General features: G+C 39.4%; 3 protein-coding genes and 1 long non-coding RNA gene across 10 annotated transcripts; 1 reads left to right on the forward strand and 3 right to left on the reverse strand.

The window, feature by feature from the left end:
- Nucleotides 1–6,975: 6,975 nt before the first annotated feature.
- Nucleotides 6,976–14,781, reverse strand: LOC106039016 (uncharacterized). Its single transcript, XR_001208976.3, has 6 exons — nt 13,667–14,781; nt 11,955–12,033; nt 10,848–10,944; nt 9,965–10,118; nt 9,564–9,617; nt 6,976–7,562 (listed from the first exon to the last, which is right to left on the reverse strand). It is a non-coding gene; the product is annotated as an uncharacterized lncRNA (long non-coding RNA).
- Nucleotides 14,782–67,689: 52,908 nt separating this feature from the next.
- Nucleotides 67,690–98,771, reverse strand: ARMC1 (armadillo repeat containing 1). Of its 4 annotated transcripts, XM_048061698.2 has the most exons (8): nt 97,672–97,739; nt 96,291–96,341; nt 95,580–95,780; nt 91,434–91,525; nt 74,526–74,715; nt 70,667–70,783; nt 70,507–70,581; nt 67,690–69,935 (listed from the first exon to the last, which is right to left on the reverse strand). In XM_048061698.2, the coding sequence occupies exons 3-8, from the start codon at nt 95,751–95,753 to the stop codon at nt 69,744–69,746; spliced, it is 840 nt and encodes a 279-aa protein (XP_047917655.1). In that variant the 5' UTR covers nt 95,754–95,780; nt 96,291–96,341; nt 97,672–97,739; the 3' UTR covers nt 67,690–69,743. The 4 variants fall into 4 exon arrangements, with proteins under 4 accessions (XP_047917655.1, XP_047917656.1, XP_047917654.1 ...); XM_048061699.2 differs by lacking the exons at nt 96,291–96,341; nt 97,672–97,739 and adding an exon at nt 98,327–98,771; XM_048061697.2 differs by lacking the exon at nt 96,291–96,341 and having other exon boundaries at nt 97,672–97,800.
- A 156-nt stretch (nt 98,772–98,927) lies between these two features.
- On the forward strand, nt 98,928–122,164 carry MTFR1 (mitochondrial fission regulator 1). Its single transcript, XM_048061696.2, has 8 exons — nt 98,928–99,064; nt 104,242–104,384; nt 107,664–107,762; nt 113,114–113,232; nt 116,308–116,549; nt 118,272–118,533; nt 118,701–118,869; nt 120,437–122,164. Exons 2-8 carry the CDS (start codon nt 104,319–104,321, stop codon nt 120,494–120,496), a joined length of 1,017 nt encoding a protein of 338 aa, XP_047917653.2. The 5' UTR covers nt 98,928–99,064; nt 104,242–104,318; the 3' UTR covers nt 120,497–122,164.
- A 1,844-nt stretch (nt 122,165–124,008) lies between these two features.
- Nucleotides 124,009–201,665, reverse strand: PDE7A (phosphodiesterase 7A). 4 transcript variants are annotated; one of them, XM_066993035.1, is made up of 14 exons: nt 201,026–201,664; nt 160,517–160,577; nt 153,586–153,618; nt 153,006–153,089; nt 140,554–140,705; nt 138,779–138,842; nt 136,567–136,662; nt 133,498–133,598; nt 130,524–130,655; nt 130,136–130,227; nt 129,377–129,521; nt 128,451–128,547; nt 127,508–127,588; nt 124,009–126,134 (listed from the first exon to the last, which is right to left on the reverse strand). In XM_066993035.1, the coding sequence occupies exons 1-14, from the start codon at nt 201,161–201,163 to the stop codon at nt 125,923–125,925; spliced, it is 1,488 nt and encodes a 495-aa protein (XP_066849136.1). In that variant the 5' UTR covers nt 201,164–201,664; the 3' UTR covers nt 124,009–125,922. The 4 variants fall into 4 exon arrangements, with proteins under 4 accessions (XP_066849136.1, XP_066849137.1, XP_013041330.1 ...); XM_066993036.1 differs by lacking the exon at nt 136,567–136,662 and having other exon boundaries at nt 201,026–201,665; XM_013185876.3 differs by lacking the exon at nt 153,586–153,618 and having other exon boundaries at nt 201,026–201,663.
- Nucleotides 201,666–210,605: the final 8,940 nt, after the last annotated feature.

The following is a 210,605-nucleotide window of genomic DNA, read 5'->3' on the forward strand; positions in this document are numbered from 1 at the left end:
ATGCATTGTGTTAATGGAATGTGCAAAAGCAGTTGCCACAGTGTGTGCTTGATGCTTATACCCATGATACAGAGCAACAGGAAAACATGCATGTGTTTGTCTTGGTGCTAATACAACCGTGTTTCCCTGAATCTGAAGGTCAGGCAGACAAATCAGAAGCTAGAAGGAGAAAGTCAAACACATTGTCCTGAACTTTTGGGTATGAAGTTCAGCAACCTCTGCTGCACTTGTAGAAGAAGGAAAAAATGGGGGGGGGGGGGGTAAATAAAATCCAAAAGAGAGTAGGCAGGGTTCCCAGCGCAGCACAGAGACCTGCGCTTTGACTCCCACCTGCCAGGTAAGTCTTACAGAAACTCAGCTTTTTACCACTGACAGCAGTTGTCCTTCACTCAGGGCTTAGAACTGTTGTTTCCATGCGAAGTTCTGGTTTCTCTCAACTTCTTTACTCAACACTCAGCTGCAACACTGATGAGAAAAACTCCTCCAATGAAGAGCTGAATACTACAAATAATTTTTTTCTTTTTATTTTCAAATTTCCTTCTGGATGAGGAGACCAAAGAAACACTTCTAAGTGTCTTATACTAACTTCACAGTGTTTAGTCATATCTGTCCAGAGGTTGAAGTCCATTATGTAAATTTTAAACTTTCCTACAGATTGCAATTATTGCAACTTTGGTAGACAATTCCAGAGCATAGAATTTTTAGAGATTTCTACAGATCCTTGATCTGTTCTCTCTTTCCAGTTACACTCCCCCTCCTTCACACACCAAACCATCTCCAAGTATCTAAATTGTTATTTTGGCCCAATTTGGCATCCATGATCTGCTTTTCTTGTTGAGCTGCAATTATTATTACACAACTGTAGTGGTACTCACTGGCTAGTGCCATAGGCTTCCGTAATTCTTAAGATTGTTCTGTTTAGTTGTAGGATTTTAACTTAATTTTTAATCAGACTTTGAATCTTAATCTTTCCTTTTCAAACATCAGGGTATTACATATTTTGATTATGTACCAGGTGGAGTAAATGTAGCAAAATGTCACACAAAAAATGTTTGGTTTGCTTACTTCAGCCACATATCTCCTCATCCTCTAAGTGTTAATCATTCACCACCATAAAGATAAGCCCAGCGTAATGTATTTTCAATTAACACAAACAAAAATGCATCATCAATAGCATTATCATTAACAATCTGCAATTACTGTCTAGTTAAAGCACTTGTTCTAGCTTTGGGGTGGCGCACAGCCCTGTGCTGATGACGGCGATGATTACAATAGCAAAGGTCAGGCTTGGAGCCTCTCTGAAGCCAGTCATCCAGACGATTACCATCATTGACAGTTTTTGCCAGAAGCACGCTTATTGAAAGCAATGTGAATGCCACAAGGACTGTGTATAAAAATAGAGGAAAATTGTCTGCAGTCTTCCCTCATCTCCTGGTTGCCAATTGTAATTAGATCTTCAGTCTGCTTTGTAATCAACCATCAATTCCACAGTATAAAGACCTCTGCAGCAGAATATGCACCCTATGTCTTTATCAGCAGAGTCCTCCAGCCATTCAAAGAGCTTGCATTAGAAATATCTTTTCCATATAACTTAGGACACCTAGGAAAAAAAAGAATAATAAAAAAAAATATACAAGAGCTTCTTCTAGCTGAAGGTGGAAAAGAATATTGATTGCAATTACTGTGCAGCATTTGCCAGTGCAAACCTATGTTCACGGAGGTAACAAAATATTGTCAAAAAGAATTTTCATTTATACGTGTAAAGCCCCACCTCCTATTATATTTTTTCACTAAATAGTTTTTGCTCCCTTAATACAATGTACTTAGTCTTCTGAGTACAACTAATTTAATATTCCTAATGTCTCTGTGTTTTGTTACACTGATATAAGCAACTAGATACAAATGAGATCTAAGATCATATTCACCTACAAGTTAATTAATGTTTCCGTACTATTTTCTCTCAAACAATAAAGTTTTTTTCATATATTTTTGGCTGTTGTCTAAATAATTTGCAACATAGTTGTATTAATTTATAAATAGGTATGTTCAGGATCCATTTGCCCTGTGTTTAGTTGTCAGATGCACACATAGAAGAGTGTTCACGTTATTCAGCCAAAGTTTATACTGTTTGCGTTCACCAGCCATAAAGAAATCTGTATGGGCAAAGACTCTCCTTTGCATCAGTTTCCTGGGTTTCATCATAAAGAATATGGAATATATATACACGTATAAAGTATTGAAAATTTGCTCGGATGAAGTATCTCTCAGCCATTCATCCTTTAAACTGGTGTTAATATGGCTGAAATCTCTCATGCTTATATATCTTTTATGAAACAATGCCAGAAATTACAGTAAGCTCTTTTTTTTCTTTCTTTCTTTCTACTGTGTCTGAAAGTGCTGATCTGTATTTCTCTTCAGAGGAACTTCACATGCGTGGTGCAAGAACAAGTAAAAAGACAAGCTCCATTGTGACTCATAAAGCCCAGCCTTTCAAGATCAGTTTCAATAGATCTGAGGCAAAAGATACTTAAAGAGGATTTTCACCAGCACAGGACTTCACGGTACAGAGGAGAATTATCTGTGTCACGTGGACCCAGTTGTTGGATCTGGCATGCCTCATCTCCACATTCTCTCATACCCTTGCACCTTGGTGAAGTCAGAGGGTCTCCATACTAAGGGCAGGCCTGGTCAGTCTAGCCATAGGAGCTCACTGCAATTTCAAAAGCTGTTTCTTCCCTAAATAATAATAATAATAATAATAATAATGGCTCAAAGGAATTAATTCTGGGATGGAAGTTCCTACAACTTCCATTCTTAATAAAAATAAATAAAAAAATGTTGACAAGAGAGGACCAGTGTTATATTTTCTTGAGTTCATTCTGTCTCTCTAGATGAAGAAGTTGTCTCTGGTAAAGAGATGGGGGCACAAGTTAAAAATAAGACATTTGAATAATGTTTTATGAACCTTGGAAAATATCATGCTGAGCTCCTCAGGTGGAAATTCAGTTTCTTTGCATTCCAATCTTCTTTCAATATGCCCATCTGACTCTCCAGATTCATTAACTGAGCAGCCACATTTTCTAGCAGGTTTCCTACAGTGATTGAAGTTTGCAACACATCTATTTCTGCATATAGCAATTCCAACACTTCTCAAATTGATCCCTCAAAGTCCAGACTTGTGGCAGATTGTCTTTCCAGCAGGACAGCACAAGATGGGCTCTGGTATGAGCCTTGAAATGTAGTGGTAATGCACGTAGAAATAAATTAACTATTTATACAGAGCATTTCATCTCAGAATTGTATGTTATCTACCTCACAAGCCATGTATGTATCAACAGCAGAGTCAGGCAAGGAAGTTTAGGCAGGTCAGGATCTTAAATACTACGAACATATTGTGCTTAGGAAATGTGATGAACTTGGGTGGTTCTGCTTATAGCAACAATATTATTCAAGTGATTAAACACTATTGAGTAAGTTTCCAGGATCAGATATTAATGATTTAATGTAGGCAATTAAAGAGAATTTTATATATCTGTACATAATATCCTTTAGGCAAAACTAGATTATTCTGCTTTTGTTTGTAGAGAATAAACAGTTTTAAACAACATGCATTTCATCATTCACAGAATTAATGTAAAGAGCTCTCAAAGTTCTCTTATCTCATTTTGTTCTCTCCATCAGTCTTGCTGCCTGCTGTGACAAAGTTATGAAAAATAGCTAGCTAGCAATTGTACAGAAACACGTCAGTGGAAAACATTTTAATGGTTTTGTTGTACTGTGACATCTACAAGCCCCACTCAGTGGCCGACAGGCATACTTCTCCCTCTCTTTTCCACCTGCACTCTCTCATGCTTACCAGCTCACCCCAGGTTGCAATCAGATTTGTTTCTTGTGTGACTCCAGCCAGCTGAACCCAAATGGCCTTCAGACAAGTGAAAGTCAAGGCAATAACTTGCACAGCTTCTTTTCAGTTTTTGCTTTTCTGATACAAGAAAAACAAAGCAAAAGAGGCTATGGTGCAGACTCAGTACTGAGCAGCACTAAGCTGATGCCAGGCGTTGTACTGTTGTAGAACTTCCTTCAGAGTGAACATCCAGTTCTATTTCTTCCTTGTCTCTTTTCGTTGCGATTACGACCATGAATTAAGGCTATCACTGGCACTGCAGCCCATAAAACACAGTGCCAACTTTACTAGCTTTTTTTTTTATAGGAGATGACATTATCGCAGCAGCTTCTATATCTCTGGTAAGCTCCACATATTGTACAGACAGCTCCAAAGTTGCCTTCAGATCTGTCATATGGTGCAAACAGCTGCCGATGAGCCTTGTGAACTGCTTTGACCTCCTGTATGCCATTTTCCTCTGGCTTTCCTTTGACTTTGAGTATGCAGCCTCTTTTATACCGCTCACAGGACGCAGAGGTTCTTTTCCCATTTGAAGGGATCAGTGATATTTTTGTGGAGAATACAAATACAAATCAATAGTTTCTCATCTTGACATAAGGGACATGCTTATTTTTAAATAAACTCTGTTTTCACCCCTGAGACTAGTACAAAGCAGCCAGAACAGGCTCCGCTAGAACTGCACTGGGATTTTAAGACTCTGCTTCACTTGTCCCCATTTCACAATGTCAAGCCACATAAAACCAAATGATTTCATTTCCCTTACAAAAGACATTTCCAACTTCAGGAGGAGTTTAATTACATGGTGTATTCACTGGTGACAAGGTGCTAGCATTTGTACATGTATAAAATACTTCAGCAAGGCTTCTGAAGGCTTTTTTTCTCCAAAATGGGGAAATTAGTGCTACTGTTTCTCAAACTTACTTAAGGTCAAAAACTCCATTCAGATGCACAACTTAGAAAGGAGCAAATGATCAGGAAAAGAGCAGAAAATTCACAGAATAGGCAGCAGAATAAACACAGAATGTGTCTCTTGAACTGCACGTTCCTCATCTCCTCCTGGAAAGAAAAGCGTTAGGTTTTTCACTTTAATTTTTTAGGTTCATGTTATCTATCTGATATTTGATTGATGCTGCTAGGGAGTGAAGCCATCTTTCTATAGCATGCATTGAAAACAAGTGGACAGCTAAGCAAGAATTTCATTAGATGCCTCTTCCCCTTAAAATCCTCTTGCAGAGGAAGAGGCAGCACATAGCCATGGGAATATAGCAGAGAGCTGCTACTAGAAGAGTCACCAAGTCCTGACCCTGATTACAGCAAGACCTGGGAGCAATGAGCATCAGGACAAGGGATATGCCCCAAGAGATGTAGCTGGTGGAGTGCTCAAGTGACGTATCCCAAGGTCATGGCTGAGCAGGTCATGATTGCAGACATGGTTCTGAAATCCAAGTACTGCTCCGATAACCTACATTGTTTGCTGAAATGCTGAAAGCCTTGTGCAGGGCTGAGCTGCATAAGACAAAAGCAAAATTTGTTTTCTGGTGTTTAGACTTAACAAAGTTACATTTCATTTCACATTTCTTATTTGTACAGCAAAGAAGCAGATTGATATTTCAAAACCTTTTCCAAATGTTTATTTTAAGCAGTGATACAGGAACTCTGTATTTTTACATATGGTTAGTGATGTTTTTTGCAAGTTACCAGTCTTCAATTTAACTTTTAATCAAAACTTGAAAAAGGTTGATGCATCTTTTAGAGTTCTACACATTTAACTGAGGTTTTGTGAGCTACAAAGTTCCCAAGTATAGAATAGAATAGAACAGAACAGTTGAGGGAGAGAAAGTGCAAAGATCATTGAGTCCAACTGCCTGAACGTTCAGCAGTAACCAACAGTTAAAGCTTATTATTGAGGGCAACATCCAAAAACGCCTGTTGGACACTGACAGGCCTGGGGCATCAACCACCTCTCTAGGAAGCCTTTTCTGGTGTCTGACCACCCTCACAGTTAAGAAATTGTCCCTAATGTCCGGTCTGAACCTGCCCTGGCGCAGCTTTGTGCCGTTCCCATGTGTCCTGTCATCGCCTACCAGGGAGCAGAGGCCGGCCCTCGCTGCCCACCTCCCCTCCTCAGGAAGGAGCAGGGAGCAGTGAGGTCGCCTCTTCCTCCTTTTCTCCAGACCTGACAACCCAAATGTCCTGTGAGGAAAGGCTGAGGACACCCCTTCCAGCCCTTTCACCTTTCAGATTTGTTGCCCTACTCTGGATGCATTCAAGGACCTTAAGATCATTTTTTATATTGTGGAGACCAGAACCGCACACAGTACTCAAGGTGAGGCCGCACCAATGCTGAACACAGGGGGAGAATCACCTCTTTTGAGCAGCTGGCTGTGCTGTGTTTAATGCATCCTAAAATGCAGTTTGCCCTCTTGGCTGCCAGGGCAGGCTGCTGGCTCGTGTTGAGCCTGCTGTTGACCAGTTTTAACTGAACATTTTTCCAGGGAGGGAGGCACACCTCCCAGAGATAGCTCAGGGCTACCCTGGGATAACAAGCCAACAAGCGGCTGAAAATTGCAGGGAGCTGAGAGCAGGTGTGCCTGGCCATGAACCTTCTTCAGCAGCAGAATCTCCAAAGAAACAGGAAGCAAGGACAGACTCTGCTGGTCATAAAGGTTTGCAGATAATTCTCCTGATATAATGGGTTTCCTTACACTCACGTATTACATAAATTAGATAACAACTGTATAGCTAATATTATTTTTTTGTATCATATTATATAAAACTTTATACCCACAAATTCTTTGTATTGCTACCTTCTGGTGATTGTACTTGATTATATTACCTCATTTCAGATGACCATTCTTTTGCTGCTAGAAACAACAGAGGAGTATGCAGAGGAATAATCTAATCATAGGGGTCTAAGAACCAGCATTTCTGATTCATGCTGTTATAATTCCATGTTTCAGGGTACATATACAATATACATATACTCTTAGATACTTCGGTCATATTAACTGAAATGCAAATGCATTACAGTGCTAGAGTGACAGAAACAGAAACAAAATATTCACAAAGATTTAATTACAGCAGTAGCTTTGGAGCCTTGGAATCAGTATATATATATATATATATATATACACACAATCCCATTTATACACATGCTTAAGTGCAAACTAGGATTAATACTGTATAGTTTACAAGCCCAAGTGACATTCCCAAGAATTATTTTCTAAGTGACAGTTAAAATAAGCAGATGTCTGTTGTATTCAAAAAACAGAATTCAGATTCTTTAACTGGTTAAAATATACATCGAACAAAAATAATGATAAGCATCAGATTTAACAGGGAAAGAATTTAAGAACACTTCACAAAAAAAACATAAGAGTAGATCTAATTATTTAAAAGTTGCTCAATGTATATACAATTCTAAACTATTAATAAATATATCTGATAAATAATGATGATAGTCTCCATATTTCTTTGTTTAATTCTCAGTTTTCTTGCAAGACCTTCCTGAAGTTTGGTTGTAATGGATCATTACGTCCATAATGTGCTCAATGTTGGAGTGAATTTTGAACAGTTTTTAGGCTGCATACTGTTTTCTTCCAGATAATTTACTGGATTAAAATTAGCAGTGTGAAAAGCTGTAGAGAAATCTAAATGCCTGCCAAATCAAAGAAATAATCACATTTTTATGAATATTTAATATCATAGTCATGGCAAATAAGGCAAGTAATTAGTACTTACCATAAATTTGCAAAGTATTATTTTATGTAAATGTTACATTCTACTAGTTTGATATGAATTATTCATTGTATTACCAGACGCTGACACAAACCAGCAAACACTAAAATCTATGTGTTATTAGTTTACTTACCTTTAATGATATTGTTTAGAAAGCATTTTTGTGAGATTACTATTTTTTCCCAAATGGGATGGAAACAAGAAGAAAGTCATTTAAAGTCACCTACTGCACATTCCAATATTGGAGAAACTTAAGATGCAAATGTAAAAAATGCAAGTTCTTTCATGTGTACAGATGAAGAGCTCTCAGCTATGCCTCCAATTGCAAAGACCGCACGGGGGATTACTATTAATGAAGTATGGTAAAAGCTGTTTATAAAAATAATGGGTGTAGGAGAAAAACAAACATCTTTAAAGATAACCCCCATAACTCCTCACAATAAAGACACCTTAGGTCAGGGAATAAAATGATTAAAAGAAAATTTAGACTTGACCATAACAGGTAACATCCAAATAGCATTTCAAGACAAAAAAGCCCCCACAGTTTATATTTGTGTGTTGGGTTTTCCCGTTTCTTTTTTTTTTTTTTTTGAATCAAGATTTCTTGATTCTTACAAAAATCAGTTTCTTTTCTTAATTTGTGGTTGGCATCCACTGATCCTTGGAAACAAAAACCCTCATTATATTTCTAGTGCAACAGCATATTAAATGGCAAAATCCTCTTTCAACTCTTTTGCCCCTTAAACATAATCACATTCTCTTTTTGGCATTAATATCAACTTTATTCTAACTGACAGATTTTTCACTTTTTACGGATCTTCCTTCTTTGTAGGCATTCGTACAGAGAGTGACTCAATACTATGTCCTAGAACACACCCATTTGCAATTACCTTATGATGTGAAAAATAACTATTTACCTTCCTCATCTATTTTTTAACTAACAAACTATTTTTTTTGAATCTTTCATAAGCAGCATCTGATTTTTGGTTGCACAAAATGAATCTTCTTCAAACAGTAAATCTTTAGGTCTTAATAAATTACATCCACTGCATTATACCTGTCAGCTTGCTCTGAAACAAACTGAACAAAATTAAAATCTGCTCACTGCTTATATCCTCTCCTTTGGTAAATCTATGCAAGCATTATTCAGACAATTCTGATTTATTCTGATATTCATCTATCTTTATTTTAAATATATATATAGAGAGAGTTCAAGAAACTTTCCAACTAACTGCTTTTGAATCCCCCCCAAAAGAAAAAAAAATTTAAAAGTTTTGGTATCTCATATATAATAAATACTTATATTGGTCCTTCAGATCATAGTTCAACTTATAACCACTACAAATTACACTTGGGATTCACCAAGGGACATTTTAACTTTCAATGTCTTTCACTCTTCAGCTCTCTGGTTGTGTCTTAGGACACGAGGGTTTATAGCCAATGTGTTCACTGTATACAGACAAAAAAACTAATGTTTTGTTTCTAATTTTTCCAAATATGATCAAGGTAGTAAAGGGTTTTCATGTCCTTGTAGAACTCTGAATTGTGAAAATTTAGTCTCTATATGTATAGTAAAAAACAGCATTATGATTTGTTTGCAGGGCTTCAGTTAACAGCCAGAGACGTTTTACTCATGGTAAGTAAATGCAGCACAGGTTACAGGATGGTGGGGGCTGGTTTCTCTGAGCTATTGGCATCCCTGAATTAGGAAATGTAGGCCAACATTGGTCTACGTTTAATTTATTTGATTTGAGTGCAACTTTCCCCATGCAACTTTAACTCTGTGTTACTGATGCTTTTCCCTGTGTTTCTGCAGTATTGTACTTGGCATTTTGGAGAGCAAAGGCAAGCTTTAGCCTAACATACCGCATTACAATGCGGTTGTGATTTTGTACCACATCGTCCCAAGATAGGCACCTACCAGAAAGACACTGCTGTTTCTATTCAGAAAGAAAAACATCCCATCTTCAGAGAACTGAAAAGTAAGAAATTTGGCTTTGGGGAGGAAGGGCATGGTTTAGGGTGACTATCAGATGTGGTTTCCTAAAATGGAATATTTCAAAGTACAGGGGAAAGGGCAGGACTGCATCTTTGGGAACAGTGCTGTAGGAACAGCTCCTCACTGAGACCTTGTGTTTGGACTGAAGGATGCAGGCCTCTATTGCAAAATGTGTGCTGGACATGGGAGAGCCCAGCAAGGAGCTGGCAGCCAAGGTGAAAGGAGCAAGTATCAGAGCGGTTTTATAAACCACCACTCCACATCCCCCATTTTAAATAAAAGCTTGCCAGCTGGCAAGTGGGAGAGAAAAGGAAAGTTCTTACCTTTGTTGGTGGTTTGGACAATGCACCAGCAAGCCTTCAGTCATTTACAAAACTCTCATCAGCCTTGAGGAGTTGCACACTTTCTCTTAAAACCATCCTTGTGTAACTTAGCTTCTAATTAATTTCCACCTTCAAGTAAGCAAGTTAGCAAGGCCTGTGGAATAGCAGAGATAAAAAAAAAATGTAATGATCAAATGAGCAGGCTGAGGAAATCTTTCACTCCCTGATTCCTTCAGCCTTCTGTAAGTGCTCTCCTTCCCTTCTGTACCCCACTGTGGCCTCCTATCCCCTGATCGTAATCAAAAGCAACATGTACAATACAGGCAATTAAAAGAAAATATTATTTGCACATTTAAAGTAATGGTAGAGAAGATATGAGAACACAGCACAATGGACAGCAAAAATGTGGTTCACATAAATGTTTGTTTTTAGCTTTAATATTTTAAACAAACATTTCCTTCCACTTAGACTCATCCTAATCTGCAATCTCCACCTGGTGTTTCTCAAACCAGATGGAAATGTAAATTATTTAAAATCATGAAATTCCATTAGCAGTTGGGCTTAAGTGCTCAAAAAAAAAAAAGAGGAAGGAAGAGGTTTTTCAGGGTTCCAGAAGGCAACTTTGTCTCCCCTTGTGTACGGCTGTGCCCACAGACTGGGTGCACTCTGCTCCGTTTGTGCTCTAGATGAACACCAAGCACCCGTGAAGAAGCAGTAGACCCAAGCACTGCAGCAATGCCTGTAGCCCACTCATTCCCACAGCAGAAAAAGTGTGATTCCCTGAGTGCCAGCAGAGCAGAAATCTGTTTCATCCCCACAAATGCTTTGAGCAATGCTATCTACTCTTCCTCTATTTAATGGGGAGAAAGGATTTGCCCCAGACCTTTATCTCTGAAATGTATCTGATGCCCATGATGATGTCCATTCCTTCCTGTTTGTAGCATAAAAGCCTGGGAGCAAATGCCATGTGAAGAAGGTGCCTGCACGAACAGACATAGCTGAAAACTGAAAAGGACTATGAAGAAGAAAATAAGAACCAACTTCATGTTTCTATATGCAGGGCTTTTTTTTTTTCCATGAGAAATAATAACAGAAATGACATTTTGGGGCACTGCACTCTATTGTCTCTCCTCTTTATTGAGGGGTTGTATACAAGGTAGATAATCAAGCAGCAAGGCCTGATGCTGTATCAGGCTACTCACAGCTCTCAGGTGTTCCTCAAGACAGGTGTCTGAATCCACTCATACCAACGGGCTGGGACATGAGATGCTCCTGTCTCCATTTACCCAAGTGAGCAGCATTCTGCCAGCCCCCATCACCACCTGCTGAGCTCCCTAGTGCACCGCACAGCTAGAAATCAAACCGAGACAGCTTCACCACTGGCTGGAACATTCTCCTCATGCATCTTTAGTATCACTTTTCTGTGATTTAAGACCTCTCTGAATGATGGCTGTTTGCTTGGATTTTTCTAGTATTTGGCCACAACAAACTATATAAAACTTCTAAGAGGTCCTCAAAAGTTCCATCACCTCAAAGTGCATGAGTTTTAAACTAGATAATGGTGTGGATATCGTCTATTTGTGTTCTCCTTCAGTGACCTTCTGTATAGATGTACCATTTACAAAGTCCACACTAGACATGCCCCTTCTGCCTCCACTGTTAATCTCCAGTTATTAGCAAGCATACCATTCTTACCCAGTTGTTAACCTCCAAATTTCACCTAGATGATAACCATTTCTCCACCTTTAATCACAGTTTCACTGAGCAAAGCAGAGAGGATGGATGTAGGAGTGGACCAGACCCATTAAAGGAGAGTTAGGCACTTAACACTGTCCTATCTGCCCTACTACAAATCCAGAACCCTACAAGAAATAGTTGTGTCCCCTGAGGTGCATGAGAAGAGTATGACATGTCTGAAGGGAATTCAGTACCAACACGCTGAACGGATGCTGCTGCTTCTCTTACACCCCAGATCCATTGCAACACTGACCAGGTGCAAGTGTCCTCCCAAGCTTGCTCAGGTCCTCCCACTGCTTGGTTTGGACAAGAGATTTGAATCCAGGTCTTGTCTAACAGAAAATGACAACAAAAGCAATCTCATACCACATGATCAGAAGGGATTTCAATGTGGTGCTTCTTTACATACTCATACATTCATTTTCTTCACAACATCTAAATAAAAAATGGTGCTGGGAACTTCAAAATGTCTGTTCCAGATTCGTGTCTGAGTCACTGGATCAGATTTCCCTGTCCGTCTATCTCTCTCTCTGGTCAATGAAACATTGATCATATTTACTATGGAAATAGCACCTAAGTCACATTTAAATGTTTACTTTTGCAATATTCCTGATGATCACTTTGGATTTATTCTAGCTTTTTTTCCCCCGCACCAGCATGTCTGCAAATCTCTTCATGTCTTTGGTTCTTGGTCCAACATAAGAGAAAAAATTCCCTAGGAAAATCTCATACCTTCCTTCCATCTCTAAAATATTGTCATGATGACTTGGGAAAACACACCTGTGAGTTGCAGCTGTGACCCTCTGTAGGGCACTAGCTATCCTCAATTTGTGGTATTTCATGCTATTTGAAAAAAAAATGCTATTCATGGAGAAAAACTTTATCAAACACTGTAGCATTAAAAGCACACAGGAGTGGTAACATAAGCAACAATCCCCATTTCAGTATCTCTGAGCAAATTTCAGTCTTCTGAGCAGCTGCCTCACGGAAGGGAGAAGGCTGTTTGCTTCATACAGCTCCGCTCTGCTCCTTTCTCTCTTACGTCATTTAAATGCCGGACATGTACATGTTGTGGCTTTTTCTCTCTGTGATTCAAAAGAGAAAAACTGGGGCCTCTAATCAGCGTGGAAAAGCTGAGGGGAAAAAACACAAGCATTTCTACAGCAAAGGGAATCCTGTCATATCGCATTTTAAAAGAAACAGTATTTTAGGTTATATCTATACTGTATTTATTTTAGTTTGGGAAGAGTGAACAGTAATAACTGTATGGGTCCTGGGAACACGATAACTCTTGTTGCACAGAAATCAGTGGGAATGAATACCCCTATGTTTGCTGAGTCCCTCAGAAAGTTTTTACAGCCTGCATGGAGCTCTCTTTTTTATGCCACCAGGAGCATCCAGGCGAGCTGGTTTAAATCTAGCTAGGATATACTGCAATCAGCTCAGCTGCAGAGTAACTGCAGTGTAGTGTCCCCTCCCATGCAAAACAACTGACTCTATGTTGTTAATTTTTCTGTAAGCTTGCACACCCCACAGGTAGTCCAACATCATCCTGACTCCTGGAAAGGAGTCAACAGCCATCTGCACCAGAGTGAATGGCACTCAGCATGATACAGGTCCCTGGTGGGAGCAAATCTCAGTATCATCTGACACTTTCCCTTTTGCTTTAACAAAACCCAAAGAAGCCATCAAAAAAAAAAAAATATATATATATATATATATATGAAATTTCCATAGCTTTAGGTCCATATGAAGCTTCTTTCATGCCCTCTGTGCAGAACAGCTTGCAGTGACTGGGGACACATCGCTCTGGGGGCTGGAGCCGCCAGAAGTGCAGACACTTCTGGCCACAGCCCAAAGGGACAAACTCTGTTGTGGTTCCTCACAACATCGTCCTGCAGGACCCATACGGAGAGAGACTCACTTAATGGTAAAAGGAAAAAGTAGGTCCAGCTGGAATCATACCTTCTGTCTTTGCCACCTTGGACTCAGAGCTGCAGAAAAGAAAAGCTTCACCCCAGTGCTTTAAGGAGGTCAGAAGAAGGTAGAGATTCCCTTATATCCAGCATGAATCAGAGGGTAAATCACTTTAGATATATCATCCTGCTTACAGCAGGCTCAGCTGTGAGATCAGATGATGTTGCTTCAAGCTTTATCTAGACAGATCTTGAGAACCTCCAAGCACAGAGATGACACATCCTCTCCGTGCACCCTCTTCCACTGCCTCACAGCCCTCAGGGTGAAACAGCTTTTCCTGGTATCCACTTGGATACAACCGTCCTTGTTTCAGTTTCTGTCCATTGTCTCTTGTCCTTCCACCATACCTGGTGGCTTGGTGCCATCTTCCTGATACCCTCCTCAGTGGCACTGACAGTCTGCTGTTAGGTCCCCCTGAAGATGGCTCCTCTCAAGGCTGAATAAACCCACTCCCCTTGCCTTTGCAGGACATGTGCTCCAGCCTCTGACCATCTTGATGGCTCTCTCTTGAACTTGCTCCTGTTTTTTGATGACTTCCTTGTACTGGGGAGCCCAAAACAGCACGCGTGAGTGAAGCCACATGGAAAGACCAAAGAAGTCAAAGCAGGGAGACATTCAGAGAACTTTCTACAGTCTTGACTGGGCATTTTCCCACCCTGTTTTGCAGTTTTCAATATTAAATACATAATCCCACCCTCAGGATGTAATAAGTTATCCCTTTCCGGATATCACTGAGACCAATGGCATATACACACCTAACATGTCAAAAATGCAAAATAGAGTGTAATGATTCAGCCCTCCCCAAAGTGACCTAGTTATGGCCAGATAGGAAATCACACACAGCTGTTCCCTCAGATGATGCCCATTAGTCAGGGTGGTGCCCATTAACCTCCAAGCCACCCATTTTTGTTTATCTGACCAATGAATGCAACTCAACTTCAATTTTCTCTCCCTACTTTTTACCATTTTCTGCACTGCCTTTCAGCTTTAGCCCTTCCACCTCCTTCCTTTCTCTATAGTTCCCAGCTGGCCAAAGCTTTTCCTCACCCTTCCTCTCCCATCTTCCATTCTGAAACTCTGGAGTTCCCCTGGTAGCTGTCAGCATCCCCTTACTACAACAACCAGCTTGAACCTAATCCATTTCAGTGATAACCTTGGTGGATCAGGAGCCACTTTCATTTTGTCCTATAGCTAGAGCGCTCCATTCTTGATTGGCTCATGGACATCGCCTTAAGAAGCAAGATTAGTAGAAATAAAACAGAGATACCACAAACTCAGTGTAGGTATTCTATTTGGGTATACTTTTAAGATAGGTTCAGTAAAAGGACACTAAGAATGAACTTACATTGAGATTAACACATCTGAATTCAGATGTCTACAGGTACACCACCTTCCTAAACTCATATTGCAAAAAAATTGAGCTGCAAAATTGAAGATTTTGAGGTGCCCATATGCAGAGTCCACTCAAAAACCTCACAGGCTCCAGTGTCTGTGAAGTCATCTAAGACACAAAGCTCACATGTAGACACATGCATTTGTGTGATTTAATCTCAAACTGAATCCTAAGTGAAGAATTCAGAAACAGCTTTATATAACTATTCAAACTTCATCTCCTACTGCTACAGACAGAGGAAAGAAGGACAAATATTAAGTAGTTACACAAAGTTTTGTGCCAGTTCAGGGACTCCCAGTGGGCTGCTCTCAATGCCAGACCTTGCTGCCTTAAGATGATAAACACAGCAGCTCAACTCTATTTTAAAATACTTCTCACAGCTTCCACATGCTTTCCATTTTGTCCTAGGGCAACTGAGTCACAAGGATGCAAGACCCTCCCCTAACCCCCATAACAGGCCAGGTTTCCAGTCCCCAGGGGCACGCCAATGAATGCAGACCCCACTTGGGGCATCCGTTCCACCAGCAGGTGCCAAGGAGATGTTGGGCAACATCTCCTTTATTGAGGGGAGATCTCATGCTGGTGGCTGGGGCACTTTATTGAGGGGAAAGGATGGATCCCCTCCAGTAGCCAGTGTTGTCTCTATTTGTTTGTTTATTTGGAACCAAGACAATTCAGGTCCAGATGAGACCAGGTTCAGAGCCAGTGGACTGCAGCAGTTTCCAGTTAAACAGAAACCATTCAAAGTTAATAAACAAGTCTCTTCAAATGGGAAGAAAAAGATTCATGCATTAAAGCTGCATTAAGAAAGGAAAGAGAAAACAAACTAATAATTCTCTCTGCCTGCCACAAGCCTCTTTTTAACTAACTGAAGCCTATTTGAAAAGAAATGCAGTGGGTCCCTAGTACAGAGGTGGAGGGGCGGGAAGGTTATGTGGGGAGAAGAAGAAATCACTTTATTTCTATCACGATGCAGTAAGATATAAATACAATCAAAAGGGGTTAATCTAATCCTTTTGTGAAGCACTGAGTCAGAGAACAAGACAAAAACAAATCTGTGATCTGGAACTTCCTGAGCACCCACTCAGGGTGGATTAATGAGGAGTACACGGCTGTGAAATTACGTGCCCTCTGAGTCAGGAAAATGGTCCTAGTGGTGCATGACCTTGAAATGAAGGGAAGCAAACTTCACCTGATCCACAATTATAAAGACCTAAAAGGAGGGGGACTAAGGCGGAGGAAGAACACATTAAGAGCCTGGAAAATGTTTCTGAATATGAAACCAACAAAATACTAAACAAACCCAAGGCTTGAAAGATGAATTAAATGTAGCATAAAACCATCCACGGGCTTTAAAGGATACTGGCATTAGTGTTTGAGCATTACGAGGAAAGCTTGTCTTCTTTATTTACATGAAGTGGATATTTTGTTGCTGTTGTTATGGACTTAGTGATGTTTGTCTGCCTTCAATTTTCTCTTTGCAATGAAAAATTGTTGTGAGATGATTTCTAGTCTTAGCTGCTTTACATGACAGTATTATCAAGGATTCATCAAGAGGCCATCTGTCGAATTTATGAAAAAAAATGCAAAAACAAAACAGATGAAAAGGAAAGAGCAAGACAGAGACTGGTCCAGGGGACGATAGATGTGGCAGCATGTGCCTCAGTGTGAAAATTGCAACATTTAAATACTGTAGAATAAATTACTGTGCCGAAAAATTAGTGATGCTCTCCCACTTTAGATTCTCCCCTTACGATGAGAACATAATGAAATAGATCACAGACCAAATCATTTTTTCCTGTGGCTATTATTATATTCTAATGAAAAATTAAAATGGGGTAAAGACATAAAACCTGTAAGGGAATCAAACAAGCTAAGCTACTGAGTCATTTCTTAGGTACCCCCAAAATGTACAGCTGTTGTGGAAACAATAAATTTGTATTGCTTTAGGTATGTAATCAACTTACCTCCCTCTATTTTTCTTATCTTCTTGTATATATATATAGCTGGTATGTGTATATTCACACATGTCTGTGACATAGGAAAGATAACAGAAGGGCAAAAAATTTATCTGTCCTCATTGAAGGCTCATTGAATTGCATGTAAAAATAGAGTCAAATATAAATATCTATTCCTAACCAGTATGTATTATACATAAAATTCACAAAGTATCTACTGTTTTCTAACTAGGTTGACATCTATGTTTACATACTGTGTATGAGAAACAAAGCAGAATCAGAAGTGATTGCCGAAATCAAGAACTTTGTATCTATTTGGAGAATAAAGGTAGAGATTAAATCCAGTTTATACTATTTTTTAAGTAGAAATACTGAAAAATCCAGGCCTTTCCTAGCCTCTGCCTTCATCTTGCCTCCAGCAGGAATGCACTTGAATTTCCGTGCAAACCTGCAATAAACTAACAGGGAAATAATCCAATAGATTGTTGTACAAATTCAAAGATTTTAAACAGCCTTCCCCCAAAAGCCATTTACCTTTCTGTTTTACTGGCTATGTTTAAAGTTATGAAAAGCCAGCCACCAAGCTATCCCAGTGAAATAGGACTCACATACTTCTGCAGTACAAAAGTGCAAAACATCAAAGGAGTATGACATGCTATATATTTCTTAACATAACTGTTATACATGAGGTTTTGTGTCCTGAATTTTAACAGGGAGAAAAGCAATGGCAAAGAAAGGTTGGTATTGTTTTTATACCACGATCAAAAAGACATTCACAGTTGCTATCTCTGACCTTCTACACCAAAACTTCCCACAGATGTTAACAGCCTACCAGTGGTGACCCATCCAGCGATGACTTTCTGTACCTGAAAGAGCAGGTAAAATTCCACCTGAGCTTCACTAAAGATTTTCCTAAGCTATCCTAGTCAGATAACCAAACTCTGTGCTAATTTCTACCAGTTCAAAATTTTAAACTAAGTAGAAAGGCTATACCTGACATCAAACAGTCCTCAAACACGCTGTCCTTCAGTTTAGCTGATGAGTATACTTGGTGCATGCAGAAGGCAACATCTGAAAATCTTCAGCTGACTTGGAAAAAAAAAAACACGTTAATTTTAATTTAATTGAAATGGGATGATCATCTTGATGCATCAGTAATTAAATGACAGCAAACATCATAAAAGCAAACTGTGCATATATCTTAATGGCATAGTGCAAAGCAAAACCACTTACACAGCCTAAACTCTATGTCCTTCCAAAACTACAAAAGGTTTTATGGCTAAAGACCACTGTGTCATTCACTGTAGGCTAGCGAAATTGCATGTGGGAAGGTCTATGGATTTAGTCCTTCAGATATATACTTACATATTTAACTTTACTCATGAGAGTAAGCCCACAAATTTCTGTTGTACTTGACCCAAATGTAAGGGCAAGCATATCCAAATCCCTCTGAAAGACAGGCCATAAAATTTACATTCTGGAAACTTTTTTTCAATACAATTATGCAAATATTACTATAATGTTATTATGCTTTAAGGATCAATTCTTTAATTATATAAGCATCAATATTCACTTGACAATGGTGATATAATTACAAACAAAAGAAGAGGTAGATATGCTTGGGGAGACTAATTAAGTAAAAGTCTTTTGTGAAGTATTTTGTTTGGAATCTACTCAAATATCTGAACTTTAACAGAAGCCAGAAGAACGATTCTGAGACAAAAATCTTGTACAGGATTGGGCTTTCTGGTTTAAAACAAGACCTGGTATGTGAATACCACTCCCTTTCTGTAAAAGAAGCAATCATGTAAATGCAGTGGGTCCATGCCTTCTCCGTGATCAGTGATCTTGCTTGTAAAAGTTAACAGAGAATAAACCCAAAGCAATGAAGTATATCCTATTAATTTCTACAATATGACCAAGCATTTAGATTACACTAGAAAAGTGGTAACAGGGAAACAAAAATATCTGTTTGGTAGTGATTTTTTGATCTCCGTTTCATTGCACCTCTGGGAACAATACAGAAGCAAAACATAGCATCAACAAACAATTGGCTAAATGTTGGCTAAAACCATCACCGTCCTTTGTAATCAGCTTTATAGTGTGTGGGGGAAACAGAAGCTTCTGTCTGAATCTGTGCAAGGACCTGCTCACACAGAAGTAGAGCAAGACTTCTTGAAGTTTCAAGGGAGAGGAATTTTCCACATACATACAGAGCTCTGCCCCAAATAGATGTACAGCCTGATTCCTGCTACCCATAGGTCATGTAAGTGCTTTACCTATGCCAAAGAGCTATCGCTCTACTGTTTAACAAAAAGCAAGAGTCACAAATAATAGTCATTGGCAATAATAATAACAGCCAAACAAGCATTGAAGGTTCAGTATTCTTTGTAACCCCAATTAATTTCCTGGGTTTGGAGGCAGTTGTTTCTTTGGCAGCAAATCTACCATGGGAGCCGGCTCTGCTTGAGCCTCTGCTGAGAAGCAGCCCCGTCTTCAAGAAACTGAGAGCCCTTGAGCCACTCCTCACCTGTCCCTCGTTGCTGGGGCCCTGACAGGAGAATTATTCTGGGGACAGGCTGTGTGGGAGAACACGAAAACACATTCCATTAAATTAGTTACTCAAGTGTGTAACGCTGCTGCACAATGGAGTCAATTACCCTGATAGCACGGCTCTGCCCCACTCCCTATAACCATATGACTGAAGATCCATTGTATAATAATAGCCTGCAATAAGGTGTCAAGAAAGGACATTAGGGTCTCTGAAGCAATGAGCATTAACTGGGTACAATATTTTCCTAGGTCCATTTTATTGGGAAAATCCTCGAACTATTCAAATACTTGAACTCCCATATGAAATGAATCTCTCTCCATCTGTACAGACTTGGGTACTGATGAACAAGCTGGAAATACACAGGAAGCTGTATTATTTTAAATAACCGTTCCATAAAATAAATAGTAAGCATACAGCTCAGCACTTCAAGAATGGTAAAATAAATCTTCATCAAAAAAGCTTATTTTATGAACCCATAAATCTCCTGAAAATAAACGTTTTCTTCATCTTCCTGTGTTTTAATAAAAAATTTCTTTTTTTACTCACTCAATTACAATATCACTATCAGTTCAAATTACAGGTCAAAGATACGGGGCTTAATGTATGTACAGCCAGTTCTCTTCTCCTAATAACCTGTCATTCCCAGGATTTGAATGTCAGAGCACAGCCTGCCGCAGTAATGCTACTCGGCAGCACAGTGATGAAAACTTTGGACAAATCATGAAGAACATTCCAGATCCAAATCATCCGAAGGTTACTGGGGAGAGCCTTTCATCCCGCTCTGACCCCTTGATCTGACAAGTGACACCTGCAAAATGAACGGCTCTCCAACTTAAATTGTTTAACTGTAGCCTGATCAGTTTTATTATCTTGCTAATCCGGATATCAGCCGTTTCATCAGAATAGAAGATATGCATATCATGAATTATTTTGACACCAAGACCTTTTAATTTTTGCCAGCAATATTTCACTACACCAATCAGGGCCCGCAGTCAGTGATGCTGCTCGCCTCCTGGGATGTCAGAGGACAGTGCACTCCTGACAGCACCAAATCATCTGGGAGCTGTAACGAGCTATTGCTGCAATTATTATTATCTCCTGTAGTCATGCATTTCATTACAGTGCAGGCAGACAGAGGTTTCAGTTTCAGGCCAGTCTTATTTAGGAATCTCTGCCATTTTATGGGCTGCAGGGCTCTGTAGTGTAATTTCTTTTCTCCTCAGTAGACAAGGATAGGTGAATTTCTAATAAAAACAAAACACTAGCTAGGTACTGCAGAAAGAGTGAGCACAATACAGTACATTAACCAGCAGTGAAACAGCTTAAATGGCCCACTTGTAGTTTATGAAAGCAGTGGTTAATCAGCAATATGGTTTGCTGCAGAGAGAAATAAAGAACAGTTTATCTTTAAATACATATATATTATCCCTTTTCCAAACTGCCCACTGCTAAACTTTTCTGTTGGCTAGCACTAAATCCTGAAGGAACAGATTTGTGGTTGTTAGTGTTTTTTTTTTTTTTTTTTGTCTTCCTTTTTTTTTTTTCTGCCACAGCATAAAAATAAACCAAAATAGTTAAGAAAAGATGAATAAAATTGCCTGGTTTGTTTGTTTAAGCAGCTTAGGGGCCCTTGTTTGCCGAAGTGTGTGCATGCAAACAAGCATGTTGGAGAGAAGGAGAAAAGCACTCTCAACTAAAAATGAGTACTGATGAGTATTCCAAGACAGATGTGCACAGGTGGAATACATCAGGAGCCCATAAAGTACCAACAATCACCATTTTAACTCCTTGCTACACCTGACGTTAAATGGTGGCCCAGAAGAGATTGTCCTGCCAGCCATGTATTGGATGTCCTTTGGAGGGTATTGCCAGCTTTCATCACCATTATAAAACAAAAGGAGATAACAAAATGTACATCATTAAAGATGTACATTGATGCAAAAGCAATGTTTTGCAAAGCACCCAACATTTCCTCACCCTGTTCTCCATCTGTCCTTGACATTCACTTTTACCTTGACTGCTGTCCATGTATCATATATCATAGCGTATTTTCATTCTTAGCCTTCTTTTGCTACACTCAGCTGATTTCAAGCCCTTTTCCTCTCTCTTCTCTTCAGGATTTCCTTTCTCTCTTGGCTTTCTTTCTTTTTCAAATCTGTTCCACTTTTTCATGACTTTTAGGTAATCTACTGGATTTTGTAGTAACGAAAGAAGCACCAGAAAAAAAAATCAAATTAGGCAGTTTCAATAATGTTTTTTAATATTTTTTTTAATAATGCTCTGTAATATAATGGGTAAAAAACAAATAGGAATGTTTCTATTAAATGTGGGGAAAAAGATTATCATCTATCTACATTCACATAACAAAACACAGGGAAGTCCACGGCACATCCAGAGAGTCTAATGTTAAAGTACTACTGATGTAACAATCAATCGATGCCATATAAAGAAGAGCATTTGAGGAGATTAATTTAAATGTAAGAAATGAAAGAACCACTTCACGCCATCTTTCACCACGCAAACTGCATGATGCCTTCTTCTGTGCTGAGGTAGTTAATTGCTTTCTGCAATCAGCAGCAATCCCCTCCACGTGTATAGCTTTTTGACAGCAAAACAGACAAAGTTCTGAATATTAAACTTAAAGTAACATATTCTGCCTCATCACTTGTGCAAAGACAGCTGATATTGCCTGAGAGCTTGGCACCAGAGGCCAAGCACCATATTTTCAGCCACCCACACACAAACCTTTTCAATACAATCACTAGCAACTTGACTGTGAAATTTCCAGACATTGATGGCTAGCAAAGACTAATAGCAATGCTCCTGTGATGGACTCCCGTCATGAAAAAGCAATTCTTCAGCTTTTTGATCCCATCTGTGTGATGCAAAGAGAGCAGGAAGACTTTGCCTCAGCAACGATAGGATAGTGTGTCCAAAAAGGAGCAGAGCCGCACACCAGGGTCTGTAGTGTTGTGTTTATTTACAGATGCCATTCAGTTTTACACAACTCCCTTGTTAGCTAAGGGTTGCTGATCCTGCAGACTCTTACACATGTGAGCAGTTCCATCAAAGTCACTGCGACTTGAATGAATTAAGATTCCTCTTTTAAGTAAGGCTTAGCAGGATCAAGGCTAGTCCTCATGGCTGTTGAAATATTTGACTGAGATTGACTTGAAGGAGAAGTGAAACCCACTCAGCATTAAACAAACTGGAAGGACACTCTCACATCTTGTTTTAGTCTCTCCTTGACCCAAAGTGCAGCTAGTGTGTCCGTCATTCAAAGCTCCAAGGGACACACTCTACAGATCAGGGCTCATGGCATGCAGCTATGGAGTAAGACACCTGGATCACATCCCAAGGCTGGCCAATGCTGGCCAGCACGGAACAGCATCAGCTAAGGCACTGCCATGAACATACCACAGGTGGCTGTATTGCTTGAGGATAAGGGTGATCCCTGAGCCCCAGCACCTGAGATCCGTGACTTTCACCCTACAACCTGCCACTGCCCTCAATGCCCCTCACTTTATTTACTTTAATCATTAATAATTTTTGTTCTCAAATGCCTGTTTTCCTAAGTGACTGTGAAATCATTTTTGAAACTCAGCTGAAATCTACTATTACCTCTTTATTATGGATTTATCTAGATAGACTAGAGGAAAAATTCTTTTAGATGTTGAAAAGTTATAATTCTTGCATGTGTGTCAGTAAGAATTCAAAATGCAATACAGTAAGAAAAGAAATACTAAATTTGCCATTCTTTAGAACAAAACTCGTCAAATATATTCACTACTGGCATATAAGGTTAGAGATTTCATACAATTTTTTCTTTAATATATTTTTGAGTTCTGCATAATTGTGACTAAAAAAATAATAATATGTGATAATAATGCCAAAACCAGCTGTACCCTTAGTGTCTTTTGGTGTGTACATGATGGTTTTGTTGTTGTTTTGTGTTTTTTTTTTCTTTTTTACAGAACAAAATAGTACCTGAGAATGAGCAGGTTACACAACAGACTGCAGTCAGTTCATTAGGTCCCTGCAACATTACCAGACAACCGGTCCCATAATTTTCAGAATGATCTTATGACAACATCCACGAGACTGGAATAACATTGCTAACTGTTCTAACACATAGTTACTTATATTTCCAGAGCTTTCAGCATATATGTTATATTAGCATGTTTAAGTTCTATAGTGGTTCTTAATTCTTGTTTACTACATAATATGTTGTCTTAATAATACCTTAACTTGTTGTATTTATCTGCAGAGAGCTTGAGCCAAGACCTCAGGTATTTCATCTACAGTCTAACAAAAGCTCTAGTTTATAACATCAAAATTGTAATCATTTTTAATGACAATAGAGCAGATTTTTACTAAAATAAATATTCAGTACTTCATTAACGTTAGCATGTGCACAGATTTAGCCCTTTCTTTTTTAAGAAATCAAGCATGACAGATCCTTTATGATACTTCTTAAAACAGAGAACATCACTTCCATCTGAATCCTGATGATTAACTCCAAGTACGATATTGGGGGTTTCAGCATTTACCTTCTCAGCTTATAGGCACATATAGGCATCTAAATGATCTGACAATAATTAACAGAAAAACTGAAGGAATTTGTAAAAATCTGGCTCTCAGAAACTTGACATTAAATTCAGGGCAGGAATTCAACAAGTCATAGTTTTCATGTTTGTGCTTAAGTCTGTAATTCATTCTCTATTGTAACTCAGTTAAAATCTTTTTCCTTCCCCTTTTACTCTCCAGTAATGTGTTTTATCTTTAATTCTTATCAGGCTAAAAGGTTAAGGTTAAGTGTACAGCAGTCAGAATACTTTTTACTTGTACACTGGTAACTTCATGTCCATGTATGAAATGTATTACAACCTGCTTAAATTCTAACTGCTTCTACTTTTGGTGAATTTAATATAGAGACTGTAAAATATTTTTCAGTTTATACCACATATAAAAGCAATAAAACAAATTTAGAGAAAGATTTCATAGCTCATGTATCATATATACAGACTTAAGACTTACTTTTAAAAGCACAACCAGAAATCTGCAGTCCAAGCATGACCTGTTAAAGACTGGGACAAAGTTTTCAAACACAGTGCCTGAAAGCACATCCCAAACCCATATCCATCTTACAACTTTCCTCCAAAAAAGAGGGGTTAAGGCACAAAGGAGCCTTAAGCATTTCAGTAGGCACCAAATGTTCCTACCAAAAAGGAGCCAAGCGTAGATAAAAAAAAAAAAAAAAAAAAAAAAAAGGCAGCAGTTCATCCTTAATTTTCTTCACAGGCTTAATTAAAGTTTGGGGAACCCCAAATTCAACACCTTCAGGGGAAACGCCCATTTTCCATTACATAGGATACAGAGAGAAATGGAAATTCTGGTTTTTCTCCACAACTTACAAAAGGCTGTTTGCTGGAGCAGGGGGCAAAGGGCTTTCTTCAGGGAATTAGGACAGGTAGACTTGATCCCCCTCAGGCAGCAGTTTAACCCTGGTCTCCCAGATGATGTGGCAGTCCCTGCCTCACAGACTGAAGCACGAAGTTGCCTCCTCCTGTCCCTGTCCTGTCTCTGACCCTGGCAGTGTCACGGTACAGGCTAGGAAGTGGGCAGGGTTGTGCCAGGAACGAGATTGCTCTCTGCATCCCCAGAAGAGATGTAGACCTTGGGGAGACATTAAGCCCCAGAAGCTAGGTGCTCCAAAGTAACATTCCTCAGCAGGAAACTTTATGGGTATAATCTTGGACAATTAAGACACGACTCTAAATAATTGAGTCAGACTCATATTTGGACCCGATATTTGCACAAACATCGCCTGACTTAAAGTCACTGAGTGCCTGTATTTCCCATTGACTCCAAGAGGTATAGTGGCTTTTTTATGGAAGAGGTAAATCTGGAATTTAAAATTAGTCAGAATATTTGAAAACTTTGGCCTATAAACTTTGTTAGCATTGCCACTCTAAACACAGCTCCTAAATATTTAAAATCTTGTTTCTTTTTTATTGGACATAATTTTGTGATTAGGAAAAAGTAGAAGGGAAATAAAACCTCTTAATTTTGCTCACAGGATTCATTCAGATGACTCCATGAGATCACAGTTAGATACATAAATTAAATTAAACCACACGAAAAAGTGTTCTTAGGCTTGGAAAGACAGTTAGGGAAGGATAAAATGACCTAATTTTTCCCCTTCTGTCTGAGTCATTTTAAATCATTCTACTTTGTGCAAAAAGGGTGCACATCCACTACAGCTCATGCTAAAGAATGAGGGAATTAAGAGAAAGGATGTGTACCACTCTGCTGCATTTACAATGGCTTACTTAATTTTAAACACTGTATGTACAATTTTACACGACCATCTTGAAAACTTGCTTGATACCCTGACCAGCGGTGGGATTCCATTGTTTTTAATTTATCAGTAGGGATACGGGAAGGGTCCAGAGATGAACGACATTTGTGTGTTCCCTTAGAAAACACAAAGTTGTCTGCAAGTTTGAAAAGTATAAAATCAGCCCCTATGTTGGTGCTTACCTGCTGCTAATAGTTAGACATGTTCCAACAAAACCTGTGAGCAAGCTTCAGAATTTCTCTTCCCATGTACTGGGTGTGTTCACACTTTTATTTTAAACCTAAGGCAATCGTACAACCTACCTGTGCTGTTGATAAGTTGTCAAGCTGCTGCACTGGAAAGGGAGGCCACTGCCTTTTGAATTGTTTAGCACAACTACTTTATTCAGAGCTTTGAGTGCAAAGGCTTGTATTTGCGTTCCTTATTCACCCAAGGTAGTTTCTATTGCGAAGTCAGACTGAATTAACTCATACACTGCTGCACAAACACATTCATAATTTTGTTTTATCCTGAACAATATGCTTCTTGTTAATAATTAAAACCCCTATGTGTTTAATGAACCTTGGTTGGTGTAAATGAGTAGTTCAGATTTGCTTGTTCGGTAGTATGTAACCCTCTGAATTGTTTGTAAAAAGAACTTTTCTGAACAGGGGATAAAATCTCTTCAACTAAATCAGAATTATTTTATAACATATATTGGCATCCTGGGTAAAGACTGGTAAAAAGTTTTGTAAAACCATACAATCAAAGTTTGAAACAGCATTGAGAGTTAGCACAACTCAACTTAAATCTTAATGAAAACATTTTACTTTGGCAGTAGATGGGGAATTAGAAAACTCACGTGTGATCAATTACACAGCACAGAGGATGGGCCATCGCTTGTAGAGCTGTTGTAACCTGATGGTGTGATCAGATGTGTAGTTACATTAGTACATACTCGGTGTTTTTCAGAAAGAGATAAAGCTACTTTTAATTACAGCTCTCATATTGAAAGCTAAGCATGTACTGTCTTTGCAGAACTGCGGCCAAGATGACTTTACAAGTCAAAAGACAAGGCTGGACACTCATTTCTCTGGTGAATATTTATGTGCTCCTGTGTAGGTAGGCATAATAATTCTCAGCTGTCAAACTAAAATCAATCATAGTTTGCTTTATTTGGAATCATTCTGCCATGGGAGGCTTGCGGTTTTGTCTTTGTTATTTGTGTTTTTAGACAGCAAAATTAAAATGTGAAACCCTATCAACATGTGAACTCGGCACCCTCTGACATATGGGGCATGCCCCTCATCCAACACAATCTTTGGTTAACAGCTGTGAGGAATTTTACCAGGCTAAACAGCTTTTTATTCTAACCCAGGGGAACTGGCATGTGTTAGCAAAGCTACAGAAGGTCTCTTCAGTCCCTAAATGCAAAAACATATTGAGGATTGCAAAGAAAAAATTACAAGGGGACAGAGTTCAAATAAAATTTGTTCTCTGGTTCATGGCAAGGAATATCTATGTTCACAAGCACATTCAAGGCAGGATCGTTTGCTGCAGGTTTGATTTTGCGAATGCTCTGTATGAAGAGGTTTGAAGCCACTGGGAGCACTGGCACACAGAAACTCCTTCTTCTGTGTCATGGAGACAGTCTGCATCAGCTGAGAATTCAATACAAAGCACTTACAAGTTGGGGCTTGAGAATGGTTTTCCATTATCAGCAAAATGAGAGGCAGTATCACTTCTGTTCTATTTTCCTTTGGTGATCCTTGCCAGTGCAATATCCATAAAACTGATCTTGGTATGTAACAACCCATTGGCATGATGAGGCCTAAATGTAACAATGCAAAACAAGGTTAAAAAAAAGATGTCCAAGGAAAATTATATATATAGTAGCAACGCCCATACAGTTTAACAGTGAGCCTAATGTCCAGCACTCAACAGAGGATCACTGCTCACCCAGTGAAAGAGGTGAAAAGCACTGAGCAGTCTTTATGTTATGTGCCATACTGGGTAATTCCCCACCTGGTCGTTTGTACCAGCTTCAAGGCTGTTTTGTCCTGCTGAGGCAGGAAAAGCCAAGAATCGAGCCCTTTTTAACCCAGTCTGGCTGCAGGACAATCTGTTCTTCACAATCTTGTAAAATGCAACCTACCCCTTCAAACCACCACAGTGCTGTGTGAGGAGGAGACATGAGCACTCCTGTGCTGTGGTCAAGGACTCAGAGAGAGAGGGGTGGTTTTGGCTGTGTAAATGAGAAGTGGCTGTCTCATTATTCTTGCCTTGACTGAGTTACTCCGCCTCTTGCCAAGTTAAACTTCCATTATCGCAGTAATTCTAGGTGATGCTAGAGGCATTTGGTGAAGCATGAGGAAAGCTAATTGACATGGAAAAGGAAAATTCACAGGCCATGTTTTCTCCTGTGGAAATTATGTAAAATGCTTGCTGTTGCGTTACACAAATTGTTTTGATGCATTAACTTGCATTTTACTTGTCTTTAGCCCAGTATCATCCAAATGCTATGTTTTTGAAGTGCCCTTTTTGATTCTCAACTTTCCAGAGAATAATAATGAATAATGCCTCCGGTCAGGGAGGCTTCCCAGAAAACAGAAACAGCTTCCTTTGCATCATCTGAAATGCTGATATACAACAGCAGTTACTCCACTACGTAAGTATTTATTTCAAAAATGTCATTGTCTTTTCAAGTCAACTGAAAGTTCTCTGAAGGAGTTTACTAAGCCAACTTCAGCTAGCCTGCAAGGCTTCTGCCTGGTGAAGGCAAGCCCTTTGTGGCAGCTGTGCCCTATCCTGCTTTTTTGCCCCATTACGATTGTCCACATATGCCACCGCAGGTAAACGCAGACCGAGCCCAGCCTGTTTGAAAGTCACATTCACTGCTCCTGTGGTGACAACTTCATGCAACAACAGGGTCAACATTTTTCCCCATTATAAATAGAAAGAGCATCACAGACAAAATATATATATATATTTTTTTTTTTTGGAAGCAATTTATTCTGCCTTATCTTTTCCTTTGTTCATCGCTTATTCACAGTGACTCTGCCATTATTTTCTAACAATTTAAGACATTCATGTTTTCTGTTTTCTCTTAAGCAACATGCAAGCCTCTAGCAGCCATATCTCACTTCTACTCTCCTGTCATTTAACAAATCTAAATATGGATCATAATCTGACTCCAAAAGGCACTTTATAAATTTTACACCATTTCCACCTACCCATTGGGGTGACAATAACAAGGACTAGTAGTTTTTTATAGTGCAAAAGTATACAGCATTTATAATTCATATATATTTTATAAATATATAAAAGCTTAAGCAATTCGCTTCACTGCAAAGTACTGCAATACCCGCCCACTACATTGTGGCCAAATCTGACGATGGCTACAAATGAGTCCCTCAGAAATTAAAAAACAGCTAAAAAAGAACAAACATTGATGTTAGAATATTTTGAATTATTTAAATCTCTGTTGTTCCACTGTATCTTAGGTATCATTTTAAAAATGAAGCCATATTTTATCTTGATTACTAACACACATAATATCATTATTTTGTTATGGACTTCACACCCCTATCTGTCTTGCTAATGGATATTTTCCTATTTAGAGAAAATGAGAGCAGTTCTATTTTATTTAGAGAACAATAATATTCCTGAATGTTCATCCTCACTGTTCTGGAAGAACAATGAAACAGCACTTACACGAAGGATTTACTGGTGTGTGTGCCAGGACAAAAACAGATGGACAGAACAAGTTTAGACAAGTGAATCTGAAAAATTGGATGACCTTTATCTCACAAATAAAGTTGCAGACATTCAGAAAAAGCCAAAAGTTTTTATATATCTTTCAACAGAGAAATTTGAGTATTTGTGCTTCAGCCAACCACGTACATTAGTAGCAAGCTTTTGCAGCCAATACACATCCTTCCTAAAGCACAAAGTAAATTTCCCCCATATATCAACTAAATATCTCAAAAGCCTGAAAAACGAACAAAACAAAAAACAGCATTGTCTTACCTGAGGGTAAGATCAGACCTAATAAACGAGATGCGTGGGTTGTTTTTTTGTTTGTTTGTTTGTTTGTTTGTTTGTTTTTTGCATTTGGTAACAGGCATGGACTCTGAGCCAAGATTGAGTGACTGGCAGTGACAACGGCAAGTTCTGGTGACAGCTCCTGGCTCACAGAGCTCAGAGGTTAGGGTAAGACAGAAATTCAACAGGCAGAAAAAACAAGAGGTTCAGCAGGTTGTTAAAGAGACAAAAAGTAAAGAGCAAAGCATACATTTGCTAGCAAACGATGAGCACAAGGTTTGGATCTCTAGTTTTACGGCGTACAAAAAGGAAATCATACAAAGGAAGTCTCCCGTTGGTGTTTCTAAGATACTAATGTTTTCTGTTTGCCAGAGACTTAAGAATTGAAGCAGACAAAGCCAAAAGACAAGATATGTTAAGGTCACTGCAAAAAGTAAATTTTAAATCTGTGCGCATATATTTCAGATGTGAAAGAGATCCCCATGATACTAAAATTTTGTGAAGTCTGTTGAACTCAAATACAGAATCCATAAAATTCCCAAATAGATTCACCACACCATTTGAGAACAACACTCCAAACACGTGAAATTATCAAGAAAAGGTGGTTAACATTCTGTCAGCTTTACATATAATGTTCTTTAAGAAGCCGGGGATTCAAATACGATTTGCCATGAGGATGGGCTCATGTGAACAAGTAGGTCCTTGCTCCAGCTCATCGCTCTTATGCATATATGTACTTCAGGAATACATGGCAGAAGTTATAGACCTCATGAGAACATGCCAGGCAACATAATAGAGGGGGGCAGCCTTGCCCCTTAATTTTCAAACCAATGTTTACAATTCTGCTGTGGGAATATGCATCTGTTACATCCTATGTGCTTTTGCACATATTCTATATGTTTCTAAAAAAGAATCATTCAGCAACATGATTTTTCTAAAAAATAATTTTAGGAGAGCATGAGAATATTTACCCTTCATTTGCTGTCTGTCCAGCCACTGTCTTCCCTACAATCTTGCCATACACACAGCACGAACCTCCGCATCTGCTGGGAATGCCTCGTACTTTAAATTTGACACTGTTGTTGCAGAGACAGTAATTTTTAAGTGATTTTTAAGCGACCCCTCTGTCCAGATTCCTGGGTAGCTATGACTTTGTTCTTGACTTAATCCATGTAAGTCCTGACGCCCAAGTTAGGCTCCATTAACTTTAATAGGACTATGCCCTGGCTCAGGAGGCACAGGATCAGGCCCCAGGTACAATCATCTCCCTGCAGCTGCAAGAGAACCAAGTGCTTTTGCTTTCAAGTGAAATAGCTTTTCTGCAGTCCTTTTCCTGACTGCTTGAGTTGTGAGCCAGGAGAGATGCTGAGGCAGACCATATCATACTATGACCTTAAGAATATTTTTTTGGCAGGGAATAAAATTCTCTCTGTTTTTCAGCTCTCAGCAATATCAGCCTTTGTTTCTCAGAGCTGTTCAAAGATCCAAAAAGACAGAATCATCCTGTTCTGCCTTTTGCAAAACAAGCTGCTGTAATCAGAATGAATGCTTTGCTAAGATCCAGCTTTTTATTTTCAGCAATTCCTTTTTATCTCTCTCTTTTTTTTCTTTTTTTTTTTTGTAACACAAAATGGTTTAATTCTGTCTAACAAGCAATTAATATGTTCTTCCAAACAAATCAGAACTGGAGAACCAAATTAACACCCTTCAAGAGTGATATATCAGTGCCTGATTTCACAGAATGCTTTACGACCCTTCCACCTAATCTAATGGATGGGTTTTAAACATGAGAAAGCCCTAACATGGCTTGAATTTGAACGCTTAGAATCCTTATAAGCATGTATCACTAATTACAGCCAGCTTTTATTAAGCCAAATTGTCACCTATGTATTTCAAAGACAAGAAAACCTTTTAAAAAAATGGCACCTGTTAAACATCACATTCACTGTTATTTTTATTGAGCCTTAACCAGCAAGGCAATATTTACCATTTCATTACTGAATGCATATCAAGATTATTTTTAAATCTAAGATCAACTAAATATTAAACATGCAGCAGGATCTAGTCAGAACTAGAGATATCAACTGCTAATCTTTTTCCACTTGTCTTTCACTTCCTTCAGCTCATAAACGGCTTTAACAAAAAAAGAACCGTGGAATCAAAACAACATATTCCTGGGGAGGTATGTTCATTTAAGCAACAGGCTGTTCCAGCATAGCTTTTAATAAGATAGATGAAATTGAGTAAGTGATAATTTACCAATGATAAAAATGTTTTCTCATACACTGCAATAATGCCGAGTTTTGAATCCTTTTTTTAATAAACCCTTGGATCTTAAAATCAGTTAATAGACCAGTAATTTCATTTTTCATCTTGGGGGAGGGTGCAAAAAGGTACAATTCTAGGTGTCATATTTGCAAAAGGTTGTTACAAAGCAAACACTTCAGAAAACAAAAAAAAGGAAAAAGGGAACACAAAGAGCTGGGTTTAGAGCTTCACATTTTTTGTGTCTTATGGTGGACAAAACTGTATTGCACCTGTTTTCACAGCAGCCACACCAATATGTAGCTGCTGGGATTGCAGGTGGTACCAGTGCAGCAGCACCCACAAAGAACATGGGGTAGCCATGTGGCACCATTTTTCCAGACTAATATCCAGCATCAGGCTATGTGGTGCTCACCAGAGTGGCCCAGTGGCACACAGAGTTAAGCATCATGTCGTCAGTGAGGATATAAAAAGGGCAACAGCAGGGCAAACTTCCTGATGATGCCTCACTCACACAGGGTAACCTTGTTTTGAAGAAGAGCCTCTGAAAATAAGATGAATTCAGCCGGCATACCCATACAGATCCTGTGCTGCCAAATCTGGCAGTAGAGGTTTCTGCCAATTATTTTTTGTTAAGGGAATTGGACTGCAGCCTATGATTCATTTTACATATAGTAGAGCAAGAGTTGGCCTACATATGAAAATTCACACTGGTGTAACTGTGTCAGTTTGGGGTGTGATATTTTGCTGACAGTTTTACCTTTAAAAGACCTAAAGGAGATCTGGTTAAATCTGTACCAAGAAACCTTATACTCACTGAGGGATTTTGTTTGTTTGTTTTTTGAGCTAGTATAAACTGCCTATTTATCTGCTCTTACAAAAATTATGTAAGGCTAGGCATATACCAGAGATTGCCCAAACCAGAAAGTATCATTAATTGTCCGTTTATATCAGTCATTTCTTTACAGGGAGAAAAATCACTGAAATGTACAAATGTACAAATATACCAAAACTTTAGAGATGTTAACTGATCAGATATGCATAAGACCCCTATATCTTTGTTCTGAAAATGATATTATGATAGTTTTCTCTATGCTCAGATGATCTTTATGGTCAGTCTTCCTAGAGATGGATATTTTAGACTGAGTAGGGGAATTGACCATGTTTAATCAAAATCTGAGGAGACCTGAAACCCAACCCAAATGTGACCACTATAGACACCAACAAGAGAACTTCTGTGTGAATTTTTAGCAGGTGGAGGGGGAGAAAATTACCTTGAATGGAAGGATTTGATACCCTAAAAACTATTTAAGAATAAAAACAATTTAAGAAACCTTAAAATATCTACTAAATATCCAGATGCCACAAAGTCAAATACTGAGCTTACATAACGTAAACATAGTTGTAATAACAGTATTTGGGAGTAGAGAACAACACTGAGTTAAAATAATATAGCAATGTTTGCTCTCTGCATGCAAAACCCAAGTATATCATTTATACTTATAAAGATTGATAGTATTGAAAATGCAAAACTTAAATTATTTCTTTTGGAGGCAAATTTTCAAAAGTTGGACCATAATTCCCATAGTAATTATATCTTTCATTAAATATATATATATATATATTAATTTAAGAAATGGTAGGGTGGCTCACACAACTGGAGTGGAGCAATGGATGGCTACAAACTCTTCAGAAGGCATAGAATGGGAAGCAGAGGCAGGGGGGGAAGTCCTGTATGTTAGGGAGTGTTTTGATTGTTTGGAGCTGAACAATGGCAATGACAGGGTTGAGTGTTTATAGGTAAGAATCACAGGGAAGACCAATGAGGCAGATGTCCTGGTGGAAGCCCAACCAAGATGAAGAGACAGACAAAATATTCTACAAGCAGCTGGGAGAAGTCTCCCAATTGCTTGCCCTTGTTCTTTTGGGGGGCTTCATCTTACTAGATGTCTGCTGGTGTTGTGGTTTAACCCGGCTGGCAGCTAAACACCACACAGCCGTTCGCTCACCCTCCCCCCTCCCTCTCTGGGATGGGGGAGAGAAACGGGAAAGTGAAGCCTGTGAGTTGAGATAAAGACAGTTTATTAAGACAGAAAAATAATAATAACAATAATAATAATAATAGTGATAATGGTAATAGTATTAACAATAATAATGTGTAAGAAAACAAGTGATGCACAACGCAATTGCTCACCACCCGCTGACTGATGCCCAGCCTATTCCCGAGCAGCCGGCCCCCCCACCCCGGCCAGCCACCCCTATATATTGTTTAGCATGACGTCAGATGGTATGGAATACCCCTTTGGCCAGTTTGGGTCAGCTGTCCTGGGTCTGTCCCCTCCCAGCTCCTGTTGCACCCCCAGCCTGCTCGCTGGCAGGACAGAGCAAGAAGCCGAAAAGTCCTTGGCCTGGTGTAAACACTGCTCTGCAACAATTAAAACATCAGCATGTTATCAGCGCTCTTCTCATCCTAATCCAAAACATAGCACCCTACCAGCTACTATGAGCTACTTAACTCTGTCCTAACTGGAACCAGGACAGCTGGAAATACAACACAGCAGAGAGGAAACAGTCTAGGAGGTTTCTAGAGTGTGTGGAAGATAACTTCCTGACACAGCTGGTGAGTGAGCCAGCTAGGGACGGCTCCCCGCTGGATCTTTTTCTTGTTAACAGAGAAGGATTTGGGGGTGATGTGAAGGTTGGAGGCCATCTTAGGCACAGCGGTCACAAATTAACAGACTTTGAAATTCTTGGAAAAGTAAAGAGGGGTGTGAGCAGAACTGCTGCCCTGGACTTCTGGAGGGCAGACTTTGGCCTGTTAAGGAGAGTGGTTGGTGGAGTCCCTTGTGAGGCAGTCCTGTAGGTCAAAGATGAAAGATGAGCTGGAACGGAAGATGACTGGCGTGGCTGAACAGACAGCTAGGGGTAGACCTCAGGAAGAAAAAGAGGGTTTTTGACCTTTGGAAAAGGGGCAGACCACTCAGGAGGACAACAAAAATGTTGTGGGGTGGGGTAGGACCAAAATTAGAAGGGCCAAAGCCCAACTGGAGCTCAATCTTCCTACTGCTATTAAAGACAATAAAAATGTTTTTATAAATACATAAACAAGAAAAGGAACACTAAGAAGAATCTCCATCCTTTATTGGATGTGGAGGGAAATATAGTGACAAGAGATGAGGAAAAGGCTGAGGAACTTAATCACAGAATCATAGAATCATAGAATATCCCGAGTTGGAAGGGACCCATAAGGATCATCTAGTCCAACTCTTGGCACCGCACAGGTCTGCCCAAAGTTTAGACCATGTGACTAAGTGCACAGTCCAATCGCTTCTTAAATTCAGACAGGCTTGATGCAGTGACTACGTCCCTGGCGAGCCTGTTCCAGTGTGCAACCACCCTCTCGGTGAAGAACCTCTTCCTGATGTCCAGCCTAAACTTCCCTGCCTCAGCTTAACACCATTCCCACAGGTCCTATCACTGGTGTTTACAGAGAATAGGTCACCTGCCTCTCCACTGCCCTTCACGAGGAAGTTGTAGACTGCGATGAGGTCCCCCCTCAGCCTCCTCTTCTCCAGGCTGAACAGGCCCAGTGCCCTCAGCCGCTCCTCATACGTCTTCCCCTCTAGGCCCTTCACCATCTTCGTCGCCCTCCTCTGGACACTCTCCAACAGTTTAATGTCCTTCTTCTACTGTGGTGCCCAGGAACTGCACACAGTACTCCAGGTGAGGCTGGACCAGCACAGAGTAGAGCGGGACAATCCCTTCCCTCGACCGACTAGCGATGCCGTGCTTGATGCACCCCAGGATACGGTTGGCCCTCCTGGCTGCCAGGGCACACTGCTGGCTCATATTCAGCTTGCTGTCAACCACAACCCCCAGATCCCTCTCTGCGGGGCTGCTCCCCAGCGTCTCATCGCCCAGTCTGTACGTATAGCCAGGGTTGCCCTGTCCCAGGTGCAGGACCCGGCACTCGTCTTTGTTAAACTTCATGTGGTTGGTTAATGCCTTCTTTGCCTCAGTCTCTAGCAGCAAGACCAGTTGTTCTCCATATACCCAGTTCCCTGAGCTGGCAGGTAGGGACAAGGAGCAGAATGAAGCCCTCATAATCCACAGGGAAATGGTTAGCAACCTGCAAAACCACTCAGATGTAAGCAAGTATATGGCGCCAGATGGGATCCATCCAAGGGTACTGAGAGAAATGGCGGAAGTGATTGCCAAGCCACTTTCCATCATTTATCAGCAGTCCTGGCTATCAGGGGAGGCCCCAGTCAACTGGTGACTAGCAAATGTGATGCCCATCTACAAGAAGGGCCGGAAGGGGGATCCAGGAAACTACAGGCCTGTCAGTCTGACTTCGGTGCCAGGGAAGCTCATGGAGCAGATTATCTTGAGTGCCATCACGCAACACTTACAAGACAACAAGGTGATCAGGCCCAGTCAGCATGGGTTTATGAAAGGCAGGTCTTGCTTGACAAACCTGATCTCCTTGTAAGACATGATCATAATCACAGAATCATAGAATGGGTTGGGTTGGAAGGGACCTTAAAGATTATTCAATTCCAATCCCCCTGCCATAGGCAGGGATGCCACCAACTAGACCAGGTTGGCCAATGCCCCATCCAACCTGGCCTTGAACTCCTCCAGGGATGGGCCATCCAGAGCTTCTCTGGGCAACCTGTTTCCATGCATCAGTACCCTTAAAATGAAGACTTTCTTCCTAACATCTAATCTAAATCTATCTTCTTTCAGTTTAAGACTTGTCCCCCTTGTCCTAGAATTATCTACCCAAGTAAAGAGTCCCTCTCCATCCTTTTTATAAGACCTTTTTAAGTATTGAAGATGATTTGTTCAATGGACAAGTAATGTCTAGTATGCAATTTGTGAAGTGCTACTGGTAAAGGCTACATCAACCTCAGTCTTGTCAAAAATGCACAACCAAAAAACAAACTTCATTTTTGATGCAAGCCACCCCAGTTTATTACTCTTTTTAGTTGTAGAGAGGGGGGATCATAATGCAACACAAACCTTTTAAGAGTCAAGATTTACATGGGGAAAAATTACTTCATTAGCCAACTATGGCTTGTTTTAATAGCATCATTTAGTTCTAAGTAGACTGAGAAATGGAAAAAGAATTGTTTTTCATTTTTAACATTTCCCTCCCCCATTAATACTCCTCATCAATTGCACTAATAAGTCTCAGTTGGACACACAGAGATTTCAAACCTTGGGGTCCTGAGGGGGAGGGCTGTTTTTTGCACCTTTTCCTTACACTACTTTCTCATACAAAACTAGCTTGGCAACCACATGTCAGGCTTTTGGCAAAGGTTCTGACCTCGCCATTTTAAGCACTGTTTTCTTAATATAATGTTGACATATGGCTATTGTGCTCCTAATCTTGTTATTTTGTGTCTGCTGTGTTGTTGCTATCTCATCTTCTGAATTTTCTTCAGGCAATTACTGTCAGAGGCATTTAATTTCTTCTGCTACATATTAACCAGTTGCCAACGTTCCTCTCTCTTCAGTGTGGAGGGGTTGGTTACGGGGCCAAAGAAATATTATTGCAACGTGTCCTATGTATATCTGCATACCTACAAGGCCATCTATAAATACTATAATCACCCACCGAAGAATAGTGGAGAAGCTTTGGAGGGAATAAAGCTGTTCTTTTGGCCTTCACATGTCATGAAGCCAGAGAAAACACGCTACGTTGCTTTCATCTCTAATATGTTGAATAGTTGCCTGTGGTTAATTGCACGGCATCGTGGAAGGTGCCACAATCAGGCAGCAGGATTAAGCCAGTTGAAAGTGATGTGAGGAAACAGATGGAAAATAACTCAGGTAACCACATAAAGCAAGTACAAAAGCACTAGCGATAAGTGGTCAAAACATCATGTTTAACCGTTTTATGCTGTGCTAAAAAACAAACGCCCCTGCAACAAACAACTGTACAAGCTAACACACATTGTTCACTACCATGTGTTGACAATATTTTGACCTTGAGCAAGCAAGACCAGAGGTGCATATGAGAAACTGAGAAATGCAATAGCTGGCAGGCACAGATTGAATGCAGGGATGGGGGAGAAGTTGTTCTTGTTAACTCTTGCTGACTCACAAAGCACTCCACATGCTATGACAGGGAGAAGCTGTCCTCCTGCAATACTGCCCTACCAACACCAAAGCTGTCTCCAGCCTGACCACCCTGTACTATTATTAAGTGTATGGCTTTGTTCAGTTCTTGACTCTTGCTCCAATGTCCCTTAGTCCTAAACTATGAAAAAGCATCCAACAGCATATGAGGAGGTCAGAAAGTATTTATTCTACCAGGTTTCACAGGGCTGACGCTGAATGGTCCTCTAATGAGCTTGTCTTTTTTCATTGCCTGTAAATAATTCACACCATAGGCACTTAGTCTGAATAGCATGAGCACCCACTCATGAACTTTTTGTTACTGTGCTTTGTCCACTTTCCCAGTGCACCATGAAACTTCATTTCTCTGCTTAGGAAATGGAGATGCCTAGACCTACCTCACAGAGCTGCAAGTATTCCAGCACGTTATCAGATGATTGTCTTTCCCTTTACAGGCATGACTGCTGGTCATAACGTTTGCTTTCATGGAACAAATTGCAGATCTCAAGAAAATCAGTATCTAAATTTGTTCCAGTAGCTCATTTTGAATGCAAGCTAAATTGATGTTTTCAGATTGTACCCCACAAATACTAAAATAAGCCCTTCTTGGAGGCTGGAAAATAAATCCTGAAAAATGCACCCTTGATTTCTCAGGCAAGCAAGAGTAGATATTTGAAGAGAAAGAACAAAAGACGCATGACCCATTCCCATACTTCACAGTTTGTCACATTTTGCACTGAAATTCAACAAGCCATTAAGTCATAGGATAGCATGTGTTATTTGCAAAAACTAAGTATAACCATTGGTTTTATTCACAAACACACATACTTTTATTGATTGATTTCTAAAGGAATTCTGTTGTATGAGTGCAGGTTACGTAGATGGCAGTTAGGCAGACATGATAGGGATATTGGTAATGCCATAAAAGCGGCAGTTATGTTTTACTTGAGCACTTAGATAAAATGGTATCTGTGGCAGCTAATCAGACAACTGGTTAGCAATTTAGAAACCAGTTTATTCATAAAATTAAATGTACCATTAAAAACAATGTGGCAATATGACTAAGCTGTGATCATATAGGTTGGAGCATATTGGACAAGAGACCCGTTTGCGAAGTCCATGAGAACTCGGCTACGCTGCAATATTCTGTCAGCAGTCATCATTATCTTGCACAGATACCTAGCAGACAAAATAACAATCTGAACTAAAGAGAACCTGTTAAAATTCACAGTTCAGTGCAATGCTGATTACAGCAACAGCCCCCTTTTCTTCTCCCTGTCACTCCCACCCTTTTGTTCTCCTCCACTTCGTTTTCCTCTCTTTCCCTCTCTGTGGAACGGTAAAACGGTGTGGGTAACATGTGGTCTATTGGTCTTATTAGCATTCACTTACAGCAAGCCACATAGCTGCACTCTTCCTGAACTCGAGCTGCTCAGTGTTCCCACTGCCAGGGCACACGTTTTCCTCCTCCACCAGACAACACCTGCAAAGAGGATCAGGATCTCTTGCTCTGCTGCCGACTGCCTTCTCCTCCTCTGACCCAGGAAAGCAGAGCTGCCCCCTGCCTCCTTCATGTATTCGAATGTCTCGTTTAAATCACATTGCAAGCTTGCATTCTAGCCAATCCTTTTATCCTCTGAAACCAAGTTTGAATGTACAAAGATATTACAATATTTACCATAAACATTAGTCTCTCCCATGACAGTAATTTTTATCTCCTAGTTGAAATACTTCTTATTTTCCTTGGCACAGCGAGCTATTTTAAGGAATAGTTGAATGTGATTGTGTTGGAAGACACACACAGAATTGTTCAAACAGTTTTTTTTTTTTCCAGGACAGCAAAATATTCAACTTCCTCAGTAAGTTTAAAATTTAATCAACTGATAGGTAACTGACACTGTTAAAATTTAACTTTCCCCCCAGATTACATATACAAGAGATTACAAGGAGAATTCATGAAAAGATAACTAAAAACTACATATATGCGATGTCTGGATGTCCTTGTGTGAGGCCTAACGCAAGCTACATAAATGCATATCCATCAGAAACATCCTTCTGAGACCTGTGTTTCTACTGATGCTTGGAGAAGAGATCCCATTTCTATGGGACTTTATAACACTCTTTAACCCTCAGCCAACCACCTTTTGCTTACCATTTTTACTTCAAAAGTGTAAATAATAATAATAATAATAATAATAAATCTTGATTATCTTAAAATAGGAAGGTATGGAGGAAAAAAGCAAATGTTTTTCAGACAACAGATCAGTTACTGAACGTATTCCTTGATGCCATCCACCAAAGCTGGTTCACAAAATCTCTGGCTCATTGGTCAGGGAAATAGGAAGTCTGTACAATGCCTGATCTATTATTCTGAGCTGCTAAATTTTTCTTTCTACCTTTCCAGACCTAAATCCATGAAGCACGCTGATGGATCTTGGCTAGAACAGTAAGAGTGTGATTAAAAGTGGAAGCCACCTGTGAGACAAGAGAGACATAAAAGCAACAGTCAGACCAAGCTTTGGAGTTTGGGTGGATTTCTCCTTCATCACGCCACAGAACGAGAACTCAGGCATCTGCTTTAGTACAAAAGAAACTTTAAGAAAGACAAATAAAATAAAATAAAATAAAATAAAATAAAAAAATAAAATAAAATAAAATAAAATAAAATAAAATAAAATAAAATAAAATAAAATAAAATAAAATAAAATAAAATAAAATAAAATAAAATAAAATAAAATAATAAAGGAAAAAAGTGCAACTTATAGGTTTCCTTTTGCTTCCTTCTGCTTCCCTGCCTCCCCTCAGTCCCAACAGAGAGATAATAAATGGAAAGACTTGCTGCTGTCAGTGAATTAGGGTCTGGCCTCAATCAGCGTCTAGAATCCAATTTGAAATCATCATGCCATTTTCCAGGTAATAGATATGAAAGTTTTTGTAGGAGACAAAGCACCTGAAGTTGGATCACATCATCAGTTTTGTACTGATGAGACACTGGATGGGTTTTCTATTACATATCCAAAGAGCGAACATCTGTCTTACCAGAAAGCTTATTCAGGCTCAGCCAAAAGCTTTCGTATTCAGGGATACATGTCATAATTTGAGACTAGTGAACTGGAGATATTCTGGGAGAAGAAACATGCCAGCAGGGAATATTTTATCACAGCTGAGATTAGTCTAACATGGAAGGGATACTCAGAGAGAAAAAAAAAGAAAAAAAAAAAAATGAAAAAACAAAAGAGCCGTGGGGTTTTCTATTCTGCTTTAATTCTGAGGGGGAGACGGGGTTGTTTTTGTTTTTATTTTTTTTTTTTCCCTGTAATTCTGGTATGCTAAATACTAATAAATACTAATAACAGGTGATATAGCCACTTTCAAAAAATATATAATTATCTAACAGTAAACATAATAATCATAAATTGGCTTTTTTTTTTTTATGAGGTAACAGGAAAATCCTCCCAAGATAAGCCAGATTTGCCTGAGACTTAGCAAGCACCCAGAAAGCATCTATATAAATAACCAGCAAAAAAACAGACTTTAAGAAATGTACAAAGTAGGAAGTACAGGGGGAAAAGCAGGCTTCTAAATTCCATGGTCCGACTTGACTCGTGGAGGCTGTATAGTGACCAAGCTCTCACTTATGCACCTTGCTGGGGCACCTGAGTCTGGATGGGATAAGTATCGCCCAACATGACCATAAAATAGCACCCTCCTGGAATCACAGTGCAATCACAAATTCATCGGCCAGCTGTAAGTCATCTAGCTGTCACGGAATTTAATTTCCCAAGACTTTCAGAAGACACTCCACTTTGGATGTTTAGATACCCAGGTATAAAATGTCAGGATCCAACCAGGAAAGTTCTTCACGGGAACGGTACTGTCAATCTTACTGTAACTGTTTGCATGAATAAACCTTTTGCAGACTCATGACTTTATTTTGTAAGAATCTTTTATAAAAATGACATCCTAAAGCCCTTAATGGAATTAAATAACACTGTCCACTGTCTTGTGTCTGATATAAATTGCAGAAAACAGCATCATAAAGACATTGTGCAGTGAATAAATTAAACCATTCAGTCATAAGGCCAATGACCGAGGGAGAGAGGAATTAAGAGACATAGGTAAAGGAGAAAAGATATGTTTCAAGATGAGATTTGAAAAGAGGTAGAGTCGATGAGGCAGAGAGATACATTCCTGCAATGGGACTACATACCAAGAAAAACTTTCAGATGTTCTGATACCCAGACAAACCAACCATGGACAAGTTTGACTAGACACATGGTACATGGAGGCTGTCACACATCTTCCTACACAAACAGCAATTCTCACACCTCACAAATTAATTACAGAGAGAAGTCTAGTGCTTGACTGGTCTATAACTTGTTATGTCTCTAGTTTTTCAGTTCACTGCCCTATAAAAGGCACTTATGCTAGCACAAATCCAGCAAGACAGTATGGGAATAGATTCAACCCATAAACCAGAGACATACCTGGTATTTCTTGAAAGGAAGAGGAATATTTGTGAGAGATTCTCCAAAACCTCTTACTGTTATTTACAGAACTTAAGTCACTATATTTTGGACTGGAGATCCAACATGCTAAAGAGGTGGACAGGATTACTGCAGTCACAGTAGTATAGTTGTGGCAGAAACCCCAGTCAGGTAGCACTGGGTTTGGTTTTCACTTGAGCTAAAACTTAAGGGTCATACCCACATTTATATTTTGTTATCCTGTGCCACTAATTTCATTGGAACTTACATACCTAAGTACCTCTGTAAACACAAGTTTTATGCATGTTCTTCAGCAACTCAGTTAACAAGTGTGTGCCTTAAATCCTTCCATGTAAAGAAGGAATATTAGTGGTTGGCAACAATAAATGAAGCTAGTTAAGGGCTCCTGTAATAATACATAGAGCTAGAGCCACAATATCTGCCTGACACTTTCTGTGTTATGATGTCAGTGAAGAAACAAATAACCAAATGCCACAATTAGAGAGATCTGTCAGAGTTCTAGGACTTGCTGCCACTACAGGCAGAGCTAGGCACTGTCTGACCCAGAAGAGATTTTAACTGTCCCTTCAATGAACTTGCTTATACATCAGTACCACCAGAGCTGACGGAGCAAAGCTGGAGCACGTAAGCCCACAGGATGGCAAGGACATACAAGTCCTTTCATCAGATGCACAGACACTTGATCTACAGCTTTGCATGAAGACCCTCTTCCCATGATCAAACTTGCCCTTTTCTTCCTAAGGGGAGTAGAATTGGTTGTACAAAGAGAAAACGCTCCTCACAGGACTTGTATTCCAGGCCCTTCACCAGCTTTGTGGCCCTTCTCTGGACACGTTCCAGGGCCTTGATGTCCGTCTTGTAGTGAGGGGCCCAAAACTGAAGACAGTACTCAAGGTGCGGCCTCACCAGAGCAGAGTACAGGGAGTACACCTCCCTGGTCCTGCTGGCCACACTATTATACCTGATACCTCGATACCTCCTACACCTTGACCTGTCCTGTCAGTGCCTTCTTTCCAAGATAACATTTTTTTCCAAAGGTTGTATTCCATTATTCTGATTTTTCCAATAAGCTGTTTTTGTTTTTGTTTGGTTTTTTTTTGTCTGTCCCCCTCAACCCCCCAAGTATTGCATGTATCCACACACACACACACACACACACACACTGAGTTCATCTGAAAAAATGTTTAAGGAAAGTACAAGATATAACTCTTGTTATTGGCAGACCTGCTTGTCCCCATTCTCAGTGCTCTCCAAACCCCAAGTCAACCCTCAGCCTTTGAGGACCTCAGAGCCACAGACATCTCCTATGGGAGAGGAGATATTCCCACTGCCTCCCTTCCTAGGGGGAGAGAGAAAAGGAGACTGTGTGGGGAACAAAACAGCATGCTCCACATCTGCAACCAGGACTGCAGTAAGCCATGTACATACCTTCTCAGTCTACAGGGACACCTACCCACCTTTCTCTGACCCTCTCACTTTGGACAAGCTGCAGCAGCATCTCCCCCATCAGATTTGTTCTGTGCCACAAGACCTACTAGGGATCAGCAGCCACCACTTCTTTAAATCTGGATGAATGAAGTCACCTCATATTAAAATTCACTATCAGAATTTCAGCTGCTATGCAGCTCTGGCAGGAACAAATATTTCAATTCCACAGCCCTGTTACCATTTCATTATCCTACATAAAGGGCTTTCAGCTCTCACAATTCTTATGTACGGTAAAATCAGTGAATACGTAATTCTTTTTCCTTGGGCTCCCCTGTCCCTTTGTTGGCTGTTCTGCCACTAAGTCAGCTATTTTAAAATTTAAACTAATCCCTTCAATGTGCCTACTATCACTTAGAACTGAAGTTTTTTTATTTTGTTTTTTGTTTTGGAGAAACCATGCCCTCATCCTCTCTCTTTCCCTTTAAAGTTAGTGCACTGCAAACAGTCATTCAGTATATGCCTTACTTAAACTGGGAAAACCCTCAAAACAGACACATTGCTAACTCACTTCTAAACAATCACGCTAACTTTTCAATGCTCTATAAAGACAACTGCTGATAACATCAATATTTCTGGGCTGGGAAATCAGATGCTCTATCTTGCTACGGAAGAAATGACAGAAAAACTAGTAGCATTTTCACTGTCTGAAGACCATATGAAAATAAAACCTTACAGGTATATCTGTAGAATAAGAATGACATTTTAGGCTCTTGGCTTTGGCAAAGATTTTCTACGTTTCCCAAGACAAGTCACACTTGTCAGTATTTTCAATGGTGAAATCTTATTTTACACCTCTAGATCAAGGAACAGAAGCGATCCACCACTACTTTTGAAATCTTGGGTATTAACAACATTTTTGCTTTGTTTTCCCCTCTCCAAAGGGGAAAAAAAAAAAGCACACAAACAAACAAACAACCCAAAAACTGCACCTGCTCAACATACCAGGGCATTATGAAGCTGAAATCAAAGCTTAAATATAATGAGTCTCTTGGAAGAAGATGCCTCAGAGGAAAGACTATTTGGCAAATTCCTCCTTGGAAAGGGAAGGAATATGTGTAATGTCTTTCTGAGCTTGACTGTTGAAGAGAAAGCCCAAAGACTGTATGGCACACAGGAAGGTTATACATTTGCAAAACAGACACATCCTTAATATGCACTTTAAGTCACATGGCTACTCACTAATTCTTCATTAGCCTGCTGATTCCTACGCATGGAGGGACAAAAAAGGCTACAGATTTTCCCATGTAGCCTGGAACCATGAGGTCAGCTTAACTGAATGAATTTATCAATAGAGTTAGAGTTCCAATTTAACTAATATGTTTTACCTAATAAGGCAGTTCCTGCTATAATTGCTGTTGTAGGGATAGGAGGTTAATCTTTTAAGTGATGGCACTGAACACACCTGCTGAGAGATGATCTGGAGCGCTCCAATAAAACATTCATGGCTTCATGCCTCCTCTGTTGCACTTAAATCTATGTTAACAGTTTCAAAAAGCTAAAAAGCCAGGCCTATGCTCTGCAGTGATCAATAGCACCACGGTTAGATATCAGAGTATGCAGCTCAGTGGGATAAATGTTCGGTCTTTGGTACATTTACTAGTGGGTGGAAATGACAGATGGAATTTAAGTCTTTTGTTCAAAGGCTTTGTACTCACCCTTCTTTTCTGTAAAGAATTTCCCTCTGATATTTTGCTTTCTTTCCAAAGACCTGAAGCTCCAATCATTTTGCTCTGTTCCTCCTGGAAAAAAAATAAAGAAAGAAAATACTTACTTCTTAAAGACAGGTCATCAACAAAAAGATTAGGTCAACAGAAACAAGACCCAACATGTCTTGACAGCATACTTTTAAATTTGAAAGTGTACAATTGAATCAAATACAATTTGAAAGTGTTCAATTAGAGTGTGTGATAAATGATCAGGAATAGGAAACCCCCTTTTCCACATTACACTATGATTGGTTTGCAGATATACCCACATTTCCAATGGTTATTTTTTAGTCCTAGATTCAATATGGCAGTTACCTACAACAACAACAAGAAACGTTACATTAAATGTAACTCTTAGGGGTTGTGAAGGATAAAAACTAGCAAATTAGCAAAGTGAAATATGAGGTTGAAGAGAGCAGGTTCTCCTGTTCTCCTGGAACGTTCAACTGCACCTACCTCCTCAGTCTGGAATTTTCTTCAATTACCTATTTTGGGAAAAAGTATATTGTGCAGCTCAAAGCATAATACACTCTGGAAGTATTTCCTCTAGCCAGAGTTTGGACCTTCCCTGCACCCCGATTATTCACATGCAGTTCTCAATGAAGGCTATGTGCCTGTAACTCAGAGCAGAATTCAGCTTCAAAGGTTTGAAGAGCATGTAGATTTATTGAAGTCTTCCTGCCTAGTGCAATAAGTACTCTTCTAGTCCTGGAATCTGTAAGTGCAGTTACATCCATGTTTGTAACATTCCCCTTCTTGCCTTTGTACATTTGATGTGGTACAGAAATACTAGTACAAGTAATTCTGGGAGCAGTAATGTTTTGATTAGAAATTCAAAGCTCGTACAGTCAAAGACTCATACAGTCTTAAATGAAGACATAGAGACAACTAGTGTCTTTCATGACCAATATTTATAATCAGTGTTCACTGAAACTCTTGAATTAATTTTATTCTTGGAGAATAAGCTGACCGAGGATGTCACAGGAAAAAATACTTATTGTGATAATATACTTATGAAGAAATTTCATGCCAATCTCAATATGTTTTATTTTCCAATAATATATTTTTTATAAACGAACTGTGCTTTTTTGTTGGTTGGTTGGGTTGGATTGGGTTTTTTTTTTGGAAGATGGTTTTACTTGACAGCATGCATATACAGTAGATGCTTGTAGAGGCAGCAGAAGTGTGAGTAATTTGGGGGCAATTCTGCAATTTGTAAACTGTACTGCTGTCTGCTAACCAGCATTCAGATCTGAAGAGTCCTTTGAGCTATTTAGGTATGTCATGAATTACTGTGAGGGACCTTCCATCCAAACAGCGCAAAGATTTTCTCTGTTAAGCCCATGAGCTTTGCTGAGGAGTAACCACACAATGCTTGTATTTACTGAGGAGAGTCTGAGGAGGGGGGAGAGAGAAGGAATCAAGTACCGCATACCCACTCTTTCCCTATGAACATAATGCTGGCAAGAGTATATGGGATAATTCAAGGATTTAGAAAAAAAAAAAAAAAAGGACTAGAAATAATGGATAAGGATGGCAGATCTTAACAGGATGACTCAGCCATGTAATAAATGTCGCATTGCAGTTGGGTAGGTTATATTAACTAGTTAAACCATAGTACTAAACTCCATGGTACACAGGCTTTTTTAATCTGTTGATGAAACAGGATCAGGGATAGCCCTAGTCTCAGTACAGCACCCCTTCCCATACAATCTTTTCCTCACTGTGAGGGGGGAAATGTTTCATTCCGTGAATAATGCCAGAAACCTATAATGTAATTACTTCTTAAATCTGAGCTTCTTGTAGTTTTGTCTAAAAGAAAAGGGATCTTTGTCTTTATCATTTCTGCAGCCTGGGTTCCTTGCTCTCAAAGTTAGATAGAAATTCGGGTAACGTTAGACATAGAAAAGAGACCATCAACAGTGAACTCTCCTTGAATCGTTGTTAATTTTTTTTCAGATTTTTCAGATTATTCTCAGAATGAATTCCATTTCTATGTCTTTCACCACTTCTCTGTGATTATGAAATTTCTTTACAACCCCTGACATTTTTTGGTGCAGTCTCAGTCTTTGTACCTCTTGGTACCTGCAATCCCAGCAAATACCAGCTCATTCACAGGGAATCAGTAGACTGCCACCAATGGGATTTTGGCAGAGAGCTCAGAAAAAGGTAGCAAATGCAACATCTGAAGGTTATAGTCCATCTGAAGGTTATATAACAATATAGTTATTATTATATACTAGTTATATTTCCTGTGGCAAGCACAAATGCAGTCCTGGAGAATAATTTCCATGGAAGCTGGAACAAATCCCTCTTGCAAGGCCTTTTTTAAGCCACATTCAGAATAGTTTGCTGTTATGCTGTTCCTGAATACAAATAGTCAGGTACAGTAGTGGAAAACAAGGTTCATCTAGAGAACAAAGATTTCAACAGTGTAATATGGTTTTTGTACTATAGCATAAGGAATATTAATTAAGAAAGAAGTATTATTTCAAACCTTAAAAGGAAGCCCTTTCCTCTCATCAAGACATTTTACTGTTGACAAAATGGAACTTGAAAATCCTTGAAAAATCCTACTGAAAAAAAGGCACCCAAGGGTTACAATAATTTGGAAACTGCAGCATAAGTAGAGCCATACTGAATATGAAGATGAGACACATTTAGTTGAAACCTCAGAAAGGGATTTTCTCAAAGGGGGATGAAACATAATGTTTGCTATATGCAAAATATAAAGATTGCCTTACCATCCTTTTAGATACAGCATATGAACATATCTGCTAAAAGTCAAAAGTGAAAGACTCCAGGAAGCTGCCAGACCTAGGGAAAATGAATATTCTGCAAATATATTTATTTTACATGTAAAGCAAAGCAAAGAAAAATATTGCTAAATATTTACTCATCACCCAGTAGCTTATTAATCTTTGTCACAGCAAATACAGCTGACTCTATGGAGTGTGGGCAGAGATGGTCCTTACCAACAAAATTCCATGACTGAGACTCATAGGTAAGCAAAAGCCCTGACAGGAGCAGTGACTCAGCTGCATGAATAGCAGCTGCACAGGCAAACCTGGCTGCATGGATCCAAAATTGTTGCATTCTCTAGCCTTTTTTTTTTCCCTGTGATTTTCTTCATCTGGCCCCCAGAGTTGCCTTGCACTAGCAAACATCCCATAATTATTACTCACACAACACTAACAGAGGGATGGCATTTGAAAAGTAGGATGGACTATATTCTGACCACCTACTATCGGCACTTAAATTTAAGCATTGCAGCACCTGGAAAATAAATGCCTGGTCCCAGACTATTGATTCAGACTGCCTATGTAGGAGCAAAGGCTCCCTAGCTACTTCATAGGGAATGTGATTCACATTTTCAAATGGCTTTTTCTCCCCTTGGTCCTGTAGGCTTCCTGAATATAGAGCTGGTAGGAAACAATGGTTCCTAACAGGTCTGCACAGGAGTTTGGTTCAAAATAACATGCGCCCAGACAGCAGTCCAAATATTCTTCTAATGGATGTAGAGGCAGCAGTGATGAGCTCCCTTTGCATGGCAACATGGTGGCAGGTTCCCAAACCCAGGAATAGGAGACCTAAAATCCAAACTCTACTTCAGACTGAGGGGAATGGACCCCAAAGCTTCCATTTCCCTAGGGAGTACCCCACTGTGCAGGTTACACACAGGGAGGGGATGTTCCTTGTCTTTGTCGAAACTGTGCCCCCTTGCCTTACTGCCTGCAAGATTCATAGCACCAATGAACAAACAAGGAACCTGCTGGTGCAGTCCAGAATAAGGGGAAGGGTTCTCATTCAAGATGTCCCCAACAATTCAAAGGGAAAACATGAAGCTCACTGGAGCAGCACCAGATTACCTTGAAAAAGTTCACTCCTCATCAGTGGTATAGATAAAGCTCTTTGATTAGCTCTGGTCCAAAAAATTCAAACAAACAACAAAATTAAGCTACACACACTGAAAACACCACAAACTAGTTAACAGACAGTAAAATGTGCTAAGAGTCCTGGTGGACACTTGCACTGGCTGTTTTCCTTGGGGATACACTGGCCTTCAAGTATGAGTTATTTAGGGAACATCAATGGGTCTATATTATGCAGGAAGGCAGACTAGATGGTCAGAGCGGTCCCTACTACTCTTAAGCAACTGATCTCTTATGTGATGCCAGAAGGTTGGTTGATCATAGCCAAAGAAGGCAATTTTCTTGCTGATAAATGAAAAAGTAAACTAATTTTTACTCCAAGGTGATGGAGGAATCCCTCCACTTCCCAGGGGGTCTCTTTCTGTCCACGCACTGACCAGCTGAACAAGGGACTGTTGCACCAAGTGCATAGGAGGGCACGTGCTGGTGCGAGGACCTACATTTTTTTTCCATCTTTCCAGCAAAATGCTGGATTGAAAAGGTCAATTCTGGCCTCTGAAGACACTGATAGATTTAGATGGGGTCTTGGCTTGTAAAGGAGTACAGAATCCTCCATGCTATGCAGCTAAAAAAATTATGGAAGTTGGGGAGACCAAAAAAAAAAGAAAAAGGCTGACCTTTATGGTGCAGGATCATGAGCTGGGAGAAGTACATCTTTGAACTGCACACAGCAGTGGCAGAGCCTTGGACCGATCTTAGCCACTTCACTTTGGTCTGCATTTGCCCCAATAATTTAGTTCTTCAGGTCAAGATCAGACACTGGTAGCCAATTTCCAGAAACTTTTACTACAAGAATTGTGCAGATATTGAGTAACTTAAACCATATCTCAAAGATGTTTAGATGTAGAGTTTAGAGATATGGTTTAGTGGTTTAGTGGAGGACTTGTTAGTGTTAGGTCAGAGGTTGGACTAGGTGATCTTGGAGGTCTCTTCCAACCTAGATGATTCTGTGATTCTGTGATTCTGTAACTTGTTTCCAAATCCCTGAATGGCACCCAGGGCAATGTCCTTCTTATCTCCAGTTCACCAGGCAGGGAAATAAAATGTGAGAGGACATGTCCAAGGGACAAAAATGAAATAAGCAACAGAGAAGGGCTTGAAAGTGGAACAACCCAGCTCCATATGTCATAGTCCTACTCTGAAATCTCACTGCCTCTCAGAATTCACTTTTCCATTTCCAAAATGAACATATCTTAAATTTTTGAAAATTTACATCACCATTTAAATAACTAGCTTTCCTCTCTGTACCAGGATATTGTGAAGAAAGTGAGTAAGTGTGGTCAGAGTCTGCCCTTTTTTTGAGTCAGGAATGGCTGTAAGTCAAGAGTGCAGAGGGAAGCAAAACCACAAAACGAGTTATGGTCATCTACAAGGAATGAAAATAAGTATATTACACTATCTCCCATTACATACCTAATGATACCACTGCCAAGAGGCATTTCTCTACAGGAAATGCAGAGGTAAAGTTTTTGCTAATGTGGTTGTAGAAATAATACATTACTTTTTTTTTTTAATTTCTCATTGGTTCAGTTTAGGTACATAACAGAGAAATAGTGTATATATTTCTAAAGGACTCATACAGAGACAGTACTCGGAAATAGGAAATAATTGGAAGAGGAGACACAGAGCCTTTTTTTTTTTTTTTTTGTATTTGAGGCTTCTTCCCAGTCAATGAACCTCTGTGAAAGATTAATGTAGTTTGAACTTTTATTGTGGAATATCATTCGTGCACTGTCACACTTAGCACAAATGGTGCTTCAGTCACAGTTCGGTAACATTCCAGCATATTATTTCCAAGGCATTTGAGAGTTTAGAGAATTATTGAAGGGCATGCTGTACTCATTTGGTAATAAGGCAGAGTGCAGTTGCAGTCTCCATATGATTTCAACAAATGGAATCAATGTTAATTTCATTGAACGTATCAAAATAGTTGTGATAATAACCCCAGTGAAATATTCCACTAGAGAAAATGGATAGGATATAGTATTCTAGGGTTTTATATTTTCTCCATAAAGGTTTGTAGAAGAAACACAGAAATAGGTGGGAAAAGGTACTTTAAAATAAAATCTTAATTATTTTTTGAAAGATATGTTCATTTTCAAATCAGAAATGCTGTCTTTATACTTTGATCTTAAGAACATTGTGCAGAAGAAGAAATTGAAAAATTAATTGAGATTCACATCCTATTTTCACCAGGTTTAAGGCAGTGTAGATATTTTAATTTGGCGTTACTGTTTGTACAAATACATGTTACACTGATTCTGAAAGTAAACGCTTCCCAAAGCTATGATTTGTTAGCATTGTCTTCACATGTTATAGCCAATCAGTCAATAATTAGTCAAATAATTAAAAATATAATTATCTAACCATGTTGCCTTTTATTTAAATTAAGGACTCATTCATAATCTGATTCTTCTTTCTGATTATCTGTGGTTTTGCTGTTATAGTTTAAGTGAATAAACCTTAGTTGCTTTTTCTCTCCCTTTGAATTAAAACAGGATCCTGTTAATAAATGGTCAAGTGCTTATTAATATGCTAGCACCAGCAAAGAAACAAATATCCAACTAAATACTTACTCAGCTCCCACCAGATGCAAATATATCTGCAAGAACCATCACTGATGTGTTGGAGACCTCTAGAGCTGTAGCTCTTCTCATGAAAGTACACTTGCTGATATTACCAGTTATTAAGGCTACTATTCAGGTATTCAGTATCAGCCTTAAATTAAAATAGATTAAAAATAATAATAATAATAATAATAATAATAATAATAATAATAATAAATGGAGGTTCCTTGCAGAATTGTCAAAATATCTCCTACATTCAATAGTAAAGTGTATAACATCCATACAATCACCATGTTTTCAGTATCTTTAGACACAGAAATACCACCTTTAGTAGGGTCTTAATGCCACCCAGGGGACACAGGACCACTGCCAGAGGAAGTGAAAGTGAAAGCAAAAGAGAAAGGTGTCAACAATGTGTATTGGTACCCAGAAAAGTGACTTCTTCTGTGTAAGACAAAACATCACAGCCACAAGACAACCAAAAACAGAAATTCTAAATGGTTTGAACCACACAACTGGCTCCTGACTATCTATACCAAGGCCATGGGATTACCAGTTTGTAAAGTCTACATGGAGGGATTGACAGGTTGCAAAATACCTGTGGAGAAAGGCACATAATTCACTTCACCCCTCTGAGCTAAATCTATGTTATTAATTTAAAAATAGGAACATATTACATCAATACTGTCCAATGTTGACATTCACACTCTTACCTTTTGTAGCTTAAGGAAACTCTCATATTTTGAGAAGTTCTTTCATCCAGGCACAAAGTTAGCAAAAGGAGTAATAATTCTCCGTTATCACCAGTGATAGGACCCGCAGGAACGGTTTTAAGCTGAGGCAGGGGAAATTTAGGCTGGAATCAGGAAGAGGTTCTTCACCGAGAGTGTGGTCGCACACTGGAACAGGCTCCCCAGTGAAGTAGTCACTGCACCAAGCCTGCCTGAATTTAAGAAGCGATTGGACTGTGCACTTAGTCACATGGTCTAAACTTTTGGGTAGACCTGTGCGGTGCCAGGAGTTGGACTTGATGATCCTTATGAGTCCCTTCCAACTCGGGATATTCTATGATTCTATAATTGTATGTTGCCATCCCTTGCTCCATTTCAGCCACCTCCTTCACATGCATATCTTAGCATTGAGCTCCTGGATGGCTGTGAAGAGACTCTACCTCTCTGCAATGTCATGAAATTATATCTGGTCACACAACCAAACCAAACACAGGCCTGTTCATTGTTGTACAAATCTCGAAGGAGAAAGGGACCTTCTAAAGAATGTCAACTATAGATGGAAATGGAAACTAAAGGCAGAAGAACATTTACAGTTTGAACAAAACTCATGCCAATCATGTCATCTCTTTACAAAGTACAAAATACTACAATTGTACCAGGTGCAAGTTATTGCTGTTAAAAAATCACAAAAGACACATTTCAATTTTATCCCTTAAGGTTGCACAAAATCACCGCTATAGTCCTAACTAGCTCAAATTAAATTGCAGGAACAAATGCACCCTAACATTGGAGGGTTAGGTACTGAAGATATTAGCCTTTCAGACCACCTAGGTGAGCAGGTTTCTTGCCTGTACAAGAACTGAATAAAGAGATGAAGACTTAACAATGGTGATGAAGACAAACGTGATTCCAGTCACGCGTAATTTGAAACTTCCAGACTAAATGCATCCCATACTTTATCTGAAACATTCATTTTGTTATACGGATGCTTTTCCAAGAAAACTCTCGACCATAATTGGTACCAAAATGTGGGTTTGGCAGGTGTATAGAAAACTTCAATTTTTGTCTCTTAATACGTAGTACTAGAGATGGGGAACATTTTTGCCTTCGTAAAGGACCCAGATGGCAAACTGTGAAAGCTTAATTTCAAGAGCATTCAGGCTGACAGCTCTACAAGCAGCAAGCTGAATTTAACTTATGTGATTATGACACATACACAGGACTCTTCAACCAAGTGGTCCAATGCTCCACCTATTAGAGGCATGCCTACAAGATCGTGAAAGCCTTTAACACACAGATCAGGTCTGGATTGCCACACTAGAAACCCCATGCAAACGTGCACAGAATGTATGTAGTTCCGTGGGCTAAGCTGTCAACTAGGATATTAATTCTGCTTCTGTTTTTGCAAGGGGTACCACAGAGTTTCTACATTCTCATAGGCAGGATCTCTTTTGCTCTGTATTTTACCTAAAGGGCTTCACTCATGTGTGTTATGCCTTACTCAATTTCATGCTGGCACACCACCTACTGACAGCCCAGTGCTGCTTTCTGTATCAAGTGTTTCTTAAAATCTTGTCCCTATGTGAGCCCACGAGCTCTGATCTCGAGATGTCTGGCTGTGCACAGTGAGCACAGCAGCATTTGTCAGGACTCTGAAAAGAGAAAGAAGTGAGAAAAAGAGTCTGCAGGCCCCTGGTGATGTATTGACAAAAAATAGTAAGCTCACCTCAGCTTTTCAAGCCAAGCAATGAAAAACAAATTGTCTTCTAACTGACTGAGAAATAAGCAACTGGACAACAGGCAAGTGCCAAAGTTAGTTCAAGATTCTTTTGATTCGACATTATTTTAATATTTGTGTGTTTTAGCAGTTGCAGATTAGCAAAAAAATATTTCTGTTTACAGTATAGAAATACAGTATTTTTTTTTCCTTTCTGACTTGTTGCTATATTGCACAGCTCAATGAGGTTGAACTTTCTGTCCTTATTTTCAGCAGTGTTTGATTTTCTTTCCTATGTACTTAATTTGATACTCCATAGGCAGCACCCTTGCACCTCACAGGTAACTCTAACAAAGAGGAAAGCATTCCAAAAAAAGTTGATCCTTCTAGTGAAACAGTAAATGTGTAAAAACAACTGCTCATAACCCACATTTCTCTGAATTGAAACTGCCTGTGTATCAAGTCAATATGCCTTCTTCGATTTAATAATGCCAAATTTGACATATATGCCCCCTCATCCTGTCATCTTTGGCATTATTTAGGGTACCCTGTTCCACTGACTGCTACCTTCAGCAACCTAGAGGTAGCTAGTTGTCCCTCTCCCACTGTTGTTTGGACTGACATCTCCAGATCTCAGCCTGTCTTCTTTACCCCGATGCAAAAATACCTTTAAAACCCTATTTCTGGAATTGCTGATGCTAGGAGGACACCATTGACAAAACACAAAGGGAGAGCCTGTTACATGTCTGACTGACCTGAACAGCTATCTGACCATCCTCCTTTTCCTCTGCTCATAGCATGAAGTGTACACAGTGGAATTGGTGTTCCTCAGAGCAAAGATCACCATTTGCTTGTTCCTGTTAGACACTACATAGCTATTTAGGATATTTGGCATATTTGCTAGAAGCATCTCTAGGGTTGCAGTCTCTCAAAGAGACTATTATCTACTCTAGAAGTCTCTCGTATGTCTAATCATTTCCAGGGTCAATTGAAAAGAAGGAGATTAAGGCTAGTCTGATCCAATTACAAGGTATTTGAAGAGGAAGCAGGAAAAAGCTATAGATTAATCTTTAACAAGTCTCAAACAAAAGCCGAAGGAATTTATACAAATTCTTCTTATCTGTATAAGGATGTGTGCATTTTATTATGTGTGGTCTTAGTGGACACACCTCTGCAAGGGGCTTTGTGGTCCTATTAACATCTCTCCATTTGGTGTGCATGCAGAGAGTCCATGGCAGAGAATCCACCAAGCCATCCAGCTCCCACTGCCGTCTCAATTAACAGTTGTTAATGCCTACACTCAAAGGAAAACACAACTATGGCTTCTTTTGCCCAGGTTGGAGGTGAAGTATGAAGGGTTTGATGAGTTCCCCAAGTCACACAGGTGCAGCAGGGAAAAGAGCCCTGGGATCACCAGCCAAAAATTACTGCTGTCTGACACCAACCAACTTTTCTACCTAGATAGAGAAGAAACAGTAAGAGTTAATCCTAAAGTAGCACCACAAAGACCAACAGTAAATAAGCTCAGGTTCCTATTGCATGAAGACCTCAGTATTTGCTGGAAAAACACTCTCTTTACTTCAGTTTTAAGTGTCGCTGATAAAATTTCATGAAATCGAACATAACACTTACACTAATGAAGATCCAGCAGATGTTGAATCTGTGATATTTTATAGCATTGTTTTATTTGGGGAAAGAATCCAGTTTTGCTAAAATATTAATGAAAAAAATGTTCATTTTGCTTCTGGATTCACTGAATGCCTGTGTTCAATTGTTCGTTCCTGTTTGCAGTTCCCACTGTTGCTTGTTCATCTTACTAATAGGATAGCAATATCATATATTAGACATAAAAGTACTGCTAGACTATGTGTATTAAACCACTAATTTGGACTGGGAATAGGACAACATAAAGGCTGATGTCTACCAGTCTGCCCAGGAAGCCTGTCCATTTGAAGCCAAATTGAATTCAGTCCCCTCAAATTTCCTTTTGACGTTGTCCATACAAGATGGATATAGGCAAAGGAGACTTTCTGAGTCTTGAACTCCATACTAAAAATCTCATTTTGAACAAAATACCCAAGAGTGCATTCCTTTTGGCAAGGCATCTTGGAGGTTTTCATACAATGTTTGACATACAGGCTAACCATGAAAAGCAAAAAAAAAAAAAAAAAAAAAAAACAAAAAAACAACTAGTACCACACTATTAAACTCATCATAAGTCAATGCTTAGTAATCATCTAACCTTAACATGAGTCCTTCCCGCTTGGGACACTTCTTAAGGATGATTTTTCCTTTCTGCCTGACTGCTGGGAAAAGATCTCTTTTCTGTCCCCACATGAGAAACCTCAACTTCTGTCATCTCCATAACAAGCAATCCTATGCCCGCTTTTTCTGAATCACGCTGCTATACATGCCTCTCTACTGTTATACATCTGTTGTGGCACAAGCTCATATCCCCACTGTCGTTCTCTGAGTCAGTATTTGTACTTCTGTCTCATATTGTGATGAAAACATCTCTAGTGGCACTACACTTTAATTGGTATCAAAATATTTGGTAGCATAGTCAGTAACACCCACAACTTTCATTTATTGCTTCTCTGTATGGAATATTGGTATCTTCAACTACTTGTATATGGCATCATTATATCTCTGGTTTTTATTTTATTGATGGGACTCCTGCTTTTGAGCAGTCCATGCCAGTAGTATGTGTCCAACCCTTCTCAGGGAAGTGTCTAAAGACCTCAGAAGGGTATTTAATCCCTCATCAGTAGCCATTGCACCAACACCTTCAGTTGCACTTACAAGCATGGTCAGCGAGACTGACACAATGCCGGATGGGACCGTAAGAAAAAGGCATTCCAAAAATTACTGTATGGTCGGACTTCTTGGTCAGTGGCTCTGCCTATCCATGAAGCTGACTTATGTTGGAAAAGTCCAAAGACGGAAACAAGGCTAAGCATGATCGTGCATCCCATGTACAGTTATGCTGCTGAAATATTAAAGCATTTACTGCTAAAATAGTTTGATAGAATTTAACTTTTTAACATAGTGTATAGAGCATGGCTGTTGAATAGACACTGGAGGATTGAAATCCATAAACAACTTGATGCCTATTGGGAAAGTCCAGGTAACAAGAGCTCTTTGATCTAATTCCCACAGCATTTCTCTCTCCAACCTGCACATATATCCACATGCACTGAGTCAACTGATTTTTCGGTAAACTGTTTTAAATGGATTCTACAGGAGGAAAAAAAATACTTCTTTCTGTTTTCTCTCTTTTAGAATAAAATAGTTACGAGGCACTAGGAAAAAAAATATTGCATCTCTTCTGGGTGCCAAATTAAAATACCTTTTTGGATCTTTGGATTCTTCTCTAAGAGGGTTGTGAGGCACTGGCACAGGTTGCCCAGAGAAGTTGTGGATGCCCCATCCCTGGGTGTGTTCAAGGCCATGATGGATGTGGCCCTGGGCAACCTGATCTAGTGGGTGGCATCCCCAACCATGGCAGGGGGGTTTGGTACTAGATGATCTTTGAAGTCCTTTCCAACCCAAACCATTCTATGATTCTATTGCCAGCAGAAACATTAGAAGAAGAGGGGCATTTCTCACATTCCTGTATTCTAAAGACAACTAGCAGCAGGGGAACTCCAGGGACGTTGGGTGAAGACCTGTTGCAGAAGACCCAGAGGTGTGCTGTGCAGGTCAGATAGCAGACCACCAACTTCCATGGCTGTTGTACACCTTACCTGCAGTCTTCTGGGCAACAGATGGGGCCTGTGCACAAACGCTGCTCTGGAGGTTGGAGCATAAGGCATGTGTCTTTCTCTGTAACCAAGGCACAACCTGGAAGGCAGCATGGAAGAAAACAAGAAAGCTGCATGTTTTAGAAAATAAGACATATAAGGAGTGGCTGAGGGGACTGGGGTTTTTCAGCCTGGAGAAGGGGAAGCTGAGGAAAGACCTTGTCACTCTCTGCAACTACCTGAATGGAGGGTGCAGTTAGGTGGGTGTCAGTCTGTTTTCTCAGGTGACAGGACATGAGGAAATGGCCTGAAGTTGGACCAGAGGAAGTTTAGATTGGATATAAGGAAGAGTTTATTCATGGAAAGGGTGGTTAGACATTTTAACAGGCTGCCCAGGGAGGTGGTGGAGTCCCCATCCTTGGAGGTATTTAAGAGACTTGTGGTTGTGGAGCTTAGGGATATGGTTTAGTGGTGAACTTGAGAGTGTTAAGTGATGTTTGGACTTGATGATCTTAAGAGACTTTTCCAACCTACATGATTCTGTGATTCTTTGTATTTGCAAATACATAGAAATTGGGCTAAATTCTGACTTCAGACTTATATTCTGAATATATACATATATTCTATATATATTCTTATATTCTTGAATTCTGACTTATACCGGGATCATCTGCATTCAGAGTAAAACTGAGAGAAAATTAGCCTGTGCTTGCACTGCTGTCAGGCAGTTCAGATCAGGACTCCTGTCACTCAAGCAGGTGGTATGTGGAGCATAAATACATGGGTATTTACACATAACCAGACAGTCCCCACTACCAATTCCTTTTGAAGGGTCATTGTCTGTCTAATCAGTTATGGAAAAATAAAATGCAGAAGTAAATACATTTAGCTGGAGACAAAACTTCACTCTTGACAGGAAATTTTGCTCTAAGTAAAAATACGAGCGGATGAGAGGGACACAATGCCACACCCGGCCTCTCACAGCCGCCTAAAACCCCTCAGACAAGTGAAAGGACCGATTATTAAGAATAGCAGGCGTGATAATGGAAAGGAGCGGGGGCCCGAGGGCCGCCCTCCGCCTCGCGCCGAGGCGCTCCCACCGGCACTTCCATGCTGCCATCTAGCGCGCTCTCCCCGCCGCGCTCCGTGCCCGCCGCTGGGCCATCACCGCGAGGGGAGCAAATTGGGCCCACCTTAATTAGCACCGCCTTCACGCTTCGCTCGCAGAGCGGTTGCCGGCAGAATGGTGAAATACCGTCTTTACGCGGATGTCGTGAGCGGCGGACTGGGAGGGAACGGTGGTATTTGATAGCACTGGCGAGACAATGCGGGGTTTGTGTTTGATATAAGAGCGGGCAAAAAAATAACAGCAAGGGGAATGAGCCCGAACCGGAGCAGCCGAGACGAGTGTAAAGACCTGAGGTGTGCTAAACGTACAGTTTCCTTCCATATTGCAGTTGCTCTGCATGGCCAGACTGTCAGTCTATCAAAAGCCATTTTAAAATAAGGGCAAAATAAAACAAAACAAGCAAACAACAACAAAACCACATTAGCATTCCAAAGGCTGAATCAGAAACTCTGAAGTATGTGAAATGGAGACCGAGCCTCCAGTCCAGGCAGCGCTGTGGGTGTCAGAGGCCGGGCGGAGGAGGAAACCACCTTCCCCTCCACAAACCAGGGCAGGAATTTCCCTTTTTCCTCAGAACTCCAGGATTACACCATCAAAAAGTACCCTTAAAAAAGGGCCTAGTTAGAAACCTCATAACATTTAAACAGTCAGAAAGTACTAAGTAGCCACTGGGGGACTAAGGCCAGATCATCAACTACCAAAAATATCTGGATTGATAGTAACACAAGGCACCAGTCCTTACCGTAGGCGCTGGTGGATTACACTAGCAGCCAGCCGCCTGTGTCCCTAGCAGGGGAAGATACCAGTACTTTCAACCAGAATTCAGGGTTTCCTGATATCCCACACTGTAGTTTATTACAAGCATCATCCAGCTGTGGAGGCAATACAGTCTCTCTTCAGATCCTTCACATCTCAGAAACAACTTTTTGCAACTTTATGAAGTGTGTGGGATAAGATTTGCTACCAGACCCCTCCTCATCTAGGTCATAACATCTGTGCTGCTCAGATGGTGTATCTCTGACTCAGATCAGGTACTTCACTTTACCAAATCCCAAATCACTTACTAATCCCCAAAAAAGCAGGGAGAAACTCTGCCTGTTACCCTGCTTTGCCTGACTGAAAAGTAACATGCAGAGTTGCAGAGTTATGGTAAGCAAAGCAAGCAACAAACAAAATACAGAAGACACTAACTGCTTCACAACTCCACCAAGCCAGGGACACAGGAAAAGGTAGCAGGAAACAGCAGCAAGATTGACAAAATAAAACCAGGGCTAGCAAGGAAGAGAGAGGATTAACAAAGTAACAAGAAGGATGGAAAGCTGTTATAATCTTATTACAGTGTTCAGGATTTGGGTTTTTTATTTTGTTTTGTTTTTCAGATGCTTGCTTTTGCAAAGCCCTAATTTGTAAGGGAAGCAATTCGACAAAGTCTCAATTTTCATTAAAAAAAAACAAATATTCCTAATCCGCACAGCTGTGGAGATGATGGGAGAGAAAGCTTGGAATTGCACTCCGGCATACCCAAATGGTTGGAGAAAATGAGTAAGAAAGAAAATGATTGGTTTTAAATCCTTGGGGAGCCTAAATCCTGTTAATGGTAGGAGTTTGTTAACTACAACTCCATGTTTAGTATTGCTGGGACTGAATGAATGAAGGAGTAAGAAAAAAAAAAGCTTTAGAAAGCTCAGTTAGGGGGTAGAGGCCTCTGGTTATGTTGGGGTTCAGTTGTAGTTGTAGCCAAGACCATACTACAAGAAAAAGAAAAGGGAAAACTCCTGTACAGAGGCAAGTAGTGGTCATTTCTGGAAAGAAAAAAAAAAAAAAAAAAAAAAGGAAAAAAAAAAAAGGCTGTTACAAGGAGCAATCACTTAAAACCAGTTTTTTTTTTCTCTAGAATTGCACTCTTTCCCTTGCCAGAATTAAGGTCCAGCCCCAGGAAGGTATGACGGAAATAAGTTCTTGCCAAGTTAACATATTAATAACAGAAAAGATTACTCTTGATACAGCGATTGCTCAGAGGTATTTCTCTGGCACTGCAAAGCGCTACTAACAATTAACGTTAGAAGAACTGAGTCTTAGAAAATGGAGACCAATACCCATGGACAAAATGTATGTTTTCACATTTCTACCAAAGTTTCCCATTAATAGCAGTGGAGATGTTGATCAGCTCACAGACTTCTTTAAAATCAGCTTAAGGACAGCACTGAAATCACAACAGCATTATGTGGGGGCACTTTTGTCAGCATTGACAATTTTTATCCTGTACAAATGGTGGTGTTTAACAAAGACATATGTTTACACAGATGGAGGAGGGAGGTTGTAGTAATGGTGTGATTGAAAGTAAATGGGATTGGTTGAGTAGCTGATGCCAGCTGCCATGTCAGCCTAGGAGTAGGTGGGTACTTGAGATGGGCTGTAGTCCCTTGGACCAGATAGTGAAAGTTTGCTGGGTACCTGTTATCATCCGCTTTGGTGATCCCAGCATCACACTCAGCAGCTGCCATAAGCCCCAGAAGTGCTTCAGTTGCAGCTTTTGCTGCTGCTCCACGTGTCTCTGCGAAGAGGTTTGCCCACGCAGAAAGCAGCTCGGGGCTCAGGATTCCGCAGGGCGTTTGGGGGTTAGTGTTCATACCCTGGAGGAAACAAATATTCATTGATGGCACTTAAGCACAAAACTTTTTAGAGATGGGCACATAGTACATAGGTGAAGGCCAGACTTGTTTCCTTACACCTCTGCAAATGGAGAGTTTGTTTAAAGAACCCCCTCTCTGTCCTCCCCTTGTGCTGGTTGACCATGCCTCAACCCAGATATCCCACAACCCAAACACAAAGCCAACCTTAGCTCTGCTTAACCATAAGAATATGAGATTGACCTTGCACAAGAGATACTAGCGGTAATATTTGGCTGGTCAAAAAGGGGCTTCTAAAGATGAAAGCCCATTTTCAGGATTTGGTTCTTTATGAGCTATCATTATTGGAATATTAAAGTTCTAATAGCTGTAGAGCTAATGGAAATAACACCTGCGGGTCCCACCATTTTTCCCTCAGTGATAGTCTCACATGCACAAAGGGTACGTTCCTTCCCTGCAGACATCCAGCAGCATTTCGCCTCTGTTTGTAGGCCCTGCTGCAGGCTGGTGGCAACAGTGTCAGGACATGGGTTGGAAGAGTGGGGGGAATGTGCTGCATTCGAGCTTTCACTTCATATTGTGGCATTAGTTTCTGTCCTCTCTTCTTCCTACTCCAATTATTATAAATAATGAAGATAACATTTACACATGAAGGGTCTTTTCTTCTCAAGTAATAAGCAGGCCTAGCTCTTGCAGTATTTTCCCAGATACCAATCCACCCTACAGCATCACGATTCCATAGGTTTTATCTTGTGCATTATGAGCAGCATTTCTTTTTAATTTAGGTACATTATAACTTTTAAAAGTTCTAAAACAATTTTTGGTGGTTTTCCTCAATAACTAAAATTTCCCTTTCAGAATTTACAGACCCCCGACTGAATTGTGCCTGTTCAGCTATAGCAAGAGTGATGCCTGAGCCAGAGTTCATTACACTGAGCATGTACATGTACCATGTAAACTGAAGAAAAAAGAAAACAGAGTATTACATTCTCAATTCATCTACCCCAGATACACAAATATAGACTGCAAACATAATGCTAAAGTTGTGACTGTTGAGACATCCCAGGTGAAGGATGAGCCATCGGCAGCTTTAATTTACAGTCTCGTCACCTTGAAATGGGGAGCATGCACCTCTTCAATTGGTAATAAGAAATACTGCAAAATTATGCTTCAAGAAGTTTTCACTGTGAAGGCTTAAATACAGAAGCATGGTTTTATCTACTCTGGTTTTTCATAGTACAAAATTTTACAGGATGGCACAAATTTTCATCGTTGAAACTGCTACAGTGAAAGAAATTCCCAAACCAGTCATTATTTACTTTATTTTTGCTTAGTGTGCTGAAGGGCTGGGGTAAAACTTCCTTTAAACAGCAACAGGAGCCTTCCAGCACACATAATTTACTGTTACAAACAGCAATGCATTTTATACACCAGAACATCTACACATATGGAGAAACAAACCCAGCTCCATTCACTGTAATAATGATTGCTTCAGCAGCGTAAATGACAGAGTTAATGCTCAACTATGTTAAATGACTGCTATTTCCCTATTATAGTCAGCGATACATCTTCATTGTTTCAGTAACGTGGCCAACAATTGAGAGCTAAGTAGTAGCCACTATTCACCTTCAGTAAGCTTTACAGGTATTTTATATGCAAAGAAATAGACTCCTTAAAATATGCCATTTACTACATCCCACTGAATTACAGTGTATAAACAATAATGGTTATTTGCTAAAACATTACAGCACATATTTGTTGTAGTAAAGGGGAAAAGCCATGAAAACCAAGGGCAACGTATAAGCTTTTAGTTTTATACCAAGATAATGAACACGAATGACTTTGTCAACATTAACCATGGGACTTCCACATTAACAGTATAGGTTTTTATAATCAAAAATCTGCTATGGTAGTTTAAGCTTTTATTCAGAAAAAAATTAATCTCACCATAACGCAAGGTAAACCATCGCATTTAAACAGGCTCGTGTACTGTTAAATCAGCACTGCTCCTCTGGCGAAAAGGAGCAGCCTTTTGCAAGTGTACATCTTGGAACATGTTTCCAGCTTCCCCTCTCTTCCGTCCTTCCCCCAAAAAAGGACTCCCTATTCTGGATCTTCTTGCTGACCCTCAAAGCTTAACACAAATCAATGCACTTTGGCTTCTTCCCCAGAGAAAGAAACACAACCAAAAGGTCACACGACAAATGTGACATCGTTTTGTGCTACCATTTTCAACCTGTGACATAAGGGAGGAGAGGAGCTTAAAGAACAGTTCAAACGTTCTCTTGAGAAGTAACTAAGAGGATATGTGTTCTTATGAGCTATATGATAGTGTACTTACAGGAAGTTCATGAAAGTGATCACACCTTTAGAAGCATTTAGGGATTGGAAGCAACTAATCACATTAATTGCTGGAAAGGTTGTAAACACCACTGTCAGGGTGATGCTTCAACATATGTGACCACAGAAAATGCCTAGTGCTGCTGAAATCAGCTTTCTGCAAAGCTTTAGAAGTATACTGTAACATATGTGAAAGTAGCAGAATTATTATTTTTATTTTATTATTTTTAAATCATCTAGAAAGGGTATTTGTTACCAACAGTTATTCCTTACTTGGAATTTCAGTAAATTGTTAAGGGCTACTTTGAGAAGAAAACTAGCCTTCAGTCATGCCTGGTTCATGATGCAATCCTACGATAACTCAATACAGAAAGTTGCCTACAGCACACCCGACTTTTCCGTTCCAGGCCAGACAAAGCAAAGGCCTCTCTTAATGCTGACAGCAGTTCAGCTTCGTTTTGCAGCAAAACATCACTACAACTCAGCCAGCTCGTGAAATACTGCGCTTCTCAGGATTCCTGGCCAGTTTTGGATAAATGGAGTTGTAGAGTCTGTAAAAGGAGGAAAGCATGCAAACATCTTGGTAAAGACCTCCTGTTACGTATGTTCGCGTTACTGCGGGATGCTAGGTGAGAACGGCGCGCCAGCTGCTCCCTGAGAGCTCACCATGTGCTCGCTTGGTAGCTCGCCCTCCCTCCCTGGTCGTGAAGAAGCAGAGGGGCAGGAGCCACAGAGAAGCTGACGGGGCAAGCCCCTTAGCCGTGTGCCAGCACACCCGCAGCCCCCAGGGACCTCAACTGGAAGGGGCTATAAAATAGCAAGGAGTTACTACAGAACAGCTGCACACCCGTATTCTCATCGCTTACATTTAACTCGGTGCTCTGATCAGAAGGAAAGCAACACTCCTACAGTATTGTGGTTAAGTTTTTCATACCTGATATTTAAAAGAACCCTTTCCATACCAACCACACATTTTGCCATACACTGCTGCTTTTTGCATAGTGAACTTGGTTCTAGTCCTGATTTTATTCAGCTCCTTAGGAAGGCCAGGCAGATTAGCACAAGCACAGGAAACTGACTCGAACAGTAGGCACTCAGCAAGCCTTAAGCGCAAGGTTGCACCAACACACCAAAACCAACTCGTACCACAAGTGGCTCAAAAATGTGGTGAGAGTGTGCATCTTCTCTGAGATGTTTCTTTATCACCAGACATTTTAAAATGTTTTAATGGATCTTAATTTATTCCAAAGGGGAAGCTCTAACTCTTCCAGTCACTAACGTGCAACATACACCTAAATGAACAATAACAAAAAATTTAATCATTCAGTTCTGTGGCACCTGCATCAACTTATAAAGGTATACCTTGCCCTCTCTGTTTTAACCAGTACACATGTGAAGTACCAGCAATTTAAATCAGTTTTTCAACCCTGTGTGAAAAGCAGGCAAAACAAGAACATTACCTGCTCCATATAAACTAAAAGAAATCGGACATTTTTTTTTAACAGCTGTATTCTTAAGCTTTAGAGAAGGAATTTGAATAGTAAGTCTTACCCCTGAGGCTAATTACTTACTGTACCTGACTCAAGAAGTCTCCAGTGACCCCATCACAGGCCCCCTTTTGCCAAGTAACAAGAACTCAACTTTTCCTAAAGAATTACAAACAGAATCTGAGATGGGTTGAAAGGCTATTCTCATCCCTACTTTATTTTTTTTTAATCTTAATTTTAGCAAATAGATTTGTTCACATTTTAGGAGCTCAAAATAATTAGATGCAGATGAAGAAACAGGACAGACTATGTGACCCAGCCTTCCGCAAGAGGAATACAGCACAGAACGCTGCTGCTAATTTTTATTAGGCATGCTTTTAAACTCTGCTAGATGACAGCTGGAGAGTTGTTCACAGGCAAAAAGGAGCACCCACATTTTATTTTCCATTGCATGCACTTACAGGAGTACTTCACACCTGCCAGTTTGCATCTGCCTAGGTGCAGAATCCTTCTCCTGATTTAGCCCCACACAGTACTCTTGCCCCCAGCTTAGAAGGCCTGTGGCAGAGCTCAGCAACATCAGCTATTTTTGTACAGAACAAGCCATAGGTGCTTGTGGAGGGGGAAAGTTAGACTATATTGTATTTCACCACACTGCAGAATGTTTACAGTGCTTTGACAGCTGTTCACGGAGGCACAGTTATGAATCCCAATTTTGCCTCTATCTACCCCATCAGCATTTACTCTTATTATGAAGAAACATGGCAGTGATTATTATGTTTTACATTGCTATAACCCTAGGACAATTCAGGATCTTAAACCATAATGCAAGGCAGTGACTCCCTTGGAAAGCAAGGAATAGCTAGCGCAATGTGAGACCAGTGCTCTGTCTCCCAGTTCAACTTTTTTGGAAACCTCTTTTTTTTTTTTTTTGCCATTTTACCCCCATCTCCTTAAGTCAAAGGGATTTCTTATCCTTAATGTGACTTCTGAAAAAAGTGCAAGCAACTGTGTGCTGCCTTTGCTTTTTTTAAAAAAGCTTTTTCAAAATCAGAGATATCTCAACAATGTTGATTCTTGTTTTTTTTAATGAAACATATACTGCAAAGACAACTGATGTTCTACAAAAGCCCTAAGAATGAATGAGATGTCCTTAAGTAGCTTCTACTTACCTATTCTTTACACAAACTTTGTTTAAAATGAAAGTATGCTCAAAGTATACACACAAAAACAGTGATATGCAAAGATCTCACTTTGACTCTTACTTTGCATTTCTCTGTTAAATTCAAAATGTACTTTTAATAACACAAAAAACTTGAATGCCACATTTAAAAAGTCATCAGCAGTCATACATTTAGTTATATTATCCTTTATTATTTTACAATATATTTCAAAAACTTTTACAGATGCCTTAAACTGTTCTACAAGAGCTGCAATACTGTCATAAAAGCACACCTACAGACCGAATGCACAAACAAACTGTAATACCTACTGGTATTGAACCATTAATATCCAAAGGGTGTAGTCTTTTAGTAAATAGATGTGCAGCAATGCAAATGCAAACAGATGTTAATGCAGAAAAGAACAAACTCTGCATTCATGGCTATAGAACAGAGGGCTTTTCAAACACATTTTGTACTGTAACATTCTAGACAGCAATATGAGTAATATTACATATTTAAAGCAATACATGCCCTGAAAAGCCTGTATTTTCAATCTGTGCGTGTAAACCTGAATCAAAAATAAACTAGTTATATTAAAAAACATGAGACACTTAGTCTGCCAACAAGCTTTCATTTCTTTTTTGTCCTAGAATGACAATTAACTTGGGTGGGTGAACTCTGATCTGTGTTATTATTTTACATCACCATTTCCTCTGCATTTCTGTAGTATTTTTCTGTAGTATTATGACAGCCTGTGAATTTTCTTTTATTCCTTGTGCAAAGGCACACGGGAATTAACTTTGATGCATTAAAACTCTTTTTCCCCAAGTCTCCAAAGTGGTAAATATAGTTAATATTACAGCAAATACGTTACCACAAAAAAAGCATCAGATAATGAGGTTTATAATTAAAGTCCTCAGCTGTATTCCTCTAGTGCAACAAAGCAGTGGCACTGCAGTTTTCAAGCACTGTGTGCTGAATACTCTCAGGCACACAGTGTTAACTAACAGCTCAGGTCTATATTATTCTCTACCTACAAAAGTTTTGCTTTTATTATCATTTCTGGTCACAGAAATTATCAAGACATCTTTAAACCTATGCTGTCCGTAAGTAACAAGGTAAAGCCAACTGTTTGCACATGTTTTTAAGCCTGTCCAAGCTGACATACTTTCATGGGAATCTCATGAAAGACATTAGGAGATAACAGTAATTACTTATCAGATCTGTTAGGTAAAAAAAAATAAAAAGGGTTAAAGCCTAAATTTGTGTGGCACTGTGGCAAAAGAGGCATTCAGTTCTGCTTTACTCTTCAAGTTCATAAAGTTTCAGTTACCATTAAATATTTCTTAACAGTGAACACCATTTCTTAATCAAATAGTTTACATTCCTCTATTCTCTTCAGACAGAGCTGCAATGGGCTGTCACTACCTTAGACCAGAGCTTTTTTTGCTACAGTCTTCCCAACTAGCCTCAACAGCAGTCAGTGGTATTTATTACTTATATACATGAGTCAGTCACACCCATCATTACAAATATGTTCTAGTTTATTTACTGTACAATGTATGTACACATATTTGTGTTTATTCAATCCCCTTATTTCTTAATGTCAAGCACTCCGATGGTTAAGGTCAGACTGAAAACAATTTTAATACACATAAAAGGGTTATAAATTTCAAGTCTGTAGTGATTCTAGCTTAATAGCAAAAAAGGGAACATCATGCTCATTCTGTGAACGCAGTTGGCAAAAATGAAGGCAAAAAGAGAGGCAGGCTATTTTTTTTCTCTGGAGTCAAAACCTAGGAATTAAATGAAATTAGTCGAAAGGGATGCAGAAATAAAAAGGGCATTTTATTTCATGTACATCTAGAGCTATTAAGAATTTTCATTCACAGAGGCCCTGAGACTTGAGTTAAATGAATTCTCCCTATCGTGTGTTTCATGTGAAGTCAAACTTAAAGCTCTATACACATAAATGTTTGGTATGTAATAGTGGACCCATTTTAAAAAGTGAAGCAATAAAACCTACATGAAAAACAAATGAAAGAACGACTTGATTGGAGGCCTCTGTCCTCTGACCCCTGCCCTATCAGGCTAAACGTCCAATAAAATGTAAAATGCAGCATACATTTGCGTAATCTAAAATTTCTGTGATAATTTATTGCAAATTGCACTTGGCAGTTCACCACACCAATGGAAAACTGGCCCCCCTGTTGGTTCACACAGTCTTTTAACACCAAATACAAGTCACCAGTAGAAAGATCTGGATAGAAAGTTTGCTGCTGTGCTGAGCCAGCTTGCTGCACCTTCTGGGTGTGACCCAACACGAGACACTGCTTTATCCTGTTCTTTTGTAGGGCTTTCATCTTCTGGTAAATACTCAGGTAGATCTGTATTCTGTTCTACTTCCACTGGAGTATCTTGGAACGGAACTAGCATCTGATAAACCACAAGAGATTAAAATCACGTCAAATGTTGTAACTTAAAATAACAAATGAAAGTTACGTATCAGGATGATAGGCATGCACGCTGTGAGACCCCCCTACTTCCCATCCCTCCCTACAGCAAGTACATCAATGGATACGTCTGGAACCTACCATGCTTAGAAGACACACAAGAAAAACTTTTGCTTAATGTGAAAGAAAAATATAAATTGAAAGGATGTTGCCCTTTTACTATGGTTGTGAAATAAAAACACACTTCACGCTTCAGCAACTGCTGCCAAAAAAGTTTCAGTCTGATTCTTTTCATATCAGGAAAACCTATCATTAAGACAAGAAACAATTACAGTGTTTCTGTCATCCACCCAAACAATTCCATTGTAAATTCTGCAAAACCATTCTACGGATATACGTCCTAACACAGGACACTCTTTATTCACCTTACGCTGTATGGGTAACAGACCCAGTTACAAATTTTGTCTGGCACAGGTGTTACAGACACGGTGCATCAGGTATTAGAGACACAGGCAAACTCAAACAACTGGTGTTTAGAAAGATACAAATCCTACCTCTTCACCACTTTCACTTTTTACAACTTGCTGTGCCTTCATAACTTTGGTTGATGCAATTGCTGTTGCCAAAGCCTAGAACAAGTACAGAGATAAAGCAAGAGCTTAGTATGACGGAAATGCAGTAACGTGAGGATCTTCAGAGTTACTGAGCACTTACCTCTGCTTTCAAGTCTGAGCGAATTCGGACCACACATCTTTGAACAGCCATTTGAAACGTAAAACTAATAACACCTTTAATTTTCAACAAAGCTTCTTCACAAAGATTCCTTCGAGACTAGGGAAAAAAAAGAAGAGTGCCACGAATAAAATACTTGCATAACACACCATGTGAAAATGCTAACAATTAGTTGCTAAGGCATTCCTGTACATCTGAAGGCAGGTGGTTACTCAACAGCAATTTTGTAAAATAAGAACTAAGACTTACATTTTAGTGCATAAATATTAGGCTCTCTTGCAACAAAAAAAAAAAAAAGAAAAAAGCAAATGAAAAAACTGCTTACGCTTTAGAAGTCAAAGAAGGATGGAATCAACTGTAAATAATTAGAGGAAAGTGCTGAAAAGCAAAGAATGTTTTTCTCCGTATGATCAGCTAAACAGTCCCCTCTGGTTAAGTTCTGACTGACTGAAGTGCTCATTGATGAGTAGTTAGTGTTTAAGTTGCTATTTATCAGACACCTTGCATCCATACTGACTGAATGCATCAAAGCAGCTGTTGTATCTTGCAGCTGCTTCATCTGTGGCAGCTCATGGACATCGCCGCACAGCATAAGCTTAACTCCTATTTCAAAGGGAAAACATTTGGCTGATAACCCACGGAATGTTATGTTTAAAGCAAGTGACATCACCTACTGTGCCGTAACATTACATTGACCTATACTAGTTGCACCTTTCTGTATTATCTTAGAATGTTCTCTTTTTTCCTTCCTTTTAGTATTTGCATGACAAGATGCTTGTAGCAAAAGGGAGTAAAATATACTTGGAGAGACTGTTAGCACAGAAAGGGAAAAAAGAAAAGATGCACTGTACTAGGAATACACTGACAACATTACTTAGGTTCAAAATAATGATGTATTTGACTTTCCGTCCAAGTTTCTGCAATATTTTAAATAATAAGTTATTTCAAAGCATATTAATGCTAGTTATCAAATAACTGCTGGTCAGTACCTAGGACAGTTTCATACATTAAAAATAAATTGACTTACTTTAATCTCTGGAAAAACTGACTGAAGCAGTTTGTTGTCAGCAGTTTAACATATGTATTTGAAACAATTAATTGGTGTAAGTTTATGTGCATTGAAACAGTTAACATTTTTGACCATTTAAAAAAACTAACATTGGCAGATAGGCTGCATTTATTATACACAGGAAATATCTGATACAAAGATGACAGGCTGCCTTCTATGAGTGGAAGTCAAAACTACTTTGGACAGAAGAATGAAGTCATTTGTAGTTTGTTAGCCTAAATAAACAAGTCATGACCATATCGGTATATATCAATTTTTAACAGAATTTGGCTGTTTACTCTGAGATCCCAAGATTACTCACAGGCACCTCAGTTCAGTTCGAAACCAGGCTTCAGCGATCAGATAGCTGGTCTTCTTAAAGATACTTCTTAAGGACAGAAAACTTACCAACATCCTTACAGAACCCTTAGAAAGCTGGAAGCTTGGCATCCTCCAGCCTTGCTGCCCAAATGTCTTTTGCAAAGCATGTCTGACTACGGCAATCGGGCACAAACCCCAGCAGTACACAGCAAGCCATCTTTCTGTACGGTACTTCTGATGCATGGGCACAGGGTGGGACAGGTGAAGGTTTTAGAAGGTTATTTTCTTGCAGATACTTTTTACGTTAAGAGACTGGTATAGGGCCAACTTCTGTGTCCAAATAATTTGAGCAACTCTGAACCATGTGGTAATTCTGAAGACTAAGACAAGCCAGCTGACAGGGCAGCGAGATGATCAAAAAGAGAAGACCTTCCCTTGTCCTCCACCCAGACCTAATCTTCTTGAAAAGCTCATCAAATGCTCAGGATCAGTAAAGATTATTGCTTCCAGTTGTGCTAGTCTGCTGAACACTGATTACCACACCCTAACAAATCCCGCTAAAATCTGCAGACTAGAAAACTCGCTGAAGGGGATGCCACAGACTGCTGAAGTACTGCCTCACTTTTTTTCTTTTTAAACTTACAATCAAATACAGTAATTAGATCTTAAAAACATTTTACCCTACACTAAACAACAACAAACCTTTCCCCTCCCTTCCTGAAGTGATGAATATTTACTATGTGAGCTTTCAAAATCCACAAGTAATTGTAGGATTTGCAATCTTTCCTAAGATAAGCTTTTTGCTTCAAATCTAAATGACTAAAGAAACCACGCGGGTAACTGAGAACACAGTATTTACAGTCCTGCATTTATTTACTGTGCCTTCTAACACTCATATGTCCCGCCTAACATTCTTTGCTAGTTAAGTTGGGAATAAACTGCTTTTACTGTTCACATCCTTCATTCTCCAAATCTCAAGTTATTCTGACATTTTAAACAGCACTATAGGGATGTTTAACTGCTGGATGGGCACCTGGAGTATCACTAGCATTTCTTTAATCAACTGATGAAATACAGAGCTATTTACACTAGCTGTCTCCAGCTAGCACACAGTTAGATTTTTCTTTTCTTCAACAGTGAGCTAAGAAAGCATGCTGGTGTGCTCTAGGCAACTACAGAAGCCTGCAGTTTTACTCTCTGGATCTGAATATCTAAATATCCTACATTTTTTCAGAATAGCTGTGAATACCTTTGTCTCAACACTTAAAATATAAAACTCTACAAATCTGGCTAGGTTCCATTTGTAAAAGGGCACACAAAAATGCTTTTAAGATGGAATCGAGCTATAACCAGTATATCTAAACTCACAGTAGAAGCGGATGAAATTTCTTTCTTGGAGAGACCTATGAACAAATAAACCAATTACAAGCTTAAGAACAAAACAAAGAACACAATAAGAGAAAAAGGAAAAAAAAAACTGAGATAACTGATTGGACTGGATTAAAAGAACACTTCAAAGTACAAAAGCCAATGCAGTTGACAAGGCACAGTCTTTCTAGGCAGAGCAAGTGGTAGAAAGACAAAACTGTAAAAAATATTTACTCTGCATAAAGTGAGTTAGAACAGCATGTTATTTCTAAAGGAATTAACTATGGTCTTATGAAAACAGTACGACGGGCATGCTGTTGATAAACTGGGCTTGTGGACACGCTTACTTGGCAAAATGTAAAGCAACAAAGCAAAGGATCAGGTTTGATCATTTAAAATGGGTACAAAACTGAAGATACAGAGTCCGGAGGGCACTTGTGGATAACATGCTTAAACAGCCTACATGCTGTTTGGCAGCCGTAAAAAGGCAAACATGGCCCTGGGGTGTTATCTACAGGGGTACGGTAGATAAATCCGTAGAAGTTATTCTGACATTACATAAAGACTCAGTGAGACCTCATTAACTCAAATGCCATTCTGGTCACTACAGTAGAAAAGATCTCACAGACAATGAAAAGATGTAGCAAAACCAACTCAAAGAAAACATAGTGTTTCCAAACTAAGGGTAATAAAAAAAAGAAAAACCAGCAACTGAAATCTCACATAACTGAAGGGAAACTTTTTTTTTTTAATTTAACAGACTGGTACACCCACAAAATATCATTAAGTGAAACTGCCGAAGGTACCTTGTTTATTCCATTCGTTCTCGAAAAAGAAAAGAAAATTAGGAGAGGTAGAAATAAAATAGTTTTAGGGCAGCTAAACATAAAGGAAACTTGCCTTCAAAATACCATCTTTAGACATTCTGAGTAAACTCAGCTTACGCGAGATTTTATACAAATCTTGTGGTTCAAAACACAATTCACAGAAATTGCTGACAACTGATGATGCCAAACACAAGTAGCCTGAACACATTATTTGTGTGTGCAGAAGACATCTCAGTACAGCATGCCTTATTTACACAAATGCTGAAGGTTTCCTTACCGAGTCATCAAGGCCATCTATATGTAAAACCACCGTCTTGGCACGTTTATTTGTGCTGCCAAGGAAAAACTGTGCTTTCCGTCGACGATAATTCATCTCATTCACATTGTCCATGTCTGACATGTTGGATGACTGAAGGATGTCATAAACTTCAGAAGCCAAAAGTTTAGTCTCTCCTGGTGTAGTGGTTCTGAAAGAAAAGGGGATTAAGATTGGTAAAGAATTATTTTTACGTTAGTGCTCCAGCTACCGCTTATGTACCGCTCCAGCTACAGAAATACAGTTACATAGTCAATACATAGCAAAAAAATTTAACAGGGACTTTTTAAAAGAAAAAAAAAAAAGCAGCACTGGTGTCACCAAATAGAACATTCAACCACCTTCTGCCATTTGTTTCTTGTTGAAAATCAGAGTGTTTGGGCTAGTTTTGAACTCAAGAGTTCCCATTCTCATTCATCTTTTAGTGCTCATATTTTAGCATAATGTTTTCTGTGCTAATCAGAACCCAGTCATGCTTGTTTTCACTCCTTAAAAGGCATCAATGCCAACTGGAGACCCAAAATTACAGTTAAAATTTTACTTGGAATGGGGATTATGGAAAACTATTTAATTAGGCATACTCCAATTTTTAATGCTTTTTTAATTCTAATATAATATAAACTAACCATCCTTCTTAAACTACATACGGTTTACATCGGTTTGACAACTACAAACAAAAAGCAGCAGTAGATGCTCAGTACACTGCTGTTACTTCAGTCATGTCAAGTTTTTTTAAAAAACATCCTCAGTTGCCTTGAGATACATTTCATTTTCCACTTTCCTCATTACATAATAAAAATTATTTCCCTACAGAACCGTAACCTTGACATTTTTTTCTTCTCAAAAGTTACTAAGCAACAGCAGCAAAGCAGAATCACAAATTTTCCTAAAGAATGCAAAGGATATTAGTGACTAGACTAAAATTTGTAGTACGAACTATATGGTAGCATTTTTCAGATAGAAAAAATCCAGGTAGTAAGCTGAACATATATTAATTTTTTATGATTAATGAAAACTAATTTTAACACAGTACTAATATAAATCCATTGTCCAAATTCAACCCTGTATTAATTATACCAGTGATTTAAACCTATGTGCAGAAACAAAATTATTGCTGCATAAGCTCACAATTAATCTTAAAATGATGCATCAGAGCTTTACTGCTTTGTTTAGCAAACACCAAGTAATTATCAAGGATCTTTAGAATTACAGAAACAAGTGCTGAAAACTCACGAAGATTTCAACTTCATCCTTCCATGATTTATTAGATAAAGTAATACAATAGATGATAAAGTTTAATAGCAAAGCCATGCAAGCTGATGTCTTGAGGTGGTAATAGAACAGCTTGTGCAGAAGAAGTGATATCTTATCAAGACACCAAGAAATTTATCCACCCATTAGTTTTGGCAAATTCTTTCAACCAACAAAAAAATCCTGTTGATATCAAGTGAGCTGCAATACAGGGCTTCTATTTTTAACATTAAAAAATAATAACGAACCACAGTTAACTAAGCACATTATTGAAATTTCACTATCCCACCTACAGCACCCACTAACAGTTGGCAACAGTTTTTGTTTGAATACAATTGTGCTATTGCACCCTGGAACTTAAAAAAAAACAAAACATAAAGAAATTAGAAAAATACACCTAATAATACCTATATTATGTATATACACACGCACACAGATTTGCACGCATGCACAAAAAATTAAAGTTGCCAATATGGCAGTAAATATAAAATATTCAAGTGTCTAAAAGTCTAAAATCAACAGTGAATTTCACACATTTTTTACTCCTAACATTATAGTTGGCGTAATTTTTGGAAGAGTAATAACATACAATTAATTGCACTACTTACACAAGTTGTTGATTTGAAAGCACACATTTAAATCCACTCTTATTTGATAGCATTCTAAGTCATTCCTAAAACACCTCTACACAGTTGAATACACGCGTACACACTTATAAACTACTCATATTGTTTCCTGTATTTTAACAGAGGATTAGTACTACTTACCACTAAGTTACAGATGATAACACTAATTATTCCTTTTACATTTAAAAAAAAAAAGGTCCCAAACACAAGACTACTTTTATATAAAAGAGGATCTGTTGAGCTAAATGAGAGACCGGGTAACAGAAGCAGCATGAAAGTTGGACACTATGCTACAAGGGCAAGAACAATCGATGTGACATAAGTGACATAAGAATATCACATTGCAAGACAATCTCAAAAAAAAAAGTTTAAGCCAAAGTTTTATTGTATAGTAAAGTGATACCATACTTCCAGCAACTTAGTTAAATCAAAGATACACAAAATCCCACACAAACCATTTATAATTGTGTACTTGTAAAATGAGTGAATACAAGTTTTGCATCAATCTGTTCTACATTCATTAAAGCAATTTATGCAACAGCTATAAAAAATAGAAACCTTAATATCTCTCAGAAAAACGTCCATCTGTAAATAAACAAGTATAATAAATCCTATTCTAAAGCCAAGTTGATGTTCAACATTGGCTATTTTTATACACTACATTCGTAACAAAACAAAGCTACATGCAAAATTAAAAAAAGTAGCAGAATAGTGGAAATTTCAAGAAAAAAAAAAAAAAAGAGGATAACACTTGGGCTGTGATTTTGTCCCTTGAAATGAGAAATAACTAACCTTAAGAAGTGATTGTTCTTAAGACACTGACACAGGCCCCCCCATCGAGCATGCTTCAGCAGTTTCAGATAGCTCTGCTCATAGCCGCGTGACCCAGCCTCCCACCACTGTCAGAGCAGCAGAAGGGAACTCCTGCTCGTCTTTCCACCACCCCTGTGCACACTTGGGTACAGCACTTCATTCACCAAAGATGGTGCAGGAACCTGCTACGGAGTCACTACGCAGTGACCAGTGCTGTCCTGGCCCTGCTAGGGAAATGGTAGCAGTCTGCAGTTAAAGAAAGACTAAGAGTTGGCTACCACCATTCTCAGAGGCAGTAACATCTTACATTACTTCAGCAAGATTTAGAAGATGCCTGTCAGAAACCCAAACCTTTAACTGTCTTCTTGAATTCCTGTCATCCTAGATTGCTGTCTGTCCTTTCACTACGTTCACTCACGGCTAGCTCTGTAAGTAAGATGGACACAGAATCCAAGTGACATGTGTTATATCTGTGAGAAGAGGATACCAGAAACATTTCTCATTTTCTTTGAAATCAAAAATAACTTTGTAAACATGGTCCAAGTGCTGCAGATGTTTTTAACATAAGACACTTTTATATCAGGACTTAATATTTTTTAAAAGGGCTTAAACAAGATCATTAACAGCCACAACACCAAAGGTATATGCCATGTGCGTATAATATGCACGCTTGGAAAGAATGGCAAGCAGCAGCACAGAGCATTATGGTTGTATCATCAGCATGCGATCTAAGTACACACACAGCATCATAAATGAGAGCAGAATGGCCCCAGCAGCCTTCCTAGTACAGCTGTATCTGATGTAAATGGAAGAAGCGCGACTTTGTTACTTTGGAAGTACAAAGGCTGAGGAAGACTAATATAATAGAGTGGATTTTCCCCTTTTGGAGAAAGACAAGATACAAATATGCTTGTTTATACACTTTTATATATTCATGCGTGTGTGTAAAAGACCACCCTACCCTTTTTAAAGCCATAATTTAGTATATACGTAGTTTATATAATACATACATACATACACATGCACCCCTGAATCAGGGGAAACAGATGCAACCATAACCCTGCTCTAAGTACAGCAGATCCCATGAAAAAGCCATTACACGCACTTCCTTAGTGGCATACATGGTGCTCTAAAGACACATTAGCTAAACAGACAGCAGAAATACTATAATTTCATTAGAATGTTCCTACTGAGTTTGTAACCCAGAGACAGGAGGTTTTCAAATTAAAGAGGGCATCTTTGTTTGCCAGAGATTCAACAACATCCTAGATTCTATCCAAAAAGACTTGTGTCATTTAATTCCAAACATAAAACTCAGTCTCACGTCTACAACGACGCTGCTTTTGGTGCTCAGTTTGTCCACTACCCACAAGACAAAGCTAACAGCTGCACTCATTCATAAGATTTCAAGGCTCTCAACAATCTTTGAATTCTCACTGCAAGTGGGAGAGGTGCCTGAGGACTGAAGTAAATGTCATATCTATCTTTAACAGGGGCAAGCAGGAGGACCCAGGGAACTACAGGTTGGCCAGTATCACCTCATTCCCTGGGAAGTTAACATAGCAACTAATTCTGGAAACCATTTCCAAGCATGTGAAGGAGAAGGTGACCAGGAGCAGTCAGCAGGGGTTCACCAACGGGGAGTTATGCTTGGCCCAGAGGGTGGTGATCAGTGGCTGTGGGCCTGCAAAGTCTGTTTGCAAGCCACTGACTAGCAGTGTACCCCAGGGGTTAATAGTGGGTCTAATCATCAACATCTTCCTTACTTGTCTGGATGATGGGGTAAGTGCACCCTCAGCAAGTCTGCAGATGACACAGAACTGAGGGGAGCAGCTGACCCACCAAATGGTTGTGCTGCTATCCAGAAGGGCCTGGGCAGGCTGGAGAAAGGGGCTGGCAGGAACCCCATGAAGCTCAACAAGGAGATGTGGAGTCCTGCACCTGGGAAGGAACAACTCCAGGCATCAATATATGCTGGGGGCCACCCAGCTGGAAAGCAGCTTGGTAGGAAAGGCCCTGGTGGACACCAACTTGAACAGCAGTCAATGTGTGCTTGCTGCGAAGTACACTAAGGGTGCCCTGGACTGCATTAGGCCAATGTATTGCCAGCATGCTGAGGGAGGTGATCGATCCCCTCTTCTCCGCACTGGTGAGGCCACACCTGGAGTGCGGTGTCCAGCTAGGCCCTGAGCTGGGACCAGAGAAGGCTCAAGGGGTGATTTTATCTATCAATTTAATCAATTGATTTATCAATTTCATCAATTTTAAAATACATTTTAGCAATATATTTTATTAATGTATACAGACATTTGAAGGGAGGACGCAATGAAGATCGAGCCAGGCTCTTTTCAGGGGTGCCCTGTGACAGGACAAGAGGCAATGGGCACAAACTGAAACACAGCAGTGTTTGCCTGAACATCAGGAAACACTTTCACCATGAGGGCGACAGAGCACTGGCACAGGTTGCCCACAGAGGCTGTGGAGTTTCTCTCCATGAAGATCTTCAAAAGCCACCTGACATGGCCCTGGGCAGCCTGCTCTGGGTGGCCCTGCTTGAGCAGGGGTTTGGACCAGATGGCTCCAGAGGTTCCTTCCAACCTCAGCCTGTGACCACATTCACAAAGAGCTCAGCTGAATTCCGTATGAAATGACCTACTCATAAACATCTGAAGTCAGCTGAAGTGAAAACAACTCTCAAGTTTAACTTGTGCTTTTATTACAGAAAAATCTTATGCATGTCAGTGATAATGTAACAAAGGCTTGAACGCAACATTTTTTTCTTCTAAATACTAGTTTGAGAGACTCCAGTTCTCAAATGACCGAAGAACCTTTCCAAAGAGTTCAGGAAAACACATGGTCACATAAAAGTAAATATTTTCCCTGGAATTCTAAGTGATGATAGTAGTTTCAGCCATCACTTCTAAAATAAACCTCATTCACTGCAGTCAATGCAGTATCCTGTATGACAAAAAAAAAGAACACAAGCAAGAATTTAATGGATTGGCAAGAATTCCATCTGAAGTTGTTGAGCATGTGTGGCTGTATTAGAAACCTTCAAGCATACACTTGGAAGAGATCAAGTGATTACATTAGGGTTAAAAATGGCTAAAATTGATATTCAAAACAACTATGCCCTTAAAACCCCTGATGTATTTATTTGCAGGTGATCAATTTTCTTTCAGAGTTTGTTCTTCCTATACTCAAAGACAGAAACACTGTCTTTAGCAACATCTAGAAGGATCAGTAAATTACAAAGGATTGCTATATTCTGTAAGGAGAGAGGAAAAAAAATCACTAATCCTCGATTCTAGAAGTGAGGCACAGTGATTGACATGGTTTTGATGAAAACTTTGAGCATGAATGACAAGCCTAAAGAAAGAGCATGGTATTAGAGAAAAAGCAATCTGTTTCAAGACAGTTATTTGATCTGGCTTTTTTTTCTGGCTGTTCTGCTCCAGTGCCAGGGCAGAATTCCTTCTTATCTCCAAGAATGCTGCTCTTTCTTGTGAGCTTTTAGTGTATCCCATGATATGTTGGTCTCACAGCCATATGGCTGCTCTCCTGACTCGTTCCAGGCAACAGGCAGGCCATTTGAAAACAACTTGAAAAGGAGCATTACTTCAGTGCGCGCTTTCTCACAGCCCCAGGAAGGTGCTATTTCCACGCCACCCGTTACAGTACATCACTTGCTCAGTTTCCTCTAGCCCTAAAACACCCAGTAAAGACCAGATAACATTACACAGCAGCTGACAAGGAGGATTAGGATTACCACCTACTTTCTTAAAAACACATTCTCCAAGAGCAACATCTCAGTACAGCAGCGGGTTAACAATAGGAAATACAAGTTATAGGAAAAACACCAGAACCTGTAGGACTGGGCTAGTTTAAAGCGACCCACTGAGCTGCAGAACTAAGATCCTCTAAATCCAAAAAGCAAGCAGCCATACTGCTTGATGCCTGAGCGCAGTTGTGTTACGTGACTTCACCCCAATGGTATCAATGTGCTAGCTGTGCATCACCTTTATTTACTCCAGAGCTGGCACATCATGGAAACAAGGCAAGGTCAGGCTGACTTTCCTAGAATGCTTTCCAGACCTGCCAGATGCCTGACACTTTGCAGCTCTTCCAGTCCCTACTGGCACTACTGGCCTTGACAATTTGACCAGGAGATACCACACTGGGAAAAGTTTGGTACAGAAAGAAGATACTTGATGTCTTGAAGTTGATTTTGTACTAAACAAGAGGTACATCACTGACACTGGGAATGAGGACTGCATTTCCCAGTGCCACTTCAAGCTCAGTACAAGTGATATGCCTGCTGACCTTAGAAATTTAAAAAGTAATCCTATGTAAACATTGGGATATTCTCAAGACTGCTAAAAAACAAACCCAAACCTCAAGTATTAAATACAAAGTTTAAATCTGGGTAAAATCACAGTACAATTCCATTAGCTAGTCAGTGACTGTGACATAATCTTAAACATTTAGCAGACAGAATAATTATCTAGTGCTTAGACCATTTCCTTGATTCATTCTATTGTTCTCTGATCACAAGAAGAGAACCTTCAAGAATGGAATAACAGATTTGAACATATGCCATATGCTTGACCCAGCTATTCATCCAATTTTGTTTAACTCTTGCTATTTATATGCTAAATGGAAGATCAACTTTTGATCTTCCACAGCTTGCTATCTACCATATGGACATATTCTCCATCTCAAAAAAAAAATCAAGGCCTGTTACTCAACTAAACTCAAAAGGCTTCAGAATAGCATTTGCTAGACAAGAGTCTGCACAACAGACACAAACTCCATGCTGAATTTCACAGTAGCTAGTTCTAACATCTTGCCTGCTAATGAACAGTAATCATTTAATGGATTTATATGGCAGAAATCATGTTCATTATATGGCTTCAGCAAATTGCACTGGGGTTAAAAAAACCTTAAGTGTAACATCGCTTTCTGTTCCTTTCTGGTGTAAGGTATCAGATACTGGAATTAAAAAGGCAATCCCTCCCAGTAATAATGCTGTAGCAATCAGGCAGGAATATCAGTAGTGGTGGCTTTATGCTCTGTAATGAGGATTTTAGGAAGACGAAGAAAGCCAAATACCATTTGTATTATCAACATTTTAATGCCATTAAGTACGTCACAATAATATACAATGATAGTACACCACTATCTGGAAAACACTTAAATACCTTCCAAAAATATTTTAGTAAGCCTCATCTATTTCCTTGAAAACTAAAGGAGAAAGTGGAGAAAAAGCAGGAAGGCTGCAAGCTCATAGATAAAGCTACCCTAAACATAACCTCTATGAACAATGAGAGTTAAAATAGAGCACCAATCTGTAGCAGAGGGAAAAAATAGGTTTAGTCTATACAGGCCTATCTGTACAGAAGTTTTGGTTTTGATATATTTGCCAATATAGTTAAGATGTATCTATTCAGCAGAACCTTGAAGTAGGTAACTCTAGAAAACTCTATAAGCAAATACCATTTAGACATCTTGTTTTCATACTAAAACTACTTGTTTGCAATGGATTTTTTTTTTATTAAAGCAAGCCATTATTAGCAGCTTCACTGCTAGCCAAAAGGACAACACTCATGCAAAACGGTTTGAAGCATTTATCAAGATTAAAAAAATAGTTTTGTTACCTTCATGAGGTACTATGTAACTACAGAATGTGCTAATTTTAATTTATTGCACAGGACTGCACACTTGCAAAAAAAGACAAATACTGCATAAAAAGATACTCTCTAACATGAACTGCAAAACAAGTGCAAAAACACATTCCTGAATAGAAATGCATCTAATTCAGGATAACATACTCACTTTGAATTCATTGTTCCAGAGTAAAATTCCCTTTCTTTCGAAATAGCTCCATTCAAAAACTGCTAATGAGGAATAATTCATAGCAATGTTTTTTTTAATTTCCCTTTGTAATACATGCATGAAACTATACAAGTTCTCATCACACACCACACACTGTGTACGTTGCTTGGATGACATTCAGGAAAAATAAGGTAATCCAAACCTGGTTTAACAGAAAAGTCTGCCTTTTATTTTTTTGAGACACCTTGCACAAAGGTCAAAAACCAGGGACAAGCATCACCTGTGGACATGCTCAATGTAATCCAAAAGCAGACATGATATTGGCAAGATGAGAAACCTTTCACAGTTATCTATGAATTCCCTTTTCAAAGATATATGGCTCTAGCCTACAGTACTGTCAATCCACACCTGCAATAAGTATTAAATACTTCACAACAGTTTGCCATTTTCATTTCAAAGCATCTTTGCTTTTTATTTTAGTGAGCTGTCAGAAAAAGTCAGTGTATCATTGAAGAACCTACCTCAGCACTTTTTCTTGTAAACTCAATGGTAAACAGCGAAGGTCACCGTTTCTGAAATATTTGGACAACAGCTGACTACAAGGTTTGAGTGTAAAGGCACCTTGTGTTGCCACTAGTCCCATCTCTTTTGCCAATTCACATAAAATCTTTTCCCTCCCACCTCAGTATTCAATCCCACCACAAAAAGAGCACATGGTTTTCTTTTGGCATGCCATGCCAGGCAAGTCTTGATGCACCCAATTCAGCATGATTTTTTTCTTGCCACACAGTAAACAATTTGTCAAATGCCCATTCAGATTGCATTAACATATCACAACTATTGCAACACTCTGTAAATCATCCCATTATTTAATATTCAAAGCCATAATGCTTCTCAGAGGCTACTCTTTGTTTTAATATCAAAGTCTGCAGAAAAAAATAGGAATTAAAAACACCTTTAGCTCACACTACTCTAAAATACTTAACTTTTGCTCTGGACAGTTTCTAAATAAAGAAGAAGGTAGCTAAGACATTGAGCACAAAGATTTCAAATATATGTATATATTAAAGTAATTTCTATTTCACACTTTTTTGCAGTGTTTTGAAGTTTTTTTATTCTGCAATATTCTTTACAATATTTCTTGCCTATAAGGAAAAGTTACTAGCTCCTTTTCAAACTTCCCAACTGATTTCTTCACTTCTAAATCCAAAGCACTCAAAGCAGTTATGACTGTTGCCCTCTCTTTGTCAAAGCAATACAGATGTATAATCCCTGAATTACACTGAGACAGAGATCAGATGATGAAAAGGCACACAACCAACAGCCCTGATGCACACACTAGATATCAAGTGGAAGGTTATATGGTAGAGGCTGTAGTTTGGAGAGCAGAAATTCAAACAAAACTGTATTACTAGGTGCAGTCAGTAATAAGAACATCATAATGGGCATTATAGAAAAGCACATGACAGTGAAAAAATACAAACACAAAAAGCCAAGTTTAGGGTTTGACAACAACTGAAGTGATTAGAGTACAGACAGTACTGATCATAGTGTCCACCTAGTAAAAAACAGGTTAGGTACAAGAACAAATGATGACTTCGTAATAACTCTGACTACAGAGAAGTCCAAAAATGAAAGAAACTGAACATTAAAAGCAAAATGATCCAGTGCATCTCACAGGGCACAGAAGAGATCCTTCCATTTGGTCACACTTCTATATTTTTCTCAGTGACCTACTCCACACACACAAAAAAACCCCTTCCCCTCAAACTGTCCCTCTCAGAATCGAGGTTGAGAACAGCTTTTCAAATGACTGCTAACTTCTATTAATCCCCGCAAAACATAACCCCCCTGTAATATTTCAACATTTAAATACATCTGAACTCCTGGCAATCAAGTCTGCTTTTACAAATGATATTCATCTATTCAAGCTTTTACACCTTGTTTTCTTGATGATACAAAAAATACTAAGATTCTCCCAGTAAGTCAATGAGGTCAGGACTAAAGCTCAAGTCAACACTAATACTTTAAAATTAGGATTTTTATGTCATTTCATTACTAAATGCTTTTTGTGTTTTGATACCATTTGTCTCTGTGCCTGCATCTGTGTGTTGAGTTTGTGACTTCCTATGCCTTTCACAATGCTAAATATACTAAAAGAACACAAAAAAGGTCTTCAAACTTTTTAAAAACAATTACTGAACTCTCATTACTTTGTCATGACCCAAAAGCAAAAAGAGCAAGAACTTTCACTGTATACATGCCTTAATGATGTAGGTAGCCTATGACACTGAACCCATCCTCCCCCTCCACCTTGCTACTCCCTCCAAATAATGTAATATATAACACAATCTCCAAACACCAGGAAGCTGTTTGGCAGACAAATGGAGCATTCAGCCACTTAGAACAGGTAATATAGTATATTTAAAGACAACATATTGATGTTGCTTATATTCCCTAATTTTTCATTGCAATTTTGCTGTTTTTTTTGACACTTTTTCAAAAAGAACTTCAGAAAAAAATATTTCTGAAACTTAAGATGAACAAAATATATAATAAAAACTTTCCTCAGGCACAGAGGAGTGGGATATTTAGCCATTTTGCTTAACAATGCTGAATAAAACAGCCTGCAGACACCCTCCTGCCGTGACCATCTATTATTAACAAGCACATTGTTACAGCACTGAATAGACTGGAACCCCACAGCCCAAAGAGATGCCCCAAGTGTAATTTAATAGAAGCGCTCAACTTCTAATAGACAAAATATAACAAAGAAGGTAAAGTAGGCTTGGAAGGATAACAGGGAAGGTAACACAGCATAGAGTGTATCTTCAGGTCAGGAATTTAAGGTCCAGGTGGTACACTTTAAATCATTTCTGAACACAAAATTTTTGTAACCTTATGCTCAAGGAATATTTAAGACATGATAACCATGTCTTCCAGAGAAAAACACAACTTCTCAGCATCAAAAGTATGGTACAGTACAAAAATAACCATGCAACAGAATCAGGTTTCCCATTACCCAATCCTCAGCCATTTCTCCATTTTGATGTTAAAAAAACACAACATACCAAGGACTATAAAACTACTGATTCATGTACAGAAAAATATCTGTACAGTCTGTAAAAAGCTGTTCATCTCATTTTCACATCAGAATTTAAGCATTCCAATCAGTAGTATAAATATATAAGTGTAGTAAATGTGAAAAGTTCAGATTTTTTTAGCCGTATTTTACACAAAGTATTATCTTGTGGCCAGTTATAATATGGCAACATCCCCTCCATCATCAGATATCCCTGTAAATATGTAATTTGCTTTCTTGCAAATTAATATGCGGCCTTTGCCCTGCCTTCCCCCAGTCATTCTTCCTTTTCCACAAAGGAGACAAAGTACGTGAGACAACAAAAATAGCAAAGCTACTGTGACACTACATCCCTACTACTCTCATTTCAGCAAATACTACTCTGTTGGAATTTTTTGTTTGTCAGACACCATAAATTTAAACTTTGCTGGTTTCAACGAATAATTAAATTTTCAAAAAGTCTAAGTAATTAAGACTACCAAAAATTAAAATTGAGTAAGAAGTCAGCAATTATAGACTGCATGTATTTTACCATATCTGCAAGGGACTCTAATTAAGCACATATTAATTGCCCTAATCTTCTTAGGCAAGTAATAAATTGGAAGAGCTGATTAATGCACTGGATTTAGTTCAGCTTGTTAAATCTGACATCCTGGCAAAGGAAGACTATCTTGAAAAGCTCTTTTAGCTAAGTAATTGGAATTTTACTCTCAGTAATTTGCTGTGCCATAATAAGACCTATTCAGTATATTGACTCCTCATCTTTTTTTTAGAATACATGTTAGTTATATTTAAACAGTACCATTATGCTCCTCATAAAGATTATGAAAAATTATGAACTTTGACCTTTACTGTCCATCAAAACTCACTTTCCCTCTGAACACAAATTGGTGTATTTCCTTGTAGGCTATAAACCCTAATTAATTTTAATTCTAGAAGCAGCTAATAACATTTTATAAAGTCCATACGGACACATTAAGTGCTCCATACAATTCATAAAGCCAGCAACTAAACCAGTTTCAGTATAACCTGTTTTCATAACTGCTAACTACTAAAATACATTGAAACACTATCTCCAATGAAACTCAATCTCTTTTTTTATTTACAAAAACACTTATACACTAACAGGTACTCAATCACCTGGCAAGGGAGTGATAAATATTTTTTGATAGCAACAAATCATGATCAGTCACTGAACAAAAAAAGATGATTGGAATACTCCAGGTAGGGATTTTAAAGGTCTGATTTCTCTCCAACACACTTATTACTCTAGATTGAAACACTTGAAAGAAAAGATGCATCAAACTTCACCTAAAACTAAGCAGGTGTGGAAGAACAAATAAGAAATCTTCCCTGATCAGGCAAAAATCAGCGTATACTTGGACAAAGCTTTTCAAAGCATATACTTGAATAGAAAAATTTTTCTTTCTCCAAAGTGTCTTGAACTGCTCCTCATATGTCCTAGAAAATGCAGAAGTGTATAAAGCCTTTCATATGAAGCATCTCAGAGTCATACAAGTTGCAAATCAAGTTCAGTTTGAAAAAACATCTTAATTTATCACTCCCTTCAAGTTTTTATTCTGTACTCCTCAGAGCTGACACTTCATATTTCTGCTCTAGAGTCTATAAGCTCCAGTCTTTAAATCTAAAATCTGTTACTCTTCTGTTCACAAAACCTAGTATTCATACATCTTGAAAAATCGTAGTCATTGTGAGCCTAAAACCTATCCTTTGTTCCTTAAGTGAAATGCGGTCAGCTGACCCTTCATTTTAAGCATCAAAATGATCTTTCACAATTGAGCTATGATAGTTACTGTAAATTAGTATCAAAAAGCTGATCAGAGGGTACTAGGGAACTGGTAAGCCATGAAATGAGACATGAAGGTGCCTCAAAGAATTACAGTTAAACTGGGATGTCTCATAAATATTTCCTGTCTATTTTCTGTGATGCACTACAGATAGTACTTATCACATAAGCAGGTGGCAGTCAATTTCCACTTTCATTCTAAGCAGTCTTTTGAAGGAAATAGTGCTTCATGGTCATGATGAAAAGCCCAAATACATGCTGTGTTTCCCTTCCGTTGGTTGTATATTACTTGCAACAAAAGGTTCTTGGCCTGATTGAGGCTCCACTGTACTTTTACAACAAATTGTAATTAGCAAGCTAGCAATTTTCCAGTTGGTGATATCAACCATTCAAAATCCTCAATCTGTTAGGCTGCCTAAGTTCAGGCAGGTTTACACAGACAGCCGTCAAGAAATTCCACTCCTGACCCTGAGGTCTCAATACCTCCAAGGCTTATAATAAAAAGTCACTCACACATTGAGAGAAGCCCTCAAATTTCAGGAGGAACGTAATAGAAAACAGAAGAGAAGTGGAATTCTAAACAAACTCATGGCTTCCTAAGCACAGTGTTTGTCAGTTCACTGCTGAACTGTATTAGCTTAAGTCTAAAGTATGACACCTACCCTGTTTGTACCTTGCCTCTTTGTGTACGCTGCTCAGAAAGATATAGTAACACCACTCCACCCATGGCAGAATACAGCCACAGTTCAGTATGAAATGTGGAAAGCTACTGCCTATTATTTAGGTAAAAGAAATCAATGAAAGCGAATGGTGAGCGTTAAATGCCCTTGATAAAAGGGCAAAATTCACACCACAGGTTGCTTTTAACCCATCAAGAGCAAAGGGCCAGTGACTACAGGTTCTGGTCTGGAGGATGCAGGGTTCCACCTCAATCAAAAGGGCTGTTTAGTAACTGGAAAAGCATAATGAATTCATATTTCAGTATTAACTGTTTGTATTTTATAACATGTCACAAAAAATATTTAAAATGCAAATTAAATTGTGAAAATAATGAGAAGACTTCAGATGAGAGTGATGAGCTAGATATGCAGATTCTGGAAAGTACGTACAATGGAATGAACCAACTGAAGTCAGTAACAAAGCATTTATTACTGCACTTATTAGTGATTAGTTTCAGTTCAAGCGATTACAATTTCTTCTGCGAAACTGAAATCATATCAGAAAACATTCTCCATTTTGTAGAGCAAATGTGAAGGTAGAGACCTTGCATTCTCCCCTACAGACTTTGTAACAAAGAAAAAACCCCAAACCATTGTTTTTCGTGACACAAATAATTTTCATCTATCTTCTCAGCACTATTTTTTTTTTACCATCTTTCTCCAGGCAATACAAAACTTAGTTTCAGCATTTCCTGTCAACATTACAGCCTAAAATCCTGACAAGTACATGACAAAGTCTTGTGTTTGAAGATGCTATGTATTTAAATTTTCATCATATCACACATTCCAAATGTTACAAGCATACAAATTAAATGTATGTTCTTAATCTTGCCAAAGAGCTTTCTAGAGAAAAAAAGAACCCCTACAAGATTCCCAGTTTTTGACTTATCTCTCTTCTTCTGCAAGTTTCTGAACTTCTGAACACTCTTTTGGTCCTTGAAACATGGAAAAAAATGCTGTTTAAGAAATTTCCAAAAACTTCTTTAAACACAAGTTTTAATTATGACTGTTGCTTGAGTAATACTTGCTGCTAACTACAGAAACTGGTAAATATCATTCCCCTTTCACCATCTTCTTGTGGATTACAGGAAATGCTAAGAAACTGTAGTCTAAATAGACATCTGATCTATACTAAAAGGAAGTTTGGCTGAAACAAACACTTCTAATACTACCTAAATTTTTCAGTTCTTGCTTTTACTATAAAGTAGCAAGCAGAGATTTCCATATATTTTACCTTAATTGTACCTGTCCTTAAAAATGGTCGATATTGTAAGACTTAATTCCATTTTTTAATCTACACTATTAGGAAAGCCAATCATTTCAAAAAAGGTATAATTAATACACTGCACTAAGAAATTGACTAAAATTCAGAAGCAAACAGTTCTCATTCTGTTCATCTTCCTATTTAAGACATTTGTTTTAAATCCTTGTGTTTTGGGTACCTGGTGGATAAGATGACATTTTAGCTGAATTTCATGCCAATACATAATGTTGTTAGCTTCGGTAGAACTACTGAAGTATTAAAGGTAAAGAGTTTAAATCTCTTGTTTTGAATCACACAGGAATTGTAAACAGACCAGGAAATTTTCCCTTCCGATTTTTCAGGTTCAAACCTTCAGACCAGCTGGGTCAAACTGACAATGGGAGGGAAGGAGGACAACAAAACACACACCACCAAAAAACTAATGGGGCTACGGGATGAAGGAACTAACAGAACCTAGCCTTGGGATCTTTCCAAAAGAAACTTCAAGCTTCTAGTATGAGTTTTACACTAGAGATTCAACTAACATATTAAACATTTGAAACCTTTTACTTGAACCTCTAACATACAAGTTCACTTTGTTTCATCCTTTTTTAAGTTGCTTTACACATTCTTCTGAAACATCTCCGTGCAGCAGGTTTTTCTCCTCCCTCCTCACAGTTATGTCTACTTAACTACAACACCATCAAATTGTGTGTAAAATAATCACCTGTTTGATTACTTGACAGTAAATTTACTTTTTGGTATGACAGACTGATCTCTGAAGGAGTCGTTTTTGTTTGGTTTGGCTTTTTTTTGCTAATGATTCATCTTACTTCATCCTAAGTGCACATGTATCATCTCTAGCATGCATGTATCCATACATCATCCAGTATTTAAAAAACTCAATGTTTAGTAACCTTAACAAAACCTAACAATACCATATTTTAAGAGATATAACCCAGCTGACATTTTGTAATTTCCACAAAGAAATTAGAGACCACTACAAACCTCACTAACTTCTACATCACCACCAAGACATGTTTCTGCAACACAGAACTACAGGTACAAACTTTCAAAAACACATCAAAACAAATAAATTGCATATACAATTTCCCTCCCAAAAGTGGGATTCAAAGAACAAATGTGACGGATGCCAACCATTTACATCAAATACACCAGGGGGCATGGCACCCTTATAAAATGATGAAAGAGGTTACAAAAGGACCTAAAGGGAAGAGAACAAATTACTTATTTGTAACAAGAGCAAGAAAACTGTTGTTTGGCAAAGGACTTTCAAATGAGTATTTCCTGTATATTATGATCCAATTACTTTGCTGTACTGCAAAATGAAGACGAGTAATTGTTAGCAGTCACAATTTCAACAAGGAACACTATTAAAAATTCACTATAGAAAATCATGATTGAAATTTTACTTTGCAACAGAATATTACATTTACACAGTCTTTGGATCCAACAACCCATGGTAAACTTACTTTTGTATTACATTCTGTAAGCTGAGCATCATACCCAATTCACTTTTCATCTTTTCTCTGTTGGCACGGCACTCTGCCAAATAGCGGAGAGCCTAAAATAAAGAGGACAAATCAGCAATATTTCCAGTACATTATCATTCATTTTTATCAGTTTGCACCCACAAAACATCCACAATGTCACCTCCAGTAAGAAGAGGCAGAATATTACCACCTACTGTGAACATTAAAAGAGTTGCTTTATTCTCAAATTCACAAAGCATAGACTACCTATCTACAAGAAAAGGTTGAAAGACTGGGTTTTCTCATACTAAGGGAATCTAAGGGACTATCTAACAGCTTCCTACAACTACTAATAGAGCCTTTAGGAAGATGGCTTGAGACAAGCTTTCCTCTACAGCAGCATACAACAGAACAAGGGGAAGCAAACAAATTGCCGTTTGTGAAGCTTAGATCAGAACTTATGATAAGCACTATAAAGGTAGTTCTACACTGGAACGATGACCTAGTGGGACTACAGAATCAGTGAGACAAATCTAGAGCTGACCTGAGTGCTGGTGACAGTCCCACTTCAACCAGGAAGTGGAAGGGAATGGCTTCCAGAAGTCCCTTCCAACCAACACCTTTATGCTCCGAGATCCAATGCAATTCTTTATACACAAAGCATATAACTTCCATCAGTTCTGTGGACTCACCCAGTACTAGAAAATCACCACCAGGAACAGAGCTCTACCCCATTAATAAGTCTCTAAAAACTAATTGCAATACTGGAAACAATAGTGGAAAAAGGTTTATAATGTTTAACATACCTATAATGTTGAAGTTATTCATCACTCCATGCAAGTACAAGAACAAGAACATAGAAGTAGCACTCAGCTGTTTAGGTTACTGTTACCTAAACTGGGAATTAACACTTATTTGTTGCCCATGGATTTTATTTGTCATTAACTCTTTGCAGAACTTCACACTGCTGACCCCAGCCAACTCTATCTTTACTCCTAACATAATACTCTTCCAGTGGAAATTTCAAGTCCTTTTCGTGAGACATCTCTCTACACTCAGTGCTGACAAATTTTTCTTAGAAGGAACTTCCGGAGGTGTATTTTCATTGTGCTTCAATCTGCTTTACTCAAGTAGGTGCAAGAACTGCATACCCAGAATCTTGCAACTCACAAATGTAATAGGTTATAAAATTATTTTTGTGATAGCAAGGTTAAGCAGCACACTAGTGACTTAAATAAAGTCACATAATAGCTATGCTGCTCACTAGCTGGTTTAAAAATAACCTGCCCCTTAATACCTTCAGAGATAGAGAATTAATTACCCATCTTTCTTTCTAAATCATCTTTAGCAGACACTAGATAAAATTCAAGACCATTCTATGGCCTTTTCAGAAAGTCTGGCACGATACTAATTCTAATTGTGATTCCTGCTATTTCCTGATGTGGATCAGTACCTAGTTTATAAATGCTGTGTATTTTCTTGAATACTTTCCAACTACAGGCAAATACCTGAAACAACGGTTTTTAACTCCTAACTTCCATGTTAAGGCAAGTATCTTCAACAGTGGGAAAAGTTTTCCATATTTTTAAGTTTGTGTAGGAAATTTAGCAAGATGCAATGTTTTTATAAAGAAACTCCCCTTAACAGCTAATTAAGAATTAAAACGTAGACAGTCTCTTTTCCATCTGTTACTTACTTATTCTTCGTACACAAATGTAGTTCCCACTAAAACAGGACCAAAGACAAGTTTGTCAGAACAATTTTAGTGACCTGGCATTTCAGCATGAGGAATTCCTCCTACCTGTTTTCCAACTCCACGGGAGATGCAAACGTCTGCACCTTCAAAGAAGTCAGATCATTTACACTTCTAAACTGCAGTCTACTGAAGCATGAGATTACTACCATGGACTTCAGCTCAGCCTCTGTTCAGCAAAATACTCAACCATGTCAGCCTTCAGCTCATAAAGAATTTCAACATAATCAACAGGCTTATCTCCATACTTGAATGGAAGCATACTGTTGTAAATCTTAAAACATCAAAGGTGTCTTTTATCATTACACCTGAAATGTTAATGCAGTTGCTTAACTTCAGAGTCTTGTCTTTGAAAATTGTAGTCCAAATTTTAGAAGGAAGTATGACCTGGGTCACTTCTGATTTTGATTTAAAACATTCAAAGCCTTTTAGCATGTAAAATGTACCACAACAAAAAAGAATCCTGGAATTAAACTAGAGCAGAAAAAATACCACTTCTTGGTCAGATCAAAGAAAGGACTGAGCCAAAACTGGATCTGGGGAAGAAAGCACCCTCCCCTGAAGGATCCCACAACATATCAAAGAGTTAAATAGGGATTTATTATGACTCATTATTTATAATTTCCACTATGGGAATCACAAAACAAAAAAAATGAGCAATTTAATATCAGTGCTGTACATCCTTTTATTGGGTACAATCTTAATGGAAAATCATTACATTTAATGACTCCCATTCAAATGGAAGCACCTTTTGGAACAGATGGCTAGAAAAACAAAAACAAAAGAACTCACATTTCAGAATGCAAAAGTATCAAAAGAAGGAGACTAGATAATAAAAGCTACAGAATCTAAGAGGTTCAAGAACTCATAAACACAAGTAGTCTGGGTAGCAGGCAAAAACTTGTTTTCATAGTAAACTGCTCGATTTCTGACTGCAGCCAGGGCCCTGGAATGTCGGGTGGTCTCCTCTAAATCTCAATTCTTAACTTAATCTACCTGTAGGTTGTTACTAAATGAAAAAACACAACTGTCTCCCATTCCCACCAACTAGATGTCTGTACCACACAATTTCAGCAATATCCAGGGCTGTGGAATCACACTGAACTGCATTAGCCCTCACAGATCTGACAAAGTCACTTCTTTTTATGTAGGGTTAATTCTTGCAACATTATCACAGAATCATTACCAAATCAGGCAGTGAGAACACGAGCAAAGGAAAAAAAAGGACTGAGACACCCAAACAAGATCCTCTTTTAAGACCACAACCTAAGGAACCTACATTTTAATGAAAAAGAATGAAATATATTCCCAAGAACCATAACCTCAACTCAAAACTCCTCTAGTGAAGAAGATTTAGTGTCTGGCAAACACTATGGCAAGGCTAACCTGAAAACCAATCAGCAGGACATGTATCTCCGGGATTATGGGGCCTCCTTCCCTGAACCCTGAAGAGTATCAGAGGCTCTGGAGTCATTCCAAGGAGTTCGTTAATATCCATTGTGAAAGTAAAACAAATGAAAAATAAACAATTTCAGCATGGGTAAGTATTACTGGTATAAAAAATAATGTATAATTTTATGTAAAAGTCAGAGCTCTTTATTTTTTTCTTTAGTTTCACCTCATTTAAGATTCAATAATGATATAAATATGGAAAAAAGCATAACAAGTTTTAATAACTTAATCTGCTTGTGAGAATTACACTTTTAAGGAAACCCTGACTTTTATTTGTCCTGTTTCTAAGCACAAGACACTTTTTATAGTTAGAATTTGGATTTAAGATGAGAAATTAGGACTTGAGTGTTTATGACTTGAAACAAGATGAAATGGACAAAAAGTGGAACAAGCAGGATTTCTTTTTGTTTTAAAAATCCTATGAAGATGGTGAAATGCTGCAACAGGGTGTCTGAGAGGTTACAGAATCTCTAAGTGGACACAACCCTGAGCTGTGATCTAATTAGTCTCAGTTTGAGCATGGGACCAGACTACATAACCTCTGGAAGTCATCTCTATTAATCAATCTAAATTACCCTATAATTTATGATCCTTTTTTTATATGAATGTCAAAACAGTGTGTGTATTTACCAAACTCCACAGCTTTATCTTAAAAAAAAATATATATATATTATGGGTGCTTACCTCCCTCCACAACAAAAGTGAAGTGGCTGTATTAGGGGAAAAATGCAAAGCACATTAACCTCTTCCAACAACCATGGATTCCCCTGGAATGCTTCATTGCTAAGTAATTTTTGAATTGCATGTTTCTCTTTAAAAAGTGTATAAAGAGCACTTAACATAAGGACAGGTTCTAGCTTTTACAGTTTTCATTTTTTAAAGACATAGTAACAAAGTTGCAAAGTGTCCAAATGACAAAAACTTATCTCCAGAATACTTACTAGGAGAGCTGAGTGAACAACGGGAGGGTTGGGGTGGTCCAAAAACAGGATGAGACCTGGCAGACATCCTTGGTCCTGAACGATGGCCCGTCTGTTCAAGGGGTCAGCTGCTAGATCTCGCAGTTGGTTCACTACGGACAGCGCGTCAGGCTCCTCACTCATGGTAGAATTCATTTTTCCTACACCACAAGTACAAAATACCTGTTGAAGAAAATCTGTATTAGTAATGGTTATCAGTTAAATCACAGATGAGAGGCAAGAATACAAGTGCACCAGTTTATTATTGTGTAAGAGTACCAAAAAAGGAACAGTTCATAAGGACATGATCTAAATTTCCCACGTGGAGAACAGACAGGTTTGGTTAATAATATTTTGACTTGTTTCCTTTATATAATTTTAGACTAGTCAACCTTTGAGTACATACATGTGTATAAATAATATATAAAAGTACATTAATATTTTTACAGTACTAACAAAGACTTTGAAGAAACCCATAGTTTTCTCACAGCTAGGCAACCTACAAATCTACAAACACCCTTCTGTATAAACACATGTAAAATCAAAATATGTGTCTTTAGAGTGCCTTTAGCAATAATCTTGTTTTACATCAAAATAAACCAAAAAAGCCTGCAAAAGGTTAACCCTGCATCAAGCAGAGTGATCATTACTTTATCTGTATTTGCCAAGCAACTAGCATAAGACCATACTCACTCAAAGGTGAAAAGGGCTTAGAGCATTTTTCGTAACTTCTCACTGGTTCACCTTCAATAAAAGGGGAACAACCAGGTCACGCCTCGTTCCAATCGAAGTCCAAGCCACCACATCAATTTCAAATGAGACACATTAGCTTGACAGTCTCAGATTCCACAGCTGTTTTAATGAAGAGTAACTACTCAACAGGCAACAAAAGCATATGTTTACTCAGAAGAGAAGGCCTATGCCATGGTGCAAAGGAACAGTTTGCTTCAAAGGGCTGATCACGTGCTTCTGAAACTACTGAACAAGCTGTGGTCCTGGTGTTGCCATACAAACTCACACAACTGAATTTTTTTTTGAAGACTCAGAAGCATGAATAATGGCATATTGTTAGTTTGTGTTCTCCTTTCTCCTCTGCATAAAGAGGAAAGAAATTAAATTTGGATCTGGTCACAACTTTCCACGTAATTTCCCAAACAAATAATATTGTTGAAGCATTATCTGGTTTTCTTACTGAGGGTAGACCTTTCAGCAAGACAAATTAACCATACTCATCAAAAACAACCACAAAGATGCATTTTGCCAGAAATTATCATAACCATTTTCACAAAGCGAAAAAAAATGCTGCTAATTTCCACATCACTGGCCCCACTTTCAGAAGAGTGCAAGTGTGAAAGGTCAGCGGTTAATCTCCAGGTTCTTCTTCTCAATTATCATAACTACAAAAAAGATCCATTGGAAGCTACAATTCCATGCAATAATACTTCATATTTTCAAAACAGACAACCCTAAACGTTTAAAAAGTCTCTACCAAGTTCAGCACTAACTACATCCCACAGCTGCCAAGAGAACTTAAAGCTTAAAACTCAAGTCCATTGTGAGCCTGATGCTAACAAAAGCCTGTGACTTCCAGTTGTGTGCCCTAAGCACTGCCTCCTTCCCACCCCTCTCCTCATGCTAATTAACCCCATTTTGCCTTTATTTTTCCTAACCCCCTGAAAAAAGCACAGAGCTCAGCTTTACCCAAATCTTATGCTGTCAGGCCACGCTCATTTCCTCTCCAGACCCTCCTCTCTCTCTCTACCACAACCGAGACGAAAACCCAAGCTCTTACTTCTCCACCACCTCCAACGCACAATTTAAGAGAGCTGGGAGCCCTACCGTTTTTAAGGGAAAATGTAATTAAGATGCTTAAAAAGTTGTGTGGAGTCACCGATCGCCTGGGGGCCCGCAGAGGAGCCCCCCGGCCTCTCCCTGCCCCCCGGCCCTCACGGGGCGCTGAGGGCGGCAGCGGGGGCGGCCTCCCCCTCCCGCCGGGCCCGTTCCCCGCCCAGGGCCTCGCCGCCCTTCCCCCGAGGGCTCCACGCCGTCCCCCGGAGCCCCCCCGGCCCCGTACCGCCGCAGGGGCTCAGCCCCGGGCCCCCATCGCCCTCCCAGGGCACCGGGCGCCGCACACGGCCCGCTCCGCTCCGCCGCGCACGCACCCCGCGCCGCCGCGCCAGCCCATTGGCGCCCCTCCGGCAGCGCCTCTCAGCCACTCGCGGAGCGCCTTGTTGAATGGTGAGGCGCTATTGGATGGCGGGGGCGCTGCTGTGCGCGCCGGGAGTTGTAGTCCGGAGAGGGCCGCGGGTGAGGGTTAGGAAGCGGCCACGGGCATATCGCGTCTCTACTGCATAGAAACGGAATGGAGCTCACCGCTGAAGTAAAGTGCGAAGTGTACTTCGGTGACACTTTCGTGTTGCTTAAAACCTGAGCTACATGGAGATACAGCACTTACCTGCACTCAAAGCAAGCACAAAGCAGTGAGCCCCCAGCCCACCGGTCCCATTAACGTGAATTTATTAGGAACAGACTTAAAGCTGTTTAGCAAATAAGGTTAAAGTCTGTTTCCTCTTAAGTAAGGAAAGAGGAAAAAACTTGGTGTAAAGTTCTTTCCATTCTCACATTCTACTGCTTCACCCCGCACAGCCGAGCTCTCTGGGATCTGAAGTGTTCGCCCTCAACTTTCAAGTCTCATAATATTTTATGAAAACTTTCAACATTAGGAATACCTTCTAGATCCAGCACCGGGAAAGGCATTGTTTTCCTTCTGAGCCGGCCTACGCCTCGGCAACCCCGTGCCAGGAAGCTATTTCAGCGTGCCCCCTGCAGCTCGCTGTGCACTACCACACCAGCATTTCGCCTAGGCAGGGCGATACTTTTTACCCTTTCTGGGACGTTTTAACGAGACACAAACAGCACTACCACCACAGCCGCGAGGCAGCCGCACTTCGGAGCGCTGTTGACGGGCAGGACGCGCCGGCAGCCCGTGAGGCAGGGCCGAGGCGCCAGGTCAACGCCACAAAACCTCCAGCACACAAACCGAGCGCTCGGCGCTTCCCGCACCGACACCTCCCACACTCCCGAGGAGCCTTGCTCAGGCAGGGCGCGCTACGGGCTCCGTTCACGCCACAAAAAATAGACACAGCCGCCTTCGCTCACTCCCGCAGCGAAACCCACCCCCCAGCCCCTCCTCCCGCCCCCCAGGAAATGGCGGCTGCCCCGCCGCCCCTTTTATAGGCGCCGAAGGGTCACGTGACACTATCTCCCACTGCCTGCCGGGTAAGGTCGCCGCTCGGCGCCTTCCAGAGGGCGTCCGAGGTCCCGCCTCCCGGCGGGCCGACCGGCCTCCTATTGGCTGAGGCGGTGCCGGGGCGGATGCGGATTGGCTGAGCGGAGGGGGGCGGGCGGCGAGCGCGGTGGGAGCAGCGGCTGAGGGAGGCAGCGCTGAGGCGGCGGCGGCTGAGGCGGTGAGGGCCGGGAGCGGGAGGGAGCGGAGCGGAGCGGAGCGCGGCCGTTGCCTGAGGCAGGCTGGGGGGTGGCTTGGTGGTGCCGTGGTGGCCGCCCGGGGCCGAAGGCCTCGCTGGGGAGGGTCCTGAGGGGGCTCTGAGGGGGTTTTAGTGAGGCGGAGGTATCTGGGGGGAGAGGCGCGTAGGGGCTGCGGGGTTGGGTCGGTGTTCTTGTGGCGTCCGCGCCTTCAGCGGTACCGCCGCGGTGCTGGGTTCCGCGGTCACTGCGGTCGTTGAGAGGTAACTCGTGGTGTGCTGGGCGGTGCTCTGTCCAGCCAGCTGTCCAAAGTCCCCAGATCGAGGGCTAGGGGGGGTCTGAATGCTGATATCGACCGCAGTGTGTTCATCTGCCCGAAAGTGGCACCAGGGCTTCGTTAATAGTCCCTCTTCGGGCAGCTGCGAGCACAACGCTTACTAAGCATAAGTGGAAAGGAGATAATCCTGTCTGCTTTTTACCTAGTGCTAAAAAAAAAAAAAAAAAAAAAAAAAAAAAACCAGAAGGGAGGTGAGTGTTCAGCCCATCGCCTCTAAAACTTCCAGTTGCACGTTGCTGAGTCAAAACAATCTTATTCGGTCAGGTCACCAGCTAGCTGCTGCATGTAGGAGCTCAAAGTTGTTACTAATAGAGATTATGGGGAAAAACATGAAACATTTTGATTGCCTTTCCGACAAATACATCCTTTTGTTAATAACATTTGCTTTTTCTTGTTTCTCAAAGCTGTAGCTGAGGGACTGGCATTCACAGCAACAACCAGGGAGCTGAGTCTGGCAGCAGAGTGTAGGTGTGTGGTTATGGCTTAGAAAAGTTGGAACATTTCACTTTTCTACGCTGTATCACTTAGCTATAATCTCTGTCGAGCAAAGGTTTTTGATCAAACCAGTGCTCAAACATGATTTCTTTCTTCTTCTCCATCCTTAGCTGGTAAGGTGTGGTGAAATTGGCAAGATGTGGTAAATATGTTTTTGTCCTTTGAGGTGTGTACAACTAGGTTATATTTCTTTAAAAAAAACTTTAACAACTCCTGTTGAATATATGTGTTGTTTCCAATTCTTGCTTTAGATTTCATGCTGATGTTAGCTTAGATAAGCCCTTGATTGTCTGTGCAGTATCCACTGACTTTTATCTTTCTAGGTCTGTGATTTCAAGCAGGTGCTTCTGAAAGTAACAGGCACTTTGTTAGTTGTGCCTGCCAGGCCAAAAGCAGAATTCCATAGCTGACTGCGTGACCTCTGCCAAATACTTACAGTACTTGTAAGCGGTCTGTGTTGATTTGGGAGAGGGCCCGGTCCTTTATCAGAAGATTCTGCCTGCCTGCTTGGTTTCCTGTGGTAATTTTTTGTTGGCTTTTATCTTTCTTCATTAATTCTTTAATATGTGTCCTTATGGATATAATTTCGTCAGGTGAGCTTGGGTCACGTGTCAGTCATCAAGACTGAAGATATGCGTGGCCTGGTTTCCTGCTGAAGCAAGGAGGAACCTGCTTGTTTTTTTTTAATATAACTTTTGATATGCTTGGTGTTTCTTTGAAACCACACTTTGGAAAAAAAAAAAGTACTTTGTGTTATGCGTACCCTTTCAATTTAGAGACTAGACCTTTCATTTTTCAGATTTTGTGCACTTGTCCTTTGCATATGGCTGATCCTCTGCGTCAGGTGCATCAAACCATTCTCTTTTATTTTTGTGTGGAGTTTACATGAATAAGAGAAACTTCCTTTAGTAATAAAAATATTAATATCTTCTTTTAAAGAGAGAGAATTCATAATTTGGAAGGGACTTGAATAAATACAGCACTGGAAAATATACAGAAATATTTCAATTGGAAAGCAGTTGCATCTAATTTTTCCTTCTTCTCGTCTTTCATGTGTAGCGCTCGCTGGAGAGCCTGGCAGAGGGTTTCATTCCGTATTTGCTGACCAGTATACTTATGTGTACAGCTTCCAGAGCCTTTGTATTTATTTCATTAACATTTTATAATTTATAAGTGGTATTGTCTCTCAGCCTTCTAGACTGATACTTGATACGGAAGTATTGAGTGAAACCTGCAAAAGTGGTTGTAAAAAGTGGGGGCTAAGGAGAGCTCCAGGAGGGGAAAGCGAGAACCTGGAGACTCAGGAGCGCAGACCTGCTCGTTTCTGAATTAGGGAATTTCTGCACATTTCCATATCAGACAGAAAGTTCTCGAGCGTTGTTAATTTCTTTGTAAGTAGAGTTTTATAAACAAAGAACCCATGAAATTCCCACCCTGCCTGCTCTATGCAAATATGTAATTTTTTGTGTTATTACTCCTCTAACCTCTTCTGGGAATCTTGCCTATGACTACTGCTTATCATTGTAATAGTGTTACTTAAGCACAGCAGAAATACTGCATTTCTTAGCAATATTGCTGTCACTTGGGGCATTTTATTGTAGTGATTGAGTTGCGGAAGCTTTAGAGGAATTAAACTGCTATTATTTTTAGTGGAGGAAGCATCAAGAAGATAGAGGATAATCAAGAACATAAAGGATAAATAAAGCAAGCATGAATATTTTAAAAGAGGTGTTATTCTAGGTTACTAGAAGCAATAAATGTTTAACTCCCGCTTCTGAAATTGGCGTGTATGCAAAGCGTGAAAGAAAAATCTGCTAATGCTTTTATTCTTGCTGTCCAGCATTTTCATTAGTTTCATTTCAAACGAACCCTTTCTGTACTTGGGTCACAGAGTAATTGTGAAATAATTGACATTTATGAAGACAAGCGCAGTGCAATATAGTTTGGAAGAAACGAGTATAAAGTTTGTCTGGGGATAATTCTGGAACACTAATCAATCTTGTAAAAATAATGGGATATACTTGTAAATGTTTTCCTTTTAGATATGCCTTTAGATGACTAATTAGCTGGTCTTTATTAAAGCATGGCTGCCCTTAGTGTCAGTCTCCAGGAACTGGGTGGTGCTCTGCGCTTTACAGACAGACCTCTGTCACTTTCTTCAGCAAAAGCAAACAATGGGGCATTGACACGATTGGGAAGCTGATGACTGTGGTTTGGGTACTTGAAGTATTTAGGCTACAGAAGAAACAATGATTTATAATGTGAACTGCAGATAATCATCTTAAGTAAGTCGCTTCTGGCCAAATCACCTTCTGTTATGAACGACTCAGTCCTCCTGGTTGGTCAGAATCCAAGTAGTCAATACCTTTTCTTTGCTTACTGAACAAAACAAAACGTGACTAAAATGACATAAAAGAGGGGAGATTTAGATGGGATGTTGGGAGGAAATTCTTCACTCAGAGGGCGGTGAGGCACGGGCACAGGTTGCCCAGAGAAGCTGTGGTGCCCCATCCCTGGAGGTGTTCAACCCAAACCATTCTGTGATCTCCTTATCGTGCTGTCCCTTGCCTTCACCCGCCCGCCCTGTGCTCTCAGGTGCTCAGCAACACATTCTCTACCTTTTTTTACTCTTCTGTGTGAATGTCTTGACACAGCTTCCATTTTTTCTTCTCTTTGATTTCCACACTACGTGTTCAACAAGTCTGAATTTTGGAATGAGGCAGAGGAGCTCCTTTGGAGAGGCACACTTTCGGAACAGGTTTCCCCTTTTAATACAGTTTTCTCTCTTTTATGTCACCGCATCTCTGCAGTGCCAGATATGATGCCAAATCTAATATGAGGCATGTAGAAACACTTGTATTTCTCCTGCTTTAAAAATACAGCAGGTGCAGTGTGATCAAAGATACAGTCTAGCAGCTTGTCTAAGGGAAGAATTAACAGATGCCTAAAGGAAGACTAGATCAAGTAGATGGTAACGCTTCCCTAAAAGACTTTTCCACCTTTTGGTAGTCCATAGCTTAAGGATTTCTTATTTATTATGTATTAGTGTAGCTTATGTTGGTGGCTGTTTGATAGGTAGCCAATTATTTTTCCCTGTTGTTTTTCTTATAACAACTACATTTTCCATCTAATCTTTTGGTTCACTTTTTTGTTGTGTTTTTTTCTTAATATATTTTTTCCTCTTAGTTTTACATTAGCTTATAGATTAAGTTTTTTTGTAATTTATTCAGCAGTAAAAAACAATGCTGTGTATTTTTCTTTACGTGGTGATGAGAAACTAATATCAAACTCTTGTTTGTTTGTTTTTAAGCCTGTCTAAAAAAAGGTAGCTGTAAAGTTGCGCTCTTCCTGCCAAGTTTCCACAAGAAGTAGGTTATTACTAACGAACTGTTGGGGAAAAAAAAAATGTTTGTAATGGAAACAGTGATGATTTAACCGTAGTGCTTGTGGGCACTTTCAAACTGCCGAGCTTTTCCATCTCCCGACTTTCAAACTGCCGAGCTAACAGTTCCTTGCTGCTCCGTTGCCTTAGTCATCCTTCTGTGTGCAATGGCTTCAGCACCACACTTGTTCATGCTACAAATATGTTGTTCAGGGTGGTTCAGCAGAGTGTTGTTTCTAGTCTGATGCACAAAACAAACGTAAACCTACATCTATGGCTTTTTTTTTTTTTTTGGTGGCACACACATCTCGATGGCATCCAAGTTATGACTGGTGTAGAACATGTTTAGAGGCAAAATACGCTATTTTCGCTAGAGGAGCAATGAAAACATCTTGATTTAAGTGAATGGTAGGATGTATAAATAGACACAATTTGAAATCTGGCCAACTTTACAAGTCACTGGAGGATTTTCAGGTCCCGCAGCTACACTATTTCCTGTCTTTTTCTTCTATTAGTCATTTTTCCACATTTCCAGTCTCTCAGCTGTGGGAAAACGGAGGAAACAGCAAAGCTGTCAGAGAACTTGAAAGAGGAGAGGTGGTCTGCTTTCTGTAGCTTGTTCTTGCATGGAGAAGAGTTTCAGATAGGAGTATGGCCCGTGGATCTTGGTGTTAGTCCCTTGCTGCCGTCATTCCGCAGTTTCCCAGCCTTTTAATCATTAACTTTGCAACAGCTCTGATTTCTTAAAAATCATCCAAAAAAATCTTTGTCACTTCTACCAGGTAACTGCTTTCTGGATGCCTGTACCTTGCAGTACTTGGAATTGGCTCTGAAAGTATCTTGTTGTCAGTAACTGTTTCTAAAGCTTGTTTTTGGAATGCATGGAACAATTTACTCCTGTACATGACCACAGCATGCTTCTAAACCGTTTGTGTTTCTTGTTTCAGAAGGACTATGGAACCTCCGCAGTCCTGCAGATTTGGAAGGCTTAAATCCAGGCTTGGAAAGGCATTTTCCAATCCAGATGATTTGCTGGCTTAAGCGCTTAATTAGGATGGCTTTTGAACAAGTTGGATTAAACATGGAATCAGTAAGTGTTTCAAACTTCATTTGTTTTTTCAGAAAATCAGGCGTGGAAAGCACTTCATGTATTTTAGCTTGTGCATATCCATTCCAGCAGAACACTGTAAATATACCAAATTCTCGTATGATTTTGCATTGGTGGAAAAAATATGGAATTCACTACTTGGACACTGAAGTACTAAGTAATATGTGAATTAAAAATATCATGTAGCTCCTTCTAGCTCCAATAATAAAGTGTTTACAGTGTAAACACTGCTTTTCATGCTGGGCTTCGATGTGTATTTTGAAGCTGAAGGAAAACTTTCAACTGACTTTTGACAATGATACTAATTCTTAAATGTTACTAGTTCTTTGCTTGCATCTTGGAGATGTGCAAAGCTCCATGAAACTGAGACGACAAGAATTGTGCTACATCTGCCTCTCCTCTTCAGAGTGTTACTGTACATGAGAGCAACACGGCTGTGTTCTTTATTGGGGAAACAGAGAAATGCACATGCGTAGGTCTCTACCTAGAGGAAAGTGTATGTAGAGTTTTCTTTCAATGTTTAGCAAAGGGAGATAGGTGTTACACATCGCCTGCTTTATCACTGGGATCTTTAGGAGCTATTTTGAGCTGAATTATTGGCTTCACTGCAATAATCCCAATAATTTTAGTAAGGTGGAATTGCTTACCAGCTATGCAGTACTTACTTAAGGTGGTTCTTCCTCCAGTGATTGTGGTAGAACCTTTTATTAATCTCGGAAATCTACGGAGAGCAAAACTAATATACATTGTAAGTTACCCATCAGAATCAGTATTTTAGGCTTTTATTAGAACTGAAGCCTGAGATTTTATGCAGTGTAACTCTGAAAAATCAAAGCTTGAGAATGAGTTCTACTGTGGTCATGGGCAGTTTGAACAGAGCGGGAAAAACGGGTTTTTAACCTCTGTTACCCCCCATTCTCTACTTGTATCGAGGCTGTGATAATGCAGGTACGTTTCCAGATGTCAGCCATCCTGCAGAACAGCAAAACACTGATGCAATAAGGGGTATGACTAAGTAGTGTTCTGCAGACCTGCTCTGCCAGTGCTTCAAGTCAACAAGAAGTCGTGTGAACAGGGGTGAGACTTCCTAGCTCACCTGGGGGGTGTGCTGGCTTTATTGACGTACCTGGTGGCGCAGCTTGCGTGCGGTTTTCTGAAAGTATCGCCCAGCCATATCTTGACTGAGCTTAGGTAACTCAGAAAACTTTGATGCACCAAACTATTGCAAAAACCTGAAAGGCGTTTGGGCGCCAAACACTTTGGGTATATGGGCCCTAGCCAGCCTCTTGGCTGTGGTCTGAGCAATCTCTAAACAAGCTTTACCACTTGTTTAAATAATGTGCTGCCCGTATGTCGCTAATACAGCACCTAGTCTAGCCTCTTCGCTGTTGGGGAAGTACTACTGTAATTAATCAAGCCTTCCCTTGCCTAATACTATTTTTTTCCGATGTACCGTCGCTTTGAGGCTTTTGTAAACTGTCCTGCTGTTAGCAGCAGAAGCTGCTGTGAATAGTGAGGCTGTATTACTGTGGTACTGCTTGTTGGTGGCTTATTACTGAGGGCTCCAGGTCTACCTGCTCTTTGTTCAGATGTACAGATAAACATTAATGTCGCAAATGTGAGGTCTTTGAGGAATCCAAAATGCAGTACCCATAGAGTACTCTAGAACGCATTTTTTTCCAACGTGTAACTTAACTGCATATTAAGCAAGAGAATTTTGTATTTCATATAATGAAAAAATCGAGTCTGAGTGGATGATTGGCAAAGTTGCAGCTCTGATGTGGAAATCTAGCGTAGCATATGTGCAATGCATATGTGCATTTATTTTATCAAACGTCATACATTCAATTAAAGTCAGGGGAAGGAAAGATGCTTCAGTATAGGACTAAGCAAAATGTTTGTGTGAAGTTTTTGAAATAATATAATCTGGGGATAAATACCACGGAACATATTTTCTTCTGAATAGAACCTTTGAAATCTACGAGTAGTGATCTTTGCTTAGTATATCAAAATGGTTTTCAGCCGTGTGTTGTGAAACTCCCACAGCTTCCCTACACTAATCACGCAGGCGATACAGCCGTGCCACATGAGGGTTGGTTTAATAGTATTAACAGCATGGATTTTATCTAAGTTTTCTGTTTGGGGCAACCTTCTAACAGGATGTTGAGTTTGCTTGAAGTTATGAGCCTTTAAAAACTAAGGTCTGAGTAGTAAATTCGTATCTACAGTCATAAGTAGACACAGCCCAAGTATTTTCAATTATCTGACAGTGTTCTAATTGTTTAGTTATAGTCTTCCTGTTATTGTTTCACTTCTTTGCTTTGTTTCTGTTGCCATTCTCTGTGTTTAAATCTTTCCTACTTCTGTCTCTGTGCTCTTTTCTTTTGTTCTTGATCATTTGTAGTATTGTCCTAGGATAATAGTCTCATTTTATTTCATACAACTACGGTAAACAGTAGAGCAAACATTCTTGACATTAAGTACAACAGAAATTCAGTCCCTACTGAAACAGCGTAGAAGAAATACGAATTGCAGTAGAAACAGTTCAGAATCAGAAGCCAGATGAATTGAGGTGCTATGTGCAATTTTCTCTAGTGCATGTGTATTTTATGACAGTCTCATTTTCAAATATGTCTTTTTTTCACTTTTCCTTTTCTCTACCCTTTAATTCCACAGTTACACTTTGTAGTTTATGCTAGCTATTAGGGGGTGGTTTGTTTGTTCGAAGACTGGTAGACACAGTTCCTGCGTCAGAAGAGCTCGTAATGAAAAAAGAAAATAGACTTTGGGAAATGTAGAGTTACATAACTTTATGGATTTGTCACGATTGAGTTGCTTTTCATGAAACCCTTTAAAAAGTGGTGTATGACTCAATGCAGATTACTCTTTGTTGTTTTAAAAATGGATAAATTATGCTTTTGAAGAAACTACTAAATTTTGAATCCTTCTGTATTACTAGATTTATTGTTTTGAATTTAAACTTAATACAAAGGCTGTCATGAGCCTAAACAGGCATATTCTAATGACCAAAACATTTTTTTTGTTTTACCAAATCAGGTATAAAATGAAAGGAGTTCACTAAATTAAGTGATAGAAATTTGAGTGAATGTGTTATGTTCTCTCTCCTATCATGAAAGCAGTGACTTAGAATTCATGAGTACATTTAGCACAAGCATAGTACAGAAGGGTAAGGGGAAGCTACTTCGATATGATAGAAGAATGAATCATCTAACAGCTGACTTCTTTTTTTCTTCCTTCTAGGTACTTTGGTCAAGCAAACCTTATGGTTCATCTCGAAGTATTGTAAGAAAAATTGGTACTAACCTCTCTCTAATACAGTGTCCAAGAGTCCAGTTTCAGGTAGGCATTCTCAGCAGTTTAAAACACAAGTTTCACTACGCAGATAAAGAGATTTGCTGCTGTGTCAAAAGATTTTAAGCAATTCTACAGTTCATTTTAAAAAAAAAAAAAAAAGACTAGAGGGCTCCTAAAAGCAGAATAAGATAAACCTGGCCCATCAGAGAATTAATTTACCTCAGTTCTTCCCACTTCAAGTTCAGACTTTTACCTAATGTGAATTCTTCAGCTTCTATACTGCCTAAAACACGAATCCATGTTGCTGTAACACACATAATGAAACTTCAGACAAACTTTTTTCCCAAAGAAAATGGAACTTCTAAAATGACACGATACAGTATTAAAAAGTTACTCATGGAAGAAAAATTCTTTCTTAAAAAAGTTTGAAACTGATTTCTGAAAACAGTCCTTAAAGCTAGGTTTAAGAGGCATGTGAAGATGAACAGTGTTACTTAAAAATATCTGGAAAATAAACAGCTTTATCAGAAAGTTAAAAATTAGTTCTAAGATAACATGAGTACTCTTGCTTTTTTTTATACAAGGCTAGCATTGTGTAGGTGAAAGGGGAACATCAGTGCTCTGCAGCTTTCTGATTTGTTTGCTTCTAACTTTGACTGCGTATAGTGGGAGGGTAAAGAGCAAGGGTAAAACTTAAGGAGGAGAAAACCCTTGCTTTTTATAACAAGTTGTTCAGGAACAGATGGAAAAATGGAAGCTGTTACACATAATCTCTTCAACTCTGAGTGTGCTGTGGATTGGGGGTGGGTATAGAGCTAGAGAAATCTTGTGTTTGAAACTCACGCTGAGAAAGGAATATTTCTGGGACTGAACAAGGGAGGGGAACATAAAGATGATGAATGGTGGGTGGGAATCATCACCCACACTAAGACAGGGTAATTGCTACAAAGCTAAATTTTTCACTCTTAAATTCATCTCTTTATCCTCTATGAAACATATGAACAATATTTAAATTTGAAATTACGTTAGTAAAATCAGATAGTTCAGACTGTCATGGAAGCCTTTTTGGTTAATTATTTTGAGAAACTAGGAGGCCAAGCATCTCCCAGTACTGGTGGCTTCATGAAACTTTTATTTTATATATATACATTTATATACATATATATGTATTTATTTATATACATATATATATATGTATGTAAATATATATACATACACATTGCAGGGGAGAAATTTGTGCAGGGGGACAACAAAATGAGATGCTGGATTGGGACTTTTGGGTATATAATTCATAGTAGTTATGCTAGCAGCATGGCTCTGTGTGCCTCAACTTTGAAAGCAAGTGAAGTCCTCCTGTGGTATATCTGAGTTTCCCTTGTAAAGGCTATACAAGGGAAGATAGTGTTCATTTTTAATAATTAGCCAAGTAATGCCTTCTGTCAATACAGTATATGGAAGAATTTAGGTACTTGCAGAGAGCTGTAAGATACGTCTGGGGATTTTTTTCCGAATACTTTTAGTGTTGAAATAAAAAGATAAATATGCATCTTCATCTGAATTCTGTGCTAGAACAAATAAAATACTTGCTTTTTTTTCCTCTTAAAGAGTCAAACGGTCAGCTTTGCTTAGACTTTATGCACAGTAAGGCTAAACATTCATCTTCTGTTAGATGAAAGGAAAGGATCCTAAAAACAGAAGTGCAATTATCATAGTTGATTGAATTTGAAATATTATAACATTGAGCCTTTAGGTATATTAAAGTTTATGTGGTTTATGCAAGGCTTTTTAATACATATTTTATAACTATTTATAAGTTTTTAAATATGTAAACTGCTGAACATGTAAAACTGTGGTGCTAACGTCTATTTTTATGTCTTAACCTGTGTTAAAGATTCTGTACTGAAGTTCAATGCCAGTCTTGATCATTTTTATGCTGTTGCAACTGATGCTTTCCTATAGCTGTCTCTTCCTTTTTCTTTCTTGCCAGCTTTAGCTATATTATGAAAGGACCATGCACTGAACCTTGCTGTAAGTCACTTTATTAAAAAACAAAGCAAACCATACTTGCCTCGTCTGAGGGTGCATGCGTATCATCAGTGTTTCTAACTTTAAGAACAATAAGCTGTCTATAGGCTTTCATTTTCTTTCTGATAAATGGATAAGAGATATTGAAAGCATCTCTCTCTTATGTTCATTCTTTTCTCCTAGCATGCTTTTGTTCTGCTCGTCTAATAAGCAGAGTAATAGCCTAATATTCTGATTTTTGAGGTCTGCAGCTGTTGTAGTACCTCTCTCTGGGCCTTGCCGTAGTCAACATTTAAATTAACTGCTACATGCAGCGGTGACAAAACTTACCTTATCTGTTCTCTATAGCATGAACAAATGAAAATGGTTCATAACGCTCTTCTGTCTGTCATTATTTTAGGTTTATCTGTGGTCTTTAGGAGGAAAAAAATAGTTAAACATCAATATAGCCTAGGTAGATTCAAACAAGCCTACAAAATACTCAGAAGATTGGATTGGTAGCACAGGGAGAGGAAGGCTCTTGTGTCCCCCAGCTACAGCACCTCTGCTCTAGTCCCGTGCTTCTCCTGTTTGTCTGACACAGACCTGGTAACCAAGTACAGGTCTCCGAGGGAATTGGCTTGAATCTAGCAAACATCAGAATTTACTGGGCTAATTTGAAAAATCATAGGAAGTTTGTCTTAGTTGAAGTATTTCAAAATGGTTAACACCTAAATTTATCAGTAATTTGAAATTAGAGATTTTTGTTCTATTCTTAAATGTATAAAAATATTTGTTCCACTTTCTATTTCCTGGAGCAAACAGAAAAATAGAGATCCTGCTTTGACATCAGCTAAAACAGAACAGTGTTTTGTTTTCCAGAAATTCTTTCAGAAATGGATCTGAAAGCCACAGGTGCACGCGCACATGCACAAGTGTATGTGTGAAGCATACACACATAATAAAATAGGAAAAAAAACTATGTTAAGGAAAAATTTGGGGCAACAACTCTATATTTCTTGGAAAAGCAGGCTACTTCCACTCCTTCCATGTCCACCTCTGCTTTCAGCTCTCTGTTCCCCATTTCAGGTGCTGGCAGAGCAGTTGTCCAAGTGTTCTTCAGCCAAGGTTGGCTGCAGGAATAGGGTATTCAGCAGGGCTGTTGAAACATCATTCTATAGACGAGCAAAGGTTTTAAGAGATGGGTGTTGGCTTTGAACCTCTAAATTCAATTAAAAATCCTGCCTCAACTTGAAATTCAAAATCCACTGCTGTGGGAGGCCTTGTCATTTATAGGGATAGAGAAAAGAAACATCTGTATATGGGTAACAAGCAGATTCTGTTTACATGTAAATATGAATAAAAAAGTAAGACGAAACTTGCCTCACAATATAACAGAAGGCTTGCTACTAAATGTTGGATTAGAACTTATTTATCTCACAAAGCAGGAAACCTGGCAATGGGAAATGCATTCCTTACTGCTGATTTATAAGACACTTTTTGATGCAAGTGCTTTTATTTAAATACGCATTCAGTCTTTTCACGGTAATAGTTCCTCACGTGACCATTGCCATCAGGAAAATGTGTATCACCTGCAAGAACTGGCTGACATGCTACAGATGCTTTTAATTGCCACTAACATTAATACAGCTGCTGTGGTCATGAACATTTCTTTTTTTATTTAAAACGGCAACAGCAAAACAAGGAAACCTCAAACAATGGAAATCCTAACGTGCAATATAGTATTCTCTAGACTGTTTTAAAGTGAGGCAGACTGTGATGGTATTAGGCACAACTGTTAATGTGATAAACATATTACCATCTGTGCTGATGCTACCTGGAAAAAACCCTGTTGTTTCCAAATGATCTGATGATGCCAATATGCACTCCTGGGAGCTGTGAGAAAGGCTCGCGCACAAGTTGCAGGAGTACGAGGTGAAGATGAGTAATCTCAATTTCCAAAGCTGTTTGTAACAACTCCTGGGGGAAGGAAAAAAAAAGAACCACAACACACAAAGAACAACAAAAATAAAAATAATAAAAAATAACAACACAATTTCTGTTTCCCTGGAACTTGTGTACCAAAGGTTACAACTGAAATACCTGTGAATGTTCTTCCTAAATGGTTTCACTTAATCAAGACCGCAGTCCTACTGTGCTAGGTCTGCTACGAATTCAGGTTACTGCGACCGTTCCATAGTTGCTGCTACGTTATAGTTGCCTCTTACAGAGGTGAGTTGCCTTGAAATTTGACTTAAGCACTAACAGGACAGATCAAAGCTATCTTTAAGAGATTACTATATGATACCACCTTCTTTGTGAGTGTTACTAGCTTCTTGGCCACAACCAGGTGGCGCGTAAACAGCTGCAACAACTCGTGTGCAAATTTGGCACGTGGATTGTATCTAATACAAGCAAAAGAGGTGGCATAGTTGCGCTGGAGATAAACAACTAAAGACAGCAAACCGAGCAGAGGAAATTACTGAAAGGTATTTCAGTAGCTTTTATTTGCTAAGGTTCTGAGCCCGTGCTGATCGGTAGTCCAGTGACTGAGTACACATGCCCTTGTCTAACCTGGGGAAGCGGCCAATGTTTCCAAGGAGATTGAAAACCATTTTGTATAGCTGTGGTTATGGAACATATACTGATGGTCCAAACAATTTTTCAAATCTTCATTCAGGTCTGACACTTAGGTGTAAATGTAAGAAGGGTTCCAGTCTCTTCAGCCTTGTTCACCTTTGGCTTCAAAAAAGCTGGTGACAGAACTGTGCTGAAAAATAGTCTGTTTGGCATGCTATAAATGAGATTTTTAGCAAGTAGTGCAGTCATTTCCATTCTGATTCCATCCTACCTCTCACTGAAAGTCCGTGTGATTGTGGAGCTAGTAGGAGTGACTTGTTTCCTCTATAATGTTTACGCCTGAACTCTTGTACAGAAATTCTGCAAGGTGTAGAGGAAGGGAAACACTTCAACAGAATTTCACTTTCAAAATATTACTAAATCAGAGTAAAAGTTTAAGAGGTAAGAGTAGTAATTATTGTCTCTTCTAACTATTGGTAATGAATGTAATTAAAAACATTATCTGAGATAATACAGCGCACTATTTAAGAATGTTGATGCTTGTTTGTCATTAAGGTAACAATTTGCATTGGATTTTCAGTGTTAAGGTCATGTGAGAGTGTGTATAGGCAGCCACTGACATAGAGCTAGTCAGTGAAATGCGTTCTGGACCAAGCCCAGGATAGCAACAAGCGTAGTAAGTAAGTAAGATGTGTTTTGTGCATGTATGTGTTAATAGTAATGTGCAGCCTCACTAAAAGCATTGGGTAAAATAACAGTGAAATGGACTGGGAATCATGACTAAAACCTTCAAATTTGTCTTCAAAATTTAGCTTACTTCTCATGGCACAGAAGGAAACCATCCTCATCAATTTAGAGAAGATGCAGTGGCCTCCTTTGCAGATGTCAGATGGGTTGCTCAAGAGGAAGGTGAAGTCTCTACAAGGCTCAGGTATGCTCCTCAGATCTTCTCCTTCAAGTTAGAAGCCAAAAAAAAAACCTAGATTCTGTCTGTTGAGAATATACTGTGCGTTACAGTTAATGGAGAGCACTTGTGTGCTGGGAGAGGGAAGAGTGGTAGAAAAGGTAGGGACCAGAAAAGAATAAGTAGAGATTGGAGTAACGGGATTGTGAATGAAAGGCTGGTTTGAGAACATGTCGGAGTTTGGCTTCATACAAGGAAGATCGTGGCTTTTGTTTACCTATTTATTGCAGAGAATTAGAGTGTGACAGCTTCACACAACCTTGTTCCCACAAAAATGTCCGCTGTGGCATGGCATGATTGCCAGCACTGATTCTTCTCCAGTTCTCCAGAGGCTTTCATTAGTATGGGGCAGGTATTGTAAGGCTTCCTAATTAACAGCAATGGTCATTCTGACAATCTGATACTTGTCGCATTGTTTTTCACCTTTCTGGTTAAGACTCTGCATTCTGCAGCAGAGAATTAAAAAATGATGACATATTTTGTCTTTAATCCTTATAATCAGAACTGGCAGGGAAGCGTGTCGAGCGCCTGTGTCCAGAATCACAGCGCAGGTACCGTTGTGTTGGACCACGAGCGCTACATGGCACGGCAGCTGCATTAAACAGTTGGCTGAAGTGATGGAGTCCTGTGTTGTAGCCTACCCAAACTGCTGCTCAGAGTAGCCTGAAACAAAGGCAGGGTTCTGTAGTGCAGAGGAAGTTTGTCTTCCAACCGACCTTCCAGAGAAAGGCACAGATAGAGATTGCTGGAGGATACGTTGTTAATTCGAAGGCACAAAACAGATTAGTAAGGACCTAGATGCCCTCCAACAAAACTTGCCACAGTGAAGCTTTGCGTGATATCCTGGTACTGCAACATTAGTTTCACAAACTCTGAGGGGAGTCACAGAAATCAAGGCTTGTTTGAGAAAAACTATTTGTAGAGTGTCTGTGGTACAAAGCAAATGAACCAGCCAATACTACTGTTGTTTGCACAGAAATGTTTTGTTTAAGGATTGAACTGTAAAGCTATTAAGTCTAATGGAGACAAGAGGGAGAATGGCTCTTTGTTGCTTCAGAGAACCTCTTATGAAAGATGTAAGACTGGTGTGTTTGCTGAAATGCCTGCATTGTGCAAAGGGGGAGGAGGGGATAATTATAGTGGGCTGGGACTAAAATAATCCTGCAGATAAATAGTGACCTTAGGGCAAACAGCTTGTAATGCAGCATTGTAGGTGGACTACTTAGCAGGTATGAATATTTCAGTATGTACTGGTTATTACATCCATGCACGGTGTTAGGTAGTGTAGCATGTGCCCAGTGTTTTCCGTGCATTTGAAATTCTGTTTCAAGGAGATCCCATAGGTGTTACTGTTAAAATACATACTCGGGATAATTCCCTAAACAGTCTTGCAGACTTTTTTTTTTTTTTTCTGTGATTGCAATTTTATAAATGAAGCAACTAAAGGTCAAGTCATATTTCTCCTACCCCTAGTCAGAGCAGTAGTGACAACTCAGGCATAATATTTTTCCACAGCATTAAATTCTACTGAGGAAATTTGCTTAAAATGCCTTTGCTGCTCAGAGCCGAAAATACCCTTTCTGTTCAGCTGTTCTGCTCCTTTTAAGAGTCTGTAGGAGGTACATTTTAAAGAGAGAAGTGACTGCTGGCCCCTTCCACTTTATTTTTTAGGGAGTGCAGAGAGAGGGCTGCCGTAGGAAGCATCCTGTGATTGTCTTAGTTTTGGTTGCTCTCTATGCCTGCAGAGATAGCACCGCCTAAATTTTAACATCCTTCATAATATTCAGCTGTGCTTAACCGAGTTTTGCAAGTTGTGCTGGTGCTTTCTGTCAGCGTTGTGAAAGATTCAGTTGTGCATCTAAGACCACACAGAGGTGGTCACAGCACAGGGCTTGTTCTAGCCTCGGAGCTTGGCTCTCGTTGTGAGTGTAGCACCATTGCAGATCTCAGGGGATCCCACCCCGAGCAGCTTACCCCATACACCCAGAGCTCTGAAGCTGTATTTAGTCTAGAGCCACTCTACACATTTTGAAAAGACGTATCACCAGACACTGTTCTTACCCTCGTGTTTGAAATAAATAATGGAATCCTGACCGGCCTGAGAAGTTTCAGGAACGAGGTAAGAGTTAGGTAATCACGATCAGCAGTTAGAAAGTATTTCTGTTTATATTAATCTATTATCAGTAATCCTTTTCAGTTCTACCTGAGATAAACTGTTTTATTAATCCTTATCAGTTCTACTTGAGATAAACTGTTTTAAAGTGTTGGCGTCTTCTATAAGCATAACCACTTGTTAGCTGCAGACGCACAATAACCCCTCAGTGTTTAACATAGCTTCAGCTTTAGTGGGTAATAAAGGAAAGCAACAGAGTTGTGTTTTCTTGCTCTTATGAGAGAGAGAAGGGAAGCTTCTAGACTCTTTAAAATTGTATGAAGTTTTATTCTCCATAGCTTTATTTATTGTTAGAAACCTTGAGATAAGATCCCTTCCTATTTACTGATAAGCAGTCTGTGTGCATCACCACTAAACTGTTCCCTGTGTTCCACTCTCCCGCCACTAAAATGGAGGGCTGGAGAAGTGCAGGAACAGTACAAAACATGCCATGGAAATAAGAAACTCTTCCTCCTTCAAGGGAATCAACTACAAATGACTTTTTACAGCCTATGGGGAAAAAAAAATGGTAGCATTTGGGCAAATAAATGTTTTAAATCTTAATTTCAACAAAAACCAAAATATGCATAAGGCAGAGAAAGATTGAGGGCAGGAGGGAATAAATTCCTTTTTCTCTGTAAATCAAGGATTCCATACAAAGCTGGCAAGGCAGAAGGAGAAGAAATACCAGCCAGTGATGCAAACAGAAAGGATGTGAAGTTCTTACTCGCTTGGAGGTGTACAGTGTTTTGGGGGAAGTGATTTGTGTGAAGACAACTTTGAAAGTCACTCCTTTAACTCCTGTTCCTGTTTTGTATGTAACATTGCTTTTGTTTCTATCTATTAGAAAGCCTTTTGAGAAAAAAAATCTTTTGATATTTTTGTTACAGGTCAGAAGTTTGGTCAAAAACGGCCCAGCCCGGTCCGGGTGAAGTACATCAGCGTGGAAGATCCCCATGCAACCAGGGATCCTCACCAAGCCTGTTAGAAGACGAACCAGCGTCCAGGAGCACAGTGACAGCAAACGAAGAAGCTCTGCAGAAGATCAGTGCTCTAGAAAATGAACTAGCCTCTTTGAGAGCACAGATAGCCAAAATTGTAATCTTGCAAGAACAGCAGAATCTGTCCGCAGGTATTCAATTTGCTGTAATCTTAGCACAAATGAGTTAATGAGTTTGTCCTTTTTATGTTCACTACAGTGCTAATTCATTTTTGTGATACACTGCACTTCTCCAGGCTGTTTTGGTTAGTTTGGTAGACAGACGTAGCATACAAACCAAGGAATACAGAATAGTTCTGGAAGACAAGAGACCTGTCAGATTTTCTATATTTTCTAGTATTCTAAAAGTCTTTACATTTCTGTGAAAGCATGCCAGAATTCTGAATCTATGGATAAGTACAGAATATTAACAGCTTTCAGCAAAGCTCTTGATAAACGTGATAGAATAAACCAAGCTAAAAGAGCATAATTTAACTACTAGCACCTAAATCATCCCACCCAGTAATGAAACTGATTCTCTCATATCATGATGTTATCATGTAAGATGCTAGTTATGCTTTTGGCATACATCTCAAGCTTATAAAATAAATTGCAGAAAAGGAGATGAAATTGTTTTCTGTAGTCGTCTCTGGGATCAGACACGTTCATACGGAACCAGAAGCGGTGCACTGTTCCCTGTAGTAAGCAGAGTAACTCTTCGTAGGCTTCTTTCCCCTCCTTCCCTCCCCTCTGACTACCATCCATCCAGGTCTAAGTCTATGATCTGCAAGGATTAGTGGAGCTAGCCCTTGCTCATTGGAGACAATAGCCACTCAGCTTTCATCAGTTCCTGCAGTCACTTAGCAAATACATTGTTTTGTTCATGCATGAAATAATATTCTGATTCTTCAGATGTTGTTCATTTTTTTTCTGTGAATTGATAGCAGTTACTTTATATTTCCTCATCTATTCAAATTCAAAACCGTAAAACAGTTTTAAGGATCACTCAGTTCCATTCTTGAAGTGTAGTTACTTGACAGAAATCCCACCATAACGTACTTTTCCTCATTCTCCCTTTTCCTTTATGTATTGGGAAACTTAAATTTTGATGTGATTTTATCATCTTTACCTCCCTCTTCTGGTAGAATATGGTAACGATTGTGTATGAATGTGTATATGCAGAGCAGACTCCTGTATTATTTACATACCTATTTATACAGACTTTAAGCCTCAGAATTCTGATTTGGTCTGGTCTTGGTGATTTCTTTAAAGGGGCATTCGAACAGAGGTTTCTTCATTTATTTACTGCTATAACATTTTTTACCTAAAGAGCACAGGAAATTTCAATTCAAGATAAACCTAAGAATCTAAACCTAAGAAACATGATTAGCTGTCTACCTCAAAGAGTTGGAATAAGATTTTTTGGAATAAGATCTTTGAACTCTGGAATTTACATTTTAAAATCTTGTATGGTAACTCCTTTATTTCTGAGATGTTGGAAGAACCATTGCTCACGTGACAGACTGGCTATGACTTCTAGCCCAGCACTTGCCTCTCAGAAGAAAGAAATACTGATAATGTTAAAATCAGGATTTAATTAAAAGACATCCTGACATCCATCCCACTGCAGTAAAAACATGAATGCACCCAGAATTTGAACTGGAAATCCAAAGAACTCCTCCTTCAGGAGGACTTTTACGTGCCTTTTCAGTCACGTCTACTTCAGTGGTTTAGGGTTGAAGAAGTTATGTGATAACCTAAAGAAAGCAGAGAGGAAGCAATCAAAGCTATTTTAGTGATGTTCTTACCTGAACACTTGTGACGTATAAGGGCATTTACAAGTAAGCTGACACAGAGTGCATGTTTTATTTGTAGTTGGGTTAAGTCCAGTTGCTTCAGCTGCTGTCCCTGGAGCACCACCGCCACCTCCTCCTCCTCCCCCTCCTCCACCACCACCACCACTCCCTCCCCCAGGCCTGCAACGGAGCGTGTCTGCCATTGAGCTCATTAAAGAACGGAAAAACAAAAAAAATTCTGGACAGATTCCGACAGAAAATGGGCCAAAGAAGTCTGAGATACCAAACATGCTAGAAATCCTCAAGGACATGAACAGCGTGAAGCTACGGTCGGTGAAAAGGTAAGGCATTTATTTATATTTGTTAACTTGAGCATTAATGATTTGTTTTTATGACTCAGAACTACTTTGGGTTAAGACAGGTGGTGATGTAACAAGAAAGCAAAAGCATTCACAACTTCTCCAGCTTTGTTTTGGACTCCGCTAAACTTTCTCGTTGACTTTTCTAGATCACCAGAAGATACAAAAGCCAAAGTAGCTGACCCTACGGATCCTGCTGCATTAATAGCAGAAGCACTCAAAAAGAAATTTGCCTATCGATACCGAAGCGATAGCCAAAGTGAAACTGAAAAAGTGATTCCAAAGACCGAAACAAAGACAAAGACTGAAGTAGTGCTGGTGAGTATTGTGGTTCTCACTGAACACATGCTTGGACTAAATGATAATTGCCTGGTAAGCCCGAGTAAGTCTTTCTGCCAACAGATGCAAATACCTAGGAGTTAACATGGCTGTCCACAAAGCCCTATGAAGTACCACTGACACACTAGGATTTGTGGCAATCATGTTTTGTTTTTAGTATCTGTTCTCAAGATTGTGTCCTGTTTTGACTTGAGCTTTAAAAACCCTTCCTGGAGTTTTCTTTTTCAAACAAAAACCTCGTGTTGCTATGAGAATGTGATATTCTTAACCATTCAGATAGCGCATGTGCAATTTTGAAACAAGATCCTGAAACATCAGCCGTTCCTAGGGGCATAGAAAGCAAATTGCTCAGAACGCCTGCTGGATCTTATTGTAGGGAGTTTCTTCTAATAATTAGCATAAGCTGAGTTAATAGTGAGTTAATAGAGTTTCTTTACAATGCAGGTATGTTAAATTATTTGTAAAATCTATGTCATAGTACAATGGCTGCTAGTGTATTTCAGATTGATTTGAAATTCAAGTAAGGGCTTTTTAAGCAGCAGATGTTCAAGATCTGAGTTTCTAGCAGCATTCACTTACTTACACAACAGGCTACTGTAGATCAGTTTTGTTAGTAAGCAGTCCTTGAAGCCTTGTGCTGTAGAATCAGAACAAAAAAGAGACTCCCTTTGTGAGTTTAGAAAAAAATGCACATAAAAGTCCAAAACTTAAAACAAACAAAAGAGTCGTCTGTACTCTGAATTATTTTCCTAAAAAAAAAAAAAATATTTCTAAGCCACAAATCTCAGGATTTCTGAGTACTTCAGCTTATTAAGGTTGACTTACTTGCCTTTTGGTGTTTAGGCCTTTAATTTCTGTAATATTCAGGCTGTTCTTCACAACTACAAGGCTGTGTATTTCCCCAAAATCAATCACTTGTTTCTAGCAGCAGAGGCTTTAAGAAGAGTTGGCAATGTTTTATTTGCACAAGAGCTTTTCACAAATTTTGCTTCGAAATTTGAAGTCCGTCTTTTGAGACAAAGGATCATTGAATCCTCAAAAACTAAGAAAACTGAAGGTTTTCATTTATGAAATGAGAAAATGTTGATGCATAATGAGCTAATAAATATCTGTCATCGGTTATTTATCAGCATGTAACTTCTTTGCCAAATCAGTCCTTTTATGCTTTCCAAGGACTTGCACAAAAACGCAGGACAAAGAACAGGAATAATCTCAAGAAACTCCTGTTAGAGCACTTGGTTGTCAACTTCTAAAGATAACAGCATCAATCTTTGTATTTTGCTGTGGTAGAGTGAAGGATCTCTAGTCAGAGCTTCTCCGGCAGATGGTTAGCTGCCTAATCTGAGTGATTGCAGCTGATCGCTGACATGTTTCCCTTTACTTTGTGGCTACAACGTGGGTAAAATCTACATGAAGAGAAGCAAGTTGATAAATGAGATTCTCTCTGCTCAGGTTCTAGTTGTACTTAGAGCTTGGATGGATGGATAATGGTTCAGCTAGGTCTCTGTTGAAAGCAACCTGAATGTGTTTCTGGTTTCCTTCTCAGTTTGGACCGCACATGCTGAAGTCTACAGGAAAAATGAAGACTTTAATTGAGAAATCTTAACGTATTGAGATCACTACGTGAAAGACTGTAGAGCTGTTTTGTCTGAAATCTCTGACGTTGCAAATAGCACTAGTACCGAGTGGTCTCGTACAACGCGGAAGAACCTAATGTGAAAATGTTGAATTGAGGAACTAAACAATGCGTCTGAGGTGCGTGTTTGTACGTGATTTATCAAGGGGAGTAAGTTTGACCATTGTACTCAGGTATTAATTTCATATCCAAACCTGGCTTTCTACTCAGACTTAACGGGGTGGTTTTAGTTCATTAACACTAAGTTAGCTCTACAACATTCTTTGCGCATAACTGACCACCTTAAAACATTGTGTACATGTTAATAATGACAGCGATACACCCTTAAGTTAATCAGTCATTTGAGCTCCAATGATGACTTGCACTACAAAGTTTAGTTTGATACTGAATTTTTCGTGTAAAAGTGTTTCTTTTAAACTCAGTTTTAGCAAATTTTTAGCCCAAATTAAAACTGAACACGTTCTGCTCCATGGCGAAACAGTCAAAACATGAACCTGCTGCAAAGGTCACCTGGTATGAGATATTTTAAATAGTAGCACATTCTTGGTGTTTTGTGGTTTTTTTCCCCCAAAAAATGAGTTTGTGAGCTTGCAAAGGTCAGACAACAAAACCGATCTGTATCATCTTGTGGCCAACACGAGCGCATGAAGAGTGAATCATGTGGAGGGAGCCTCTGTGACTAGCTAGTGCAATGAATTTGAAATAACCAGTAGATAGCAGCAGAGTAAAACGATTAGTGTCAGAGTATGTGTTAACTAGCGTAGGAGTGATGTAAAGGAAAAAAAAGGTACAAAGTACTGTGGGGTGCAAGTTGCCAAAAGTATATCGCTCATCTCAGCTGTGCTAGGAGATGCTCATCGACGCCTTTTTATTCCCAGTGGCCTTTGGGTCCCTGGATAGGATTTTAGCAGGTGGGGACTGCACAAGCCCTCACAGTCCTATTGGCAGGGAAGCAGGGGTAGGAGCTGTTGCACATAATCTGATTTCCAGGGGAGGTCCTTTGGGGATTTCCCAGAGCAGCTTCTTGCTGCCAGACCTGTACGGGGCTGGCTCACGGACCAGCCAACCCCCTGAGCTCAGGCCTCTATCCACAAATGTCAGGGGCTCAAACTAAAAATAAAATCCAGATTGAAGAACGCTGCTCAGCAACCAGAGCGCTGTAACTCAGCTGCACGCTCAGGTGAAGCCAAGGTTTGCTCTGACTGTGGATAAACTTAGAAAAGCCAAACCTGGCTAGTTCATGTTCTAAGTTTATCTGGCTACTGGAACAAGTACAAGTGCCTTTTAGAGCTGCTGTTTTCTAGGAAAAGAAAAACGCAGCGTGTTTTACGTAGAGACAGCTGAACGGCTCCAGTTAGGTTACTGAAGATGACTAAAGCTTTGCTGCTTATAACTGGAACGTAGATTGTGTGATCAAGGAAGATGTTTTCTGGTGTGAAACTTGAAATGCTGTTAATATGTACACAATATAAATTCCTTTCAAAATGCTTGGCCATCAGTTTTACTGACAGGCCGTTAAATCTTCATGTTCTTTTAAATGCCTTTAAAACACTTTTTTGAAAGATACTTTTGGGCTCAAGTTTTGTATTTAATGCTCTGTATTGCCACTATGTAAAAATTAAAAGCAGTTAAAATAAACGTGTATGTGATTGATTTATGGTACTCTACAAATGATGTCAGCCCCAACAAAGCGTAGTGTACGTTCTATTATAGTGACCGTAAATGTATTCACAGCTTGCATCCCTTTCATGACTGGACTACTCACCTTGCTGTGCAGCAGGAAGAACAGCAGAACTAGTCCTTGCATTGACTGGGCTGTGCTGTCGTTGTATTCAGATAAATGATCAGAGAGCACAAGCATTTTATGCTTCCCTACAAACTTAACAGGAAGATACTCAAGCCCTCCTCGGACACAAACACTTCCCCTCTCAGTCCCTTGGTATGGCTGAGAAGACCTCTGCCCAAGTCCCATCTGGTGAAAGTGTTTCCACCAGCTTCACCTGAACTCTCTCATTTGCAATAATGGAACTCAGTCCAGTTAATCATTAACCGTAAAGGTCAGGAGATCAATTGGCCTAACTACACTTGTCTAAAATGAGAGAAAAACCCACACTAAAACCTTTCCAGTCTGAAAGGTTGATCTGAGGTGGAGGTGTTCAGCACCCAGGAAAACCAGAAATGTGGCAAGACATGACGTAAAGCCACAGTAACAAAAATGCTGTACAAGAAAAAATAATCACAAAGCTGTCATCAAATAATTTATTTTATGCTTTTCTGTACCTTAATTTGCGTCTTTCTACGTGAAATCTTTTATATACACATGCCACTGCTGACAGAAAAACCTCCCAAGACACAAGTAGTCAAACTGAGGACATTCGCACCGGACAGATACCTCAGACATAAGCTAAGGGCCGTATCTGTCTCTCTGTGTTAGCAAATAGCGTGGCCCAACAGCAGCAGAGTCGCAGCTTAAAACCAATTATGATGGGAAGCTGACATCCATCCCGTAACACATTTCAGGACTCACATGGGCTGTGACTGGCTGTTAGCGGTTGTAACGCGTTAAGTACGCGCCTGGCATATTAATGCTCTCGGTTTATACACAAAACAATTAGCTGCAGGAACGCTGACATCCAGTGTAGATTTTTAGAAGGAATTTCAAGACAGTACTTTCAAGAGAGACATTTTTGTTTTAATTCAGTCAAGTGTCAGAAGCTTCCATGCACATTAATAAATGGGATTAGAACCATTTTTTTTTCAAATCCAATGCTGTAGGAAAAGCCAGAAGCCCCTCCCTAGGAAAGCCGGCATAGAACAAAATTACTCACATTTTACTCCAGGATTTTGACAAGCTGTACTGGTCCCTATCAGAACAGATCAATCTAACACTAAGATTGCAAAATGTTGAAGAATCGCAGGTTGTTTATAAATATTCTATGTAAGTATTGCTATATATGTATTTGTAAGTTCATTAACTTTCATTTCCATTAAAAATTCTTATTAAAATACAAGTATCCTGCAACAATTAGCAAAGTTTAAAGACAGCGCCTCAATGGCAATATAAACTGAGTCACATTTCTGAAAATGTGAGGATCAGGAGACATCAGATTCTGATTTTAATGGTTGTTTCGAAAGTATCTGCAGGCTCAGAACAGGTTTTATTCAAAAAACAGAGGAATCAGTACTTTTCCACACTTAACCCTGCAAATCTGTACAGGCTGTAAGGAAGCTGCGCTGCAGTCTCCACAGTGAATTACTCAAACGCACAGCTACCTCCTCTTTGTTCCGGCAGCTCCGAAGAACTCTGGCAAGTACCACCACCCTCTTAAGGACAAGCTGTTAAAATAAGGCTTTTTTTTTTTCCTCTTACGTCACGTTATAACCCAAACTGGCAGCACATTTGATCCTCTAGTGAAGTCAGACAATAGCAAGAACTTGCACTGGCAGCAAAGGAAGGAAGTCCACGCAGGTTCCAAAAAAAGTGGTTTCATTACAAATTTATTTCTTTAAACATGGCCACTTTGAGATTAATAATATTACTTCAGGGAACATGAAAGAGTAAGAAACAACTTAATTTTAGAAGGGAAACAAACAGGTAAGTCAGAATTTGCTTTTGAAACAGTGAAAGGCCAAGCTCGAAGAGGCGATAAATTTTGGAGTATTAGGAGGACTAGTAGTTTCAAATCCAAAAAATGGGCTTAGTTTTACAGTGGAAGCTCACTGCAACCTCAGCTGTCTTTCCATGACTCGGTCATAACTTAAATGTACAGGAGCATAACGTGAAAAGAACTTTTTTATTAATTAAAAGTTAACAGCAACAGGCACATATTAAAATGAATACAGCAAAGCCTTTACAAATGGCTTTACGCTGAAGCTCTCTCCCAAGAATGGCTGTTGCAACAAACTGTAAACAGAATTAATAAACAGTCTTTTACAATAAGAACAGGGAAATACAAATGAACTAAAAGAAAGCACCAGTTTCTCAAATCAGATTACAGTTGTGCTTACTGTACTTAAAACAATGTAAAACAAATTACAAAAATGGAATGTTTTAAGTTTAAAATTAGTCCTTTAATTTTGTCCTAAAAAACATTTTCTCCTTTTCCCATCAAAACCCCATTAGCGGGTAATGTTTCAGTAGAGGGAGGAATAAGTAAACAATGCACTTTTTTTATTTTTTACCTTTTTTTTTTTTTTCAAATCAAAAACAAATTTGGTCACTTAGCTTTGTGCATAGTTTAAGGCATCTGTAGCAATTTGTTACAGTTTCCTCCCCGATGTGGCTGTTCATGAAATTGTCACATTCTAAAAGAATAAATAAAAAAAAAAAATGTTGCCGTTCAAACCCTTCCCAGCTCCCTCCCGCCCTCCCCCGCCCCAGACATACTCACACACCCACACATACACACACACTGCAGCGAAAGGGGCATTTGTACCCTTGTTCTGAAGGACACGCTTCCCATCCCACTTTATTTCAGATTGGCAAATACCCTGAGCTGATTATGGTGTTTAGACATTCCACCTTTTTCTTGCATGTGCAGTTCAAGTGTACAATGGTGAAAACAACATGCGATGTTTTCACTGCAGAATCGCAATGCAGTTCAGACGCTTCCCCCCCACCCCCACCCCTTCCCTTCCCAAATTCAGAAGTGTTTTCCGCTTTTAAAAAACTGCATTCCCATACAGCACTGGAGTAAAGCTTGGCTGTGCTCTATGATGAATGCTCAGTTCCCAGTGCACAAACAAAATTATGGCAAATGGGAGGCTTTTCTGGCATCCAAAGAAACAAGAGCTGCAGTCTCGGATTTGATCTTTTTCTTTTAAAAAAGCAAAAAACCCAGGTTAGTGGTTCCTTCACAGCCATGCGCAAAGGTTAAGTCTAGAACCAATAGTTTCAGAGTACATTTGTAAACATCAAGTCTTGCCAGAGGCAGCAGAGGATGGGCACTTCACATTTCCGTATTAAAACAGGGACTGAGTGGAAGGTATGCTTTGAACACATTTATGCAAGTCTTGCTAAATTCCAAGAAAGTGGAACGATCCATCTCAAGTCTTAGATTTGAAGACCAGATTTCAGATTTCACAAAAAAAAACAAAACAAAACATGTGGCACAATGAAGCTCTCGTACTGTTCCTTCAAGGCTCAGTCACTGCTGTGCTTTGCATATTCAAGGTTCCAAACGAAAACCAACTGAGGCATATGCATATTGCTCTATGTTCGGATCTTGCAGTTAAAAAAAATCAGGTTCAAATGGTCTGTGTCAAAGGAAAACTTGGAAATAAATAATGCTGGCATCATTTTACCATTTTACCAAAACCTCGGGCAGACAAGTATCTCCTTTAATCCAGCTGTGCAGATACCAAGAGAAGAGGCAGTTTTGTCATGAAGATTGAGGTCAGGACAATCGAGGTTCCTGAGGTAATATGTCTGAGTCCATTTCCTCAAAAGCGGGATCGACGTCATCACCACTGCTAGACTGTTCTCTCTGCACTCCCTTCCAGCTCGCCTTGTTCAGTCCCAGGTGGCCGAGCATCGTCTGCGACAGCCTGGTGTTCGAGAACCGGGCCCACTCCCCAAATAGCGGCTCCACTAAGTAGGTCATAAAACCTTGGAAGACAAACAAACAAACATACCCAAGTGAAAAAACAGGAGAAAACCCACTGAACTTTAATAAAATCCAGTAAGAAATTAAACAATGCATCGGACTATTCAAATACATATTTAAAAAGTCATTTGATATTTAGGGTGTCTTTACTAAACAATCTCTCAAAATACAAAAGATTTCACTGGTCAGTCAAAGGAGCAGCACTATATTGGATTACAAATTAGCCTGCTTTTTTTTCAGAATGACCAAATACAGTAAAATATTAGAAAGGGTTGGGGGGAGGGAATCTAAGCTTCAGTAACTAAGTCACAAAAACTACACAAATCTTTCATTTAGACACGTAGGTTTTCTAAGAAATTGCCCCTTAGATTATCTGAGCTATATTACACAGGGAAAAAAATAAATAAAATGAAAACCTGGGTTCTTTTCACAATATTAAGCTGATTAAAAATACTGAAAAATACAATTAGCCAAATTTTTAAACAAAAAGGACACAAAACACCAACAGATAAACATTTACATTTGTGTTTGTGCATATGTGTATGTGCAGCTATTTATAGTATCTGATTTCTGTGAACCAAAAATTGAATGGTAAGCCTACCAAACTGGGCTTGCTTAGATCTGTCAATTACAAAAACGTATAATTCTCTAACATTATATATCAAAGCAGTGCAGCTGATCAAACGTTTTTTTAATGTTTAATTAACTTCAAGCACTCCTTCACAGTATATTTGTGGTTAAATTTATTGTTCTCTTTACTATTTTTAACTGAGTCCTATTCAATCTACATAAACAACTTCATTAAAACAAATACGAAAAAAAAGTAAGCCCTTCAGCTATTTCAAATTCAGCTAAAGACAGCAAAAAATACCGTAATGGCTTTTCACGTTTCTCCATCAAATCCCTGTCCACCACCCTAGGTAAGGCTGTATTTAAAATGAATGCTGGCATTCCAGAAAGCAAACACCAGAGCGCTGGAATTGTTTTGCAGCAACCTCAAAAGGCACCAGCCACTGCACGGGCAAGGTGAAAAACTCCTCTTCTCAAACTGGCCAGCCCAGATTAGGAAACGACTGGGCAGCAGCACAGGAAAAGTAACAGAGCTGCCTCCCATGCTCTCCCCGTTCGTTCTGTGAGGAAACAGCGACCTCAGTCTCCGGGACTGTACAGAACATTTCGTAAATACTACACTGAAGGGAGAAATGGTATAGCAAATTAAACAAATCAGAAGCAAAAAAAAAAAAAGAAGTTTGTTGTAAAGAAGTGCTGCTACACAGAGAGACCAGGTACAGCTTCCAGGAAACATATGGAAAAGAGATGTTCTTTGATACACATCCTGAAAGGAATCTACTGAAATAAAGTGAATTGCAGTTACCAATCTGGATGTTGGCAATAGTTTCTGTCTGTCGGTCACAAAGTGGACTCACACCCAAGTGATATTTTTTTTCAATATCTCCTAAAGAAGTAAGAGTATAATACAACTGTTAAGTCATCAGGTCCAATACTGTGTATTTTGATCACACAAGCAGTAATTCAAGAAAAACATCAGAGGTTTCCTGACGGATTAACATACTTCCTTGCAAAAACTCCTGCATTGCTGTAGAAACAACAAATTGAGTTTCTCTTGCTTTAGCCTTCACAAATTTCTCACTGAAGAGAATTTATGGTTCTACTTCCACGTAATCTCCATCTAGTAATAAGTTTCACATGCTTAGCACCAAATAAAAGTCAGTTCTCCATTTTTCTTATCTATGCAAACCAGCATTTCTCAAATCAAGGCAGCTAAACTAGCCTTCAAAAAAAAGAAGCTCAGTTTTCATTATTAAAAGAATTCAATAATAATGGGCAAAATTAATTTGTTCCACTTGTCAACTAAAAGCTTTATTAGCTGCTTATCACATAGTTACTGCTACTTACATGACTAAAAATCTCCTTCCTAGTTGTTCCTGCGTACCAACAGGTCCTCACATCCAAATAAATTTTAAATATTGAATATCTGGCAAGAATATATTTCACAATTTACTAGGAACACGTAAATGGAACCTAATTACTTATCTGAAGCACCTTCCCATCTGAAGGATCTATTGGGCCAGTCATTCCACATTCAGATTCTAAGCAGATTTTTCACCAGGTTTTATTTCCACGAACCATTTGCAAGAAATACAACCCAATAAAGAAGAAAATCCCACACTGTACTGTAAATCTCTATTAGTACTAAATATAAATCACTATTTATTTGCAGGCAGCTATGACTCACGATTGCTCTCTCCGCAATATAAATACATTATGAACTAACAGATACTTCTACTGTTACTTGCCTTGATGGAAGAACTCCTCTGTTACTTTTTCACTCCACTGCTTACTCAGCTCCCAAGTCCGACATGGGTTACAAATATCAGCACACTTCAAAGCCATCTAGTAAAGGAATACGCACTGTTAGGTCACCCTGCTTACCCCGTCTCTCCAACAGCAACATCCTTAATTATCTAATTCCTGGCAGCAGATATTTTAAGTTTTGTCAATAACAAACCTACCTACCATTTGTGCTTCCCTCAAGTTTATGTTCCATAATCATACTTAAAAAACACTCAGGAAACTATCAGATCTCATTATCATTTCTGAGCAATAGGAAAATTGAGTCAAGTCAAAGTATTTCAGGGGCACTACACTTAGTTTATTCAGTAATACAGGAGACAGCAACGAATTCAGAAAAAGGAACTTCAGTAAAAGCAAACAGGATTTTGCATTTCTAGCTCTGAAGTTCACATATTTATTAATAGTTTGCACAGGAAAGAACTTCTCATCTGTCCATTTTCTCTTACAGTCCACACAATGAACCTAGTCATAAAATTTTCTATGAAGTTGAAGCTGATGCTATGAAGCTGATTCACAACAATAGTGCTTTTTTTCTTTTTTTTCCCTGAAATACATTCTGACAAAGCATTTCATGGTACTGAGACTACACTAGAGTCACCAGAAGAACTAATTCTCGTCTTGAAGATGTATTTCTCCTTAGTTTAGTACATCCAAGTTACCTACCAACATATGAAATCACTTGGGAGAAGTAATGGGAGAGAGGGAGAGAAGTGGAGGGAACAAGCTTTTTGCAATGAAACAAAATGACTAAGGCTATTTCTACTTCATTTTGAAAGTAAAAATATAGCCTAGAACTAGTAGTATTTACCACTTTATTTTTTTTCTAGTTAAAATCATATTTTCAAAAATATTAGCAAAAAAAGGTCACCTGTAAAATGAAGTGACGATGGTTTGCGTCCTCTAAGCATAGGTCTCCTCTATCCAAGTGGGATCGGAACATGGACAGATACTCATTTTGCTGACTGATGTCTGTGGCAAGAATGAGATCACCTATCTGGCTTTCCATCAGCTGCCTGTAGTAATTAGCGATACCGAGCATTCAGACAGCATAGCAATTAAGAATAGCAGCCATCACTACATTTACATGTCTTCCTTATCATATTCATTATAACACAAATTCAAGTCACAAGCTTACTGATCAGTATTTTCACAGGATGGTTTCTTTTTTTAATTTCTCTTCCTACAACAACCATAGAAATATCAGAACATTTCATCAGCAGCTTTCAGAAAGATGAAAACAGTTTTTAGCTTTTTTGTTTGTTTTTCCTTAAACATGCACAAATTGTTTAATGTGTATTGATTGCTAAAGTAGGTGAAAAAGGTCTATTTTGAACTGCAATTGCAGTGACAGAATGAGAAAAGGCTGCCAGGTTTAATATAAATTAATGTAAACAGGTGCTTGACTACACGAACGCATCTCTATAGTGTGCTCACAGTAGATGTTGTTTTCCAAATCTAACATTGCACCATGAAATCCCCTACTCCAGTAGCATGGTATCTGATAATTCTTAAAATAGATCTGAATGCAAAATGTAAATTATGAACTGCCATGCAATATTTTATTCTTTCTTAAGTGATGGCTTACTTGCATCTTAAACTGATCTATATTATTTTGTATAAACCATACCTGTTTTCCAATGACATATGTGCAAATAAACCAGACTCTCTCAGCAACCCCACTGCTGATCTCCAGTGATGGTTCTCCAGTACTGAGGTATTCTGCAAATGAAAGTGGTATCACAGATGCCAATGACTTTAGGTCTTAAAAGGATTGAATAGCTTCACACTAAGAGCTGTACCACAGAGGGAGGTTTGGTTGGTTGGTTTTGAAGGGGATTAGAACTCTCACATCCTGAATACTTTGATAGCTTGCACATTTTTATCCCAGTGGCATGGAAACACTCTCAAATTCACACCTACAACTAGCTAAAGACATCACAATTTATATTCCTTGTCTCTACTCCTCAGGAACTCTCCAAATCTGTTTTTCACAAAACAACCAATTTTCTCCTTACCTTATACAAAGTTGCTAAGTAATGGTTTGTTTTAATTAGGAAAGGTTGATTAACGCCTGGGTGATCCAAATCATGTGTGGCAGCTGCAATTAAACTGAGCAGAACATCCCATGGAGTTAAGGATTGGGAAAGCTGTAAGATAACAACAAATGTAATTCTGTCAACAGTGCAAGCATAACCCCCTAAAATAGGTGCACAGGTGTCACATTTTTGGTTTTCTTTTTAGTAATTAAAAGCAAATAGGAATTCTGAGGAAATTTAATGATGTAAACCCAAGATTCCACTGATTCCCAAGTATTTTGTAGGGGGAAAAAAGCTACAAAAATTTCAATGGTTTAAGCACTCTTCTTTCTGAATGTCAAGGTTCAGTCAGAAAATGCTGGCACAGAAAACGGTACTTTCTGGTTGGCAATGAATTGCTATTTCTAAACAGATCCTGTTAAAAGCAGCAAATTCTTAAAGCGAGCTTTCTCTCATTTACCCAGTCTGTCTGTATGCACAGAGACTGCTTTAAATACATTCTATATTTTAAAAAAATACTGTCACCTTAGAAAGAAGCAGCTAACACTTTAGAAGCCTTAAGAACCATTCAGAGCAGATTTCTACTCTTTTGCACAATTTTATTTCAAAACCTACTGGGAAAAGAACTGAAGGAAGAAAGTCTGCTGAAGATAAACATTTTCTAGAAGCACGTGCATGTTAATTAATTAACTCAGCATGCGACTGCATGGTCTTCTTTTCACTGTTCTTAGATACTCTTCCCGCTACTACTTCTGGTTGGGAAGTTTGGGTTAAACTCAGTATCAATGTCTAGCTTGCATTCAAACAGAGGATAGTATGACCTGTACAAAAATGAAGTGCAGCAAACCCCCTGCGAGGACAGGAGTTTTTATTCCCTTTTGCATTTGCCGTCTATCACGCCTCATAGGTTTACAATGCATTTGGGTACAACAGAACCAGTAGCTATGTATGTTTCAGAAAAGTCCATACTTCTACCAGAAGCATTACAAAACTTTCATCATGAGTATTAAATAATAAATGCTCACAGACTCCAAACTGCATGCCATAAATATAACTGATACGCATCAGTTCTGTGACCTGTCTCACTGCCCCAACAACTGATCTGAGAGCAACACTGAGAAACAGTGGGAGTGGGTAAAGAGCCTCTAAAAATGTCCCTGGAACCAGCACTTATTTGTTTTTACTTCAGAAACAGAATAAAGAGGCATTGTTTTCAAGAGAATACCAAACTAGTGATAATTGGCATCAAGATAAATACCTTATCTCACTCTGGCTACAGAGTACTACAGTTTGCATTGATTTAATAAAAAGGACAGGATTTATTGCTGAGGATTGCGTACCCTCAGCAAGTTTGCAGATGACACCAAGCTGAGTGGTGCAGTCAATACAACAGAAGGAAGGGATGAAATCCAAAGGGACCTGGACAGGCTGGAGACCTGGGACCCACAAGAACCTAATGAGGTTCAACAAGTCCAAGTGCAAGGTGCTGCACCTGAGTTGGGGCAAGCCTGGACAAGAGCACAGACGGGGAGAAGAACTCACTGAGAGCAGCCCTGCAGAGAAGGACTTGGGGGTTTGGGCAGACAAAAAGTTTGACATGAGCCAGCAGTGTGTGCTTGCAGCCCAGAAGGCCAACTGCATCCTGGGCTGCATCACCAGAGGGGTGGGCAGCAGGGCGAGAGAGAGGATTGTCCCCCTCTGCTCTGCCTTCTTGAGGCCCCACCTTGAGTGCTGCATCCAGGTCTGGGGTCCCAGCACCAGAAGGATGTGGAGCTGTTAGAGCAGGTCCAAGGAGGGCCATGAACACGCTCAGAGGGCTGGAGCACCTCTCCTATGGAGAAAGGCTGAGAAAGCTGGGGCTGTTCTGCCTGGAGAAGAGAAGGCTCTGGGGTGACCTCATTGCAGCTTTTCAATACTTAAAGGAGGCTTATAAAAAGGATGGAGAGGGACTATTTGCTCAGTCAGATAGCGACAGGACAAGGTTGGAAGGTTTTAAACTAAAAGAGGGAATATTTATATTAGAGGTTAGGAGGAAATTCTTCACTCAGAAGGTTGTGAGGCCCTGGAACAGGGTTCCCAGTGAGGTTGTAGATGCCCCATCCCTGGAGGTGTTCAAGGCCAGGTTGGATGAGGCCCTGGGCAACCTGGTCTGGTGTGTGCCATCCCTGCCCATGGCAGGGGTGTTTGGTACTAGATGATCTTTGAGGTCCCTTCCAACCCAAGCCATTCTGTGATTCTATGATTTATCCCTGAAATTGTCTAACTCGTTTACAACAGACTGCCAGCAGACCAAGTAATACGGAGCAAACCCTGAACTAGCTCAGCTCCTTGAGGTCTGTCACACTGCATGTTTTCCTTCTTTGCTTTTCCTAAAAGGAAGCAAAAGCATACTCTTGATATCTTGCTATGATGTGCCTTTAGCAGAAGCATATTATTCATTAACACCAAAGATGAGCCAAACAAGAGTAACAGTAGTTTCTAGAGTGGAAAAAAAAAAAGGTAAAAAAAAAACATGAATACACAGTTTATTATTGCCAGCTCTGACTCAGGCTGCAATTCTATGTAAATGTCTTTGGGCACAGCTCTATGCTAAACAGCTGCAAACTTAATCAATTTGCTCATCTGGTTCACAATGAAGTCACACAAAAGACAATGCCAGCTCAAAAGAAAAAAAAAAAAAGAAAAGCACACTACTAAGTGTGAAAACACAGCCTCAGCAACACGGAGATCTTCCCCTCTGCTCCTTTTGTCCTCCTGTTCCACCACCTGTTCAAAAAGTGGGTTTTGGGTTTGAGGGAAAGAGGCTGTTGTTGCTTTTTTTTTTTTGCTTTAAAAGGAGTGTATGTGCACATGCAATACACGCGTGTATGTGCACACAAACCACTTATACACATGCAGAAATAAATATATTACTATATTTACATGTGATGTAAAATCGAGAATGCTCCCTTACCTTAGGCTCTTGTAAATAACAGTGCATGGCCTGAGTCACATCAGCAGCATGAACTGCATTATGATAAGGATTTTGACTGTGATAATCTTCTTGAACCATAACTGCAGGAAAATAACAAATATCCAAATTTAAATAAAATAGCAATTTTTTCAAGTACCATTTTATGTCCTTGTTAGACACAGAAATATGCAATATCACAGGTTACACATACATAAAAGTGTCAAAGTCAATAAATTGTCAGTTGAACTAACACCTAAGTATAAAAGATTTTTATGTGAGCAAACTGTATTTTCTAAAAGAAATCAACTACATGTAAAGTCATCTCAGAGCAAAAATTATACAACTTGAAGTCAGTATATTATCTGAGATACTTTGACTTTAAGAACTTTCCAGGAAAGTCTCCCTTTGAAAACCTAGCCTGCCTGAATGTTGAGGCAACCTGGAATACAAAATGAAGATACTATTAAATGGAGCATCAGGATGGCTTAATATCATGCCTTCAAAGCAGAGGAATTAGGCAGCGTTTTATTGTCATATTAAGTGCTTTTCTTTCTCCTTCAGGAAGCAGTTGTGGGAAGACACCTCTACATGGTTTAGGCATTTTCTCATACTTTCACTCAAATAAATTTAAGCCTATGTACAGTTTAGAAAATAATTTAATTTAGACCATGGTCTGATTAACCACTCCTAGATTTACTATTTCCTATTTAATTTCTTCCTTGCTTTGCTACTCTCCTCCATCTTCCTGTCTTTCAGCACTGCAAGTAGAATATTTTATGTAGTTAAGCTAATGTGGATGTCCTTTAGAGTACAAGAACTGTAACGTTTAAAGGGATGGAGGGAGAGAAGATCTGAAGTACAGCAATCAAATTATATTCTAAATTGCAGAGTTTTGCCTGATGATGCATTAGTTCTTTCAAGTAAACTTTGAAAGAACATTTTCCTGGCTGACTACAGTCTGCCATTCCCATCCAAATCTCTTTTCCTACTCAGTTTACAAGCCAGCACCGTCCATGTAATTGACTGTAATATTAAAGTATTACTGCCGTGGTATTTCTGAAGATTTGTGGCTCATGAAAAGTTAAAGTACTGTAACCATTGTGTGATCTCAAGAGCATCCAATGCATAGTTGACACCTCATATGGACAATAATAAAGAAAAGCATCTTTGCACTCCATTAACCTGAGGTAGAACTCCCTTTCACGTATTTTTTATGTTCACTGCATGACTGAAGAGGTCCTTGGCTTACTCCTCGAATTTTATGGATTCATAAGCTGGTCCTGTTTACTTATAGTCCACAATTTTCCTAACTTACTTCAAGAAAGTAGACCTAGGATAGTATTTTGATTCTGGTTTGCCAGAATTAGAATGGCACTTCAACCATATGTTTCCAGGCATGTAGTACCTTATATTTTCTCTCTCTGAGTCTGGAATAAGAAATTGAGAACAAACAGAAGATGACAGATCTCCAGGTAACTTTTGGAAATCACAGAAAGACCATGTGTGTATAGATATATACACATATAGATATGTAATATATATATACACACACAGAAATGAAATGTTAAGATCCCATCAAGGACTAAATTTAGATTTCTCTCATTATTAAAAAAATCCCAATAAGTTCTTGAAGTGGATTTAGTGTGGCACCAGGGAACACTTGAACTGTCTTAATCTTCTGGAATTTGACCTTCAGATTCCTTTGGAACAAGGTATAAAAGGTAGCAAAAGAATGATTTAGGTTCATGCTAATGAGCTGTATTTGGAAGAAAGGTTGCTTGATTGCACAGATGGGCAGGGACAGAGCTAAGAAACGTTTTTGTTACTGCTGTTAAGTAGAAGGCATCAACAAAAACAGGAAGGTGGTGAATTTCCATGTTAGAATAAAAATTTGCCTTCTTCCACAGTCTGTTTTAAGTAAAATAATCTTTTGCTAAATCTCAGCTAACCAGGAGGCAAGCAAGGTGACAAAGACAAAACACAGTTACAACGTGAGCAGCTTAAGACCAGATTTCTACAACCGCTTTCTTCACACTGCAATATATCAATTCCCAAGGTCAGCTGCTCTATTTTTTTGGAACTGGGAGGAGTTGAGTCCACTTTAAAACAACAGTAAAGTCATGACAGAACCGATAAAATTTATGAAGTAGAAAGAGAATTCAGCGATGAGAACAAAAGTATTCCCTTACTTGAAAGGGGAGAAAAGCCTTCTGAATGTGGTTTCTCTTCTCGTTAAATGACGAGCTTTGGAACCACAATATTGTTTTCTCTGAAGCCGTGAAAGCCTGCTAAGAGGGACCTGAAACCTCTTTCTCCTGCTCAGTTAAAAATCAGCATCCCACTCCACCAAATTAAATAAAAGTACCATCACACAAGAACCGAGTGAAGGACACCTCACACCAGGGTCTGTGTCTGGGCCATGAGGATGCAAAAAGACAGCTCCTTCAGCTGTCAAGTGGAAGTACCGCTTGGTTTGAATACTCCACTTCGTATTTACAGATCTTCCTACTGAAGCACTGCACTGCCACAGGCCCAAACGTCCTCGTAACGTTGTCTCGTACTCTGTCCCTGGAGGCAGTATGTCTGCAGTACAGTGAATATTTGTACAAGGGCTTGAACAAGCAAGAGACAGCATCGAATTGGCACTGTTAGGTATTGCCAACATGGGTATGATCAGCATTGTTAGGAAACTATATTGAGAACTTCAGAAATGAAGACTAAAACCTGACTGAAGATCAAACCAAAGAAAGGAACAGTCTATCCTTTCTCAATAAAAATGCCACATGAATGAATTCACATATATTCCTGATGATTTAGATTTAACAAATACAACACAGCATCTGCTATGAAGCTACTCAACTTGTCAATACTTGCTTGATTTTAACAGATTTCTATACTCACAGAAACTTTGAGAGATTTTCTCTCAGTCAATGTACTTCAAATGACTGTACAATCTGGACTGGATCAGTACTCTTCAAACCTTATTACTAAACTATAACCAGCACTTCAATTAAAGTATAAAAATGTGGATAAACAGCAATATTCATCATAATAAAAAGCTGTATTTACCCAAAAATCTACGAAGTTTCATCGTATCTAACTGGAAGTGTTCAATTAGTCCATGAAGATTAAACAGATGAAAGGTTAAGCTGACTAGACTGTTTCCTAAAAATAAGATGAAAATACTAATTCATTGGAAGTCATGAAATCAGTGACTTTCACAAGAAATGTATTTCAAACAAATTGGTGACAAAAATTACACAAGCAGATTTCTCTAAACCAACTTAAGGTAAATACTTAAATTTTATTGCATAACAAGATTCCATCAGCTATCTCCTGTAGCAATCACCAAATCAGCTGGTAAGAGGAAAATATTACCAAACATTAAAAAAGCAAAAAATTTCAACGTGCAAATCTGTTAAAGCAGTATTCAGTTTTGTGGTACGTCGCATCACGATTTTTATAAACGGACACACAGGTTTAAAAGGAATACAAGAACAGTCAGGCAAACATAAAAGCCAGTCAACACTGTCAATTCGTGTACACTGCACATATGCAATCTTGTGTCTTTTCTTTTTGTGAAGCTACTCCTTACTCAACCCAAAAACCAAAGAAAAAATGTTTACATTTCTCTAGGAAATGCATACTATTACAAGCTTACAATGTACTTTGCCTACTCATAGCTATAATATTACAATCACTTGCAGTGATAAAACAAACAGAACTGTACGAGCCAGGGAAATAACCTGCATGCTTACTGTTTACTTGAAACAGCTTGCAGATTATTTGTATTTACTCTGCAAACAATACGTAATGATGGATTACCTAGTTCTGGTACACTTACTCTGACAATCTTCATTTAGCAGGAATTAGGGAACGTAGCATGGGCAGAAACTGAGGTACAAAAAGACAAAAATGTCTGCTAAATCTAGCTTATTACTAGGCTTGACACGTGTATGCCACTTCCTCACAGTAAGATAAACAATTCTTCAAAGAACATTTACTGAGTAGCGTAGTTCTCACAGGCTCGTCCAGGGCAGCTCATCCACCGAAGCTTTGCATACAGCATTCTCCTCTTAAAAACTTTCAAGAACAAGACTGCCTGTTCAAAATGTTCTCCTAAAATGACTAAATTAAAATGCAAAGAGGATAATATAGAAAGGCTCCCGCAATAGAAGCTGTACTGACAGTAATTAAAAGGTATCCGAAAAAAAGTGTATTTCAGACAGAGAAGGCCCCATATAGAAAGAAGGACTTTAGTTTATCAGAAGGGAGTAATCTGATCTGAAATAAACTATGCTTATAAACAATTTAGCTTGCGCACCCAACTTTTTTCATTCAGTTAATCAGAGCTTATAATTACCTACATAAACATCCTATCTGTAAGAATCCCCACTGCTTTCATTTTTATATCCGTGCTTTGCATGAAATGAAACTGTGAGGATACTACTTTTACTGTAGGTTAAGCCAAGCGTCCTTTTAACAAAACAGCAGAGAAAATTATCTTTTGGTGCCATGTTTTCCTTTCAGGAACTTCGTTCCTGTTTCCTCCTGCCAAACTTTAAGCACGCTGACTGCATCTCTGCTACCAACTCCTCTTGACTGATGAAAGAACTGCAGCAGCTGCTCTTCATTCACAGCCCAGGCTCCAAGAGCTTTCCACACTGGCACACATGCCTGTCTCCTTGGTGTTGGACTCATCTCCTCCTTCCATTCTATTCAACATCCAGTTTCCATTGCTGCATATTATAATACAAGACTTCTCCCTATCCGCTACAGCAGCCTTTCTCCCTTCCAGCACATTTACAAATCTCTTTTGTAACTGGCTGTCTACTAAAGAGTAGTAATAGTTTCTAAAGTAATTAAAATTGTTCTACCCAACATTCAATTTATCCAAAAAATAATTGCTTAGTGAAACTGACCTTTTGGACACAGACGTAAATTAACAGCATTCCATAATTTTTTTTAAAAAGATTAAATTAGCAAAGTTAATTGTCAATTTACATCAAATTACTACTTATAGTACAAAAAGAGAAAACAGCACCTGCGAAGTACAATGGCCTCTTCTACAAATCAATGATTATTATCAGTACTGACAGTAATGGCATTTTAACGGAGTGACAAGGCAAACTAGAATTTAGATTAAGGGCTATTAAATCAAAATGGTACCTGATGAAATCTGTGTTTTTGAGTGAACAAGCAATCACATCACAACATAAGAGCAATAGCTAAATTATGCTAAGAGATAAAAACACAAGTGAAATAGAAAAACTAAACTCACCATTTGTCAGTCTATCAAAAAGAAAAATATCAAAATTCCAGTTTCCAACCTTCTCCAGCATACACTGAAAGAAAACACAAAAGCTGTAACTTTGTTTTCCTCAGCATATGCCTATCTTCCCATAGCCCAGAGGAAATATTTAAGATTTCAGACTGATATAAATCTTAAGAATCTCAATATAAAAAAAGTACTATTAAAAATGATTGTCTGATTACTGGAAAACTTTAACATGTGCCTCAAATTTTAAAACTGAAATATAAGCAGCGTCTTGACAGTATGGGTTTGAGATCTCCCCTTCATACTCTTAGTCATTTGCTTAAAAGAAGTGACACAATTTTAAAACAATTAGGTTATAAACAGAAGCAGTATGACAGAATAACTCTGTTTAGACAAAAAAAGTTGAGACATCTTAACGAAGGCCCACACTTGACATTTCACGTAATCTTTTTAATAGATGTATGGATCACAAAATACTGTAAGATGACTTCCAATGCTTTGTTTCAGAATCTCTTCCAGATTTTTGCAATGCATTAATAGTTAACCCATGAGTAGCCCTTTATCTTATTTTCTCTCTTTCCCTTTTTGTTCATACAGAAGAAATAGTATCTAGATTTTTTACTAGGAATATAAAACAAGCTTTCTTCCTAATAAACTTGCTTTTCACTTAGCATCTCACTGGAATTGCACTTCACAGCCACTCCACACAAACTATTTTTTCATGAACATGGATGAAGAGCAAAGCACATTCTAGTCCTCAGAGTCCAGCACATTTTAAAATCGATACTTGGTTTCTCATGTTCTCATTAAATTAGTAGCTGTTTTGTGATCCTGTTGCTATGTCCTAGTTTTTCCTCCACCAGCCATTAAAACTGAGCTACCAGAAGAAATAAACAGCATTAACAAGGTATTTCTGCTGTTAAATTACACGTATATTTTTAAATCCATCCTCAAGGTTATCAGATTCTTCTTATACTGCAGCCTGATCACACTGAGTATCAGACATGCTGTATTACAAGGATATTTATTCTTTTCTGCGTCAGGGTTCCTAACAAAAAGTATTATACACAATCAGTAGGAACACACAGCCTTTGGGCTCTCAACAACCTGTAAACTTTGCCTGGTCATTCCCCTTCGGCATCCTCTGTCACCAATTCACTAGCCCTTTATTCTGGTAACAATTTTTTAGTATTGCCTGTCTTCCCAGCATGCTTTACCTGTACTATAGCATGAGTATATTACAGCTATCATACTTTTCTGAAGAACTGCATATAAAAAAAGAGTCATTTTGGTGTAATATTCTTCTGATAACTTCATTTACTACATTTTATTAAGCTTGCAGTAGTAGTCAGTCACTCCTTCAGACGGTCATTAATCAAATCAGACTAAAAAGGAAAAGGGGAGGGAGAGTAAGAAGTTGCCCAAATTGTTCCATTACATTTCTTAAATACAGATACATTCTCCTTCCTTCACTTTTTCTTCAATTATTATGGTGCATCCTTGATTCGCTAGACCTTTTTAAAAAACAAAAAAAAATGCAAGCCACGTAAGCTGTAAAAATTCCCCCAGCAAACACGAAGGAGATGAAGGATTTTGTCAGAAATCACATAACTTTGGCTGGACTTTATATAAAGTATGCACAAAACATACATAAACACAAAAATACATGCTTAAAAACTGTATTTCCTTGCACTGCCTCTTAACATGAGATCATTATATGCAAACAAACATTTTAAAGACAAACTTGATAAAACAGAGATAAAAATTAAGCAACCAACCTTTGCTTGTCCATTATAATCATCATCCAAAATGTTTGAAGAATTTGGAACAGTGATACCACGGAAAAAACGGGAAGATCTCAGGTATCGCTGGAAACTAAGCAATCTTCTCACATTTCTTGCAGACACAGACACTTCAATTTCAGAATTTGCTATTAAAAAAAAACAACAAGAAAATAAATACTCTCTCTAAAAAACCTTTACCAAGAAACACTGTTCAAGGAAGTTTGGTACAACAATTGCACTGCCTTTTTTTTTTTGGTGTATCAAATGTTTCAGCCATGAACAGAGATCACTATGAATAGTAAATACAGAGATATGGCTTAGAAAAGAAAGTTTTCCATTTAAGCATCCTGTGAAGAAAAACAAATATTGAAATCATAGATGAAACGTTTCTTTCTAAGGAACACTGTTACTATTCGAACAGAAATATTACAGAATTGTGCAAAAATACAAATATTGCAAGCAAGTTCCTTTTGGAAAACTGCTGTCACACATGCACATCTAATCCATGCCCCTAGCAAATCATCTTGGACACATATACCATCTAAATAATGTGTTGATGCAGGAGTTAAAAAGCGATTTTGAGCATTTACAAATAACAGATCCACAGATTTTAAAGCTCAGAAATTTTCTTAATTTTACTAGCGAAGTTTTAACACACAAGTATTTTAGGCACTTTTCCTGATAATTTTATCCAGAACCTGTTCTCTAGAAAAAAGAGAAACGATCACACACTGACCTACATTTCTTCTCACAGTGTATCTAATTTCCTCTCTCAGTACAGTGTAACAACTACAGAACGTATTTGTAGTCTCCTTTCAAAGAGTAATCCAACTATTTTGCTTTACTTTTATTAGACTAACCAGCTTAGCTATCCAAAGGACTCATGCTAGCTTATGACTACTTTCCCTTGATACGGTTAAAGGATCCGTTTGTTTCAGAAACCTGAAGATCAAAGTACATATAGCTACCATTTCTTTGCAGTGTTCCAGATATTTCCAATTTGAAATATTTATGGCCAAACTTCACCTTCACTTTCTTTCCAGTATTACTCCAAACAGTAGTTCCGCACAACCAACAGTCAATAATTTTGACGTTCCTTCATTTTGTCCAAAAAGATGTATATTAAAAGGAAAAGAACACATTAAGATAGGAAGTAGAAGTAAATGCACTGTTTTCCAAAAATACAGACCCTCAAAAACGTGAACCCAACTTACATAATAAAGACTTCTTGACCTTCCACAAGCAAGGCATATTAGAAATCAGTGAAATAAACCATTGTAGTATTTGTTGTAACGCCCAGCCTAAAATATGTTAGAGACAAAGGTGTGGCCTTATTAAGGACCTAAATTAAAAGCCTCGATGGTTTGCAGTGAGAGCAGTTTGATTCTATGCAAGATAATATGCAAGATAAAGCTTTAATTGCATAAATTGTTCTCCCTGCAGAAAATACACCGTTCTTTCTGCTCCACATTACCTCCTTGATTTATTTCCAGTCTACACTAATAAAACATCTCTGAACAGAACAGAATTACGCTAACATACAGTATCTGAAGTGCAGTAACGTTTTATATCAATTGTCTGAATTAACAGCAATTTAATGGACAAAAGTGGAATCATCTTTCAGACAGAGCTGAAAAGCATCAGGTAGTTTATCAGGACACTGAAGTTCCCACCATTTTTTAAGAGTACCACAGACAACTTCAAATGAAATATTTTTCTCCAACTCAACACAATTAAGGTCAGGGGCTCTTCCTCTGAAGACACTGATATACGTATAGCCAGGTTACGTAAGCAGGTGTACTACGTATGATAAATTTGCTTATAAAACAGCATTCTCACATACAGAAGGCAAATCGATTCTGTCATGATGCGTTACCATGCCAGTATTTTTAACCGAGTTTGTTAACATCAGGGTACAGTCTGAGGCACCGTCAATCCTGCAGAACACAGAAGCAGGCAGCAATGTAACTGTTCCTGCTAACAGAGCATAGGTTTCCAAGTTCTTCCCTCTTAATCTTGACCTAGTTGCTTAAAATCCAAATTTCAGACCTGAGGTCGTTTGGTTTGAAATAAAACAATATAAAATGGTTACATTTTGGTCACGGAATTATCTAAAATGTCCATAAATCTATATACAAAGTCCAGGAATTTCACTAAATCTCAGTAAAACAACATCCTTCAATAGGAAAAATCTTCCAGAAGTACAAATAGTTTTCTTGGTCATAGGAAGTCTTTTTACAGATCTGTAGTTAACAAAAAGCTACTTCTGATGTCATGCTACAAGTACCTCTTTCATAGATGCCACTCAGTCTTTGCTAGAACAGCAGCACAGTGCAGGTAACACAAGTAAACCAAATTTTTAACAGCAAAGCACAAAACAGAAAACAAAACATGATCATTCAGCTGCCTGTCCCTACGTTCCACCTATTTTCACATTTGTAAGTCATTTGAGGGGATTTGCACAAATTTCAATAGTTTTTCTCACTATGTGGGTACAGAAAAATTAAATTTTCAAAGGAAATGCAGTTTCCTGCGAAGCTGAACAGTCATTACGCTTTACTTTGCAATACACTAGTGAGATTCAACTTCAAAATAATTTTCACCTCTAAATTATGAGTTTGTACAGTTCATAAACCACGACCTGTACATATTATTTTATTCCTCCCCCTTATTTACTAAAAGAAAAAAAGTCCAGCCTCCAACCATTTTGTGGTTCTGGAAAGCACTGCTCCACTTGATGTAACTCAAGCAAGCTACAACAAAGCCCACTTCATTCCAGCTTTCTAGGCAGCAATACTGCTATTACAGCCCCACAAGGTGGCTGGAGGCTGGAAGGGACCTCTGCAGCCATCCGGTCCAACCCCCTGCTCACGTAGGGCCACCCAGAGCAGGCTGCCCAGGCCTATGTCCGGGTGGCTTTGAGGATCTCCAAGGAGGGAGACTCCACAACCTCTCTGGGCAACCTGTGCCAGTGCTCGGTCACCCACACAGCGAAGAAATGCTTCCTGTGCTTGTGCCGGTGCCTTGGGGCTGTTCCTCCTGAGGTGCAGGACCTGGCATTTCCCTTTGAACTACTGTTCATTCCACACGTATATCCCCAGTTCAGCTGAAGGTACTAACAGCTGGACCAACCATCCCACCATTTAGATCTCCAATGATCAGAGTAACTTCGAAATGAGAGAAGAGATTTTGAGCCCTTCCAGATTCTGCACTTCCCGAATACCCGATTCAGGGGGACTACACCAACCCAGCAAGTGAACTGATCTCCCTAAAATAGTTAAACATTTGATAGGGAATGATTTGGGATAGGTGAGTCAGATGTGGAGGTTTGACAGGTAATTAATTTAAAAAGGAGGCTGAAAAAGAAAATAGCTAGCTTTCAAGGAAGAAAAAAAAAGATTTTTAAGCTGCAGTAACACTGATAGCATCCATACTTGCAGCTCCCTTTCTGTCATAAAGTATTATTGTAAAGATAACATAGAAATAAAAATTAAAAAAAAATCCTTTTGTAAGTTCTGGAAGACCAGCAAAGACAAGTTCATGGGAAGGACTGGTAAAGCCTGAATGATGCAACCATGCAATAGAAACTTGTTTTCCCTTTATATATATGATTAACATGTAGTTTTATGACCAATGATAGAAGAGGGTGGTCTGACATTTTTTTCTAATTTCAGATATATTTTAAAATATAAAATATTTATTTTAAAATAAAATAAAAGATAAAATAAAAAAAAACCACAGGGCACCAAAACAGCTTTATTTTCTTTCCATTTGTAATGGAAGAGTGCATTACGTTTGCTCTAGACATGGCATGAAAACATTCCTCCTCCCAGCCCAAACGTCCTTCATTTCATGAGCTTTCCGTGTGCTAAATGCCTTTCTAATGTCTAATCCTGAGCATTTGTTCTTAAGAGATAAAGGACAGTATAAGGATAAATTAGACTGATAAAATAAATAAGTACATGACATGAAAGCAAAGTCAGGATGTTGGAAATGCTAAGAAGGAAGCTACAGCATTCAGAACCAGCTTTGATGCAAGAAACCTGAAGACAGAAACTGTAAGTCTTTGTGCCTAGTCAACAGCAGCTCTCCTATGACGTTCTTCCTTTTTTGGTTCACTCCCCACTTAAAGTTAGAATACCATCCAATATATTTTTTACTTCTAAATTCGTTTATTTATTTATTTATTTAGACAGTCATTCTTGTTTCCAGGCATCTAGAAATGAGATGCGAATAGGACAAAACATCTGAAATACTCTAAAATAAAGAAAAATTAACTGATGTTGGTAAACAATTATTATTTTAGCAAAATGTTATGAATAAACATCAAAAATATTAAGTTATGCAAGTTGCCTTCGTGCAACAGGTTTCATCTGCATTCCAAGATGCAGCGTCTAATCTTTTCCCGCTCTTTTAGGTGTGTTCTACTTCAAGAAAAACTGAAAGAAAATTTATCACATTTCACAGGGATATTAGATTTTTTTTTCTTGTGTTGAAATAAAAATGCAAAATAGGGAAAAAACAATCAAAGTCACCTACAGATTAATATATTTATTCTCAATGTTTGATATATTTATTCTCAATGTTTGCAACTTTTGTACAGTAAGGAAAAAGAATGAAAGGAGTAATGATAACTTAATGGTTTAATTTCTTATTCATAGAAGCCTTAAATCCTAGCAAAACCAATTCTTTCAATGCAAAGATAATGACTCCTAGCCTCTGATGGGGTTTTCGTCAAAACAAGGCAGTCCAGCACATGAACTTTACCTCTACATCTTCCATGCTACAGCCTTAAACATAAATATGAAATTATCCATGATAAAATTTATTTATTTTTACTATTATCAGTAGAAAGAGTTTAACCGAGGATATCTGATATCTCTGCCACTAACAGAAAAAAAAATAAATTTGAGGTGTATAATAAAAGAAGTGAAAGGGTGGATCTTTCTTGTGTGTGAATATTTCTTATGTTTGAATATCAAACTGAAGTTTGAGGTGCACAGGTCCACCAGAGGAGATTCTTCTTCTAAAAAAATGAACTACAGAGAATCTCTTTTCTCTTCATGGAACATCTCACAATTTTGGTATAGTAAAGACAACTACAGATTTACTTAGCTATTCTTTTCATTATTTTTACATAGCAGATATCACAAACCTTGAGATACTAAAAGAAATTTTCCACTACCTGTAAATATATGGGAAAGAAATATTCAATTTCACATGACAACTGTAACTGTATTTCTAAGGCCTTCCAAGATACAAATCATTTTCTATTTATGAACAATTTGAAAGTATTACCTAGCACTTCACACCACTAGAGGGACCCATAAGCATTCTAATTTCACATCTATTCCCATCAAACCGTTAGGAAGTGCATTACATTAGATCTCTCTTTTTTCTTTGAGTCCTGTTTAGCTCTACATTAAGGTTTTCACTGTCACAGTTTGCATTTTTAAGTACTTTTAAGGCATTTGATATCAGAGTCATTAATAAAATCTATGATTTAATTTGTGAGATACAATTTCAGAAGGACTTTAAAGTCTATATATATAGATTACTAGTGTCTAAATTACATTGTTATACTTCCTTAGATCCACTCTTAAGCCCTGTTAGCATCATTGTAAGGCAATAGATCACCTCTTAAAAGAAAGTCAGGTCAAACTGTTTTAAGGTATCCTATGTATGCATTTGTGTACACATTCACACTTTTTTTTTTTTAATTAAATGATCACTGAAAATTATGCTACGGATTAAGGATTAGTGAAAGAAACATGGCTTTGCAAGTGTCATCTGACTGACTGGAATAAAAAAAAGGAATTAACTTTCAAGAAACTCTAGCAGTACTACCAATCTAGTAGAAACGCTAGCAGACAGATATCTCCCAATGACCAAGTACAACCATTAGACACCATGATCGTGGAAGATAATCCCCTCTCTGAAGAATCTTGCAGAATAAAATACTGTTTTAGCAAAGTATAAAAGCCACAGACCATCAGAATACTTCAGGATGGATGAGACTTCTCATAACTCTTTGGACCAACTCTCTGCTCAAAGCAAAGAATTTGAGAGAAATGACTCAAAGTACAGGAATTTTACTACTGCAGTACAAATTAAATGCCAAGTCACCAAAGGTATTGTATTCCTTTAAATAACACAGCACCAAAAGTGTAAAGAAAACACTATGAAAAGATATCTAAAAGGACTCTATCCATATAATTCTTTTGAATTTTGGCTCCTCAATCTTTGTAAATACCACAGGCACAATATAAAATTAAGTGAATTGAGCAATGGAACTCCTGTGCTGGACTGCATAACATTTTATAATTATCTGAGAACTAGGGAACAGTACGCATAAGACATACTCTTCTCCTATCAATATACCGAATCATAACCCCAGCAATCTTGTAGTTACATACTTTCTTTCTTTGACCTGACTCCATCTACAGGGCAAGGCAAATCTGTAGCTCACACCAGTATAGTGTAAACCAATAAACTTCATTGAAGGAAAATATTTAGCTGAGTATCATCAGAATACACTATTATTCCTTGGGGGGGGAAAAAAGTTATACTTAAGTCTCGCCAGTGTTGAGATGTTAATGCTCTTGAAGAAGAAACAAGAACACATGACAACATAATGGTTCAAGTCTTCTCCCAAAACAAGGATAATATACTCCAGACAATAATCACCAGATCTTTTTTTCTAGATGTCTTCCAAGAAAACACCCACTCTTTTGTGTTCTATAATTCTTCAGTTCCGTGACAATGGAATGACAGAACTATCAAGTAATTCTTTTTGGCCTTTCTTCCCCACACACACAAATGAAAGAAGAATTCAAAAAAGAAACATACTGGTTGACAGAAAAAGGAGAATTCCTTTAAAAGGCTGCATGACTGTAAGTAGAAAAGTCACATGGGGAACAGACAAAAACAAAAGAATGCATGCTTTTTTTTTTATGATGGCAAACTTGGCTCTAAGTACGACTTTAAAAATAAACTACCTGGAAAAATGAACACATTAGAGAGGTTCAAAAAGATGTGAAAAAAATAGAATGTGGTTGTGTCTTCTTCTAAGGTCAAACTTACCTCAGCAATAAACACTGCGCTGTACCAGTGCAAGACTCCAGAGCACATGCTGTTTTTCAGAAACTTGAGGAATTTGTAGATAAAATAACCATCTATGATAGCAAAATACATATATATATGTCCTGTATTCTTAACTGGAAGCTTTTACATGGAAATCTTCCTTAACCAAGCTTACAAAAATATACTTGGATTTCAAGTTTAATTTCACTGTTTTATTTTGACCAAAGCTCTTTTTAGATCTTCCCATGACTAGGCTTTTGCAACTTCCCTTGAGTGATTGCACTGTCTACACTAATTTAAAGTAAAAATCTCTCTCATCTGAACGAGAAAAACTATATTCATAATCTGGATTGCTAAAAAAGAGATGCTAATTTCAGAATGTGTCCTGCACAGAAAGGCAGCTTTCAGAGAAATCTCTTGAGTGTGAGCCTTTCAGTCCTTAGTGCTGGTATTTTCACACGGAAATAAAATACTTAAATCAACCTCTCACCACACAGGAATCTCCTCACATGATTTTATTTGTTGGGAAATTTGCCTTTCTTCACAGTAGAACATTTAAGAATAACTTTCTTTCCTGTTCAACAAATTCAGCTCAGTAATTCCTCTATTTTAATGAAATAAAAATGAGCATTCAATTTCTTCTGGGCTGTGCTCATTTTATCTTAGCCTCCAGATGACAGTCAAAAGCATGTTCAGGTACTGTTACGGATCTCCCAAACTCTTTAAGGCAATCAATTTGGACTTGAATTCTTCTTCCTCATTTGACTTCTGGCCTTTCAGCTAAGGTAAGTCTACTTCACTGTCCAAGGTATATCTTTTCAATGATTTGTGAACGAGGCAAGTTCAAAGCAACACTGAAAACAGCCGATGCTGACACTTGCCAGATCTCAAAGTAGCAGATACAACGTTCAGTGTATTTATCCACTCTTATCTTTGTCTGAAAGTTGTACACCAAAGATAAAATCTGGCATTTCTTCATGTCTTTGCACTCAAAGAGAATCAGATTTATACATCGCCAATGCAAGTCACCTGAACTCTTCCTTTCCACTATAAAGAAGGCTCCGAATGCAGCCAGGGAGAAGACATCTATCTATATCTCAGTGATGTCAGCGAGCTCCAATCACGTTTTCTCTCCAGGATGTATCTCTGTACTGTAAGCACCAATTTGATTCAAAACTGAGTCATTCCTAAATGTTTACAGAAACATACTGATTAACTCAAAAATCTTCTCTTACTTCTAAGATATTTTAACTTGCAGATGTGACATACTCAGTTATCTCTGGAACACAAAATAGAGCCGCGTGTTGGCAACATCACCATCATCTTGTACAAATACGCTCAGACTACAGTGGCATGAGAGAGTTGTGATAGTCTTTTGACAAGATCTTATCTGTTCTCATGCAGATACAAAAGGAAAGGCAAGAAGAAAAAAAAAGTTTGCTCTCCACAAGACCAAAGTTTTTTGTTTGTTTGTTTGTTATCTGTTTCTTCCAGACCATACCCAACAACCTTTTCCCAAAAAGGAATTTTATAAGTATTAAGTTGTATCTGCATAAGATGCTTCATGATTTTGTTTGTTATCTTATTCATTTTGGCTTCATTTCCCCACTGTAACATATTGTGCACCTCACTGAGCATATTCACTGATTTTTCTCAGATGAACAGTGATGAGAGTACACAATATATTCTGTTTGTATATGCCAAAGAGTCTTCACAAACACAAAGTATCTATACGCACATATATACATGCATACATTTTAACAAATTCAACTTTACTGATAACCTCTCAATAACCAGAAAACAAAAACCCAAAGCTTTATTGTTGGTTTGCTATTTTTAAAAAGGAAGCATTCACATACTATCATTTACTAATTATTCTAGCACGTATTTCGTTTTGCAGCAGCTTTTATCAATGTAATCTGTTGACATTAAATTGTTCAGAAACAATTCAAAAAGCAACCACTTTAACTGTAGCCTATTCATAAACCACCAGAGAACGAGAATGACCATAACCACTGCAATCACTTTTTCAGTAACTTCCCCGACAATCAAATTGCACATGATGGTAGTCAGACAGTAAAACGTCAAACTTGTTACCTGAGGAGTGCAATGTAGATTCAGTGCTCTACATTCAAATAAGTAAAATACTGTTAAAGTATATGCAGTTTACTGTGTAACTGTGAAAAATGTATATCCACTGAACAAAAATTACATTTAATTTACTTCTGAGGAAGGAAGTTATGTGGCTGCTCTCCCTTCTCCAGAATCCACAGCCTTTAGCTGCTAACTTGCCCACGGTTCCACAGAAACATAATCAACAGATGACAGTAACAGATAAACTACTAATTGCCGTCCCAGTGACAACTGATTACCAACCAACACGTGGGACACAATACTGACTTTTCCCATGTGGCAGGATGTAGTCTTGTTCAAACAAAAACCTGTTTATTGCGCTGTTCTTTCTGATGAGTTCCTGTGAAGAGCTAGCAAAATGTGATTCCTGGAACAGCGTACAGCGTAGAAGAAAAGCTGGCACCCAAAAAATGTAGTTTGACCATCAGTCAAATCTTGCATTCATAATCCGCAGATGTGTCTCCCACATTACTATCTCTAACAACAACAGAAACAAAAACATTTTTCCAGCAGTCACTTTACAACCGGTTTTCCTAGAAAGAAGTTACAGGTAAGAATACTTCTAGCCAATTTAGAGAGTTGAATATTCATATACCAATTACAGAATGCTGGGATGAAGATGCAGACGCTGAGTTTATAATCCTTAAGAAGAAATAGAAGTGATCTTGAGATGTTAACAAGGTTTACTTTGGTATTTGGCAACGCAAGTTGAAGTTGCAAATGAAAATAGTATTAAAAAGAAAAATGATTGATTTTCAACCTCCTCCCCCCAAAAAAAAAAACACCAGTAGCTTTCTGAAAATGCAGTCATGCGTTTAAAATTCTGTACTCTTCAAACCTATCAATAAAAGTTTGGATTAAGAGTCTATTAATAAAACATTGGAAAAACTAATCAGCAGTTTATTGGCTCAACTTTCTGAAAGACTTGGACGTTCTCCACAAAACATCACTGAGAAAAAAAAGAAAATGATGCTAAACAACAAAAATTAGCTAAGCAAAATATAAAACGGCAATAATGCTTCAACACTGTGAATGACAGCCATGATATGTCATCTGTAAAAGAGGTAAGCAATAATCATTGCAAAATTTTGAGAAACACATTGTAGAGTTAGTCAATAACAGATGAAAGTTACAATGAAACTTCACAAACACCACGAAGGAAACATAGCCATGCATTACTGATGTTCGGTATGTAGCTGTTGTGGAGAGGGAAAAAAAGGACAACAACCAGATGCCTTAGTCTGCCTCTGCTGTAGAAGAGACCCATTTCAGCGCAGTTTTTGCTCCAAGCAAAGGAGAACATGTTTTAGCTTGACTGGCTCCTCTCACGGTTGACCATTTTTCAGCCCCACAGCTGAATATGGCAAAATTCTTCTGGAGTTACAAGAGGAAAAAATAAATAAGGATCCCAAGAATCAGGTCTGATCAGGTTCCACAACTCCTCTCTACCTGCAGTCTAGTAGCAAGATATTACAACTTTTGCCTAAAACTATTAGGGAAACACTGATCAGGACTCAATTAGCATTGCAGGGAGAATGAAAACTTTTTTTTTTTTTTTTAATTCTGTAAACGAACAGATAATTTACTGGTACTGTGGGATATGGGGCTGAATTCCTTATGTGCCCTCGTTCACCTGAGAATTCCTTATTCTTTATAGGAAAGAAACTCTACATGAAGTAGCAGGAGTCTGAAGTCTACGATCAACTCTGCAACAGGCCAAAATTCTTAAGTGCAAAATAAATCTGACTATAATATGGCAACTCAGAACTGCCACAGCAGCTGACTCCAGAGGAAAGTTACAGCCGAAGAATTTTTGGGCCTCCTAGCAACATTCCTTGCTGTCATCAGACACCACAGTTGATGTTGCTAAAAGTTGCTGCCTGTGCCTGAACAAGTAGGGGCAAGAAGAAAGGGTGTGAAAATCCTTTTCCTCATCTGCCCAATGCACAATTGTCAGGACGGAAACAGCGTGATGAGTATCATAGAAAATACAGTTAATTTGACAATGGCAATAATATCACACAAGACTAACATGCTGTTCTTTTAGTACTACTGTTAATATTTTCCTGTATCAGCATGAAATGCCACGTATCTTTATATATATGTATATAAAATTCATAAATTGCATGCTATTTTTACAGGTTTTTTTTTTTTAATTCTTGGCAGAATTATCAGGACTTGAGACAGAATCCTTCTCCTCTTTATTTAAACGTTCAATACATCATACTCTTCAAACTTTGTTTTCTCACCTATTTTATGAAACTAACTTTTGAATGAAACTTAGAGTTTAAGAGTTTTAGATTTAAGTAGTGACCTACTTTAAAAATGAGCAACTTCAGGTAAGATCAGACTATTAATTAGCACAGTTTCTGCCACTCGGTTTTTATTAATAAGGTAATTACAACCACACTTGTTGCCATGAAATAGCTTTTCTAAATCTCACCGTTGCACAGACTACTCAGAATTGTGTAGATACAACATTGGTATAGATACTTCATGACAATACGTTAATATTATTTGCATCCTTGAATTAACACATCATCTGCATTCTGCTGCATATTCAGGTATGGTGGTTACTGCAGCTTTGATATTACAAGTACTGATATATTTAGTTATAATATGGATGTAAAGAAAAAAAAGTGAATTTATCCAAAAATATTCTTATTGTAACACTTCTCTGAGAAAAAAAAGTGTTTCCTAAAACCCATAATTAAAAAAATTAGTGTGTTATTTGCTTATAACACTTTAATCTCTATTTTAGATTTGTCTGTCTGTGAAAAATTTAAGGTCTAGCTACCTGTTTGAGAAAATGAAATACTGACTGACTACGATCAGGTCAAGAACAACGTACAATAATTCTTTTCAAGCATCATCCTGCACCGGGCCCTTCTGCTGCTTTATAAAAGCAGGAAAGTATTCTTCTCAACTGATTGTGTCTTCCAAGTAAGTACTCAGCATACACATCAGTATTTTTAGATAAGTCTTTATTTCCATAGGAATTCAGGTCTAAATTCAATAAATACAAGTTTAAGCTATATTTTTAGAAACAGAAATTTAGTGGTGAAGATTTTCTTATTCAATTTTTGGTAATGAAGTAGCATGAAAGATTTTCTTAAGTAATATAAAAAATGGTCTTGCTATATAAGCTGCTAACTATTTTTAGAGGCTCATTAGTTAAACTTAATGGAAGCCTTTGTTTATTTGTCATTAATCTGCTTTTAAATACTTACAGTGAAAAATACGGAAATCAATGTATGGATGAGAACCTCTTCTCTCTGTTTCAAATCCTGCCCGACTTCTTACTCGCACATCTCCTAGAAACAGGGTCAAGAGTGAAATAAAAGTGTGGAAGAGTGGCAGAGATAAAATGCAAATGAACATAGCCTGGAGGGGTAAAGATTCATGTACTTAATGGAGTAGGGTTATTCAAACAATAGGCCTATTTCAATACTTTTCGTTTTAAAGGTGAAATTCAAAACAAAGTTTGAAGACTTGTTAAACATGCAATTGCATGCTTTCTTGTCAAAATCTCTCCTGCCTAAAGCATACGTTGCCAGAAGCATGTGACAAGCATTCAGATGAAATTAAGAACAGCTTGCTACACCAGTATGGTAAAAACGCACCTTGATATGACAGGAAACAATAACATTAAAAGTTGATTTGTTCCTCAGTAACACACACAAAACAATAACATTTCGTATAGTACAAAAAATATTCAGCTTCTAGAAATGGTAGCTTTTAGCAAATAAGCTAGTTACAATATGATTTTATTTTACATAATAGAATGTTTTCCCACTAGCATTTACTTACTTGTGCTCAGCTGTTTGAATATTACACATGAGCCTATTAAAATACCAAAACTCAGTATTAAAATTTTATAAAACTATTTTGCACTGCAATTAGCTTTAACCTGAATTTTAGCATGCTTGTTGATTTCTACTTAGGCATTTTACCAACTGAAAGCTGATCAGTATTCTTTTGTATGGTAGATGTATGCATAAGCAGTTCACTTGGATTAAAAGCTTTCACTTAAAAACCTTTAGCAATTACAAATTTGGGCAAACCAAATGCATTACTATTTCCACGCTGACACTTTAACAAAAAAGTGAAATCTAAGATGTGGAAATTTTCTGGTTTCTAATTATGAAAATCCTTTAAGTGTAGTATGCTCCTCTCCTCAAACACAGTGATTTTCATATTAATCAAAACTATTTAACGCAAGAAATTGAGATTGGTTTAGAGAGAGAGAGAGAGCGCGCTATATAATTTCCAGTAACTAGTAGAATTCTAACTGCTTTTTTCTTTGCCAACTGACTAATTTGTAATGTTGAAGAAGACAGTGTAAGTCAGAAGATACTAAAGTTTTGGTCACTATCTTTAGGTAATATACTTTTAGCACTTAAACATCTGTCCAGAGATATGTATCTACAAACACAGACATATCTATAGTGACACACTTCACATGAATGTTATCCTGTGAAGCACGCTGGAAACACCACAGAAGATAAATATATCCCAAGCTCCCTCTGTAAAGAATCTAAAGTTGTCTTATCAGTAAAAACATAACAAATACTTTTTTTTTTTTAACTGAAAACCTTAACAGAGCTGCAAAGTAAAGTAAGTCCATTGCTATCTACAGAATTATTTTCAGACCACTGACAATATACTGAATTAAAAATTTCAAGCATTTGTCTGAGCAGAGGTGCAAGAGGCTTGCCTTTTTCCAGACAATACAGAGGCAGCAAATTGTAGAACTCTTCTGTTAGGCACAAAGACAGCTGGTGGATTTAAAGAATGAGCAAATAAAAAGGAAAAGAGGAAATTTAGGAAAAGGGGAGGTGAGTACATTAGTAGTTGCGTAAGAAAATATGTTTCCACAAAGGAAAATGTAATCTTCATTATCCATTACGCATATTTATCTGACAAATCAGTCAGATACAGCTGTATAAATTTTCAGTTGAGCTTTTTTTTTTTTAAACAGAAAATATGATGTAACTTTTATGAATGATACTTATTTTTCAAAGTACCCTTAACTTTCAAAATTTACCAGCCTTAACGTGAATTAGCAAATAGTTTCAGGCAGTATACAACTGCTCTTGCAAACAACTTACTTGTTCAAAGTGTCAAGATAAGGAGAAGTTGACAGAAAAATACCTGGAGACTAACATGGAATTCTGCAGACAGAACAAGCAGGTTCATCTGACAAATGATACCTAGAAAATTTCTCTCTGACTTGTTTTTTTGTTTTGTTTTTTAATTATTATTTGCTAGTGCCTACTCCCAACAGCTAGAATAACAGTACCTCTGTTTCTCTAGAAATGCCAACAATGTTGTGGATTTTGAGTAGGACAGCAAGAAAAATGCAGAACTAACTCCATTGCTTTTATCAGGAGTTATAAAACTGCCTAATTAGAGGAATAGTTAATCAAAAGTAGAAGTGGTATACTAAACATAGATATGGCAAAAAAGGATGGTAACAAGATACAGGTTAAATGAGATTATTTAATTGTATACATATTAATTAAATTCTCAGAGGAAAGCAAAAAATTGTCATTAAGTAGCTTTTAAGCAAAATTCTCCCTCTTTGGTTGTGGCATTTGGTTAAGAATCAAGTTCTCAACAACAGTTTTTACAGAATACACTTGAATTTATTCTGGAATTCTGCAGAATGTTATCAGTTCTACAGGACTGGAATTTATTGAAATAACCAAAGTAGAAATTCCTATTGGGTCAAAACAAAAGCCGAAGAGCTGTCTTCATTATTGTTGTATAGTACTAGTGCATTTTTCAAGATTTCAGACCAAAAATGTGATTTGAAAAATTACTTCAAATAGAAAGGTAGTATACATCTGTCTGAAATTCTCACATGTATAGAATAAAAAGGAATAACATGTCACTGACTGCATGTTAGCACATTAAGAAATCATGTGCCTAAGCACAATGAGATTAATCTCTACTGTACATATGTCATTAGTCCCACAACATCCAGAACTACCTGACCATCATTATGTAGTCATTGTTCAGTTGATCTGAGCTCTGAAGATCGACTGATGCCAACTGTGCTAACTTTATTGTGTGTGCTCGGAGCATTCACGTTGATTTGCTTGGAAAATTCTGCACAAGATTTTGTAACCCTATCACTTGGAAATGAATTTAATTTTAAGAAAAATATGTTCATCATCATAGGTAACAAAAAAAAACACACATTTCAGATGACTTTTACCAGACACTAACGTGTAATTCTTTCAAACAGCAACAGAAGTCAACATCAGAGCTGGTTATTATTATAGTAGCTGAAAGATAATTAAATTCAATACCTAAAACAAGATAACTTATGAAAAGTTATGTACTTAGGCCTTTTTAAAAAATATTAAAGTGGTTACAAAATCTTTTGAAACTATCAGATTACACTGCTTATAGGGTAAATTTCCTTGAAGGAGACAAAGTGGTAGCAAGCTGACAGTTTTTAATCTTAAGTGTCACTTTAACCATTTTAACCACTGTGAATTAACTCCTCTGCTTTCTTAAGGAACACATTAAAGTCCAACATCTTAGTGACAGTGGACTTCCAGGAACATTTTTTTTTTCCTGAGAGTTTCTGTGAATCCAAAACATTAAGATTATTTACTTTATGTTTTTCATAAGGGAGGAAAAAAAGTATGAAACCTTTCTTTCAAAATTTGATTTTACACACAGACCTAACACAGTATCTGTTGGCTGTTCAATCAGAACTTTTTCCAGAATAGTTCTACGTGCCCAGGGTGGATTGCTTTTCTTAAGACAAAATCTGTACAGGGAAAAACTGATTTGAAGGCTCAGTAAATAACAGAAGGAGGAATAAGGTGTAAGAGGGAAATTCGCAGGTACAGCTGAAAAGGAATCAGGCCTTTAGCAGAACTTACCTTGAGACAGCTTGTTTAGCTCCTACCCCTCTCTCAGATTCCTGCTTACATTGCAAGGACAGCTCTGACACTCACAAGGCAGCTGAAATGCCATAGTTTACATCCCTGCACGTTAAGGTTACACAGCACATATTTTGTGCTACCCTAATCTTCCAGTCTGAACCAGTAACCACGCAGCAGCTGCTCGGGTAGCCGAGGCCTTCTGGAGAAGGGGCAGAAATCTCAGAGATCACGGAGGACAGCTGGGAGCAGAAGCCACCTCACGGTAAACCACCCACACTCAAGTGAAAGCCATGAAGATGTGAAGAGCAGGATTTCCGGAAAGAATTACTAGCTTCAGAGATTCAAGTTCCTATTAAATTTGCTGGAGAAACAGATGACAGGTCAGCCGAATATGCTGGAATGAAAGCAAAAGCAATACCACATAGCAACTGCTACCACTGAAGAGCATGCACCTGCATTACGCATTGGCTTGCCTCCACTTTTTTTCTACGTCAAGCGATCAGGACCCCTAGAACAGAGACGCAGCTCCAGGTATAGGGGAGAGGTGCATGCTCCCTGACACAAGCACTCAGTGCCCCAATCTTTCCAGCCCATGCACAGTAGCAAAACTTTCAGGCAGTACAAAACAACTACCAAAAAAAAAAAAAAAAAAACAGAAATCAGAAAAGTGAAGAAGAGAAAAATCAGTAAAGTACCAAAGATTACATGGAAGCACTTTTAGGTATTGAGAATTCCTCATAGTTGCTGAGAGAAGTAGCTGACTGAGGTGATGCAGATATATTGGCCCATCTGTCCAAGGTTTTAAAAAGAAAAATTCTACAATGCTGCATCTGTATCTAAATATTAAAATAGCAAATCAGCCACTCGGGGGTGGCCTAGTGTATATTTTGGGAAGGGGGTATGACAGCTGAGTCATTAGAGTCAACGCTGTTTGTTTATATTGACACTGGATGAAGACAGTTGAATTAGTTGCTTGTATCGTGTGCCCCTAAAATTTCACCTTCTAAGTTGAACCTGGAAACACTGTCCTACCACAGGAATTTCTACCTACTTGGTGCTAGTGAATATCCATTGAGTTGCCACTTGAATGGCCTGAAGACATTAAAGGAAGCAACTCTACAGCTAGCTCAACTAAACAGATGCTGAGGGAGGTGTCCTAGATACCCTTGGGTTTATATTTTTGGTCTGCTAAAATATACAGTTTACTGAGGTACAGTCTATTAGTAGACATAGTCTGTTTGGAATAGCAACCAATGAAGTAAAAAGGCAATACCTCCCATGACTTTGCAACTTCCCTTTAAGCTACAGCTAAAGGATTTCTTACAGCTTACTCTGCTAAAGTTAAAAAAAAAAAAATCACAGTTCTGTATGGGAAATGTAACACTTCATTTTTCACAAATATTCTAGTGAATGTTGTGAATGTTTCTACATACCGATGCATCCAACTGTTCAGCTTTCAGGCTGGTCTTTTGTACAATCCATTTATGAATACAACAATAATAAATCTGTAAATAGTTGCTATCTTGCATGGTACGGTGTATTTAACATTTGGGAAAACAAAAAGTGATCACTAACAAGTGAGAAAATAATAAAAATTTAACATACTGATTCAAATATCCAGTGAGCAATTTTGTGTTTGTTGATGTCCTCCAGCAGAAGTTAGAAGAGGTCTATCCTTTAACAGACTTACTAGTTCAGAATAGCTAGCATGCAGCATTATGAAACAGTAATGCCAGCAAAAGTTAATGCTGTTCATAACAAGCACCAATCACATAATCTAATAAATTAATTCACATTAGCTAACAAGTGCAATTCAATTTACTCAACACATTTGCACACATATTCTGAATTTATTCCATGTCTGCCTGTTGGAATGACCAGTGAAGAAAGATTTCAAAAACGTTAAATTTTCCCCTCAGCTATATACAAACACCAGGAACCACAGAAAAACACGCTTTGGTTTCTTCTAGATTTACTTGACCATTAAATAAAACTCTTCTGCAGAAATCATGGGCCTAACTACTAGACGATATAATTAACTTAAACTTCCAGAACAGCTGAAGATAACTCTTGATTTCTGGAGAGAACAATTTTTTTTTTACAAGCTGGACTTCTACCATTAGCAGATTAGTATCAAAAAATAAAAAACAGACATACGCTTACAGTACCTTTAATTCAAGCCTATCAGTGCATTTTTAAACAAAATGAATGCCTATTTCCACTGTTAGGGGATTAAATGTATTCAATTTGTAAGATTTTATAAGCAGAAAATTTTGTATTTTCTAATTATAGCAAAATAAATTTAGTTTAAAACTATGAATCACAAAACCAAGGAAACAAACTACCTCAGGCCTGAATTTACTGTCTTATTCTTATGACTAGAGCAGAAGAAAATCAGATTTCGAAAAATTCTAGTGTTCATCTTGCAAGGATGATTGAAAATAAGTGATTTTAATTTTTTTAAATGAAATAAACCTGCTTCTTCCCCCCCCAAAAAAAGTTAGCACCTTTTTCAATTAGCATTTAGAAACCAGCATCTTCTGTCCTCCTACTTCTCTTAACAAATCTCCATACACATTCTCTCATCAAAAATTCTTTACTAGACAGCCAGTGCTATACTATTAACTTGACAAGCTTAAAAGAAAAAAAACGAACAAAACTTAAAAATAAAAATGTAAGATGCTAAGTCAAAGTTCTATTTATATCTATGCACACATACACATGCATTTGCCTACACATGTAGACTATGACTAGAAATTCATATATATGTACACATGTGTACATACATATACAGCTTGTGACTAAATTCATAGAGAACGCAGTCACGAATTTCTGAGGACTGGAATATGTACAAATTGCAACTGAATTGAAAAGATTCAGGGTGTAAAAATACATGTTCTGGCTGATCTAGTTGAATCAGGTTAAGAATTTATAATCACTAGCTGCTTATGTTCGTCAGGCTGTGCAAGACAGCATGTAAGCGTTTGTAGTCCATTTCAACACAAAATCACAGCTGAAGTTGGCTTAAATTAAGCAGCGTAATTTTGCAGCGAAACAGACTTAGGAGCACATACAGAGTCCATCATGCCATCTGCAAGAGCTTTGCATCTTTCTCCTCGCAACCACTGACCTCAGGTCCATCCTCTGTGCACTCAGTATCATGGAGGGTGTCCCCTGGTGCTTGCTGCTCCCAGTACTGCCCTTTCTCTTTGATTTGGCTTTACCCTTTATCTAGTTGCTACCCTGGAAACATTCTTCAGAAAGCTGACTAAGCCGCTAGTCCTGTCACACATCCCTTCCCTTGAAGTCATCTTCTAGAACTAATAGAAGTGTTGTTTAAAACTGTGTCATTATTTTAAGAACACCTTGAACATTTCACAGCCTCAGCATTGAAATTTTTTGAAGTGTGTGGTAATCCTCACGCACACATATTCTCTAAGCTACAGTTTTAATCAGAAGGATATCACGCAGAGGTGATAAATTCCATCACAGAAATAAAGATCCATCACAGAAATAAATGAGAGTCATTTGGAAAACTAAACTTCTACTAAATGCAAATGCGTTACATTAATTATAAGAACCGTAATTGAGTTTTCTTTAAATACAGGAGTAAGGCATCTGACACAATGGTTAATTCAAAAATAAAAATGCCAAACCACCAAAAAAAAACAAATAAGCATAAAAATGATTTTCTAGAGAAGGTAACCAGAATATTTTCCAGAAGAAAAGTTTAAGGGTACAATACTCATATACATATATATATATATATATATATATATATATATAAAGTGATCATAACTGTAAGGGCTTTGCAATATAGAAATTGGTGTGCTTACCTAGCATACGAATGTACAACGCAGTCTGATCAGAGCTGTCATAGGAAATTGCTCCACGTCTCTGCAAAAAAAAAAAAAGGTGTATTGCACGCATGTTACAACTGATTTTTTTTTTAATTGAAACAAAATACTGATTGTCCATTTCCAATCTACTCCTCAAAATTAATCTTCAAAATTTGAACATGCATCCTTCAAATATATGTTCTGTTTTTGTTTTTGGAGGGGACAAAGGAAGGTCAAGAATTCATGAAGAAACTATGAAAAACAGGACCGGAGTGCAGAAGAAAAATATCCCTCTACATTTCTTTCCAGATGCTTCTCCAACATTTCCTACAATAAATAAGGCACAGAACAAGATTAAAGAGACGCAAAAACTTGTTCCTTATAGACTTCTACAGTGTAATACTTAAAACCAATAGTTGCGGTTCCTAGCTTATTTATCTACCCATGGGTTATTTCCCTCTTTAAAGCTAAAAGTGGTTTTAAAAGAAGTAAAAGAACTTGAATGATACTATTACTGCAGTCTGAAGAATTAAACACATTTTCTGCAAGGACAGGACATGGCTGGCATGTGCCACCTTCCTTCCACCCAGTACTTTCCGTAGACAAATCAAGGTACCGGTGAAGCAGGATGCAACCCATAAAGGCTGAAGAAAGGTCTACAAGAGTCATCAAGCTATCTGCGCAGGACGCAGACTCCCAAACAGGATGTATTTCTTACCTACACAAAGCCGTCTTTATAGCTCCACACACATTGAGCTGATGCGATAACAGTTATAATTCAGGAAGTTATAATTCCTGAAAATGTGGTGAACTACTCCTGCAACAGCTAAAAACTGGGGGAAACGTTCCTGTAGTTACACAACACCGGCATCGTGGAGTCTTTAAAGCTTGGCACAACCTAGCACTCATGCCTTTCCCTTAGTGTATTTTCACCACCTTCTGCCACTTGCTACCCTAAGGCCTTCACCAGTGCTTTCTCAGCCCTAAGATCAGGGGATCACCTTGCAGTTACGGCGATTTTGCCAGTTCACAACACCTTTAACTAAATGGATTTTTATTATTTATTTTTTTTTGTAAGAACTCCTGACTTTTTCTTGTCCAACACACATTGAGAACAGAGAAGTCGCGTGTGCCTAAAAGGTTTATCACATCCCTTCAAGAAGTTCAGGTAAAAGTCAGCCTGGAAGCGAGTGCAGTATCCCATTTTCCCTTCTGTATAGCAAGAAAAACAACACATACCATAGGCACAGGCCTGAAAATGTGCAAGTTCAAAAGACTGGAAACAGCACAGAAAAATACATCTTGGCTACTAAGAATTATGCAAGAAAAAAAGAGAAAAATTATTTGCAAGGGGAAAAGGCAAAGCTGCTTGTAAGCACCTATGAACAGTGCAAACTGAATGCAAAGAAAGACTAGAGATCAATAACCTCCATCAGTATGATTTGTACAGCTGATGTGTTAGGACCCCAAACCCAGAAGTTACATAGGAGTTTTAGTATTTTTCATGTTAAGAGGAGGGGAAAAAAAAAAAACGAAGCGACAACAAAACCCACAAAACCTTATGCTTGAGGTCAGAAAAGTCTTCTTTTTCCAAAGGCAGGCTTAATGTTTAATTACAGAAATGACCAAAGACCTAACTCCAAATCAGGTCTGATTATATTAGCTGTTGTAAAGACTACAAAGAATTCCCTATACAGTGCTTTTATACTGTCTTAGCTTTTGTTCCATACTTCCTTGGAAGACCATAAACGATGCAAATAATCCTTCCTTTGAAATATGTTTGTACAGCATTTCACACAGCGGCGTGCCTGTCCTGATGGGGAAGTTAGCAATCCGACTCATCAGCCAGAAAACGATGCTGATTTCCCACTAACGTGTTCAAATTTCTTCCTGTAACCTGCCTTAGAATTTCAGCACATCTCAGCCAAATGTATTTGCAGTAGCCTGGAACATTTCGTCTCATTGACAAGGCACAATCAGAGAGGTAATTTAGTGCTAACTTGCAATTTGCACCTCTCTATCACGGATTACCCAACATGTCCAGTACAGTTCTGTAATCTAATGCTGGAGAAAACTCAGCACACGTGCAGCTAGAAGAACCATATTAGTCTCTGAGAAGAAAAAAAAATACAAAAATTGATCAAAATAGAAATCCCTTTGATGTACCAATTTTAAAACATTATTTGCTAGCTAACAATCTAAAATCATACTGGCTGGCTAAAATAGCACATCCATGTATGAGATCAAACACATGAATGTGTTTTTAAAAACATAACCCACTTGCTTATACAAACAAGTGATTTGGTTCTGCAAGGACAGTAAGAGATCTCACAGGAATCTTTGAGCAATCAACCCCTTTTAAAGTTACCTTTCAAAGTTTGGTTTCCTAAGGAAAAGAAAAGCAATTTACTGTGTAAACCTCACTAGTAAGACTTAGAGATGTAATTAGACAGTCTCAGCTAATGTTGCTAAAAGGGTAGAGGTACGACAGATATTTCACTCACTGAAATATGTTAAATATAACAGATAAAATGAAATCGTTACCAGCAAGTTCCACCGAGAGGAAGGCAGAGGGTGGGTGCTAAGTGGTCAGACATCAGAGCAGGAGAACAGGTGAGGCACGGAGAGCCAGGAGTGCTGTGGTGTGCGGCCAGAGACCAAGCAGGGAGCTAACAGTAACGGGGTTTTAGCAGCATGTGAGAGGTAGGTTAAGTAATAACACCGTGCTCATCCAGCCACGGACTGCATTGGTGCCTGCTCACGCCCCGTAGAGCCAGCAGACTGTATCAGCCAACATACTGGGGTACATCACTCATCTCACCACTCTAAACTAAACTCTTGGTGTATTTGTTAAACTATACTACCCCCTACACTGCCCTAGAAAAACGCACCATCCTGCAACAGCAAAGAAGTAGAGTCATTTAATCTACCCTGACTGTGGTTCCTTAAGGTACGCTGTCTAGGTTCCGCTTTTAAACCCATCCAAATCCAGCAAACAGAAGGAGCATCAGCTTCCACCAAGAACCATCGTGTGCAGCAAGTCCGTTAAGCAGAAGAAAAAACAAATCCTGAAGAACCAAAGTTTCTGTAAAGCAAGTAACAGCTCAAACGATTTAATCACTGCGCTTCTACCCCTGGTGACCACCAAAAACGACTCCCCCCTCATCACTAATCGAAGGCCCATTATCTGTATCCTACATCAGGACTGCACTTAAAATACAAATTTACTTCACTTGCAGAGTCAAGATAACTAGCATACACTCTATCAACCTACAGAAACCATGGCTAAAGACTTCAAGGACAGAGCCTGACTTCTGATACTTCAAAATACCACGCCAGCACTCCAAGCTGGGCTGGATGGGTCTGAAGAGCAGTCGCACACTTCTGACCAAGAAAGTCTAATTCCTAACTACTGCATTTATAGAAAAAACAACTGCCAAATCCAAACTTATGTCCAATTATTCTACCCAAATTACCTTTTCTTTGTTCTGATCTTGCTCAATTTTATAAATAATTTATAAATAAACATTTAGAGTAAAACTGTATTTCTAGAGCTCTGCTATCTCTTGGGTCCACCTGAAGCATCACGTTTATTACAGACAGTAGAGCACACTGCACTCCTTGATGCTCTGCACACATCTCAAACAAGCAAGCATCACTCCAACAGGCGGACAGCACTGCCCAAACCCAGTGCTCTTCTTGTACTGAGTACGTCGGCACTCAAGATGAAGACAATCCTAATGTGCTAAGGCAGCCCTCCTTTATCAAGCACAAGGACAACTTGGTCCTTTGGGCATACCTGCTGGACTCACTTGGAGTCGAGAAATTCCTCAGATGGTTAGAAGAGGTTCTTCACCACTCCTCTCCAGCCATGAGTACGAGTCCGAACTGGGTGGGCTCTTCTGCTTCAGCAGTACAGATGGATGACAAAAAGACAACTGAGAAGTTGGAGGAATGTTTACACTGGATTTCCACTTTGAAAACCTCATCTTAATCTCCAGTTTCATATTAGGGTGCCACTTCTTCTTCCAAAGAAGAACACAGGAAGAAAAGCTTTCATTTCTCAAATCTTTATGGAAAGGGAATGGAAGAAGTTCAAACTCAAGTGGAAGAACCACTAATGCAAGAATGACAATGATAAAAGGACTCCAGAAAAATGGGGGAAGGGAATATCAATTGAAAGATAGTTGCAAGTCAGTTCTTTCTGAAAATCTTTTCACAAGACTATAGGAAACTATTAAAGGTCACGCTGTGGAAATGACATGCAAAACTAGCGTGTAAATACTACTTCTTCAAAGGGAAGCCACTTCATTGATGCTAGGTAGCACAGCATAAGCAGGTAACAATTGGAAGCAGAGGACCTGCTCTGTTCTAGCCAGATGGAAAAGTTTCCATTGATAGATCAGTTTTATCAAAATGATTTCCTCATCCGGTTCAGAGCAGAGCACCAGAATTAGGCCTAGGTACTTCGTTTGGGCCAATGTTGGCTAGTCAGTGTTCAGACTGTCAGGTGAAGCAACTGCTGGTTTCATTCTGTAACAGCAGAAAGAAACTGATAGCAATGTCAGCTTTCAACATTCAGTACTTCCCATCCAAACAAAGCAATCTACACTTTGTGATGAGGTGTGCAACCTTCATTTTGCAACTGAGTTGTTTATTCAGAAACTGGAAAAGAAAGCTAGAGGACAGCGGCACAGCCACAGATATTTTTTACTTACTTGGCCCAACAACCAGAGAGACTGTTTTCAGCGAGAGACGTTAAGGACAAGTTTGGAGAAGTTACTGTGTTACAGCAACTGCAATTTGCTGCTTATGCTGCCGCAAATATACACCCTTGGAAACAATTTAAGACTCTAAGACTGTTATTCAACTAGAAGTGCCTAGAATGACAAATTAATTAGACTGGATTTCTCCAACTATTACTGGATTTCAAAAGCGAGACTGTCATTTAACATAATTCTTACAATGATGTCAGTAATTAAAATTCCAGTGTCCCACAAGATACCGCCAAGCTTCTACTCAGGAAGGTGCTGGAAATTGCTCCTTTAAAGCACTTACACCGCTGTTAGACAGAGGCAAGCCACTGCAAGGCAGTCCTACTGCTACTTTCCAAATCGTGCACTGAAGTCCAAAACAGTCCTACTGAAAGTTTATCAAACCAGTGATAAGAAAATGGGTTTAATTTCAGGAAGGTGATGCTAACAGCAGTAAGATTAACTTCAGGTATGTATATAGCAAATATCTGAAGGGGGCTACTTTCATATTTTCTTCCATATAAAGCTTTTCATATAGTCATCACCCTGAGATGAAAATGCTCATTGGCAAACTTAGCTATTGTCTGAATAACTGTAGTTACCAACTTCAGTGATACACACATCTAACACCTACCTTTCATGGATTTTCTCTCACCCACCTTAGAAGTATAGCATGTGGCATCATAAAACTTCCCCAAAGTTTTGTTAGCTTAAAAACTTCAAGTTTTAACAAAAAGATACAAAACAAAAGCTTCAAAATTGATCAGAAAAGAAAGCATAGTCAGAAAAAAAACGCATGTAACTGACTGAAGTGGAGACAGAAAGCCTGTAGGAACTAAATCAGGATGGCAGAAGGACACAAAAGCAACAGCGAAGTGGTACGACTGGACAATCACTATATATATATATATATATATACATACATATATACACACACACATTTAAAAGAAATGACCATTCGTGTATTAAGAATGCAGCCACGCTACATCAGCTACCTGGAACTCCTGTTTTTCTCCCCTTAAAAGAATCTTTGAGAAAACTGAACACAGACAAAATCCCTGAGCAGGCTGTGTCAAATTTCAAAAAACCAACAAACCAAGAGTACATAGTGTAGGTGACGCACTGACTAGAATACCAGTTGGTAAAACTTTGCAAATCACAATCTGCCTTCAGATACACCTGAACATTTATTAGTGTATTCTGGTCTTTTTCTTGATGTGACAAAATTATTGCATTTGCTAGCAACTAATCCTGACCACTTGTGCTTTTAGTAAATTGAGAACTGTGTTACTGGTAGTGACTGATGATTTTGGGCACAGATACCTGGCAAAGATAATTTTTACAGCAAATTCAAATTCACATTTGTTGAGACTCTCCTGTAGTTTGCACAAAAATGTTAATATTGTGTGTTAATAAAAATATAAAACAGTATATAAAAATGCAGGAACTCTTCACAACCTGAAGCTTCAATGCTTCCCTCCTTTTGGGATTAAACCCCCAGCTAGGCAGTGAGCTATGCTGACAAGAGCCTGGTCTCCTCTCCATGCACCCGCTCCACCCCGGTTTACTACCATCATCCCCATTATGTGGATAGTTGTGTTCTTTACAACACAGGAGTAGGCACTCCCAACTCGATCTAACATTTGCATGCATTTTTCTCAAACGCAGGCATCAACCGCTGAAAGGCTACAAAGTAAGAGAAGTAGCTGGTATTTCACCTAAGCAAACAAAACTGGTATTTCCACTCCCATAGCCCTGAAACCAACAATACAAAAGGATATCCTGTCCAGGAAGCAAAACACTCGAATTTGTATTATTCTCACTATGTTTAAAAGTGTTTTTGCTTATCTTCACAAAGCCTTTCAAGTGCTATAAGATTGAAGATCTGCTAGTAAAGGCAGCCAACAAAACCCTGCCCTTCAGAAGCCATTTCAGGTCGCTTTTCCCAGTCCCCTAACTGGCATGGCACTGCTAAAAACTCTTCCCACTTCAAGCAAGGAAGCCGAGAGGTATAGAAGGGCGTATGAACACTTAAGAAACGTGATCTTAATTTAAGAATGATGTACTTCCAAAACAGACTAGTGTTAAAAAAGGGGAAAAAATATCAGTCCTCATGGAGTTCTTAGTGACTCGTTTTCTCTCGGGCTACCTGTAAAACCATCTAGTCCAAGCGGAACAATAAAACGGCCTACCTCAGATGTACTCCATTGGATAAGGATCAGAGTGAAAGACCAAATCGGTGCGATTTCCATCGGATCACCCAGAAGACCTACAGCGCAATCCCTTCCCCGATCCCCGCCAGTGCTGGAAGCCCTCGGAGCATTAAGAGGCTGGCAAAAAGAGGGAGCTGGGCTCTGCCTGCAGCTGCAGGAACCACGGTGCCCCACCAGACCCCACAAGGCACCCCACAAGGGGGGCGCTGCCTGAAGTGGATGGCAGGACAGCCGCAGGACGCTCCGAATGGCAAGCACTCATCATCTCCATACGACTGAGTAAAGGAGATGAAGAAACACGACGACGTTTGTGCACGTATTTCAGCGCTGCAAAGCTTGCTAGACTACGGGGTGAAGCTGAAAGCACCCGAGCTCATTCCGGACACTGTCTCGCCCTTGCATTTTATGACGAGCCTGTTTCCAACAGGTTTCACTGTAGCTGACATTCACGAGCCCCTTTTTATCTCCACCACCTGGGGAACTACCATGAACTGAACTTCAAAACTTACCTCAAGGTTGCTATTATGGCAAGCTACTATAAATAATGTTAACGAAAGACAGTTAATGCAGTGAATCCACGCAGGCATTAAAACCAATCTCGGTTCTCTCTAATCTCTTCCTACGTCCATTAAATACCAAGTCATCCTTTGTGGTACCTTTACCTCTACACATACTCAGGCCCGAACTAACACATTTCTGCCATTTATTGCTCAAACGCTTGGACTTGTCTCCAATTTGCCCCCCACCCAGCCACGTCCCAGGGCTGGAGTACACTGATTTCCTCTGAGAGCACCGATCACGCAGCCAAGCAGTTTTATGTCCTCGGAGCAGCTTTGACAGTAAGCCGACAAAAATGTTTAATAAATACAAAGAAATCTCAAGTGGGGGTCGGGAAAAAAAAAAAAGCAGGTAGGGCAGGAACAAAGGATTTCATGGAACAGAGTGCAGGACACCAAGGAGTTAAAAATGATGAAATTGAGTAACCGGAAAGAAAATAAGAAGGTACTGCATCTCCCTAGAATTATTTTTATTGTAAAAAGACCACATCATAAACTCAAGTATGAGCCCAAACTACAAAGTCAGCAGAGAGCTATCAAAGGAATAGCTTCAGCACTGAGAAGAGACTTTCCTCTTATTCACAAGAAATGTTGAGACATGTGGACATTTACTGAATGAAAGATGGGGAAGACTCTACAGAGATAGAGCTCTGCTATTAGGAATCACATTATAAAATATTTGTGCTAGCTTTTAGACTACGATCATGATCTCAGCACAAGCTGAAGGCAACTACAGCACCGTTACATCTCATATCCATATCTTCTGCTCCCTCCTCTCCCATTGCTTCCAAATACCTGTCAAACCAAAACCACAGGCACGAGCACTCCAAATGCACTCTTTGTTACCTCAGTGAATAAATACTAAAGGTTTGTTATCATCCACCCAAACTATAAACCATCATGGATGTAGATTTAAAAGCATTACCATCTCCAAACACTTGATCGAGGTTAAGACACCCCAACAACCAGTAATCACCAGTCTGATGTTACTTTAAATAAATAAAATAAAATCAATAAGTGGCATTAGGCTGTACCTGCATTAGTGATTTGACACAACTGGTCCAGATCAGAATGCAGCAGCTGCTGGTGGCTCTATGAAGCTACACGAAGCTGAGGAAATACTTATATTGAAAGGCTACATCCAGTCAAATTTCCTGAAGCGGACTCCACCACAGGAGGCTAAAAGCTGCCAAAAATGATTGATAATTTGTCATACCGCTATGTCCCCATCATGGATCGGAGTACATTCGGTGCACAGGAGGAGAGGAATGGTTAGCTTCTTCCTAAAGAAGCCTAGCTAGTACAGATCAAAACCATGCTGTAACACAAACAAATGGGCATGGTAAAAAGGGACAATGAGGTGATTTGCTTCAAAGCTCCATTCTCCTGCAACTAAAATTAAGAGAAATACAGCCTTACATTCTTCTCTCTGTCACCACTGTTCTAAATCCCTAATCAATTTTCTGCTTAGCCGTCTCAAAGCACATGAAAACGCTCTTGGAGTGGATTGATGGTTTTATTCCCGACACGTGGAGTGAGCCTTTCTTCCACTGGTACCAGAAACGCGTTATCTTAGAAGACAAACAAAGTAATCACCCTTTGCTCTTTTGTCTTCTACAGTACGTGGTCTGATTAATTAAACTCTACTTACTTGAATCTTTTCTTAGAATGCATAAGTTTAATACCGAAACACAGGAAGAAAAATATTTGCCTGCCTATCTGTTAAATGCTACTACAGCACTATTTGTTTTAACTGTGCCTTGGGAACTGAAAGGCCGTTTCATAAAAAGGGTTCCGAACTTGGGGGCAGGGCAAGTCCAAAAAGTGCAGGTTTGTACGAGATGTGTAAGACATCAACAAAGAGGCTGAGGAGCTTCTCTGTGAGAAAGTACTGCTATGAGTACACCCAGTAACAATTCTAAGATGGAGGAGAGAGAAATGATGTTTCACTTAGATATGAAAGAAATTGTTTGAGGTCATTGGCAGGTCTGGTAAACCCTCAGGTACAAGACTACATAAAAAATAAGGCATTACTAAATCCTCTCTACATAGTAACTATTGTGCTACCGAAGTTGTGGGAGTACGAGCAGCGACACTTGGGCTGCTGACACCAGCAGCCTCAGCTTCTTCTTGAGATGAGGGAGCACACCAGAAAGAACAGTTATCATGTATTACATTTTTTTTTGCTGAGGCTTTTGCTTTTCATTTTCTGCCTTTATCTTCTCAATGCATGCAGAGATAACATCCTTGATAAAGATTTCCAGTACTTAACAAGTATCTCATACAAGCCTGCATCTAGCTCCTCCGTTCTTACCATCAGCTCAAGTAAACAAGTACAATTGGTGTCTCCTACAGTTTTCAAAGGAACAAACATCCCAGTAACTTGAATTTAAACTTAATGATATAAGGCACTGTAGATGCAGCTAAGCAAAGGCATGTTTGGCTACAGTTTTTGCATTTACTGAGTATACATATCTTCCTGCATAATCCCATTTAAAAAAAAATCATTAGCAATAGTGCTGAATCACAGTCGTAGAATATTTTTTACAAAGATTCCAGTAAGGAATTTGCCGTTTAGTTTCAGAATATCAGAGCAGATGTCACTTTGGTTTCCTTTTGAAACTGCCATAATATGGGACCAGCTTCTATCAAAGTAGCTCTCCATTAATATGCCATTGTGATTTGCAAAAAGAGCCTTGCAGATACCTAGGAGTAAAGTATCATGTGCATGATCCCAGTTTTAACCGTAGATTTCTACATACCCATCTGTTCCAATCTTTCTTCTTTATTTTAAAAATGAATGTAAGCCATCCTGAAGAATGACTCATTGTCTTACAAACCTCAGTAACCACTATTATCTACAGATGCTTCTTCAAATGCTCCCCACTGAATAAAAAATAACATTCAACAACACCTACAAGAAACCCAGAGTTGATACAACTGCACCATATCTCACATACACTATCGGGTCTCATACAAGACTCCTGTTTAAATGCAGCAGGGTTTCACTATCTCCATCACATGACGTTTTTTAAATGCAGAATTTTGAGGCCTGTTGCTAATCTCTCCCACTTTCCAGAATGTCCTGATTTCACAAGCATGCACCTGTCCACCTGGCCCAGAAATGATCTCTCTGTGGGGTCTCCCTTGTCCTTCAAATAGCATCTTCCTAAGCATACATGGAACAGTGACTTGTGGCACCTGGATTTCTAGGATACAGCCCTGACTGGTCCATGACTTGTTCTGAGCCAGTCAGGAAACTTAACTGTACTTACATTAACAGCATGTGAAGACAGCTGAGGAATATGTCATTTACCGAGTCATCAGCACATAGCGAAAGACAAAGCTCTAAACTCATTTCCATTTTTTCTTCACTTTTCTCTCTGCCTTATTATCTGTCATTTGATCTCTCTTTCTCTCTAGCAGGCTTCACTAACAAAGAATAATTAAATGATAATATATGAGAAGTATTCTTGTAACTACATGGGTAGCTGTTTGCTGCAGCCCAAACCATCTACTAAACACCGCACTCAAGGAAAATAGGTAGAAAACATCCCATTATTGCTATGGATCTTGAGAATAAGCCTTCTAGAATTACAAAATGCTTATACAGTGACCGACTTCTATAAATGCTACTTCTCTTCTGTCTTAATTTAAAATGTTACCTAAGCTTTATAATTTCAATTGAGGCACATGATTCTGACTGTTCTGTTCATTAATATAGCTTCTTATCAGCTAGTGAGCAATGAGCAAACATAAGTTAAAAAAAAGTTTGCAGAATTCACCTTCATTACCATATGTACACAGCCATTAACTCCGAAGTCATTGCAACTACACTCAAGAAGCTGGCTGATCTTAAAGCAAGGCTTAGGGTTCCAGAACTTCAGCTTCCAAAAAGCCAAGGACAGCTACTGGTCCAGAAGGCAGAACTAAGCAATTTCCTTTAAAAGCATTTAAGTTTTAGACATCTTCCATCTCAGTAGTCCTCAGTGTGATAAAGAAAGAAGAAAAAGAATCCAAGCTGAGTAAATAACAGGGATCTGAAAACCTTAAATTTCTATACTGCCATATTCATTCATCAGCTACTCTAACATAGCAACAGAAATCACCAGGATCATCCTCTGTTCACTTCAGATATTATTTCAAAAAAGGGTATGATGTCTTAAATACTTTGATAAACAAAGCACATAAATCTTTGCCAAAGTAAGCTAGCAAGCTACAAAACGTTACTTTTTTTTTTTTGTTCTGATGGCTGTTTTTAACCTTTCACGTTACTTTCTCAAAATCACGGTTATGCAGGTTAAAAGAAACAGCCTTGTGTGACGACTTGGCATAAATGCATGCGTATCAGTCGGGGGGTGAAGGAGAAAGGGTTTAGTTTCCTTAAGTTAAACACCTAAAAATAAATTACTTCTAAAACACTTCTTTTGCAACACAAATTAGACTAAACTCTTAGTCTCTCTCTCATATAACAAACTATAATTAATCTGCTGGTGGTTTACCTGATCTAGTACATTTCAATTTCTATGAATACAAAGAACACACCATTATAAATTTAGAGCATCTAAACTGGCTCAGCTGTCACACTGTTTGTACCATACAACCTGTGGTCTTGCAAAAACATCTAGCAAAAGAACTGAAATTCTACAACACTATTTCCTTTTTTTTCTGGCTCCCATTTTCTGAGGCTGCTTACTTACAATTGCATTGTAGAGGCATTTACACACATTTAAAAAAAAAGGAAAAGTAATAAAACCAGCACACTCAAGTAAAAGTGAAGAAAGGAAGGATGTTGAAACTAAATTTCCAAACAATTCCAGCATCTGTCTTCCAAAACTAAGACGAAGGATTTGCCTTTTTGAATGAGCAATCTCTATCACTAAAACAACTTTTTTTTTGTGCGTGTGTTTTTGTTGTTCACGTTTTGTTTTGGGGTGGGTTGTTTGTTTGTTTTGAACAGGGGTGTTTTTAATATAACATTCATAACAGAAGATGCTTTAGAAGATTCTCAGCAGAATGTCTATTCATTTCAGTGTCTGAAGCCTCAGTGACCTCTACCTTCACGCTGTAGACTAGAAAAATAAAGTCGCTTATAAGCTTTTGCAAATATCAACCCTTTAGCAAATTGTTCACTTTTATTAGGGATGGTTAGGGTCAGGGGAAAGGTAGAACAGGTTGGAGAGCCATCAGAAAAAGAAACAGGTTAATGTATAATTAACTGTATGTTTATACACACTTCCAAAAGTTTTATTTACGGTGTGCTATTGGATATGAAATACTCAACACTGGTACAGTCTCAAAAAATAAATTTTTTTTTCCATAGCAGAAAATGCAGCATAGCATTAATTTTTTTTTCCATTTACTGCAGACATGTCAGCAAGCATAGCCACATCCATACTCATATTGTTCAGTCCTCATGCGCAAAACTTCCACTGCAAAGTTGCATCCCCAATCAATCAAATCTCCAGCCAGGTGAAGAATCACAGGGTATTTCAATGTTCAGTTAAGATGCTCTCCTGCTTCCTCAAGCTGTAATTCTTTCCTACAAGCTTAGCAAGAGCTGCGTGAAGGAAGCAAAGGCTTTGTTTAAAAGCGAGGAACTTAAAAGTTCTGCTTCTCCCCAGAGAAAAGAGGATGGCAAGAAGCTGTACTCCACTTTCACAGTATCCTCTTGGAAGAAATAAAAGAGTTAAGTCAAAATGTTATTAAGATGACAGTCCACACATACTAATTTTTTCCTAAATAAAATGTGAAAAATATTTTTTTTCAGCTGTCTGCAGGATTTAGGTAAAAACCCTGGACAGAGAACCACTTGAGCATGGTCGTACATGTGCTCAACCAGGTCTGGTCTCCATCAGTTTGTCTCTCTCTACACCTCTGTGTGTGTGCTGGCATCTGCTCACCCTCAAAAGCTCTGTGCCACAGCAAGAAAATAGACTCTTTTCAGAGCCCAAGGTGAACACCTTTGTCTATAAAGTTGGTGAGGGAAAAAGTATGGCTGTTACCAGGCAAAGTGCTGTCAGGGCCTCAGCTCGCCACCCGTTCACTCAGGACAGACTGTGCTGAATGTCAGGTTTTAGCTGCTGTGAGTTACTGTGCTGTACTATCGAATGCATCTTCACACAGACTGAATGGTTTATTGGGAGCAGCTGAAGAACGATTTCAAATCCAACAGGCTTCACATATTGCAAGTAACCTGGCTATGGAAGTGAAAACAGATGAGCAGTAATATGTGACAAGAAAAGCTACCAGTGTTTGAGACTTTGTAATAAAACTGCCCTGTTCTATTGCTAAAGCACATCCTCTGAACAGCGGAAGACTGTAGCACTGCCTGTCTTATCTTTAACTGGAAACCTAAATCCAAATTGCTGAGGTTGCAATCCCACAGAAGGACAACATCAAAAAACTGTCAACCTATCACAACACCAGAAACGGAACATAAGGAACAAACGTAAATCACAGCAGTTACATCTCCCTGTAACCCTTCATAAAGTATCCACGGAAGACACAAAGCTCACAAGGAGTCTGCCATCTAAATTCAATGCCTACACTTTTTGGTTTGGAGCTTTTTTCTTACCCTTGGCTTCCCCAATGATTTGTATGGCTATAGCTGCCCTCGTGAAGGTTACTCGCTCACCTCGCAGCTTCACGGTTCCAGAAGCGTGTGTGGGGCTGGGAAGCAATCAGGGCCTCCACAGACAGCAGCTGTAGGTATGAATTTCCAGACACGTTCATCTATCTCGTGAGCACAAAGAGCAGAGCAATGGAGAGAAACGAGCAAGGGCTAAAAGCCAAGGGGCAGAGTACGGGAGCTGCTGCCCTCCGCTCTTTGACTTCCTCCCTGCCTTCTCATTCAGAGATGAAAAGCAATCAGAAACAAACAGATGGAATTTTTTAAAAAATGATAGCTTCTATTTCTTCTATTTGACTCCCAGGTGATGGGCAATCTCCCATAACTACCAGGGCTCACCTCCCTCTAAGCCTTAGAAACATCTGCCTGCCTGCCTCTGCCTCTTCCCAGCATTTGCTACTCCAGCACTGCACAAGGAGGCACTTCACAACCCGCCCCCAACCCCACGCATGCCTCAACTCACTTTGCAGGGAGTATTTATAGAGTAGTTTACACAAAATTAAAATATTGACATCTACTGAGACTACCCAGCTTTCATTTATTATAGGCAGACATTTATTCAAAAATATTTTAGATACCATTTTCAAGTTCTGTTTAAAAAAATAGCGTTCTTATGGTGGAAAAAAAAAATCAGCATTCCCCTATGCACACAAGTATATATTACACATTAAAAGGGCAGTAATACAATCATCACTGTTTCAGATTCCTTGTTAGTAAAAACACAAACACAAAAGTATTACGTTGTCAAAAAAGATAAAGTTTAAAGGGGAAAGCCGAGAGTTTCAGGTTTAATAAATTAAGCAGAGCTGGCAACAAAATATTCAGGTTCTTTTATTTCAGAATATTTTATTTCAGAATAAATCTAATCTAGCTTTTGTTTCACTATTCTGTGATCATTTCCATTAAAATACCCGAACGACTACACAGAGCAAACACTGAAACTGGTTATACCATCAACTGTCAAATCCACAAGTCAATATAGTATTTTTTAATATTTTTTTCAATATAAAGGCATTACAAATGAAAATAATAATTAACTTAAATAGTCACCACAGAGTGTGTAAAGATTAAAGAGATTCAAAGAAAGATCACGTTGGCCGTGCCCAAACATTCCACAGAAAAAGTAAGGCACTTGAAGAAGTAATACACACTATCAGAAATACAAGAAAGATACGAGAAAGGATAAGAAAAAGTCACATTAGTCAACTGCATTCGATTTGTTTCACCTCAAAAACTTAACATTTTAAGCTTGTGAAAAAAAATACAGTTACAGTTTCTGCTACACCATTCTTTCCCTCTTCTGGAGCCTTTCCCACTAACCGCTTACTTCAGAACTTGCTGATGCACCGTACCCAAAAACGCTCGTAGTCTTCCGTGAGTTTTCCCAAGAACTAATTAAACCTACGCCCATTAAGGCTGAGCTGACCAATTTCAACTGAACTGGTTAAGCAGACCAATTTCAGCCAAACTGGTTAAACTCAGAATGGCTCTAATGAGACCGGGTGCTGAAACCCCTAACCTTCCCCACGCCGGTTCAGCACCTGCCGTTGCAACACCTCGTGCTGCCTCCCAGACTACAAGGCAGTACTGCCAGTTTCCCATCTTCGATTTTACCGAGCCACCTGTCTTTTGTCTCTTTTATTGAGCCACCCTGTCTTGCGTGCTTCCAGGTTCTCCTTCTCTGACCTGTAACAGATGCAAATTTCTTAGAGCGAATGCTTTAAAGACTTGCTAATAAAGTTTAATAATGGTATTTTCATGCAAGACTGATATTTTATAGACATTTACATGTTTGTAAAAGAGTTACTGTACTCCATTAGTATTGTTAGCATGTGGGTGCCAGCAACCACGCAGCCAAAGATCTTTCATCAAAAACAGTCTACTTATTCCAGCATCTCACCCACTATTGATAAGCCATTAACAGAGAGAGCCTTTCAGTAGTGCCTTGGCTTACGCCCGTGAGCCTTAAATTGAAAAGGGGCACTGTGTTAGAGACGCTGAAAAGGTTTGGCATTTTATTATGGAGAGGTTAGCGTAAGATACTTTTGCTGGGATACAGAGAAAGAGGTTTATTTTTTTTGTTTGTTTTTAAAACATCATTAAAGAAAGAGCTGACAAAGTAACAGGAGAATTACACACACTCAATGCTAAACTAACCAAATTCCCAGGGAAAAAAAAATCCATAAGTGCAATCCCAGATTAAGTTAAAGGAGGTATGGAAGCAGGCATACAAAGAAAAGCGGTCTATTAAGAGACTAATTTGTGATGCACCTCACAGCTGACACATTGACATACACGAAAGGTGGAAAGCTAGTAGAAGAAAGTTCAGGGGCTTCTTCAACTGTAACTACTATCCTTCTATGGCCTTCTCAAAAACATGGTAATGCTTGTACATAGTTAGTATTTTACCTGAATGTCCATTTTATCTCATTTACAGTATTCCGAGATCTCCTACAATTAAAAACCACTCATAACTAATCTTTTCAGTGGGATTTCATAGCAGCATACCTCTGAATTTAACATTCCATTCTAGAGGGTAACATGGTACTACTTTCATTGTCAAGCTTTACATTAAATAGAAATCGAATTCAAGAACGTAGAATTAGAAAAGTTATTTCAATGGGATATAAGAGATTTACATTCCAAAAATTCAGTTCCAAACCCGTTTTGCTTAGTTATTCTGCAAGAATATTGGAGGAAAAAAAAAATAAAAAAAATAAAAAGCATACAATTGCCACATTGTTTCTTAAAGAAGCAAGGATTGTGGCAGCAGGGACCAGAATGTTTAGCTGCGAAGCTCCTTGCCACCCACTGGACACCTGTCAGTCTTGGCACTGGCCTTTCCGTGCCCATGTAAAGAAGATTTTGCACGGCATAGCCCTCTCTTGACCAAATTAGGCTAACCTCATCTGCATTGACATCAGTGCCTATAATTTTGGAATCTCATCGACAGAAATAGCTTTATCACAGGGCCCAGCATACAAATTAAGCATCTGTATAGGGCACACTGAACTTGTGGAAGTGATGAAAAGCTGTAGTGGAAAATCTTCGCATACACTTTGAAGCAACATCTAATTACGGCAACAGTTCGCTACTTGGGGTGAATGTATTGTTTGAAGTCTTGATTTTGGTCCACTTGCAGCATTCTTGTTTGCACACAAACCGATGTTAAAATCTGTCGTTTTAACCAAGAGCTCCGAACAACAGCTCAATCTGGCACCTCTGAAAGCCTCTAATGCTTCAGGTACACAGGAATCGCACTCGGTTCTACCGCCAGACCCCAGTTCTGGCCTTCAGATTCAGCTCCATTAGTCACTCCGCTGTTCGGCGAGAAGCCATCTCAACTTGCTGCGGGATTATCTCCAGTATTAAATTCATGCTGTGTGTATGTGACAAGCCAAGATGCAATTAATTTTATAAATATTCGATGTCTTGGCCAGGAAGGGGAAAATTTAGAATACTGGATGATCATTTCCTTTTGACCGCATCGATCTGACTTACAGAGGGACCTCTGGAAAGAAGCAGAATGCCCGGGCAATTGAGCTACGCAAGCAACCTCCGAAACGCCTTTGGGAAACGAGGGAGGAGAAGGAGAAGAGTAACAGGCTCAGAAAGAAGCGGCAGCTCAGCACCTACCCGAAGTGGAAGATGCAACCCGAGGCGTGCAGATCCACAGGCACCATTCTCCAGGGAAAGGAGGATCGGCTGTCAGCTACTGCTCCGAACGCGACAGAAGATAGACGGGAGTCTCTATGTAATTAAAGCCTTTCTCACCTTGTGAGGGAATTTTAAGACTCTTGGAAATACAGATGAGCATGTGGAATTAAAGATCAGAACAAAAGAATAACAGAAAACGTTAAAACCGTTCTTTGCTTTAGTGGTTACTGAATATGGATGTCATTGCTCCTAAAGGGAACAGTACTGGGAGCTCCGAGCCTACCCACAAAGGCTTACCTACAAAAAACAAAAAGAAATGCAATCCAGCCTGTAGCTGAAGATCCTGGAGTTGCATTTTTTTGTGTGTGTATTGTTTTGTTAGTTTGGTTTTTTTTTTTTTTGTGAGAAAAGGGGAGGAACCAACCAGTGACACCTGACGCAGAGCCTTACATCCCGTGCTATAGGTCAGTATACCACCATCACAACTACCCCATTTTTTCTTTACTGTTACCTACACAAAACAAACTGTTCCTTATTTAACCAAAATTTTCGGGTGCAATCATCCTCATCCTGCTGTCCCTTCTTTCGCACCATATTCCAATAGTGTAGGAGAACAGGAAAGGAAAGGCACCGCATATAGCGGCTGACCCATCAGCCTGGTCAAGCCCCACCACATCCCATATCAAGAGAACTTCTCCTGGAAGTCACTGGTGAAAAACCCAGCTCTTGGTCTTTCATTCACTTCTCAAATTGTGAATAGCAAAACACTCTTCAAATCCTGAAAATTACAGATCAATTGATTTTTCAACACTGAACTTTCATTCTGCTTTGAGAGAAATGAGTATTTCTAGGAAGTAATTCTATTCCTTTCAAGAAAATTTCAGACGTCCTTCTAGATGAACGAAATAGATATTTTGGAAAATATCCTGCACTGAAAGGTATTCATGGCAAGAAGTCATTAGCCAACAGTCAGCTGCTTATAATCCATAGTTATGATGTCCTTAATTTTAATCCCCCTCAAAAAAATGAAAGAAAAAAAGAACGCTGGTGCAGCTTAACTCTTATGACATACTTTTTTTTTTTTTCCAGTAGAACAAGAGTAAAATTACATGCTGGTTTTCCACAGTGCTCACAAGTCAATATTTGTACGTAGGTTGGTGCTCCCTACGTTTCTTAAAAAGAGAAGTAAAAGGTCTGAAATGGCAACAGGCTTCGCGTATTGCCAAGTGCTCAAACTCTGAAGGCAGAATTAATTTTCTCAGTGGCTTCTCTAAAGCAATCATCAAAAGTATCAGAGCATTTCACAAGTATTAATCTTCAAAACCCCAGCCCAGCACAAAGATCAGAGCCCAGACACCAGTCCTTCTGGGCACGGAATTTAAGACTACATTTGTATTCTTCCAGTTTTCAAATCACTACGGGCCTCATATAAGCAAATAATGTTAAAATTAAACCTCACAGTGCATTGATGGATGCTAATATGGATTGCACAGGCAATTCCAACATTTCCTAAATGTGCTGCTCCTCTTCAGAATTACATCCATAAGGGATGAAAAATTAGATTTTTTTTTTCCGTTTGATTTAGAAAAAGAGAAGTACTAAGAAAATTCTGTTAGGTCAGAACATACTTTACCCACGGGACTTGCCAACACTGCAAACTCTAGCTTCGTCTCGAAGGCCACATTAGCTGCTCTAAAATACTAACTGAATACATAAGTCCTCATGCTCTATTAACACAAAACTAACAAATTCAAAATCTATTTTAAAAAATAACAAATGAGAAATGTTTCATGAGCAATAAATGCTTACAGAGATATATAAATACATTCAGCATAGAAACTATATTTGGAAGCAAATCCACAAACGCAAAGCAACTATTCTTAACCACTGAGTACCAACTTCTTACTGAAAGCAGTACAATGCAAATTAAATTAGTTACGTACACAGGCTCATTTTTATCCTCCTTGACTTGAACTACTTACACTTTTCCCTGGACAATTTGAAAACTCTGCAGTGGATTTGCTGCTTCTACTATCTATAAACCTAAAAGATAAATAAAAACCTTTAAAACTCCTAGGCTTTGAAGTTGTCCATAGTTGCTTCCTCTAGACAAGTCAGTTCAATATACAAAGCCTACTAAAGTCCCAAGTGGTACAGTAATTGGGGTTAGGCATGGACAGGGCCTAAAGTTATCTGTAAAGCAATCGGTCCTTAGTGAGAGTAAGTTTTCAGAAGTGTGCAGTTCACTCTGAAATGCCTTTGACCCTGAAAAGCTAACATCATACAAAGCTTTGAACAGGTTAGCCACAAGGGCACAGCAGAGCACTTGAGATCCTAAGAACCTCTGCAATAATTACAATGAGACTAAACATCACTATAATTAAGTTTCCTTGTTTAATAAAAGTAATTGCTTGTTTGAAAATCCACAGGCATAGAGCAGTTTATCTGAAAAGCTCACACCTCTCATCATCAGGTTACGGCTTGTGTTTACTGGTACAAGGCTACTACCCTAAGTATTTCAAGATCACCTTAACTGAGGCCGATTTGCCCTCAGTTAGGGTATGTGCACGTGGGGTACTACACATGGCTGGCGCTGGCTTGCACCTCGACGCATCCACATCATTATATCTTTGTTTTATCCCCTGGTTTTTCAAAGCAGGCTTCAGCGTAACACGGCCTGGGAGAAGGACATACATACTGCCAAAAAGCTGAACTGCAGCCCCTCACCGCCATCCAGCTGCACACCTCTCAGCCTTCCACCCAGGCGCAGCTTGCGCTAAGACAACGTAAGGTGTTCTGCTCCTTCCTCCTTCCAGCCGTGACGAGAAGCAGTGGGAGAACCTCATACAGGGCTTCTGAAGAGAAGCACTGGAGACAAAACCTGTCTTTTTTGCAAGTAGGCATCTATTATCATACCTTGAAACGGACCACTGAAAGACAGCTTTGAAGTTGGATTGTACCTTCTTCAGGGCTTAGTACAGCAATTCTATTATTGCATTAGAGAAAAACATGGTTATGTTTAATAAATAGCAAACATCTGTGAAACACTCAGGATAAATTTCAGTTTACATCAAAACAGTGTGTTTTTATTTTAATATGGCAGCATTTTCTTTTCCTCTTTTTTTTTTTTTGTAAAAAAAAGGGCATCTAGAAGCTAAAAGAATGCTTTGTACACAATTATAAAGGTCACGGATATATCCACTACAAACCAGCTGAAGGGACAATAAGCTATTTTCTGCAGGCGGAATGTTGTCACAATATATTCATGGAAATCGTTCCATACAAAATGGAATTCCATATGCAAAATTAATTATATTATCAGCCCCCAACTTCTTCCACCATATAAACTTCATCACAAATCCCTCAGGAGAATAATTTTATTTTTCTTCCCTAGCCAAATAATACAACATACATATTTTACTTATTTTTTTTCCCCCTAGACATTTCATACCTGTATAAAATATATGCTCACAAATTCACTTGATGGACTTCTTAGGCATTTCCCCCCCCCCGATGTCTGACTAACTTTTGTGCAAGACTTTCTTCCGTTAGAAGAATTTGAAAAAGTAATATTTGTATAGCTGACACTATTTTTGTTATTTCCACATAAAAGGAAGGAATTTAAGAAACCCAGTGAACTGGATGAAAACCACCCCTGCTGCTCTTCAAATAATACTAAAACAGGTTAACTCAGCAGCAGAACAACTTATTTTTATTTGTTCTTATCTGACAGCAAAATTGTTTATTACTCAAGAGTGTAAAAAAAAAAAAAAAAGGAGGCTGAGGAAACCCACCGCAGGCTTGTAGCAAGACAGAAGAGCTTCATGATGAAATAACATGAGCAAGCTTTCTGAAGTCAGAAAAGTAACTGAATTCTTTGCAGAACCCAAAAGAAAAGGAGTGACGGATGGAATCCCTCAGTCTGTAAATGTATGCAGCACATGTACCCGAAGAGCAGACAACACCCATGAGCTTTTCCTTAATTGCCACCCCTGACAATTAACTAACTGCAGGGAGGAGCTAAGCCCCCCAATACCCACCACCACCAGATTAATCCAAAAAAAAACTTGGACTCCACAGTTCACACAAACAGGGAACCAGAAGAGAAGCCAGGCATGTTCTTGCCTCCCTCAACAAGCAGCAGGCAGACTATTTATTTCCCCATCCCATTTCCGTTTTGGCACGTATATGCAACAGCACATCTACAAACTTCACCAGTTTGGACAAAGTTCTTAAAAGTAACCCAGCCAACTTCCATACATTTATCAATCTGGACTGCCAGAGATCTGGAAGTCCTTCAGAGAGCACCTGGTACCACACACAGTAACTCAGCACGTTCTGGGCACTGAGCTCATTCGCGATGATAAAGTCTGTTACAAACTCAGGGAGCTACGAATATGGGAACAGCCTACACGTATGCACTAAATCGGTGCGTGTCAAAGCCTGCTGCACATGTGCAGAAGGCTCCTCAGATTCCTAGCCACTTTCTCCAGTAGAAACCAAGGAAAAAAATATATACTAGGTGACTCATGTCCTCAGTGTCTACATGCATCATCAGTGTAGGTAAAAAGACTTCTTTTTTTAAACCGCAGGTGTTGTCATACTCCCATCAGATCAAATCAACATCACGCCAATGGGATCCCATTTAAATGAAAGCAGTCCTGCTAATAAACCCTAACCAAATCTGATACCAATGCACTTTCCTGAAAATTGACTGGAGGGAGGAAATCTGGCCTTTCAAAAAAAGGTGGTTGTACCGATGGACAAGACAGGAAAGCTACCGAAAAGCATCCGGCACTAAAAACATCTTCAGATCAGGAGGGAAAAGAATAACTAGAAACAATGTATGATATCATGTATTACATGGATTCGTATCTCAAACGTCCCAAACAGCCAATAACTGTGATACCTCTAAATGGCATATCAATTCTGTAATAATTATCAATGAAGTAAGAGACCCATTGTATCTGGCGATACAAAATGCTAATTCATTACAGCTTAATCTTTAACTAAATTGATAAAATTGTCTTCAGTATCTTGATTAGATGCTTTCTGGATCTACCACCTCTTCCTTAGGTAAGACATCAAGTTCTTGTTTTTTCCTTCGCATCCCTGTCTAGACCTCTGCAGAATATCAACAGCCTGCAACTTGATTTGCGTGTCACAACAAAGGTCTCTTTCAGATATCATGACCACCAGCCTCTGGATCGGTGTGATGACTATGGAGGAAGATTTCACATTGGCTTCCTTATTGTGCAAGCAAAAGAGCAGTCTCTGTCCGTGGAGGGAGCCACAATCATTAATCCACACAAAAAGTTTGTTGTAAAAGAAATGTAGTCCGTAGTTTGCACAGCTGAAACGTAGCCAGACGTTCATAGTAAGGATCTTTCCTTCCCTCTGCTGTCCCCAAAAGAGCAGACATTTAAATTCTCTTGGAAAGCCCCAGTAAAGAGACTGCTTTCAGGAACAACACGAACCCCTGCCAAAACGCTATCAGAATAATATACTTGGTTATAAGGTAATAGGTAAGACAAAAACTTATTTTGTAAAGCATAAAAACCTGAAAACATAATAATCATCCTTTGTTTTCATGAAGAAACATCTTTTAATGTTTGTAATTTTAAGACACTAAAATAAGTTTCACCTCCCCTTTTTCCAACAACAGAAAAACATTAACTGAAGTTGTTACAGAAATACTAAGAATTTGACCTTAAACCTTAAGAGTAATTGAAAACATGCAATCTTTAAATGAATGCTGAAAACAGGGGGGCTGAATAAAAAATAGAGTGTTCTCCTTAGCTTTAATGCCCTCCGCTAATATGAATAAAAGCCTAGGAATAAAAAAAAAAATATGTATTCCAAGAGCTGTAACTATGACGCTTCACCTATTGTACTTGAATGAAAGCAACAGGATAAAAAAATGATTTTTATTTGCAATGACGCACAAAGCATTTTTAATCTTTGATAATATAATGATGATAATAATAATGATCTAAATCAATACGATCAGCAAATTATAATAAACGTAGCATACTTATATAACATTTCACTTTTAAGGAAAACTTAACCGGCTCATGTGAACTCGGAAACTCTGAGACAGAAAGAAGTATTCGATTGCAATTGGAGCTAGTTACATTTGTTAGTACAGATAAAGCTTCTCGAAGGTTGCTGTATAAGCTTTCAATGCAGAGCTACGCCTATATTCCAGGCAGCACTGAGGCAGCTAGTATTACCCATCACATAATTCATTTTGCTTTAAAGAAAAAAAAAAAAAGGCAAACATCCATCCTAGAAGTTCACTTGAGAGAAAAACAACATCCTATTTTTGCACTTAATCTGCATGCCCTAAAACCAGTTTGCAGACAGAGACACGACATTGAAGACATTCTGTGGGTCCCATCTTCCAGAAGGGAACTTAAGCACCAAGCTCTTCAGTTTCCACTCTTTCTGCTCAGCTTCTTCCAACTGCAATTTCCTTGCCAATAAAAGCGAGGTACCACAAATTCTTAAGTAACTGACATCATTTCCAAAGACAAATCACCTAGATGGCTGGACAAAGCTGATTAAGAAGATACAGCACAGCCATACCAGCTTCATTTGAATGCGTAGGAAGAGCTGACATCGGTGCCAACACGTTTATGTAATGTGGTCCCTGCAGATGTTCAAACGCTTTGAGTTGTCAGCTGGCTTTGGAGATACACATCACAAAGCTGACTGGCAATTTAAAGTAGAACCCTCCAGGTGGTGTTGTGTGGATTTTAACGTGGTGAGACATCTTGAGAAACATGCTGGGATATCTACCTTATAGACCAGAAAGTTTTAAAAACCTCAATGACACATTCCACCATGGGCTAATTAGAATTAATTTGTGCCCCATGGCCTCAAGAGCTGCTCTTAGCATACTCAAAACTCCTTAATCATCTTTCAAGGAGGCATACTTTTGCTATAATTTGATCTATGATTGCAGGACAATTTAAAGCAGTCAACTTAAATTCTTAATTCTGAACTTAGTCCATCCACATTTTTAAATGCATATATTTCTTGTTGAAGCGTGTGCATGAGAAAGAACGATCCAGTTTGTCCATTTACCACTGCCTACAGCAACCAGCAGAAGGTTGCACCTGGGCTGCCCTTTGTACGCTCACAAGGAATAAAAGGACAAGACCAAAGCACGCACATTTTTTAAACACTGCTGCATAGGAACTCCTATCTCAAATACTTGAAAAAAATCTGTTCAAAACCCACATGCATGCAATATTCTAGTTACAGGCACTGCTATGCATTTTTTCTGTCTTTCCTATTGGTTTTAGAAAGTCAAGCAGCTTTTTTTTCCCCCTTCACACTACTGTTGCAGTATTTTACCTATGCGTATTTAATACAGACTCTCAGAACCGTTTGGGTTAGAAGGAACCTCAAAGACCACCCAGTTCCAGCCCCCCCCCTGCCATGGGCAGGGACACCTCCCACCAGACCAGGATGCCCAAAGCCCCATCCAGCCTGGCCTTGAACACCTCCAGGGATGGGGCAGCCACAGCTTCTCTGGGCAGCCTCTGCCAGTGCCTCACCACCCTCTGAGTGAAGAATTTCTTCCTTATATCTAATCTAAATCTCCCCCCTTCTGGTTTAAATTCCCCCTTGTCCTATCACTACACTCCCTGACAGAGTCCCTCCCCAGCCTTCCTGTAGGCCCCTTTAGCTGCTGGAAGGCTGCTGTAAGGTTAAAAAAAGCACAGATCACACACCTAAACACTACATATTTGCTTGTTATTTGCCAGTTATATTGTTTTTGCCAGTTATTAAAGTTGTGAGGGGGAGAAAAAAAATAAGCATTCCTCTTAGATGAGACAGTAGCAGATGCAAGCTTCCACCTATGCCATTTTGCGAGCTGATTATTGGAGTTTGTGCTCTGGGATTGTAACTCAGAGCTACTAAGCACAGCCCCACAGCTCTGCTCACTAGCTAGCTTCATTCAAACACTACTTGAGAAATTTCAAAGCAAGCAGCTTGGCAGTCCCTCAGTCTCCCCTTAGCACAACACCTATTAAAACCAGTCACACTGAATCATCTAACACTTCATACTTGAAGTATACTCACACAGGTGGAACATTCGTGAAAGATGAATCTAACTCCTTTAGCAGGATAACAGCATTTTCACATCCATGCAACCTCTGGTTGGTAGGCTTTAAAAGAATATTATTTCTCCAAGACAAAGAGGTAGATGTCATCACGTTGCTGTCTGCCACACGAAAAACATGCCTAGTAATCAAAATATTCCATGGCTGCTGTTAGAGGCTTAAACAGGTGTTGGATAAATAAGTACAGCATAAATAAATTATTATAAAAAAGAAGTCTGTATCTCACAGTACTATTTTCCACAAATAAACATAAGCATATTAATTTTATTTAGTGAAAAATCACTATGCTACTAGAAGACTGACACTTCTGACTGACTTTTGGTGGAAATACCACCAAAAAATCTCAGCACTAATACTTATTACAGTATCTGCTCCAATAATTTTGTATTTTCAGTCTTGGGCCCCAATTTGTATCATCAGATCTCAATAAATGTTTTCACTCTCCCCCCTTTTTCTGTCCTGTACAGCCCCAGTGCTGAGGAGCAGACACTTTACCCCAATGGTGTGAAGGATGGATGTCTGACCAGATCCTTTTCCCCTAAGCACAAGTCCCTCCTCCTGTGAAAAGTACAGGACCAGAACTGCCATATCCTGTAACAGCCTATCAGGCCTGGAAAGAGAATATATGAGAGAGGAAAACATGCCAAAAAAAGCTAAGTGAAGGGATACACTTCTGTGTGCCTGAGAAGGGCACGAAGACAGTGGAGGAGACACACAGGACACAAGAGGTCTTTGTTGCTAGGTCAAGAATTACCTCACTTACAGTCCTCATACGATTCCTCACCGCTCAAGCAGAGGTTTAACAGTATTTGACTCCTGGCCTTATCATAACATTGCTTCTCCTAGGAGTACTGACAGGTTCAGAATGCTCTTTTTTTTTTTTTGCACATCTCAGCCAAGTAAGATTAACTTACAAGCATGCACACATGTAGTTCAGAACCCAACCTGAAACAAAGTATTTAGAGTAAAATCTACATACTTGCACTTTGCATGCTGCAAAACTAAAGAAAATCATCATTAATACCCATTTTAACTATACAAAATTTTCATTGGCCTTCAGAACTGCAAATCTCCCATCTTTGTTGAACCAAAGCATTACACTGTGAATACATTAATGGATTTTTCCTAATATGCTTCTTTTTTCTGAACTAGAAAGCGTATGACCACGGACTGATAAAACAGTAAAAATCTGCAGAATGCCCTGGATTTAATTTATAAAAGAAGGCATTAAAAAAACACTGCAATGATAGGATGTTAATTCTTCTCACAGAATCACAGAATGGCTGAGGTTGGAAGGGACCTCTGAAGATCACCCAGTCCAACCCCCCTGCCGAGCAGGATCACCCAGAGCACATTGCACAGGATGGCACCCAGGCTGGTCTTGAATATCCCCAGAGAAGGAGACTCCACAACCTCTCTGGGCAACCTGTTCAGTGCTCTGTCACCCTCACAGCACAGAGGTGCCCCCTCACATTCAGCCAGAACCTCCTGTGCTTCAGTTTGTGCACGTTGGCTCTCGTGGCCTCCATAAGCTAGCTGAGGCCTACACTCTCTACTGGTCTGCGTGGATGTACTGTATACTCGCACCTCAAGGGATGGGTACCGTTTCAGAAGAGCTACAGAAACTAGAAACTGTAACCATGCTCTACATCTGATTGCTCAGTAGTATCAGGCTTTCCAAACCCAAGAGCATCTCTTTCACTACGCCTTCCTTCATCTTCCATCACTTCAGCTGTAACCAGCAGCTCCAAGAGATACAGCTGCTTCAAGAGCACAAGCTTTTATACGCTGCACTGTGCTCAAGCCCACACGAAGCCAGCTTGAGACCCAGAGATGAGTCTTACCGCTGAGCCCAGCGGTAAGCCCCGAAACCCCAGCCTCAGGCATGCAGCCCGGGATCTGCTGGAGCTAGGAGGCAAAGCAGCTGTACGTGAGGCCCGAAATGGCATCACGGAAAATAACGGCTGGGAGATGGCACTTCTGACCAGATGGACATGAAGTACATCAAAGCCAAAGCAGAGGCCTCAAGCCAGGCCTAAAATGCCACCAGCAGAACCTGAGAGCTGTGCAACAGCAAAGTATGACCCGCCTCGCTGCTCTGGTGGTGTGGGCAGCCACTATGTGGTATCGCAAGGCCTCTGAGGAGCACGCTTACAGGCGGAAACCATAACTCAGCAACCACTGCCTTTTCCTCCTGTCCTCATTGGAGGCCTCTCCGCATCGTGCCCACGCTGCCCCACTCTCTGCAGCACATTAGTTTGCTCACCCCTGCAGAGGAGGAGTGGCACAGCACAGAGCATCTCCTCACAAGGAGCAAGGATGAAAGTACTCACCACTACGTGGTAACATACACAGCCATAGGTGTCTGTGGAGTCCCAGAAGCCCACAACCTCCTCCTCCTGCCCAGAACTGCTTCCTTCTTTGCCCCTCAAGCAAGGAAATCCGTGGAATTCATGATTTTCTACTTAAAAAACTTTATTACATGTTAATGTAGTTAATACTCCATATTATTCCCATAAATCCATTTCCTTTATTTGCCATACTTATTCTCATTAGCACCTGTGGGGGAAAGGGAAGTTCTGGGTCCCATAAACAAATCTGAAACTTTCACAAAGGGTTTGAGAGGATTTATCTGGGCCTGGGCCTTCATGTGAGGGCTGTGAAGAAAGCAAGGCCACAGAACAGGCAGTAGACACAGAAGATGCAACAGATGAAACAGATGGAGATCAATGTGTGCATTCAACAAAAATGTATTGCTTTCAAAACAATATAATATTCTGCCATCAAGTACTTAGTACAAATTACTTTCACCTTCTCCCAGGTGGGATGAACCCCAGGAAGGAGTGGTGGGGCACGTCTCACACACAGCCCTTCACCAGTCTCAGTCCTCTGCTCTCACAAAGGGAACTTCAGGTAAGACCTTTACGTGGCGTCTCCTGCAGCCAGCAAGACATGAAATGGAAGCCGGTACATTCACTGCTGCAGCTCCTTCTCTGCTGGCACAATGCAGCAGTTTATTTCTTGTTCCCCAGTCTCCCTGGGCAGGGGTGTTCTCCTGGTGCTGCAATGGGGCAGGCCTGCATGTGGCATCCCAGTTCCCTGAAGGCACTTCTCCTAGCAGAGGGGTTGGGACATCGGCACCCAACAACCCACCCACAAGTAATTCACAGAACCGGATGCACTTGAGGCTGGGATTCAAAATCCTGCTGCCAACCAACATAATCAGCATAACGTGTGCGCTACTAAATTCAGCAGAAACGGACGGCTGAACAACTGTGCACACATGGACTCAGTCAATCCAAATTTGTTTGACTTGGCAACTCAGTAACGCAGGGAACAGCTATTATGGTGTGACTGTCCTTGGCCTACGACAAGCGTCAGGGCAACCTCGACAGAGCTTGAAGGAGATATAAAACAGCCAGGAATCTGGAGGGGGAGGAAGAAAAGAGACTAAAAAGAATAATCCCACCTGTCATCTGACATCATCCTGAAGCACTACCTTACAATGGCATAGAACTAACTCGTCTTTACCTATTGTTCATTCCAACCGAGTGCTTCTAAAACGCTACTGTAAGTGATAAAAGACTAGAAATCTAGTTATTTAAACTTCTTAGAAAAAATCAAATGGAAGCAATAGAACCTTCAGAAATTGATACATTTATGATATGATTTTGTCCTGTGACTTGTCAGATGCAAGACAACATCTCAGCAAATGGTAGACTGAATGCTGTTTTCTCCTCTTCTCTTAATCTATGCAGCACCCACCACACCACCATTTAGTTAGCACATTTTACATATTCAGACACACTCGCAAGCCTTTAAGTATTCTAAGCACTTCTCCAAAGAAAAGAAAGGAACGATCCTCATGTTCTGACACATTTCATTTATAAGCTGTAACAACCACAGCTACTTTTCAGTAAAAGGTGCAGATAGGAAAGAAGCTTTCAGTTTCACAAGAAAATAACCTTTCATTTGCACATTATTGTTGCGTTATTTCTAAATGTAGTATTCATACACAGAAGAATGCCCCCCCCCAAATTTTATATTTTGCCAAGTCTATTAAGCCAAATTTCCAAATTGGATGTTTTATTGTTAAAAAAAGGGAGGAAAAAATATATGTTCTTTAGACATCATGGAATCTGTCGAGCATTTGTTTAAAGGTTAACAATAGCCCACCTCTTAAAACATTCTTATTACCAAGCCAAATCTACCCAATATCTGAAAAACACAGGAACATAGACCCACCTAATAAAGACAAAATTACACATTTTCAAGTCACGCAAATACTCATGTATACGAGCCACGGGGTGCCCGCTGCTTTTACAAAAATCCCGAACGGCACAACACAGTGCATTAGCTGATTTGAATAACAAGAGGGGATTCATTATTCAACCTGCTCTCATTTGGGGAGAAACTGAAACAATCGCGCACAGTTGTCAGCTGTGCCGGGCATTCCCACAACTGCCTTGGAGACAAGTCCAACGCGAGCCAGCGTTGCCTCCGGCTGCGGCTCCCATGCCTTGCCTTGCACCAGCACTCCTCACGCCCTGCAGAAAGGCGAGCACAGCTACATCAGCAGAAAACGAGCACGACGAAAAGGAAAGGGATTTCTGCTGCTTTAGCTGCGCAAACCAGCTCTCTGCATGGTCAGAGGAGCGCGACTGTCAGCAAAAGAGTAAAGATATGCAGCTAGAAGTGACACAGTGCAGCCAATACTATGACGACTGCAGTCATTAAATAAAACTGTCCTCTGAAAAAGGAGAAATTCTGTTTAAAGTAACAAAAACTACGGTTCCAGCCGACAGCCATCACCAGCTAAGCGCTAGAGTGTCAAACAGGGCAGAATTACAGAAGCCACCCTCATGTTTTATGACATACTAAATGCAAAAAAATATCGTGCTCAACTTCTACAATCTTATTTTGACGAGTGTCAGAAGAAAAAATCTTCTGTAACACTTCCCCCGTTTCTTTATAAAATGTGCATATGATGTATTCTTTAACTGATCCAACAGTCTCCTTGCCCCCAGTCAGATGCTCTGCCACATTCGGTATAAGAGAGCAATGTGACCTCCCCTCTCCCAAACTGGTTTGAAACTGATTTTTTTAATATGGCCTTTTTCCTATACTCTGTTATAAATAGAGCAATATCCAGGAGAAAGGAAAAAAAAAGTCTTAAACTTCATTAGTCCTAATAGTCTTTCCTACTTATTCAACCAATCATGAATAATAACTTCTTGTCTAATCCTCTCAGATCATCCTTCCTAAAAAGCTCATGAAAATGGATTAGCATTGTAGCGCACAGATTATTTCACTTAAATTCTATTGTATCAAAAGGCAGTAGGGGAAGGGCTTTAATCAAGGGCCTCTTATTAAGACATAAAACATTCCTTCATGCCTCAAGCTGGAGGGCACTGGCAAAAATAATGCCACAATATTACGCGAACAAGAAAAGCACCAAGGTAACCATAGCTTCAACCATTCAACACCCCTAGGGAGACGAAGCCTTTCTTCTCTTTAAAAGAAGTCACCGTGGATTGTCGAGTACAAGTCCAACACATTCCCTGCAAGCAGAGCGTAAGGAATTTAGTACCTGCAATTTGCTATCTTTATTTTCCAGTCTTCACTTAAGGTAGGTTTGCAAATTTATCACGATTTTGTGATAAAGATATAAGCAGGATGTGGCAAGGACAGAAGTAGGATGACCATATTCAGGAGAACTACAGGATCCTCCTTGAAAGGAGGGCAACAAAATTGGGGGAACACTTTTTTTGCAAGTATTTGGGACATTATGCAATTCTCAAAGTAAAAAGCTCAAGTTCACTTCTTTTTTTCTTTTAAATTCAGGCAATAGCTAAAATTATACTGTTTCCTCTGCCAGCTTTGTAGGCTAAATACTCTATGCTTTATCTGGACTGAGATGTAGTCAGTTTACTTTGTCCAAATGAAAACAAGCTAGGAATAGCTGATTAAAGACATCTAAAGTCCAGCGAAAAGCACAGAAATTCCTACCATCACCATGCGAAAAGAAATGCAGCTCAGACTTCACAACAAAAGAAGTGACAGAACAAAACCCCACAGAGCCGTTCTCCCGATCTTCCATAACAAGCAAGAACATCAAAGAAAACTCCCCACGTGTACTTCCACGCGTTGACATTCTGTGCTGAGCAAGTTTCACACCGTGTTTGCAGCCGCAAAACAATTTATGGATGGGATTTTTTCAACAATACTAGAAAAAGAGCTCGATTAATTCAGTTGCTGAAATCTACGGCCTAAAATTCTGCAGTTAACAAAGACATTTAAGCACTCCGGACTTTTTCAGAACCGATTACATGCTCTCAGTGCTCCAAGAGAGAAGCTAAGGCAGGGCACTACTGACAGGTCCCCCACACACACCCGTGCGTATTTCAAGAGACTGCCGATGCACAAGAACTTCGGTATACTGATTTTTTTTTTGCCTTTAAACGGAAGTGCTAATTCACGTCTGACTAAATATGAAACTTCCTCAGTGCATCTTCAGCTGCAACATCAATATATGGACTTCATTAGCCACAAAGCAAGAAATAACCCAGACCAGCGTCACTCCTGCCACAGCAGCTCCGGTCCCCAGAGAGAAACTCCTCTACTGGACTACACTATTAAAATACTACTATTTGTAAGAGCACTCGCTTTTTTTTTTTTGATCTAGATGTATAAACGAGTCCCTCAGGAAGTCACTTGCTTGCCAGCATCCATCCCAACGCAGCATCTCAGTTTCTAAGACAACTAAAGAGAACCACATCAGAAGGAGACTGCACACAGCCGCGCTAAAGGCTGATCCACCTACCCGAGCCCCAAGCTTCCCAGCAAAATCTCTCTCCTCATAGACTTGAAACAAGCTCCTGTATCTTCTCCTGCGTTTTTTGTGCCCTTGGGAAAGAACTGATGGGCATGGGGGTTGTCTTACACGTGTAATAAATACCCCATTTTACCAGTCAGAGTAGCCTCCAGCTGTGTCTGCTACGGGGGTGAGGAGGGGGAAGAAAGGTTCCTCAAAGAGAACAGCCTCCTCCTCTCCACATCCCTCATCTGGCAGCAAGGAGCAGGAGAAACAGTAAAGTCTTCTGCTGACACAAAGCTATCCTCATCACTCTCATTCCAGGATACAGCTTTTTGATGTTGAGGTAGGCCTGCTGCAAATTTTGGCTCCTTCACACTTCCAGCTAGAAGCAGAGAGAAGAATTTGCCCTCTACCTCGTGATGAAAAGCAGACTCCGGGAATCTAATTATAATTATTGTGGGAGTGTGGTCAGGAAGATAATAAATCAGATTGCCCTATCACAGGTGTACAAAGTGGGGGAAAGTGGGAGGAAAACAGGAGTCAGACTGCTGCAACAGAAATAAAACTTCTCAGGGTATGGAGGGGAGGAGGGCAAGGGAGGTGAGGGAACAGCCACAGAAGTTGTTCTAGACCAGAAAGAAAACAAAACATTTGGCTACAAATTCCTTACAGCACACCTAGGATGTAAACATACACACAAACAGTTCCCCAACTAGCCCTTCAATCCAGTTTTCTAGAACTGCATTTTTATAATAAAATACTTGGTCTTTGGCAGGCTGCCTTGCTGGATTATACTGGCTGCTTATTTACACTGCAGTTAGCTGCTAATGGCACAATCAGAACAAACGGAGAACTTCACATCTAACGAAACACAAACTCCTCCAAGCCCTACTACGAGGGGTTTTGTGCACCTTATTTAACAGGAATTTGAGAGGCCAAGGCTCGATTCCTGGTCCCAGACATAGGTGTGTAAGGCCCTACATGCATGTGTACACACAGACAAGGCGCACGCATCTGTATTTGCTCACAAGAATTTTGTCTGCAGTGGAAGCAGGTAAAATTGAGTGTCGCATTTAGCTTTGCGCACAGACAAAGGACTATTCGCGCTACAAGTGCTATTTAGCATGATTTCTGAGATTAAGATTAAACTCTTCAAGTTTTTTAGTGTGTCCACCCTAAGTCTTGCATTTACAAGGAAGGACTACTCTAAATTACAGAGCACGCTACATTCCTAAAATCACAAGACACACGAATTTTACATCCTGGGCATCCAACAGCATAAATTCACATGTGGAAAGCATCGGTGTGTTCACAAAGGTTTACACAGTAAAGGACTGCTAAATTACTTGAGATTTTTCCCCCCAGAAGTGTGAAAGCACCCTGAGCAGCCAAATGACTTACTGTTTGCACACGGCCTCAGTGAATTTTTAAGCAAGCCAGTACAACATGCTCAGTCTCACCCAGGTGTTTCTGAAACAGGAGCCGTAACCTAGCAGGACACAGAAACGGTCCTGCTATTGAAATGAATCAGAGATCCACCATGCTAGAAAGTGACCGAGCGCACTCGGAAACTTACAGCTTTGCAGAAAACAAGTGGAAACTTGTAGACACAGAGCGATGAGCAAAACGCAAGAAAGCAAAAAGCCAGCGGTCACCAGCGTGACGGGGAAACGCTCTGAAGAACCACATTCTGCTACCAGGGCTCCCCTCCACCCCCCTGCAGGCTTTGCAGAAAATAGAAGAACTGAAGAAATACCAAGGATTCGATTGCAGATGGCCCCAACATCATTTTCCACACAGCAAAGCAGTAACGCAACAGAAACGTCTGAAATTACGTGACTTTTATGAGAGCTTTATTACCATACCGAGTCAAAGTTAACCCATCTTGGATCTTTTCTCAAGGAACCTGAAAGAGATTTACTTAGCAAATGCAGGTTTTTAAAGAAAAGCTGCTGCAAAGGACATCCCATACAAAGCACTTCTAATTCTGACAACCTGTACTTGCATTGCATTACTACGTCATTAGCTCATCATTCATCTCGATTATCCACAGACCAAAGCAGAATCCTTGCAAAATTATTTTATGGTTCAATATTCAACACTTCAAAACTTCAGGGGCACATGGTTACAATCTCTCTTTTCAAAGCAATTTCTTTTTAAAGATAGCATCAGAAAGCTGAGGTTCATGCAAAGCACAAAATATACTGTTACACAATCTGGACAAAGAAGTAATAAAAAATTGACTTGTGGTGATTTAAGACAAACTAATTAATGAGGACTTTAAACTATTATTCTGCTTAGATCTTCCACAGGCAATTACAGGCCATGAAATAAGCTGCTGTGACCTTTTGCAGAATGAAGGTACCGATGCCGCTTTATACCCCGATGTATGAAAACGTTAATTGGTCATAAAACTCTGAAAGCGTTTTAAAAAGGAACAGCCCCAGAAAATTACTGTTGTGCATAAAAACCCCAATCAGAACTTGTCCACGCTGAGCGGAGTCAGAGTCAGTCTCTGCCTCTCATATGAATAGATGCAATCTCAGCAACCAGACACAATAAATACAAGATGAAGGGAATGGCAAGCGGAGCAGCAACCCGCAGAATTAATTCCAGAGGCTAGGAATCGCATCATGAAAATTATTTCATTATTTTAACTTGTTAATTATTCAGGCGGTAGAGATATGGGAAACGGCAGGAGAAAGCTAATGAAAGAGCACGCAACTGAGGACTACCGATGGAGAGGACTGGAACGGTATAAAAGAAAAGTCACAGAAAGCAGAGAATGGGTAAAGAAAGGAGCTTAGGGTAAATTCCCCGTTCAATAGCGGGCCCAACATGAGGCATTCCTTCTGTCTCCCCGCTGCTCATTACTCCTGGTCTGGCATGCTGCTTCCTCGTTACTAGCAGGCACGGCCATTTGTGGAACTACACTATGAATCAGCCAGGGCTGAGAAATAACCCGATCAAAAACAAAGAAGTTGACACAACTAAGAGGAAAATGCAGAAATGAGCAGCTCTAAGGGAAAAATAGGTCACGCCAACACTTCTCCGAGCAAGAAGGTGCAACTGTGGGATTAACAACCAATGCCCATGCTCAGGCCTTAAAAACACACCGCTCAACTCTCTCTTCTAAGGCTACACGCAGAACGAAACATGTTCGGATCGCACCTGGTGCAATGGGCAAACACTGGCAAGAGGAGTTGTACAGCAAAAGGTGGCCAAAGCAGCTAGCTGATGCTCGGGAACACATTTTTCAGAGGAAACGTTCCCTTCACTGAAGGTTTCACCAGCATCGTGCACTTCCAGCTGCTCTTTGTGACTTTTTTTCCCTGCTGTGTATTCTTAAAGTCTTCGGATGCGACACGCATGACCTGCAGCCTACTGTTCAGATGTACGCAGCGTCACAGAGCACAACGCTATGCTGCTTAAACGCGTGAAATTAAGATGCAATAACGAAGGCTCGTGAGTTGGGTTATCAAATAGCAGACAGTGAGTGCATGGTACTACTGCCTGGTACGCAGGAATACCTCGTACTGCAGGTAGACTTGGTGCCTGCATTTCTGACACTCAGATCGAGTTTTTTTATTACCTCAGATTGATTTAGGTTGGAAGGGACCTTAAAGATGACCCAGTTCCAACCCCCTGCCATAGGCAGGGACACCTCCCACCAGACCAGGTTGCCCAAAGCCCCATCCAGCCTGGCCTTCAACACCTCCAGGGATGGGGCATCCACAGCTTCTCTGGGCAACCTGGTCCAGTGCCTCACTACCCACAGATACAGAATTTCTTCCTTTTATCTAATCTAAATCTCCTGTCTTTCAGTTTATAAAGCCATTCCCCCTTGTCCTATCACTATGCTCCCTGACAAAGAGTCCCTCCCCAGCTTTCCTGTAGGCCCCTTTAGGTACTGTAAGGTCTCCCCAGAACCTTCTCCAGGCTGAATGACCCCAACTTGCCCCATTCCCTCTTCACAGAAACTCATCCTTAGAAGACTTCTTTCTTTTCCATCATCGAGTTCAAGCACTTAAGGACAGAAAGGCCAGAACTAGATCTTTACTTCCATTCAGACTCTACTATCACACATCACTGATGCAATTTTTGGAGACACTGCAACAAGAGCGGAACACAAGGCAGAATGAAAGCAAGAAGTCAAAAGTGACGGGCTAGGCCAAAGTTCTCTCTTACTCACGTATGATATGTTTATATGGCATAAAAAGCAATCGCAGAAACATGTGCTGACCTCTCAATTCAAGGGTTTGTTGGTTTTTTTTAGTGGATTGCAACGCAGGACACGTAATCTAGAAGCGCTCACAGCTATGTTTCTAAAGTGGTTTTCATTATAAACCCTTATTCATTAAAGAGAGACTAAAAAATTCACACTAAATAAGCACAGGCACAGTTTTAGAAACTTTTTAACTAATATTAACAACAGAAGTTAAAAACCAGACAAGGCAAAGAATCCAAAATTATCCTCCGAAAGCTCAGCCTTAATTTAAAAAGCATCGTTTTGTAACAGTTGGAGTGGACACCCTAAAGGCACGATCCAAGGTACTATTTAACATCCACCTGACCTCGCAGTGAACCTCAAGTCCAACTCACCGCTGTGAAATGCCCTGACCATCTCTATAGTCACCGGTTCAGGTGCCCTTAAAAGCAGCTTATAACACCAGCATTTAAGATTATTTCACGTTCAAAGAAAATTATCTCAAGAAAGATGTACAAACCCATACAATAGCAGCTCTTCATTTGGCTCGACTCGAGCAGTATCACAAATAACCTCCAGCTAACAGATGTCACTTGCTATTTTCATTATTGATACTTTGAACTTGAAGAAAAAGACAACCATAAGGAAATAATTCATTCATAAGAGAAAAGAGAAAATGCATAAGGTTTTTTCTGCGTTTGCTGGGGATAGGAACAGGTTTAAATTGCCACAAGGAAGATCTAAATTCAGTATTTTGAAAGAACTCTTGACTGACAGGAACAGTTAAGCACTGTTAACAACAGTTAAGTTGTCTGAAGAGATTGCGTAATTTCTATTATTTGAGGCTTTTATGGATTTGGTTTCAAAAGCCTAATGGGACCATCCTTCCCTTTAAATCAGGCTTAGCGAAGACTGTCACAACTGTTTCATGCGAGGAGCTGGCAGGTAGCTACCCCGTGTTCCCAGCTGCGTGAGTTTTCTGCTCTTTTAGCCAGCTCCTGACAAGCATCAGAGATGGTATAAAGGAAGTAATAATCATACGCGCCCAACGTCAGGACTTTAACCTTCAGCAATAATGAGTTATGTCAGCTCACCGCATCTCATAAGACTCTATCTTAAAAAACAGATTAGGCAAACAGATTAGACAAACATCTGCTAATAATATCGCCAGCACAATTCATCCTTCCTGGGGCTGACAAGAGTAGACCACAACTCTTGAGGTCATTTCCAGCAGCGCTTTATTCATGCTGCAACAAAGCAATGCACGGCCCATTTTGAACCCACTGAGTGAAATTTTAACAAAATATTAAACCGAAATCACGCTTAATTAAAAGACAGAAATACTTGCAGGCTTAGCATTGTCAGAATTAAATGCTACATGCGTGTTCTTACCATTGTTTCCCATACCTCCTTGCTGAAAGGCTAAGCCTAAAATGTCTTATGCCTAAATAATTTCACTTTTTAAGTGGGAATTCATTTTCAAGACCTCCCGTTTTTAAAGAAAACCCACCAAATGTGCATTAAACGTGAAATGCTGGTTGTACACACTGGCTTCTTGAGTATGCTAGTACACATCTCCAGCTCTACTCTTGTTGCTCCAACCTAGCCCAAACAGAAAGCTGAAAGTGACAGACCAGTAAGGATCCAGACCTCTTCGAAAAGAAATGGAGTGGAATACTAGGAGTCTTCCAGGAGACTTCAAAGGTGAAGTGAAGTTCATAAGTTACACAATCATTAACCTCACCGGGTGATGCTTCTTAGCCCATCATTTACACCAGCCTATGATGGGTTTGGTAGACGTTCATATCCTATTAGCCCTAAGAGGTTCCTAAGTGGGGGGAAGGTAATCTAAAGACAACAAAATATAGCTGTACTCTAATCGGCTGGCTGGTACTTGCAAGGACTCCCTCACTTCAATATCCTAGTTCTCTTACTTAGGCATAAAACATATTCCTCTGGCTTACTCAAAGGAAATGCTACTTGGTCCCATAGGTCCTAAGCATAGCTGTAGTTTCCAGTTTTTTACACGTTATTCAATCACCTCTCCCTGTGACTCGCTCTAAAATACCTGCAGCATTTTGGTCAAGATAAAAGGAATAGATGGAGAAGCTTCAAGGTTGGGAAAAAAAGTACTGAAATGCCAGTACCATATTTCATTTTATAAACCTGTGTCTACTTCACGCATCACCTGTGCTGGAGACCACACAGAAGAGGAATAAAGACAATGTATCACCTTGACTGCTTTGTCTGTTCCTTTTTCCAGAGGACCATCAACTCTTCTTCAAACGAGAGAGACTCTTCCCTCATTTGCACAGGATAACATGTGCTAAATTGGACTGGTTTTCAAGAAGACTTGTACATACGGAAAATTCATCATCACCACGTAAAACTCGAATCAAATGGTACAAATGGAAAGCATCCTAACCCATTTGCTACATGGAAAATTAATTTGTCATAAAAACAAAGTTTTCATCAAGTATTACATTCACACTTGGGGTTGGGACAGTCACCAACATATGTTCGTTTTCGTTTCCTTACTAATACCTCACTATGCATTCAAATTCCTGGTCATTAAGCAGTATTTTAATGGTTCTTCCCTCCCAAAGATACACACACCTAATGCTCATACCCACACAGAGCTTCACCGCTGCCTGAGGAGGGACAAAGCCAAGAGGCTGGGTGCTCTCCATGTTCTATTTATGCATTTATGAAGCAGAGCAAGGCACGAAAGAGCAGGACAACTCAATAAGACAGCCAAAAAGGTGAACAACAAGAACTGGCCATCACATGCGTAAAGCGCAAAGATGGCATCTTCCGTAAGGACAATGCAAGCCAGTCCTGAAACAAACCTTTCAGGAAATCCTTGGAAGCCAAAAGCATCTGACTTGCCACCAAAGCACATGCTTTCCTCTGCAATCCCAAATTTTCTCCAGAGACTTCCACCAGAATATAATTTTATTGGCGTTTGCTAGGAAACCATACGAGCACAGATTGAGAAATTCAGGACAGTGTTCTCAGGAAAAACCTCCCTTTTGTTCTGACAGCCGTAATGACCATTCCTGTAACATTTCCAACGAGATCAGATGCTACAAAGTACCATAGAGTTCATCTTGCGACTGATGTAATGCGGGCAGGGAACAATACCATGGAAATGAAGAAGCCGAGGATCTTTGTCTCTTCCTAGACGGATTGCCAAGTCCTAGGAGTTGGAGGGCGGCACAGCTTTGCATCCCAGATAAAACACCGCAGTGCCCGTTCATTATTCCAGTTAAACCACTGCAGCTTTGGGCAAGGCCACAGGCAGCTCAGCCCTTCGAAAGACACCCGCAGACGAAAAGCTGGAAAGCGGCACGGGCTCTGAAATGACGGAGGAACCCCACAGCCCAGCACCACTGGAAGCAACCCCGGAGGAGCTCCCCGCTCGCCCTACGGCCTCGCAGAGCCACCCCGGGCAGCAGCCAGGCAGCGGTGCCGCATTTCCCCGAGAGCAACCCGCTGGGGACCCCCTTAACCTCCCCCCCCCGAGGGTTCCTACCTGCGAGAGCTGCCGGGGGTTGGGGCAGCCGAAGAGCGCGGAGCTGGAGCTGAAGCTGATGGCCCCCCTGCGGCTGAGGACGTGCTGCGGCACCGGCCTGTCGAGGGGCAGCACGGGCAGCTGGCAGCATACTTCCATCGAAGAAGCCTCCGGGCGCCGACCGGCCGCGGGGCAGCGGCCCGGCCACCCCCCCCCCGCCGCCGCCGCCGCACCTGCCCCGCCGGGGCTCGCCGCGGGGACGGGTCAGCCCCCGGCACAGGGCCCGCGGGGGGCCCGGCGCCTCCTCAGCGCCCCCGCACCTCCCCGCGGCGCCGGGCCCCGGGCAGCGGAGCGGGGAGAAGGGAGAGGGGAGGGGAGGGGGGGGGGAGCGGCGCTGGCAGCGCCCGAGGCGGCGAGGCCCGGCCGGGAGCGCGGAGCCCGCGGCCGCTCCCTGGGCCTGGGAGCCGCTGTCAGCCCCGCCGCCCGCCGCCGCGCATGGGAGCGGGGCCGGGGCCCTATTGTCCGGCACCAGGAGGAGGGGAGGGGACGGGAGGGAAGGGGAGGGGAGGGGAGGCGCCGCTCCGCCGGGGGAAGGGGCCGGGCCCGCCGAGAGGGGCCCGAGGGGAAGGAGGAGGAGGAGGAGGAGGATGAAGGGGGGGGGGAGCCCTCGCCCCGCCCGCCCGCCGCCCGCCGCCGCTGCCGCCGCTCGGCGCAGCCCCGGGAGGAGGCACGAGCCCGGCGGGCCGTGCGTGGGTCGCGCGCCTGGCGACACGCAGCGCGTCATCACGTACCCACCCCCCCCCCCCCCCCCGCACCACACGGAGACAGCGGGAGGGCTCGGCGCCGCCGGCGGGCCCCGCGCGCATGCGCGCTGCCTTTTCGCGCCTTCGGCGGGGCAACGGGGAGGGAGGGGGGAGGAGGGCCCCGCCCCGGCACGTGCCGCGCGCGGCGAGGCCCCCCGGGGGACGGGGCCTGGTGTGAGGGGAGCCGGGCATGGGCGGCCGCCCGCAGGCCCTGCCCCAATCCGAGCGCCTGGAGGCAGCTCTGTGTAAAATAAAGAAGCGTTAAATCCCCGGAAACATTAAAACCTCATAAAAAGTTGGACATGGAGGTGTCCGTGCCTGCAGTCCGATCCCTACATCCTTTAGGCGGTACCCCCTTACCGGGGGGTACAGGATTATTCTTTCCCCTACAACATGCAGAAGTAAAATCACATAATTTTTAACAGAAAACACCAAATTTTGTGGCAAATCTCACCGTTCCAGCAGTCGGGCTTTTGAGGAAGAAGTGGAATAATTCATGAGGTCATCCGGTCCATAGCTACACACACCATGTTCAATAAGACAGAACTATACTTCGTTGTTTTTTTTAGGAATAATTCTCCCTTTGTTTCTCCCTGCAGCTGCTTTTTTTTTTCTTCATCCTTTCATCTCTTTATTTCTCCATCATAAAAAAAAAAAAGCCCTATATATAGCATGATAGGCAAGGGAATGCTGCTGTTCTTTGAAGCGCATGTACCCACTTAGAAATCAAATTTTGCAAAATGATTCATATGACTTAATTTTGCATAATACATCGCTCTTCTAAGTGCTTGCTTACTGGCAGAAAGGTTTAGATTTCACATGATAATGGTTATTTATAGGCAATGACATGGCTCTGGAGGAGCCCAGTTAGGAAGAATAGTCGCTTTGTTTAGAAGGTTTTCGTGTGTTTGAACTAGTTGGAGGAGCAAGAAGTTTTGTAGGTGTGGGCTGGTGGCTATTTCACTGCGAGCTACCAAGTTAACAAATGCACCTCCTTCTTCTGCAGAACTGCAATACCATGTTGTATCATGGATATACACGGACATGCGGGTGCATGGGAGACAACAGTGGGCCAACTGCCTCATCTTAAAAGCTTTTTCCAACTGTTTTTATCCCGTTTCTTCAAATAAAAATATAGCAAGCATTTTCAGCATATAACATTATAATGTATGCAGTAGTTCACAATTTATAATAAGCCTGTAATTCCCAGTAAAATAATGTACTCAGCTTTTTTTATTATTATTATTTAATTCAGGTATGTCAAGTTTTCTTCCGCATTCTTAGACATTTTACTCATATTTGGCCTACTTGCATTAAATCATGCCTGCATTTGAATCCATAGCAGATCTCCACAAATTTCACTGGAGTCAAGATTCTCCCACCCCCACCCCAATTCATTTTTCAAAATTCCTTCTGGTTCTCCTACACTGATAACAATTTTGCTTTCTATACCTGGGTAAGTTGAATTTTTACTGTAGCCCATCTAAAATTCATTTATCAGCAATATGTTGTGTAGAAGAATAAAAGCATATTCCTACTTTCACTGAATATACATAGCGTATACTTCAATCTTACAAGGTCAAGCTATACATGAGGATTGTTGATAATGTATTTTTTTTAATGCTTCCTATCAACTGCATATTCTTTCCATCAGACTAGTTGAAACTGGTTCTTTAAGGTTGTATTTGCGCTGAGTCTGAGCCAGTATATCCTTAAATAACATAATCAGCATTTTCTTTTCTTCTCCCTCACTAACAATCCAATTATCTTTGATCTCTAATTAACATTATATAAACACCTTTAAGGAATCTGAAATGCATTCTTATGAAGTAAGCGTACATTTTCCAGACAGTGAATGATTCCATAAGTGTTTTGTTTTCAGGACACAAATTACTATTTTTCATAAATACAAAAGTTACTAATATTACTTGCGCTGTGGTTTCCTGTACGAGTTTACTGAGTAGAATCCCGCCCCTGGACGATAGACAGTCTTTGATTTATGGCGTAAGTTACACATTTTCAGCCTAAAAAGAATGCACAAACTGTGCTTTATATCTTGCCTAAAGAGCACAGCAAAGAGGGTTTTATTTATTTTCTTCCTTATACAGGTATACCAACAACAAAATGTTTTTGTTTGAATTAAATTGCTTCTCTTGTGAACCACAGAGTTCTTGGAGCACCACAGTGCCGCACTTCTTAGAAGCATCATATGATGTTATCAGGTGCCACAGTTTATCTGAGTAAGCCCCGTGTGGTGTGGCTTCTTTATCATGGCAGATACAGCCTTCAGTACAGAGTACATATCTGAATGTATTCAAATTTAGGGAGTGTTAATAAAGTTTCAATGATTCCTTTCACTTTTGCAGTTAATGTCTTGTACATTAGGCGTACTCAGGGGTGCTGTCTAGCAGGGAAGAAGCGTTACTGACGGACAGTTTTGTCACAAAGCAGGGCACTCTTACAAAGCCAGGGAAATGGAAGATCACAAAAACGTAATTAGTTCAGTTTCACAGTTCCTAGGAGAAGAGGCTCGGATCACACAGGTACTTCAGCAAGACATCCTGCTGGACCAGCCGCGCTGCACGGAGCGTCGCTTCGGGGCACTGCCAGCGCACGCCGGCAGAACTGAACAGTCTGCACAGAACAGGAGGCTTCAGTCGTGTTCTTGTACGAAACAGAAAATAGGGATCCTCAAAGGCATAGCACGGTTGTACTTTGAAAACAGCAGAGGAGCACAAAAAATACTTACTTGTAAAGATACATGATCAAGACATGCAGAAGTTTGTCTCTTTTCTTCTTACCTGAGGAAGTTACATGGTTTATTTCTGTAGACAGGAAGAAACGTCTTTTCAAGTTGTGTTCTCAGTGGCTGCATTGTTACACTTTGGTTTTGGCTTGTGCCGTTTCTCCGGCACATGCTCAGATACGTCCTTTGTTTCTACCCAGTTATTGTCTGAGTGAATGCTATACATTTCCATAGGACTTCCAAACTTGTGGCAGCCCCGCTGGAGGACACCCCTGTCCCTGCTTGGTGCGTCCCTTTCTTCATCTCCTGTCATCTGTCTCCTGCTTTGCCCTGAGTCTGCATCAGGCACGTTTGAATGTTGTGGTGATGCTACGTCCTTGGCTCCTGTTCAGTTTGCTGTCCACTGCAGCCCCCAGATCTTCTGCAGAGCCGATAGCTGTCCTGTTAGTCTGGCAGCCCTTCCTGGCTGTGGTAATTTGCACTGGCCTTTACTGGACAAACCGTCCTGGGGGCTGGTCAAGACCATTTTGAATGCTAGTCTTGTCCTTCCTAGATCTCTCTCACCTGCAAATTTAGTGAACACACTCTCAAAGACAGTCAGGTCAACAGTGAAATTCCTGTGAATGATTAAATCCGATATCTGGAAGAGACCTCCTGAGGAATGCTGTTTAATCTAATCTGTCAACCACTGCTAACGACTCTGAGGATGTTTTCCAATCACTTTTGCACCCACATTATAGCAGCTTTGTGTATGGTATGGCCAAGGTTTATCTTTCGTAACTTTAGACACTTAACCCAGAGAGTAATTGCCTAAGGCTACTTTTGGAGTCAATAATTAAGAGAAAGACAGCAGGCCATTCAGGTTGTGTTCGCAGGAGCCTTTCCTTTCCCTGGAAGGAAGGAAGGAACACAGCGCTGCCTTTCTCCCAACTGAGACACTTTGGTTTGCTTCCACAGAGTTAATCAGATGAACTGGGGTACACGGCTTTGTTCGTGACGGTAGGTAGGCAGCGTGGAAGGGCAGTGTCGGTGAAGATACGCTCTGTCAGGTGTGCCATGCTACCATTAGCTGCGGGTTTTGTCCCTCTGCTGGAGAGGCAAAGTCCTTTTGACTTGCCTTGGCAGTCCATTTGTTTGCTTTTGCCCCGGCTTCCAGTATTTTGAATATTATATTGAGAAGTATTTAGAATCTTTTCCACATTTTTAACAACCTCAATTTCACTGAACTGAACTTGCCTACTGGCCACATACCACTTCTGCGCTAACACCAGCAAGCTGCAGCAGAAATTGAAAAAGACTGATCCCAGAGGACTTCCATTTTTCCTTTGCTCACAGCCCCGAGAATCACACCCTATGGTTCGTTTAAGAGTGGAGTTTTAATGACAAGTTATAGCCTCCAGAAACAGGGACTGACTGCTGAAACAGGGTAAGAAAAGTCAGTTATGAACACAGCTGCAGACTGTCAAAAATTTAATGTAGTTTCAAAGACATATTTTTGTAACTCCAGTGCCGATATTATTGGCAATAACAGTGTGAGAAAGTGATTCTTTTCTACAGTTACTACTTCTTAAATGCATTTCTAGAAAACTTGATAGAGTGCACGCAGCTTAAATGGTCTCAGCCACCGAAGTTATGGTTTTCTCAGTAATTATGGCTGTCTGGACACAAATCCTCATATTACGATAGTGTCAAAATGACTATGAGTGTTGGTGTCAACAGAAGCCTGTAGAGAAAGCTTCTCTTTGTGTCATTTGTACATGCGTAACAGCTGATGTGAAGTACATTTTTAATATCAGAGTGGGAGGATATGAGAAGCCCAGGTGCAGTTTCAGAGGTGCAGCTCGCAAGTTTACCAGTGTGATTACAAGCTGAAAATTCATCGCTTTTGGTGTTGGTAATGGAAGGGGTTTTGGACCCCTATCAATGGACAGAATGAATGAGGCATTTCTGAGGACCTTCGTCAACATACAGTATCTGTTAGCTTCCATGATAATTATTAATGCATCAATTGCCCATTTTGTCTGCAGAAAATTTAGTGGTTTATTTGGATTTTGTTTTGTAACCTTTTGTTTGTTTGTTTTTGTTTTACATTGTTCCAAGACTTCATTAAAAGTGCACGTCCTTTCTCGATTTCTGTACATGAAGGTGGAATTAGTGTTTTCAGCAGTCTCAGCAAAGGATTTTTTAAAGCCATTTTGACTTGTAAAAAAAAAAAAAAAAGTTAAGCAGTCCCATAGTTAGGGGACAGTCCCCCATAATTAGGGACTGCTAGTTAATTTTGGATTTGGAAGTTGCATTTAGGTTCAAAAGATTCCTGGTGTTCCATCTGATTCTTCATTAGCCTATTGGCAGTTGGTAAAGATGCCTTGTAATATTAAAACTGGTAATATCAAATACTGCTAGAAGTGAAATAACAAGCTAAAGTTCCTGCATACCAACCTTAGTGAAGCACCAGTCTTATTAATCTCACTATGCTGCATTGTCAAAAACTAAAGGCAAGCAGTTTGTTGTCATTTAAAGCTCAAAAGTGAGACATTGCTTAGTAACACCAGATTTTTTCAAACTAGAGTTTAACTCATTTTATTTCTGATTATATTAAAGATGAGCACACTCCCTTGTTGCAGAAGCTTATTTGTATGAGAATTTAGAATAGTTAGAATAGCTTTCTTATAGGTGCTAAAATTATTTGGTAATTACTGAAAAAGGACAAATTAACAATGTTCTCCCCCCGGTGTGTGAAGTAAATCAGAAATGGGAGCTAACATAATTTGCGGCACTTGCACATCTGGTAATTCAGGTGACTACATCCAGGAACCTAGTAGTCTTTCTCTTATACTCACCTTCCTCTTGCACTTTGACTTTTTTACTATTCACTTTTATTTTTAAGTGCCATTTTATGCGATTAGTCCCTCATGAAAAGAATTAAGTAAAAATGAATATGATTAGAAACAACAGGTACATTCAGGGGATCAGTTAGTATTAAAAATGTATACTAATTAGTATTCTGATTAGTCTGCTTTATATTTCAATTAATTATTTTTTTCCATCTTCTTCAAAGATGCTCAAATGTACTACTTCAGTTTCTCCATTACTTACGAGCTTACATCAAAAATCAGGCATTTAATCATTTTATGCTTCCTTTTTAGCTCATTGGCGGTACCATTTTCTATCAAAACCCATAGAAACAGAAGGTAAACCTATTCAGATGAATAGAAATGAGAGGATTAAATATTTTCAATAACTCGTGTTTTTCCACCATGTAGCATCCTGACATTTATTTCCCTGTGAAGGAAAGGATGCGTCAGGGTTAGCATTAGCATGACTTCTCCCTGAAAGTCTGGAAAAACATGTGTCATTCTGCCCGTCCCCCCATTAACCACCTGAACAAATGCCGCGAGCAGATTTCATTAATTTCAAGAGACTACCTCTGGTTTTACTTAGTTTTATTCTTTGCTAGACCTTTTGTGCTTAACAATGGCAAAAACGTATCTGCAATCCTGTCTGATTTACAACTCACTGAATACCGATGGGCTTAATCCAATTAAAACTGGAAGGAATGTTGCCAATATGTCAACAAAAGTGCAACAAAGGGAGGGGAGGGTTAGTTTACAGAAATTCCTGAATTCCTTTGTCTTGACCAAATGAAAGAAATTTGTTCTTGTAAGACAAGTGCATACTAAAAGGATTAACTCTTGATAAACCGACTTTTATGTTCAAAGATGCCCTGAGTTCTAGGCGAACATTTTTCAATCAATTTCTTGAAAGCAGCTTTGCATTTAATTAGTGTGCCTTGTTTAAAAGCTGGGCGAGGGGGTCAAAGCGCTAAGCCACAGAGGTTGGGCCTTGCAATAGTGTGGAGTGCACTGGAAACGTGGTTTTAAAATACATCGATGCTGAGGTAGATGCTGCTGTGAAGAGGGGCTGCGCCACCCCATCCCACTCCTCCCGGCTGCTTGCTCCTGCTATTGATACTCATCTCTGCGGCAAGCCCAAAGTGTTTAGGGTGTTACACTGGTAGAAAGTGGACCATCCCAAAAATAAATAAGTAAACAAACAAAAAGTGGGACCAGACAAGAGCACAACTGGTAAAATAAAACTAGGGACAGAGTGCACCTTTGGGAGTCAGCCCACAGTTCCACCAAATCGTCTGTGCCATAAAAACCCACATAAATGGTGTAAGTCAGGATTCTCTAAGGGATTTCTGGGCTGCTGTATAATTCAAAAAGTAGTTCATTTTAGAAAACCTAGCTTTAAAATCTCACATAGTTAGAGATACTCTTTGGACTGCATATATGACATGTATGATACGAGACAGGCCTAGCAGAATTTGCAGTGAAAATATGGGTTAACTGAAGTAAAGTACTAGTGGTACAAAGTGTATACTTGATGTTATGCATGTTCTTACATGCTTTGCTGAGTTGGAGTTATGGAGAACACCCTCTAGTCATGTGTCAGAACATCATTTGAATCTACATAAATCAATACCACGTCAGCGTTTTTCTAGGTTAAATTACATGACTAGAAGTCTGTAGACTACTCTTTTCAAGTATAGGCCTAACCAAATAAGCAACTTTTGTAGTATTTAATCTCACCTCAGACTCTGAATATTTAATATAATTCTTTATTAAGCATTTTCAGCCTAAAACATATAAACAGAGTAATTATACTAATACTCAAATTGTTCAAAATGTGGCAAACCAGCATGTTTTATAGAATAACTAAAATGGGGGAAGCCATGACATCTGCTCAGGTGTATGAGTAAAACCTAAGGTTTTACTTATATGGTGAACTGATGATTACAAAAAAAAAAAAATAAGTAGTAGAAATCAGTAGAAAAAAACACATCCTAAAATACCTGTAATTTTTCTAAAAGGACAAAAATAGCATAATAAACCTAACGAACGATCCTGATACTTTATTGCAAAGCACAAAGATTCAAGAACCAAAAGGTCCAAATAGCTTAATTTGGTGAAATATTTGTTCTATTGCTACCGACCTTGAACAGGATGATCTGTGGGCATACTGTATGTCATTGTGTCTGTAGCCAAGATAATCAATTCCCAGATAATGGGAGAATTGTCTTTCATTTGTTAGAAGTCATAAGTAACACTAACACATTGCAAGTCAATATAATTTGCATTACAAGTGAAAGCTTTATTGCAAGATATGGGAAAAAATGCACAGCCTGGAGTCATGCTCCTGAACATGACAGCTGTATGAATGCAAATACTTGCTTTGTCATTCAATTTTCAGATATATTTTTATTTTCTTGTCACTTCATCATGTCTATACGCATGAATGTCCATCTGCAGAAATATTTGATGAAGTTCTAAAAACAAGCTGGAAAAAAAGAAAAAATGTTTGTTCTGCAAACTTATTTATGGGAATAAACATTGCTCTGTATACAATTGTAACAGTAAATTAATTAAAATTGCATGTTACTTTTAAACACTCTGCTAATAGGAAAAGGAAGAATTGTTGAAATCTGTTATTTGCACGTTGTGTATTTGGAATTGTGACATCCACATTTTGTGATGCAAGATGACAAAGTCGGGTGCCTTGCACCAGCAGAGGATGGTACGATATGAACAAACATTAACAGCATATACTGAACATTAAGACTATTAGCAAGAGTCTTATAATACATAACATGGATTCTGTCCGGGTCAGACACAACATGCATCCTGCAGCAAAGCATTTCCCAGTTCTATGCCAGAGACTGTGCACACGCTGGGAGCCAGAGGGTGCTGGTGGCTAACATCAACTTGCTGTAAAGAGAAGGCTTCTGCTTAGCTACCCAGGAAGGCTTGCTCGTTTAGAATAGAGTAAGCATGTAACAGTGCAAAGTTGGAGAGAGAGCCGTTATTCACAGCACAGAGATCATCTCACTTTCATCTGAGAGGTTTTTATGAAGCTTCGTGTACAGGGCTCACCTTGGCTAGGGACGGGTGCTATGCAAAGGGCAGCAGGACTGCGCCAGTTCCCAAAGACGCCTTCCAAACTAGCTTACCTGCTCAAGTGCCACACATCACCTTTGGGAATTCCTACTACT

The sequence above is a fragment of the Anser cygnoides genome, chromosome 2 (genome assembly GCF_040182565.1).
Source record: "Anser cygnoides isolate HZ-2024a breed goose chromosome 2, Taihu_goose_T2T_genome, whole genome shotgun sequence".
NCBI classification, from domain to species: domain Eukaryota; kingdom Metazoa; phylum Chordata; class Aves; order Anseriformes; family Anatidae; genus Anser; species Anser cygnoides.

Coding starts and splice junctions, on each gene's coding strand:
- PDE7A (XM_066993035.1), bottom strand. CDS start 201,163: ATGGAAGTATGCTGCCAGCTGCCCGTGCTGCCCCTCGACAGGCCGGTG. Junction 160,578..201,025: donor ACCCCCGGCAGCTCTCGCAG/GTAGGAACCCTC, acceptor TTTTTTTTGCAG/AGACGTGGAGCAATTTCCTA. Junction 138,843..140,553: donor ATTATAATGGACAAGCAAAG/GTTGGTTGCTTA, acceptor GTTTTCTTTCAG/TGTATGCTGGAGAAGGTTGG.
- MTFR1 (XM_048061696.2), top strand. CDS start 104,319: ATGATTTGCTGGCTTAAGCGCTTAATTAGGATGGCTTTTGAACAAGTT. Junction 113,233..116,307: donor GAAGTCTCTACAAGGCTCAG/GTATGCTCCTCA, acceptor TTTTTGTTACAG/GTCAGAAGTTTGGTCAAAAA. Junction 118,870..120,436: donor CAAAGACTGAAGTAGTGCTG/GTGAGTATTGTG, acceptor TTTCCTTCTCAG/TTTGGACCGCACATGCTGAA.
- ARMC1 (XM_048061699.2), bottom strand. CDS start 95,753: ATGAATTCTACCATGAGTGAGGAGCCTGACGCGCTGTCCGTAGTGAAC. Junction 91,526..95,579: donor TTGTTCACTCAGCTCTCCTA/GTAAGTATTCTG, acceptor TCTTTATTTTAG/GCTCTCCGCTATTTGGCAGA. Junction 69,936..70,506: donor AAAGTGAAAGTGGTGAAGAG/GTAGGATTTGTA, acceptor GTGGTTTATCAG/ATGCTAGTTCCGTTCCAAGA.